The 288,358-nt window shown below is 37.8% G+C and overlaps 4 protein-coding genes and 1 long non-coding RNA gene across 28 annotated transcripts; 3 read left to right on the top strand and 2 right to left on the bottom strand.

The window, feature by feature from the left end:
- Window positions 1–9,238: 9,238 nt before the first annotated feature.
- On the bottom strand, window positions 9,239–50,972 carry zcchc24 (zinc finger, CCHC domain containing 24). Its single transcript, XM_044137390.1, has 4 exons — window positions 50,472–50,972; window positions 44,156–44,356; window positions 12,743–12,907; window positions 9,239–10,261 (listed from the first exon to the last, which is right to left on the bottom strand). Exons 1-4 carry the CDS (start codon window positions 50,709–50,711, stop codon window positions 10,148–10,150), a joined length of 720 nt encoding a protein of 239 aa, XP_043993325.1. The 5' UTR covers window positions 50,712–50,972; the 3' UTR covers window positions 9,239–10,147.
- A 3,344-nt stretch (window positions 50,973–54,316) lies between these two features.
- On the top strand, window positions 54,317–64,035 carry LOC122843002 (annexin A4-like). 2 transcript variants are annotated; one of them, XM_044137389.1, is made up of 15 exons: window positions 54,317–54,464; window positions 56,572–56,862; window positions 57,631–57,713; window positions 58,496–58,729; window positions 58,832–58,919; window positions 59,240–59,334; window positions 59,593–59,706; window positions 59,821–59,911; window positions 60,135–60,214; window positions 60,314–60,370; window positions 60,541–60,634; window positions 62,075–62,170; window positions 62,934–62,992; window positions 63,158–63,280; window positions 63,399–64,035. In XM_044137389.1, exons 2-15 carry the CDS (start codon window positions 56,574–56,576, stop codon window positions 63,456–63,458), a joined length of 1,563 nt encoding a protein of 520 aa, XP_043993324.1. In that variant the 5' UTR covers window positions 54,317–54,464; window positions 56,572–56,573; the 3' UTR covers window positions 63,459–64,035. The 2 variants fall into 2 exon arrangements, with proteins under 2 accessions (XP_043993324.1, XP_043993323.1); XM_044137388.1 differs by having other exon boundaries at window positions 58,328–58,729.
- Window positions 64,036–74,590: 10,555 nt separating this feature from the next.
- On the top strand, window positions 74,591–118,520 carry dlg5a (discs, large homolog 5a (Drosophila)). Of its 2 annotated transcripts, none has more exons than XM_044137387.1 (33): window positions 74,591–75,359; window positions 90,069–90,137; window positions 91,043–91,217; window positions 91,661–91,804; window positions 92,396–92,579; window positions 93,332–93,591; window positions 93,705–94,017; window positions 96,366–96,596; window positions 97,280–97,464; window positions 97,630–97,755; window positions 100,253–100,385; window positions 100,476–100,603; window positions 100,682–100,857; window positions 101,164–101,267; window positions 102,448–102,540; window positions 102,686–103,717; window positions 104,937–105,054; window positions 105,145–105,289; window positions 106,041–106,141; window positions 106,294–106,383; window positions 106,687–106,855; window positions 108,987–109,149; window positions 109,680–109,813; window positions 110,900–111,067; window positions 111,176–111,359; window positions 112,000–112,148; window positions 113,293–113,463; window positions 114,413–114,603; window positions 114,688–114,831; window positions 114,991–115,118; window positions 115,305–115,414; window positions 116,258–116,367; window positions 116,490–118,520. In XM_044137387.1, the coding sequence occupies exons 1-33, from the start codon at window positions 75,056–75,058 to the stop codon at window positions 116,591–116,593; spliced, it is 6,036 nt and encodes a 2,011-aa protein (XP_043993322.1). In that variant the 5' UTR covers window positions 74,591–75,055; the 3' UTR covers window positions 116,594–118,520. The 2 variants fall into 2 exon arrangements, with proteins under 2 accessions (XP_043993322.1, XP_043993321.1); XM_044137386.1 differs by having other exon boundaries at window positions 106,041–106,174.
- A 5,779-nt stretch (window positions 118,521–124,299) lies between these two features.
- Window positions 124,300–276,425, top strand: kcnma1a (potassium large conductance calcium-activated channel, subfamily M, alpha member 1a). Of its 22 annotated transcripts, XM_044137382.1 has the most exons (35): window positions 124,300–125,684; window positions 157,874–158,044; window positions 189,270–189,331; window positions 198,826–198,919; window positions 200,444–200,555; window positions 208,161–208,236; window positions 208,573–208,648; window positions 209,477–209,647; window positions 212,346–212,437; window positions 221,021–221,131; window positions 221,243–221,348; window positions 221,611–221,693; window positions 221,776–221,845; window positions 222,874–223,029; window positions 223,527–223,636; window positions 223,766–223,834; window positions 226,763–226,774; window positions 230,820–230,906; window positions 230,997–231,073; window positions 233,323–233,331; window positions 236,762–236,935; window positions 241,196–241,237; window positions 241,610–241,690; window positions 246,222–246,315; window positions 252,017–252,143; window positions 253,361–253,585; window positions 254,104–254,296; window positions 258,588–258,701; window positions 259,922–260,005; window positions 262,693–262,823; window positions 265,252–265,446; window positions 265,865–265,983; window positions 266,080–266,304; window positions 268,574–268,602; window positions 271,938–276,425. In XM_044137382.1, the coding sequence occupies exons 1-35, from the start codon at window positions 125,394–125,396 to the stop codon at window positions 272,087–272,089; spliced, it is 4,020 nt and encodes a 1,339-aa protein (XP_043993317.1). In that variant the 5' UTR covers window positions 124,300–125,393; the 3' UTR covers window positions 272,090–276,425. The 22 variants fall into 22 exon arrangements, with proteins under 22 accessions (XP_043993317.1, XP_043993302.1, XP_043993320.1 ...); XM_044137363.1 differs by lacking the exon at window positions 259,922–260,005 and having other exon boundaries at window positions 124,302–125,684; window positions 241,613–241,690; XM_044137362.1 differs by lacking the exon at window positions 259,922–260,005 and having other exon boundaries at window positions 124,302–125,684.
- Window positions 276,426–276,835: 410 nt separating this feature from the next.
- On the bottom strand, window positions 276,836–280,390 carry LOC122842998. Its single transcript, XR_006372655.1, has 5 exons — window positions 280,358–280,390; window positions 279,394–279,498; window positions 279,243–279,318; window positions 277,882–277,956; window positions 276,836–277,183 (listed from the first exon to the last, which is right to left on the bottom strand). It is a non-coding gene; the product is annotated as an uncharacterized LOC122842998 (long non-coding RNA).
- Window positions 280,391–288,358: the final 7,968 nt, after the last annotated feature.

The raw sequence follows: 288,358 nt of genomic DNA, 5'->3' as shown, positions 1-288,358 counted from the left end.
CTGCTTTTCGACGCAGTATCTCACCTGAAGACCATACAGACAAATACAGCTTTTATTAACCTGTAATAAAAGGTTAACATTTTTACAGAAGGCATTTGAAAAGATATTTGATCCTTCTTATCAAATAAGAAGGACGTGTGATAAGAAGGATCAAATATCTTTTGTTATTGCTACATACAAGGTACTCGAGCTTGACTTCTACAGTACCTTCAAAAGCTAATTAAGAGCAGTGAATGTTTTACAGTTTCTCATTACACATTTTTGTTAGAATTTGCTGCGACAGTCCAACACTAAGTGCTGCATAATTGTGAAATGAAAGAAAAATCAGATACGGATCATTATGTTTTTTTTTTTTTCACAAATAAAAATGTGAAAAGTGTGACATGCATCTGTATGAGACAGTATTTGTGGAACCAACTTTCTCCAGCAAAACCAGTTACCCATTTTTTAGGATATGTGCCTCTGCAACTGTCCACATCCAGAGACGGAAAATTCTGCTCAGATTTTTTTGCAGATGATCTCAAGCTCAGCCAGGTCAGATGGAGATCGACTGTGAATGTCAACTTTAATTTCTTGCCACAGATTCTCACTGTGATTTAGGTCTGGACTGTGACTGGGTCATTCTATTACTCTTGTCTGCATGTTTAGTAATGTTTTTTTTTTTTGGTTTTTTTTTACAATTATATTGAGACTCTCAATACTAAATTGGATTTTAGTTAAGGATGTCAGTAAAAGGAACTGAAAACAAATGCATACCACAAATGTCTGGTTTTCATTAGTAAAAATATTTTTTTTAAAAAGGTGAAACATTGTTTTCTGCCACTTCACAGCTATGCACTATTCCTTTATCATATAACATACAATAGAATCCATAAAGTTAGTGGTTGTGATGTGAAAAGGTCTTCTGAAGGGCCTCGCCTTTTGTTGCAGAACCTTGTCAATAACTGAATTGCTGCAGACACACCATGCACTTCTTCATACTCACTCAACTCTATTTCTGTGTTATTTAAATTACGTTTTACAACATCTCCTTATTTTTAGAGATGGGATTTTAAAAGCACAACAGCAGGACGTACTCTGTACTTTCATGCACAACTAAGAAGCTGTTTTACAGATTGTTACAAGCTGCGGCCTGATTACAGGACATGTGCTCCCTTGTGCCACCGACCCTGCTGGTTTTAAAGCTTCCCGAGGAGGGGGGGAAAAAAAAGAAAAAAAAAAGTTCCACTTGCTTTTTTTAGACTCGCACTTCAGCACAACCGACTTCCTGTCCTTTGGAGCAGGATGTGACATCCCCCCGATTTGAATACAGTTACCAGATGATGAACATGTGAACTACGGTATATGTACTCCGGGTTCAGTCAGTGCAAATGATTTGGTTTTCTGGAACCACAGAGGAACCTGAGGATGTGTTTAGATTTGCACGTAGGATCTTTATTTGAAAGGCAGAAGGAAGAGGGGAGGAGGCCCGGGCCGACCCGAAAGCCTGAGAGTGGGTGGTGCTGCTCATCAACCTAATACTTCATGAAAGTAAATAATGAAGCGACGTGAAAAGGCAAGCTCTCGCCCCTAAATGAAAGCACATGTGTCCTGACCTTCCATCGTTTGTTTGAATTCTCAGATTACATTGTTGCCATAGTGACTTTTGGTTGTTTTTTTTTTCCCCCCTCCTCATGCTCTCTTTGGGCTAAAAGATGTTGTACCAAACTTGGTATAATTTGGGTCTCCACCCTCTCTTAGTTTGTAGCCATTTGGAATGCGTGTTCAATATTGTGAATAAGAAAGCTCGGCCTGGAGGAGAGTGGCGCTGTTCTCCATACCTGTGCAAAACAATGACGTCTTGACAGCCGCTTTCTCGGCGAAACGACTCACATTTATCACCCAGCACCCGTGTCAGCGAGTGTCCTTTTTTTATGTGTCTTTGGGGGGGTTTTCTATCCACAGCCAGACTCCGGGTGTTGAAATGCGAGTCCTGGCAGCTTTATGTGTCTGCTATCTTTCAGCACTTTTCCGGAATGTTTTCTTTTTTTTTTTTTTTTTTTAAAAAAAAGGGTTTTAAACATGTCTCACTCGACTGCATAACACAACTACCACGGATAATCCATTAGGAACCTCTTCACTGTGATCTATGTCCTGAGTAGGAGCTAGAGCCTTCAAAGATAGAAATGATTGTAAAACAGAACTTTGCACAACTATTTATAGCCTTTAGTTATAACGCAACTACAAACTTCACTGCATTTTATTGAGATTTTATGTGATAGACCAACATGAAGTAGTGCTGTACTGTAAAGCAATAGAAAGAGGGTGTAGACACCATTTACTCTGATGTCCCTTGATAAAATCCAGTGAAGCCAATTGCTTACAACCTTGTTAGTTTCTAATGTCCACCAGTGGCTAATTGAATCCGAGTATAAATACAGCTGTTCTGTAAAGGGGTCAGAAGGTCATTGGGGAGCAAATGGCATCAGTAAGACCAGGCAACACACAACAAAAGCTAAAAGAAGCCCCATTTAAGGTTGGTAAGAAACCATGTATGGCACGAGAGACATGCAGAAGGTGCTAAAAATGACATGCATTAATGCTGTGTGAAGGAAAACTAACACCGCACATTACCCCGAACACACTATTCTAGCAATAAAAAGTGGCAGTGACATCATCGTGCTCTGGGGAAGTTTTCGTCTCCCAGCAGAAGTGAAGCTGGTCCGAGTTGATGGGAAAATGGACGGAGCAAAAATACTGAGTAATCCTGGAAGAAAAGCTGCAAGAGCCAGGAAAAGAATTGAGACGGAGTGGAAGGTTAACCTTCTCGCAGGACAGTGACCGCAAACATTAGAGCCAGGTTTTAAGTCAAAACCTGTTAAATGATTAAAATGGTCAAGCCAAAGTGCAGCTGGAGCTGTTTCACCTGGAAGAATAGTGGGAGACAGTCATTGAATGGGCAAACTGGTAGAGACGTCCTCCCAAGACTCCTTTAAGCTATTAAATACAAATGTACACCTCACTTTTCGTCTTTTATTTGTAAAAAAAAAAAACACACAAAAAAACAAAAACAAACTGAAAACTCAGGTATCCTTTCCAATAACTACAGTACCATAAATGGCACTGCTCTGCTGTGGTAGCTTATGAATTCCCTATGAACTATTTTCACCTGTTGTTGCAACATGCTAAAATGTGAGAAAGTTCTCCTACACGTACTGGAGACATCAGGAATCAATGAGGAGGTATTGGCTGAAACCAGACACAAGATAAATAAAAACAAAACACACTTTGAGCAGATATAAATTTGCCTTTTATTCATCAAGCTCTCAACAGCTCCAAAGCACTAAAATGTTTTCCCATCTATCAAATAAGGCACATTTTGGAATGCCGTTTCATGGACGTGAAAAACAGACCTGTGGCCGACGCTCCAAACCTCTCCGGTCCATGTTTCCCAAAACATAAAAGAAATAAAAAAAATCATTCACCTCTCGCCTGCGTTCCGTCCAATTCAAACATAACATTATTGCAATATTGCATTGCAAACATCTCAAGAGATACACACACACACGCACACACACACACGCACGCACTCGTGCACACAGCACAGAGAGAAACAGAACGTTCCAGCTCGACCACATTTAAGTGTTAACACATTACATTCAGTAAATATGTGTTAAACATAGAGGCTACACTTCTGTTAAATGAAATACTTCAGGACTAAAGTTGCTGATAATGTTAAAACTACTGTAAAGGATTTAAATAAGTGTAAATTGCACAAAGTAATATTTCATCCAAATCCAAACACATGCACATGCAAACTCGGGACAGTTCTTTGTCAAACACACCTTCCTGACAAAAGCATAGCACGTCCTAATCTACAAAGACATTTTTTTCCTAACAGTTTCCTGTCGTCGCTGCTTTAAGCAAACTACATCTCACAGTTTAATGTGCTTATACAGTGGTGAATATCCATCACTAGATAAGAAACAACAAAAACATCATCTCTGCATGTTAACACAACGAATTTGCATATTAGTGTTTACAAAAAGAATACATACGGCTTTAAGGCGGGTTAGTCGCAGAGCAATGTGGGTTATTTAACACTGCTACCACGTGGAAAATACAATGGCTTATAAATGAGAAAGGGTATTCATTATGTACCAGCTTTTTCTCTAGTAATATTCTATGTAGACATCAATATTTCCTTCTTCGTGAAACTTTGTTGCATATTCTATACAAAAAGTGTTGTAAAAAGTCCATAAATATTTCTGCAGGATATTCCTCCAGACGAGTGTAAAATAAAACAAAAACAATTTCCCAGCTTTGATTATTTCTCAGCAATAGGCCCTTCTTCATAGACACAAACAAAACAAAACAAAACAAAACAAAAAAAAGCTATATATTGATAAACATCAGAACTCATGGCCATCAAATATATACATAAAACATCTTAGTCAGGGAAATAAGTTGCAGATTGCTTTAGAAATTTCAACATCTAGCAATGTTTCCAAAATACACATCTTATTCATAGAAAACAAAAAGCAAATTCTGATCTGATGATGTACTAGAAAATTCAAAATAGTCTACAAGTTCATTCTCTGTTTTTAATGTCTTGCATCATTTGATTCTAGAGATGTCATGTATAATGGCACCATTATGTCCCGTTTCTGTGTGGAACCAAACTTTCTGGCGGGATTCTCTTCTCCCATAATAATACTGTTACTCATGAGGTTAATTTATAAGGCATCATTGGTATGTAGTCTGGCAACACAGTTAGTGTCACTGAACAAAGCAAAAGGAGGACATTAACAGTAAGACAAATGGATTGTTCCCATTAATGGATGACGGTAAGGAGTCTGACAAAAGATTTTTTTAAAAATCCCAAATCTTCTGTTTAAAGGGGCACTCCGTCAGTTTAATAAATAAAGTTAGCCCAAAGTAACACCTTTTCAAGACTGAGAAAATTACGTCAACATCATCCTAATGACACGTAATCTCACTTAATCTGGAAATACCAATTAAAAGGCTTCTGAGTTTGAAGCAGAAATGCATCAAGAAGACAACTGATGACTAGGACTGGCTTTATCCCTAAAAAGCTATGAACCTGATCCTATTTAGCTATGAGTGTGTCATAGCTAAGTCAACCGTTTACACTGACAACACTCTTCAGTGTGGAAGTTGTAATGGAGGAAAGAAGTCTCAGCTGTTCCAGAATTGTTAAGGTCATATACAGTAAAGCACAGAGGGTGTGAGAAGATTCCTTTCTGTAGAGACATGCTTCCTCCTCCTTCAGACTGCTGCTTTTAAACGAGACATTTGCAGATAACAGGGAGCCAAACATATTTAATTAAGTTCCTTTGTTTTTTCCTCTTTAACAAATCCAGTTTTGCCTGTTATGAAATTTACTGGAGTTGAAAGAGTTGGTTTTGTTTTGGAAATCAGCTAAAAGTCCATTCATCTTTACATCAAATGCACACAAAGAGACTGCCGTTTACAGTTAGAAATCCTAAGTCTCAGTGTTCTAACTTTGGTTTTGGAGAAAATCATGGTTTAGTTTTATGTTTTACTGCATTCTATTTCGATTGTGGAAAGTACAAAAAAAAGACTGTTTTATTTTGTGCAGCTCTTAAAGAACTCAGAATTGGCGAAAATGATCAGCAACAGGTTGGAGATCTCTAATGTTTGCATCTTGACCATTGACACCACACGGCATTCACAGGAAATCAAATCACAAGGGATCTTTACACCTGTCCTGTGAATGCAATGTGATCCTACTGTTAATGGCACGAAAAGAGGTGGTCTTTATGTAGACATATGGCCAGATGCCTTTAGTACTCAATAAGCAACACGTTTTGTGCTACAATTAGGTGCCATTGCATTTCATTGCAAGCAGACGAGGAATGAAAATGCACTGAAGCCCATAACTGGTACAAAAAAACCCCAAAAAACTACATCTGGTCTTTGCAAACAAATATTCTGTAAGCTAGTTGTATTTAGCAGGGAAATCAGATTACATCACATTTATGCCAGGCATGATTCGATGTACTTTCAGCTCTCCATATGTGATTTAATCATCCCAAAAAACAAGTTAATGCCAGGTGTGATGTCATCTTTTAACAGGCAGTGTAGTTTATAAAAGATTGTGTTATGGGGCCATATGGAAAACAAGTTAGTGGGATTTTGAGTTTATTCCTGGTGACTGAAAGTGAATAAGACATTTGCTTTTGTTAGTGTTAAGCCTTTCAGCCTTGTGAACTAAATCCCTGGAGTGCCCTTTTAACTGAAAAGTTGGCATTTAGCTTCATTTCCACACACACAGCAACGTACCAGTATGACTCCAAGTACTGCAAGTAAATGTGTATGTTAGTTTTTTGTTGTTTTTTTTTTTTTTTTTTTTTTGACAAAAGGAATATTTTCTTGGATAAATGCAACCACAACAAATTATAAGGAGAAACAAAACAAAGCGTGAGGTCCAAAGTTTTATAAGCATTTTGTTCTGCTGTGAGGATCTAAAAAGAAATAACATCTATGTTGATATTCCATGACAACAAACCACAGTGGGATTGTTATTGCCAGCTGGAAACGCTGGTCCAGCAAACTGCTCTGAAGCGAACACCCGCCATGCCAGTTCAACCGCTAATAGAGGGGCTTTAATCTTTTTCTCATCCTTTGTCACATCTTGAACCTCCATCAGACTTTCTGAACATCACAGTTAGCACATACACAGTTCCCCCTCTGAGCCCACGGCACTTACCCTCCACTCTTGAAATCTTTTGAAGGCACGTACATGTTACAGTATAAAAATATACTCAACCAGCGTTTAAAAGGCTTCAGATTCAGTACATGTAATGGGGATCACAACTTGCATGGAAGAGAATCCTTGGAAGGTAGATTCCAATCATTTGAAACTAATATGAAACTCCCTCTGTAATTCTTCAGATCTACAGTTTGGTAATACCTCCTGACATCACAAAGCTCATGATAGAAGGCACTGAAAAATGGACTGTGTTACATCACTTTCAGTATACATAACAATTATCAGCTTTGCCTTTCACTTAGCCAGAGTTCACATTCAATTCCTCCACTTTAGAAATGATCCTCTGCACTTATTCTGAGCTTAAAACAGATACTTCAGGATTTTCAAAGTGAGGTTCCATTAAAAAGTTAGAATTAACCCACATCTTACCAGCACTAGATAACTTTCTAAAAGAAAAGCAAAGACCAAAGCGAACAGTTACCATCCTCAACAACAACACATGCCAGTATTAGATTATCACAATATGATAAGTTTGAGTAACAATACTGGAGTGTCGCAGTATTTACACAAAAATGAACAAAAAATATATAGAAAAAAACATATCATGCCTAATTAATTTAGAACAGGAGAGCGACAATTATTCTAACTGCTGCTAAATAATTAACATATTGCTAATTATTGCTATAATAATGTCATATTTTACAATTGCTTACAATTATTTTAATAGACTTAAAAACTCTAAAAAGCACCCCCAAGATTTGGTAGTAGTTTTTCTGTTCTTATACTTCCTTTTTTATTTGATGATTTTACTTCGTAGAGTAAAATTGGGAAAGTTAGTCTCCTTCTTTTAGCCACACATCTGGCAGTCCACAGTAACATGTGGGGCAGGGGAGTATAAAGATACTTATTGCTCCATACAGTCCAAGAAGACGCTGGTGACTTCTGCAGTCTCTTCTGATTCGCAACATAAACGTTTTAAACTGTATGAACGGTATAATGGAAACATTTACTGGTACTGAAATTGTATCTTAGAAACCTCAGGAAGATTAAATATCAGAAACCAGCTCATGCACACCCCCAAATCCAAAACTTTTAGTTTAAGCCAGCACTGCTTAGTGAACCTGTAAACCCTTAAATTGTTTGCATTGGGGTGCTTTTACACAAAAGTCAGTTATTATTCTTCATATTAGGAAAATAATGAAAGTAGGAGACAGAGCACCAATAACCTTCCTGTATAAAATCATGCTGCACTTTCTTCTTCTTCTTCTAATTAAATGTTTTATTATTTGCTCATATTTCAACTGTTAGCTTTTTGTTTTCTTTGTTGTTTTTTTTCTCCGTAGAAGCTACATCTAGTCTGTTTCTGTCTGGTTTTGCTTTGGCTGTAGTACCTTCCTGCAGGAAGGCGTCAGCTGAGATCACGCTTCCATCAACTAATCGATCTCCCTCTCCTGCTATTAACCTTTTACATCCATGAGCATGAAAAATAATCCTACCACGGTTCATCTGTTTCTTTTTGTACATTCTGCTCTGTCTTCTCAAATCCCCAGTCGGTCGTGGCAGATGGCCTCTAATACTGAGCCAGTTTTTGCAGGAGGTTTCTTCCTATTAAAGGGCCATTTTTCCTCTCCACTGTTGCCACATGAATATGAGGGATTGCTGTAAAGTCAACAACAACGCAAGTGATTGTCTACTGTTGCTACGTCCTCATCCAGGAGTCAGTGACTAGATGCTGGGTTTCCTCTTTTGACATCACATTGAATAATAAACTGAGCTTAATGTATTGTTTGATAACTAGGATCAATTGGAATGTATGTGTGATTGAACTGAAAACAAATTTTGGGACTCGCCTGGAGACTTTTCTTGTGAATTGGCACAATATTAATAAAACAAATTTTTGCCAAGAGTAATTTACCTGATAGAAAGGTAAGGCAGTGCAAAAATACATAAAATTGGATTCATGTAAATGGCTGTAATATTTTTCTTTATACACGGATTTTTTAACCTGGCAAGAAAACCCCTATGTGGTATTTTCAGTACTTGAATCACACAGGAAGATCATCGGTGGTGCATTGCCTCTTACCTCCATTTCCTGTGCAGATAACTCCCACTGTAAAAGTGATAGCACTTTAAAGGTTCCTACCAGACATTTTTCCTACAAACTGCTGGCCCCTCTCAGACTAGCAGTTAGCTTCAGCCTATGGATTCAGCTAATTTGGATTTATACAAAAATAAACACGCAAGCAGGCATCATAACTTTTAAACAAAACCTCTCTTCAAATACCCTGAACCACACATTTAGCCTTCTTGCATAGCCTCCCTATTCAGTTAGCTACTGGACACAATGGTGAAGGCTTTGGAAATATCTACCAGATATAACTACAATGTATTTCAATCCATTTACTGGCTTGTCAAATGCTAGTGTAACAGTTTAACTTCTAAGTTTTTTTATATTTACTGTATATATATATATATATATATATATATATATATATATATAAATTCTAATTCAATTCAAAGCATGGCAAGAACATCACTGCTATAAAGAATACTGTTTAACAAGATCATATTCAGACTGAAACTTGTCCTATAGATTGACTCTTCGTTTGATTTGAAGCTACAGTAATCTGTCCAACATCTGCTGCTGCTCAATACAGCTATCTCCAAATTTGCAAAGCTAAGACAAATCCCTAGAGGGGTTCGGTGAAAACGCTTCTTTCAACATTTTCAAAAATCCATCTGAGGAGCGACGCTGTACGACTGAACCTACAGTAGTTCCTAAATACACATGGACGCAGTAACACAATGTGATACACAAACATAAAAAAAAAAAAAATATTCCATATGTCCCAGTTAAAATTCAAATTGCACACTAGAAGAAAAGGAAATAAATATGTGAAATGTAAGCTCGGGATGTATGGCACTTTATCCCTCAGTTAATTCACAGTTAGTAAGATGTGCTGCTGACCCCTAAAACGAACGGTCCAAGGCCTTCTTTATCATTTTACCATCGCTAGAAGCCCCCTGACTAAAATGTTCACCACATCGCATACTTCACTTGGCAGGAAAAAGGAAAGCAGATCTCTGTAAACACAAAGCCAATGAACCCCAAGGTGAGGTATTGACACTAAACATATCGTCAGTGACACCAATACGATACATGCTTGGTGCTAATTCATCGATACATTAATCTGCTGGCGTTAAATATACATTTGAAGTAATGCAGTTTTGTAGTACAAGGTTTTACAAGATGAATGATCCTGATCTTACAGAAGGAAGGTATCAGAAATATAAAGAGAGGACTAGAGCTACCGTCTGGAAGCAGAGTGGACAAGAAGGGAAGACCTGCTTGTCAATAGGCAGATAACATGAGTTATGATGGCAAAGTTCTTTCCCTCTGGGTAGAGATGATTATTGCACGCGGCGGCAGTAGTAGCCCAGGACTTTACATTTCTCACACAGGTGTTGTGGGTGCTCTTTACTCTGGTCAGACACATCCAGGCCGTCCGGCTTCTCCAAAGGTCGCTGGAGAAACAAACAAAGCAAATAATGAGTCAGACTAATTAAGTAAAGAAGGACACTTTGGTTTTGACTTGTTACCTGCAAGGAAGTGCTTTCCACCGGGTCGTTTGCCAGATCCTACAAATATAGCCATAACCTCTTATTGCCAACAGATGGTGCAAATCTGAATGTTTTTATGTCGCAAAGTGTTATTCTCAGTTCTGGCAGAATCCTTATAGGTACTTCGATACCAGAGCCCAGAATCTGATTGGCTGAATAGTCCCACATGTTAACTCCTTCCCTAAATCGGCAGGCGCAGTCTCTCTGGTGATTAATGTTTACATCAAATCCTGTTCACAAAGTTTCTTCTTCTCATAATCTCTCCAATTTAACTGAGGCGTAAACATTTTGCTGTCAATCAGAAATAAATCCCCTGTTTGTGATAGAAATCCTTCACTTACAAGGGGAGTGGGGGGGGATCGAAATTTCAAGATGATTTATGGAGACTCATAAAACTGAATTGATTATGCACATTTAACTCAAGTAAAGCTGTTAGTTACTACACTATAAACTACAGAGCAAGGAGTTTTTATCAGCAGTATGTTTGGCCTGATGGACACCACATGGAAGTTCTTCATAAAACAGGTTTGTACTGAACACAATTAGCTCAGAGACATGTAAAGCCCCAGCTTGCTTTAGCTGTACCAGAAAAGAGGGAAATTTTCATTTGATTATGATGGACTCTTTGGAAATATTAGCATCAGGTTTCTTGGAATGATTATCAGCTACAAAGGAAACGTTTCAGAGCGAGCACGTTTGGAGGCGATTTTAACAGCCCATCTGGAAATTTTTTTCCTCTCATTTATTCCTTTCTTCTCTGGAGTTTTATTTTTCCCCTCAAAAACACTTATTTATTCTAACTGCCTTAACTAAAGGAAACCTGGTTAGTATGGGTCATTACAAAGAGATACTTCAGACTTCCACTAATGACTCTTCCAGCAAGATGTGGGGCTTTACTACTGCTGTGTCAAAGACATTAAGTCCCACAGCAAAACTGGAAACTCTAATGGAGATTTTATGGTGCTCCCATAGTGGTTTCAGGGAACCGTGGTGGACGTTCTTTCTCCTGCTGATCTGCAGTCGAGCAAGAGACTCATTAAGACTGAGAAAGTTAATTGGCTACTATTGTCCTATTGAAAACTAACTGTGTGTGATTTAACAGTGGGATGCTGGGAAATCAAGATTCGATGAAGTGTGAAAATATTAGAGTTGGGACTGTTCTGATCCAATCTGGTGTTGTTCTTAGATCAGATATCAGGGCGAGGCCACAGATACATAATCCCAATTCAGGAATGATTCTGTTTGATGTCGAAATATTTCTGGACACGTTTATAATATAGTATTGCCAGGAATCTCGTTAAATAAACCAAAAACGCATCGTAAAAGCAAACAATGTGCAGTGACACTTTACAGAGGAGACATAAAAGGCCACAGCAGCTGACTGAATATAAGAAAGTTGTTTTAGTTTCGATTTTTGAGCTCTCATACTCTATCAGGGAAAAAATGTGATGTAGAAATGTCAACACTCTGTTAGAAGACACAAGTTATGCGTTTCCTAGGATCTGGACCGAATGTTTCAGTCAGGCCATCTATCACTAAAATGCTAAAAAGAACAAGAAAAAGTTTAAAATGGCAACTTTTTGGGTATTTGGTTGTTGAGCTTTTTGTTCAAATCAAAATAACAATTTAAAGCTTATTGATTAAAAAAGAAGAATGTAGTTAGTTTGGTCCATATTCTTAGGGATCGGATCACAAAGCTGAATATTTATGAAGACCAAATAGAAAATTGAAGCTTTACTTTCAATTATTTCACCTGTGACACATGGGAGAAATCTTTTACTTCCAGCTTTGGTTTTTGCAAAAGTTAACAGAGAGCTGGGCCTCTAGCAGTCAGTCTAATTTTATTTTTGGAAGTGGAATTGCAGGAATGTGGAGAAGCATAAATATTAAAAGATGAAGTGTTTGGGATAAATATATCTCCAGCTGGAAAACAGTGGATTCTTTCTTCGCCTCTACACCAAAATAAGCTCTGAGAAACATTTTTTGGACAGAAAGCAAAACACTGGTTGTGCAGCATGTGTGGTTTGGGGGGAAAGTGTTATGGTTAATATGATTTTATGTTTTCTTCCTGAACATGACAAGACTTTCTGCCACTTCCTGAGTGGCAGAAATTTCTAAGTGAGGCATTCGTAAATGCGTTTCTCTTTGAGTCTTGAGCAGATTAACTACCTAATTATAAACATTTACGCATCAGGAAATGTAATTTGTTTATTTAATGTTTTGTACATCAGTGTAGATAAAGTGGTTTTTATTTCCCTTAAGTGAGGCCATCTGGAAAATCCTTGAACCAGAGTCTGAATTCAGTTAGCTTTAGCTGAAATGCACCAGACTCCATGTGCAACATTTTCCCACTCAGATCAAGTCACGATATGTTGGCTGATGTACCTGTTTGTGTGGATAGACGTTGATGTGGCATTTGATGCATTCCTGTCCCATGTTGGCCCAGGAGTTGCCACTCATCCACTTCCTCTTACACTTGGGGCACTTGTACTCGCCAAAGCATCTTTTCTTCCCTTGGTAGGGTGTCAGCCCTTCCCCCTTGGGTCTGGCCTGTCACAGGAGAAAAATGAGAATTTAATTTGGCTCTTGATCTTTGATATGATAAAACAAACAAACAAACAAAAAAATAAAGCAACAGCCCAAAGTTGTTGATTTCCTTTAAAACACACTTCTGTAGCACACGGGTAACAACTGGGTGTTTCCATCTTCGCTGCGCTCGTATATCAAACTTCATCACACGCAGAACACTCCTACACACAGTTTTGGCTCGATATGAGGTCATATAAATGACGTTTGCTTCCATTACAGCTGTGTTAAATTATTCCTCTGATTCTCAACAGGGAGATGATTGCGAACAGTCATGAAAAAAAAAAAAAAAAAAAAAAAACGCATTCGCCCGAGGACGATATTGTCAACAGGCGCCGCCCCATGACTTAATGTTGGCAGCTATATTTGAGCCACTATATTAACATTTGGTAGAGAGACTATTTTTTTCCCCCCGTATAGAAGATTGTCGCAAACATACACCACAGATGACATCAACAGAATGCTCTCACAGGCTGCCAACATAAACCCGAATGTAAATGTATCTGTTAGTTTGATAGAGCGTGTCATCATCAATCTGAAATCTCTGCTCGGCTCCAGCTCTCTGTCAGTTAAGTGGAATCAAGGAAAATTTTCAACATGCCTTTTTTGCACAGAGTGATATCAGATGTGGCAGAGAAAAAAAGAAATCTTGATGCACAGCATTCATGCAGCTGATAGCAGCTCTCCAAAAAGCCAGGAAGCTCTTTGGCCTTTAAGCGATAAACTATCTAAACTATCTTGACACTCCTGACTCCACGCAAGATAATTTTTGGAATCATTTCTGGATGTCTTGGATGTGGATGATGAGGGGCGGATGGGAACATTAGAACCACAACCTTCGTTTTATAATTTTATAACACGCAATTGATAAGTGAAGGACAATGATATATCATTCTCAACAAATTAAAAAAAAAATCTGCAACATGCACTTTTACTCATCCACCTGATTTAATTCCTTTTAACACCACAGCTTAATGTTACAGTCATTAGTTACGTGTCTTAACCCAATTTGTGTATCTACGAACTACTTTTTTTTTATTTGTTGGTGTCCAAACAGTCCAATCAGTCCTGTGGAAATGTGCATCAAAATAATGGGAATAAGTCTTGAAGAGCTTCGTCATTTCTACTGAATTAGAGTTTCAAGAAAGGTCAAAGTTCCCATTGCTGACTGAAACCAATCTCTTTACCATTTCAATTACAGGTTAATGCCATCAACTTGCCAATATATGGTAATAAAGTGCAATGCAAAAAGTATAAATGTTCATTTATTCCTGTTAGTGTCAGCCTCATAAATTACTTGACCTGATAGGCCCAAACAAATACGCCTATGTTCGTTTCTTGGTTGTATCATGAATGTTGTGGTTATTTGTATTTCTACCAATGGTATTTGTATATTTCTAAGCAAATTACCCTAGGGAATAATAAACTTTACATTGATCTCCTTTTCTATCTAGTCAGCTTAGGTGGACAAATAAACATTGGCAATTTTGCAGCTATTTATTTTCAGATTATTTGGTTTGCTTGATAAATTTATCAAAAACACTGAAGCCAAGCACAGTTTTCCTTCCACTTCACAATCGCTCACCAGTAAAAGATGTGAAAACATTCAAGGTCTAAGAACACTTGTGCAAGGCACTGTGTTACTGGCCGTTCCTCGCTGTGAGTCCCAGCCTGAGTGTGAGTAATAGAAACTTAAATCAGCAGCATCTGGTGCTTTCCAAACAGACGTCAGCACTCTGCATCAGCACAAGCAGGTCTGGAGTAAGTGTGCAGGGCTGGGCTTCCATCTGGCTTTATGGGACCATGACCTCAAGCCCCAACTGTCAGTGTTGCATCTTCAACTGAGAACGCACGAAGCCTGGAAAATCTGACTGCTGCTGGCCTTATCCACATCAGTCTGTATTCACTCTGCCTGGTGTTGCTCTCTTGATGCAATCAGTGCTATGAGAACGTTTTGCTGGAAACGTTGCTGCAAATGATGCATCTACTATATGGTCCAAATATAAAGCAGCTGACATTCTCGTTTGTAGAAACCTAAATACGATGACGTAAACACTATGGAAATGTATGGGAGCACAGAGCTTAATACCCAGAGGGTGTAATCTTAACCCTTGATATTCCTTTGGAAACCCAAATGTAGAGGATAATTCCAGCTAGAGCTGTTTGTACTGATGTGAAAGCAAAAATCTCTGATTTTGCAGCCAAGACTGAGCAGAACAGAAACAGAACTCATTCACCTCATGACCGTTCCTTATGTTGCTGCAAGCTAGTTTCCAGAATCTGGCCCTTGGCCTCTGGCTGCACATGACGATCTGCCTTTGCTTTAAGACTTTCAGATTACCTCAGACCTCTCTGGACAACCAAGCTGTGTTGTGCAAAAAAGATGGATGTTAAATTTTTGAACCTCTGATCATGTTGTCCACATCATGACTTTTAATGGGTAAGATATTTGACACAGAACACAACATGGTTCATTATGTACAGTACTTTCTTTGGGAACTTTTTGTACACAGAATAATTTATTCTCATGAGTGGACAGCTAATGATTTCAGTATTCTTTCCACAATCTACTCATAATCTACTCCAGTAAAATTCGGTCACTCTGTGTGTTTTTGGTCTAATCGGGGCTCAAACTGTATAATATCACAGAGGTTAAAAATGGCCCGAACCATTAATAGAACATTCTCATTCTTCAAAGATGAAATGAAATTACACTTGAAACCAGATATCTACATACACTAAATAAAAGGACACAAACATATTTTTATGACTATCTGAAGCTTTTCCCATTTTAGCTTAGTTCGAGTTAACAAAGTTGTTTCTATTTGCTAAATGCCAGAAAACGCAGCAAGAAAATATTTAGAATTTCTTTTGTAGCTTTTCTCAAATTCAAACACCTACACATCAGGGGTAACTGTGTTTTTTTAAAATGTATGAATTGGGTTAAACTTTTTGGGCTTTCTTCCACAAACCTCTGATATGTTAATTGACACACTTGAGTTCATTGGAGTCGCACCTGTGGATGTAATTTAAGGCCCCACCTGAAACACATTGCTGTCTTATTTGACACAATGGGAAGGTCCAAAGAATCAGCCAAGATATAAGGAAGAGGATTGTGCAGCTGCATGAGTCTGGTTCTTCCTTGTAAAGAACCAGCATCTTCACAAGTTTCTTGGATTTGTTCTGGTGTCCATCTGCAAAATATTGAACCAAAATACATTAATTTCTATGACATCTTCCATCTTCTTTCGGAGCAGTTGGACATTCCCATCATGTATCTACTTCTATGAAGCTGTTTGAACAGAACCTTAAAGCACAAGGAAGAACCAGCTTTACAATTCTCTTCCTGATATCTTGGCTGATTCTTTTGACCTTCCCATCATATTGAGCGAGACAGAAATGTGGCTTTAAATAACATTTACAGGAGTTTCTCCAATTAACTCCAATGTGTCGGTTAACCAATCAGAGGTTTGTGGAAAGAAACCCAAACTTCTTATGTTTATATAACCAGTCATACATTTTGAAATACAGTTATTCCTGATACTGAACAAGGGAATGTAAACTACTGAGATTTATCTTCTTAACTTACCGAAACACTAAACTACCGAGTTCAAATCAAAATCATCCACTAAGCAATTAAATTAGGAATTTCTATTAATATCCTCCATGAAGTTTCAGAAATGTTGTTCAGTTAAATCCTCTTGTAGAAAAGTGTGTTAATAATTTTCTATTATATTTCATTTTTAAAATGATCCACTTTTATGTACATTCCCTGTGCAAATTTGGCTTTGCATAGCTGCAAATCACCACGGAGCTCGTTTGGACACTTGGAGTTGTAAATCTCGGCATTGCACTTAAACTGTGGTCAGCTGTTATGGGGCCATTGCGACACTCTGGCTGTCATGGAGGTCTCAGGCAAAAGCAGCGAGTTTAGGAACTGAAGTCACCAACTTTGCAGGCCCGGTTGGTGCTGAACAATCCACCAGAGCCCCACAAAACACGTGGGAAACGATGCCACAACAACATCTGGACAGCCGTGTCATAACAGCCGGCACAAATGAAGAGAGCAGAGGAAAACAAATAGGTTTGTTTATACGTATATATATAGAGAGAGACTTTTGTCATGCTGTTTTTACTTATGCGGTGAAAAGCAGATTAAAATTCTCCGCTGTAAATGTTTTAGTTAAGAGTTGATTTCCAGAAAAGCTGAATTTATTAACCGTACACAATTCACTCAGCTCAGTGAGTAATAGGATCAAACTGCGTCATCACACCACACAGCGCTATGGGAGATGAGCCTGCATGGGAAGTCTTTTTTTTTTTTTGCATGTTTTCCTTTTCAAATACTCAAAAAGAAGCTTAGAGTAAAACCTAAACGGGCATATTTCAGCAATTTGGAGCGTTTTAGTTGTCTGTCAACCAGGAAAACATTGTGAAACAGCTGCTGACTTCTGTGCCAAAAGGCAGCAAGTGGAGTTTGTCACTGCTTTTTTTTTTTTTTTTTTTTTTAAACTGTGCTTGGTGTTTGTTTAAGTCCCGAGCCTGAAGGCTTGTGAACTGAAGTAAGATAAGGGTCAGAGAGTGTGTAGAGAACAGAGTGCTCAGAAAAGAAACACGTCCTCGTATCGCACACAAATGCATTCACACTTTGGGTCGGTGAGCTGCTGTACGCATATGTGATGCACACACTCACAGAGGCAGCGTCAAGACGAGCGTGGCCACACACAGACATGAAGCAAATACTGCTTCCCAGTCCTTTGGAGTGGACACACGCAACCTGAACAGATTCAACATCCACGGGTTTTCCTACACTCTCGAGGCCCGACTGGAAAGTCTCAGTGCACAGTTTCCGGCAGTTCTCCAACTCTGTTTCACCCCCACTCCCCCCAGGAGTACACAAGTCGTTCCTTGGCTCGTATCGCAGGATTAATGAGCTCACAGACTGCATTAAATAGAATAAACAGAGCTGAACTTGAAACAAAAAAATGGGAGAGAAGGAGGAAGGACATTCTAGCGAGAAATTTCTCTAGGATTTGATGAACGTACTTAAAAACCTGCAGAGTGATTGAGAAGGAAAGCGGACAAACTCAATGAGCAACTATGGAGAGACCTTCCAATCAGCCTTTAATATTTGAGGGGGAGAGGAAGGTGAAACAGAGTGAGGAGGAGGAGGAAATCCAAATCCAAAGCAGATGGCCTCCATAGGGGCAGAACACTGAGAGCTGTCGTAAAATTGCTGCTCTGCTTTCAATTAGACTTTACATTTCAGAGACACAGAAACAGAGAGGTGGGGGGATGAAACAGTGTTAACATACCACTGAAGTTCTGGCCACAACGACACTGGACTGAACCCATTATGTGAAGGAATGCAGCGAGAAAAAAAAAAAAGCAATCTTCAGGAGGGACTGTACATGTGTCAGACATGCACAAATAGAGTGATATTAGGAATTCGAAGCACGAGCACCATTTCTATGTACATTGCTAAATTAGAAAAAATGTGTCTGAGTGAGTTATTCCAGGCAAGACGACACCCAGGTATTAGGGTGAAATTGATTAAAAAAGACATTTAATTATAAAATTCCAGTTTCGACATCGTTTTGCCACAAAACCATGGAAAAGCTTTCTTTCAGTGAATGTTTTAAGCATATTTCTATCACCAACCATGGACAAAAATGCAACCCTGACCATTGTCTTCAAGGTGGTGTTGAAGTCGAAGCTGATCTCGTATATCAATACGAGTAATGACCAGCGGACAGACCCCAGACTGTAGACACATAATCCTCTGTTAAACAGGCCAGCCCTGGTTTAATGTTAAAACCCTCATCCAAGTCAAACCTAACGGGAACCATCACCGAGGCTGCTGCTTTCAAGGTTGCGGACAAGATTTCATACTTTCTCAAAATATATTGGACAACACATGCACCTTTGACAGTGAGGACTTCATATTAAACCCGAGGTCAGACCACAAAAAAAGTATGAGAAGGAAAAAGTCTACAGAACGTTTTGTGAAATCCCTAATCTCATTCAGCATTATGCGAGCATTTATTCATATAGTTTTGTAAAACTATATATCGACTTCTCTTTAAGTAAGTTGGCATCTGACCTACGGGACAGTTTAAGTAAGGCTTAGGCTAATCTGCTCACTAGGCTATTCTGAGTAAACCAGAGAATAATACATTACCTTGTTCTGAAGCAGTCTCATGGTTTTCACGCCAAATCTCCTCACCTATGTGACGTTTTTCAATGCAAACATTTGCACTTGTAATCAATGACAGAACAGATGGCTCAGTCCCCTAGAAGAACTGCCACCGAGTTGATATATTAAGCCTATTACCTGTTTGTTTAGTTTTTTTTCAGCCAAGAGTTGAAACAGCACAGACCAGTTTTGCACCTGGTCTGTGCTCCGTCATCTATTTGGTGACCTTGTCTGCTGTGTTTCTAAGTACCAACAGGTGAATGAATATGGAGCTCTAGAGATTTAGTCTGTCTTTGTCTTTAGCCACACTTTTTCAGACAATCAAACAATTTTTGATTAAATACAAACAACTGTTCTCAAATTACTTACTTTATTAAATGCAACAAGCAATCCAAACCAACTTGCTAGTGAAAAATGTCTCCCATATATTCAATTATAAATTAACTGTAGTGAACCACACTCTTTGGATACCTGTGTCTGGCTTCATTTAATAGAAATACCTAAACTAGAATCTGTCTGACAACATGAAGTAGGTTAAAAGATCTAAAAAGGCAACTTTAAGCTTCACACTGCTGTACATTCCACTAAGACTCTGCAATTAATTAGCTAACTAATTGTCAAATGTCACAATCTCAGTTTTTTTTTTTTCCATTTGTTGATGCTTAAGTCAAGTGAACAATGCAGCACAAAACTCCACTTTGTGATGTGATTTTGTTCGACGTGTTAAATTATTCACACAGTATAAAGTTTTGTGAAAACTGAGACTGTGTCAACTATTCAAAGAGAATGTCTGAGGTTGTTTTACAGACCACAAAGTTAAAAGCAAGAACATTTTGTTGGGTCATTTAGGGCAAACCAGTCTTGTAGAACTTTCCTTCCCAGAGGGAATAGTTTGGCTGACCACATGAAGGCAACTCACATGTGGAAGAGATATGTATACCTGTCACTGTGAAAACAGGAAAACTTAGTTTGTGGAACCATCACGTTTAATGTGTTGTCTGACATAACAGAGATGACAGAAAAAAAGAGATCTGAGGGTGCCTGTCGGCCAGAACTCTGGACCAAGTGGAGGCATGCAGATGGTCGCAACTTCAAGCACCTCAAAAGAATGCCACTGTCACCACCTCAGCTGTGTCCCACTGCGCACAGGACAAGCATTTTTCATTGCCCGTTTCCGCCACTGGGGTAAACAGCTGCAGCTTCATGCCAGAACCTCTGCCAGGTGCATTATGGGAACTGTTTATCAATCCCACCATGCACTGCAAGCTCTAAATACAGCCACTGTTTTCTGGTCATTCGTCTCTCTCTCTCTCCCCCCTCCCTCTCTCCTTTTCCCTGAAGTCTTTCTCACCTCCTTCCCTCCCTCTGGTCAGCTCCTTTGCTGGTGCAGCTGTCTCTTTATAATGCCTGTAAGGAAAAGTGGCCGAGGCTGAGAGTGATGGGAGGAACAGGTGCGCCGATTGAGTGATACGTTCAGCCTGAATCAAGCACAATGCACCTCTGTTCGTGAAAATAATCCCATCTGAAGGAGGGTGCACAGAGTAGACAGACAATATACTTAAAGTAACAGGAAGAACAAGTTGGGGTAAATTATAGGGTTCAGAATTTTCCTTTGAAATCAGTTTTAAAACAAAGGCTTGGCTAGTATCTCTTTAAAAGAAACATGCAATCAGAATGGAAAACAAGTATGTTAATTGCAGTCAGATGAAATTAATCCAGGTCTACATTTTGCAACTAATAATTACCTTTAATTGCCCATGACGTCACTGGAAGTTGCAAGTGATGCTGGTGTTAATGAGGACAAACCAAACGATATACAGAATCCCCCCACAAAACTCTCTCACCCTTTGGAAACAATTGCAGAGTCATTAAATGAGCCTTGGTTTGTTTTTCAAGTGTTCACGATGGAGCTGCCTCGGTCCAAGTTGCCTCTGAACTGCTGGGCCGCTCCCCAGTGTTCCGCTGAGCTCCAGTCACCGGCTCGCATCTGGAAACCATCAGTGTAAACAAAAGAGCAGCGAAGGAGCTCAGGCCACGCTCTGACTCTCCACATCCCCCAGGACATCACTCAGAGAGCAGCCCAGGAATGCCAAAACGGCACTCAGCTTGTGTGTATTGCATTTCCATGTGCCCGTGAGTGGGAAAAGTGCGCCTGTGTCTGGTCTTGTGTCCTCATCTCAGAGTTTGTATTGAGCTTGGCTGAAGTTCAGAAACGGATAGGTTGACAGATAGCGAGGACAGGGTTCACTTGACAATGTTAGCTTTCAGCCTTTTGTGCTGGGTTTTTGTTTGGTTTGGTCATTAAGCGTGGTATTTCTGATAAGGCTTCTAATTGCTTTAATGTGGTTTCAGTTAGCATGCTAGCCCTGGCTCTGTGATGAATGCTGCAGGGGCAGAAACTTGGACAAGAGGTTGAACCTGAGAACTTGTTCTCCTCTGCGAAACATCAAAAGGATCAAAGGATCAATCAGGCCTGATTCTTTTCTAAGATATCACAGGAAATATTTCCAGAGATTTAGTAACTCCATATCTATTAATCATGTGGTTTGGTTGCTTTTGCTTCAGCCTAAATTTCCAACATGTTGCTCATAGAGACTGGACCTCTTTGATGCTTGTGTGCATAGACTTCACCACACAGCCGAGATAAGCAGTCTTATCTTCCTTAACTGTCTCTAAATATAAACTGTAGAATCACACATAATTTGCTGCACACCACCTCAAACGCTTACTAATAGCTGCACCACCAAGAACACATAACGAAGCCTGCAAGTTATTTTGCAGACACAGAACATGGAATGGGGCTCCAAGTCTGCATAAAGCATAGAAATCATAATACGTCACAGGTTTCTATCAAACTCATAAAATTAAATAATAGAAAATGACGATAATTCAACAATGTAGCCTTACCTATAATTGTCTTTTAAATGTGTCCAATAAACCTCACCAGACACAATGGAACCAGTCGTTATGTTAGGGGACCTTTTGCACTAGAAGGCAAGTCAACCCACTCAACTTATTTTTAGGGCACGCTCATTTGAAGCTCACCCAGCAGCCATGTCAGAAAATGCAGCTTTGAGACTAGATGCTAACATTTATGAGTTTCAAGGCAATAGTTTATAAAATAGGAGAACAACTCTTAGTTTTCACCATGTTCAACTAACTGAGAACTCTAACAAAACAAGTTATGTGCCAAATTATTGACAAGTCAGAGAGGACACGTGCCAACATTAGCCTAGCGCCTCAGGAAGTTCAAAGATCCCGGTGAGTAAAATGCACTTTTACTAAAAACTTTTCAAAACTGACTGCACAGAGTGAAATCAATTGTCCTTTTGAAATCAATTGTAAACCTAAGAGTGTTTTAGCTCAGGTGATGGAATATTTTGGCAGATTTAATTTTATGTTTCAGCATAAAAGGCAGTCAAGACACTCAAGGTAGACAAATAACAGTCTCTAGTTAGCTTTAATCTTACCCCAATTGTTTGAGGTAAATCTCACTTAAGGCCTATGAATAACTGTCTGGAATGGTTTAAGATATTAAATAACAGGTGAAAGATGTAAGTTCATCACTAATGTATTTGAACAGAAAGGTCTACACACATACTACATAAGAACAAACAGCTTCTCTCCAAACTATGTTTATCTATAACAAAATAATTCAACCTTCCAGATAAAATACTTTAAGCAACAAACTCACTAAGCTAGTAACACTCAATAAAACTTCAAAGTAAAAACAAAAACATAGCACAATCTAATAAACTGCCAAAACGTAAAACAAATCAGAACATGGCCAAGAATCAATAAATTAACTGGCTGATGTAGCATTGGAATGTTTTATGTATATATTTTGTGCTATAATTACTGTTTGCTGGATATGTACATGTCAACAAAAATAAGAAAAAGAAGGTTGTTTTTCTTAAAGCATCTTTTCATTATGCTGCCCTGAACCTTTATCAAGGTAGCTGTTATGTAAATGTAAGTAAAACTCTTCAGCAATAAAACTACAACCAATGATTCGTTCATATTTCATATATTTTAGTTGCATTAAAAGGGTCATGAAGCCTGAGAAGAGAAAGACTAGTTCTCTCAAACGTCGGATTTGAGCAATCATAGCCAACAATTAAAACTTCCCAGTGTCTCTTTAATATAAAGCATTTTTAAAGAGGTATCACCTGAAACGGGATGTTTGACACAAAGTGAAAGGACTTGCAGCAGCAGACTACACTGGTACACTGGAGAATCTGCACATCTATGAAAAGTGTTTGATTTTCTTCTAGACTAAAATACATGTGTAAATTTGCACCAAGCATCATATTCTTTCGATTAATACTGACATGGTAAACCTTCAGCTTATATGTTTACGCTGAAGATGTTATACATACTAACAGGAATATCATTTTTTATCCTTTTATAGAAATGAATATAATCAACCTGAAAATGTCCATTATAGTTTAGTCCCACTAAACAAACTAGTTATAATGTTCAGCAAGGTGAGCATACATGGTTTGAAAAGATGACAGAAACATTCACATATGCTGCCTGTAAATGTTCAGGCTCTAATAATAAAGAAGCCATAATATGATATAAATACGCAAGCGGGCAGACACTCATTATATTTTCTAATATTAGTCATCAGATGGAATGACCTCTCACTAAATACAACTTCCCCTCTAAGTTTTTCATCATGGTTGTCATCTACTCAGAGAGCTCTCCTCTGCACCTGCTCTGAACTCATGTGGGTCACTGTGGGCTATTCTTAAAAAACTGGTTTCATATTCTAAAAGCTCTTTATTCTAGCTATTCTTATATATGTTGCCATTTATTACTCTAAAAGAGGCAGTAGAACCCACCTGTTCTCAGATCTTAAAATGCAAAATGAGGTGATTTTTATTTGTAATTTTCCGTCAGGTACCACTTTGAACCAAAATGGTGCATTGGGATGAAAAAAAAAAGTGACAAATGTGATATGTGGAAAAAAGTTAGAACAATCTTGGTATGTAATCAAATCCGCAGCTATTTCAAAACTGCAGTGTTACCGAGGAACATTTCCTAAAAGCCTCAAAAACCCAAATGGATGTGTCTAAACAGAGCGGTGGAAATCCAGCAGCTAAGTCTGCATATGATTGATTACTTTTATGTGAGCAGTGGCATTCAGGATCTCCTTAAAGTGCTTCTGGGTTTAACCTCTGTGATCACATGTTTTCATAGATGTGTGCTTTATCTCACTGTGACGTGAAGGGGGACGACAATTATATTAGCCATTGCCGAAAGTCCATTTTCAGAGCGATGGAAATGGCAAAACGGTTTCTTCTACTAAATGGTCTTGACTGGCAGAAGCTTGCAGTGAGAATCTGCACATCAAAGTCCTGCCTTGTGTGTTTACACTGCAGGAGACTGATCCTAGGCCACAGTACACACACAATCTTAAACCTGAATAAGGATGTCCTTTTAGGATTTTTTTTTTTTTCAGACTGCAGTGAGATTATGTAACAGTAATGAGAGAATCATTACTGTTTAGTCTGTCCTTTGACATGCAGATATATCACCCTGAGAAACAGCTAAATCAAGACAAGCTGTGGCAAAGACGAAAACATGTCTCTGCTTCCAGTTATCCGGATACATTGGGAAATATTGCTTAAAAATACATAAAAACTTCATGTTGCTTTATTTTTCTAATGGCATCAATCCCAATAGAGACGTTTCATTTGTTGTATGAAAATACCCCAAAAAAGGGGGTAAGTTCTTGCAAGTTCTTGGAACTATATTAGAAGCCTTTACACATTTTATCACATCACATTAAATTTAAATGTATTTTGTAGGAGTTTTAGGTGACAGACCAACACTTGTGATGATAAAATGGAAGGAAGCAACACCTTTTTTTTATGTGTTTCACAAATAAACATCTAAAAACAGTGGTGTGCATACAGGACATTACTTTGTAGAACCACCGTAACCTGGCTTGTATGGGTTTCTTTGAATGCTACACAAGGCTTTGCTGTTGTCACTCGTCTACAAAGGCCAGTTTTGTGGAAAGTATTAGTATTTTTTTCTGTCAACAGATTGTCTCATTTGAGCTTTGGAACTATGCATTTCCTGCAGTTAGCATGGACCTTTTGGCTGCTTCTCTGATTAATGCTTTCCCTGTAAGCTTAGGAGCATGACCATGTTTTGGGAGATTTTGTTGTTGTGCCATACTCTATGACTGTTCATATGACGGGCTGAACAGTATGCCAAGGTGCTTCAGTGTTTGTCAAATGCTTTTTTATAACCTTAAACCTGCTTCAAGGTTATAAAACCTTAAATACACCAGACGGGTGTTGCTTAGTCTTTACGTTTTTGTTTGTTCTCTTATGTTTTCTAACAAACCTCTGAGGCCTTCACAACAACAGTTGGATTTATACTGAAATTAAATTGCGCAGAGGCGGTGTCTATTTAGTTATTAGGACACTTCTTGAGGCACTAGGTTGCTCTTTATTTGATTTAGTTGTGTTAGATAAAAGACAACTGAGAACAAATGCACACTGCTGTTTTAAGATTTTTAATTGTAAAACATTTTAAGAAAAAAAAACACAATTTTGTTCTACTTTGTGTTGGTTTGTTATAAAAAAAAAAAAAAAAAAAAAACACCAGTAAAACACACCAGGGTTTCTGGATGTAACATGACTAAACAGTAAAATACAAGGAAAAGAGCAATACATCTTTTGAGTTGTAAGGACCAATGCAGCTTTTAAGCAAAGCTCTGGAAGCTAACATCCAATATGATGATCTGTTGATGTAGATTAAACCAAATCTTCATTAAGTCCCTTTTATTAACTTTATTCCTCACAAATGAAATGTCATGACCTGTAATTTTAGCTTGTTTTCATAAACTTGAGGTGGAGGCTGTTTGGTTTTTTTAATAATGAATTTGCTGCAAGCAGGTGAGTTTAGTGCTGCTACAGGAAATACACTTATTTGATTTTAATTTACGGTAATACTGCAGCTTACAAGATTCCCCAGCCCCCAAAGAACAGCTGTTAATTTAAACTCCAGACCTGCTATACAATGCAAAAACACCATGCACACAATATAAATCTGTGTTTTTCTCTTCAGTAACACCCCACTGTTGCTGCTGTCCATGACAGCTGCAAAGGCATATCATCAGGTCAGAATAGTTTCGCCAAAAGCAAATTCCCAGATTCCTAGATTTCCACAACCCAGCTTCCCTAATCAGCCACGGATCTCAGTATCATGTTCTTGGATGATGGATGGATACCCCTGAGAGTCAAGCGTGTGGGTGTTTAGATTCATAACAAAGACACCCTCTTCTTTCAAAACCTGATGTTTTTCACTGGATCATCTTTTGTACTTCCCGCCGTATTCATCAAGACCACAAACACAGAGCAGCACAGAGGTGCGCTTGAATCAACACGCACCAGCTTGACACAGAAGTCGTCGTAGGATACGCTTCTCCTTCTCCCACACATAACACATTTACTTGGTGTTGAGGGCCAATGCAAAGCGAAGATGTGGGTACGAGTTTCCCCTTTGCCCTCTCTCGGCCTTGGACTGAGCCACAGTCCCGCTAGTCCCAGCAAGCTGTGCTCCTGCGCTGCAGGGTTATGTTTCCAGTCCAGTGAATGACAAGGCCAGGTTGGGTGCACACGCTGGGACATACAGAGGTGCACAAAACATTGTCACAGGAAGTGAGTGTTTTTGCTGTCTGGTTTTAATGTTACTTGCAGGAGATCTGCAGTAATTCTTATGTGGGTGAGTGTGTCTGAGTGTCACCTTTCTGACAGTTACTTTACCGGATACGCTGTGCATGTGTGTTGCTAATCTGAGTGTCACTCATACTGAATTCTATATTGGACCTATGGCCCTATATGGTTTCTCAATGGCAAGCCCAGCACAAGCGCCTTCTCTGTTTAACTCCTCAAAAATAAAACATCTTGACAGTCGGAGTTATTTGCTGTGATGATGGTCCTCTGCCTTATGTGACGCAATGAAACAGAAAACACAGCTGATAATACAGATCCCCTGCATCCGCGATAAGCCTTATCTGTTTTTCAGGAGGGCCTCAGCTTGTTCTCGGGCTCCGGTCTTTGGTAACCTGACAGAGTGAGTGCTTGGGAAGAGACAGACGCCTTCGCTGCAACTGGAAGGAAGATCAGGGGTCAAACTTGGAAAACATTCCCATGGAGCAACTCCCCCCACCAACTCTTTTCCCTGCCAGGAACGTCTCAACAGGGAAGTGCAGACAGAGGAAGAGGAGACAGAGAAAGTTTCTCATTAAAACACTTGTTATTTAGACACAAACTGCCTTTTCTTATTTTCTTTATAATAGCAACGAGTAAGCAATCCCACAAAAATCCCTGCCATCAGTTGGGTGAAAGAACATGGTTACAGAACAAACAGAAAAAAAAAACTAATAACTAAAGTGTAACTAAGAAACTGTGTTGATACCTTTTATGTATTTATAGCGAAAATGTTGACTGTAGATTGTTTTGTTTCAGCAACTTCATTTTAAAATCAGTGATGAGCTTGAGCATATCCATTTATTCTACCTTATACATGTTGGGAATTTAAAAAATCTATTGATTTTCTGATCAGGAAACACACTATATGTAAAGTGCTACTGGGTTGCATAGACAGCAACACTAAAGAACAAGCGTAGCTATTTTCAATGGCATTTAAGAGAGACAGCAAAGTTACCCCATGTTCTCCTTTTAAAATGTTTGGAAATCTTTAAATCAAGATAATGATGGACATTATTTAAAGAATAAACAGGGAGACTGCTGTTTCATTTGTGCTAGCTGCACAAATTGCCAACATAAACTGCGAGAGACAGTTTAAAAGAACTTTGTAATCCAATTGTCCTTATTTTAAAATGGTAGTAAAACCATGTTTTACAGGGAGTTCTTTCTCTCACACACATGCACACACTGTATCCTCACCTTTCAACTAATAAAAATAATTAGCAACAGCCTATAGCAGTGAGCTAGACAAATAACATTTTGAATGCTGCTTTTCTATCCTTTGGCTCTTAAAAAGAAAACTGGTCCAAGCTTATTCATTGGTGACCCTAATTTTGCATTCTGTCCCAAAGAGACAGGATCTTGCATACTTTTACCAGACAGATATTACTTTGAGTCCAGGTGCTACACTGGACTGAAAGTAAATTTAAGTAAAGCACAAATGGAAAAGAGCCGTCAAAATTCGAGGTGTTACAATATATTAAGGAAACCAAGAGAAGTAAAAGTAACCAATAAAATTATTTAGATATATTTAAACAAGAGAAGTAAAAGTAACAAGTTTCAATTTGTAACCTTAAAAAGGTGTTTGTCAACACAGAGTGGGAAAAGCAACAAAATCAAAACTACAGAAGAACACTCAGTCTCCTACATATAAAGCATAAGACAATACAGGACCAACACAGAGACGTTTGTAGTTGAAACTCTTGTTTCTTTCCCTGCTAGGATGTAAAACCTCTGCCCAAACATACTTTAGTCTGGCACACCACTGCAATGCTGAGAGGGCCCTGCTGGGGGAACAATACAGCCCTGCCTTCCTGACCTCTCGGTCTAGCTTATCCTACACACACACACAATGACTGCCTTAATTACCAGACTCCATTCCCACCACTAGGTCTTTCCCCAGTGGTGGCCATTCATAACCACAGCCTCTCCCTGAGGTGCCCATTCAAGTGCAACACAAAGCCAGCAGTGTCAGTCCCTGATCTCTTGACACCAGCTCCTGTCCAGGGAGCCAACGCTCGCAGCTTCAGGCTCGTCTCGTCTTCTTCTCCGTATTTCAGTCCAGGCTCGCATCGCAAAGGAAGCTGTTGTCTCCATTTGGCAAAAATCAAAGGTGCTGCAGTAGCTCATTAGTTTAAACAAGTTCCAATAAACCAGTTGGGATAATAAGGGAAATCTCTTGTTCAGTGTTTGGGTCATTCAGAAATCCCACCTATCTCACACTTATCCAGAATTTGAAGTGGAGAAGCACATTTTCTAACTTTTTTTCAACTTTAGCTCACCATTATTCACAAACAAATAGATGAAGCAATAAAAGTTAACTTAAAATATTAAGGTACTTCACTGTCTAAATAAGAAAACAGACAAATAGAATAATCTCATAAAGTTTAATTCTCCTGTAACTGACAAATACATCAAACTCTAGTGAGAAATAGTGAAACTGTGACCTTTGATCTCCCAGCCTACCCAACACCTTCAGTAAAAAGTAGCTTGTCGTATGTGAGTTCAAGTTCAAGTCAACCCCATGCCATAATGACCTCTGTTACACTGTAGCAGTGTGAAAACCCCAGGCTGAAATGTTATTGCTTTACAATAAATGCTGTTGTCGCCATATATTCTCCACCGCAGGTCGTAGGTAAAGAAAAGTTGTTTCCAGCAGGAACATGAAAGTAGACTTTTAAGGTGCTTTTGTGTTGTGGTTAACTAAAGAAAATGTTGGAATACTAAAAAACTTGCATTCTAAAGTGAGAGCTGACCTGAGTTGCTTCATGCTGAAATCAACAAATTACATAAGGTAATGTGAACGCCCCAAACACGCTGCTATTTATTTGCTTTGTATTTATACCAGCTTCAGTTTTACAGAGTTGGCTTAACAGTGTGAATGAAAAAAAAAAAATTCTTTAATACAGTTTTACATAACACACTCTACACAAGCAAGGCTAATGAAGCAGTCTCACAGAATGTTATTATTCTAAGGTTTAGAAATTGATTTATCAGAAGTACTGACCAGAAGCATCTGAGCATCCCAAAGCGATGCCAAACAGGCAAACCCACAAAGCAATTTGCTTCATGCTGAATACCATTTAATTCGCAAAGTCAAAATATACATAAATCTGCCTTTTGAAACTGTGGTACCAAACAAACACCCTATGTGCTGACCCAGTTCCTCCATATTTACATGCAGATTCATGCATACATTTGGATGGAAAGAAATCCACCAACATCCATGCATATTTATGTAAATAAGAGCTGAAATCGTGGCATTTTCAAAGACTAGTGTTGTTTAGGACAAGCAGATTGTGAGGAATGCCTACAGTCAACTGAAAGCAGGCGGTTAATTTTACCCAGAAGAAGAAAATAAAACCAAAGTGACCGCTGCCCAACTCACATTAAAAAAAGTGGCCTGGAATATAACAGAAAGTGTAATTTATCCTTCATTTCCTACTGTGTGCTTCTGCTTAAAGTCTTTCTTATGGAGAGCCCACAGAAAATGAGAATTGCTAAAGCTTTTGCCTACCTGTATGACATATAGAGTACTTTAGCAATGCCCTTCCACCACCTGTTGCTATGTCCTGGTGCTGATGAACAGTTGTCTGAAGGACAAATCAATAGTCATGTAGAAACTCAAGGCATTCCACATTCTTTTTCACTCTTATTCAGGTGTCTTTTGTGTTCACAGTAATAACCATAAGATCACTTTATACATTTTTGTACTGAATCTTTGTATGTACCAGGATTCCAAAGTATTTTTACCAATAGTAATCATATCATGAAAATTTTATACTGGTTGTCCACAGTCATGTATATGCGCTGTGTTTTGTTTTTTGATCCTGATATAAATGTCATAAATTATTAGGATCAGTAATAATTTATTTAATAATTTAATGTTTAAAATACATGTAATAATTGTTCAAGGTGACAAATTTAAACTTCACTTCTTGAAAAAAAAAAAAATATCCTTCCAGTGTCTTTTTGCGATCTGTAGCAGTGCACTAAAAAAATTCCACATGGCCTATCGGTTTAAAGATACCATCCTGATCTGTTTGTAGATTAAGAATAGAATATGTTTCTGTCACTTCTGAATATGTTTTTGTCACTGCTGTACCAGCTATGTTTTTTGTTTGTTTGTTTTTTTTTTCCAGAAAGTCATTTTTTAGATTGAGAAGCGAGCAACACTGCAACCTGGCATAAAAAAGGAGGCATCACAGTTCCTCGAATCTGCTGGACCTGGCAGGAGTACATCAGTATGTAATTAAAGCCATCTGCTCTGCAAGGGGAGAGACTGCGCATTAAAGGTATATCATACTCCTATCTCTGTAAATTATAGCCTACATTTTCTTTTTTGATGGTCAATTAGACCTTATTTAGTAGATGCCCCATTTTTTTGTCCTTTAACAACAGCTGTGGTTTTAAATCAGCTGTCAACGTTTTCCACATCCAACTGTAACTTTACTTGACTTCAGTTGCTGTAACAGCACGGCGCCTCCCAGAAACGGGGTTTCCAGTGTCACGGTTAAGAAAACAGGAAGTGGTGCGATTGTTGTCTCAGCAAAAATTGAGAGGACGAATGGGATTTCTGACCAGAACACAAACCAGCTGGCAGGAAACAACACGCTTATCATTCTTTTAACTTTGATTTCCTTTCAGGGGAAGTGCCCTCACTCCCCTGTCACTGTCTCCTGCTGCCTCCCAGATTCAGTGCCATTCTCAAGACTGTGCTGTGAAAACCTGCCACATGCAAACACAACAACCCTGAGTGGCGTGACGGGGACCCATCTAAAGTGCCTGCCAGTCATAGCAAATAATCACAACCACATCAGAACGTTCTCTATAAAGTGATGAGGATCACAGAGGTGACATGTGAAGCCTTCTCTCCTGACAAATGCTGAAGTGTGACTGTGCTGGTGAAAATGGATTAGAAAGCCGCAAGAGGCAAACAGCAGTAAGAATATAAATGAAATAGAAATGCAAAATTGTGCTATTTCTGGTGAGAGCTGGTTAAACAGACACACTACAGAAAGCTAACGGAAAAATGTAGATCTATGCTCTTTCCACTCACACAGGAAATATCTAAAGCTACGTCTAGGCCACATTATCCCTGGAACTATAGCAAAATCAGCAGAAGGCTGAGTATCAAAGAGAGAGCTACCAAGACCGTTAATAAATTCAGTTGCATGTGTCCAGACCAAGAACTAACACATCTTGAGCCGCAGATTTAAGGTAGAGCTGTTCTCAAAGTGAGACAGAAGCTACACGTCACTATAGGAGCTCCCAGCTTCAGTATCTGGTTAAACTGCAATTAAATGTTGACTATTGTAATGCTGCTTTAATCATTGTACCCATTTGGTTAAATATCTCTGAGGGGCTCATTTTAGGATCCAAATAAAAGCTTAACAAGCATATTTAGACAGCAATTCACCCCACAGACAATGCAATTGTCAAACTCAATCTAAAGGTACCTCCTCTGTGTTGACCACATTTATTATGGATGGCATTAAAGACAAATCAATGCTCTACCTTTATGTTTGTTTATGTTATTTACAGCAAGAGCAAAAACGATATGATTCTTAAACACCTGCACTGCTTTCAATATACAGATTCATTTAAATATTTCCAATATTTTCAGCTACTTCAAGGCTATTATAACCCCTGGTACAGTAGAAGCACTGGGCTGTGTATAAAATAACAAACCAGCAATCCAGTTAAGGCATTTAATTGCAGGTTTTTAGTGCAAGGATTGATAAACCTCAAGCAGAGATGTTCTGAATATTAGCTACAAATTACACATCACTATAAAAGTTGTCACCCATCCATTTCCTCATAAACTGTAGGAAATGTTGCTTCAGTGATTGTGTGCATTTTCTTTTCATATCTCCAACGGAAGATAATTATGATACAATTTATCATTACAAGCATAACAATTCTGGTTTATCGTGACAATGACTGGTCATTTATGATCGACCCTCAAACCTCAAAACAGGCAGGTTGGTTGGGATTGATGTGTTTGCTGTTTGGACAATCCATTTTTTTCAATTTTGGTTTCATAAGAGAACATAAAATCACTAAATTTGAAAACACAATTCAATCCAAGGATTATGCCTGGCACAATAAAAGGCAAAAATCTTACTATTTTTTTTTTTACCCACATTTCCCCATCCATAGTTTGGACCCACACATATGCCTTGAATTCTTACTATCTTATTCTAATAATGCCCTCTACATTACATCTTTTAGATGCTGCAAATTATCCCAGCATAACAACCAGCCAATTTAAAAAAAAAGGCATCAAAGCTTTGTCAGAGGTAAGCACTGGCAAACAAACATGTTTTGTGAGAACAACAGCCACTGAGGTTTGTCATGGTGGGCTGTAATGGTAAGTCATTATGTTTATTACCAAGACTGAGGGAATAGCACACATGTTGGCAACTCACACTTTACTCCAAGTGTGATTTGCATCTAGTGTGAAGAGGCCCTCAGGGGTCTCATTGTCCTTACACTGCTAGGGGAGACCACGGTGACCATTTGTCTAAAGAGGACAGACTATTGCTGAAGTTTACACCACATGAGTTGTGAGGAAGCATCACAGGAGCTTGGAAAACATATGGCCACAGATACAATTCAGATAAATGCTAAGAGAGCTTCAGCCATAGCCATATAGGTTTACCTGAGTAACACCAGGGGACAGGGGAGATAATAAAATAACCTCCATCCTCAGTTATTCAACAAACAATTTTAATTTATATCCTGAACTATCAGTCAATTTTTGCTCTAATTTGCTGCAAAGATTGTCCTTTAAATACATAAAGTCCAATAATACTACTGAATTGTCTTGTGATTTTAATCAGATGATTTTTCAACTTTATCAGCTTTGACCAGTCACAGCTTAGTTGAAAACTCAAAAATGCATTTTCCAATCAACAACACTCCTCAGTGTAGACTCTTTTACTGAGTTAAGAAGCCTCAAAGTTATCTATTTTCAGTACCATTACTATTATTTTTCTTTTACTTTTTAACGGCCTTGATGACACTTGTGTCCCCATGGACCCAATGACTTACATGTAAGGGAGACAGTTAAGTGGTTAAAACAACAGCTCAGAGGAAATGCAAAAGCAGCTATTTAAAAGTAATTAATATGCCAAGTGATACAGAGAGAGAGCAACACTTTAAGCAAATAACAAAAAGGTTGAGCAGCATGCAGCAAAAATGTATTTACTTGTGAATAAATTCCAGAAAAAAGGGAAAATCTAAAACCCCATGTAAAAATTGGGATTGAATGAAAAGTGTTTGTCAATTTCCTGGAGAGCTTTGTAAAGAGTTGAGAAAATATGCCTCAGCTTACTTAAAAAGGATTATTATTATGTTAACTAATGCCGTATCACTTGCAAATGTAATAACATGTATGGCTGATGTCCCAGAATGGATTCACAAATATGACCGTAATCTTTGGAGAAAATTAATCAGGTTATTTTTAATTATGCTCAAGTCTGACATATTTAGCTGCTTTGAGCCAAAAGGACTGAGAGATTTTCAAATAATTAAAAACACTGAAATCTAGCTCCATCAAAAGAAGGGAGGAATTTCTGAGCCATACACAATATAATTTCAGAATGACAACCTGCAAGAATTACGAGACTGCTGGGAGAAGAGTAGGGTAGGATGAAGAACATCAACAAAGAACAGAATGGGACCTAGAATTAATCCTTATGTCTCATTTCAAACCACTCAACATTTTCTTTTTTATGAGATGTAGAGCAATAGAAAACATTTTGTTGGAACGCTAGATAGTTTTGTGTCATTTTTTACACATAAAGGTTTAAAATATACTTATCAAATTTATATTCACTTAAATGTTTGTTGGCAGTCACTATGTGCTATGTTGATAAAAACGTAATAATATAATAAGAAGCTGTTTTATTTATAATGCCTTTTATCACAAACTGAAATCTCAAAGGGAGTGGGAGTGGCATATTGTTCAGGATTTAGAACTATTTATTAGTAATTCATGAATATTTTTGGCCTCAGCAATATAAATCAGCTGCCCTGATCACGTTGTCCTCCACATTTAAACATGCTTTCTTGTAGTTTGGAAGGAAGCATGACATTGAAGTAATGTAGAATCAAGCCATGTAAAGAAGAATATAAAATAATGCAGTTTTTGTTCATGTAAAAAAAAAAAATAAATGCTAGTTTATGTACTCTAGATGTTACATGTACTAATTCAAACATATCTCTACATTTAAAAACGGAAAATACTTGAAGAAAATGATGGGTCAAATTGTCAGTTCTAGTGACCGAGAATCAATGCCACAGGAATTTCCTTTGTTCTTTTCTAAGGAATGCTTAAATAATACATGTTTTTTACTCAAAAGGAAACAAATGAGAGCCTGAATATTTGAGGAAGAGCAGGAATAATACTCAAGAGCCCACTCACGACACAAAAAAACATGAACGGCAACAAAACCCACCCCCACACACCCTCACTATGGTGAATGCATTCTCCGAATGAATCTTTCTACAGGGAGCAAGTAGATGCCATTGCTCTGATCACTTAAATCAGAGCTGTATCCAGCTGCTGGGGGAATCAGGCCTCTGAGGAAAAACCAAAGCGTAAGAGCAAGTGGAAGACATCTTGAACTCCTGCCAAAGCACAGCCATGAGAGGCATTCTGCTCATAACTATGGGACCGACCTCATTTTCCGAATAAAAGCCAGTTTACATAACACCTCTGTCCCCATGACAGGGAGCACTGGGCAGCTGCTGCCAGGCCTGTGGCTTTCACTGAGCTACAAGAGAGCCTTCAACAAATTTTTCTTCCAATTCTCACATGCCTGCTCTCTGTGCTTTCAGTATGGATGTTTGAGAAGAAAAAGAAGCAAGACGAAATAAATAAGAATAAAGCTTATATACTGAAAATCTGTAAAATATAATTTCTGCTAAGCTGTAAAGTCCTAGCTTGTGAGTAGTAGAGATGGAATGCTACACAGTGCTGTATTAAAGTATATGCCCCCTTTTTTGTGACACGTAAATGTTTCAGATAATCTAACAAATCTTAATTTTAGACAAAGATAAAGTGAATAAATAGAAAATTCTGTTTTTGGAAAATGATGACCTCCATTAAGGACAAAAAGGTGGAAAAAGTAGCTGCTCCCAAACCCTAAAAACTGTTTGCGATAACTATCAAAAAATCGAGAACATTGCTGTTAGGAATTTTGACTCATTCTGCTTTGCAGAGCTGCTATACTTCAGCAGTCTGATGGTCTGTTCAGGATCATACCACAGCATCTCAACTGGGTTTGGACTGAAGTCCAGACTTTGAATAGACAACTCCAAAATCTTACTTTTGTGCATTTGGAGACATTTAGAAATTGACTTGTTGTGCTAAACATCATTTCCCTCCGGGCATAACCCAAGTGCTTGAATTTAATACCTCAATCTGATAGGCAAATTTTCTACCTCAAGATTTTCAAAAAAAGGAGAACTCTCATGGTTCCATTAATGACTTCAAGTCATCTAGGTCTTGAAACAACAAATTAGTCCCAGACCATCACACTCTTTGGTCAGATGGGATGAACACCTTTCAAAACGTTCCACTTTGACTCATCAGTCCACAAAATACATTACTAAAAACTCTTGGGGGATCATATAAATGTTTTCTTTCAGAAATTTAAGACAGCTCTTTGTGCTGTTTTGTTTTATTGATGAATCATGAGCACTAAACTTAACTGAGGCAATTAAGGCTTCCAGTGCTTTATATGTTCTGGGTCTATTGTGATCTTGATGAGTTGTTGATGCACTCTTGGAGTCATTCTGATAGGTTGGCCACTCTTAGGAATCCACACCACTGTTCCGTGTTTTCTCCATTTGTGTAAATTGGCTCTCACTGTGTTTGGAGTACCAAAGGCTTACAAATGGCTTTGTAACCATTTCCAGACTGTTCCAGACTGCTTTTTGATAGATTTTTTTTTTTTTTTGCCTTATTTGTGTTGTCAGACAGCTGAGTAATTTCTCGAGTCTAAAAGTCAACCAGAAATCAGGCCTTGATGTGGCTAGTAACAATGGTAAACACAGTTAATCCATGCTTTAACAAGGGGGGCTAAGTTGTTTTGTAAACCTCTTCCTTCCTTGAAAAATGAAATTGTGAGTTGCAAACTGCTTTTTGTGTTTACTCTAGTTATCTTTGTCTGATTTTAAAATTTGTGACAATCTGAGTCATTCGTGCCATGACAAATAAGACAAAACAGAGCCAATCTGTAAGAAGGAAAATACTTCTTCACCACATTTTCTACATCATCAGATTGTGCTTAGTCATGCTGTCCAAGTTGGTAAACTTAGCCACACTATGTTCACCAGACGCTTTGTGTTTAACTGGCAAAGCAACTCCTGACAAGGTAAACAATCAGGGACATCGTCAAGATTGCATATTGTGAAACTGAGAAATATGGAATGAGAAAATATTAAGTAAAATATATAGTAAAAATGGAACATTTCTTTCACAGAAATGCTCTGGGATGTTTGTGGTGAAACAGACTAACTTACCCTCCGAATGTGTTAACTTGCCAGGCAGCTTTTCATTTCTTCAGCAGACCGTTCCTTTTATATTGAGAATTGCAAAGCAATATGGAATTCTGGGTATGAAGCTGAACATGTTTGCATTTTAACAGGGAAGAGCTTCAAAATCATGGTCCTCTTCGATCAGCGATTAAAGACTTAACATTTCATTTCATAAGTACATGAAGTGCCAGCTTTAGGCATAAAATTATTGAAGAAAAACACCAGCCTTAAAACATTGTCCAGAACTATGTCATGGAAAATGGCCAAATGTAAGGCATAACTGTCCCTGGCAAAGCATTCAATGAGAGTTTAAAAGACATTGCACATGTGGTAGGTAAATTGATGGAGAAAAAAAAAAACAGGAGAAACCTAAATAACTGCAATGGGACTGAACTGTAGAGCCTGTTTGGAGACTTTGGTAGTTTTTGAGTTACTGTTGGCAGTTTAATGACCAGCTGAAATACAAACCAGAGGACGTCTGAGAGTGATTTCGACAAGCTCAGATGAATTCCTAAATCAGCTGCAAAGCTCCAGCTGTCCAACTGTTTTTGATGTAGTATGGGAGCATTTTTATAAACTTTTATCAGTTTAATATTTTAAAAGTACTGTTGGCATATTTTATTACACAACTGTGGTGCAAATGAACACATGAGACTTAATATTTCACATAATGTGTGGATAAAATGTGGAGTAACATAAGTTTGAATGCTTGTGTATATAATGTCAAACCTTTTCTAGCATAAATTGGCTCATTTTTCTGAGTTAGAAGATCAGAATGCTTTTAAATAATACAGGTATAAATATTCACCAATTTCTTAAACTGTGAAAAGTGAGCCTTTTTTCAAAATAATATTAAGTTTGAAACGTTAAATATGAAACTTGCTCCAGGGTGAAAGGTATTTTTACTATCACAATAGTTTTTATTATAGAGCTCTCTATATATTATTGTTTCCTTGGCTTTACAGTGTGACATAGTTCTGATGTTAAAACTAGTCCACTTGTGATTGGTTGAGACAGCCCATCTTGACAACTCTTCTTCAGGAAGCACATGCTGTTAAGAGCTGAGGTGGGTTTCTGACTATGACAGAGAGAAAAAAAAAGGACCAGTGAAGTCACCGTGATGCCTGATTGTGACCCAAGCTAACTGAGTCAGAGTAAAGCCTCGTTACCCTGCAGAAACTGCTTGCAATAAATGTTCTTGTCTGCACTATACCCTTTATTCCATGCATCTAAACTATGTGACATTTGCGTTGTTTTTTCTCCAGACCTCAAAAGTAATCACTCATCGCTTTGCAACCTAATTGAAGAAAAATCGTTGTTTTAGTCAACCGTGGTCTGAATCCAAATCGTGGAACCACCAAAACATCCAACAAACTGGAACTGAACAATCAGCCTTCCAGTCTGAGTGACCTTCCAGCTGGAACAACAGCTTCTCATGCCAATATTTCTCCATAAGTCAAGCTGAGAGATGGGACTTTGGGAACCACACACCTGCAGTGATTCAATTAGATCAGTGAGGGTTCTGTTGGTTCAATTAAAAGCAGTTTTGATACTTTTAAGTCATCCAGCCATTTATGTCCCTCTTGGATTAAGTAGAAAAAATGTCAAAATCTATTTAAAATAATATTTCCGCTGTTATTGCACATCTGTTTTTCTGAACTGACATACTATACTGTAAATAGTATGTCTTTTCTGATGCTCAGTACACATGCACATTATGTACATTTTTGGAAAAGTGATCCCTTGGATCGTGAGTCTCATATTTTTATTTGCAATAACTGCACCGTATTTTCTGTTATGGTCATTACACTGAAAAAAAGAGAGTGGAGCTTTTTTTCAGTGGTCATTACACTGTAAAAAGAGAGTGGAGCTGCTGTTCATATGTCCAACTTAAAAATAATTGAATTAATTTGAGATCAAATTAGGTTTGTCAAACTTGATTTATTTACATTTGTTTAGTGTGACAACTTTATAAACTTAATATAGTTATTTGAATAAATTTAAATTGATTAATGACATAACAAATTACTTCATTTTTTTAAGTTGTACCACTTGCTTTTTTTTCAGTGTGCTATTGTTGTTGTTATTCTTCCATCCATCCATTTTCTGTTCACCCTTGTCCCTAATGGGGTCGGGAGGGTTGCTGGTGTCTATCTCCAGCTATGTTCCGGGCGAGAGGCGGGGTTCACCCTGGACAGGTCGCCAGTCTGTCGCAGGGCAACACAGAGACAGACAAGACAAACAAACATTCACACACACACTCACACCTAGGGAGAATTTAGAGAAACCAATTAACCTGACAGTCATGTTTTTGGACTGTGGGAGGAAGCCGGAAAAACCCGGAGAGAACCCATGCATGCACAGGGAGAACATGCAAACTCCATGCAGAAAGACCCCGGGCCGGGAATCGAACCCAGGACCTTCTTGCTGCAAGGCAACAGCTCTACCAACTGTGCCACTGTGCAGCCCTGTTGTTATTCTTGTTTTCCATAAATATTTCTTAAGACTTCAAGAACTTTTCTTTGTGTGGACCTTTATACCTGCTTCTGTTCCACCTGAATTCCCTTCTCTGGGACAATAAAGACTGTTTCTATTTCTATTTCTGTTCTATTTCGAAAATCACATCCTGAACACCTTTCTTTCATCTAATGAAAACTAGTAAACTCTATAATCTTTAATAATATTTTGAACATTTCAATTCCTTCTCAATACTTTCTCTTTTCACCTGACATAATTGTGAAATTTGCATTACTGTATTATCATTTTTTACAGTTAGTGGTTTGTATATTTATTGTGGCTTAATTAAATCCTTGTAAGATCATAGCTTGATTAATAATACATTTTGCTTTTAATTATTTACAGTAAGTTGGCTTTTCTTAGAATCTCTGACTGAAATGTCATCATGATTTCAGTGCTAATCATCTCCAGTTTCATTTTGAATTGTCTGGTAAAGATAAAGCAAGAATTCATCCATCTGACATCTGATGGACAATACGACTAACTTATTTATGTACATTAATACAGAGAAATACTAAAGAAGACTTAGAATACACCTTCTCCCTTTATTAAGTGATCTAATTTCATTACTAGTCAAAGGTGAAGATTTACTCTAAGGGAAAAAAAGTAAAAGTTACATGTTGCATGATATAAAACCTGAAATTCCCATTAGAGTTTTTATTAGATGATCTAATTCCCACACACTAAGCTCTGAGCTGTCCAGGAAATTTTTTTATCAGCACACAGGTCTTATACAGACCTCCAGGGACCAGTCATCATATGTCACAAAACAAGTCAAAACAATTTAATATAACATGTGCTCCTCATTACAATTTCATAGAAAAGTAATTTAGGAGGCCTGGGCTGAACTGTAACTCAACTAGAGAGAGAAGACAAAGGAGAGGAGGCAAAAAGGGAGGAATTGAACCAACAAAGATTAGCAAGCGCTTGAGTCCAATAACAAAAAAATACATCTCCATGTAAATATTGTTGACATCCATGAGAAAGTGCCATGCTGTTCCTTTTATGAAATTAGGTCATATTCAGGTTTCAGTCCCAACTATAAAGTTTGCTTCCATAAGGGACTTATATATCCATCCATCCATCCATCCATTTTCTGTTCACGCTTGTCCCTAATGGGGTCGGGAGGGTTGCTGGTACCTATCTCCAGCTACGTTCCGGGCGAGAGGCGGGGTTCACCCTGGACAGGTCGCCAGTCTGTCGCAGGGCAACACAGAAACAGACAAGACAAACAACCATTGACACACACACTCACACCTAGTGAGAATTTAGAGAGACCAATTAACCTGACAGTCATGTTTTTGGACTGTGTGAGGAAGCCGGAGAGAACCCACCATGTACAGGGAGAACATACAAACGGGACTTATATATATATACATGTATGCGCGTGCAGACGTGTGTGTGCGTGTAGAACAGCATTACAGACTGTTATATACTGCACTTATAGCTTTGTAAGAAGATGCTAGCTTTGAATTTTTGTCTGTCTTGTTTTCTTGTCAGTGTAGTTACATACTAAGTGGAGAGCTCCAGATCATTATTTGTGACTTTGTTTCTCATAATTGCTTAGTGAGTAGGGCAGCATAGTGTTATAAAAGCATGCAATGTTTTTATAATACTGTGCATACATGTTTTGTAATACATGTATGTTTTTATAATACACACATTGCATGTATTACAAAAATGTGTTTTTATACGTCTCTATGATTTATTGCAACTTATAAAACATGCAATGTTTTTGGAATACCATATAAGTCATTTGTCAAAATGACATTTTGACTTACGAGTATTAATGTTGGTCTGTTTTAGCGCCATGACATATAATTAGATAACATTTATTACAATCCAAGTGGTTCTTTGCAATATAAAAATTGCAATGGTGATAAATTAGCAATATATTATGTACCCCAAGTAATGAGTGGCTGAAGCAGTCATCATTGAGGAGAGAGCTAAGTATTGTCCTAAATAGATTGATGGACTGGAAATCTATGGAGGGGGAAAAAAGGAAAAATCCTTCAGGAAATTATTCTTTTTTTCTAAAATATAAATGCATTATAGAACCGGAAGCTCAGATTAGAGAATTTACCCAATCACTCAACTAGCAATTATTCAAACATTATTTCTGTAACTCATTTATCAAACTAAATCTGAGGCAAAGTGCAAAAAAAACAACTGACACTAGAAATGAAAAGTAAGCACCAATCCATGATTTCTACACTTGTACATGACTAAATTTCATTCCATCTTCAAGCACAAAGCATTAAAGACTATAAGATTTTTTAATTTCACCCTGTTGCAGTGATTTTCCCTTTCTGAACTTTGTGTGTCCTCATATCCTCATGGGTTTGGATGCTTCCTTCATCCTGCCAACAGCAGCCGGCAACAACTTGACCTGGAGGTCTTTTTCCTGCGACGTGTGAATATTGTTAGCTGATGCAGCAGATCATTATGTAACCGGGTCATTGTTTTGTTTCTTTCCAGTGGATTTTAGAACTTTTAAATATGTGCATCTTGCATCACCCGGGACCATTTAACAGAAACAAAGACCTTGTCTTATTAGCTTCAGCAAATAGTAAATCATAAGCTTTGAACCTCAAAATTCTTTAGGTAAAGGTTAACACAAGTTCATATTGCGAGATAGCAAAAAAGCAGAAGGAACTCATTAGTTACCCTAAAAGGCAAAGTTTGCACGAAACTGGAAGAGTGGATAATGCAACTCTATATCAGTTATCTTTAAATTCATTAAAGATAAGATGAATCCCTGAGTGACTGATCATGGTCCTTGATTCTTAAATATACAAACAATTTATGGTGCAACACAGAACAACTTCTTAGCTGGAAAAAAATGAAAACATTTCAACAAATTATTGGTTGCTTAACATCGTTTTAGTCAGAGTGAGTGTTTTGCTGTGAAGATGCACGCGCGTGTACGTACAGACGCGCACACACATGACTGGAGGGGACAGAGGCCAGCCTGTTCAACAAGTAGGTCAGCCCAGGTCCAACAAGAGCAAGAGAAACAGAGAGGGAGAGAAAGGCAGGAGCTGACTGAAGCAAGGTCATTGGCTGCCAGCGCTTTACAAATGTATTCACACCCGTTGGACTTTTTCCCATTTTTGCCATGTTACAACCACAAACCTCGATGTATTGCTTATCAATTGTGAAAAGGTTAACATGTTTTATCGATAAAAAACTGTGAAGGCATCAGAGGTTGGTTAGAGAAGATTAGAGAACAGCTATAATAATGAAGACAAAGGCACACAGCAGGCAGGTCTGAGGTGGTGTTATAGAGAAGTCTAAAGCATGGTTATGTAATAAAATAATACATCAAGCAAGAACTTCTCATGGAGCACAGTTGAACCAATCACCCTATAAAGAAAATACTACAAAACTGCAAACCTACAAAGATATGGAGGTCCAACTAATGTGACAGGCTTGGTGAGTAGAGGAGATAATTAATCAGATATGCTGTGGAGCCAGAATGTTAACTCTGGAGGAGCTACAGTGATCCATAGTACAGGTGGGAGAGTCTGTTAAGGACAAACACAAATTGTGTACGTCAAATATCTGGCTTTAAAGGAGAAGGGACAAAAAGAAAGTCACTACTGAAAAAAAACTACAAGAATCCCTGTTTACAGTTTAGCACTAGCATGGTAGAGCTTATAGGACACATATTAAGCAAGGAGAGAATAGGAAAATGGACGTAGCTAAATGCAGACATAAAAGCCAGTTGGTGACTGCAACAGCATTGAAACTGGAGTGAAGGTTCACCTTATGTGTGTAAAAAAAAAAAAAAAAGGTCAAAAAGTCCAGTTTAGATGTACAAAGCTGGTAGATGTATAACCCTAAAACCTGCTGGCTCAGGGGAGTGGGGCAGATGCTCAGCACAATTTCTGATTTTATTTCCAAATTGACTTAGAAAACCATGCATCCTTTTCCTTTAGTTCAGAAATTATGTATCTCTTTGTGTTAGTCTATTACATAAAATCTCACTAAAATATAAATAGAAATGTGTGTTTCTAACATGAGAGAATGCGATGAAGTTCAAGGAGTGTCAATACTATACATTGAAAGGCAAAATATGAATCCTTAACTTTTTAATGCAAGATATAATATTACTAAGTAAGTACTGGAAAACTATATCATCCAATTGATAAATCTATTGTTATAAATATAATATCAGTGTCATTAGAAGCCCAGAGTACTTGTGTGTCTCACCTGAGGGCAGTCTTTGATGTAATGGCCCTTGTTGAAGCACAGGTGACACAGGTAGTTGGGTGGGGGTCTTTTGTTGGGTTTCCTCGGCTCTGAAGAAAGGGAAAGGTCTGAGAAATGGTCCGTAAGGGAGTTGAGTCCGTCCACGATGTTGTTCAGCGAGCCATAAGGAGATACATTCTTATACACGTTGTTGTTTAAGGCCTGAAAAACAGGAACAGACAAGACTCCGATTCAACACAGTGCTTTTACACAACGTGCCGTCTTTGTTTTCCTTCAACAGATTTTCACATCATATTTAATGGTTCTATTTTCTGCTGCGAGAAAAACATGCAAGGACTCCAAGACCATTTCTCTTATTTAATTCAGAACATCTGGCGATGAGCCCAGCTGTGCTTATGAACTGGAAAAGTACTGAGCATGTCCATGGAGAGAGACAGGGCTTTACAAAGGATGACTCACTGTAAACAAGATGAGAGACATGCTCTATAAGGCCAGCCATAGAGCCATCAGCCATCAGCAATGTCACCACACGCTGTTGGCGGTAAACTAGCCTCTGTCGGTTTGCTGTCGGCGACAGAACACAGCCTTGCATGCAACCAGGCCCAGTGAATTCATAGAGGATGCCCTCTGAATATTAAAAACAGGGAAAGCAACGCTTGCAGCCCCTTTCCTCTTCATCCCTGTCTTCCCCAGTTAAATTGCAATACACAACACAAGACAGCAAATCGCTTCTTGGGAAAAGTAGGCCAGTTTTAAAGCAAGCTTTCATATTTCATAAAGCCGTCTCATTAGCCTATTGCATTAACATAGCAATAGATAATCTTGCTTGACATCTGCCTTAAATCAGAGCAGTTTAACTAAATAGCAAATATCTGATACACAAATTGTGAGTAAAAACAGAGTGAAATCCACACTTTCACTATTTCTTATGACTCCCAGCCATTCTGTAAGTTTTGAGACTCAGGTTTATGTCTGGCTTGAAATCTTACTGTTGGTGTTTAATGTTGCAAAGCAAAGAAACCTTAGCCTTGGCAGCTTTGCCCCGACTGAAAGCCAAATCTTTATCTGGAGGCTGTAAGATTGTCTTGCTAAACAGCTCCAGCCTTAAGACCTCATGTTCATTTATTACATGCAGCCTTTGTAAATCAAGTGTTACAGCTCTTTAGTTTCTTGGAGTTTTCCACATGCCATGTGCTTCTTCTCTGCTGGCAGGAGCCGCTTCGATTCTCTGCTGTCTGTAACTTGAAGAATTTGGAGAGGATTGTGAAATTATTTTAACAATTACACAAAACAGGAAACTTTGCTCTGTTTATGATGTGTCACATTTTCCCTCTCTGTTTGGCTTCAAACCATTATCTGCCAACACAAGAGAAAAAGATTTCACACACCTCCGCTAATGGAGGGGGAGAGTTTGTTTATTTTGCGTATTTGTGTGTCTGAGTGAGTGGCTACAAGAGATAACTCTAAAGAGGAAGCACTCTGCCATTCAGAGGGAGAGCTCAGAATCGTTTCAGTGAGGTTTTGTAAAACAGCTAAAAGGACTTAAAACTCTTGTGCGGGTTTTCCAGCAGAGCAGTTTCAGAACCTTTACTGGTTCTGGAAGAACTGGTTTGGTTTTCACTGCCAAGAGCAAGTGCCGCACCCCGACATTACAATTCTGTGAGCATCACAACTGAAGTCAATGAATGTAATTGATTTTTTTTTTTCTATGAAGTACCTTGAGAGAATATTTATTTTGAATTGGTGCTATATTAATAAACTAAAATAAATGTAATTAAATGTTTGAGCTACTTTAAATTTACTCAGATTACCACTTTACATGGTACAAATCACATTATTTGTTTCAGAAATCATGCAAACAAATGCTTGCCTGATTAATCACCTGATTAATTTAATACAGCATTCAGTGGGACTCAATGTGAATGTTGTACTTTCCTGACCATCTGATCTTCTTTTGGCACCAGTAGCTCTGCAGACCGTTTGACACACTCCTTAGACCAGGATTTATTAACACTTGTTAAATAATATTTTCCAAGTCAAGTCCCAAGTCTCTAATGAGTGAAATTAAAACTCTCCTATTGGAGGCATTCCATCTAGTCTCACTAAAACACAGAGCTGATGTAGCTTCCTGAGTTTAAATTCTTCTCATTCTACACATAAGTCTAGTTTGCGACATTCAATTTAACATCGAAATAAATGCTGTTAACTGTTGTGAATAATTTTGAAAGTACGGTAAGACATAATATTTACCCCACTACAAATATTCATAGGCATTTACAATAAAAGAAAACTAGCAAAATAAACACCAGTTAATGTTTTTTTTCTTTTTTTTTCTTTTTTTTGGGGGGGGGGGGGGGGGGGTTGGAAAAAGCACAAACAACAGTAAAAAAAGATGACAGAGGAGTCTTTGTAGTGGCACTAGGTTAGCACACAGATAACAAGATGTCAGAGATAATGTAAAATTGTTTTGTTTTTAAATGACCCAAAGTTATTTAATACAGAGTTCAGTTTCAGAGGACTTGTCCATGGTTAATAAATCAAACGGATTCTTCTATGGTAGGAAATGAGCCTTTCTGCCAGAGCTGAAACTCTAGTCTCTTGAACAATCTGGACTAAGATTATCTTGTTTTGAGTTTTTAGAGTGCAAATCTATAGGAGCACTTTCTCTCTAATTGGATGGGTTTGCTTTAAACAGACCAGAGTTTGACTCCTTGGATCGTGTGCTTCTGTTGGGTCAGTGTGAAAGCTCTTACTTGTGGTTCAAGTAAGAGTTGGTTCATCTGAAAGCATGGGTCGCAGTTTAATTGGAAGTGAACCTCAGTCTGCTTTTCTTGCAGTGAAAGTGCAACAGGAAAGTGAAGTTGCTAATACATGTGACGTACATTTATATAATCTGTTCAGTTCAAGTCCGTTTACCGTAATTATCTAGTGCCAATTTATAAGAAAATTCATGTTAAAGAACTTTACAAAATAAAGGCATCTCATTTATGAACATAAATATATACTTTATTCATTCCATTTCACTCATACTAAATGAACAGATTAAAATCCAATTACATTATTCCAACTTAATCCTACTAATGAGAAAATGCACTCAGGCTCAGTTTATTGCACAAGTTAGTAAAGAGGTTTACTATCTAATGAACGACTACATACCTAGATGGACAGTAAATTGAATCAATTTTTTTACTTTGCAGCAATCCCCTGTCCCAAGCAAGCATGTGGAAACACTGGAAAGGAGAAATCTCCCTTTTAGCAAGAGACCACTAGCAGAACCCAGCTCAGTTTTAGCACCCATCTGTTGCAATTGCAGCTTTGAGAAGATAGAGCAGACACACAAAGAACATGTTTGTGTGATCTGAAAATTTTATGTCCTCACTCTGTATCTGTGTAACCCCAGCAGCCCATATGCTCTTTTTCCATTTTATTTTCTACACTGCTGCAGAATTGGATCTGATTTCTATCTATAATCAATATTTCTCTCATATCAAACTTCATTCTCCCAAGGTCAAATAACTTCACACTTTCCATGGGTATTGGGCTCACAGTTGCACCTACATATCCGTCCTGCCTAGAATTAGTAATGAGAAAACTCAGTCTGAACATGTACCAAGAGATACTCTAATTTCAGATGTCTATTGTTCAGATAGGAATCAGAAATAGGTTTTGGTTAAATGTACTAATGGCTTGCCATACTGGACAGCTTCTTGTGATATTGCCACAAACAAGCAGATGTTGTAACTGCATAACATTTCCAAGGTGGTCTCGTCAGTTGTGTATTGAGAAAGAGAACCAAACCAAATGAAGTTGTGAAATCGCAGACTCCTCATCTCAAAAGTTTAACATGTTCATTACTTGTTTCATGCAAGAAGACCTTTGGTGCCTCATCTCCCTCTAACTTTATTTTCTGTGTAAATAATCCTTGGTCTCTGTGTAAACAACAACCCACTGAACACTTGACAATGCCTTCATGATTCACATCACGGCATTCAGATAAACCTGCCATGGCATTCTGGAGACTGGAATTGATTTAAGACTGAAGAAGTCAAATCTGTCTCCACAAGCTGCTATCTGCAACCTCTGGGATCTGATCATTTTGGTTTAAACTAAATGAAAACATCCTGAGAGTTATCTACTCAAGGATAGACATAAACTGCTTATAACCTTTAAATAGAACCTCGGTAAAATCCTCTGAACCGTCTCTCTTCAAGCAAGTGCTGAAGAGATCTGAACAAGTCCAGCACATCTGTGGCTGTTTAAACAGATCCAAAGGATAAGTTGTCCCAATGTGATGTGGGAAAGTTAATAAAACACTGATATGTTTCAAGCAGGATGGAGCCGTCTAGTGGATTTAATTGATGTGTAGAATGATTTAGATTTGCACAAAATGTTGACAAAGGTTAAAAAGTTTCATTTAAATACTATCCCAAAAACTAGCTTATATTAAATCTAAACTGACAGCAGATTTTTTTTCTGTGGAATGCCTCTTGGAACAATATATTCCAATCTCGCTCCAATTAGACTGCAAAAACAATAGCATTCAGCATTACTCATCTCATCCATTACCAGTCTGCAGTGGGTTATTTCGCTTGGCTTGATCTGTGCATTAAATTGAAAATGACCCCACCTTTTAAACCGTTTCCAGACTCTGTGTGTTCTCACAGTTTGAAAACACTTCAAGACCATATGGGTTGAAAAGAATTAAGCAATTGCATGTGATTTGCAATGTGAAAAGGCAGTTTCCTGCAGACTTCTCATGTTAAATGAGTTGAAAAGCTCTACCTGGGTACCGTATTAAAGTATGCTAGGTCCAGTTGGTGCATTCATCCTCCATCCAGTACTGGTGTGTCCAAAACTTGACCTCAGGTAAATTAAACTGATGTGTAATTAACACTTCTAGCTGTATATTTTTGCACTAGCATGTTCAGTATGTAATTGTTTTCTAATGGCGTGCTGCATGTACACATGTGTGGTTACAGGGCTGAGGTTTAGGGGTGCGGTTGCCTGCCTGGGTGCTGTTTTTTTGCACACTGTGGTCTGGAGTATCAGATTAGCACCCGGTACACATTATAAGCATATTTGTCCCTAAAATTACACAGAGCTACAAAAATAGACAATATGTAAACAAGTACAGATTTTTGTTTGCACAACCTGGTCTATTTGAAGGAGGGAGAGACAGCAGACCCCAGCAGTGGCTGGTTCTCTCCAGACAGAGAGGAGCTCTATTTTCATCCGCAGCACAGAAATATATCCAAGCAATGTATATTTTAACTTAATATTTTCTAATTCACCCTTAATTGAAACATATTGACATGTAGAAAATGGACCCCTTTAAGGGATTATTCACTGACAATGGGGAAAAAAAGGTAAATTAGGTCTGTGTGCTTGAATGAAAAAAAAATCTTAATGTTATGATGTGAGCATCTCAAAGTTTTCATAATTTTACCAGATCTATTTCTGTGGATTTAGAGGGATCCAGTTTTGGAGTAATATAATTTTTTTTCTTGCATTAAGTTTCATGAAGTAACTTTCTTATAAAATGTGAATAATCAACTTAAGGCATAGAAAAACTAGAATTGGCCCCAAGAATGGGCAACAGACAGCATATGGTAACACAACTGGCACATGGTGGTTTCTATTGTTGTACAATAACAACAATAGATGCATAATGCAAAAATAAGTGACTATGAATATAAAGATGACAATAATCGAGCTGTGATATTTGGAAGGGCCCCAAATCAAAGCAGCTGCTCCAAAACCAATCTGGGGGGGTCCTAGAAAGTACTAGCACAGGTCAAGTTTACAATGGATTTTTGGGTGTTTAATATATGCATCTATATGAAAAATAGTGTAGTCAGACTGTAGAAAATTTTTACTAAGTAAAATATTTTATGTTGAATAGGTTAACAACTACGAAGTAGCCTTGTGGTTTATATGCCCCACCTGTTTACTTGGTATAATCCTATAAACTACAGAACAATAACCAAACTACTATAATAATGGCCAAGTTTGATGTGTAATGCATCAATGTTAAAACATGGGTGGGATTAGTGGAGCTCCAGTGACTGTTTAGTACGGCCCAAAAAAACAATAGGGCCGGCCCTGTAAATAAATATAAACATTATGTTTTAATAGCTAATACTGTTTATAGGCATATTCTACAGCTGTCCACCAAACAGTAATTTTAAAAAGTGTATGAATGGTGTTCTGCATAGCCGTCCTTCTAGAAACCCCCCGGAACATTTTGCTGCCCACACAGCTCAGCTGACATGACCTCAAACAGGCTCAGATCTGTGTGTTGCGGAGCATGTTTCACCTCATTGCGCTGCAGCTGGAAAAAGTTGTTGAGATAGTTGGAGTTCAGGGAAGAGCTCAGGTCCGCCGCTGCGGGAGTCTTGCTGAAGCTGAGATCCGTGTGGGAAGAGTTGGGTTCGGGTCTGAACGCGTCAAAGGCGCTGGTCTGGTGGGGGTCTTGCAGGGAGAGATAGACCCAGTTGAGAAGCTGCGCGGGCTGGTACACGGAGGCGCTCGTATCTATGGCAGACAGCAAGCTCATCTTTCAAATCAATAGGCGCAAGCTGGATTTTCCACCGCTGACTGTTGCACTCGTCTCAACTCTCCCAAGTTTTCTCTCTGTCCCGTTCACCCTGCCCCGGCAGTCGGTGTCGCTTCTTCCTGTAAATCACCCTGCCCTCCTCACGCCGGGGAGCCTCGTCCCATATGATTGTTACTAAAAAGTCATTGCGCTAACATCTCAGAATTAAAACTTTTCCTTTTCTCCCCATGGTCCGCTATCCGACTTTAATGCTGCGGCAGGGCAGAAACGCTCTTTTTGAATATTCAATGAGTGCGCTTGCGTCATCTAAGACGCACAGCCAATCAGCGTAAAGTGTATCAATATTTTTTTGAAGTACAGTTTTCATACGCGTTTAGGTAGATGAAGCAATAAATGAAAATCTTAACTAAATCAGATTTGATTTTAGTTTTCTTTACATCTCTGAAATATATATTGTCAAATATTTAAAGACATGACAACTCTATAGTTTCAGGGGTTTGACTTAATTGTTTCCACTGACATATTGATGATTTATATTTGCTATTTACAATAAGCTGTTAGCTGGAAAGCCTCCTTGCCAATCTTGAGCTACCTCGATAGCTCCTCTATTGGATTCAAGTCTGAAGTCTGGCTCGGCCTCTCTGTAACGGCAATATTTTTCATAGAAGTTCAATTTTACTAACGTGTAGATATAAGCTAAGCTAAAGTATAAGCTTAAAAAATGAATAGTATCATACTGAACGGTGGCACTCCCTCTCTGGGTGAAGGGCTGCAGCCTAATACACCTGTCTAAATGTTTGGACAGGTTGAACTGAAATATGTGAATTTCTCTCTACAGGATTAATAAAGTATAATAATTCATTCATTCATTCATTGAATTTTATCAGACCCATCTCACAATTGACAAAGGAAACTGGTGATCCTTGAGTCACTAGGGAACATGTTCTGAAAGATGAGATGGTTGAACTTTCTGGAAGGGTGTGAATCACATATCAAAATGTACAAAATCTGGATGATTTTCTGCAATTGATATAACTGAGTTTTTTTTTCTCTACAAGGATTTAAATGCAGTGAAAAATTTATCTCTAAATGCCCTATTTTTTTTTCTTTTAAATTGGGGTTTTGGAGACTGAGGTATTTTGGAGTCCATGAATGCTGCTGAATATTGTTCATTTCTGCTCTGGCATCAGTGATCTATTCCGTGGTCTGCTGGAGCAGCTTCTTATCAACAGCTGAGCGGAAACAACTGGATAAGCTGATCAGGAAGGACATATCTGTGCAGGGATGTCCCCTCTTTGCAGTTGGTGTGTCACTGGAGAACTGTAGCCAAACTAACATCACTCCTGGTCACTGTCCTCCACCCCATGCATGAAACACTGCACTGCAAAACTATTTAAGTGGCAAGGTTTTGCATTAAGTGAAATGATCCTAAATGGGAAAAAAAAAGAGTTGTTTCAAAGGTTGCTCCTCCTGTTAGCTTTTAGACTGTACAATGGCTCCTATTAGCAAAAAACTTATCTCCAGAGATCAATGTTTAAGAGGCATAGTGGACCGTGGACAGATTGGAAGTCAATCACAGTAAAACACTGAGAGACACCAGACAAACAACCATGCATGCATGCATGCAAATACTCACACCTATGGGCAAGTTAAAGAGGCCAGTTAGCCCACTATGCATGTTTTTGGAGTTGAAGTTGGTGTACCAAGAGAAAACCCAGGGATGCATGAGGAGAACAGGCAAACAATTCAAACCCAGGGCCATCTTCCAGCATTTTTAAGCTCTCTTACATATCAAATCGTTTAAGTTTTTTTAAAAACTATTTATAAAACATCAAGTGTATGCTCATTTTTTCAAAGTCAGAGCAACAATTTGATGTTTATAAATCTGTACTCTGTATACATTTTTTTTCAGTTTCTAGTATGATTATTAATTTTCATCTTTTTGAAGATATCGTCATGTAAGATTAGCAATGACCACTGAATCCAACAATCCGGCAGGCAGTATCAATTGAGGAGTTACAGATCTCTGTCACATATATTTTTTTTATTGGTTTTCCCTGCATGCATTCAGAAAACAGAATGGTTACAGACCATATGAAATGTTGCCTAGTGTATGCAAGAGAAACCTTTTGAAAGAGCTCCCTCTTGTGGCGAATCTGCCTGAAACAGAATCAGACCTGTGTCGGGATTTCTGTAAAAAAAAAAAAAAAAAGTTGCAGGACACCGGCACTTGAGGACTGGCGTTTGACACCCCTGCGACTAGACCAATAGAGGTAGATCCAAACTTAAAGAACAATTCCCTGCTTTTTCTTGTCATTGAGTGCCTTGAGACAATGTTTTCTGTGTTTTTACTGGTATGACAGATTTTAATTCAGTTGTACGCAATTAGCTATTTGTAAATACTTTGGACATTCTCAGTTTCTGCAGGACCGAGACACCTTTGAGACCCCAGTGGTGTCTCAATGTTTAATAGAGAAGGCATGACAATAAAATAAAATTTGTGGCGGATTTATTTGATCAAACAGTACGTCATGTGTTTACCAACAACATCACACATTGACAACTTCTAGCTGCCTTTTGTACCCAGATTACCTTGAGTGAACCTCAGGAAGGAAGTAGGAAAGGGAGCGATCATAAAACAAGGAATCAATATTTACATTAATTTGAATCAAAAACAATAAATGGCACCAATAATATTTATGCAAATACAAGTCTTTACTTAGTACATCTAAGGCCAATCAAAAGACTACATCAAATTTATCATAAGGCTTGTAAGCACTACTCCTTATCCTAACACTTTTCCTCAATGAGCCACAGCCATGAGGGAAGACGTTAACGAATATCTCAATAAATTAGAACTCAGTTAATTATTTATCATAGATGAGCTATTAGATCAATGTAATAATAATAATAATAATAATAATAATAATAATAATAATAATAATAATAATAATAATAATAATAATAATAATAATAATAATAATAAACATTTATTTTCCCAGCCAAGAATGGGACACAGTGAGGCTTAAAATAGCAAAAACCCCAAGACTTCTTTTTCAAATTGTCTACGTGTATCTGTCATCACTCATACTTACAGTTGAGCAAGAACACGTTTGGCTTGTTGTGCAAATTTTCCAAAGATGGTCACTAAAAATAGTATGGTGACATCTCTTATTACATTTAGACGAATCACCTGATCTGCATAACAATGATTTTTTTTTATCTGAAGAGCGGAAAATCCACGTGGCCAACATACTCCATTATAGGCTACTCCTATGTTTGTTGAAAACCAAAAGTGGCATAGCAACGCAGATAGTTGCTATGCTATATATATATATATATATATATATATATATATATATATATATATATATATATATATATATATATATATATATATATATATATATATATATATTTTCGTATATACCTATACGAAAACGAACATAGACACACAGAGCATACAAACAACTTTGCTCCGAAGCTTTACCTAGGTCTATACCTTGGGTATGCATCCTGTAAAAAAAGTGGACATAGCGCAACAACAGAGTATGTCATTATGTTCCCTCGATGTCATTGCTGCTTGGTGTCACGTAATAAACTGTTGTTAGTTGCTGTGTCAAAGCTACGTCATTACAGGGATGGGCGGCTCCCCTTTAATGGAAAATTTGAGTCCCACCCATTAAGGTTTGACACACTACATCACCCCAACAGACATTCGCTCTCCAGGAAGAGACGACAAGCGGACATAAAGTAAGTACTTGCTAAGTTAATTCATATATAATATCAGAACTAATGGTAGCTACTCAGTATTACGCTTCATAGAAAGTAAATCTGTTTGTGTGTCGACTATCTGCGGAGTGCACTACTCCTGCGTTCTTGACGTAGTTAGTTAGCCTGTATTACTTCCTTTAGCAAAGCCACGTAGTTGCCATAGATTCAGCTTTTTGCAGCACTTCTTTCATGCTAAGACTACAGTGGTTCTTTGTTTTAGAGTTGGCAAATTTACATAGATACTTAGAACAAGGCTATGTAGCTGAAGAGGCTAGGTAGATTAGAGTGAATCTGCTAGCTTGTCTCCTCCACAGTAGAAAGGTTGGAAAGGCCCGAGGCTTGTTCTATTGACGACTTGCTGAATAAGTTAGATTTGTTTGAACTTGAAGAGTTTGTGTCTGGAAACTGTGTACTTGTACTCTTTTTTTTTTTTTTTTTTTTTTTTTTTTAACAGTAAATACTAGCTGTTTAACTTGAAAACCACCAACTGGAGTTTGGAGAGTAATTTAATATTTGTCGAAGTTATAAATAAACTTCAAAAGTTACTATCCTTGAAAGCCCATAGGAACAGTAGAGACTGTTATCGGCATTATGTCATCTGGTTTAAGTGTGTCTATTTAACTGAATATCTTATTTGCTTTGTGGGGTTATTCAAATTTTTTTTTACTGGGAATGCAAAGCTGAAGACTGTCTACTGAGGTCAGTTTTACCATGGAACAATTTAGTCCAGTGGAGCACAGACTTCTCTTACCAAATGCAACTAAAAGGAAACTTTCTCTTTCCTCTTTACTCAAATATTTTCACTCCAGCTGCTAGCATATAAAGAGTCAAACTCTTCACCAGTGCATGCATAGTACATATGTATATATACTCTATAAATAAAACCAATTGGGGAAAAATATATTTCCAGTTACTTGTTACTACCTGATTGTATTTAAAATGACTTGAATGCTACATAACAATAAGTGTTCTTCAGTCACTGATACTTCCTGGTAAACCAATTTATGATCTGCAAAAAAAAGACAGTGATCGGCGATCACCAATCGTATACTTTTTCACGGAAATTGGCCGATTATGATCAGTGACCGATCAATCGGTACACCTCCAGGCTAAAGACATGGTAGTTTCAAGACATAAACTGGGCATAAGATTGCCTTCAGAACAGAGTGAGTAAATCAAGTCCAACCTCCATGTCATTTAATCTCAGTATAAACACAGTTGTTCTTTGAAGGTTTGTCAGATAAAATCAATGAACGAACATCATCATGAAGACCAAGTCACACAGCAAACTGGTCAGTTATGGAAAGGTTTAAGATAATATTGGGGATTAGGTTAGAAAACAATTTCTTGAACATCTAGCAGAACACAGCTCAGTCCATCCTCTAGCAAGAAGACAATAATCTGGGAACCAACCAAGAGGCCCACGGTAAACATGGAGGAGCAGTAGGAATCCACAGTTCAGATTTAGGAGTCTGTCAACAGGACCACTTCTCCACAAATTTACTCTTTGTGGAAGATTTTTAAACAGAATTAAGAATTTCCAAAGTTGGCCATGTATGTGGAAGATGTTCTTGTTAAATGAGACCAAAATAAAACTTTATTGCCTATATTCAAAATGCTGTACGGCAAAAAACTAGAACTGCACTTCTCCCTTGACAACACCAACTCCGATGTGAAACACCATGGTGGCAGCATCATGCTGGGAGGGGGCTTTTCTTCATCAGAGTAGAGGAAGCTGGTCAGAGGCTGCAAAAAACTTAAGACTGGGATGGAAGTTTCTTTTTTACCTAAATGTGCTAAGCCTCATTTAGGTAAAAAATGTGGCTTTTTTACCTAAATGCCAGTAGAAACATTTTCCAAGACTTTCAGATGTGATCGGAGAGAAAGATGGTTAATGGATTAAATACAAATCAAATCATCTTTAAACTTAATTGCAAAATAAATGAAGACTTTGCATGTCATGCCTGTAATTTGACACATAAAACCCCCCACATTAAAATACAAAGTTTTAATGTCACAAATATGAAATGTTTTCACACTTTGCAAGGCACCATATTTCATTAGCTTTTCATTTCTGTATTTAAAGCAATGAGCTACCCAGGATACCCCCCTCCAGCTGGCACATACCCACCGCAGCCTGGGTTTTACCCTCCACAACCAGCTGGTTACCCGCCTCAGCCAGGGGCTTACCCTCCCCAAGCAGGAGGTTACCCTCCCCAAGCAGGAGGATACCCTCCCCAAGCAGGGGGTTATCCTCCCCAAGCAGGGGGTTATCCTCCCCAAGCAGGAGGTTTCCCTCCGCAGCCCGGTGCCTATCCTCCGCAGCCTGGCTCCTATCCTCCTCAGGCTGGAGGCTACCCATCACCATTACCCACAGGTAAGCAAACATTTTAAGAAAAAAAATTAAATTTTTTGTTTTAGTTGGTTGACTTCAGAATTACAAGATTGCATAATTGGGTTAAAAAAATGTAAATTTATCTTACAATTATAAGAACAGCTCAAAAATACTTTATTTTTGTTGTAAAGTATTGGGTATTTATAATAGAAGTTAAATTCTGTTACAGCCTGTTGGGAGTGTTTCATTTTTCCTAGCTGTCTATTCATAGGGCATCCTTTTTTTAAGTTATGGATAAAATAACCAAGCTACAATATCGTTCTTAATAGAACTGCCAATTAAGTCTATTAACTTAAAAGATTAAAGTCATTTAAAACTCTGGCAGTATACATGTGAGGGAATTAGATTGTATCATCCATGTCTTTAGAAATCCAAATTCAAATATACTTTGATCGCAAAGGGATATTAAATAAAGGAAGTAAGTGTATTTTTCTAAAATACTCCGCGCTCAAGTTTTGGGACATTTCAGGCAGAATTTGTAAGCCAAGTGGTGTTTACAGGCAACAATAGTCATGAGACATGACCCTTTGTTAGTCTGGCTTTTCCCTCAAAAGCAAACATCTCTGCTGTTGCTAAGAGAGCTAAATCCTGCTGTCCACAGTTTGCATACTGCTCCCATTTTCTGTCCAGCACTCTTATATCAAGATATTAAACAAACAGGACAATTATAAATCCACTGAGGAGGATGTCCGTCAACTTTATTGGGCACTTTGCTCCACAATACATTTGCATGTTTACTTTTTGTTGCAGGCACGTGGGGAGGCGGCCCCTCTGGTGGATATCCCTCCACTGCTCCTGGCAGCTATCCCAGCCCTGGTTACAATGCAGGCATGGTGAGTTTAGCCCTCAAGGGTTATTTAAACATAAATTTTTTTTTTAAATAAACTTGTGATGCACCATATTCAGGTTATTGCATTAAGTATTGCAGTTAGGCTGAGTTGCACAGCCTGTAGTGGAAACTGATGCTCTTACATTTAACGGTAAGATTTATTTTCCTCCAGAAGCATATTCCCTAAAGTTCTCATCATTGCAGTTTTCTTTGCCAACTTTCCTCTCGTTCTACTGCATGAAAATCAGACATGTGCTGAAGTCTCATTTATGCTTATTTTCCCATTAATCTGATGCTTCTTTTCTCTTTCCTGCGTTGTTTTCATCATCGCTATGTCTGCTTTGGTTCTCATTTTTCTGCAAAAAGTCCATTTAATTAGCGTGATCACACTTTGATGCCCAGAACTCATATAAATTATTACCCCAACAACAACAATAACAACAACGACAAAATAGGAGAAACAATAACCTAAGTTTCTCTTCTGTGGGATTAATCCATCATTTAAAACACAGATATGTGTTACTGATGCAGACAAGGTGTGAACTGCTACACATTCTCTACAATAAATAAACCAAGACTAATTATAACATTATTAATTTGAATGCCAATCTTTCACAGGCCAACCAGATCTCTGCTGGCATGGGGGCGTTTACTCCAAGCCCATCCATGCTCCCCCAAGTACCTGGAGGGTACCCACTTGCACCGGGAGGGTACCCACCTGCCCCCCGTGTGGGTGACAGCGGTGCCCTCTATCCTAACCTACAGTCATGTGGCCTATACCCACAGCCAGGAGGCACAATGCCCCAACAACAGTATCCAGGGATGGATCAGCCTGGACAGATGATGCCCGGATACCCCCAAGCACCATCACCCAACCCACCCCAACAACCCATGCCTGGCTTTGGAGGAGCCCCGTCACCAAATCCATCAATGCCAGCCTATGGAGGAGGAGCCCCGTCACCAAATCCATCAATGCCAGCCTATGGAGGAGGAGCCATGCCGGTCGCTCCGTTCAGCAATGTAAAGGATACAAAAAAATAAATAAATAAAAAGAAATTGATTTGTCTGTTGCATGCAAGCATTTTTACATCACAAATCTTGACTTCTGTACTTTTACATTAGAAAGTATTCAGGGGAACAATCATAGACTTCCCAGGAGCTGATCCGCTGAAAGATGTGGAGGTCCTTAGGAAAGCCATGAAGGGCTTTGGTGAGTTTTCTGGGCTGATGCCCTAATCACACTGTACAGAAATATTAAATAACACCTGAGATTATGTTGATATAACCAATGTTACTAACTATCTGCAAATGATAATTAGTAACATTGGTAGTGGAACTTGGAAGTTATATTTTCTCCTGCTGAAAAATCCTCCGTCTATAAATATCTAAAAAAGTTTGAAATACAGATTAATATGTAAAAAATATGAATTAATGTTATATTGTGTGTAAAACTAGAACATTAAATGTTATCAGGCCCAGTTTTTCTGTCTGATTTGAGCCTAGCAATACATCTCCGACTTGTCTGCGCAGGAACTGACGAGCAGGCCATAATCGACCTACTGGGCAGTCGCTCCATTAAGCAACGGGTACCTTTACTCAGAGCCTACAAAACGTCCTACGGGAAGGTAGTGTTTCCGTTTGTGGTTATTATCATAAGGCTGCTTTCTAGAATAGCCTCCTTCAAAAATAGTTGACACCATTTACAAACATAGTAACAGACATGGCTCCAAGTCCATTCCACTGAAATGAGCGGCAGGCAGACATCTGCTGCTGGTGCCAGCGGTAAAATGGAGGGAAGATCCAATATACTTAAGGTCGACTTGACCACAGAGCTTCCAGCTCGCGATGGTTGTGAGTCATTCAAAATTCTTTTCCACTTCCAGGACCTGATTAAAGATCTGCATTCAGAGCTTTCTGGAGACTTCAGGAACCTGGTTATGGCCATGCTGAAAAGCCCGGCTGAGTTAGACGCCTCTGAACTCCACAGTGCTATGAAGGCAAGTCCTCAGAAAGAGATATGATGATTCCACTGAGTTAATTTGCCCTTATATGCTGGAAACTGTTCTGGAAGAAAATAAAATGTATATTTGCTGCTCTGCTCTTCCTCACAGGGAGCTGGAACTGACGAAGCCTGCATGATAGAGATCTTGTCCTCGCGCTCCAATGCTGAAATCAAAGAAATAAACCGGATTTACAAAGAAAGTAAGAGATGTCAGGACTGTGAATATGCGGCTTTCTAATAATACAATTCTAATAGTACAATTACAGTAATTGACATCTGTGAAGCAGGAAAAAGTGAAGGATTAAATGTCGAAAGATGATTGAAACATCAAAATATGTGGAAAAATATGAATTGGTCAGGAACCACATCAGCTTGCTGTAGCTACAGGTTGATTGTATTCATTGTCTGATTTCTTCTTTTCAGCCTACAAGAAATCCCTGGAAGATGCCATTAGAAGCGATACCTCAGGCCACTTCTGTCGTCTCCTGATCTCTCTGGCTCAGGTACAGCTGTGTTGTAAATGACTTATGTAATTTTGCAGCTGCTCTGTTGCCCTAACCGTGTCAAATCTAAAGAGTGTATTGCTGTTTTGTATCTTGCAGGGTAATCGAGATGAAAGAGAGAATATTGATGTCAGTCTGGCTCAACAAGACGCTCAGGTGAAGTCTGATCTCATGTTGGGGATTACTGTTTGTACGGTGCATGAAACTGCCAAAGGATTACTATTTACTTCCTACTTGTTTCTTGGCTGGGATCAAGCCTTTCCAATTGGTCAGCACTGCCATTTGCATATGATTCTATATACATGTGCCATTTTTTTATGCTGCAGGCACTGTATGCTGCTGGAGAAAACAAACTTGGAACAGATGAGTCCAAATTCAATGCCATTTTGTGTGCAAGAAGCAAACCACATCTCCGAACAGGTACACAAACAATACCTAGTAGAATGTATCTTTTTGTTAAACTATTCTGTCACATATACTTAGATGTCAATGTATTTTATTGGGATTTACATCTGTGATATATCAATATAAAGGAAAAGCACACATGATCTCTTTTCTTTTTTTGACAGAAACGTATGCATTTAGTTCCTTTTCATCTCGTATCACTAAATATATTTTTATGCATAATTATGATTGGTTATTTAAGGAAGACTGGCTACAAGAAAACCAGAAGTTTAGAGTTCATGACAAGTCATGTAGGAGATGGAGCAAACAAGTGGTAGACCATGCAAAAATGCGATTACCCTAAACACACATCCCTTTGACTTGATTGAGGCAGCATAGTGTGGGTATGCTTTTCTTCAGGAGGGCTAGTAAAGCTGGTCAGAGAGGGGAAATATTAACTACATATGGGACAATTCTAAAAGAAAGCAGCAAAAAACTTCAGATTTAGATCGAAGCATACAAGTGTTTTACATTGGTCCAGATTGATGTTAACACACTTTTTCCAAATAATACTTTTTTGGTTAGTGTTGGTGTGTGCAAAGCTGGTAGACTGTTTTTTTTTTCTCTACATTTTTTAATATAACTGAATGCATAACTTTGTACTGATGTTTCACACAAACTGCCCATAAATGGCATTGAAATTTGTGGTGATGTGAAAACTTTTGCTAGACATTGGTACTTTTGCAAGAAAGTATTTGTTGTGACCCCTAAACACAATCCAGGTAAATGTTTAAAAAAAAAACATAAAAAGACATTCGAGAGCCGTAATTCCCATGTTTACAAGCTGCCCAGACTTCTTGTGAAAATGTGTTCTATGCTTTTGTTAAAATTCATAAAGAACCCTGGACAGTAGATCTCTTCTCAAGCCGGTGGGGCAGAGGTGCTGAAGTGCAGTCTTTGAGTGCTGCTACTCTGCAGCTTTTCAATGCATCCCTTCCGCAGCACAGCTGAGTCATGCTTTGAACGGATCAAGGCTGATTAAAACTCTCACCTCTGACACAAAGCAATGTAACAGTCAGCCAGGCCTGTTAATACATGAGTCATTTCATTATTGCAATTTATCCATCAAAATCTCAGCCCCTTTGATGTCAGACATTTATTGTCGGCCCATTTCTCTGCTTTTAGAGTAGAGGTTCTATTAAATGTGACTACATTGGAAGGTTAAATTTACAACTTCTGGCTTGGAAAACCAAAGTAAAATAATATATATTTTATAATTGGCTTATAAAAACATAATTAAATGCTTTATGGCATTACTTAAGAATTCCAGTTCCAAATGAGTTTATAATTTAATTAGAATTAGGTGCTGACATAAACACCCAAATATCATTAAAAATGTCATTTGTTTTACATCCCTTCAAATCTCCACTTTAACGTCTGTATTTCTGATTCAGTGTGCGTGTTTTGTGTGTGTAGTGTTTTATGAATACCAGAAGATGTGTGGCAGAGATATCGAGAAAAGCATCTGCAGAGAGATGTCTGGAGACCTCGAGAGTGGCATGTTGGCTGTGGGTAAGAAGAATGCATTCTCACCGGTTCGAGTGTTTCCTGACACCTTTTCACTGGTGTATGGAGGCGGTATCCCCCTTTTCCCTTTTATATTATCATGGAAGACTACACTGTGAAAAAATGAGAAAGATGTCTCTAACTTACGGTAAAATTCTGACAACTGCAGTATGAATACGATGAAATTCTGGCAACCACAGCTGTTGGTATTGTTCCATAAATTAGATTTTTATTTATTTTTTTTAAGAGTACCATATTACGTTTGATGGAACATTTATCTGCTAAAATGGCTTAACAAATACTATGTTCATTCCAGCTTCAATATTGTACAGCCCATGACCTACTTTTGATGTTAAAAATTTTGGAAATGCTAATAACTTGTTTTTTGTTTTTTTTTGCAAACATTTATAAGGTTTATGGTACAGTAACCTATTTAAATTTGAATATTGATATCACATTTTATTTAAATTTTATGCACTTGTGTGTTTACATTTTGGTGCTGTTGGTTTGTTTCATTTCATTTCACTTGACATGCCGTCTCTTGATAGATATTTCATTGTAGAAATTAACATAGCAGATGCATGTCTTTAAAAGTTTCCCCCACGGGCTGTTTTACTTATTTTCCTTTATCTGTTTTTCTTATTGTTATCCCGTAGTAATTTTTTTTGCTGTGTTTTGCGTGATGTGTTTGAGTCTGGTTTTCTCTTTGTGTACGCTGTGTTGAGCATTTGTGTTTTCTATTGCCAATAATTGATGTTTCTGTTTGCAGTGAAGTGCATTAAAAATACACCAGGCTACTTCGCAGAGAGACTTTACAAGTCCATGAAGGTACAGCAAACATTAATAATCAAATCATTAAAAATTAAATATGAATTTCACCTTTGAATTAGAATTACTGAAACAAATATACTTTTATACTATCCTAATTTATTGTGTTATGTCTGTATGTATATTTTGTCCATCTAAATATGTATAAATATGGAACTCTTGTAGGGAGCTGGAACTAAAGACAGAACCCTGATCCGGATTATGGTCTCCCGTTCGGAGATTGACATGCTGGATATCCGTCAGGAATATGTTAAGAACTTCGGAAAATCGCTGTACACACACATCCATGTAAGTACTTATCCTGATTCAGAAATTATGCGAAATATAATTTTTTATTTTATTTTTTTAATGCAATGCTTTTGCAAGATGCATGTCAGCATTAATTTGCTATACTTTTAATTAACAGGGAGACACATCAGGAGACTACAGGAAGCTGCTGATTAAGCTGTGCGGTGGCAATGACTGAAGAGGAGACATATCCTGCAGTAGACCATGAGCAGTCAAGTGCATTTGCAGCATTAAGATGTTTCTATGAATATCATGTTCCTGCCTCTTCTGTATGAATTATATCCAAAATGACATACCTACTTGCCATGCCAATGCTTCTAAATGCTACATTTACACAGCAGCACCTGTAACAATTTATTTTTCTATGTAGACTTTTTTTTTTATTTGCCATATATTTTCAGGATTTTCAAATAGTTTGTTTATTACTATGACATATATATTTTGAAATCTGAAATCAAAACTTTTGCTATATATTTTTAAGAATTTTTATTACAAGTGTGCCATCATAATTACATGTCAAAAGAAATTTTAAACATAAATCATCTTGTTTTTTGATTTCAAGAAATGCTGAAGTACCAAAGTACAGGATCATGTTGGAAAATGTATAATCTAATATATGATTTGTCTCCAGTCACACATTATTGTTTACTGTATTTGTTTGCAACTGATATTTCAGGGTTTTTGTTGCCAGTGTGTGTTAGTGTTTTTTGGAAAACTAGGCATGCCAAATAATAAATTGCAAATACAAAAAAAAACCTCGTTGCTGTTTGATTTGTTAATGCAAAATATGCAAAAGCATCTGTGAAGACACAGGGGTTGTCACCCATAGCATTTGCAAAACTGATCAAATTCCACGATGAAGCTTAAATTGCAAAATGGCAAAAAAGTTTTAAAATATAGAATCGCAACCCTTTTAGGATCAATGTGCAGAAAAATAGACACACCAATAAATACAACTTTGCAAGCAAAAACGGAACAACAGAAAACCTGGGTGCGTAACTAGAAGTACGAACTGACAGCCTGTCAACTAGTAAGAGCTTTAGAGATTTGATAAACTTATCCTGATAAATGAGAATCTATTTACTAAAGTCTTTGAATACTCTTTAAAAACTGAGTTATTGACTATTCGGATAGTACCAGTGGACTGTTGAGTTTCCCTGCCAGCAGAGGGCAGTGACGTAATTTTAAAATTTTACAGTCACCCAGCCCTGCGACAGACTGGCGACCTGTCCAGGGTGACCCCGCCTCTCGCCCGGAACGTAACTGGAGATAGGCACCAGCAACCCTCCCGACCCCACTAAAGGACAAGGGTGAACTGAAAATGGATGGATGGATGGATGGATGGACAGTCTCACCCAAGATGTAATTTTCCATTCTCCAGACCTTATATGGATTATTCCTTGTTGTGTTTTAGATCATTGATTGTGAACAAAGGTTAAAATGTGTACAGGCGACAAAATGCCTGTACAGCTAAATGATGAAAGCTTTCAGATCAATGCCAGGACTTAGTGGGCCTTTTGTTGTTAAATTATTCACATTTTGCTCAACATTATGGACAAATAAATATTTTGTCCATCTTTCTTATATGAAGCCAACTTGTGTGGCTGTTCAGTGAACTTTTGACTTTTACAAAAGTCCTTGTTGACTTCACTTAAAATGCTGTTCAACACACCTCGCTGCAAAGACTGGCCACTGCGCTTGGCTGGCTACAGAAGTGTGGAGGAAGACTCTGCACTACAGTCAATAATGGTGAGGTGGGGATGGGGGTTGGGGTCGGCGGGTGGGGGTTTGTGGAACTGATAGCAGCTGTAAAACAGCTTTGGGACATTGAACAAAGCCAGCATGGAAGAGTGATTTTAGACCACGTCAGTAAAATAAAGTGGAAAAAAAAAGTGCTTGGTGTTAGAAGTGGATTTCAAAATTAGAAGGCTACTTAGGGTGTTTCAAGAAAGATTACATCGCTGTTTTGCCAGAAGGGATCCTTTGGACTTAACAAGTAACAATTTGAAACTTGAAAAAAAAAAAAACTGCATTTCCTGTGAAAATGCAGAATGAATGCTGTAAACTTTATGTGGGAACTGGAGAAGAATGAATTTAAATGCAAAAAACTTGCAGAAATGTAAAGAATTGGCCAAATGTATATTGAAAAATTATTGAAGAAGAGTGAAAGCTTTTTGTTCATGCAAAAATCCCACCCAAAGACTATTAGAAATTTCTGCAAATTACTGCATTCAAGTCTATTCTGTAAGGTCACACCAGTTTATAAGGTGAGCTAAAAAGCTAAAGCTAGCTGAAATATGAATCATAGCACGTAGACTTTGATTAGTATCCTACATGTTACTAGTGATGCACCTACAATAAATTACCCCATGCAGTGTGCTAAAACCCATGTAAAAACTAAAATTAGTTGATAGCTAAAACAGGCTAAAATGCTAATGACAGCATCAAGGCTAGCACTATTGTGTTGACCTACAATAACAGTGTGTTATTGTTGAACTCTCATCTGTATAGAGGAATCTAGTTTATCAAGCGGGTGAGAAAGAGTCATAGTAATTAATTGAAGAAAGCCTGTATTGTTGTTGCTTATTCAAAGGCACAAGCTTTCGGATGAACACTGCAGCAGCCTATATGTTTTACTTGTAGTCTTGCATCAGTGGCACACACCAAGTAACTATTAAAAGGCATGTTTCAGACAGACTGGGCAACATGCCAACAGTTTGTTGCGAAATGGAGAATGTTGGTCAGTTACCCACAACTGTGACCTGATAATTGTTTATCAGAGACTAACACTTTCTCCACACGCTAATCTCAAAAGAAAAGTTCTGTTAAAACACTTAACTACCCAACATAATTACTTAATTTTAATAACAATGACAATTTTCCAGCACACTTAAAAGAGTTTTTCCCTAAGTCATGTTTATAACTGGGTTTTGTAGGCCAAATAGAGAGTTTCACTTGTGTGATCTGGCTGGCAATTTTTTAAATCAAGGCTCCTTCAAACCTAATATCAACTTTGTCATGTATGGGTTCTACAGTGTAATAGTTAACACCCTGGTTTTTGAATCCAGTGCTCTAGGTTTAAGTCTCAGTAGAACTTCCTGGCTTTGCATCTAAAAGTTTGAACAAAGCAACATTTTCCATACAGTTGCTGTTCTCAGGCTTTATTTATGGATTTATGGAATTTGAAGTCAGGCAGAAATAGAGGTTTGACAGTTTGTTCACCAAGTCATGGCGTCATGACAGTCTTATTCACAACCCGTCAAATAAAGTGTTACCCTTGAAAAGTATGGTGGGAAATAAAAATGTCCTCATAATTTGACAATTTTGGAGAAATGAATGGTAGAGTGAGCAAATATTGCCAAGTCAAGATGTGGCGGGCTAATACAGTCCCACCAAAGAAGCCTGGAAGCTGAAACTGAGTCAAGATGTAAAGTAACTTTTAAAGTTGTTCACAATTATACAACCAGGTAAAAGCAGCTTTAGCATTATTATTTTATTTTATATTCCCTGTTTGAGTATAGCAGTCCAGAATAAAAACCACATTGAAAGAGTTGTAAGAGTTGCACTTGTTTATGTGCTTTTTATCTGTTTCAGGTTGTCATCATCAATGTTTCATCTTCATAATATTTTTAATGCCAATTGTTTAAGATACGGATTTTGTTGGATTCTGTTAAGTGACATAATCTAATATCATTTGAAATGCATTCCTTGATTTTAAAAACAGAGGAGCCTTCATCTTTTTTAGTTTTTTTTTACTTTGGCTACTTGTACTGAAACACGTTTCTGTGTAATTTATCTGTATTCTCTGTTGCATCCTATGAAATTCTGCATATGATGTCCGTGAGTGCAGTGATCGCTGTAAAATATTCTTTTAGCTTGAATCAAGTGGCATAAATAAACTCATCCCCTTTGTTCACAGCTTGCTTTTTTTATTTGTTGTGAACACTCTACATATTGGAAGCTCCATCATGCTCTGGTTTCTGGCAGGATTTGAATAAAACAGATACATTCCTGTGATGCAGTGAGTAAAAGAGTGTGAAAAATGAGCGAACACTGCAGTAATTGTTTTGCCACCCTTAGCTCTGACAGCTTTAGCTGAATCTCTACTCGAGCTTGCAAGGAAAAAAAAATCTATAAAATGCAGGGATTTTGTTTTTTCCTTTGAGGCCATTGGGCCGGGATAAGTGATGACGATACTTGCTGACAGTCTCTTCAATAAAAGATAAGGCTATTATCTCAACTGTTCTAGACTTACTCACAAACAAATCTTTGAAACAATGTTTCAGTGAATAGTCAGACAGTTTGAAACACCACTTTAGTCATCTAAATAATAAAGACATTCATACCCTTGCGATAAAAACCATCAGGCCGCCCTCCATTCACATGAGCCTCAGAAAAGGGATACAGACACAATTGTCCAATGTGTGTCAGCAGAGGAGACTCGCTTCCCTTTGATATGAATGAAATGTAATTAATTTTTCATCCAAATGGAAGGCACATGGTTGCACAAGCGATGTAGCCATCAGGGCAAAGAGATGGAGAGGGGAGGAGGGGAGCGAGTTGCAGATGTCACAATGAGATTCACTGCATGCATGAATAAGGTCACGGTTTGAGAGGTATGCCTGCAGTCGCCTGCCCCTGTGCCAACAATCTCTGTTCAGCTGCAGTTTAGGAAGCAGGGCGCATCCATTGTCATTACACTGTGTTGCACAAATCCTCCTCAAATACATATTTCATTTGTCATCCCCATATATGGTTTGGTTGTTAATAAACAATGTGCAGCCTTCTTATATTTTATCCCTTCATGGAGACAGAGCACTCTATGAAATTGGCTGCAGCTCAGAAGGTGCATAAGCCTGTGGCTACAGCAGCGGCGTTATGCAAGGAATAAATAAATCCTCCTGTTTTTATCATTACAATGACATTTTTTACTACATAAAATATTTAACGTGGTCAGACAGCTGATTTGATGAAGTTCCGTTGATTACATTTTTTATCGTTTCACTAATTTGTACCACTAACTACGACTGAAACCCCCTGGACAGATGCACAAATATGTTAGCCTTCTTTTAACACAACAAACAAAATGCAGGCTTTATGTGATACATTTACAGAGCTAAAGTAGAGACTCTTGAGTTTAATTAAACTGCATTCAGATTCCAGGATGCAGCTCCTCAGGGAAACGGAGCCCTATTTTTCTAGGATTGAAATGTGACCGGGCAACTGACTGCAAATAGATTTCACACTCTCAAATGTGACCTTTTCTTCCGGTGTTTCTTCAAATAAAATGCCTGGGCTGGATTGAAAATGTGCAAGATCATTGATCATGCCAAAGCTACCATCAAAATTTGGCAAAAAGCAAATAAATAATTTATGATATCCCACTCAAACACAAAAAAGGGTTCATTATGTTCATGATAACTCATGATTAAATTGGGAGGAATACCTGGAAAGAACCCACACATGGACAGGGAGAACAAGCAAACTGCATGCAGAAACCTAGCGGGGATTTGAGCTCAGGGCCTTCATGCTGCAATGCAACAGTGCTACCAACAGTGTCACTGCAACCCATTTGTTCATTGTTATTTTAGGAAAAAATATTGCAATGAAAATGAGTCATCTTTTGCTTAATGGTAGTAAACTCCAACTGACTCAAACCACTTAGCATTGTTGGGATTGTTACTTTCAGCATGAGCAAGTGCTTGCTGTATTTCCGATTGAAAATATAAACAAATGGAATTATTATGTACTGTTTAGTAGGACAGCTGCAATACTGAACAAAGCTTGTGTTTTGATAAGTTTTACTTTCAGATAATTATTTGCTTTTGTGAGGCTTAGGCTGAATGCAGGGACAACCTTATGGACAAAGAAATGTCCATCATTGTTTAACATACACAAAGAATGTCACGCTAAAATTTTAACTCCATGTACAGGTAGATCATCCCTAGTGTGTAGACTTGTGTCTTGTTAAAAACACTGATAGTTGCTGTGTGCAAGATAAAGGAGAGACCACCTGCCACTCTCAGTAAGGAATATTTGTTTCAGGAATAGAATTGGCAACAAATATAAGAAGCCCCCGGCAGGTAGCCAAACTAACATACTAGCAGACAAGAAGTTTTAATTTATAAAGAATAGAAGAAAATCAAGATTTAATAGTCTGCACATCAAGCACTTGAAAATTGTTACAAATTCTTTGCAAGTGTTTAATTCTGTCTCTATCCAAATAAAAGTCATACATGAATAATATAAATAATATATATATAGAATTTTGTCTTTTAGCAGCAACAGATTGGGATTTTCTCTGTTATTTTTACTTAAGCTTACCATACACTAGAAATTTCCCATGGATCCTTGTATGGAAGTAAATATGTGCCATCAGAATTTGAATGAAAAATACCTCTGAAATTTGAATGTTGTATATTAGTGCTTACTTTTTCAGTATTAAAATAAATTCAGAATATATTTTTAACCTAAAAAAAAATTCAATGTCATTATTTTTGCAGTAAAAAAAAATTCGGTGTAATTTTTTTTACATGCTTGCAATTTTCAGTTATTAAAAAAATTCACATTCCTATTTCAAAGTGATCAAATTTTCAATATACATATTTTTCACAGTTTAAATTTTCAGTGTTAAAAAAATTCAGCATATAAAAAATTCAACTTTTCAAAATTCAAATGCAATATTTTCGTTGTCCTCCAATTCAACTTGCTCAAATTCGCCGTCTCAAATTCAGCGTCTAAAAATTCGCTGTCTCAAATTCAGCGTCTAAAAATTCGCTGTAAAAATGGCCAAGGTTACTTCAGGTCACAGACATTAGCAATGGATGTCCGAGTCCAACATCCACCTAATCACGTGACACAACCGTCATATTGAAGAAATACCAGCATCACCCAGGCTGGCGACCATGGAGGCGAACGCAAACCCAACGGTGAGTTTAATGCTTTCATATTTCTATAGTATATTTTATTTTGTGCATGAAGTTTGATACATTATCTTAAAGCCTGATTTAAAACACGGGTTGGGCCGTTGTTAATCTTACACCGTGTAGTGCCGGCATATTACATCTCGCTACCTCCTAGCACCCCCAGCCCCTCCCCGCTGTCCCACGTCCAATTTCCCCAGTTTTATTTCAAAAAGAAATACCACTTGGGTCAAGTCTAGAATCTTTAAAGAGAACTGATGGGTGGCGACATTCTGGGTTGTTTGTATGTTGTCTTAGGTGAGACTGAGACAGGCAGTCTTAGTAAAGTCGTAATTTTTCAGGAGATGCTACCGCTAATATGGCTGCCTTGTGTGCTTCAAAGAGGGGCTGTGAACACTTTCCGACATTAATTATAACCACAACCCCATTCTGATCAGCTACCGTATTGTTCAGGTGACTTCATTACAACATCATCCAAAATACTGCTTCTCTTATCTGACAATTGTTGATATACAATATTAATTTACATTCTTTTACTTTGCCTAAAACCTCGTTCTGTTACCTAGCAACACTATAAACAACCGCCTTTGTTTTTCAGTTGATTTTAACTAATTTTCAAGAAAATATATGCTTGTAAGTACATCTGTTAACTTATTTTAGATTAAATATCATAATTTAATTTAGATTACTGTGACTTCTCAATGCTGACCTACTGATGTCAAAATACTTTTTTATTTTACTGACAATTTTTTAAATGTTTTTTTTCTTTTTTCTCTTTTCAAGGAACTTTTGCTGAATCATATTTTTGATAGACTCCGTGATCGTTTGGAGCAGGAAGAAGCAGTTTTATATCTGGGAAGAGTGTGCACAATCAAAGGTTTGTACAAATGACAAGTTTCAATATGTGATGCTTTTGAATGTCTATAGTAACATTAGCTTTGTGTGGTCTTCAATATGATGAGATTTGAAGGGCAGTTTTTAATTGTTTATTACTCCATAATTGAAGGACTGAGCGACTGTGGAGAGATCTGTGGACGGCTGTAACGTGCATCTATTATGACGTGCTACACTACCTTAAAGAAGAGGGATACCTGGACATTTCAAATGAAGCACTCCTCTTCTGTTGCCATTATGTCTTCCTGCCATGTCTGCAGGATGATCTGGATACTTTCTGCAGTGGCTGGGACAATCACCCACTTCGAACTGAAGCAACATGACTCCTAACCTGCTCTGGGTTCTTGGTCGTACACATCATCCAATTCCTGAACCCCACGGTGCCTTGACAGAGGTTATAAAGATTATAACGGAGGCTCAGATGTATTTGCTGAACATTTTATGTTCAGATTTTTATTGAATAACAATAGCTGAATAACGGCAAACGGCTGTTTGTAACCAAGCAACCAAAATCACCAGAAGGCAATCATGTTTTAACAAGATAACTATCACATTTTAATAAGATACATATGATGTTATAACGTGATAGCGCTCAATTTTTTTTCGTGACAGCAATACGCTTCCGTGCCAGTTTAAAAATTCACCATTTATGAAATGTAAAGCAAAATGCTGATCATGTTACCACAGAGGTGAATTTTAGTGCTTTTATGGTAGACATGTCAGAGAACAAAAATGTTCTAAATTTGTAATTTGTTTGTTTTTTTTCTTTACTCAAAAGGAACCCATTAGGTACATTTGTACATTGTTGTATTGCTTTACATTACTTGAATTATAAGAATCAGAAAAGGTTTTGTCTTATGTTGTTTATTTTCTTATACTTAAAGCATATATGAACTCATCTAAGTACATTCAATAAAATTTTGCATAAAAAAACAATTTCAGTTTCATATTTAAAACTGCCTGTACAAACAGTACTGACTCAGAGAAATGAAATATCTACTCTGAACATTGTGTTATTCTAGTTCCTCTAGTTTTGAATTTGACAAAACTAGAGAAATTAGAGTAACAGCAATGTTGTCGCTCTAATTAGTAATACATATGATCACATTTAAACATATGTATTGAACTTGTGATCTGACAAAATCAGAAAATTGAATTGATTCTACATTTCAACAAAACTGTTTTGTTTTAACAAACTGATTCACAAACAAAGAACTGCTACACCTTAAATGTAGATTGTCTTTTATTTATTTTTTTTAACAGGTCGATCACTCAAAGCAAGCCAAAGCCAGACTGCGTAGAGGAAATGCATGCTACAAAATCCTCACCGAAAGAGTTGTAATTCCAGTAGTGACAAGGAATTCTTAGTGTTTTGTAGCATGTGGTGTAGTTTCCACCAACAATCTCCACAGACAGACTTGCTGGCAGATTTTCCCATCCAGTCCAGAATTTCATCATGTCTCCTCTTCCTCCACTCCGTGGTCTTTCAGTTAGTAAGTTAAGTAAGTGGCTTGCAGATTCAACAATAGCATCCTGACTACCCTGTAGTCACAAAATATATAAAAGACAAAGTAGCAGTTGAAAAAGGATTAGTTAAAAAGAAATTTACACTTCATGAGAATGATCACTTTTACTCAGGAAAGCTCTGTGCTGTAGGGTTCCCACCTTTCAGAAATTAAAATAAGGATCTAGCAGATGGAAAGTGTCATTCTATTTCACTAGAGAAACTAAAACTGCAGTACCATAAGTTTTAAAGAATAAAGAGACAGTATAATTTCTTCAGTTTCCCTCTTAATTTTTTTTTTTAATTGCTAGCATTCATCCCCACTGACACTGTTCAGCCTGGCATGTGTGTCTTCCCTCTCCTGTATCTTTGCTAGGACATGGTAGAGTATCGGTTGAGGACGTTTTAAAAAGACGCAGGTTGAGAGCGGCTCACCACGACTGCTAACCCTCTTTTGCACCCTAGTGTTTCTAGGCAACCGTGACATCATCAATGGTCCAAAGCGTTCTGGGGTCCTTACTAGCTACCGCCACATTAGCTGAGATTAACATGTCTTGTGTTTTATTATTGTAATTATTTTTACAATAAATGTTTATATGCATGTGATAGGCGTTACTGTCGGACATACAGAAATACCGAACAAATCGCGTCTCGTATACGGGGCGATTCCGTATTTTACGAAAGGGATGGCAATCCTACTGTGCTCTTCTCTCATTAAAATTATAGAAACTATATAAAACACAAATAAATCTACAATTTGTAAGATTAACAACGGCCCAACCCGTGTTTTAAATCAGGCTTTAAGATAATGTATCAAACTTCATGCACAAAATAAAATATACTATAGAAATATGAAAGCATTAAACTCACCGTTGGGTTTGCGTTCGCCTCCATGGTCGCCAGCCTGGGTGATGCTGGTATTTCTTCAATATGACGGTTGTGTCACGTGATTAGGTGGATGTTGGACTCGGACATCCATTGCTAATGTCTGTGACCTGAAGTAACCTTGGCCATTTTTACAGCGAATTTTTAGACGCTGAATTTGAGACGGCGAATTTGAGCAAGTTGAATTGGAGGACAACGAAAATATTGCATTTGAATTTTGAAAAGTTGAATTTTTTATATACTGAATTTTTTAACACAGAAAATTTAAACTGTGAAAAATATGTATATTGAAAATTTGATCACTTTGAAATAGGGATGTGAATTTTTTTAATAACTGAAAATTGCAACCATGTAAAAAAATTACACCGAATTTTTTTTTACTGCAAAAATAATGACATTGAATTTTTTTTAGGTTAAAAATATATTCTGAATTTATTTTAATACTGAAAAAGTAAGCACTAATATACAACATTCAAATTTCAGAGGTATTTTTTATTCAAATTCTGATGGCACATATTTACTTCCATACCTTGCCTAATCAAGATTTTTAACTCGATTCTGTTTGTGCTCTTTTCTAATAGTGGCTGGATTACAGACTGATACATTTTATGTAAAATATTTTATTTTTGCATACCTGTAGATGTTTTCTAATTTAAACGGACCTAATATGTCCGTTTAGATGTACAAATGCTTGTGTTTTATATTAAATTTTGAGTAGTTTAAGAAGTTGCCCTTCTATCAATTACATGTGCCAAAAAGAACATTTCAAACGGAAAAAGTTTAATTTCTGCTCTCCCACAATATTAAAATATATGGTGAAATGGTGGCGCTTGGTGAAGTTCTAAGAAATGAAAATCATTGTTGCACCGTGCCAGTTGAAAGTTTTTTGTTAAATTATGGTAGATTAATTTACTTTAAAGATTACTCGTTTTGGATGTAACGAACACATGTTTCATTTTCCGGGATAAAATTCTCTCCGTTCTCGGTTCATCCATCTGGGATTTTAGACCTATACTACAGAGTAACGTGTACGCCCATTGAAGAAATGGGCGTCTTTTCTGTGGCACACCGCCCTCTTTACCTTTTATGGTAAACGTACGGAGCGTTGATTGACAGTGGGCAGCAGCTGCTGAGTTGCTCAGACATGGCGGAGGGTACAGTGTAACTGAGGATCAGCGGCGGAGTTAAGTGAGTTTTCTCAGCAGTTGAGTTGGTGAAAGGAGCCTGAAATGATCCAGAAGGAGAGGAAAATGTGTTCAGTTGACGAGTACGTGAGGGGGACGCAAAAAACGACCGGAACTGCTCCACGTTAGGAAGATGGAAACATGTATCGCTGTTTAGTGCAGTCAACAGCCTTGGGCAACAAATATGGCTTCTTGTGCCTTTTTCAATATGCTATAAAAATCGATTTCCCGTGCAACCTAATGCCGTGGTGGTTCCGACGAACTTCTGCGAGCAGCGGTAAGTTCAGTTCGGTAATCGTTCGGTACTTTTGATCGGTGAGGATCCTAACATCCACTTGGCCGTCTGGGATTAGCTGGGAAAGCTACGGAACTACAGCAGATAGCAATGGAGCCAAAGCACAAAGAGTTGCTAGACCAGTGCCACCAGAACTTACTGGAGTCCATAACAGATGCGGACCGAGTGATCGAGCTGCTGATAGTCTCGGGTACTTTGAGTCAACTGGACAGGTTCGAACTGGACCAGAACTGCTCGTCCAGCGCCGAGAAAGTCGATCACCTTTTGAAGATGCTGATGAGCAAGGAGAGCGACCATTTCCTCGACCTGTGTGTGGCCCTGGAGAAGGCATATCCTGACCTGTACATTGCCCTGTTCAGCAACAACGGCGGTGGACCTGTGGACCACTCTACTGGTAAGAGCTCAGACCTTAACGTCTCATAAAAAAGCCTGCTGATTGAATCCAGAAATGAGCGATCCCAGTCGTGGTATAGACCTCGCAATGAGTGCAATCTGGGTGGTCTGCTGCAAGAAAACGTGCAAGACTTGAAGCTTGTTTTTACTATTTTCAAAACTACTCAAAATCTTTTTATTTTGGAAGCATGGAAATGTTACTGCACATATTCGTGTAGAAGTGTTGCAATCACATTGAGTGACTTTTAAAATCAGTAGAGTGCAGCAGAAAGTCAGGACTTCAGCAAATTGCTAAAACAGAAACATCCCGAAGTCGAGATCATCACTCCCATGGTAGCTTTGTTTAGATGCAAACGATTTTGCTATAATCCACCACAAACGTTGTTTGTCATGAGCTGGCATTATAGTTTGTACATTATGTAGTCTGGGTTGTTTCCATGGCAACAGATGTGCTGCTGACATGTTAAGTCTATATCAATCTGTACATGACTGTGTGCATGCAGCCTACCCATGCATTTGTTGCAGACCAACTGCTGAACAACTGCAATGATGGTGCATTCATATGTTTAATTGTCTTATTGGAAAGAGGGGTTTATCTGTATGGGACCATAAATATACAAGGTCCACAAGTATGTTTAAGGAAAATAAAAAACAAGAAATGGATTTGATATAACAGAAAAAGTAGCATTGAGAAATAAGCAGCAAAGTTCAAATTTAAGCACAAATATTGCTTAGACATGATAAAAATTAACTGATAGATCCATATGTGCCCTTTAATGGGAAAGTTAGTATAATTTGGAATGTTTTTAGCCCCAGTCTGAATGAGCCTGCAGTTTCTCCACATATCAGGTTTTCTGATAGTTCTAAAGCTGATAAGCTAAAATCAACCTCCCCTTGTAGAGCTGTGAGTGAAGGATTCTCTGGTGATCTAAAAGATTTAGATGGTTCAGACCTGACAGGCAACTCTAAAAGTTTTGCAGTCCAAACACCATTTAGATCAATAACCCTAACCCTTTTAAATGTAGAATTTGCAAACTTTAAGCCTTTGCTCCAATTAGGGGTGAAAGGATTAATTTTCATGGTGTTGACTTTGGTTATAGCATTTTGGATGTCTGATATACACCTTTTCTTCTTGTACTGAGAGCTTTCAGGAGACCACTACAATAATCTAAAGATCTAAACTACTGAAACTAGAAAGCATGCGGTAATTTTGCTGTGATCTCATATTTGGGTCTGATTCCAATAACATAACAAACTTCTTATGTGGTGTGTAAATTCCTAATTTTAGGAATTTAGGAAAGTATAGTTTTTAAAGTCAGGGTTCAGTCAAGAAAAACAAAAACTCCAGCTCTCCATCTCTCGCTCGCCTCGTGTTTTCTGGGTGGGGAGGATAGTTCTTCATCGCAAGCTCCGGTTTTCTACCAGAGGCTTGGGATTTTCAGTGTTTCTTGAACTGTATTGTTCTAGACTGAGATGTCAGATGTTTCTCCAGGTATCTGTTGCAGCCATTTTCCCAGTGTGGGTGTAACTACACCGAGGGCTCCAATGACCTGCACTACAGCTGCTGTCACCAGCCAGGCTCTTTCTAGCTCTTTCCCCAGAAAGAGCCTCTTTGAGTCCCCTAGAAAGGGGCCTAGGGGCTTCTTTCTTCAGAAACTGTATTTCTACGTGTTACTTTTTCCAGATGTTTTCATCATTTGGAATGACTACATTGATAAATAATGTCAATACTCACAAAGTCTGGTTTGTTGGCCATTACCTTTTTTCCTTTTGCCCCTTGTGGTCCCACTGGACTTCTTTTGGTCATTTTCCACCACCTTGTGGGATAATTGCTGCTGTGACCTGGGGATCTCTAGTTTGTAGATGTTTCTATATACTATACCAGCCAGTGATGAGATATCATAAATTCCTTTTCTAATATCTTATACCCAGCTGTGAGATGCTTGATTGTTTCTGGAGGCTTTTTGCACAGCCTGCAACTGGGATCTGGCCTATTATGGTAGATTTAGGCTTCTATTGCTATGGTGCCGAAGGCCTTCTGCAGTGCTGCCTTCTGCAGTGCTGCCTTCTGGCATTTCAAAAAGTTGCCAGTACTAATCTGGCTGGGGATTTTTTTATTTATTTAGTCAATTCTGCATGTGTGTCTGGATTAAAACATCACAGTATTTTTTTTGGTTCATGTGCATACTGAACTAAAAGGCCTCTACTTTATACACTGATTACCTGTACCATTACACCCCTGATGCTTAGGAGAGAGTTATGGTGCTCTGTAATCTGAATGGCCTGAAAATTGAGCCTTGATGGACCCCAGATGTGATCTTTGTATTGAGCAGATTTTTAAGTGCTGAATTACACAAAGTAGTCCTGGTCAGCCATTGTTGGATCTGAACCAGATCAGCATTGACCCATCCCACTTGTCCAGTCTATCAATGAGCGTATTATATAAAGGACTAAGAGCCAGTGTGGCCATTTGATTTGTTTCCTCTCCTCGCAGCTACTGCCTTCACTCCACCGGTTTTGGTTGCTGTTTCACAGAGACAAAGGGAAATCAAGTGTAAAAGTCATGTCTAGTTTTGCTTTTGTCCCAGTGACTAAAGCCAGTCGGTGGCTCTCTCACAACTGGCATCATGGCCCGGAGGCTTGAATTCAGGATGAGCCTTAAGATCCAGAAGTTTGGAGGAGATGAAGACGCATACAGTGTTTCACACAAAAAAAGCAACCTTGCAGGCAGTGCTTTGAATCAAAACATAGCAGCCTTATCCCAGGAGGACTACATCTATTGTTCAGTGGTGCAAAGTTGGCCTTAGTATATTGGTTGAAAGTAGACCTTTGTAACTTGTGCTGAGTTGGTTTCTTGCCACTTTGCTGACAGGATCACTAATGCTTCCTTAAGCTTTATTACTTCCTTGTATTGAGTGTTGCTGCTGGAGAATAACACTCAGCAGTGTGGATTTGGGCCTCTCTTTAATACACACCTTTTTATTCTAAAGCACCAGGCCTTGGAGGTGACATGTGTTGTATTTGGAGAAAGCAAGCACAACTAGAGGGTCTGACTTGTCAGTCTGTGGTTATTCAACAGAGGATTATAGCCAGCTCTCCTCACTCTGGGATTAAACTTTCTCCGCGAGACACGCTTTTTAATTCATTTGCAGTCATCTGTTTTAGTTGCTGCGTTTCTGGATTACTCTTTTCACAGTTATGGTTTTCATTATTTAGATTTGGTTTGTTGTTGTCATTTTGAGAGAATGGTGAGGGTGATCTAATTAATGTTTTTACTTTGTCTTATAAGAGCCTGAAAACAAGTTGTGTATCTTCAGGCGGAGAAGCTGGTAGAAAGGGATCATTGGGGATGAAATCCTCAGAGCGGTGGCGTGTCTGTGAACAAGGCAGTGTGTGAGAGAAGAGGAGAGGTATTCTGAATGTGATGTGTCTTGCTGATAGCAACCTGCTCTCAGCTTGTCCTCGTCTCATTCTGCCTGCCTGCTCTTGTTCTCTACTTTGCTGCCTATGCCAGCTAAGCCTCCAAAGACACGCATGTATAAAATCATCCAAAGACACGCCGTTCTGCCAAAGGAAAATGGTGCAGGTGCACACATTAATACACACTGATTAGCGCCCACAAGCTGTAAATTATTAGTGGCAAACTGCTTCATGTTTTCTGTAGAGGATTATTTAGGCCCAGTTTTTTAGATTTGTGTACCTAAACACTCCAGCTTTCCTGTTGCAAAAGATTTCTGCTAAATATTGAGCATGAATGATGTGTATTGACCCTGTTTTTCAACAAGAGAAAGCAGTCTCTGGGTTCTCAGATTTATCTAAATACATTTTTACAAATGTAAACACCAGCAATTAGGCTCAGTTCATTCCCTTGCTAGTGTGCTGTTTTCCGCACACTACATATTTATATTCATAGAGCGGTAACACATTTTCACAGTTTGTAACTTTACAACTATGGAAGTCAGTGTATTTTGGTCAAAGTTGCCCACCTACATTGACAGGTTAAGCAAGAAGAGCATTAACACAGGATGTCCCAATAGGTCTTTGCTAACTCAGAATGAGCTGCAGAGATATAATGCTCAGATGGGAGGAATCTGTTGACAAGACACCTTTTGGTTGTGGACTTTATTATTGTAGCCTTGTGGAAGACTGTTAGCATGAATAAAATTGTGAAAGAGAGTCAGAGGATGTTTGGTTTGCAAGTAATATGACATCAGATTGCGTAGCGATTTTGAGGACACTCAAAGATGCTTTACATGAAATCTTATTTCCATTCATGCACACACTCGATTGCTGATGATGGCAAGCTACTGGATTGTAGCTACAGCTGCCCTGTGGCAGATTGATAGAAACGAAGCAGCTATATTGCGCCATTGGCCCTTCTGACCACTGCCAGCAAGCAAGGTGAGGGAAGAGTCTTGTCCAAGAACACAACAACAGAGACATAGTAAACCTTTGGTCAGATATGACCAAAATAGATTTTTTATTTTATTTTTTTGCTTCCATGCTAAACATGATATCAGAGTGACACTGCATATGTCACTCTGAACACACCCTCCTCACTGTAACAACATGATGGTTGCAGCATCATATATTCATAGGAAGACGGTTGGAAAAGGTGATTCCAGGGATCTGGTTACAAATGCACTTGTACATAAACTTTGAAACCAACATCTCATTTATTTAGTTAATTATGCCCTAGTTTATATTGGTCTTCTAGTCTGCTTATTTTGCTTTCGTGACTTGTTTTCTCATTTTTAGGACTTCTGATCTTCCTTTTTCCCTCCCAAGTGCTTTTTAGGACTCATAGGCTTTGTTCCTCCAAGCTATTAACACAACTCACCAAGACTCTTTATCCCAGCGAGTAGCTATATTTCTTTGCACGCTAAAAGGTTTTGCCAGTGAGACAGAGGCGGGTGATAGGCAGAGGGAGCAAGAGAGACTGAGACAACAGAGCTTTTGTTGAGAAGTTCAGCAGCCCCCAAAGTGCACAGTCAGCAGCTTGCTCTGTGTACAGGAACCCAGGACATGGGGCAGTGTTTCTGTGTTATAGGAGGATGGTAGCTGTTCTCTATGTCAACGAGATTCTGTCCTATAAACCCCTCTTTCCAGACGAAATGAATTATGACTGTGGCGCTCTTTGTCACCAGCAAGGCTTTTAAATACCTCCCAAGAGCTCAACCTGGCTTTACAGTCTGAGTTTGCGTCAGTGTCTGTCATTCTGTGACGCCCGCTGCCACTTACCTTCTCACTCTACTTTCTTACTCTTCATTGCTCTTTTTACCTTCCTCTGACTTCACCACCTCAGAGGAGTGTTGTGAACACACAGAGGAACCCATCAGTTTCTTAGTTGTTGGTATATATTTAGATGGATACTTACTCGAGGATGGCCTTATTACTTTTACTAACTTTCCCACTCAAATTATTATCTAATTTTAAGCATATCTGCATTTTTACATTTTTAGACTTTACAGTTGTACTCCAGTTCTTGAGCTCAAGAATCTGATTGGAGACGAATGCTATCAGCAGAGAAACAAGTCTCGAACCTATCTGGACTGAAAGACTGCTCGCACATGAAGAAAGCTTTACTCAAAAGCAGAATTAAGAACCGATTACAGTTTACAATGAAATTACAGCAAACTATTGTAAAAAGTTTGTGGCAGGATACACAAAACAGTTGTGCTAAGTCATACAAGATTCTGAGAGCTGGCATTTACAATTTTTACTTTGATGAAAGTAAAATGAATTAAAGATTTTTTTTTCTCATGTATTATACTTCCATTTAGCAAATAAATTCTGGTAATATGAGCTTGCCTAAAGCAGTAAAACATTAATCTGATTTGATGTCAGACAGTGAGGGGGAAATGAATCCGTGACATTTTACAGGATGTATTTAAAGATCTTACTTCAGCTGTAATAGCTTACCATATATTGTGTCTTTGGTGTTGCAGTAAATGACACCAATTGTCAGTTTGACACTGTAACCTTTCATCAACATTGAGTTGCAAACTCCATGTAACAAGTCATTTAAAATGTTTAAAGTCAAAGCTGGCTTCACAGTCAATGCATTTATAGAATAAAAAAAAAGCCATATTTATTCATATTTTTATGTTGAACAAAGTAATTTTTTTTAACTTATTTTAAAACATTCTCCATTTCAGTGACACTTTCTATTATTCCAACTGATGTTGGCTTGCTTCTTGTCAATTTGCCTTGTGTTTACCACGCTCTTCACATCTTCAGTCCAAAAAATGCTGAAATAAAATTCAAATGCTTCGAGCCCTTTTCAGTGCCCATTTAAAGAAAACCTCATCTGTAACCTCAATTCCTGCACAAACCACAACACTTTCCTCCTCTGAATAATGAAAACAGATGGCTGTGGATGGTAAAATAAAACATGAATACCCTTTCATGTGTGCGCACACAATATGGCCATATTTTTAATGCTCTGACTGATTTTTGAAGTACTTGTGTCAAAACAGCCAGCCAGCCTCAGAGTCTGCTGGCTCAAATCAGCTTTAAGACAACCTAAGAGTTATCAGTTGTGAAGACAGGTTGGGTTTAGTAGAAGAAACCTGGCTTTCACCTCTCCATTGGAGTCCTTACTTTAATCTAATGCAGATGAAGGAAATCACATGCAGTTCTTTTCCACTCAACAAAGGAGAGACCGACCCAGTTTTACTGCAGTAATGGTTCGCTTTGCTAAAGCTCTTAAACAAAATGTTCCCAGTGATGACATCCAATTTAGCATTATGTGTTTGTCCTCTTTATCAAGTCAGGGTTATTGGCAAAAGACACATTTTTAATAAGTAATATTTTTTATAAAATCTTTGTTTTCTAATTCTGGTTTCCCAATATATTTAGATTTAGCACTATGATTGCAAATGAATTTGCGATAAGTAAAACCTATTCTATCATCTGCTTTGTCCCCTGATATGTGCCTTTCTTTCTCTGCAAATCAGAATCAACCACTGTCTGTGTCTTCAGACTCCATCTGATTGGTATAAAGAAAGTATGTGCACGGAATTATAAATTGTCAAGATTTTTGAAAACCCATTTTCTAAAGCAATCCAGATCTTTTTTTTTTTTCCCCACCACATAATCTGATGCTAGATTCTGAACATTTATTTTTTCACATCTGGAGCATTGTTTCTGAGTAATAATTATCCCCTTTTCATCATGATCTTTTTTTAGTTATTGCCATTTCATGTTATGCTCTTTTAATTGAAACCGACGAAGCCTTTTCTAAATCTATAATTAAACATGACTGGAATATCGTAAAGATTTATAACATTTCAGCAGTTATTTTGTTTTTGCTCCGGCTCTGTTTTGCCTTGTGTATGCCCTAGCTGCAACATGTTACGCAGCCTTTGGAGGACATGTTGCAGACATCTTTCACCCTTTTATTTCTGACCCCAGGAGGAGGCAAGCTGTTCAGTAGGAAATTATGCCTCGTTTATGCTGAGCTAGGCCTCTTTGCATAGGGATAATAGGTTGGTCTGGATGGCACCGATGTGCTTTTTTTTAGGATTTTTCTCTCTGTGTCCCAAATGACTTGCAAAGATCCAAAAATGTTCTAAGGCTCAAGCTGTTCATGGCAGCCTTGATTTTCAGTGAATAGTAGAACGGATATTATTTTGAGATGCATCAGAGGCCAGAGTTGGACCTCTATATAAAAAAAAAGATGTGTGGGATTTACCATGCAATGATGAGCACTGAGGTATGAGGCAGGGAGTGTGTAGCCAGCCTGGAAATATTCCTGTCTCATAGAGTCATCATATAGTGGTCATTGTTTTTTGGCCAAGCACAAACTCTCGAAGGCAGATGATCAATCTTTCACTCTGTCCGTTACGTTTCACTGGCTCCATGCCCAGAATTCTGGTCTGTGGTGTTGCTACCATCCCAGAAATCAGACCCACTCACAGTTTACAGTAAGTACAAGTACACAGTAAAGAATGTAGGAAATTACTTAGCAATTTTTAAGTTGCATAGTGACGATTTGAACCTTTTTAATGTCTGAATGAGTGTTGCTGTCTGTGTCAATGAATTTTGACCAGCTTTTTCAAATATGTTTTTTATGATAGCATTGTGTGAGTTGCCTCACTGCAAGAAGGTCCTGGCCCTGGGGTCTTTTTCATGAAGATTGCATGTTGTGCATGCATGGGTTCTCTTCAGGTACTACTGGCAGGTTAATTAGTGTGTTTGTGTGCTTGGTTATTTGTTCTGTTTGTTTCTATTTCACCCTGTTTGGAACTGGCAATCTGTTTCTTGCGCATCCCGCCCTCATACTATGATCATCAGACCTAAACCACCCCCCACCTGTATCCTCACCAAACACACACGCACTGCTACCCTCTCACAGGATAATCGGGTATAGACAATGGATTGATCTGATTACATATGGAAGCCATTACCATGTTTATGCCATTTGCTCAGAATGAAAGTTATTTTAATTTAAAACATGCTAATATAAAACTTTTTACTATATTGCTAAGAAAACATTTGCTGACCTAAACCACCTCATTTGAACGCAGTGGAAATTAAAACTAATTATCTTTCACACAAAACAATAGTATAACATTCTATTGTTTTTTTTTTTTTTTTTAAATCATAGAGCAAAACAAAGTAATGCCTAATTGTGAAGGGAAGGGTGCATGGTTAACATTTTTAACAAATAAAATTCTAAAAAAAAAAAAAAAAAAAAGGTTCTGCACATTAGCTGCCTTTACTATGACCTTTAATATAATCTCTACACAAATTCCAGTGCAACTACTAAACAGAATCCACCTGTGTGCAATTTAATCTCTTTCTGAACACAGCTGTTCTTTGAAGGCTTCGGAGATTTTATTAGAGAACATTAGTAATCAAACCACGGAACACAGCAGACAGGTCATGGAGAAAATTGTGCCAACATTTAAGCCGGGGTCAGTTTATAAATTAATGTCTTAAACATTAATATTGCATGAGGTCTGTTCAATCCATTATCTAAAAAAGCACCTATCCATCCATCCATTTTCTTACACACTTGTCCCTAGTGGGGTTGGGAGGTGCTGGTGCCTATCTCCAGCTAACGTTCCAGGCGAGAGGCGGGGTTCACCCTGTCGCAGGGCAACACAGAGACAGACAGGACAAACAGCCATGCACACACACACACCCACACACACACCTAGGGAGAATTTAGAAAGACCAATAAACCTGATAGTCATGTTTTTGGACTGCGCCACTATCCTTACAAAAGCACCTATTAGATGTTTGTTTTTTTTTTTTGGGGGGGGGGAAAGACTTAACATATATCATCTCTATATATTTTTTATGTAAAGTGGCTGAACTGCTGTTAATTTACAAAGAAGAAGCAGCAAACAATTTTACTCCATAGGTGGGCAAAACCGTTGGAGACTTTCAGCTGTAATTACTTCAAAAGTAAAATATCAATTTTCAAATAAAAACAAACTGTTTCCACTTAGTAAATTAAAGTGGTCAATTAAAAACCAGAATAGTTTTGCTTTAAAACAGAAAACCAAATTGGTGAAAATGCACAGAGCTCAGTCTTCTTTATAACAAGCCCTCCTTTACAAAACCCATGTTTTCATCCGTGACTAGCTCTGATCTGACTCAGAGTTATATCAGTAACACAGCAAGTTAAACCCCCACTCTCTGAGCCGCCATCCTTCCTAGACCCTGGGAACATGTGCAAAGCAGACACATCATTCAAGCCTTGAAGGGAATTGTGTGAAAAATAGCTTGTTTCAGTCTATAAATCTACTGTGTTATAAGATATGGAGTGTACATAGCTTTCTATTGCCTAGCCTTAACTGTTGGAGAAAGTGATATACACTGAATATAGATTGAAAATGAGAAATAAAGGAGCTCTGCTGCTGGCTTGGTGCTCAATCTTTGTAAATGCGACAAGTTGAGGAATAAGAATCAGTATTGCAAAACATTTGTGGGACTGAAATGTTTCTTATTTAAACCACATCATCCGTACAGTGCATAGAGCCCCTGTTAGGATTTAGCTGTCAGAATTATGAAGACGATCTTTCTGCTTTCTGGCTTAATGCTGCCACATCCTTTAGCTACACATAAATAGGCAGTAAAATCAGTCGGTAGATTTCAGCAGCATTAGTTTGTTATATTTGCTCCTCTATAGTTTAAAGAGTTTGAAGCTGGGGAAACTAGAGTTAAGGGATATTGTTAAGTTATTGGATACTCATTGTGGCTCACTGACGGAAAGATAAGGCTATGTTGCCTTATAAACACTTGTATAAACTGTATTGCAGATGTATATATTAAATCTCCTGAAGAGGCAGGAGATTTAATTTCTCTTTTACAAATATCTTTTAATATCTCTTTTGACAGACGCTCACAGCAATCCAACATTACTAACCAGGTTGGCCACTGTTCTTAATAAATACATTTCTCGATGACAAATAAAGTACTAATTTGTGCCAGGGATTATACTACAAAATATTTTTTTATTGAATCACAGGAAAGTGAAAAGCATATTATTTTTCACACTGACTTTGTGTTGCGCAATGCAGACACTGCTAACTTTTGAACAGCCTGATATTTATTGCTCTTTAATTTTCTGTGGATTGAAATGAAATATAAGATTTCATTTCTTCATGTTTTGCTTTGAAATAAAATCTGGAGTTTTCCTGATGAATTTGTGTTCATACTACGCGTTTTTCTAAAAATAAATCAAACTTTTTCTTTTTCAAAACGCACTAATTTTGAACACAGCTGATATTTTTATTGTAATTTTTTAGTTATCTTTTTAGTAGGGGCAGACTTAAAAATGAATTAGTGTAACCCAGCTGCGAAAGGTTGGAGCCATGCTTTGCGTGTTGTGTGTGTCCTTCTTTTCAGCACATAGCAAAGTCAGTTTTCCTCTCATCCACTTTCTCCATGGCAACGTGTGTCGACTTGGTTTATGAGCTGAAGAACATAATCTGGTTGTCTGAAGCAACTGTTGGTAGCGTAGTACACGGTGTGACTGCGAGGGGAAGCAGACGGAGGAGTGGGGGAAGTGGAACCTCATCGGTGGAGCAAGCACTCCCCTGACCTATTTAGATGACAGCGAAGGGGTCTTTGTTGCCATTGCCTCAGGACTTCCACTGGAATAATTCCCACCTTAGATGCTAGTGTGTTGTAACATGTAACTGCTCCTGTTAAAATATACGATGACTTTTGGCAGTTGCATTTTACTTTGCTAATTAATAGGATTCCTCCAGTCCTTTTTCTTTCGTCTTACTGTTACACTGGTACCTTCTCCCACTCTGGAGATCAGATCTATGGTTCCCTAACAGAGCTCCATTTTATTGATACAGTGAATGTGTTTACAAATGATCAACCTCACAGTTTGTGGCTGGTGCTAATTGGTATCGATAATAAAAAGGCCTCTCGCCACATAGTCATCTTTGCCACTCTGAGTCCCTCCGTACTGCATGCTGGGTTGAATTATCAGCCTGTGATTTTAATCTCATTATAGAAATTGTGGTGCGCACATCCGTCCTTGCAGAGAAAGCGTGTTGTGTATTTCCAAAGATTGTCCCAGAGCTGCTGCATGCGTAGGAGTTATAGCTGTATGCTATTTGGTGAGTGGCTTTAGTAGATTACAAGGGTTTATCCAAGTAGCTTCCCTTTTCAAATCACACAGCGAAACATAAAGGAAGGTGATGTTTAGAGGTCCACCAGTAGATCAGCCAGAGATCTGACTCAGACTTTTTTCCTTCATCTGTGCTCCAAAAGGTCAAATTGGGAAAAATCAATCAGTTCAGTTTTAATTACATCATTAATTATATCAAAACTAAGAACTACCTGTGTTTTTGTTTTTTTATAAATGTATTAAACAACAATATGTACTGTGAGGTACTTTTCTGGAATTTCATGAAAATCTGGTAAAAGTTGGAGAAATATGCTCAGATGAATAAATGGAAATAGTCTTGTATCCTTACTTCCTGGTGAATTTAGTTTGGTGCTATCTGTTGAAAATATTTTCTATTTGATAAAATAATTTATTTTCTTCTTTTTTTTCTTAACTTTTACCACAAAAAATATAAATAAAATATACTCAATAACATATAAAGATGTTATTAAACTGAATTCTAGAAGTGATACCTCCAGCATGACGGTAAAAAAAAAATCTAATTAAAGCCTTAGCTACACATTTGCAAATAATAATAATAATAAAACATGTTTGTTTAGAATTTCAAAAAATATTTCTGAACTGGAAATGAATAAAAAAATTTACTTGTTTAGTGAAGAGTACAACTCTCAAGGGAAGCAAAGTATCTCAATAGAAATGCTAACCAATGACTTGTATTTAGTAACAACAAAAATATATATATTTTTTCTTTTGGAAAGCCGTTTTTTGGTTCCGGCAACTTGGTTGTAGCTTTTTACTGATTTTACCATAGCAACTTAATTCTTCCAAACCATCTTTTGCTATATTTATGTGTACAGTGAATTTGCAGCAGTAATAACTTTGCAATATATGTCTTTCCTAAATGCTGTTTGATATTTTCAATAGCATTAAAATGAATCGATTTAAAACTGAACTTCAGGAAATACAAATTACATATTAGCTTTGGCTCATCTCACCTCCTGGTGTTTTCTCATCATTCATCACTCTTATAATCTTGTGATGATGCAAACATTAGATCACATTGGTCTTTGAAGAACCTTTAGAAATGGGTTAATTTTACAGGGAAGCATAACCTGCCCAGCTCTAGCAATCGAGTGACTAGAGCAGAACACGACCAACAGGCGCAAGACACAGACACACTCTTAGACCTGAGGTCTGCAGGTTGTACTGCACACACAGCACCTTGGAGGAAAATAGTTTTAGTATTTAGTTTAAAACGTTAAAGAAAATAATGCTTTTAAAGAAAAATCAGTCAACGTACTACTCTAGTCATCATGATCAATTTTGTAGGTTAGTTGCAGTAGTATTTTGTCTGTGTTCAATAACCTGTAGTATACTTGGTCTGTTTTGGTCCTTAGAATAAACAGCATTCTGTTTATTAAACAGCTTTCTGTTTATTCTAAGGATCCTGTCTGATCCTTTTAGACAGGATCAGTCTGTCTAAAAATTTTGAACTGAAAAACAAATGTGGCGATCGTGAAAAAAAGAGAAATTATATGCATGCAATTACTGAGTGAATTTTATCATCTGAGGGTGTTTCTGTCCATGCAATATCTGTCCTCATAACTTTGCCATTAGGTTGCCCTCAAATACTCCTGTTTTTTTTTCTTTGTATCAGAGCTTCACTGGGTTTGCCTCTAGATATCATGAAAAGATTTATCCTACAACTAAGCTGACATAACACCTCCCAGTGGCTCCCGTCTGTTTTTGTGAGACACCATCAGTCACATACTGGGTTCAAGAAGTCAAATATGGCATTGGAAAGCCACCGAAGACATTGAAAAGCAACAGGCAAAAAGGAACCGCTTTTTGCATTGATGTGCTGATTGTAGAGAGTTACTGCTGTGCAACGCCACAGCACTTCTCATCATGTCTGGTGGAACAATATGCAATCAAAGCTGTGTGCTGGAAGCACTTTGCAGAGCAGGAGGGTTGAGCGTCAGACAGGGAATGTCAGAACATATTAAGCCTTTGCGCTTTGCTCCTCTCCTTCCCCATCTCCTAACTCTCTCCAATATACACTTCCTTATCTTTTCTGTGACTTACTTAGGCTATCTCTTTTCATCCATCCTCTACTTGCCCATGCCCACTCTGTGTTTCTCCTCTCCTTTCCTCCGTCTGCCGGCCCTAAGATGGAGTGGTTCAGTCGTACAGAGCTCATAGTTAATTAGGCTTGGCCTCGTCACACAGGAGAACTGCAGCTAAAGCCAGTGGGAAGCAAGGGCAGAAGTAGAAGTCAAGAACTGCTGCTGTTAAACTGCGACTTGACTGCCACTGTTGAGGCTGGCCACCATTTCAGCTCTCTTTTAACTCCACATTTGTATATTTTTATACACAAGCAAGTTCCTGGATTCTAAGCTAACCACAAGATTGTTTTTAGAATAAAAATGTCCAGATTATGTGAATTGGTGTGTGTCTTTGTTTCCACCTGGATTTACATGAAACGTAGTTTGTAATGCCTGCATTCAGTTGAGCTTCTCTGGGTTTTTGACTGCAGTGCTGGCAGTGGGACATTTCAGAGCCAAGCTGGCCACGCAATGCCCTGTTTTCACAGGATGACACAGTTTCCTGACGGTTCCATAAAATCTATGTGGTATGCTTTTGCTCAAGATGCACCATTAAAATATAGTACATCTTGCACACATCTGTTCTTCGTGTTATTATTCTGTAACACTCTGAGGGGGCCCACAGAAACCGGCCTGCCAGTTCAAAAAGCACACCTCAAACTCAGCTTGGATCTGATCTCTGAAAACAAACGGAAAAATTCTATCAAGTTCTTCATTGAACTGGCAAAGGTTTATTAAATGCAACGCATAGGACACAATAACAAATATAAAAGTCAGATTTCTAACTTGACGGATGAAAGAAAAATGGATTAATTCAACTTAGTTGAATTAATATAGAGCCAGTGAGAAGAAGTGTTGAAGTACAAACACTGCTCCATATTTATCACACGACTGTGAATTAAATAAAGAGCTGAGTATATAGTATTACTTTCTCATCTCACTGTACTATGAGTTTATCCTTCTGTTCATGCTGTGCATCTGAATGGCTCTCCTGTTCTGGCAGGTTCCACCTACAGCGTCCTGTCCACCATGCCATCAGACTCGGAAAGCAGCAGTTCTCTCAGTAGCGTTGGTATGTATAATAATGAAAGACTAACTGCTGCCAATTTTTGTATAAGAGTAGGTGGGTGAGGTTGGGATCCCAAATGGGCCAAAACAATGTCGAAGTAAATCCAGGAAAATTAAGGAATGTGTTTCTAAATGCCTGATTTAAAGGACAGGAAGTTGGATTTATTTGTCCTTTTAGAGCCCACAATGTGTGCAAAAACACTCTACCAATTCTTCCCTATTTTGTAAGGAGGTTTGCCATGTCTGCCTCTCCCTGTTTCTGACAGAGGTCCAAGTGACTCAGCTGTGTTACATAAACCCAAGAAAGATCCAAAAGTTGACTCAAAGATGCACATAATCCCCAGACTTTCTGCTGGGGGTGTTCTTTTGAAGAAAGCAATCCTGAATGTGACTCTGAAATTATCTTCCTGATCTGACTACTCGACAAAGATTTACAATAATTAAGCATGAACGCTTTACTGAAGTGGAAAAGTACTACAATCTATGTGCTGGCCTGAAGAATTTTATTAGAGTTAAAACTGAAAAATGGCTCCAATAAATAAAATCTGGATTTCAGTTCTTTCTGTCAGTTGTGTGTTGATAGAAGTGTTCAAATAAACCATTTAATAATAATCTTAATACTGTGTTACTAGATGGAGTGGATCATCCTAAACTTGTCTCGTCTTTCTTACTTCATACGTTTTTTTAGTATTTAAAAATTTTGAGTCAAACAAAATGCAACTTTCATGATCAGAACAGCAATTCTGAGCATGAAAGTTGGGAAAAGACAGGCTGTGTAAAAAGCTACATATTTGAAATTATCACCATATTCTATATTTCTCATAGCCATTTGTTATTCAGTTATTGAGTTAATACACTAAATAGTTTTACTGTGTGTAATAAATGACTCAAATGTGCTCATTGTTACAGGTTCCCCTGTAAACGGTGAAGCGTCCTCCCCTCCCCCAGCCGTTAACGACAACCGTCACGCCGGCGACAACCTGGACACCATCCTCCTGCAGCTCCGCCAGGTGACCAGGGAGCGGGATGAGCTTCGGAAGCGTCTGGCGTTGGCATCGCCTGGGACCACCTTCGATGACTGCAGGTACAAACCTGGACTGAACCGTTGTTCTTGGACATTTAAGGTTTTTTTTTTTTTTTTTTTTTCACTTGGGATATGTTCCTGGGAGCAGCATAGCTTGATCAGTAACGTTTGTTTATCCAAGAAGGCAAAGTCACTGGGATTACAGTGTCATCAGTTCTTTCTGCTGTCTTTTCATCTGCTAATTCTCTGCACTTTGGAATAATGTTGACTCTACAAACACTGATTATTTGTCCTTGAGCTGAATGAGCTTTAGTCTTTAGGCTTTTCAATATGCTATAGAAGAGATCATTGCTTACACATCTTCCTTGCTTTATTTGTTTGCTAGAGACATTTCCTCTTATTAAATTCTTCAGTACAATAAAAATCTCAGCCTTTTCACATCTCTTAGAGCTATTAAGCAATACGTGGTAGAATTCTGACTGCTTGCTGCTTTTCTTTTATAGGCCTAATCCCAAAGCCAGCCATGACTATGAGCGCCTGAAAAGCCAGTGCATGAGGGCCATGGGAGACCTACAGTCTCTTCAGAACCAGCATACCAAAACACTGAAGAGGTGTGAGGAGGCCGTGAAGGAAGCCGACTTCTACCAGTAAGCATCCCTCCAGTAACACCTGTTTTCATCTCCACATTAATAATGAAGGCAGTATACGGCAATATGCTTAGATTAGCTAACAGTGGTGTCTGTGCTCGTTTCTGAAAAATGTAGGTTGAACATTCTGTCACAAGCCACCTGCTAGGAATAATAAAATTTTACTGCACTGTTTTACAACATTTGTACCAAATGCTGGCATGGTGCTTCCATTAACCTAATTGAAAGAGCTTCCCTTGTAGCTACGGTCAGCTTTCACACTAACGGCTCTGGCTGTACAGAAGTCCTTTTTAAAAGCTTGAAAATGAAGGCATTTATGAGATTGAATCGTTCAGCGTAACAGCTTGGGAGCCGAGGCCACAAATCTGATCATGTGCTACCTGCTTGAGAGTTGGAATATTTTGAAATATGGAAAATTCTGGCTTTTAGCTTATGCATAAACAGAAACTTATAACCTTTTGGAAAAGCATGAGGAAGTATTTGGGTTTTTACTCAGATATTCAGAAAATCCCATTCAAATCTGTCCCTGTAACTACTCTAGTGTTGTGACTGCAACAGTTCAGATATATTGCTGCTCATCTTTTCCCCCAGCATGCTGCACAGCCGCGTCCTGGGCGACCAGGCTCAGCTGAAGGAAGAGATGGAAACGGTCAGGAGGGAGAACGCCCAACTTGTCCGAGAACACAACCACCTGAAACAGAACTGCGAGGAGCTCAAACGACTTCACAGTCAAGACCAGAAGGAGTTGGCAGACCTTCGGCTGCAGCAACAGCAGGTACAGCTGCGACACAAACACATCACCGAGTGGATGATGAAGCTGCTCAGATGCCATTTTGTGACACACAATTCAATTAACATTTCTTTCTGTGCTGAAAGAAACGGTTTAAAATATTCAGATTTTTTTCTTTTCTTTTTTTTCTACCTAAAAGAAATGATAGAAATCTACCCTTTTATGTTCTATGCAGTGAACAATTTGTTCCAAGGGAATTGCGACCCTTATTGTATTACTGTGAATTTCTCTTACACAGCACCCATGGGTATGCTGCTGTAGTTCTAAACAGGGCAGGAAAGAGGAGGGAGATGCATGCAGAGCATTTCTGAAAAGGGCAAACACAGAAGAAAAGGGCTTGGCCTCAGCGAAGGGCATTCTGATCTAAACCGTGTTGCTACAAGTTCACAGTATATCTAGAATATGTTGCTTAGCCGAGGTCAATCCAGCCCTAAGGTGACAGGAGATCTCTCAGGAATCAGGAAGGCTGGATCAGCAAGACTGTCAGGAGAAAGAGAGAGAGTCTTAATGAGAATGACTTGAGTCTGAAGGACAAAGGGTGTACATAATCAGTTTAAGTCGTCAAGTTTTAGTCAAGAACACAAGTGCAGGTCAATGAGTCTGCTTAATTTTATAAATCATATTTTATTTGAGTATAAATAGAAACCTCTCTGCACATTGATGCCATCTGCTGCTAACGTGGTGTACAGCAATAGCAAGACAATAGTTCACTGTTTTACATGTGCTGTCCTGTCCAGGTGATGAGGGAGAAAGGCTCGTCAGAGGTGTTGAATCAGTTGTACGACACTGCGATGGACAAACTGGAGGGCATGAAGAAGGACTATGACGCCCTCAGCAAGCGCTACGGCGAGAAGGTGGCCAACCACAACACTGACCTGAGTCGTCTGGAGCAGGCGGAGGAGGAGAACCGCCGGCTGCAGAAGCAGATGGATGCTTTGCTAAAACAGCGAGACTCGGCCATGCACTACCAGCAGCAGTTCTCCACGTCGATGAGGAGGTGAAAGCACAAACTGAGGCGAAGTTGAAATCCCATCACGATTTAATCAAAAAGTCTCAGGAGTTGGTGATGAAACTCTGAGCTGATTATTACCATGTTCTTTTGGTTCGCAGGTTTGATTCAGTGCAGCAGGAGCTGAACAAGTCGTCGGCTCAGAACAAGGAGCTGCAGAGGGAGATGGAGCGGCTGCAGTCGGAGGTGACGCGCTACAAAAACCTGCAGCTGAAGGCATCCAAGGACTGCGAGAAGTACAAGGAGGAGAGGGATTCCGTCTTCAATGAGTACCGCCTCATCATGAGCGAGAGGGACCAGGTGATCAAAGAGCTGGATAAGCTGCAGACGGAATTGGAGGCGGCTGAAGCACGACTGAAGAACACTTCTTCAGAGCGGGTAGTGGCTAGTGAGGAGTTGGAAGCACTCAGACAGGTGAGAGACTCATTTATTTTGCATAAAGCCACGCAGGAAACACGTGAAAGTGGTCAGACTGAACTTTTTAATCTACACTGTGATGGGATACTAACGATAAATATCTGCAGAACAATCACCACAAAACAAACAATTAAATATTTTAGTTCAAAGCATAATCCTTCTCCTAGAATTACCTAGTCAAAGTCTAGACCCAAGTCCAATTAAGAAACTTAAGCTATTTTGCAAAGAAGGACAGACCGATGATTTAACCTCTAGATGTGCAAAGCTGTTTGAGACATACCCCAAATGACTTCCAGCTGTATTTGGTAGATTTGTTTATTGAGTCTAAGGGGAAAGGGGGCTGAACACATACGCAGAGCATGTTTTTCAGATTATTTGTTAAAAAAATTTATGTATATATCATATACTCTTTTCCTTCCTTATTACAGACATGTGCCACTTTGTTGCGGTGTGTCCAATTAAAAGACATTAAATGTTTCACACTGTAACATGAAAGAAAATCATAAAAAAGTTCAAAATGTATAAAAATAGTTGTAAGTACATTTTCATATTACTTATTTGTAATATAGAAATGTTGTGTATAACATTCAGCTACTGTATCTTCAAGTAGATATATATTGTTTAGCAAAAAAGGGTTGTGAGCCAGATTGAAACAGATTGAATAGTAGTGTGAAATATTTCCTTGTTTGGTGGGGTTGTAATTGGAGTGCAGATGCTACATTAGACATGAATTGCTGTGTTTTTGTGCATCTGACAGACATTTATCACCCAGACCCAGTGATGGACACAAAGTGACCAAAGTCACTTTAGCAAAGTGATGATACACTTTGTTATTTTTGTCCCTTTTACCCACAAGTTTTACTGTAGTGGTAAAATGCTGTTATGTAAACCCTCTCACTGGCTGAGTGAGCACCGTTTTTAGACTGCATGTCTGACGAGAAGCAGATTAGCATCACATTATTAGTAAATATAAGGGATGCATTAATCAGTCAAGTACTGGACAAAATAATTTTGGTTGGGTGGGGCAGGTCAGATACTAATGATGTCTTTTGTCATGTGCATTAAAAGGATTGAAGCTTCCACTTTTTTTTTTTATCTATAAATGCATCATCAATATTATGTACTATGATGCAGCTTTTTTGAGTAGAGTAGAAATCGGACAAAGGTTAGGCGCATGGGGATAATCTTGCAATCCCCTCATTTGCTGTTGGATTCAAACTCATTAAAAACCTGCTGCATCTCTTTCATGGTCAACAGCATCTAATTATTAGATTAAAATAATAAATACAAAAAAAAAATGGTGTTATAATTCTGATAGTAATCAAAATCCCAATCTGACAATTAGATGCATGAGAGCACTAGATATGTGTTGACCAGTAAAAGCCTGATTGCTGCATCTGCAATTAAAATTAAGCAGGGCTCTGATTATGAGGCATTTAAGCTGTGGTGGTGTTTAATTGTCATCAAAGCAAAAAATCTACAAGGAGACAGTGCTAAATTTAGATTACCACATACTGTGAAGTTTTTACACTAAAGGGTTCACAAGAAAGCCACAGAAAATGAGATGCTGATCTGTACAATTCTGATGTTGTCGTTGGAGACACAATGGGATGGAACCCATACATAAAAATAAATGGATGAATTAGACTATGAAGCCAAATGAGCAAACCTGGACATTAATCCTGCTCAAAACGACTGCGTATTTTCACAGTGGTTGTGATTCCCTCTGCTTCTGGCTGTGTGGACCTGAACATATAAAGGGCTGTTTGGTGCGTCGTGTCTTCTGCTGCCACAATATTTTAATCCTTATGAAATCTACAATTTGGAGCATGACAAAAATGATGCTACTCTTGGATTGAATCCATAATTTTGATGGTGCACAGTGTGTAATATTTTTATTGAGGAGCTTGATGACAGGTCAAGTTCCTAAACATTGTTCGTCACATTCTCTCAGCAGAGAATCCTGCAAGTAGAAAAGATCAATTTGGTAAATTAGAAATATAGCAGTCTGTTAATTATTTTATGAACTAAAGCAATATTTGTTTAATATTATAGTCCAAATGCAATGTAATGGTGTTGATTTATTTAAGAACAGTCAAATGTGTTGACATTGAATATTAATAGTCAACAACATTCAATACCTACATTAGACTGTAAATGTAGTTTCAGTGTAATTTTGTTCTACTTGTGTTCCAGAGTAGTTAACATGCCCATTAACAAAACATAAAAAAAAACAAAAAACATCATAAGCTGCATTGCGTAAAATGTCTTCTGCTAGTTGCATTTGGTTTGTACAAACATTAGTTGCAGTGCAAGTAATTTTGACCACCTTTGTTTTGGTAAAGGAGCTGAACTCGTCACTGGTGGACCGGGACAGGGCCATCTGCGAGCGGAACGAGCTGCTGGAGAAGTACTGCGACGAAGTGAAGGACAAAGCAGAAGCCCAGAAAGAGCTGAGCCAGGCCTGCAAGGACATTGAGATGGTCCGGGAGGAGAGAGACGTGGCTCGCAAGGAGAGGACTGAGGCCATCATTCAACGGGATCAGCTGCTTCGAGAATATTACCAGGCCAGACAAGTAATCACTCGTTCTGCTGCTCTTAAAGTCTCTTGAAGGCATCTGTTTATTTGATTCTGTTTTTGTATGTAGGAGGTGATGCACCACCAATGAAATAGGAACATATAAAGTGTTATGGCGTAACATAGTATTTATATATTTGCTCTTCACAACACTTATAACCTTTTAACTGAACCTCACTTATAAAGTCCTGAACTAATAAGCCTTTTACTGGAATCTGTATGGAAAAAGTTTGACAACTTAAAACACTTTCATTTTTCTGTACAGGAAAGTTTACAATTGCAGTCAGTCCTGGAAATGATTGTAAAACTTCTAGATTTCATGAGAATCTGTGTGTGGGGTCCACATATGTTAACATGTTTGACAATTTCTAGGAATTAAGTAGCAATTTCTCAAATCATTAACATGAAGCCCAGGATAATTTCAGTAGAGCATCATACTCATAAACAGGGCCATTGGCCAGATTTTACTTAGTTATTTGTTGTATAATTAAAAGAATAAAGAAGAAAATTCAAGGTTTATATTCAGTAAGACTTGCCAACATGTCTCGTTGTCTTAAAACTCTGCCTCTTTTGTTTTTTGGCTAATAATTTTTCACTACACATTTAGATTAAGTATTTCATATGCATACAAACTTTGACATTATTGAAATCATTATTTATTTTTTTAATCTCTGTTCTCAGAAACAAGACTCTGCTACCCTGGACATGGAACGAGCCAATAAGGAGATAGAGATGCTGAGGAAGCAGTATGAAGCCATGTCCCAGGAACTGAAGGAGGCCACACAGGAAGCAGAGGTGGCCAAGTGTCGAAGGGACTGGGCCTTCCAAGAGAGGGACAAAATAGTGGCAGAGAGGGAGAGCATAAGGTCAGTGTGTGTGCGTGTGTGTGTGTGTGTACTTTTGAACCTTTTTTTATTTATTTAATTTTAAACATAAGACACTATCAGTGGGGCTTTCATACTCATTACATTATACTTATTTGCACATATTCCTTTACATCCTGCCACCATCTGCTCTCTCTCTTTCCTCAGAACTCTGTGTGATAACTTGCGGCGAGAAAGGGACCGTGCCGTCAGCGACCTGGCCGACGCCTTGCGTAATTTGGACGATATGAGGAAACAGAAGAACGATGCGCTGCGAGAACTCAAAGAATTAAAGTGAGTTCCCTCGAGGTTTTTTTTACTTATTATTTTTTATTGATCAGAGTAATTGTGCACATTTCCACTCCTTATCTGCATTTCCTCTCCCCTATACCTCTTGTACTGAACCAATGTGGAGCTTGGTGGTGATTTTTATTTTTTATTTTTTTGGCTTCATTTCCATTTACACAGATTAAAATTTTATCCCAGAAAGCATTAGTGTTTTAAGCACATGTAAACATTTTAGATCACGCAGTCTCTAATTCTGTTTGCGTGATTCTATGCTGCATGCAAAGGCTCCATCTGCTGGTGAAAGTGGACATAACAGGCATTTCTGAGTCAAAGCTTTGAATGAAGAGCTGTTGATCTTTAAGGATTGAATTTAAGTTTTGCATAAAGTCGAATCTGCTACCTGACTACAATTTGGGTGTCATCAAGACCCTGTGTAGCCAGTTTTCTCTTTCAAGCCTTAAAATCAGTTGCTTCTCCTGTATTTTCAGATCTTGCAGTAACTTGGTAAAAACATTCCCTCTTTATCCTCCTTAAAGGACATGTACCTCTGGGCTTTGAATGTCATTGCTACCTTGTAGGCAGGCCTTAATAGGACCTCATAAATCTTGCTGACAAGTCCAGTCTGCTTCTAGTTTTTTTTCTGCTTTAAATATAGTTTATATTCCCCAATCCACAAAGCAGTAAAGTTTGTATAAAGGCATCCAAAGTCTTAAAATAAACTCTGAGCTCTATTTTAAGAACTTTGAATTGTGATAATATTTACTGCGGTACCTCACAAATATTTGTATCTTTCAATTTAAAAAAAACAAAACATTTCATATTACAACCACTAACTTGAATTTCATTTCTTCAGAATTTAAATGGTTAGGCTGTAATGAAGTAGCTCATAACAGTGAAAGAAAAGGAAAGTGATCCGCTGTTATCGAAATGTTCTGCAAATAGAAATCCTATAATTTAAAAAATTGTACTTAGTCCCTGCTAATAGTGACCCTAAAGGTACAGGTAAAGGCACTTTTTTTTATATAGAACATTTCAGCAACAAGGCAACACAAAGTGCTTCACACGAATTAAAAGGAAATACAAACAAAAGGAAAGCGCAAAAGAAGAAAAATAATCTAATGCTGATCTAAAGAATGTAAACTAGGTGCTAAATGAAATCCAGTTGCCATAAGATGTTTCTTGTTTAGTAAACAGTGTTCAACTCTGTCATTTTGTTTCACCGCCGCTGTTCTGTGAAGGCTTCAGAGTTTGTGAGAAATTTATCCCCAGAACGAAACATGGAGAAGCGGCATTCAGCTTCTATGCACCACAAATCTGGAACAAACTTCCCAAAAACTGTAAAACAGTCAAAACCCTGAGTTTCTCTAAATAAGGGTTAAAAACCCATCTTCTTACAGTTGCTTTAGAACCATAAGAAATGGAACATTGACCAATATATTCAATTTGTATTGATTTTGATGATGGTACTTGTCAAAATGTAATGTTTCACTGGGTTGTCAATTGTTGACTGTATGTTTTTGTATGTTATTGACTTTTTATTTTTGTGTTTTTATGTGAAGCACTTTGAACTGCCTTGTTGCTGAAATGTGCAATACAAATAAATGTGACCGACCGATTGATTGGCTTATCAGCATCACAAAGACCAATGAACACAGCAGACAGTTAATGGAGAATGTTGTGGAAACGTTTGAAACAAGGTTACATTATGAGGCAATATCCAAAGCTTCTGTTCAATATACATCAAAACTGGCTGCTCAGACTAGGAGAACATTAATCAAAGGACCAGCTGAGACTCTGGAGGAGCAGACAGGAGAATCTGTCCACAAGACAAAGACATCTCTTCCACTCTACAAATAATGATTTTATGGCAGAGTGGCAATAAAGATGCCAATGTTGATAGAGGCAGAATATAGCAACCTTAATCATGAAGCCAAAAATTACATTGAAATAGTTTATACCAAGGCTAATAACTTGGTAAATGACTTATACCATTGACTTGATATAAGTCATTTGCTGACTATACCAGGTAATTTGCCTTGGTATAAACAATTCCAAGGCAAATGGACATTCTACTCACTAGAATGTCCAGAGCAATCAAAGTCCTGACCCAAATCCAGTCAATAATTTGTTGCTGGATTTGAACAATCTTGTTAACGGAGAATCTTTCTGACAATCTTCAATCTTTTGATTCACAAAACCGGTGGTGAAAAATACCAAAAGACTTGCAGATGTGGTTTTACAGGAATGTGGTTCTCCAAAGTGATGTATTGCGAGTCAAATCTATGCCCAGATTTGAAATTTGCATCTGTTACAAACAAAATCAAAAACCAGTAAACCATATAAAGTGCCTATAGCAATACATTGAAGTTTGTGATTTTACCTTGACAGAATGTGTAGAATTGGAAAGGCAGATAAAGGAAAAAGTATTGATTTAAAAAATGTGCTTCAGTTGGATTAGATATGTGTTGGTGACTGACCTTTGACCATGTTGCTCTGTGTTAAGGGAAAAGATGGAAAGCCAGCTGGAGAAGGAGGCCCGGTTCTGTCAGCTAATGGCACACAGCTCTCACGACTCTGCCATTGACACGGACTCCCTGGAATGGGAGACGGAGGTGGTGGAGTTTGAGAAAGACAGGGTAAGACTGAGTCTGAGGTTGAAATCGGGAAGAGCAAATCGAATGTAATGAGAAATAAGTTGACTGACCTGCATATCATTGGCCTAATAGGAGGACATGGACTTGAAGGCTCTTGGGTTTGATATTGCCGAGGGGGTAAATGATCCCTATCTTCCTGGAGATTGTGGAATATTTGTTACACGGGTGGATAAAGGAAGTGTTGCTGATGGAAGGCTAAGGTATGAACCTACTTAATAAACATTGTTGTTGATAGACGTCTGTTAAATTCATCATCATTTCTTCTCTTTGGACTCCAGAGTGAACGATTGGTTGTTGAAGATTAATGACATCGACTTGACCAATAAGGACAGAAAACAGGTGGTGAAGGCTGTGGTTAACGGAGGCGGATTGATCAACATAGTGGTACGAAGAAGGAAGTCTCTGGGAGGAAGGCTGGTCACCCCTGTTCACATCAACCTAATGGGACATAAAGGTACATTACACTTTAATTACACACACAGAAACGATAGAAGTTGTCTTCTTACAGGGTTGACATAGTGAGAGGGATATTTCACTGTTATGGTTTGTAAAATCTACCTAGCTCATGTAGTCCTGGGGTCCTTTCTTTTATCTCTTCAGGTACATGTTGTTTCAATCATTTATGTACTATTGTTCTGCCACAGGACCTGGTGAAAGTTTAGAATTTTTTAAATTTAAAATCTGCTATTTTGTCTGTATAGTTCTCATCGTGGATTTTATTTCCCCCTGTAGCCATTTGATTTTCTCCTTTGTGTTTCAGACAGTGGTATTAGTTTGGAAAGTGGAGTGTTTGTCACTGCCATCACCCTGGGAAGTCCTGCAGCCAGAGAGGGCTCGCTCACAGTTGGAGACAGACTTATTACTGTGAGTAATTTTAAACACCTTGAAATCACTTCATTTTTTTATTTTTTATTTTACTCAACATTTATTCCTTTGGAGTAAGCACAGATTCATTTAACTCAGTAATCCAAACCTCAATCCAATCCAGAATTGACATGATAGATGGGATTTAGTTGTATCCAGAACTTTCATCCCTTCTTTTAAATCCTTGGAAGAAGGTATTGATTGAAAGTCTCTCTTTCTCTGCAGATACAGTTGCGAACTCCCACTGAACAAATTGGTAACAAATAGTAAGGGTGTCTGTAATGTTAATCTGTCAGAAAGGGAAGATTTAGTTTCTCTGCTCATTAAACTTAAACATTTGAGCTTTACTGTCCATACTTAACCAACCTTTTGTTAAGTGAGCTGATTATAAAAAAACATAAAACATTCCATTATACTGCTCCTCCAATTTAAAGTCATTTTTAATGAGATTCCAGAGAACATGCTGGACTCGCCTGATTTTTCTCCAGCTAAGGAAATCAGGGGCTGATATATTGGCTAGGTAATATATTGGTGCACCTCAAGTTTATTTGCACGTAATAGACACTGCTAGTAAAAATGATTACACTTTTTTTTTTCAGTTCAGCATTTGTAAGTGTTTTGAACACAGTTATACAGGTGGCATCATAAACCCTTAAAGTAATGTGAATGACATGCATAAAGTTAGAACAAAGCATGCTGCACAGCATATTAATGTCCATTTTTCCATTAGAGCTTTAAATAATGTATTATTGGCTGCATTAGCTCCAGACACTTAGTCTGGATAATTGTGTTCAAAACACTTAAGAATGATGAAGTGAAACAAAAACATGTGCGGTAATCATTTCCACCAGCAGGGTCTGTTATGTGCATATAAATGTCAGACTTTCTCAGTTTCATAATATAGCGCTCAATTTGAATCTTTTATGGTGGAAATCTGTTTGAATTTAATGCAAACTAAAATGTGCTGACCTAGATTTCTTGTAGTTTTCCCATTGTAACAGTGCAAGACGCATTTCAAGCTACTGATTCTCTCTCCTGAATGTGTTGTAGTTTTGCACCTCTTTTAAGAATATTGATACCAAAGACACAGTCGTAAACACCTATGGGATTTTAGAAGTCACTTTCATTGCTTTTTAGTGCTATGAGAGCTGTCCTTATTTTTCACTGTCTCTTTGTGCAGATTAATGGAATTGCTCTTGATAACAAATCTGTGACGGAGTGTGAGGCTCTGTTGCGGAGCTGCAGGGACTCGCTGAGCCTCTCCCTTATGAAGGTGAGCTAGTTCTAACATCTCTTCCTAAGCTCTCCAGCTCTGTGTGCCCTAAATAGTTGAGAAACTTTAGTAAATCTATCAGGTTTTTTTTTTTTGTTTTTTTTTATAAATCTATTTTTTGCTTCATTCCTTTGTTTTCCCATAGTTTTTCCCTCACAGCACATCAGGCCAGAACATCTTCGAGAACTTGCGTGATTCATCCGAGAAGTCCAACGGACGCATTCTGTTGTCTGAGCTCCACTCCAGAAACAGCCGCAACCTGAAACACAACAGCTCGACGCAGACCGACATCTTCTGCCCTGATGGTGGAAGCGCCAGCTCTGGTAGTATCTCTGGGGAGAGGAGGAAGGTCAGAGGGGAGTCTGATGAGATTTATGGCGATGTGAGCAAACCGTTCTCCAGCGTTTCCCTCCACGCCACTAGTCTGCGACCTCTGGCCGACCTGGGAACCGGTCGCTACGGACCCAGCGCGTTTCAGGAGTGCTGTTCGTATACGAAGGCGCCTTCCTCCTTGCCGTTTGAGCCCATTTCCCACTCCGAATGCACTGGTATGGAGACTTCCCTGGAGAAGAAGCACAGTGGCGGCACATGGCCCAAGATGATGGTCGGAGGTATGTCTGTCGTTCCAGACAACGCTAATCCGATCTCAGCAGCCACCCAACTCTCCATCTATAAATCACCCAAGCAGAGGAAGTCAATCTTTGACCCAGACACTTTCAAGCGCCCCGAGACTCCCTCCTCCAAGCTGGAGTACTTGGCAGCCAATCAGATTGCAGCTGTAGCTTCACACTCCCCACAGTCTTCAAAGACAGAATCTCTCTCATCCTCTTCTACCCCTACTCCAACTCCTCCTACCCCTCCCACCCGCAGCGATTCTTTTAAATTCAAACATAAACATCAAAGCAGCTCCGCCTCAGACTGCACAATCACCTCCGACGGCAAAGGGGAGGCTTCCATCTCCATGGTAGCAGGAGAGAGCAGAGAAAGGAGTGAGCGAGAAAGAGACAGGAATGGGAACCACTACTTCCTGGAAGGAAAGGTCCTGACTTCAAGAAAGTCATGCGATGAGGACATTGGGCGCACCAGAATGGAGGAGCCAGAGGTAAAGAGGCCTCGACCTAAATCTGCCCCTGCACTGAGACGTCGGACCCCAAAGATCACTCACCCCCCCTTCCAGGTAAGTAGATTACACATGAATATGTAGTTCATAAAAGTGTCAATACCCCTTTAAGCTTTTTTTACATTTCAGCCACAAACTTCAGTGCATTTTATTGGGATTTATTGTGATAGACCAACACAGAGCAGGGTTGTGTTGGAAAATGTAGCAAAATGGTGAAAACACAGAGGTGGCAGCGTCATCCTGTGGGGATGCTTGCTTTCAGAAGGAACAGGGAGCTAAATGTGGAAAAGCACTGGAATAAAAATTGTTAGAGGCTCAAAACACTTGGAGGTTGACCTGCTAGCAGGACAGAAACCCCAACATACAACCTAAACTACAAGGGATTGGTTTAGATCAGGGGTGCCCAAAGTCAGTCCTTGAAGGCCGGCATCCTGCATGTTTTGGTTCTCTCCTTGGTTTAGCATACCTGCATCAAATGATGGCTCATTAGAAGGCCTAAGAAGAACATAGATGTGCTGAGGAAGTTGTTACTACCACTAGGAAGAGAACTAAAACATGCAGGATGCTGGCCCTCGAGGACCAACTTTGGGCACCCCTGGTTTAGATCAAAGCATAATAATGATTTAGAATGACCTAGTCAAAGTACATGCTTAAATTTAACTGATAATCTGTGGCAAAGCTTGAAAATACTTGTTGGCCAGTTTTTGCAGAGAAACGCTGGCCAAGATTTCAGACTGGACGTGTAAATGTGGTGGGAAATATTCCAAGAGACTTTCAGTTGTAATTGAGGCAAATTATTTTCTAAAGAGGATAAAAGCCAACTAAATACTTTTACCTTCAATTTCATATTGATGCACCAACGATCTTTTGCACAGAATCACAAAAGAATCAGACACACAGAAAAGCTCAAGGTGTATTAATACATCTGCAAGGTTCTGTATAACTGTTGAATTTTACTCTGAAACTTTGTCCTGTGTGATTGGTTCAGATTCCCTTAAATTTAAATATTCCTAAATGTAATGTAAACACATTTGTAGTGAAACACTCAATTTAATTTTGTGATGTAATGTATCATATCACCTGTCACAGCCGAGGAGCTGAGTCAGAGCTTGGATTTTAAGCAGCCCTCCTAAGTTACATCTCCAAGCCCCTGAACACAACACATTGATTTTATTTTGTAGGATATACTTGTACATGTACATTTTTCCTCATTGGACGCTTCCAATAAAGTGTCAGAAATGCTTTCTTAGACATATTTGTCTCTGATTCTCCGCAGGGCTACTCCAACGATGAACATTCACCAGAGTCCAGGAACATGCTGCACTCTCCCAGCCCCTCAAATCGCCACAGTGTCGGCTTGATACCTGCAGTCTACAACGGCTCCCTACCTCCTAGTGAGCTGCTTGCATGCTTAATTGTTGCCAGAATGTTCGATGACATTTTCTTTAACATCCTGCCGTGTGTGTGTGTGTGTGTCTCACCAGATTCAGCCCATCGTGGACTGTCTCCTTGCCCTGCTGTGACGGCTGTGATGAGGAATCCTGTATATACTGTGCGCAGTCACCGCGTTCATACTAGCAACTGTCCATCTGTAGCATCTCAGATATGTCACCAGCACACCCACACCAGGTTAGCTTCAATTTACCACCATCATCTTTAATTTCTGAGTCAAATCTAGACTTTTAAGCATTATTATACTTCAGCAGGCAGAAATTCAAAGACTAAAACCTTGATTACTGTTGGTTTTATTTGGAAATCTTCAACTATTCGTACAGAAAAAAAAAACTAAAACATTTATGTCAGTTTATTCAATAATTGTTTCATTCTTTTCTCTTACGTTTTGCATTTTGCAGAAGTTCTTTCACTGTCGATGTGTGTGCTTTTTACAAGCAGTTTAATACAGAGTAACTATATTAATTGTCCACAAGACAAATGCTAGTTCGACCAACCAGTTTCTTTTTTATGTTTCCTCATTAGATTAGTCATCTAGTTGTGGGCAGAATCATAATGGTCAATAGTTAGGATGCCTTCAGTCATCTTTTGTGAGACCGTTTGAAATTTGCACTGCGGTCTTATTACACGACTTTTAGTGTTCTGCTCCTTATGGACCCTTAAAGAACATAAGTAGGTTGTAATTCTACTGGTGTAGAGTTACCAGTAACTCTACACCAATAGAATTACTTATCCCAATTATTGCGTTCCCAATGGCTAAATTGGCTAATTAAAATTTCCTCTATGTCTTAATGGGTTGTTTTTTTCTGTGTGTGTGTGTGTGTGCGTAACTCAGCCGATTGATTAATCTAAAAAAACAAAAAAGGCACACACTTGTTTTTTAGCAGGCATATTTTATGCACAATTCTAACTTTATGTGTCTGTGCAGCCCCCAACACCAGGGTCGCTTGAGTTTAGACCTGAGCCAGCAGAAGCGCACAAGCGATTACAGTGAAACGTCCTCATCACGCAGCAGCAGAGCGTCACACGGTACAAACTCACTGCCCTCCAGCGCACGGCTCGGTCAGTCTGACACCCACGCATGCACACAAACGCATATGAAGGGTTTCTACCTCCTTTTCCCCTTTGTCCTTCTGGACATTGTGACAAAGGTTTTCACTTGGGTGTGTAATTATCTCCAGGTTCTTCCAGTAACGTCCAGTACCGCACAGAGAGGATCAAAATCCCCTCAACTCCCCGTTACCCCCGCTCCATGCTGGGCTCAGACAGAGGTAAGGTACTTTCAGATGCAAACAGTGTAATCCTCACTTAATTCTTTCAGATTGTGATTAAAATGAAAATAAGTTTAGGTTATATTAGTATTATAGGATTAATGAACTGGAATTGGTACTTTCAATGTGTATAAATAAGCTCTAAAATGAAAATCCTCACCACAAATTAAAGGTTGCTTGAGTGGAATAAATCCTAATCATTTTTATCTTACAATTAAATCAATGATTTTTATAAACCTCCAAATTAATTATAATTGTAGACCTTCATTGTCTCCCTTTCTGCTGCTCTTTTCATGCATCTAGGCTCTTTGTCGCACTCCGAGTGCAGCAGTCCCAGCCTCATCACCCCTCCGCAGTCGCCACTCAACCTGGAGACTTCCTCATTTGCCAGCAGCCAATCACAAGGCTCCATTTCCACATTACCGCGTATCTCAGTCAGTCCTGTGCCAATAGGGGAGCGCAGAAAAGACAGGTATCTATTTTAATGGATTCTATGGTTCGCTTAAAGGTGGAAGACATGTTTGTGTTTATTCACTTCATAATTAAATGTTGGAAGTGTCTGTCAAGTGTATCTGAGTCGCCTCTTGAAAAAGGGAGAAGATGCCAAAAAAAACACCTTGAAATCCAAACTGTAAATTTTGAATATTTTAGTTATAATATCTGAACTGGGATGTATCAGCTCTCAGGTGTAGTTTGACAGCGTTGCCTGGCTACAGTGCTACCATAACCCACCATTTGATCTGTTGTTGACTAACTTCACAAGAGTTGCGGCACGTCTCTGGCGTTGACACTGTCTGCCTCTCTATGATATCTGTCTCTCCCCCGTTCTCCTCTTTATCTTCCTCCCGCCTCTTTGCAACCCTCTCCCTCCAGATCTCTTTATCGTAATCGCTCTTTTCTAAGGATTCCTCTAGCTGCAAGGCCGAGGTTCTCCTCTCTCAGGAGCCTCAGGTTTGTCCTCGATCACCCACGCTGCAAAGCAGGGAATGCCATCACTCTTACCCTTCCCTGCCCCACAAGTCTCTTCAGTGTTTCACATGTTTTAGAGCAGATAAGATGCTGGATGGAAAGTGAATATCCCGAAGGAGCAGAACACTCTTTTGCAGTTTACGTGCACTTTGTGGAATGCAAAAAGAGGTTTTGTGATGTTTTTCACCCAGGCCCCCCCGGGAGAACGGTTTAATTTGGAGATTTCTGTTTCTTTGCATGCAGCAGTATGATTTGTGCCTTAGGAAAACACAAAAGCTCAGATTAGCTACACTTGGTGAACTTCAAAGGTTCAGTGTTATTTTTGTGCTTGCACATTGCCCCGTTCATGTCCAAAGACCCACTTGAATCTCAGTGCATGTCCCAATAATGCTGGATGCATGTGTGCGTCTTTGCCTTAGGCCAGATCACCCTTCAGTCTGCAGTATGTATGTTATGCAATATATTATTCAACATCCAGCTTCTGGGTCATATCTCTGTCCATACACCAGCACTCTTGTTTACCCCAGTCTCTGGCTGCAATCCATTTTCTCCTGTGTGCTTATGAATTTGGAAGGCATGTTACAAGCCCAACCTTGTTATGAAGACACAGAGTTCATACAAGTCTCCTCTAAATGAGGGCGTTTTCCCGTGTTTTTACTGCTCACTTTGCATTTATGTGCTGTGATCTAAACCCTTCCACTCTCGTCTGTAAGCCCGGTATAAAGTAGCTCCAGAACTGTGTTTTTCAGTAGCGTTCCACAAGACCCACTGCCCTGCATCGCCCTGATTTTTTTCTGTTTTGCTTTAGATATTTTTTAATAAAGAATGTTTCATACAAAATTCCACAAATAGTACTAGAGAGCCTCTTTTCTCCTTTGTTCAAGTATTAGCAAAAGAAAACGTACAAGTACAAATGCCAACATGTCTAAAACCACAATTCTAGGTAGATCTGCTGGCAAGTCAATAAAAGATCCTGTACATAAATTACAGTACTTTTTTACAGTTGCCTAATCTCTTACTGAAAAAAAATTTGAAATGCAAATAAATTGAACTAAATGTATCAAGTTTGTGTAAAAATTCCACATTCAGAAATTAAATCTTTGGAGGCCTAATGATTAAGATCCCCACTGTTTACACTTTGTGCAACCGTTCTTGGTCTACTGGGCCTTCCATTTGTCAGACATGGTGGACATGACAGTGATCTGAGATTTTTTGCAGCCACATGATTTGCTTTCTTTCTTTCATTAATGCCTTAATCAGCTTTGAAACTATAGCAGTAATTTAACAACACAAAGAAAACGGAGACCTTTTCAGAACATTGTGTTTTATTATCAAAGAAAAAACATTTGAGTGCTCAATTTTAAGAGTCCAAACAGATAATTCATGCGGGACACTGGGTCCTGAGGATCAGGATGGAAAATCAGTGCACAGATTTAAGGGGCATTTAGTTAATCTCCGGCTCAATCATTTCAAAATCTCAACACAAGCTTTATGTTGATATTCTTTGATTTCCAAAATTTTAGCACCAAACCCTGTAAAGTAACTTTATGGTGCCCCGTCATCTTTATCCTTCTCTTTTGTGTTGAGTCGTCGAGTTAAGCTCCCTTCTAATTGTGATCCCTCTCTCGCATCAGGCCGTACTTGGAGGAACCGCGCAACGTCATCGTTCACAAAGGTGTCGAGCCTCTGGGTATCTCTATTGTGAGCGGGGAAAATGGAGGAATCTTTGTTTCAAAAGTTACTGGAGGGAGCATCGCCCACCAGGCAGGATTGGAGTATGGAGACCAATTACTGGAGGTGAGAACAACTTGCTGAATGTCACGGGTCGTATCTCAAGGCTACAAAAATAACAGGTTTCCTCAGATACTTGAAAGTCACATTATTTATTTGGTTTTTCCATAAACTAAGTTATTGTGCTACTAACTTTGTATTAGTTCTGCAGGTTATCCTGAATTAATGCAGGACAACCTGCATTAATTTTTAAGCTGGTTTATATTTGTGCTTTTTTTGAACTCCTCATTCAATCCATTCCATAAATCTACTCCACACACTAATGAACAAAAACTCCCTTTGGTTCTAATAATTTGTTCCTCATGGGTATTAAAAAGAAAAATGCAGAATATTCATCAATAACTTTTGACATGACCATACATTTGTAGAGCAGGAATTTCGAATAATCCAAACCCCTGACAGTTATCACAAACTTCACCCCCAAGCAGCTCTAATCATTTAAAGCTCTTAATAATCTGGGCACACACTCTGCTTCAGTCTCACACCCTTTGACCTCATCCTTTTCTCTATTACTATACCTTTTCCTCTTTTATCAGTTCAACGGTATCAACTTGCGGAATGCTACAGAGCAGCAAGCTCGTCTCATCATTGGACAGCAGTGTGACACCATCACCATCATGGCCCAGTACAACCCACATATGTACCAGCTGGGCAACCACTCTCGCTCCAGGTAAAATTGTTCTCTGTTGTTTTTTTCTTCTTTTGTTTTTGCTTTAAATCTACCTTTTGAGACGTTTTTCAGAACTCCATCTGCTATACTTTCCTTCGTAAATAAAAGTTGAAATAATATTTCACTATGTTTTGTAGAGCAGTGTTTTAGAGATGTAAAGCTTGGTAAGATTCACTAAATGCAGCAGAGATCTTTGTCTTAGATGCTTGATTTCATTAAGGTCATTAAGAAACAATCTTTGGAAACAATCTTTTTTTTACCGTCAATCAGACTTGAAGCTCTTCCCTTTGAACTGCAGTCCTGTCCGAACCCCCCCCCCCCCCTCCCCTCCCCCGCCAATACACCTTGAACTGCTGGCCTAGTTGAAGCCTTTGGGGAATTGGTTGGCACAGAAAGGGATCCGGATGGATTTTGCCACAACGCTCCCTTTTATTTGCTTGATTTTCAAACTATTAACTCAAATTCAATTCTTCATCTTTTGTGCAAATTCAAATATTTGAGAAACCGTCCCACATTGCAAAAGCAATCACTGAGGCGAAAAGCCATAAATGATTAAATATGCGTTAAACCAGGCAGCTGATGAGCTCTTGTGGTTCTCACTGAAAGTCTACATTAGGAATTTCTGACCCTTGTTACCAGTAGATAAGTTTGTTTTATTGCACTACACACCTTAAGGATTGCAAAAGAAGTTTGTTACAGTCTTCATGGTTTTCATTCATTTTTGGTTTATTGCCAAACGTACATATTTGTAGTGTTTTATTTTATTTATTTATTGCTATTTGTGATTCACTTCATACTAAAGGGCAGTTTGTCCCAACTTGGGGGCAAATTAAGAGCTCAGCTATTCTATTCTATTCTATTCTATTCTATTCTATTCTATTCTATTCTATTCTATTCTATTCTATTCTATTCTATTCTATTCTATTCTATTCTATTCTATTCTATTCTATTCTATTCTATTCTATTCTATTCTATTCTATTCTATTCTATTCTATTCTATTCTATTCTATTCTATTCTATTCTATTCTATTCTATTCTATTCTATTCTATTCTATCCAGCTGAATTCTCTTTTTCTTTCCCTGCAGTTCCCGTCTCGAGCCCTCAGTCAGCACTCAGTCAACCCCACAGGGGAGCGGGACTGCAACTCCAGATAGTCACTCTGCTATTGATACGCTCAGCGAGCAGGATGAGGGCACACTCACCCCCTCCTCCAAGCAGACCACCCCTACTACCAGCCCCAACAGTTTTGTCAGGTAAACATGTCAAAAAAAAAAAGTTGTGCTAAAATATTCTCTGCATGAAGAAAAATGCCAGGACAAAAACCTTATTAGCACCTGAAAGCATCTCCTTTCCTCCTCCAGAGTGCCGGCTGAGGGCAACAAGAAGGCTGGTGAGCTCAGACTTGTGACAGTCCACAGGCCTGGGGTGGAGGTGGGCGTTACTCTCTGTGGGGGGAACCTGCGGGGCGTCTACATAGAGAGTCTGGATGAGGACAGTCCTGCAAGAGGTCCAGATGGGCTTATTGCTGGGGATCTCATCCTGGAGGTACTAACATGTATTCACGGTATTTTATGCTGTTGTCAATGACTTGCTGCTTTAGAAATACTGAGTGTTTTCAGGTGAGAATTGGGGATTTTGATCAGTTTTTTCTTCAGCAGTACGCAGATCTTGTTCCATACTTGCTGCCGAAGCTGCAGCTTTCCAGTCCCCTCAGCCCTAATAAGCTTTGTGTTCCTCTGCTGCCACGAGGTGCTGCTGCTTTCCATCATGTCATTGTATCTCATTGATCTGCTCAGTCTCATTCCACATTGGTAATCTTTCTGGAACACCACAAATTCTTGCTAGACATTTCCTGGCATGCTCCTACTTAAGCTCTCAGCCACAGAGAGTCTGCTGTGGAAATTGCAATGCAGTTCTGTCATCAGACCGCACAGCTTCACGCTGTCCTTCAATCTCCTTGTTTGTTTTCCTCCCTCATACGTGGCACAAATCAATACTGCGACACTTTAATGGCGCTGGAAGCTTGGAGGAAATGTGGCTATTTACTAGCGGAGCCTTCACAGTCGGGGGAAATTGTTTTTGCAGTCATCAGTTTTCTGAGTTTTATATGTTTGTGACGCAACATTCTCCCTGGTCTGTGTTTTCGTTGTAACTTTGTTTCGTTTTGTTATTTCCTCTGTCTCAGTATAACTTGGTGAACATGAAGAATAAGACGGCTGAAGAGGTGTACGTTGAGATGCTGAAACCTGCAGAGACAGTGACATTAAAGGTGCAGCATCGGCCTGATGATTTCAACACAGTCAAAGACGCACCCGGAGATGGCTTTTATATTCGGTGTGTATTTACGTGAACGATGGAGCGTCTCGATATCGTTGATTATCTTTGAAAAATCATATTTTTCCAGTAGTTCATTTCAAAAATCTATGCAACACATATATGCAACTCACAGAGTGATATATTTTAAGCGTGGCTTTTTTTAAATGTATTTAAAGATATTGTAAGCTATCTCAGTAATTTTTTTACTGAAATGTAATGTTAATACATATAAAATCATGGTGATGATGCTATATTTGACCTCTATTCAGCAGACAGTTATTGATGGCAAAGTTAGTGAAGGCAGGTGGAAGAAAAAAATGAAAGGAAAAATAATTACTCCTCTGTGGTGTCATATATAATTGTGGACTATTTTTATGGGTCTTAAGTGATATTACATTTATATGAGAAATTAGATCACAGTTAATTTTTTGTTGACTGTAATCATTAGACTTATCAGAAATAAACCCCTGAAATGCATCACTCTGTATTCAATCTATTTTACATTAATTTATATTTATTTTACCTTTTACATTGTTGTTTGGACTTTCTTTAATAGGGTACAGGAAAGGACCTCAACCAAGCAATAGCAGCTTTATTGCTCTCTGTTATGCTATACATAGCCTCCAGGGCCCTTCGGACAGTGTGTCCCGTTCTCACCGAGCCAATTGTGTCCCAGATCCGTTGTGTTACCGCAGTGATTCTAATTTGCCGCCGCTTAAGGTCGTCTAATCCTTTTCGTCCTCATTGTTTTCTTTAGTCCTTAAAAATCACACTAAATTCAAAAGGAGACTAGAACTTTGAATTGGTTCGCTTTTATTCTCGGTTTGTTTCCACAGCTGCCACAGTCACTCGTCAAATAGACAGGCAGGTTTGTGATGTCATCTGCAGTAAATACACCCAGCTTGCCTGGCTGACACAGATAGGCTGCTTGGGAATAACTTACGAGCCTTGAGTAAGACAAAGAAAAGGCCTTTGGTGTCGCTAGATAAACTTGCTCTGCACCTCCTTTGTCATCCTACTTCTGCATTGAAGATCCTTAATCTGGCTCTCCTCATACCTCATCTCCGCTCCCATTTTTATCAGCTTCACACTCTTCGTCTTGCCCTCTTACCGCCCTTCTCTTAATAACTTCCTATCTATCTTTGTCTCTGCCTCCCAACAGAGCACTTTACGACAGGGTGGGGGAGGCTGAAGGAGACCTCAGTTTTAAGAAGGATGACATCCTTTATGTGGATGAGTCGTTACCAAAGGGCAGCTTTGGGACCTGGATGGCCTGGCAGCTAGATGAGAACGCACAGCAGATCCAGAGAGGACAGATCCCCAGCAAATACATGTGGGTGGAAAAAAACCTTCCCAAAAAACTAGGGTGCGACTTACTGGAGATGCACCAAACAGAAGGTTTTTGGCTTCTTTTTAAACACTCATTTTGTATTGTGTAGTACTGCCACTTTTAATTTAGCAAATTATGAATAAAAAAAAATCAACAAATTACTTTCTTAATTTACGTTTTGGATAAGGTGTTTCACAATTCTGTGGTTAAGCAAGATTTCACCATTTCCAAACAAAAATGAGTAAGGAGTTGACATTTCAAGCCTTTGTGTCCGTCTGTAGCCGTAGCAACATTTATTGGTTTTGAATATGTCTGTAAAAATTGAGACATCACCTCCAAAGGATCGGAGATCTACCTTTTCTGAAGAAACAGAGCAGATTACCTGGGAAACAAACATTGGTCCGTTTAAATCCAACCAAAGAGTTCTGGTGTAAATCGCTGTAGTTTGTGTATCCTCTCCCTAATAGCCGAATCGTCAAAAGTAAGACGTTCAGCTTCAAGTGGCTTTCAGCTCCAACATGCCTCTGTGGGATGTTATTCTGGAAGCTCCTTGCACCTGATTCCTTATAGATTTTTTTGTTGTTGTTTGCTTTAAACACTCCATTGAGACTGAAAACAGCTAACTTTGAGGCCTCTTCCTTCAGTAACGACTTCAACTCTGAAGAGAGTTATTGCATGTGTAACCCAGAAGCACATGGTGTGGTGCATTTATTGTTGGGCAAAACCATTCAATTTTTAGCCTCTGACCATTCAAGTGCATCTCTAGTAACGACACACATACTGCTGCAACCCAGCAACTATACAAGGTTTTTAGTTTGAAGACCTTTAGAGAGAATGTTTTGGGTTTTTTTTTGCGTGTGTGTGTGTGTGTGTGTGTGTGTGTGTGTGTGTGTGTGTGTGTGTGTGTGTGTGTGTGTGTGTGTGTGCGTGTGCGTGTGTGTGTGTGATGTAGGATGGACCAAGAGTTTTATCGCAGACACAGTGTGACAGAAATGAAGGAAGATTCCAGCAAGACCCTCTCTGCAGCCGCCCGCCGATCGTTTTTCAGGAGGAAACAGAAACACAAGCGCAGCAGCTCCAAAGACAGTAAAGAGATGGTGGCTCTGGACACCATCAGCACTGATTCCATCCCCTTCCTGGATGGTGAGGGGAAAATTGATGGAATTATGGGTAGAAATAGCAGGAGGCTTTATATCTAACCTATTTTTTCTTTTTTTTCTTTGTCAGACTGTGTGAGCCTGGCATACCAGCGAGTGCAGAAGGTGGAGTGCACCTCTCCCCGACCGGTACTGGTACTCGGGCCTCTCAGTGACCCAGTCAAGGAAATGCTGGTTAAAGAATCTCCTGGAAAGTTTTGCAGATGCCTGCTGGGTGAGATACCCTCATCCAGATGTTTCACTTTTAATAAGAAGAAAAACAATACATGATTCTTAAGGTTTCTAACCAGAAGGATGAGACTTTACTGGCATTTATTTTTACATCATATCAATAGTTTTTTTTTTTGTTTTGTTTTTTTTCCCATGTCTGTAGAGGTGATGAAGGCCTCGCAGCAGGCTATCGAGCGTGGTGTCAAAGATTGCCTCTTTATCGATTACAAGCGCAGGAGTGGACACTTTGATGTCACCACCGTTGCTTCTATAAAGGAAATAACAGATAAGGTAACGTCTTTTCCTTTCTTATCTATTGGGAGTCCAGTGGCTTTTATCGGTACTTAATCTCTGCTTTTGCTCATAAATCAAGATTACTGCTCATCAATCTTGGATTCTGTTCAATTCCTATTTGTGGTGGTGACAGAAACTTTACAGGTTTTTTAAATTTTTTATTTTTTTATTGTAAAATTACAGGGCTGTCACTGTTTGCTTGACATCGCCCCGCACGCCATTGAGAGGCTCCACAGTGTTCACATCTATCCTATTGTGGTCTTCATCCGCTACAAGAACGCCAAGCAGATTAAGTAAGTTTCAACCTGCTTCACGACACAGATGGTGGTAATGCCCCTGTCTGCTCTGTGTGTGGTTGATATAATAGAGTAGAATAAACATGCACTTGTTTTATTCAATTAAAGATGGTTCATTATTTTTTGTTTTTATACAGTGAGTATATTGACAAAATGTTTGCGTTCCAAACTGCTGTGTTTCATTTGCATTTTATGTGACAGGCCAACACAAAGTAGTGGATGGAAAATAATGCATAATTTTCAAAAGTATTTTCAAAAATCTATTGATCTAATAACATTAGTGAGTAATTTTAATTGTGGACTGCATACATTATATTTTGTAATAGCTGTGAGTTTGTAAATACTTGTTTTAATTGGAGTCACTGGGACATTTTGCACGAATGACTTCAGAAGGTGGTTCATTTTAAATCTGCTGCTACACAGAAATAATGCATATAAATAAATTATATGTTTTTTCCATGACACAACCAAGGCTTGTTTTAAAACAACTCCTCAACATGTGTCGATGTGAAAAATAACTATTTTTTGCAGGGAGACGAGTACTGAAAACAAATTAATTAAAGTAATCAAACAACAAAAATAATACCACAAAGTTTTTTACTCATCTTTGACATGTTAAACACAATTTCATATTTTAAACTTTGCTGAGTTTTTTTTTCTTTTTTTTAAATAAAGAAATCTGAGAACAAAGCACTTTACCTCATATCAAAACACAAATTTTAACTTCTGTATTGAAATGTTTTAAGTGTTTAGATTCTTATTTTAAAATAACAAAATTTTATTGTAAATTGACGCCCAATATTGACCATCTTCCGTTTGTTTTGTTGTTATGTACTCAAGGGAACAGAAGGATCCAATTTTTCTCCGAGATAAAGTATCTCAAAAACATTCCAAGGAGCAATTTGAAAGCGCGCAGAAGATAGAACAAGAATACAGCAAATTTTTCACAGGTGTGTATGCAGTCGGTAAACAAAAACACACTGAAAAATAAGACGGAACTCAAATATCTTCATGTTTTTGTGATGTGAGCAATGATCCATCATCTTTACACAATTTATTTTATTCTTTTCAGGTATTGTCCAAGGTGGCAACCTCCCGTACATTTGCACTCAGATCACCACTATAGTTGATCAAGAACAAAGTAAAGTCCTGTGGACTCCACTTGGCTCCCCCTAGAGGAGCCTGGCCGTCACTACAGTGAGCCATGGCTGTGCTTTTCATTCCCCAAACACTAATTAACTCTTTCACACTTTACCAATAGGTACACTACCATGAGCTAGTTGTGTAAATTATTGATATATATTTTTTTTATTTCGTCTTTGTTATGTTTTATAATCAGTCTCCTTTATCTCTGATGTACTCTGAAGCAGGTTGGTAGCATTGCATATTAACGTTAAGGTTTAATCAGTCTTCCCTGAGGATTCTGTTGGTGTGTTCGTTATGCTGCATTGTCTGTTTACAGTTCTGAGATAAGTCTGAATATTGGTGTTCAATATTTGATACGAGTGTCCCTTGACCATAAACCTCAACACTAATGAAGTTCTGCCGCTCCTGACATTTGTGGTTTCCCTACAAATATGCACCCATTTGATGATGACTGACAACTAATTATAATTTATTTTAACTTTATTTCTTTATTGTGCACATGGTGGTTTGAAAAGTGAGAACACAGCTTTACGATTCAACCGCAATGATGGTTTTCTGCAGAGGTGAATTGTGGTTTGTAGCAGTGATATGGAAGTGGAATACCAGCGTCAAGATCAGTCATGACATTTCTTCAGCAATGCAAATGAATGCATAAAATTTTTTTTAAACAAATGTAGCAGTGGGTTTAATGAAGCCGCCTGCCAACAATCTCAAGTTTCGCTCTATGCATGGTTCCCATAGCAGCCGGGTGTGTGGACAGATAGTAGGCCTTTCAGAAGTGCCTTTACACTAGAATATTAATCTGAATCCAACCGTGGGTCATTTAACACTAATTAAATACCTGTTTTAGATTCCTTTGAAAAGTTCACCTTAACCTGTTGTCAAATGATGAAGGGGCTGATCTGAGACCAGCACAGTTTTAGCGAGTAACGATGGTGAGACTTTGAAGTTAGGCCGACACGGCGGCCAAAAGGTTAACTCCTCAGATTGCACTCCAGGTTCAGACTAACCACTGTGTAGCTCATTCTGTTGCTTTAACACTTATTTAACAATATAGAGTATGCCACATATATGTAGTATGCAGCTAAATCTGGGAAGAAAACGTATATAACTATATATTCCATGTATTGTCACTTGGTAATACTCCTACAAGCGTTTGGCAGTCATGTCACGCCTCAACAGGTTAAGAGCATGTTTTATGTTTTTTTTTCCCCTTGTGGTTGGTTGTCAGTCACTTCTCACCACACCACACAATTTAAAAACATGCTACAAAGCTTAGTTTGCAGGGTAATACCTTTAGGGATTTTCCTCAAACCTCTTTAAATGTTAGTGACTTTTAACTGTTATTTGTTCTTTTTTTTATTATTATTCAGGATGCAAAAAATAAACCCCAAGTAATGACCCTTATTAAAGCTATATCCTATATCTTATTGTGCCAAAATCCACTGAAACACCTTTATCCTCATATAATACCCTATATTTCCTTTTTGCACATGTTTATCTGTGAACCCTAAACATGTTACTGTTCTTGTTTCCAGCATTATACAGATAGGTACTATAATTTCTACTTTAACTAATTCATGTTTTTATGTTTCACATCAGTTCCTTACATTTCATTGTTGGCCTTTGTTTTTATTTCTTGATAAAAAAAAAAAAAAAAGAGGATCACTTCTTATTTGAGTTATTAAAAAGGGATTTGTCCTTGCACATTTTTAATGCAAATTTGTCGTTGAGCTTGACTATTGGGCTAAAGGAAAAAGAAGCAAATTGTAATGTTACTATTTTTCTGAGTAGTTAGGGTAAACCAACTTTAGAGTGAGATGCAACATAAGATGGCTGTCTGTTTAGAGAAAACAAAGTATTTAGATGCCAGGTACTGATTGAACTCTTTCATTAAAAGAATGTGATTTGTATGTTGAAGCATTAACATGAGAATAAAATCATTTTCTGTATCACATCACAGGCTCAGTCTGGATCTTTAGTCTTGTTTTCTATTCCACAGAAAACTTTTGTGTGAAATGTCCTGTATTTTCAACATGCTGTTGTGTAAGTAATATGAAAGCGGGTTGAATCAGGATGAAAAGAAAATGTTTGAGTCCTCTGAATTCTTGCTAAAGGACAAAAAGCCCAGTCCATGTCAATAGAAAAAGGTGCTGATAAAATGCTATCGGTGGCAAAGATTAGATAAGGAAGGTGTGACATAATCTCTGTGGATCTCAGAGAGCTAAATGTGACCTTTTCTCAAAGAGAAAATGGAGGAGTGGGGGGTAGACAGCAGAGCAGACACTGGTTCTGTCCCCCATGGACATAAATTGCTGCCATTTTTTTTATCTCCTCCCACTTAAAATCTTTTAAGCTTTAAGCAAAAAAAATAATAATCTTACATCCCAAGTACAGTATTTAGGTTAACTGTATATTAGTCATATAAGTAGCTGTGACTACTTATGTGATCCAAATGTTCTGCTCCTCATCTATAAAAACTCTTAAGGCCAGAGAATAAAAAATCCATTTTTCAAATGTGCTGTATCTCCTACATGGATTGTGTTAAACTGCAAATTGAGCTGCTTATTAGTTTTTCAATAAAGCCCAAATTTGCAAGATGACGACCAAAGAAAAAAGTAATTATTTACTGCTGCCCCACGACCTGGCTCCAGAGAAGCAGAGGACAATGGATGGATGGAAAAGTAATTATTCTTCACAATTTCTGTTTATTTCTTTGTTTACTGGATACAAAATGAAGCTCATGATGGAAAAAAAAAACAAAAACCTTTAGTCTTATATTAACCGGTCCAGTCAGCTGGGAGAACCTGTCTGTGGATCTCAGCCTTGGGCAATTTAAAATGGGCCTCATTTCCTGTGAAACCAGGACCGGCGGGGCTTCTTTCATTATGGGCTTCAGCTTGCCGCCAGCAAAATAATACACCAAATTTTCAGAGCAATTAGTTTTCCTGTTGTCAAACATTTCAAGTAAAATCAAATTTGCAATCTCATGAAACAACATAAGACCAAAGAGGACCCACAAACAATGTCAGATTTGTGTATTATTATCAAAGATGTGGGGCATTACTTTCTCCACATATCCTACTCTAGCTCAGGTGAACTACTAACCTGCAACTTTTAGAGGGCGTTCCTTCCTCCAACACACCTGAGTCACATGAACGCCTCTGTAACAAGTCACGCAGAGCTGCGTGACTTGTTAACGAGGGAATGCATTCATTAGATTCAGCTGTGGATGGAGGAGGCATCCATCCAAACGTTGCAGGACAGCAAAGGTAGGATTACAGAGGTGTTAAAGTGATTAGTTGTTTAGGATTTCAACATAAAGCATCTGAAGGACTGACTCCTTGAAGCATGGCTCCAATCCATTTACAAGACTGCTATTTAGTGTGAAAGTAATTAAAGGAGACAATTATTTTATTTAAAGAAAGCAAGAGGGTATTATGGCCAGGGGAAACAACATGGACATCAGGACAGTATCAATAATAAGACAAAAATATAATCTGTTAAACAGTAAAACGTATTGAGACCAAAATGTAAGTTTGAGACCAATAACAAAAAAAACCCTAGAGAGATGGTGTCAAAATTGTCAACATTGGGAGTTGAGTAACTGATTGTCTATTAATAATTTGGTAAACAACTCTTCCAGACACAAAATGCCTCCTGCAGCTTGTTTTCCAACAGCTCCTCTGCATAATTTCTACAACACACAGGTGTGGAGTTGCAGCTGCACTCTGGCTCTGAGGGGAAGTTGTGCTAAACACAAGTAAATGGTCTTCATTCAGGTAAAGGGGACGGTAGCTCTCAGTGTTGCTGAAAATAGAAAACGGTCAGTGGACACTATAGTAATGTGATGAATCATGTCTGGTAACAAACAGGCAAATCAGAATTGGAGGGCTGTGTGGCATAATGGAGAAATGGTTTACCACCCTGAATTTAATATTCTATATATATGTAATCTAAGACAAGTTAAGGTGCAGTAATCAAATAACATAACTGTAAAATTTCTCCTTTTAAACCATTTATATGGGTGTCGGTGTTAGTATTATCATAATGGAATAGGGTTTTTCAGCTGTTACAGCTAAGCTAGTCAAAGTTGATGAGAAGATGGATGGAGCTAAATACAGAGTAATGTTGAAAGAAAACCTGTTAAAGGCTGGAAAAGATGTCGGAGTGGAGGGTGACATGATTTACAGAAACCTGACAATAATTTCAAGGTTTTGTTTAAGAAGAAAAACGTATCCTTATCCTTTCACTTTATATTTTTATTCCTATTTGTATTGGCCTCTCAGTGGTGGATGAAATGAAACATGAATGAATGAATGAATGAATGAATGCGATAGATGGACAAAATCACAACGGAGAAGGTGAATGATTATGTTTGTAAAGTGAAAAACTAAACCATTCTTGCAAGGCACTGTTTAATTTCTGATTTTTTAAAAAAATCTGTCAGCATAATTGGTATTAGCTGCTCAGTGTAATTAAGTGTGTCCAGGAAATCAGCTCTTATGTTTACAACAATTTGTGGAGCTTCATTGCATGTTTGTGTTTTATTTTTTCTCTCTAAAGATGGACTTTCCCACTCTGTTTATTTTTACAAATGTGTAACAGCATTCCTTTTTTTTTTTTTTTTTACCCGTCTTGTAAAGACTGTGAATTTTCAGGCCTATAAGAGAATAACTCACTCAGTTTTAAAATCATAAAAAATATTATATTTCCGAATGTTTTTCATCCACTCAGACAGCCTGGAGCTGTGCCATATCTTGCTGGTTAATTGAGTGCCTCTAGCCTGGGGTTAATTCCTCTGAGCGCTGCATGAGTCACATGGTCTCCTGGCCAATAATGTCACAATGAATGACGACCCTCCAGCTGCCTGTCAAGTTCTGTATGGCAAGAAACTACCCAGCATCTCCCAATATGAGCCACGAGTGTCTACTTAGGTTTTCCGCATGTCTACAAGAACATTTTGTCTGGTGTTACTTAATACTCTCAGGAGAAGGTTGCACAAGGTTTTGGTCACTAATAACATTCTAAATCTGTTGTACTGTTACGTGCAGCTGTGTGGTGCCATGTCCCAATTCCTTATGTCCTCTAAGTCCCCTCCTGCCTGTTTTTAGAAAGAAGTCGGGCCTCAAACCCTTTAGCTGGGGTGTCTGTTTCAAGACAGCTGCTGACAGCTCAACTGAACTTGAGAAGTCCTAAGTCTGACAGAAGGAAGATCGTTGTAGTCGGTGCCGGGACGCCGTGGCCTTTCTGCGCTCGTGTCGGCTCTTATCGTTGGAGTGCTCACCTCCTCGCCCTAATTTCAGTCCAGCAGCAGGAATTCAGATGTGGGTTGTTCCTGTGATTCTGGGCGTGTTAGAAATGCCGTACTGTCACAGACCTGCTGTCACAGACCTGCTGTCACAGACCTGCCATCTCGCCTGTAATCTTGGCCTTTGGTTCTCCATTATTTGAAATTCTCCCCTGTGATGCTTATGATTAATTTTAATGACAAAATTTTTGCATTGTGAGGACAATTTAAGATATTTTATTGAAGGGAATGTGTGTATGTGTGTATATGCATATATATATATTAAAGCTTGCTATTTGTGGTAAATTAACACCAAGCATACAGTGCCTTGCAAAACTGTTTACATTCTTAGATATTTATATTGTCGCTTTACGACCACAAACTTCAATTGATAGGCCGGTAATACAAAGCAGCATATAATACAGTAGTAAAGCTAACACTACAAATCATCCTAAATAAAGCATATCCATGGAGCCACATGGAGATGCTGGTGTGATGCTGTGGGTGCTGCTCATCTTCAGCTGAAGGGTTTTTCATTTGTTGGAATGACCTATTCAAAGTAAATACAAATGCATGTTTGATACATTTTGAAAAGCCTGTTTCATTTTCCAATTCTGCACTACTTTTGTTAGTCTGTTGTCTAAACTTCCAGTTAAATACATTGAACTTTGTGGTAGTGATTTGAAAAAGTGAAAAATATTCAGAGGTTACAAGGCAGAGCAAATCAAACTTAAAAACTCAACCAACTTGTTGACTTTAGGTTTTGTTCTCGCTCCAAGATTTTGATATTCAACATGCATCCAAACAGTGGATAGCTACGTCGGGACAGATCAGCAGCCTGTTTAATGTGGAGCTAAACCGCTTGCACATAGTCATAACTCTGTAGAGCTATAATTCAAATATCGGATTGTCTTACATGTTTTACAACTGAGAACTGCAATGACAGCCAGCCGTTACTACGCGCAATTTTTGTGGAAGCACTAATCTTTCCTTGGTAATAAATTAATTTGATAGCATGCATATCATACTTGGACGTGTTTTCTTTTCATAACATTTACGCCTGAGAATGAGGTTAAACTCCACACTTCTTCAGACAGAGCTGGTTCAAAAATTGTATGACAAACTGAGGAGAATTTACATTGAGTGTTAATATTATACTGATAATTTCCTGTGTATTTATCCCTATATCATATATACATCTAAATAAGAATATTATCAAATTCAACTTGAGTTATACATGTCAGTTTAATGCCTTTATAGATTCTTTATACACTCAAACACATATTTTAGGCATTACCAAAAACTTAAGTTTCAGTTTCCCAGAAAATAAAAAAATAAAAATAAAATAAATACGGTACTGTTTTCCATAGTACAGAAGTCAGTACTTAGAGTGCAAGCCTTGTGAAGATCTCCTTAACTTTTAGATGGGCATGGCGTCACAGTCATGTCAAGACTCCAGTTGTTCCTGTTTGTGAAAAGCCCTTTGTGAAGGCTGTCAGTGATCCAGCTAACGTTTATATTTGGGTCCTGTAGGAACCAGGCCCCAGACCTGATCTGTTGTAACTTACTTAATGGACTCATGCTAACTGTCGATAGATGTTCGATACAGAACAACTCTCAGGAACCCCGTGTGGGTCCTTAATGTTAGACGCAGTTTGAACAAATTTTCCTCAGTAGCCATTTAAGACCCAGCATAAACTTTCCTAATTGTACCCAATTATTATTATTGTTTTAAGAATCAACCCAGCCCTACTTGGTTCCCGTTCAGGCCATGCCACATTATTATGCAATAGCCTATTATAATTTTCCTGAGAAACATTTGGCTTTTTTTTGAGCTGGAAGCAACTGACATCGGAAATAAATACGACATAACCCTTTGTGTAATGTACAATGCTGCATGTAGAAGGAACTCTGTCTTTGATCGGAAGAACCGAAATTCAATGATACTCCGATTTACTAAAGTGTCCCTGTGTAAATGAAGCACTGAACAATTTTACTTTTTTGTTGCCAAATAGCCTGGAGAACTCTTGGACCCTTCTGCCACAGGTCCATGGGCACCTGTCTTGTTCTGATGCAGTCAGTTGTTCATCAGGGTCAGCTGTTATATATCACCCCGTATATTTTGCACTGACTGGATACTTGAACTACTGTCAGGCATGCCTCACCGTGATCTACACCGGTTTTGACCTCATATAAAGGCTAAAACTGTGAGGATTTTACACTAATTGATCATGAAGGACGTTCATTCTCTCGCTCTGCTAATTTAAAAAAATGAAAAACAGGACCTCCTCCATGGATGAAAAGCCACTATCTCAGTAATTGGAAAAATAGGAGCACTATCCTTGATGAGAAATCAACGCAATATTAACCCCTCCCCTTCCCGCGCCAGCCGAATTCTCAGGGCACTGTTGCGTTTGTATGCGTGGGAGACGATCATCACTTGATGTCCATAAAGCAAGATATAACCCTTTAATTTATGACTGATCAATACAGGCTCTTCTTTGCGACGTGCGTCACAAGCGTGAAATAAAGACCCAAAGGCGCAGTTTAGCAGCCAAAGCAGTGTAAGGGACCGCTTCAGCTCCTGGAACATTTTCTATTTCTTTATTCATTTTTTTTTAAAGAAGAAGAAGAAGAAGGGGGGAAAAACCGTCGTCGCGATCTCGCAGCTCCTCTGTCCATCTTTATTATTAGCGCTTGGCTCCGCCCTCCTACCTGTAAATCTCCCCCCGCTCTCCTCTCCTCTGGAGCGGATCTGACGGACTCGCTCAGCTGGCCGCTCCGTGCCAGGGCTGCAGGGGGACCGAATGGAGGCAACGACATCCACCCGAGCGGCGCGCCAGTCCTCTCCTTAACGCAGAATCGACAACCCAAACCGCCTGTTTGAATATGTAGTCTTCTGACCTGCGTTTATTTTGTTCCCCCCACCCCTCAACCTTTAGGACTGAATTACACGCAAAGCGTTTCCAGCCAACTGAAGGAGAGTTCAAATCGATTCTTCATCCGCTGATCGACAGGATTCCTGAATGGAAGACGGCTAGAGAAGGAGCACAGCCGGGAACATTTTTTTTATATTGTTTTTTTCTTTTTCTTTCTTTTTTTTTTAAATCCTCTACTGTTTGTGTGTCTGCATTATCAGAAAAAAAAGCAACAGCAGCCTCGGCGGCTGCAAACGACGCCGTCCCTGTCACGGCATATGGCGTGAAAGGGGCAGAAAAGCCCTTCAGAATGAGAAGCGCCTAAGATTCGTCGTTATTATTGCGGATTTAAATGCCTCACTCCAAGGGGCCACCGAGGCGCTATTTTGGTCTCCTTTGCGTGCGCGGCGCCTGACACTGACATTAATAATAAACAATTTTCTTGCTTTAGAAACTGTATATTTATGAAGATAATCTGGTGGGGCTGTCAAAATCTAGTGCAAAAATAAAAGGGGTTGAGGGGGTGTATATATATTTTTTGTTTGTTTCTATCTGTTTTTTAAAGCAATATGGCTGGTGAGTGGGGCTGGGGACGCTGGCACAGGCTCTCCAAGGCTCCTCAATGCTAGCCGAGGCACATGGCACGGATCCCCATGGAAGCGACAGCTCTATGAGGACAAACAGCATCGATAATAACAACAATCCGGACTCTTCGATCTTAATATCCAAGATGGAAGGCGTTGTCATCCCCTACACGTCTGAGGTGCCATGCGACGATTATGGACAGCGCATGTGGTGGGCATTCCTCGCCTCCTCCATGGTGACGTTTTTCGGGGGTCTCTTCATCATCCTGCTATGGAGGACCCTGAAGTATCTGTGGACTGTCTGCTGCCACTGCAACATAAAAAATAAGGTAATGGCTGGAAACTGTGTGAGCAGTCATATTCACGCAGAAGCACTGATGCAACATGCTGTGGGAGTCAGAATGGGATTGTTTTTTTGTTTTTTTTATTTGTGTTTTTTTTATGTATCAAATGGTTTTTGGTGTTATTTCGGATAATATAAAGACACATAAGGCGCCTTTTGCAGTTGTGAACACACCGTGGTTGTTGTTTTCCTTGGGCTCTTTACTCCCACTCTGACATGAAGGGGGTGATATTGCGTGAGGGCTATGGGTGGAATAAGAGCAGAGGGATTCCTTCATTTTATTTTGCACTAGCAGAGGCGGCTCAAGGTTATAGGAGCCCCTAGGGAGAACTACCTTTTTTATTTATTTATTTTTTTCAGGTTCATTTTTATACAGAGGTTTTCTCAGGTCAGAGGACAACATGTTGCTCACTGATCTGTGCATGCTTTGAAGCTGGAAATTAAAAAGTAAGAATAAAATAAACCATATTACATAGAACTTGTTGTTTTTATCATAGCAGAATACAAATTTGGCTCTTCCAGATTTAAAAATAGAAAACATACTCATTTTCGCATCTTTTTTAACGCCTAAAATTATGCTAGTGAACTATATGTTATGCAAAAAGTATTTGCCCATATCAGGTTCCTTCTGTTTTTGTAATTCCATCAAAAATTTTCAGGTCTCCTTTGAGATTATTTTAGCTGAGAGCAGAATTTATTGTTCAATCAGTTATAACAAATATTTTATTATTACGCTACATATCTGTGAGTAATCAGGTCCAAGTGTCCTTTGTGAAATTCAAAAAGAAAAATGTGGTTATTCACAGTTACATCAGTTAAATCCTGCGCCATTAAAATAAAAACAGAGTGCGCGGAAAGTCTCAAATCATTTGTAAGCTAATTTGTTACTAGATGCTAATTAATTCATGATTATTTCTAAAGTACATTTGTGATGAAACTGACCAAACTATTTTAAGACTTATTTTGGCAGATTTTTATTTATTTATTTTTCTTAATTTGTAAAATTAAAAGGCTAAATTCAAAAATGATATTTTCATAGATATCAGCTGGTTAATATAGCTGGTGTCACTGATTGTGTTTTCTAGTTGCGGACACAATTATTCATTTATTATTTATACCATATTTTGTTCTATACAACACACTCATTTTGAATACAACCCCATTTATGACAGGAGTATAGAATACATTTGATATTCTTTTCAGGCTACCTTTGCTTGGCTGCTTTACATTCTGTTGTATTTGTAAAGATGTGTCATCACTTGTTTGAGATCTGTGATTGTCGGTTGAAAAGCCTTTCAATTCAGATCTTTTTTTTTAGTCCCCACTGTGGTTGTTGTATGGGTGCAGACCGACTGATGTTAATATTATTCGGGAATTGGTTCCCGGTTTCCTGAAAGTGCCCTGATTGTGCCACAAATGATTGTGCCACTGGAGCAAAGTGCCACATTGCTCCAGTCACAGAAGCTGTGGTGGTTGCCGTACAAGAGGTCTTTCCCCAAAACCTTCAATTTCTGTGCACCAACTCCCTCTTTAATGCTTTTCACATGGCTGGAATGCGTTCTACCTTAAATGTCGGCATAGTGCTGAAGGTAAATTGTGAGCTGGAGTAATGTAGAAATAGGATAATAAGGCAGAATGCCTGTTATGCTGCCTGCTTGGGGTGGATGAATCATAGCTGATTCACATTTAGTTCATGAGTGACTCATACTCTTGCGTGTAGTGAGAGTGGTCCCCCTGGATGGATCGAGGAGCTGTTGAATGGTGATGGTGTGAAATGTGTATTTAAAAAAAAATATTATTTAGAACAAAAAAAAGTAATGATAACTGATTAAATGAAGCCTGGTGGGGAAAAAAAATATTTAAAACTTGTGTCCTTGTTGCATCCTGTCTGCGTCCTTCATGCTATGTGTTCTTGACCTTTTCCTGTCGCTTTCGTTGAAATAATGAGCTGGGAGTAGAGCATCTTTGTCAAACAATAATTTTTAAAAAAATCACCTTTTCTCTTAAACCTGGCTTAGTAGTAACTGATGCACATTTTTGTCTTGGTTTGGTTTACTGGTTGTTTTGAGTTCTATTTAATGCCCATATGTACTTTTACTACTGCTGCTTCAAAATAAGGTCCAGGTTTGATATTGGGCATTATTATTATCCATCAGTTTGATTAAAAGAAGTACTCTTCTGCATAATGTACGAAGTGTTTCAGTATGCAAACCTGAACTATAATTCTGTTGCTGGTAACGCTGGTCAAAGGTTTAGTCTAATGAAGGGAGCAGAACATAATTTTTATAAGTTTTAAAACAATGTGCTGTATTATTGCTGACACGTCATTGACCCGAGGAACTTTTCAATAACCTTTACTCAAATTCAAAGAAATAGGAAAATAAGTAGAACCGCAAATCCTATATGACCCTCATAAAAAGGTCATCTTTAAAGTTTGATCAATATCCAGCATACAAAAGCTGGATATATTTTCAAAAACCTAAAGCATCAAGATTCTTTATATTTTTTGACAAAAGGAGATAATTTGTAACTGTCTTTCTGCAGCAGAGATACAATGCAAGTATTTATTAAAACAAACTGCATCTTCTTCAAATATTTAAAACACCTTTTATTTCTAATGAAAGGCTACAAAAGATGCACTCAGCCCTGGAGCTGCAGGTTGCAACTTTCTCCTAAACTCATTGGAAGCTTTCATAGAGGAGTTGAATCTGTTATAACTGCAAAGAATGGACTCACTTCATGTCAAACCTCATGAATATATAAATATGAACAGGATGTCATTGAAGCTCACCTGTCTCGGAGTAGACAAGAGAATATTTTTAGCAGTGTACCTACTGTATTACGATATACATATTTCAGAAACAAATTTGCAACTGTCTTTTAATATTGCCAAAGTGACATAAGTTAATGCCACAAGATAAAAAAATAACAGCAAGAATTCCCGGGTCCCAATTCCTGCCTGGGATCTTGCGTGTTTGAATTCTCTCCGGGTACTCTGAGTTGGCTACTCAGTGACCCTGAGGTATGAGTGTGTGTATGCATAGTTGTTTGCCCTGTGATTCTTGGTGTTGCCCAGTAATGAACTGGTGACCCAGTCAGAGTGCATCTACTGCTGTCCCAATGACTCCTGGAGATTTGCACCAGTCTCCCCATGACTCTGCAAGGATGACCGGATGAGTAGGTGGATGGACAAATGCATTACTCAAAACACAGTGGCATCTATTAACTGAGGCTTTCATGATGAGTCCACCAAGGGATCTGCAGTGCTGAACAAAACATTCACAAATATTTATATCTCATTCAAACCTTTCCTTTACTCCATAAAACTAGCTCTGCACTGTGTACTATTTATATCACTGCTTGACTGTCCTCTCACTGTCATGTTGCTACATTTTTAGACTTTGTCGTCAAAAACTGCATTAAACTATATGTCACCCTTCAGACTTTTCACTATCTTGCTCGTAACGTGATGAAAACGAGTCATGCAGATATAATTAGGGATCCATCTTGTGGCTGCTGGTGGGTATCTGGTTGTCTCTTGTAAATGAGGAGGAAACTGATAAAAACAACTGCTTGTTCTTGTTGGTTTCCCCCTATGTGTTTGTATGGAAGGCAGGGTCATCCTGTTAGGTGACTTTGGACGGCTTGACACTTGGCTACAGTGGGAAAAGGCTTGTTAGGAGCATTAAGACGGGTGAAACTGGATCCCTGTTCAGCTGACTGGTACAGCCGGTGAAGTTGGCAAGTGTCTCATACAGGATGCATAGTTGGCCTGGGGCCGTGGCCGCCTCTCTGCGCCGTTACTGGGAACCTGGACTCAGAAGCGAGGAAACGGAGGTGGGAGCTCCGAGGGAGAGAGGGGAGTTGTGGATGTGGAATTGGCGGGTGAGAGGACGATGAAAGGTTTTCAGAGCAGTGTCCCCTGCCTGGATTCAGTCAATGACACACAGCTGCTTCCTAGTTCTTTATAATGGCCTTCATCTCTATTAGGATTATAAGCACATGGCGGAGCGATCATGCAGAAAGTAGGAAAGGTTGTTGCAAAGTGAAATGTGCTTTTAGTTCTTGGAATCGGGACAGTTTAACCTCAGAGAATAAAACTTAAAAGGTGCTACCATCTTATTACTGCAACACTAAGTGCCGTAGGAGAAATTTCTGGCTCTATGTAAAACTGAATTGTTTTATTTCAGAAAGAGAGAAAGGAAGGGAAAAGACTGATTTTACAGCAATAGGTGCACCTAGAATGATTGTAAAATAAAAATCGCCACAAGAAAAATCGAGTAAGTGAGTGAGTTGCTTCACTACGCCTAGATGCTGTTTTAAACCACACATCGGCCACATGTGTAATCTGATTCACCGTTATTCCCCAGCCAGCGCTCATCCTCAGGTTTCCTGGGTAAGCTACAATATTGCAGTGTCCACACTGCAGCCAGAGACGACTCATTCTGAATGAACACTGGAGGAAGTCATTCTGTAAACATTGTGTTAATAAATTGTAAATGAATATGATGGAGTTTATTTTCAGTCTTTATTCCAATTCCTAGTGCTCCCCTGCTTGAGATTTAGAGATCCTCTCTGAATCCTGCCCCCTCCGTGAGGGTTTTTATGTGATGCCTCTCTGTTATTTGAGTGGGAAGGAGCATAGAGACCCAGTTACAGTTTCCTCAAAGTCCCATTATGAGTGGCACCGTCATGTTCTACCCATAAAGTGAATGAAAAAACTGAAACATTGCATATTATGCAACACATTATTCAAAATGCTAAAATGAATAAAGTGAATTGGCACATGTTGCCTTTTGCAATGTAATATCTGGAATGTAACATAACTACTGAGCAACTGGTTTTAAGATAACCAGATGAATAAATTAATCACTTACTGTAGGGAAATTTGTGTTGTGATTTGGGGAGCAAAGTTTATTCTCAAAGATGACAATCCCCAAACCCATCAGAGGTTTCCTCCAGAACTTTGGAGTGGAGAGGATTGAATGGCCGCCCTGTTGCCCTTACCTCAACCCTACTAAACACACGAGGGATCAGATGAGATGTGCAACTTCTACCAGAGCGACTAATGCAACCACACTTGTCGATCTGCAACAAATGCTGGTTGAAGGGCATAATGTCATCTTGTAGCCGTGCATGACGGAGCTCATCAGCAGAAGGAGCATTTCCAGGTTGTTATGGTTGTACTTCGTTCTCACACGCTACTGAAACCCCTGTTTAATTGAACAAACTGTTTAATTACCAAAATGCCTTGTTTCTTCAATTTGTATTTTTTTTTCCATTACGAGAGATGACGCCAAACAAGAGTCAATAGTCAGTTTAGCATTGCAATTTTTTCATTGCCCACTCAATATACAAATGCATTTTTGTTAGAAATGTGGCTCTATTTAAAAGAGACTTAAACAAACTTCCTTACAATAAGAAGTGTTGCTAAGATGGATTGTTAAAGAAACAAAAATGGTAGACAAAACACAGAATTTCTTGCTTTTTGTACTCTGTAGAAGATAATTGCATTGTTCCATGTTGTATTGTAAGTTTTTGGTTCTAGTGGCTTTTAATCACATTAACCAGACAGGAAATGAGTTACAGTAGAACGTGGGAAGACTCTCAGCGAATTGTGCAGGATACATCTATGTCAGAATAATGGTCATCTATGATCTGCCTCTTTTGCCGCTGAGCCATGCAGCTTCCGCTTGTCCCTTTATGATTTTGGCTTGAGTTTAAACTAATATTCTATCCCCATAAACATCTTGATTTGGCAGTTTTAAAATACTCTACATCTGTGACTTTGTAATAAGAAGAGGCAACAATGAACTGTTCACACTGTCTGAACCACAACAGTGTCACCAAGACATGGACAGACCACACATCTGCTGTATAAGTCAGAAAGGACATTTTCAATCCAAACATGGCTCTGCTTTCTCTACAACCCCTTTGAGGGTGCATCACATAGTGTCTTTGTGCACTTAAGAGCCACCAGCTGCCAGAATTGTAAAGCAGTTCCTGTCCAAACAGAAGAGGAACCGTGATGGAGATGTGCTTTTGGCTGTGCCTGAACAGATTTACTTACTATTCAGGTTGACATGGTAATACTTGGGTATGTTCTCCGCATATCACATTAAAGCAAACCATTTTTTTCCCCCCCAGGTCAGTAGTTTTTGCTGTTTTGAGGACTACAGGGATGCTCACTTGTTTCGAAAATCGCAATTATTTAAATGTGGTGTTGACACAGTGTGAAAGAGAATGAGCAGATTTTCAAGACAATGAGACAATTTTCTTGTTTCCACCACTGTAGCTTCCTCTTTGCATACACATTTGAGTCTCTTTAGTTTCAGCATTTGTAGTTCTTTGACTGAGATTTAACTTCAGGACCTGCATTTTATGAATTTTTTTTTTTTAACTTTTAAAGAGTGAAAACAGCCCTAGTAATTTTGTAAATTTAAACTTATGTAGTAAGTACCTATTGTATGCAGTTTGGGTCTTAGAATTTATGTGTGCTCACTGATTACGTACATTGGGCATCTGGGCCCCGTTTTTCTCTCTTTCTGTGTGAGCTAGTGGTTTAGAAGTCTGCCTCATGGTTGTTTCTAATGAAATACAGCAGCCTTGGTGATCTTTAAATCATCTCTGGGCATTTTTCATAAAGGAAGATTGTTATTGATTTCTATGCTCTAAGGCCTGGCTTACATTGCAGTGAAATTAATCAAACCCAGTCCAGCGTCTGCTACATTTGTGGTTCTCGGTGTAGCCTGAGCGTAGCTGAATGTATGGCCTGGGTCTTCCCTTCAAGTAAAATGGACCATGGAAGGAGAGAGGAGATATTGTGAGTCTGTGTGTTCCCTTATGCTTGGCAACAAACCAGCTGAATGTTGGCAGAGCAGCACACTCCCCTCCACCGTCAGCTGTCCCTCTCACTAACCACACCCTGACTTGGCCCAGCTCACCCACTTCATCTCACACAAGTTTTTTGAATTCCAGATGTAATTGAAGAAATTAAATGCTAATCCCATTAGGACACTGACATAACTAAACTTGCGATTGCATTTACATTTATAGGTCTGAATAGGTGGATTACTACAGTGCCTCCCAAAAGCATGCATGCCTTTTTAAATTTCAATGCCCATAAAATATGGCAAGACTTGAAAATGAATGTCCACCCTCATGTCATCCAGCTTAGCTGAAACAATGAACCTTTATGGAGGTCGGATGGAAAACAATCATTTTGCATGAGTTTAAAATTGCTCCCCAAGCTGCGACACAAACACTGAAACATTGTTATTGTGGTGCAATCTTCTCGCTGTGACCCCGATGCTCAGTTGGATAATAGATGTGTTTCAAAGCTAGAGCACAGAGGTTCAAGCTACTTGTAAGGTTAAATTCAGACTAAATCCACATCTGTTCACTGTCTTAAACTTGGCTGAAATATCTTCTAAGCTTTCATTTGTAAGCAAAATTCAACGTTAGCTGTTTAGCCGTAATGTCTACAATTGTAAGCTTATTGTTTTAAAAAATAAAGTGCACCCTTGCCAGAATGGACAGGTTGACATTTGACTAGTTTTTAAGCTACAGAAGGAAAACATTTTTTTGTGGAATGAGGATCAGCACAAACGGATACTGTGAAGTAAAATTTAAAGTAAAATACAAGGTGCAAAATTAAATGTATAAAATGCCAATAATAAAAACAGAGCATTTTTTATGAACGTCTAAAAATACCGTACCATGCAACTTTTGCAAAAGCCTGCTGAGTAACAAGAGACTTATTTGAGTCCATCAATGTTGTCAAATCTCTCCTTTCTTTCCATCTATTTTCTCCTAATCTCTGCCTTTAAATTCCAACCAGATTAAATAATAGACCCTAATCTTTAGAATCACAGTGGAAAAAACCGGAGCTCCTCCAAACCTTTTAAATTCAGCACCTCTGATTGACTTTCTTTTCTCATACTCCTAATGTGGAACGTGTGACTCATGAGTTTTATCCAGCACTGATCCTCTTTTTTTTTTTTTTTCCTGCACCCTAATCCTTAATTTTCTGGGTGTGATCTGAATGCCATCTAGGGGCGACTGGAGTAGGCCACGTTGATGCACGTTAATCCACAGACGAGCAGAACCTACTTTGTTTATCACATGAGTCACATCCCCGCCCTAACACTTCCCAAACGGTGCTCTTCCGTTGTTTGTCATGTTACGTCTTCCTCAGACACTGACTGGACTTTTTAAAGGACAGCTATTCCATGGATGTGTGTTCAGTTGCATATTTCTAACCAATATCCAGCTTAACTAGTATTAACAGCATCATAATCAGATACATTTGTGTTTATGGTTATGGCTCAATGTCAGATTAGTAGAAGTTGATGGATGGATGAATGAATGTTTTGTAAGGTTATGCTTAATTTAATTTAAAGTGTTTGGAAAGTTGACCGAAACATCTTATGGAGAGCGACGCAATGAAAAATGATCAGCTGGTTTCCAGAAAACTGCATTAAAGTGTTTTGAGTTCTCAGTTAAGGGTTTTTAAATACTCTTTTAAAGTTTTCTCTTCAACTCTGTTCATATTAAGACAAGTAGTCACGTTATAATTCTGTCTTTTACAGAAGACATCCTGGCTTTTCATGCTGTGGCACGGTCTCTCAGCTCATGCACTGCCCTCCAACTAATAGTTAGTGGAGCTGATTATCAGGCAGAGCCAGACATCTCTTAGTCTCCTCCCCCCTCCAGCTTTCTTCCAGTTCCTTTAACCCACCGCCCACCCTGAGAGATCTGCGCTGCTACACAGACATCAAAACGCAGTTAACGGTTTAATTGAAGCTTTGAGCTGTGTGCAGTGATGCACACAGAGAGTGTGTAGAGGACATGGCAGTGACCTTCAGTGATCCCCAGCAGAGGCAATATTTCTGGTTTTTATTTGGGACTCAGATTCTCTCTTGGCAACTTTAGTGAAAATAAAATCTTGTGGGCGAGCAAATAAACCCACTGCTCCCCACAAAAAACAACCTGTGTTATCAGGGAGGGTTCTGAATGTGTTAAAATTACATGTCAGCACCACAACCGCCTCCCTTAGCAACTGGTCCCAATTAACCTCAGAGGGGGCCAGACTAATATGCTAATTGTCCTTCTCCTAGTGGGCTAAAAGCAGGCTCAGGTTTCGCTGGCCTTCATAGCATGTATGCTACAATGCTAGTACCGCAGCTCATGTGGCAGCACTCCAGTCGGTGCATAAAATGGTATGTTACAGAGCGCAACACAAAAGTCTAAATGACAACAAAAGATGAGCATTATCGAGGCTTATTTAGGTTACCTTATGGCTTCTTCTGGGTTTTTCGGGGTGGCTGCACAGAATGAATAGCCCTGCTGTCAATTACTACCTTGTTTTTGATGCTCGCAAAAGTGAAATCCCAGAAGGCTTCACCCGACTCAGGTTTCTCGCACTGCCCGGCACAGTTCTGAATGCTGTGAAATGGATCTTAACGCGAACAAAGCGAGACGGAGCGTTTTCTGAGCAGCACGAGCGTTGTAAAACGATGCTTCTGCAGCTGAGCTTCCAATGACAACATGTGTAGACATGATTTTTACAGAATGATGCACAGAGAGTATGGGTTCATTGCTGGATGCCTCATTAAAGATGGATAACAGTGCCAAGGTGCCATGTGGCTCTGTAGCAGACTATTCAACTAAGTTAAAATATCCTTTTGTAACTGATTCATAGAGGAGGGTTAGGCGAGATTTCCACTTCGGAAAATATTTATTTGCAATGTTACTTTTATGTCAATGTATAATATTACCAGTGTTTGTAGTGGACTACTTGGAGTCCTGGCAAAATTGTGTATTCTTTATTATTTTTTTTCTGTTGTGTGTTTTTTTTTTTTGTTGCGTATAGATTTTGTAGACTCTACTGCAAATTAATTGTCCCTCAGGGACAATAAAGAATTTCAATACAATTATAAGATGAAAAGCTAAACAGAGAATAGTTTTTATGACTGCACACATCTTGGTCAATGTGCTTTTGTAATATATTTTGAACTCCTGCACATAAATAATCTGCACAATGATACAACAAGCTGTTAGAGTTTAACCAATAAAAGAAGTGCAATTGTTGGTGTTTTTTATGCATGTGTGTATCGGTGAATAATTTTGTACATTATGTCCAAAATTCCAACAATTGAGAAATTAATTTTTACTCATAGCTTAAAGTCCAAATTAAATTTATTAATTTAATTGTTGACAAATGTTTACATGTAATTAAACACACTATCCTGCTGTTAATTTATGTTTTAAGAGCTGCACAACCAATAACTCGTAACTAAAAGGATTATAGCATGTATTTAAGTTTCTTTAATCAAAAGTTGTATCCCACAATAAGTAAAAGATACATTTTCAGAGTTGTAGTCATTGGGGCAGTAAAATCAAGTTCATTAGACACAATCAAGTTCATTAGACACAAACTGATGTCGGGTGAATTCTTTAACAAAATCTGCTTAGATATAAACATAATGTTTGTTTCCATTTTTGTAGTTTTATGTATTGTATCCAGCATTTTAGATGATAATATGGAGGTGGTTTGACTCTGTGGTGTCATTATTTGTCAAAGAAATGCATCTAATTATAGTTACTACTGCATGCTCAGTAATTACGAGGCTGACGCTTCTGATTCTCCTCCTCGGATGCTGAAGTGTCCCTCAGGGAAACACTTGAGCTGAAATGGCTCCCAGTAAGTAAACCAGCTTCTTGTGTGGAAGCTCTGTAAATGATTAAATAAAGTGCAATTTCTTTGTCTATTAAAGGAGAGAACGCAACTAATCCTGACAAAGCAGCCGTTTTATCCATGGTTTTCTGAACCATATCTGTCAAGATTCCTACTTTGTATGTTTCTGGATTGTTTGCAGTCCTTGGTGTAATGTGTGTGTCCAACTCTAAGGTTCCCCAGGGGAGCAGCAGGGATTAGCTGATATATTCAGATGGTGTAACTCTATCAGAAGTTCTCATCTAGTGTTGTGGAATTTGTTGGCTGCAGTGTCATGCAGCCGTTGTACTCCATCGCAGTATTTTGGGAGCATCTAACGTTTACATGGCCACCAGTCCCAGGTATTCACTGTAAGTGGAAGAATTTTCAGCACCATGGAGAGCTCTGGAGAGAGAAACTGGGAAAAACTTCTCCTCCAAATCCATGATTGCTGATGTCTGTTCTGTAATGTATATTAAGAAGCATCTTTCTTTTTTTAATGTTTTTTCCTCTTTATTTGAGAGTGGTCAGACAGGAAAACCGGTTATGAGAACTGGGGAAGACATTTGGCCAAGGTTATCAAAACCTGAACCCATGACGGCTGTGTTGAGGACTAAGGCCTCTGTAAACACCAAATCTGCTACGCCTTTGATAGAGGTAGTAGGAAGATGGTAGTAGATTGCTCCTCTTTGGCATTAAATGTATATACTTGAATAAGCCAATGTGTTTACAGACCGGAAAAGTGACTTTTAGTTTTAAATGCATTCAATAATAAGCATTTTTTGTCCTGATTTGGCCTGCCCATCATTACTCTGAGTGATTCAAAGAAAACATGCTGATAATGGGGTAACTGATTAATATGACAGTAACTTGAATTTATTGAATCTTACAGAAAACATAATTTGGAATAAAAGGGTTATAGAACAAATTATTAAATTAAAACTGAAGCTGCTCTGGTGGATATGTTTAACCTCTGGTTTTTGAGATCTGTTTACAGGCTTTCCTTAAATCAAAAGGTATTTTGTGTTGTTTTTTTTTGTACAAAACTTCATACATTAGATTTACCTTTCAAAACTTGCTTGCCATGATGAACCGTAGTTACATTCTTGGATGCTTGACAAGTGAAAGGATTTACAGTTTGTGAATGCAGGGTAAAAAGAGAAGTTATCCCCTTAAGAACATTTACTCAGCAAATTTAACAGATATGCTTATTAGATCATGCATATTACATCAGATTAAGTGCAGAGCTGACATTTTGCCTAAGGGGCGAAACCATGAGTGTTTGGAATTGACAGATTTTATACATTTTGGGGGCATATTTCCATAAAAATATTATGGATAACTCATGGAAGAACAAAACTCCCTCTACATAACTCATCTCTGGTAAATGGATTGAACTTATATAGCGCTTTCCAGTCATTTTGACCAGTCAAAGCGCTTTACACTAGAGTCACATTCACCCAGTTGCACTCACAAACACACATTTATACACCGATATGCAGATCAGTAGGCAATTTGGGGTTAAGTGCCTTGCCCAGAGGCACATCGACATGTGGCAGGAGGAAGCTGGAATCGAACCTACAACCTTCCGATCACAAGACGACTTGAGTAGAGCCACAGTCGCTCTATGGCAGAGACATTTAAAACATTGGACATATTTTTAAATGTCTGACGGTTGATCCAAATGGCTGTTTTTATAAAGATTTTGTAGGATCTGGTGAAATTAAAGTGTTATGTTGGTGTGTTGAATCAGGAACACGCCTAACATAGAGGGCACAGGTCATCAGGTACTGTACTCTGTTTTAGGATTGCATTATAAGTTTCTTCTCCGATCACAACTTCGTATATTTAAATTCTTAAAAAGAATGCTTATTAAAATTTTCAGGAGTGAATAATAAATGCTCAAACAAGTAGCAGCTCTATAAAATATGCATCCAATGGGCACGACATGTTAGACCAAAACTCCATTTCAAGCCAGATATCAAAAATACTGAAAAATATCCTAATCTCAGGAGGAAGCAGCTCCAGTGGGTTGACGGATTTGCAACAAAATGACAGCAACATTCTGAGATCGTTGGTGGGCGTGAGATTGATGAGAACCGTTCAGATTTCGGGGGTTTTCTTTCTTCTCTGAAGTCAGATGTTTGTTGAAAATGCTGCATTATTACAAAATGGTGCCTAGAATTCGGCTTGGTAAAGAGTAGCTACAGGGTTTATTCATCTTGATCTCTATATTTGAATTTAATTTTATAGGATGTAAAAACAGTTGTAGGGTTAAAAAAAACCCCCAAAACACTAGAACTGCTGGATGTGACATTTCCAATATGACATACTACTGCATTAATGGAAGGAATTGAAGAAGTTGGTTCATGTCGTAGTTTTCAAATTAATTTGCAGTCTCTAACTTGATTGATGCGGTGGAATACACTTTAGACTTTATTGCTTCTATGCATTAATAATGTTCTGGTTAAGTAAATGATTGCAGTGATCAGTCCTTAAGGATTCATGCTAATACTCTCTCTGGGTGTGTCTGGATGGTGTTGCTGCCCCCTGCTCTAATCTCTATGCAGGAGGCAATTAAGATTCACAGTCTATCTGTCTCAAGTGAACGTGAGTAACGAGAACTCTGGTGAATTATCAGAGCCGCGGTGTAAGCAGTCTGCTTCATTTGTTCCATTTATTGTCTGTGTAGCTGTTATTTTTTTTCCCCTCTGTTTTTGCACACGCTTACTTTTTATTTTTTTCAACTTTTATTCTGTCAATTTTCATCCACCATTGACCTTCATGTCTCCCATCTTGTTTACCCAAAAGAGCTACGCTGAGTGATTTATTTATTTTTTTATTTTTTGTGAGTGCTGGACGAAACTGGTTTGTGTCGCAAAGCTTTCATTCTGCAATTCGTCTTCTCTCAAAGAAGAAGTAAACTCAAAGGGATACTGTGAAAAACCAGTAATCGACTGGTTGTCTGAAGCCTAACAAGAAAAGGGTGAAGGAGAGGTGGATGGGTAGCAAGAAAAGATTAAGCACCAAGTGTTTATGAGCACATTGAGTTTGTCTTCATGGTGATATTGCTTCAGGTTACAGACCTCTGCTCAGAGGTGTGACCAGAAGGAACCCATCCCGTGTCTCAGAAAGGGTCGGGGTCAAAGTTGACAAGGATTGCTGGGGAGAATTAGCCGTTGCACAGTCTCATGTAACAGTGCAGTGACCAGAAGAGACAGACGAAGGCTTTTGAAGTAAAACCTGGTTTTGTAAGCTCCACTGCTGCTCCGTCCTGTTTCTGCAGGACCAGACTCGGTCTGCTTGTGCGGCTACTCTGTAATTACTTTACAACACACGCTCTGGCCATCACGGCCACGCTCCCTGTCAATCAGAGCATCTCGTTTTTCGCGAGGTGTTAGAAATACAAGGTCTATCTGATTTTAAAAATGCATGCTAGGCAATAAGAACAAAGACACTTGAGTCTGGAAATACAGCTCTTAGTTATAAATAGATAAAGAGGATCTGTCTTAGCCTCGCTCCGGCTCCCAGAGTCATTTCTACATTCTGTTCAAACACCTAAAGGAGTTTTTTTTTCTTTTTTTGTTAAACCGTTTCTTCAAATTACAGTGGGGGGAAAAAAAAACCTTTTGATCAAACGAATAATTAAATCAACCCTGACGTTTTGAAAATATATTTTTATTTATTTATTTTTTTTTTTGGGGGGGACACATTTTAAGTAGAATGAAATACAGAAGCAAGAGGAAGCCAGCGGGTAAAATGGCAGCGGCTGTGATATGTAGAGATTGCAATGCATAATGTGATTTACTGCTTTCTCAAGGTCTGCTTCAGTCCTACTGTTTCTCTTCACAAATACAACATACACACACACACTTGCAGAGTATTAGCAGCATTAGGAGTCTGACATTTAAGTCAGTGTATGCCACACAGGCGGTGGTTTGCTTCACTGTGCAACAGCTTTGTCACAGCGCTTAGATGTAGTAACTGCTAGGAAAGACACATAAATAAGTTTCTTACATTTGTACATTTGCTCATCTCATCTTTATATTGGGCATTGAATATAAAGAAACAGCATCCACCTTGAAGAATAGAAATGGGTATTGAAAGTCACCGCTTGAAAAGGGTTTTCCTCTCAGCCAGCTCAGTTAACTGTGCAGAAACCAGTGCAAATGCTGGGAAGAGTTGTCTTAGGGCTAGTTTAGAAAGACCAGGAATGAATGATCTAAATGTTATCTAATGTTACTTATCTCACTAGCTTAATCTTTCATGACGCTTCACAAGTAAGAGTGCATATTCACGCATACACTGTGTCACTTATACTGTATATAGTGTTACGTATTGTCAGTTTGAATTACGTTAGTAGTGAAGTATGGTACTTCCTGTAGCCTGTAGGCTGCTTTTTGCTGTAAAGCCTGAACTGCTTTTGAACTCCTGGAGGCCCGTGACCTCCTCACGACGAGTTCATGTCAGAGCAGGGGTCACTAATTGTAACGCTTCGAGAAATAGTACCATGCAGTGTGAGCGATCTCATTCTGCAGGAGCCAATAGTTAAACTCCTTTCAACTGGGGCTGTTTTGAGCACTGTCTTTAAAAGTGCTCCTATGACAGTGATTATTGTATATAATCATTGCGTGTGGAATATAATCAATGGCGTGTTGTTTTGCTTGGACACAGATTTTGCAGCTTCATTGTTGATGGAGGGGAACCATAGTTGGGTTCTCTACCTTAATGCTGTATTTCTCAATCAATAACAAGACCTTAAGATCTAATCCACATCTACAAAGGAAGCATGCACTGCACTCGTATTCGTCAATAATATTTACTTTTGCCTTTGTTCACAGTAGAATGTAATTAAAATATACTTGTTGTAATTTAAGGAAAAAGAATAATGTCTTCCTGCACTGCCTTTTTTTTTCTATGTCTATTGGATTTTTTCCCTCCCCTCCAGGCTGACACTGCCAAAAAAATATATATATATCTCTGGGAACCCTGTGAACACACCATGTGGTTTTCCCCTGGAACTGCACAGCAAAACTTGGCCCTGATCCAGCTGTAACAGTAATCGACAGCTGTAGGGCATCAATGTGCTCTGATTAGTAAGAAAACTAAATACCCTCTGTGCGCCTGTAAACCTCACACAGTTTGCTCTTCAAAGTTTATATTGGATGAAATTTAAAAGCAAAAAAAAAAGGTGGCTTAAAATGAGCTATAGATGCTTCTTTGCCATTTTTTCATTATTTGCTGTTTATGATAAAATGAAAGATGCTTTCGGCTAAGATTTTCCAGCAATCTGGCATCAAAGTATATGCAGTTAAATTTCATGTTAAACTCAAAGACATAAGGTAAATAAAACTTTTGGTAGCATTTAAAGATTATGTATTCATTGTGAATATGTGTGCTGGCGCTGAGGTTCAGCGATGGTGCTTGGTTTTGTTTTTGCCGTGTTTTTTCAGACATATTGAAGTCTTGTTGGTTTGTCATTGTTCAGCATGGTTTAAAATAGACGGGGGCATTTGGAGGCAGCTCAACTGCAAGTGCAACATACTGTACATAACTGAATTAGAGTGCTGTCATCTGGTCCATTATTTGGATATTTTCCATCAGCATGTTGGTTTACAACCAGTCTCGGATTACATTACTTGTTTTTTTTTGTTTTTTAAAACCATGTAGTTCTTATAAATCTGCTCTTAAAATGTCATGAAGAATGCTAAAGACAAACTCTAAATATTTCAAGTGATACATTTAAAATTGTCAAAGTGAAGAGAGAGATCTGGCGTAAGAGGATCAGTGATGGGTGTGAGATATCTAACTTTAACCAGATTTACGTAGCTCAAAATAAACACTTTACATCTGCGGGTAATCTCTTTTGTGAAACTCATATATAGGACTTATTCTGTCTTTTACTAATCCTGATATCTGGCTAATTTCACACCTCTTTGTACAGTACGTAACAGCTGTTACCTTCTGGTGACATGAGAAATGCATTAGATTGACATGGATCAAATTTAACCCTTTGTTTCAAAGCTATTGACAGGCTGGTAGTCATCTGTGTCACCTTTTTGTTTTAACTGGTGCGTTTCTAAGCCTTTATTGGCTCCTTTTCACCCCTCAAGATAAAAGTTGCAGTACTTTAAATAGGTCAGCTTTTAAATTACCATGTGAAGCTAACATAGTGGAATCTCAGAATAGTTTATTCTGAGGATTTATATCGCTGTCACATCTTATTAAAATCATATTACTGCAGCATTATAAGAAAGGAAACACCGGCAGCATTTTTTAAAATCTTTTTGTGGTTTTCGATTGGGATGGTTGTTTGAAATGTTTAATGTAAACTAGTGCAAATTATTGTCTAGTGTCTGTGAAGGATCAGGCCTCAGGTCCTCCTTCTCACATAACGATGCCTTAAAATCTTTTCACTGAACGTCTTTAGAAATGCTGAAAGAGTTGTTTGGATGTAGTAGCTGATGGCGAAGGAGTATTTTTTTTTTGTGCTGTTATCAATTTCTGAAAATAGATTCAGTAGTACTCCAATTTATTTAAAATCAGTAAGAGGAACACCTTTTTTTATTTGCAAATATTTTACCTGTTCTACTGGATATATACATATGTATATATATATATAGCATATATTTATATACATATAAATATATATGTATATATATAGCATATATTTATATACATATAAATATATATGTATATATATAGCATATATTTATATACATATAAATATATATGTATATATATAGCATATATTTATATACATATAAATATATATGTATATATATTTATTCTAACAACAGAGCATGTTAAACCTGTGACACATCTGTAGGAGCTCTGAAGGATGTAGTGTAAGACAATATAACGTAAAAGGTCAGTATGAGCTACTGGATTCTGCTGCAGCTTCAGCACAGCCTATTTGCTGTCATTGACATTTCCTTGAGACTTGGCTGCTGTTGGTGACATTGGATGAATGCAGAAGAGTATGTCTTGTAAATCCTGGGCCATGCGGATTGAATGTGCACCAGGGTTGCACTTGGACTATTTTTCACCACCTGACAAGCTAAATGTGACATGACGATATTTTGGTATTTTGTCACTTGCATTATTAGAACACTTTTCCCTTGCAAAGGTTGCATCTTTAATTTTGATGTATTGATCAGACATGTGCAACCTTGACAATTTCATTTGGGATTTTTTTCTTTACTATTTGTAACAAATCATTAAATAACATGGTGTACTTTTAGAGACCTATTATAAGGGATGTATAAGCATTTACATTTGCAAGCTGATTATTACTCTTTTTATGTTCCTATTTCTTCCCTGATTGAGTCACTCTTCAATTGAATGACCTTAAACAGGCTGTTCATGCACAGGAACCCCCAATTATAGCTGAAATAAAGCAAATTAAATCACAAGGTTATTCTTCTACATTACCTTTAGTAAAGGCATTAAAACTATTCAGAGATGAACTAAACAAAATTAATTTAACAAATTAGGTTTAACGTTTAACTTATCAAGTTGTGCAAATTTTACAACTGTCAAAAAATAGCAGGTGTTTGCTTTGCAGCAGCTTGTGTAGGAGGAGGAAAAATTTAAATGTCAAACTGTTTCACATTGTCAAGTGGCCTTTTCCAAAGCTAATGTGGCAATTTTTCATTCCTAATCCCTCATAATATTCAGGATGAGTGAATTGGTTGTGGTACAAGGGCGTGCAAAGGTCGTGTTTACGACACTTAGGTATGCTCCATTTGAATCAAATGAAAGACATTTTCAGACTACAGGAGCTGTGATTTCAGCACAATTACCCAATAATTTAATTTTTTTTTTTTTTAAAAAGCTGGCAACACAATTTGATAAAGATTCTGTTACTGCTGCAACAACAGTTTTGTGTAACTGATGAGTCAAATCTGGAAAATATCACCAGTCAGCTTTGATCCAACGGGGAAAAATGTCAAATATCTATCAGAGTAGCAGATAAAGAAGAGTAATTTTTCAGACAAAAAAATAAAAAAATAAAATAAAATTAAAATGGATTTTGTGTTACAACAAACACAAGGAATCAAAAACTTTAAATCTTTCTGTTTTTATATGGAAAGATTTGCACGTTATAGTATAAAACTTAAATTATATAAACGGTGAATTTGATCAATTTACAGATTAAATAGAAATATTTTTTTAAGTATTACGTTGAAGTGGCTTTATGCAAACACACGCCTTGTTTCACTAGATTTAAAACCAACACCCAAATAAACTTGCTTAGTTAATGAATTCTTGATGGGGCTTTTTTTCACTATTATCTGGCTTGACACAATTACCAATTAACAGGTGACACTGACCGAATCCCTGCCGTCTCCCTGGCTTTTTTTCTCACTTAACTCTGTCTTTTGCTCCTCTCTTCCTCTGCTCCTGTCGCTCTCCAAACCTCCCCTCTTCCTCCACCACCTCCTCCTTCGAGCCTCCCCACCCACACGCTGTGTCTCAAACACCTACCGTCTGCCCGCCAGGTCTTTGTTGCTAGGCGACAAGCGGTGAGCACTGGACTGTTCTTGAAAGAGAGAAAGAGACGTTTGTCCATCATGATCTCATCGTTTTGCTGTGCCATTTTCACATAGACCTTTCTCTTTAGCGCTGCGATTCTCCTCAGCGGGGGGGGGGGGAAAGAAAAACAATTGCATTAGTTTTAACTGCGATATCAGGGGTTTATTTTTAATTTACGAAACTGAATTGAATTATCTGCCTCTCGTTTTGTTTTTGTGACTTAGCTTCTCATTAAAATCAACCTAATGTTTTCTAAACACAGAAATAAGATACTGCCTCTTGTAAAATGTAAATACACCAAGTCAAATCATGTAGGAAATCATATTGACATCCACATTTTGACTTTAATCTGAATTAGCCTGAAAACATCCTTTTACAAATGTGTTTTTATGTTCTCAGGTCTCAAAATTCCCTGATGCTTCATTCCACTTGATTAGTCCCTTGGGACTTTTACGACTTTTATTTTGACAAACGAGCCTAGTGCCGAGAGCAAAAAAAGCATTTAGAACAGTATTGATTAACAGTGGCCATTAGCTAGTGAAGTGGAAAGAGGATTTTCCTTTTTTTTTTTTTTCTTTTACTTTGAACCTTCACAGGCCATCCAGAGCTGGTTAAATAAAAGAACAAAGCCTGAGATTTAAAGATGTGAATTTTCTTACTGCTGCATGCAAGAAATCAATGTGTTGATGAAAAAAGATATGCAGAACTTACACCACTTGAACACATTTCATCTTGTTACAGCCACACTCTTTCATGTGTTTTATTGGGATTCTGGATGATAGACAAACAAAAAATGTTGGTCATAGCTATGGGAGGAAAATGACAGATTAAAAATATTTAAAAATGTAAATAAAAATTAAAAAACAACCTGGAATTTATTTGCATTCAGCTTCCATTTCCTCCGTAACCCCTAAATACAATTCAAAGCAGCCAGCTGCCTGTAAGCAGTTTTAAATATAAATTTAGCTGTTATCTGAGTTAAAAAAAAATGGAGGAGCTGCAGAGATCCATAGTTACATCTGCATAGATGTGGCCTCTGCGGAAGAGAAAAAAAAAAGAGACCATTAGTCGAAAGGGGTCCACAAGCGAACGTGGACAAGAGTATGCTTTGGTCAGATAAGACCACGGTTAAACTTTTACACCTCCATGCAAATCAATCTGTTGCAGAAAATTTTCACTGCACATCAACCTGAACCCCTCCTGTTCAGAGCTGATGAGGAGAAAGATGGAGCTAGGTACAGGGCAATCTTTGAGGAAAACGTGTTGGAGGCAAAAGCCCTGAAAATTGGTTGAAGGCCTTAATCCAATTCAGATTCTGTGGTACAACTTAAAACTTGCCCATTCAGTCTGACTGAGCTCCAGCTCTTTTGCTAAAATATATTGAGGGAAATTTTTAGCCACCAAATCTTTAAAGCTGGTAGACACACCTCAAGAGACTTCCAGCTGTATGTGTAATGTGACTGTGCTCAGTATTAGTCCAGTTTACAAATATTTACTTTTAAAAACAATTAAAATTTTGTAAAAGGGGGAAAAAAAGAGAAGAATCCCTAGATGTTCAATGTTAGTAGAGACATTTGTTAATAGATTTGCATCTGTAATTATATATATAAAAATAGATTAAATATGACAACCTTAAATATAAGTTTGATCTAATTCATAAAATCCTAGTAGAACGCTCCAAGTCTAAGCTGAGCATAATGTGCAAAAATTCAAGGTGTAAATATTTTTGCGAGACTTTTATTTTGTGTGACATTCTCTCTGTCATCCAAATTCACCCATGACATGTTTCATGTGTCCCACCCACTGACTTGTCCTTGGGTTCGAACGTTGCTGCAGTGATCAAATGCCCACTGTTTGGACAGCAGAGGAGAGCTGATTCAGTCTTCACATCATCCCATGTGAAAGCTGTTGCCAGTTCTCTACCTAACTCACCCTGACAGCGCTTATTTAATGTTTGTGCTGAATTTTCAGTGTTGTTAGAGCTCGGCGACCCAGCCCACATGAAGCCTGCAAGGGTCAAACTGCTGACTCTGGGGAGGTGGTGCTTTTCACCTCTACCTGCACACACTGGCCCTTCATCCCTCCACCCCCAACCTCACTGTGCCATCACAGGGAAATGCCTCCCTCGACCTCTGGGCGAAAGGCAATTCCTGCGATGCTGTTTGTGAGCTCCTCAAATCTCAAACCTGTTCTGGCTGCAGCGGCACTAACAGGAACAGGCGGAAACCAGAGCCAATGTGCATCTCATACTGAACACAAACAAACAGAACTCAGCTTGGAGACAGCACGGCTCTTCTGAGATGTGTGTGCGCGGCCTGTTGGTCTTTTTTTTTCTTTTTTAGATGTTTGATTTTGTAGTGGAAGGAGCTTTGATTCAGTAAAGTTGAGCATCAATGCTGTCTGGGTTGAAGACAATGCCTCAGTCCTCACCAGCAGCCCAGTTTACACTCGACTTCACATGGAGACTTAATGCTGCTCAAATACAGTCCATCGTTCCGCCACAGGCAGTGACCTTTCTTTTAAATGCACAGATTGGTTTGTTGTGCTGCCATCTTGGGTAATTGCACTGATCTACGGACACTTTAAAACATGGAGGCAAACTTGCTGCGACGTCTCAATACTTCAGCTTCCATTAATAGATCTTGTTAGTGGAGGTCAAAGTTTTCTCTATCTGAGGTTATGATGAAGAAATACAACCTTCCCTGTGGACCAAGCTGCAGGGCCATATTGTGAAGTGATAGAACACAGGCCATGATAATCCAGGGGGTGTTTCCTCTTCCTAACTGCAGGGTTAAAGCATGCACATTTTCTATGTGGGAAACTGATTTATTTTCCCCAGTGGGAGGCGTGAGATCTAAATTTAAAATGATTAAATAAGCCTAGAGTTAGAAAACCATTTGCACTTCCATTTGTTAGCCTCTGAGCTGTTTTCGAATCAAGGGCAAGTCTCAGAATCATTAGACACAGATGACTGCCCTTTTTGCTGCCTTTAACTAACACATTTCTTCTGTCCACGCCTTCAGTGTGGAACAAACTTTCTGCACCTAATTGACACATTTTAAGAAACCAGACAAGGTTGTATTTGGTTTCCAGTGAGCCAAATTAGTGGGTTTTTCAATTAACATAATTTACCCTGAATGCTGATTTTTGTTTAGACTCATGTATTTTGCTGCTGTTCTACATCAATTCAGAGGCTTAGAGTTGGTGTAAACAAATTAATTTAGCCCCCAGTGATGACTGGCATGGCTGAAAGATTTGACAGCATTATTGCTTCTGGAGAACATGAAGGTAATGAGAGCTGTCTCTCAAGCAAAGAGACCCTAATCTCCTTGGTCTCTCCTGGCTTCTTTTAATCCGGTGGAGTGGAGTGAAGTGGAAATGAGAAAATGGGTGCAAGCAAGAGAAAATGTAGCAGAACCAGAGAGACAAGCGGATAGGTATAATACAGGAGGAGAGCTGGCATAATTATCAGGTGGAATAATTAGGGATTTGTTCTCATACAACGGTGTCAAGATATCTGAAGAAACTTTTTTTAGTGCAATTAAAATGTAGTTTTTAAAATAGCTACTTTTTTAGTATAGGGGGACATTTTTTTGAACAACAGGGAGAAAGAAGTTACTAGTGTTTTCTTTGCTTATTCACAGTTTCTGTGCATTTATTCCCACATAAAATAACAGTAGTTAATTATAAGCATTGTCACCATCTCCAACAAGCAGTGATGGTACTAACTGGGTTATGTGTATGGGTTATCCAATATATGGATACTCTGAGCACACATTTGACAGTTACATTGTTTATTTTTCTTAATATCACATGGACGAAGTGCAGATAAGTGTAGATATAGAGGAAATAACTTTTTTTAATGAATAGAGAGAGAAGACGGGAAAGACGTGCAGTAAAGGACCCAGAGTCATGATTCGAACCCTGGCCCCCTGTGTCCGGGTCTAATGGCCTCCGTATTTAGTCAAACAGTTTAAAAGAAGGTCAAGTACTCCCAGTTCCTATTTTAGGTGGAGGCAGGTGGATGCTATACCTGGGAGTGGTTTTGCCCTGGCTGTCTTCCCCTACACCAAGAGGTGGGCACTCCTAGTGCTTGAGGGCCAGTGACCTGCAACTCTTAGATGGCTCCCTGGTCCAACGCACCTGAATCCAATAGTTGAATCACTATTGAATCATCTCCCAAGTGCAGTCAGGTTCTCCAGGGTCTTGCTATTGACCTCATTATTTGACTCAGGTGCGTTGAAGTAGAGATGCATCTAAAAGTTGCAGGACACTGGCCCTCGAAGACTGGAGTTTGAGACCCCTGCCCTACAGTGTTACCGACAACCAACCCCAAGCTTTAAACGGGTCAATGAACCAAGGAGAAGATTTAAAACCAGTTGCTTACCTTCACTTTGCAGCCAGGGAAGGGTATTCATGCAGGTAATGCCAAAGAAGAATATGTCTCTGTTGGGGTAATCTTTCCTGTGAGTAATGAAAGTGACTAAAGCACTTGCACGTGTTCCAGTGCTGGTATTTGAAACTGCTTTTAACAAAAGAAAAAAATAGACATGCATTTTCGACACTTGTTTACCAAAATCCTTCTGCATGGGCCATGGTGTTGCATACATGTCCATCTGTTGACTTGTAGTGCTGAAGGACCAGTTAGTCATTAATATATTATGCAAAGACTGTAGGATCATTCAGCCTCGCCCACTTCTGCGCTTTGATTATTCCATGTTGTGTGGAGCAGCTGATTCATTAAATACCAGGTGGCTCTCCTTTTGAATCCAAACAGAAGAATTAGTAAATGTTTAATATTTTGAGGAATGTGAGGACGTGTTCATGTTGTAAGTACATTATGAACCCAAACCTATTCTGCTATGTACTCAATTATTTGGCTTAAATCTTTTAGAGATATTGTGATTCATGTTTGATTTGAAATCTCTTCTCCACTCAACTGATCCTCCAACTGCCATGCTCCGTGATAAGTTCATCTCCCATTTATATTTGGATGTTGCTCTTTATAGAGCACCGTCATTGATCAGCGCAGGTTAGACAGCAGGGAGCCAATTAGGGCGATGGCTTCAATCCTTGTAGTTTTCCACTTGTGGAAAACACCTCAACGGCCTGTTGTGCACGGGATAATGGGGCCCCGACTTCAGTTGCTTTGCTTGTTATTCGCGGAGTCTCTTATTGACAGAGAAACAAGCCGTCTGTCTGCCTGTATTCAGGAGCAAGGATCATTAAGGAGTTCTGAGGGCAATTGGGGGATCTAGGTTAAGACAGGTGACTGCTTGATAGGGTTGTTTTGTTGCCGTCAGAGGTGCTACTCTCAAAATTCACTGACTTCAGGTGTTTAACAGGCTCTAGAAAATAGCATTACAAAATCGCTCATTAAATGAAGAGAAACAAGAATACCTTTTTTTAAATATTTAATTATTAAGCCATCAGATTTATGCTTGGAAATAAAAAATCTGTTGTTGGCTACATGAAGCAGTCCAAAGATCAACCAGTCTACAGTCTGACATTGAGATAGTAAGGCTTTTTGGCTATTTGTTAAAATAGTAGACATATTGTTTTATTTTAAGATGTTTTGCTGAACAGTACTTTTTGAGACAACAAGTATCAAAACCAGGAATCAATTTCATAGACTTAAAACTTTAAAAATCTGTACATGTTCATGCTTCAGATTTTTTTCCACTTCTTTGCTCGTCTATCATATTGCGGTACAATAACCACTCGTGCTTAAAATCTTGCATTATTAAAAACCGACCACTATTCACACTGAAGTGCATCTTACAGTCCCACTGTTGAAGCTTGTAATAACAGAGTTATGAATTCTGATACAGCCTCTATGGCTCAGACGAGCTTGAACGCACTCTGTATTAATGTCATGAGTGGGGATGTCTTGATTTAGATTTTTTTTGCCCATGATAAGATTAGAGTCTGTTAGTAACAGGAACCTGCCGATAACAAATCCAAGTCTCTTACTCAACTAAAGTAATTGCCATGTATGTGCTGCAAAGTAACACACTGCAACTGCATCTGCTTTTCAGTAGGTATTTTACGTCAGTGAGTCTGAGGCTGCAGTTTTTATTTCAGTCATTGGATATGTGAGAACACCACTGCTTGCCTGCTTCTGTACTGCATGACAAATAATTTGCACCACCAGATTGTTAATTTAAAGACATCTTTGAGATCTGATTGCAAAATGATTTTGGACTTTGATTTGACACGTTTAACTGAGTTTGTCACAATTGTCCTGCTTTTATATTTATTTTTTTGCACATTAGAGTACAGTAAAGTGGAAATTAGCTTCAGGTGGCTGAAGCATAATTAAAGCTTAATGTTTTTAATTTTGGTATTTTTTTGTCTTTCTTCCCTCTGACAGACTTAAAAATGTGTACAGTATGCACCTCTGGAATAGTGATGTTGGAGGTGAGACTAATAATAATCATAACAGGGATTCTAAAAACAATGTGTTACTTTACTTTGTGTTCTCGGTACAATAACTGCCCCTTCTAAAGTCTCCTCATGTCGGCAATCACCTTGAAGCAGATTTGTTTGGTGTATTAAATGGGCCAACTTGAAGCGTACTCCATTTGCACCTAATTTGCATAGAAAACACAGACACGAGCTTGGTGTATCACCATAGTAACAGGCCATCTCCAGGTTGACGTGAGGGAAATGAATTAAATGGGTCGGCAGTTAAAAACAACCAATTATTAGATATGCACGTGTGATGGAAATGTGGTGCTATCCACTGTAATAACATCACATTTGCTGTGATTTCCTCTTTAGATAACTAAATAAAATGTCAACATTTGTGCAGAAACATAAAAAATAGAACCCTAAATAACATGTTTAGACAGTTTCACTTTAAGGAAAACTAACTGCACATTATCCTGGACACACCATCCTCATACTGAAAGACAGTAGTGTGAGTAGAGTTATAGTTCAGACTTAAATCTCACCAAGAATGTGCTTATGATCTAGTCTATAACATAAAATACCTTTAAACTACAAAGAGTTTTGTGAAAGTAACTGAATTCTCATGTAAGGCACTGGAAATGAAGTGGAAGAAAATCTATGATGTTTGTTTTTTGTTGCATTCAGGAAATGAGGCATGATCTTGTTTATGAGATAAAATATTAAACTGATTTTTGAGCACTTTTTACTTCTCTGAAAAAAGCATTTTTAGATTTATATGAAATGATCTGACTATCATTTTGATCTGACCCTTCAGTCACCCGCAATTCACAGCATAATCTGTTTTTACCCATGCCCTCTGAAGTTTGTAATGATATATGAATAGACAAAGTTTAGTCCAGCGTTATGAATCAGCAGGCCTGTACATTCAAGATATTTCTTTTTTAGTTTCCCTGCGAATGTAAGAAAGTAGCTCTAATGCAGATGCATTGTTCTTCCCGTTTTTTCTTTTCTTTTTTTGGTTGAACTAAGAGACATGAAAGAATGTGGGTCTTAGACAGCAAGCGCTGCAAGGCTTACATTAGGGTTTTGCGTATCACTGTCTTATTGTTTCTCTCTGCCAGCTGAAAGGATGTCACAGTTGGGACAAAAAGTGGAATTGGAGTTCAGCAATTTGGTGGAGAGCTCTTCTCCTGTTATGCAGATGGGTGAGCTTTCCGGAGGGGGATGCAAAGAGACGTAAACTAGTTGACTTTTTTCCCTTTTTTTCTGTATTGTAAATCCCACTTTATAGTTTGGTGTCCACAAAGCTTCACGTCGAGGGTAGTATGAAGGAAATGACGGCATTCTGTAGATTGATGAACGTTTTGTATCTTCTGAAGATTGTTAGTCGTTGACTTACCATAAAAAAAAGTTATATTATATGCCTTAGCTGTTTTTGTGATTTAAAAAAATAATAATTTATTACTATTATTATTTTTTTTCTCTACTAAGTCAAAAGTCATGAAGTAGGAAATATAGCCATCAGAAGACAAATATCTATAAGTAAATAATTATTCAGCATGCATCTGACACAATAGTTTGGAGACACAGTTTGATCCCCAGTCAGTTCTGACTGGCAGAGATTTTTCTTTTTTCACATGATGAATAAACATCACAACCTTGAAAATCCGCATATATCGCACACTTGCAGCACTGTTATAAATTTTACATAAGTGCTACTCAGATTCTGTTGCAATGACAGAATAATAATATAACCCGTCTTATAATACGCCATGCTGACACTCCACACTTCCATATGAAGCACCCACACCGCCTTACACATCCTGGCACACAGTAACCTGCGTGCGTTCTCGGGACAAAGCAGACGCCATCATTTTGCATGTAAATGCTTAGCAAAATTCAGGGATGTAACATATACACAAAGTGACAAAGAAAACTAAAAATATTTAAGAGGAAACTAAAAATCTAAACATGTTTTTGTTTCTATGGTGATGTTTTCTCTAGCCAATTGTTTTTTTTTTTGGCATAGATTTGTTTCTGTTGACTTTACTTTTTTTGATATTTTACAATATATTTTACTTTTGGATTCTCCACCTCGGTGATCATAGTTTCCACTTTATTACATATGGAGATTTACTGGCTTTCCTCTCATTCCCTGTGCATGACTTTTGTTTGGATATGGATTTATGTTGTCGCTGTTCTGATCAGATGGATTACAGTCCGTGTAATCCTTAAATCAGACACATTGTAGTCTGGGCAAACACTGGGCTTGAGGATCTACAGTACAGTAAAGTTCACCTGAACATTCCTATGCTCTGAAGTGAAAAAAAAAAATAATAATAATAATAATGAAAAAAACTATTTTGCTTTGTCTGCAGTAATGCCCTAGAAAATGTGATTATCTCATACCATTTTGCCTTTTCATTCTATACGGATCAATAAGCCTGACCTTTTTATGGATTAAGCAGATGTTTATGAAATATTGTAAATACATATTTAAATACACTCCTGCTCTCCTGTTTGTTGTGACCCTATGAAGGCCTGTAACCCAGAGACACAGGGTAACTGCGGCAAGTTATGAGACTCAATACTTTCGTGTCTCATTGGCTGAGGCTATAAATAACCCACCACACTGGAGTAGAGTTTTCCCGAGTGATGCGGTCGGAAGCCAGAGGAACAGCTGCCTAGAAGCCAGCTTCTGTTAGATCAGCGGGGTCAGATGGGCATGACCTCCTGTCTCTTTCCCCTCTTCTTTCAGTCTTACACATTACCCTTATTTCTTGTCTCCCTTCTGATCTGTTCAGTTGCCCATTTTTTACTTTCAGTGGCTGTCCTATCTCTCTCTTGGTGTCATTTTTGCTACAATTGTCTGCCTCATGATGTCTTTTAATTTCATGCTTATCATGATTAATCTGCCATCTTCACATTATTGCTATAAGATGACTTTTCCACCTTGTCTTCTTGTCTTTGTCCCGTAGATTTTGCTCTGTCAGTTAATTTGTGTCTTCCTTCTTGTGTCAAGGATTTATTTTTTCTCTCACTGTCTTGCAGATTATTAGCCGACCTCCCTTGACTATTCTCATAATTGGGACAGTCCTAATATTAACAATGCTCATCTGTATTGTTATATAAATAGATCCCCTGATGTAGGCAGATGAACTAGATAAAGAAGATTTAAAACTGGAAAATCAAAACGTTCAGGGTGAAAACAAAAAAAAAACAAAACAAAACAAATGAGGTCATTTGGATGTTTATGTGATATTTGTTCATATTTTGTGAATAAATAAGCAGACAGTAATAACCTGAGTAATAATCTACGAAAAATAAGGAATTTTAATATTTTTGTGCATCAAATGTGCAAGTGAGGGGCAATACTGTAATCAGTCATGTAGGAATCACTTTGCATCATCTAGGTCTGAAAGGTAGTACTTCAATGACACTTTAGTGCCACTTAGTCTCGTATGATTTGGTTACAACAGTGCTTATTACTTGTGCTAAAAACTCATTGAGTGGTTACGTGCTGCAGTAAACACTCTGAGGAGCTCTTAAAAAAAAAAAGAAGTAAGTCTGTCACCAAAAGTTTGCACCACCCGATCTCCTGCCGAGCATGTCGGCAGTAGTTTTTCACGCAGCAGCGGGGTGCGGTGAAGTTGTTTGCTTTGGTGGGAAGTCGGACGTGCACAGCCTGCTACCTGCAGCTCCTGTCATGGCTCACTGCGCAGTCTTGTTCCCTGTTCTGTTACCAATGTAAAAATTGGTAACAGTTTGTTACAACTTTATTGATGTATTTGATTTATATATTTTTTTGCCTCTCAGCTTGGACTTATGCCCGCAAAATATATACTTTTACGGAGAAACAGAGTGCTTTAAAAGAGATGACATTAAGAGTGACTGAATAAAATGTTTTAGTGTCAGAAATGTAAATTGATCTTGTTAATGCAGAATGAGGAGTCAAAACTGTTATCATTGAAAAACAATGTTAAAGGGAACAAAAGGGCAAAGCTTGCCATTTTCTTGCAAAATATCCTCTGATTGCGGCTGCTCTCTGTCTTCCCCAACAGTTTGACATCACAGGGGTTTATTTATAGCCAGCAGATGGATTCTCCCATAACAGTATGCTTCAGTGCTTCTTCCCCCCTAGCCTAGCCTACTGTGGATGACTCAAATGAACTGGAAGAAATGCGTTGTTTACATTATCTCCTCTGATCTGCAAAGCCATCAATTTGTGACTGCATCCATTATTCATATGATCCCATCCAACATGCACACATGTGCCAAAAAGAGCTAGACCTGGAATTCACAAACTACATGTGAATTTTGCTCCTTAGTGGTGTGGGCTGTGTGCACATGCTGTAAATGACGTGGTGTACGACACACCCGCATAGCTATTCTATGAAACTTCACACATCCCTGCACAAAATGACCTGCATGCATGCAGAGTAAATGCAGCAAAAGACAGCAGAGATGCACACAGGAGCATAGCTACAGCTATCCAAATCAGCCTGGCTCTATTTATAAAGGTATTATACCCCCTGTTAAAAGCTAAGTAAATGTAAAAGCTACATTTCCAGAGCTGTAGAATCAAGAATTTGCTTAAACAGAAGCTGTTTGACCACTTCAAGTAAGTCTTTGGAATTTGGAAAAGTTTTATGTGTCTGCATTTGTTAATTAGTAATCATAATATTTAATTAGACTAATATAAGTCTTTAAAATACTTTGTGCATAAATGTATATTTTAGTCCATTTCATTACATGATTTTCAAAATTGCTTAATTTTTAAAAGACTAAATCAAATGTTATTTGTTACAAAGTACTTAAATAGTCTTGTTACCATTTTTTTTTTTACTTCACTGGCTTATTTGGAGGCTACTTTTTACTTTCGAGTATAAATGTACTGAAGCAGTTTTACTTTTACATAAGTACAAATTTAGGGGTATTCTATCCACCTCTGCTCATGTAATCTTTTTCTGATATAAAAAATTATTTGATAAACAGACTTGTATGTGTGTATATATATATATTGATAGATAGATAGATAGATATCTCTCTCTCTCTCTATATATATATATATAGATATATATCTATATATTAAAAACAAAACAACAACATAAATGTGCAACAATAAAAATTTATCCATGGCAAAGCGTAGTGCATAATTGAGAGTTTGTATTTCGGTTCCCAAGCTAACTACATGCTGAAAGTTGAGATTTAGACTAAAATATTTCTTGAGCTTTGAGATTTTCTTTAGGCTTTATTTAAAACGCTGCAGAAACCCCGATAAAGCTCAAGTAAATTAATTATCTACTGGAGCACAGACAGGCCCTATGGCATGAACAGATAATGATCTGATGACTAAGTCAGGCTTTTTTAGGCCCAGTTTATTAGCATTGTAATGGGGTCGGAATGAAATTAGGAAAATGGCAGCTGTGTCCATGCCATGTCGTTATGAAATGTAATTCAATTTGACCCAGCAAGCTTCTTGATATGGACAGAACACTCTTGGGTTCATGGGTAACAGCTCTGTTCTTATACCCTGCAGATATAGTAAGTTTTCACTGTGCTTTTCCCGAATATCGAATGTTCCCAGAGATTAGATCAACTTGGTTCTCTGGCCTCTGCCGCTTTTGGAAAAGTCAGTCTAAGCTCAATTTATTTCAGTTTATATCATCATTTTTTTTTTTAGATGCAGCACTAAGGAAGGTCATACTAAAAAACTGTCATCATTTGACATCCAACATTTGAAGACATTTTGCTGCGTTGACAGAGCAAACATTCTGCTTTGATGGCTACTTGTCCACTGTTACTGTGAAGAGTGGCATTTTAAGACTCATTTTAAGTACATGTGAAGCCTGAGTGAGTAATGCATAAATGTATGCTTACTGTGTCTCCTTTGAGTGGGTCAACTTTTAATTGTGCCATCACACATTCAAAAGTTCTTCAGTTCCATTGGTTCTTTTCGGAGGCAATCACTGAGGCCCAGCTGCAGCTTTAATGAGAGAGTTCCATAGTATGCATGAAAAACCTCCTGGTATATTTGAATCTATGTGCAATGGGAAAACTTCAATGCTGCAGTGGTTTCGGAACAGAAGGAAATATACTCATTAGATTTTTTTGCCAGGAGGAGAGGGAAACTAAATGCCAGCTAGTGTCAAGTCAGGAGTGAGTGAATGGCTGGAGAAGAACAGCTGCACGCCGTGTTTCTGCCAAGCATAGCATGTCAACGAACTGCAATGCAACTCTGCTCAGTCATTCGGATGCAAGACACAGTGCTGAAATGCCTGCGTAACATTAGGGACAGTTAATATAAAGAACCATCTGTGCAGCTCGGCTAGAGCACAACACATTCTGTCATTATGTGGAATCATACATGGACATACATATTTGGTATATAGCAGATGGGAGTCAGCATGGCATGATCCATATCATTGCAACAATCATAAATGAACTTTCTTCCAGTTTATTTACTCATATGATTTCTTTTTTGTTTTTTTTGTTTTTTTCCCCAGGAGGCTCAGAAGGTGAATAACCCTGCCAACAATCCGACAGCAGACAAGACAACAAAAGGTCCTGATGAGAAGGAGGAGGTAGCAGCAGCCAGCGAGGTGGGATGGATGACTTCAGTCAAAGACTGGGCTGGTGTCATGATCTCCGCTCAGACACTCACAGGCAGGGTCCTGGTAGGTTTCTCTTCTTCAGACATGAATGAAAACAACGGACCTAAATCAACAATTCAGATCAAGTAAAACGTTTTAGCCTCAAATTATTTGGCTATTTTCTATGCAAACTTCTATGCAAACTTTTTTCTTTGGTTGGAATAGGTTTGTCTTGTTCATTTTCCACATTGGACAAGGCATTGATTAATCTCTGCTGTTTTGAAGGTGTAGTTCTGCAAGCTGTAGCCCAACTTTTCTCTCCCTCTCTTGGGTCAGTCTGGTGGTTTGTATTTACGTGTGTGCCAGTGTGCCAGTACAAATACTCATGGACATTATTTGGCCAAAACTAGGCCATCAAGATCTAGTGATGATGTAGTTTAGAGTGCAACACAAAGACTTTTCTATAGCTTCCCTAATCATCCATCCATCCAATTTCTAACACCCTTACCCCTAGTGAGGTGCAGAGGGGTGCTGGTGCCTATCTCCAGCTAACCTTCCGGGCGAGAGGCGGGGTACATCCTGGACAGGTTGCCAGTCTGTCGCAGGGCAACATAGAGACAGACAGGACAAACAACCATGGACACACACACTCGCACCTAGGGAGAATTTTAGAGAGACTGGAGTACCCGGAGAGAACCAACACATGCAGAGGCAGAACATGCAAACTCCGTGCAGAAAGACCCTGGGTTGGTAGCACTCTTGCTACAAGGCAACAGTGCTACCAACTGTGCCACTGTGCAGCCCCTCCCTACTCATCTGATCAATATATTTGTTTTTTGCCTTTATTCTGCAACTTCATCTACATCTTTGTGTCTGCAGTATTGTCGTGTGAAATTGTGTTCCACTTTGGGGAAATGAGAATATTTCGGTTTATATAAATTTGGACCAAACTAAAACAATACAAATTGTATCAATTATATCAACTGCTACTACTGTACTCTCAGTTGATGGGTTTTGGTATTCTCTGCTAGTGTAGCCGACTTTATGTTTAAGGACATTTGTTTTTTTTCTTTTTTTCTTTTTCTGCTGTTTTCTAACTCTCTTTCAGTCACACTTGGTCTGTTTTGTACAGACATCCACTGTGCATTTGTGGACTGAATGAAACAGCCGTGGGAGTTGGAAAGAGAGAGAGAGAGAGAGAGAGATGAATCCAAGATAAAATACGAATGCTGTCATTGTTAACGTTTGCTGGAATGTGACAGCTTCCTCATGCCTGATGAGGATAGTTCAGAGTTGAGGAAGGCTCTGTCCTTTTATAGTAGAGAGGATGAAAAATCCTGAAGGGAGCTGTCAATTTACTAAATGAGCTTCTCTTTCATCACTTTCCCACTCACGCAGCTCTCCTGGCATGGAACGCAGCTCTCTTCTTCCTTTCATCTTCTGCTCTGACAGAGTGCTCCCAATCTGCCCTGTATGTATATTTCTGTTAGCTGGAAGTGTGAGGGAGAGAATTGAAGCAAGGAAAACAGGGGCAGAGAGAAACGCCAACAAAAACACAGAAGCAAATTAAAAGTAAACCAGTATGTTTGTTCCAGCCAAGGAGAAATAAGGCACTGGCTGAGTTGAATGGGGTTTCTAGGCTTAGAGATATCAGTGTATCACCTACTGTGTTTTGCGCTACTTCTGGTGGAGCTGATAATTCAGCCCAGCAGGCTGTGTTTACTTACGTGCTCTCTGTAACGATATGCAGCACAACACTGCAAAATTGCTCCATGCAGGTGAGTGACTGGTTCATCATGTGGGTGGAACGTGTGCAACTGCGAGTTCTTGTTTGAAAGTATTTTTCCATACATGCTGTAGGAGCATGAAAACTTCGGTATAGGTGTGCATGTGTGGATGTGTTCACATGTGGGTGGTGAGGTGATTTTTTTTTTTTATGGTTTTTTTTTGTGAAGAATTTGCTCTTCTATCAGTGTTTCACTGCAGATCAGAATTTGCAAGGAGTATCCGTGTATGCAGAACCTGGCTGGTAACCATAGGAACTGCTGTGTGGTGGTGCTCAGTCATCTGACATTAAGGACTTTGTCTGCCTGGGGAAAGCAAACTAGGACAAGAAAACCAACCAAACAAACAAAAAATAAGTTTCTTCCTTGCTCCCAAACGGACATGTACAGTTGGCTCCATTCCACTCTGGTGGAAAAAGAAACAAAACCAGATAAAGATTGATTGTTTCTGTTAGTCAGAGCCCTCCATTTCTGATCATTTGTTTCCTTTGATGACTTTGCTGTTAGTGAAAGATCAAGTATACCCTCGAGCTTATTGAATTCTCTGACAAATATAAATCCTTCACTTGGTGTGGAGTTATGTAGTTCTCTGCAACCCTTTTCTTCTAGATTTGCCCATGCAGAACATTTTTCCTGTAGCATCAGTAAGTAATTCAGTCGGCAAACATATTTTACAGTGTAAAAATGTTGAAATTGTTAACAGGTTTCACTGTTGTATGAGGTTGACTCTTTCTCTCTAGCCAAACAGCAGACAATTTGATACCGGACACATTCAAACCACAGGAATATCTATGGTACTTGCTAACTTCTTTAAGTGAATAATGTATTATTGTGCACATGCAAGCTGCACAGTCTGGGAAATTCACCACTGCACGTATCAGAAAACACAAAGCTTATTTATTTTGGATAGTTCTCTGGCATTAACCAGACAAACTCATGATTCCACTCCCTGTGCATCCTTTCATTTGATACTTAAAGCTTTATTTGGTGACAGTTGGGTTTTTCAACAGGAAAATTGTTTCAAACACACCAAAAAAGTGGCTATGGAATGAACGAAGTAGACTGATTAAACCTTTAGTATGGTCTATCCAAACAAGCTGTCTTTTAGGTTTCAATATATCTTGTGATGAACTGTCTTCTTTACTCTTTGATGTGTTATTTTAATGTCTCAAAACAATCACATCTGCAGTGCATATAAAATATACAGTCGTATTTTTCACTTGTCAAAGCTGGTAAAGTACTGGAATTTATATTTCATTGCCATGCGGCTCCTTGTTAGTTTGTGGGTGGAATGCTGTTTTCGATGACGGAAGCCTGAGTAGAATATTCAAAACATGTTTATTGATTTTCAATAGAAAAACTATATATTTGCTTAACCCTAACTACAGAAGGGAGTCTAATTTTCTAGGCGTGGGAGTAACAGTTGCTAGCTCATTCTTAATTCTCATTCTTGAGTGATAATACTCGTTTTACGCCTACCATGCAGTACAACACAGCTTCTAGATGGATAAAAAGATGGACAGATACATAGACTTTAAATTTGTCCTGCGATATTAGTGTACATCTACACGCTATATTCTTAACAACTTGAGTAAACAACTTTCTGAAAGACAATACATTTACCCACCTTAAAACTTCATTTCACCTTTTCTTCTTCTGCTGCTGCTACTATAATTACTCCTTGTAGGATTTCAGCTTTTGCTATTCAGTTTGCCATCACCTCTGAAGTGGTAATTGCACCACTGCAGAGGTCCATCTGATATCTAGGGATTTCAAACAGATGTCCCTAGACCATTTGATATTCAGCTTCCAACATGCACACATTGTACTAAGTGTGCTCCTGCCTTAGCAACCTAAGGCAGGAGGAGGCTGGAATTGAACCCACAACTTATGGCTTGCAAGCCTGTTCTACCTGCAACAATTGCCTTTCACATCACTCAAATTTGTATGTGCTTCCATTCAAATTGAAAAAGGCTTAACGACGTTACTCGTTGCAGTTTTGGCTGAACGGAGCTGGAACCTAGCATGTGTCATGTACCCAGAATGCATTGCAACATAAACGACATGGCAACATCCATGTGACATTTTCTTTCAATTTCTAAAAACCAATACAGTGTTTCTACTGTATTGGTTTTTACATCAAAAAGAAATATATCTCAAATCAAGTTTATTGCTACAACTAATTGTGAATCGTCGCTGGTAGAGGTAAACTACCTGCGACTGAGTAAGTATCTTTCTGCATCTTGTGGGACAGCTGTCTGCACAGTGGCATTGCATTCGCTAGAAGAGTGAAAGGAAATCCCATCCTCTCTGTAGTTGGGAGGGCCTCAAAATGGATAACTCATCGGTTCTTTGACAGCCACGTCATCCCAGTTGCTCTATCAAAAGACCGCATGAAGCACTGAAGGGTCCAGTGTGTGAGGAAGGAAGCGACTACTTGGACAGGATTTGTGTGCCGCATTATCCCAGCATCTCACAAAGTCGATTTCTATGTTTTGCATCTGGTATAGTAACAATGTATGTAATCCTATAATGTCCAAGAAAAATAGCAAGGATTATAAAACCTGAATGTAGATATTCTCCCTATCTCTATGGACAGCGGATTTACATGGCATGGTGGGTCCAGAAATAGGTCAGTCCTGCCATCTTTCTTAATGGGATCTTGGGTGGCAACCAGGGACCATCTGTTCACACGGCTCGCTCTCTAATCCCTGTGGTCATCCCTCTGCCTATTCCCATCCATCCTCACACTTCTTGGCCTTCTGCATTTTGACCCGTATCATCTGGAAACACTATGAATGCAACACATCTGTCTGCCTTTACAGAAAAAAGTGAAAGCATTCTAATCACTGTTATATAAAACGACAAAAATCCAGCTCAAACAGTCTTGTTGAGCAGTAAAACCTCTGACAGGGCACATCATTTTTCTTTGCCACTTTCCCCTCTCTGTGTGCTTTTGCCAGCATTTTTTCCTCCTCTGTTATCAGCTTGTGTATGCAAACTTGCTCTGTGTATGCATATCTGTGTGCCTTGGCAGTAAGGAGAGATTATGTATCATTTTGAAATGGTGTTTTTTTTTTCTTTTTTACTTTGTTTCCGTGTTTCCTCAAACATCCCGTTGTGGTGAAAATAAACGTTTTCTCACATCCCCATGATTGCCTTCCTCCCTGCCCGGAGAACAGCTGTCATTCACACATTTCAGCCTGACGTTGTTTATGTCATTGTAATGTGTGTGTGTACCTCTGTGAGGAAAGTGTCACACCATATTTTCTTTAGAATTGAAACCAGATACTTACATACACTGTGAAAAAGTAACAAACGTTTTTGTACTTTGACGTTAAATCAGCCCTAGTATTTTGTACTTTGGTTCTCTTAGATTTACCAAACAATGTTCTGTGTCATATTTGTGACTAGACTGAGCTTTTGGAGATGTTTTTATTATTTAAATTTGAAAAACTTAAATTACTATTCCTTTTAATAAGTTTGGAAAATACAGATAATTATGTCATGATTTGTGATAAGTTTATTCATAAAAAACCAGGACAAATCGCCTAAAAAAAACAGTTTCTACCCGTTGGCAATAATGGCACTAAATTTAAAGGCATAAGAACTTCTGCTCTTGACACCACTTTGTTAAAAATGTAAATTCTGTATACTCTGCGACACCTCCAGCGCTGCAACCATCTCCTAATGTCTATTTATTTCTCGTTTTGTGTTGTTTGTTTCATGTATATTTATATTGTGTGTTGTGTATGTGTGTATAACCTGCACTTTAACTCGAGTCAAGCATGGTCTCAATCTCGTTGTAATCTGCTGATGACAATGACAAATAAATCTTATCTTATCTCTTATCTTATCTTGAGTTTAAATATTAAACTCAAATGTGTTAATTTTAAAACACATCTCAAACATGCTGCTTCCTTATGTGACATCTAAAAATCTAAATACATCAGGGAGAAAATGGTGGACGTCAATGTGTCTAGATCATCCTTGGATACAATTTCCCTTCCCTCTTTCTACAAAAGGGATTGGTCCATTTCATAAAATAAGTGGTATCACAAGAACATGAAAATGGGCTTAATAATAATATAAAATGGTTGTAATTCAGCAAATCCATAACTCTTTGTATTTTATGTCATGTCTTTTGTGTTTAAACCCGGGCTTTAAATAGACCATCTTCTCCATTCCCTTCTGGTTTCTTCATTAGAAACCGTTGCCTCTCAGGCCCTCCACATCTTGTGCTTCTCTCACCTTTTTCTTTGTTGTTGTTTTTGCTGCACAGTTTCTTCACTGGTTATTTGCCAGAATGTATCAGTTCCGTCAATAAAAATCCACTCAGCATTGATGTGATCCGTCTTTACGAGGATGAATTGCTGTTTATGCTTGGCAAACCTCAGCAGACGTGCCCTGCAGCAGGCAGAGGGAGATGGAAGGAGTAGAAGGAAAGAAATGGGTGTGGTGCAGGCTTGGCAAGCTTTCTTAGGATAAAAATCGGACTCAAAGGAGCTAACACACCCTTTGTTGCTTTCAAAGAAGAAACAAAAGCATATCGACAACAGAAATCAATATTAGGATTTTTAATTTTGCTTTTGGCCTGATTACAGTTTAAATTCATTGGCTGTCACATGCTAAATGTACCAAGTTAGTATATCAAAAAACTTTACTTGATCACCATTGCAATAAGGCTGGACCATGCCCTTTTTCTCTTAAACCTTAAAAATATTGGTGTATATGATACCACCTGATATTTAACTGGGTAGGGTTTTTATTCTTATTATCAAGACATAATAAAAAAGTTGTTAATTTATAATGTTTATTGGTGAAAAGCAGTTAACTGACAATCAATGTAGTGAGCTGAGAGTGCTGAACATAAGGACAAAATGGCGTAGGGGAAAAAAAACAACTAATGGTGCTAAAAATAATTGCAATATTAAAGTAAAGCAAAACAAGATAAGTGTATTCATATACTGCAATTCATAATTCATTCAACAACTTTGCAGACAGAAAAGGCAAAAGAAACACCTGATGCATCAAAAATATTAATACAACCATTTGAAGAGCAAAATAAAACTTATAAAACAGGTAAATTTATAATTTGGTTATAGAACAATTGTAATACTCTTGCAGTATAAAAACGCTACATAGCTGATTATCACAGCAAACCATTCAAAGTGGTAAATTTTAAGCTGATGAAGTAGTATGTTAGTAGTGATAAATATGGCTGACAGAGTTGGCTAATCCTGATGAAGATACAACTCTTTTGTTTTTAACATTCAGTTAACGGGTAAGGAGCAACACTGCCATTTTTCCCTGGCAATTCACATTTTTCCCACTGCAATCACATCAGGAAAGGCAGCAGAGCAAGCAAACAAAACAAAACAGGAAGTACATACACATAAACAAACATAACATTTAAACTTTTGTGTACCAGCTTTTACTGAAAATATTGAAGGTAGCACCACAGTTGTTGTAAGATCAGGGTCATTTTAATATCAAATTACTTTTTGCACTGTAATGTTTATTTATTTTTTTTTTTTGCATTACTTTGCAAAAAACCTAAAACTTGGCCAAATGTTTGGTTCATTTCCATATGGTTCTTCTGTGGTAAATACATAGTTACTTGATGGATACTGCTCTTTGAGTTGGTGAACACACCACACCATATAATAAAAATAACATCTGGCCTACTAGGATGTTCTGGTGTGACTTTGAGGTATCTTTATTAATCTTTCAGTGAAATCTGGGGACTTTTTATCTCCCCGTCAAAGCAGTTCTATTTTTGTTTTTCCTGTGGAATAATTTTAGAATGTTTGTAATACAAGATTAGATTGAAAATGGTCAACACCTGATTGCTTCTGACTTTTACATGTTACTGGCCCCAGTTAGTATCAATATATTAACTTCACCATATGTAAAGTTAAAATTATTATGCTTTTAAAGATATTTAGGACATATGACATGTTTTACTAGTGTATAAAAAACAGTATTTGTGAAAGAATTTCTTTTCACACAAGTTGGACCTTTGAGGTTCGTCCATAGTATTTCTGGGCAGCCAGAATCTTACAGTAAGTAAGATAAGCTGATTGGTGAAAGATTTTAATAGGAACTGGAGGTGGCAATAAGAGGAAAAGCAGGGTGTCAGAGTAGGAACAAACAGGGAGTCCTGGTATCGTGTTGTCTACTTTCATCTGCTAGAAATTCACACACAGCTTTCTCACCACAGGCTTGCATAGTGCTGCACATCCGAGCATGCATATACGGTGTACTGACACAGCACACCTCATTATCAGAAAACCTTCTGTCAAGCTTACATTTCTTAACTGCAGAATAAATTACAGAAGACAAGCTTAATACTGCGTAGTGCACATCTCCCTGCGTTACATTTTATCTTTCAGCTTTTTAGTGCTTTTAAATTGCAGAGCACTGGGGAGAGTTTTACATCTCCGAAATGGCTGGTCTCAATTTGTCCTCATGAATGACTTTCTCTGCATCCCTCCTTTACGCCTGTCATGTCTCTGAGGCGTTCCATGGGATGACTCATTGTTGCTTTTTTTTTCCTGCATTCCCCTATCTATTAACCCATGCACTTGCCACCTGTGCCTCTGTTGCTAAAAACGCAGTGGCCTACGACCATCTTCCTTAACTGCAGGGACCCCTGCCCTTTGCCTATTCCACCTACTTCCAAACTGTTTCACAGAGTAAAAGGTTGAGAGAGTTGACATAAAAGTGATGTTTTGCTCTGCTGGCTCCTTAGCCTTTTCCTTATTAGATCAAATTGCCCTGTGACTTGTTAAGCAAAGTGTCTCAGACTCTGTGGCGACAGTCTGCATTCATTTGTTTCTTTTAGCCTGGGCACGTTCATTCTAAAAATATTCACAAATCAGATTAAATAAAATCAAATTATTTGTGTTATTTTTTTGGAAACGTCTCCGCTGGTGGCAGCCCTGAAATTTATTTAAAATCTTATTAGCTTATTATTTGGCAAGTCCACAATCACTCTTGGAAAAAAAAAAAAAAAAGTCCACGCTCTTACAAAATTAAAGTATTATAAACCAACTGACAGCAGTTGATGGATTTCAAGCTAAGACTATTTTTACAGGCAGAGTGACTCACAGAGACAAAAGCAGTGAAGGTAGATGACGGGCAGTAAATATTTCAGATTTGCTTGCTGGCAGTTAAGGGGAATGTAGACTTGCAGAGGAAAAGCTTTCTGTTTGAAGCTTTGTCACCTCTCCTTGACTGATCTATCATGGCTACCTTGTAAGGTCTTTGGAAGGAGTATTGAATGACTCAGTACCACTGATATGACTCACAACTAATGGATCAGGACCTTGTATGTATACTCCCACACTGAACTCCATTCTTATTGCCAGACACACTTCTTAAATCTCATTGAAAAACACTAGTTAAAGCAATTTATGTGGTTATTATGCTAAAGTTAAAAGTGCCTTTTTTATATGCAAGTTGAGCGTACAAATCGTAGAATATTTTTTTATTTCTTTAAAAGAAACAAGTGCCCTTAGGGTACATTTACATGAGACTGCCAACGCACCTTGAACCTGCTGATGTCATGCCAGGCCTCTATGTGGCACTGTAATTTAAGCATGTCATCGAAATGCTCTATAAGTTAATAATAGCGGTTGTGCAGCTGACTGGTTTGCTGGACAGACAGGGTTTTCTCCATGTTGTTTTTTCTGCAAATTTAAGTAATTAATGGACAGCAATTAGGGGTTTGCAAATTCTTACTATTCTTTATAGAAGTGAATAAGAAGATGAATAAAATTACACATTAATTGGACTCTTGGGATTTATTAAACCAACCTGCAAAAACCAAGACAGGCACAAGAAAAAAAAATGCAAACACAAATCAGCTAGCACATCCTGTATTTTCCTGAATTTTGGGTGTAATATAATTGCATAAATAAATCAAAATAAATATATTTTTTATTTTGTATATATATATATATATATATATATATATATATATATATATATATATATATATATATATATATATATATATATATATATATATTGTTTGATATAGTTGTTTGAGAAAATGGAATGGAATTTATTGGAAAAACATAGAACACTGCAGTATAATATATAGAATCATATTAGTTAGTGTATAGCTATTGTTGATCATCACAGCAAATTCAAATGGGCAAAAAAGTATTATACTTATTATCATATGTAGAGAATAACTTCTTATAAGAAAAAAGAAAACTTGGACATGATCTGTATATGTATGTACATGTATAATAATGTGGTGCTTGATTGTGTGCTGATTTGTAAATATGGCTTCGTGACTGACTTGTAGTATCTGGTATAACTAGAAATTGCAACAGAAATTTGGTCTAATTACCACATGTACAAAGTGAAACATGTACCGGTATGTTCCTTTTTAGTATGTCTTAAATCCATGTCATTTTTTTCTACACAGATAGTTTTGTTGTGAAATGGGTTCACGCACTGTAATTGTCTGGTTTCTTATACATGTCCTTTTTCCAAAAACATCACACAAATGGCAAAATGTTTTGGGGAACAAGACATGTGAAACAACTAATAAAAGCGGATGGTATATGAGCTAACCCTCCCCCCCTGCCACCCCCCCCCCAAAACAAAAAAAAACAAAACCTGCTGTCAACTCAAATTATCATCACATGGAATTGCCTGCTATTTCAGCACAAAATGGACAGTCACAAAAAATGCACCAATGCAATGTTTTGAAGTGATGTTATTCATTTTTATTGTAGAATGTATAATGTAAGTCAAATGTGGAATAGCTGTTCATGTCTCCAAATTTATAGCTTTGCACTTACACGGTTTCTCCCTCTCATCCAAGGTTTAGCTGTTGTGTCATTTTCTGGCAAGTTGATAAGTTTTTTTTTCCAGTACCACACTACTGCGCATGTGATGTAGGACAAAGTGATTATATAGAAATATAATTACCTTTCTTGCCATGTTTTTTAATATTCCAAAACATGGCATGATAGGTAGCAGTTTGTCCATAGGTTAAATAAAAGTATAGAATCCCTTTCCTATGCATTGTATACTACAGTATAAATAATTTCATTAGATATTTTGCGCATGTAACAAATTTAGTGATATATGTTTTGCATTGTAGATTCATTATTTGATATTTTCCATTAGGCTACTGCAATACGGCTATTAGAAGCAGTTAGCTAGAAATTATGTTAATCTCAGACAATAATCAGAGATTGCTCTGTCTGTGCCAGTGAAGATAAACTACAGGCTAACTTTCTCTGTAATTAATTCATCTAATAATAATTTGACCACAGGGTGGCACTCAGCACCTATTGAACTATAAAATGTGCCACAAAACAGTGTCATAAGATGTGTTTTAAAAAGTATGACCCTATCATTTTCTTTTAAAGAATAAACACCTTTGGCATCTGTTCAGTAGCTTACAGCTATACTTTTTGAACATATTCTGTTTAGATCCATCAAGACTTCTTAAAAAAATTTCCGATGGTTAATGTCCAGCAATCTTTTCCATCTGTGTGTACTTCTACATGAGACATTAAGCATCCCAGTGTATGATCCCTTTTGTCTGTAGATAGTCATTGAACCTTGATTTCAGGGGGAAACAAATGGGATGGTTGACATCACAGCAAAGGTGTCATGATTTGTATACTTTGTAGGTGAGGTAAATGCGGTGGACCAAGGTTTGTAGAGTGAATTATGATGTTTTTAATAATGAAATACAAAAATACACAAACCAGGGAGCACAGGTGAGAAGAGGCAAGGAGCTCAGATGCTGCAAGCAACTGGTATAAAATCCAGGCAGCACAAGCGAGTAACAGCAAAGACTTTCACACTGGTTGCTCTGGCATCAGAGAAGACAACTGACAAATGACACAACTTGAGACAGAATAGGCAAATGACAAACAGAATAGGCACGACTGAATAGACAAACGACAAGGACCCGACAGGGAAACACAGACACAGGTGGGGTTAAATACACCAGGGAATAATCAAGGGGAAACGAGAAACAGCTGGAGACAATCAAGGGGTAGGCAGGACACACAGAAAAAACAAATCCTCACAAAAGGTATCTGACATAATACAGTGGTACAACACCATGATTTCTACACCCTTGATCCCAACATGCACATATTTTCCAAAATGGGGCGGCATCAAAAGTACGAGAATTCACAAATGTGATGGGACTTGATGTTTCTCAATGCATGTTGTACTCTAGTTTATATCGGTACCAGTATTTATTGTATTGTAGCATTAATAGGAACAAACTGGTATCTAAATATTAATAGCCAAGTTAGCTTTCCATATATCAAAATACATATTGTATAAGATCCTAAATTTAAAATCTGAAAACACACATTTAAATACTTAATAGTCAGAATGACACTGAAATGACCTTGATGTCTATCCTCGGGTGTTGCATTTCCTTGGAACACGGACCACTAAAAATGTTTCCTAAGGGGATAAATGAGGCATTGCGTTATTAACAGTCCACATTTTCTCGATGCAGGCTTGCAATGGTGCATGTCGATTGCTGTGTGGTGCAGCAACAGCCTCCTCTTCTCAGCCTGTCTCATCATCTATACATCAGCAGGTCTGAGTCACACACAAAGAGTGAGTGTGGGAGTGCAGGGATCAGTGGAGATGGGGGTGACTTCATCCCAACCTCTGTTTTATAAGGTGGACGGGTTATTATTGCAGCAAGATCCATGGTGGAAGATGGATGCTGTGGTTCCTCTCTCCTTAAAAGCCGAACGTAAGAGAAGCAAAAGCAGCTGTCATGTGACATTTTATTTCAGCAGTAAACACCCTCTCACTGTGCTGCTGAGAACCTTACCAGGCTAATAATTAAGTGCTAACTTGATATAGGAACACTGCTGTGTTGCATAGTTTACTGCCTGTTTTTCTGCTTCCTGTATTGTTGAGGATGGACCCAGGGTGTACTCACTTTTTTTTTTTCCTTTTTACCTGAATATGTGTATTCCCGCTTGTGTTTTGTTTGCTCTTCTAATTGCTTATCAGAGGAGTCAGCTCAGTGGGGACCATCTGCTAAGCCAGGTTTCCATTTACCCCCACTGGGATTCTGTTTCCTGGGATGGGATGGCTGCAGTGTGTCCCTAAAACACATAACCTCCACCAGGCTGTCACTTACTGCACACAGTTTCCATGAGATCATGAAGGTATTATCCCAGGTGATGTAAGAGACAAAGGAAGGGAAGAAGGTTTACACATGACTGGCAGGGGGTCTGGGGTTTGTATTTCAGCAAGCCTTGTTTTTTTTCCCCCTTTTTAGTTTTTTGTCTACTCTTAACAATAAACATATTTGATTTCCTCTACCACCTTTATTTTTTATGGGTTCAACTTGTTAAAGTTTGGTTAAATATTTCATGCAAGATCCAGTCTTACATGTTAGGCACAGAGAAAAAGAAGGTCATTTTTTTGGCTTCTTTACTCCCCCTCTCTCCTATTAAGAGCAATAGCAAGGTGCTAATTAAATGGTTTGTAGGGCTGTCTTTGCCTCCGGCCCTAAATTACATCAGTATTGACTTCAAAGCCTCAGTGCATCAAAGAAGGACCAGAAGCAGTAAAGCTTGGCTCAATTTATTCTCTCCTCTCCTGTCCTTTTCTGGCATCCTACAAGCAGAATGTATTTAACACCATATAATATGTGATGCATACTACTAATGTGACAGTTTATTGTCTGTACCTGAAAAGGACAACGTATGCTTCACATAATTTAGATGAGATGAATAAATGTCATATCGGATGATTTAAAGGGAAATGTTATTAAATTATTCAATCATTAAATGTCGTTCTGAGGAGAAACGTTACAGGTGCAGCACAGTAAATGTAAATTGAATTACAAAGTAAATTTGTTTCATTTTAAAAAGCCAGAGAGAGATACAAAAATGAATTTCTGTTAACTTGATAACAGCAAATGATAACCACTATCAGGGATTTTTAAGACTGCTGACTTGACAGCTGTTCAGCAGGCAGGAGAAGCTGATTGTTCAGAGAACTGTGTCCAAACATCCTAGTGGAAAACTGAGCAGAGGGAAAACATGTTGTAGCGCAAGCAACAAGCCACAGGCTTAAGAAGAAAGCAATGCCTGCTAAAGAACGTAGGGGAGTGTCACAAAATGCAGGCTTTTGTTGGAGTCAGTGCTTCAAAAAGCACACGCTAGATGAATCCAAAATATAGAAATGTAGACTACAACTATGAAATATAGTGATTTACCTTTTCATAGAAAACATGATTGGACTAGTGTGCTGACGTCAAGTGACCAATTTACATTAAGCTTTTCTTGTAAGAAGACTGTGGAGAGAGAGAGTTGGAATGGCGTAGAATCAACATCTTCTTCACTAGGGTGACATTTCTGTGTTAAAAATCTATTTTTATAGTTCTGTATTATTCAAGGCCCTGTGCTCACATTATCTGTAAGCCATGGTTATGAAAATTGACAGATATGAAAGCTGTAAATAATGTATGAGTTTCTGAAATGAATTCAGCTCACAATGATATTAAAATGTTTTGAGATGCACCTGTATATAACTTGTTAGTAATACATTATACAATGGTGGGTCAGCTGTAAGTAGAAAACATATTTTTCTCATATCACTTTTCACCATTTATTTTCTTTTAGTGTAGTATAGTTTGGCTTAACTGTCTCTATAAACTAAATGCAAAGCGTAGCAGGGGGATACCTCAGACTTTTTAGCTGAGGTAATACTGACATAAACCTCCACCTGACAACGGCAGTAAAAGGCCAGACCAGCAATCCTCTGAAGACCGAATAATGTCTCCATTTTGTTATCCTGTTTTATTACTTTGCTGTAGATGTTTGGCTCTCTTGGCCTGTTGCATTCACAGTTATTCCCACAAGTGGCATATCACCGAGGCAACATCTCACATCTCTTATTCAATGGAATGAGCTTTGTGCCCTCAGTTCACTGTTTTGTTTCTCTCCTGGTAGTTATTCTCTTTATAGACACTTTTTCAAAGGGATACTTTTGGAAAGTTATAATTTATTTGAGATGTCTGGAATCGTCCTGATCGTGCCATTTGAGATGAAAACTCCTGTGTAAGTCTAAAATCTAAACTGAAATAAATACTGCATTTCTTTTTATAGATTTCATAAGATGTTATGGTAATATTAGCCCAGACATAGACTTCATTTAGACATAGGTCAATGTTAAAATCTATATGTAGCCCAGATTTAAACCTACACTTATACTTCATCCACACAAATTACATTTAAAAGGAGTAATTTGACCCTTATATGTAAATTTGTTTATCCCATATATATTGCAAATTCATCCAATCAGAACTAGAACTAAATAGAACCCTACAAAGGACCAAAAGGGAAAATAACTGGACAAGACGAACAAGGGGAGAGAAAAACTTCACTAAAATTAACCTAAAATAGCACAAATCCAGAGACCAAAGTGATGAAACAAAACCATTTCCCTTCAAATCATGACAAAAATAAATTTGGATAGGATAATCAAATTATAAAGTTAGTCAAATAACAATTTTAATCACGTAAATTGCCTTTGAGACAGCAGACAGATGAACTTTTCACCAAGGAACGTGTTGGATATTCAGTATTGATATGGCTGTTTGTGTGGTGGTCAGGAGTCAATCAAGCCAGCATGACATGGTCAGTGGAAAAATAACATGAGCTGGACTTTGTGTGAAGTCAGTACCATACAAGCATTTAGCTTTAACAGATGCTTTTTCTTTGAAAATGAAAGACACTTTTCAAAAGCCTGTTTTTTTTCTTACTTTGAAATGGTTTGGACATTGATACTTAACATTTTGAAGGAGGCTTGTCCTGTTTAAAGCACCGACAATTCATTTGGGTCATACTTTTGGGTTAAAATGAATAATTGTTACTTATGAGTTTACTAAGAGGAATTTTTTGAGGGGATGGGTGCCATAGTGGTGCAGGTGGTAGAACGAGCGACCCATGTATGAAGGCCTCAGTCTTTGTACATGACCATCACAAGTTTAAGTCGTATTCCTTTGACCTTTGTCGCATGTTTTCTCCCTCTCTCACAACCCACTTTCCTCTTAATCTATTGTAAAAACGAGGTTCACTAGAGCCAAAAAATCCTTTTAAAAGAATTGCATCTTTAATGAGGTGTTCTCACTTTTTCCACTTGACTATAACTGATGATGGTTTTGTCCACAAAAACCATAAAATGCCGGTTTAGAGTTTTCTAAACCCCATGCTGTATCTTTATTATAATCTGGAGTCTAATCTTATTGAATTGCAATATCAGAGTTATTAAAAGCTTGAATGATGAGTTTTAGATTGTACCTTAAATGAACCTAAAATACTTTTTTTAATGGAGTTGAATTACCTTTAGCTGTGGGACCCAGACTAATCTACCAAATGATTCATCTATTAATACACACCAGAGTGGAAAAATTGGCTACAAACCACTTGCAAATTACCTTTTTGTTCCTCTGCTACTGAAGTGTCCTAAAACCGTAATAATACACAGAAGGCTTTTTAAATAACACTGAAACTTAGTATGACGATTCCTTTAATTAGATTTGCCCCTTGCAGTTAACTGTGGGTTTTGTTTGGTAAAAGCAGCTGCTGAGGGGCTTACTGTGACACTTTTCCCTCTGTTATTAAAGGGTGAAGGCATCAGTCGTGTTGTTATTCAGGCTGTGGGTGTGACTCCTGATTGGATGCAGCAGAACACAAACAGAGGCAGAACGCATTGAGATGTTGTTGTTCTTTTCGAGAGATAGTTGACAATCAAGGACACAAATGCAGCCTTTCTGTCTCCGTGATCTCTTTGCTGCGCTTTGGCTTTCATCCAGAACTGAAATCACTACATTGTTCATAGGAGAAAGTGGGCTTTGACACAGATGATAAACTCATTAACCTTCAGGAAATTAAACGAAACCCTGATTTAATTAGATAAAGATCATGTCACCGTTGCATGTCATCAGAGACGAAGCAAGCTGTCTGTAGGGGGATGTTTTGGTGTCATTCTGAGATCGTTTTAAAAGAAAATTAGGCAGAATATAGGGCAGGCACACAATTTGATTACTTAAATGGAAGCAAATTTTTCAATCTTATAGAGGAGAAATATTTCTAATGCCGTATTTGCAAAGGCCTTGCTGTTCCCATGGCAGCCAAAGGCACTAAGACTTTTAGGGGAAGAAATGAAAGGTTGTGCTGAATTGTGAAATATGCATCACGCAAAGTAATTGCACTGACAGAACGGCAAAAGTGTGATAAAGTTTTGATATTATTAACTTTGGCAGGAGTGATTTATGCTGTAATTTAACATATATAATGGGATTGTGTGGCAGTAACTGCTGCCCGGCCAACTGTGCAGTGACCTAAATATATTATGTTTTGTAGACCACATACAGCTACTTAAACACAGCCTTTTAGTATAGAAAGTAAACTGTCTTTACTTCTCCTGTCGGATCCACATTTTATGATTGCATTATTAAGGTATTGGTTTGTTTTCAGAGTCAAGGTTAATGTCCTTTTTATTGCTGCACAAAGAAAATCTTCTCTTGCAATGCTTATTTAATCTGTTTTCCCTGGTTGGAATTAAACACTTGTACAGACATAAATTGATAACATTGATATTCTGCTCCAGATTAAATCAGCGAGATTATCTGAGATTTTTTGTGTCACTTATGTGTTTCACAATTGCCATAAGACAGATGCCATACCCAGTGTAAAACCTTGAAGGATTCCCTGATTGAGAAAAGGCTGCTAAGGAGAGGTGTTGAGGTCTTTACTTACCAGCAGCTTTACTTTGATGAGGGAACACAGGTTCTTGTGTCACCAGGGCTTCATCTATTCCTAGAACTGGGAGGGTTTTTGTTATTGCTATACTACACTTTGATTATAAATTTTTGTACACCTCATATTTCTTTCTTTTTTTTTTTTTTTAAGTCAACTACAGGTGCAATTGAATGACTGTTCAGTTATCCTTTTTCTATATGTGGGATGTATCTATAAAATCTGAAGGGACGTTCTTTAAATAGCTGTAATCTAATGGCTGTCCTTTTTTTGCCATCATTGTATATCATATGCTCTATTAAACTTGTTTCAAATGTATTGTGGGTATTTGCCATAATTTCTGTCTTTTTTTAAAAAAAAAACATTGTCTTACAGATAGTTTATCTCCTCTCTGCTGCGATGAAATAGTGAGATGACATTTGTTCAATTTAATTTCTTGAAGGAAAATTAGGTTTTTGTATCAGAGGTGCATAGATTCTGTAGCAATCGTGCATGTGTGCAGTTTATATGGCATGTCAGAACTGTGGTGCTCATATTGCAGAATTATTCAGCATGCCAAGAAATTCTATGGCTTCCCAGCTGATCTAGTAATGAAATTATGTCAGCTATGGTGTAAAATGCAAAGTAAGGCAATGTTAGATTTTCATTTTTCTAATGGCCTTGTATCTTTCTTCTTAAAAACAAAATGTGCATATGCCCCAATGTGACTTAGGATTTAAAAGAACCATCTGACAGTTGTGACAGAATTTAATGTGAATATTAATTTAGCAAAATCCTTTTCTAGAGAATTTTATATAAAATCTTTAAAAACCCTCTTCTGTATCCAGTGTCTCCTCAGCCTCAGCAGCTTTTCAATTTGCATTATGTTGTGTATGTATCTTAATTTCCTATCTGCTCTAGGAATAAAGTTTGATTGATCAATTCAAAATAGGTAAGAAGCAGTGTTTTTATCATATTTCACATTTGGTTAGGTTAACGTCATGAATGATCTGCCAAAGAATTGTTGTAACTCTGTGTTCATCTGTGTGACTCAGTTGATGTGTCTAAAGTATTTTCAGCTTCTTAAATCAAGTGTTAAAATAATAGCTTTAATATTCGTGACTTATAAACTTTAGGCACAAGTTTGTGGGTTAAGTTTTTGTGTTCCATGTGTCACTTTACTTTGTCTAAATTAATCTTTTCAAAGTCAAATGCTTTTCTATGTGCCGTACACTTATTTTCTGGTTCTTTTTAAAACTTTACAGCCTTGAATATTTATGAATATGGAAAAATCCTTCACCACATGTAAATCATTCACATATGGTCTATATGAAGTAGAACTGCAGAGCTCTGGTTTGTTTCACTACTGTAGCTAATTTGATGCGTGTTTTAGAGCACCTCGTTTTGCTGCTGTCTTTTTAGATGTGAATGAAACATTTCACGCCCTGCCCCCTCCAGATTGCAGAGCGTTCCACTTCACCCCGTTTGGCCATTTTGTAGTTTGATAGCATCGATACAATACCAGCAGAGAAACATTTTATTCCAAGGTTTATGAAAGACATCAATAATGGAAGACTTGACCATCCAACTTTATATGTTGGAGCCAGAGTCTGACCTGGGTATTACTCAGGTGCATTAAACACATTGTGGTATCTCTGTGCTTTAGCAGCAGGTTTCATTTAACATTCTGCAGTTTCCCTTGGAAACCATCTACGACTTCATCCTCTAGATGGACACTGAATGTGATGGTGGGGAATTTTCCCTCTGTCAGAAGTTCTTTGCAGGCTGGTGACATGCGCTCTCTCACCTTTTCTGTGCTGGATAAATCCCATCAAGGCTCCTCCCTTCCATCTCCTGAACAAAGGCAAAGTCAGAGGTTGAACATATGGTGGCAGTGAAGACTTGAACACATGGTCTGCATGCACTCACAAGCGCATAGTGAGGTGAAGATGCATTGTGCAGACGTGAACATGCTGTGCCTTTTAATTTCTTGCTGTGCCTTCGAGGACATGCTGTAATATTCTCCATCTTTTCAAGTTCTTCCTCTCCAGTCTCTTTTTTTGCCCTGCCACGTTCCCACCACCTCTTAATGCTCCCCATGTCTCATTGGAGGTGAGGTGCTCTATCCAATATTACCTCATCCTTCCATTGTCTGCCAACCTCATTTTCATTTTTTAATTTCCACTCTTCCCTGCCTCCCCTCCCTGAAGGTCATGTTTCAAAAGACCGCCCTTCAAAGGTGATGCTGATGGCCTACCTTCCACTGGTATCTATGCATTTCACATGCATTATGCGTGAGCGTTGCAATTTCATTTTGCACAAGTGGCAAAAAATATTTCCTTTTCAGAATCAAAGATGCCGTAGAGAAGCTTTTAGAGATGATTTTTCAGACAGGTTGTCCTATGTGTATAGAACAGATCCCCACAGATCTTCTGTTCATCTCCCATAGACAGGTGCTCATTTTAGGAGCTGTCATCCTGTCAGATCCAGAAGGCTTTCCTTCATAACGACCCCTTTTCACCTTCTCCTCTGTCAATTGCCATCTGTGCAACAGTATGTGGGCATTTGTCTGATATGGGCCTCAAAGGTTAAAGGGAGCCATTTTCTAGAGTGCAGCAACATGGAATTTTGATTTGTGTGAGGAGATTTGTGATCAGGGGTGAAAGAAAGGATGTTGCAGTATGATACTATGTTGTTTTTTCTTTAGGTTTTAATTCCTAAAGTTGGTACTCATTAATTGCATGGAATTCTCATGCTCTCACATGCAAAAGTATTCATAAAATGTACTACACTCACTACAGCCACGAACATCTATGTGTTGTACTGGGATTTTATATGATAGACTGACACAAGGTTTTGCATAATTGTTTACAAATACAAATATTCATAGTGTGGTGAGTAAATATGTGACTTTCCACAGTAAAACCAGGAACAAGTCTTCAGACCAAAGACAGAAAAAAAAAAATAAAACATACTGTGAGTGAGTTTCTGTGAGTGAGTTTATCACATTGATGTCTTTGATATCAAATGCTTGTGTTATTGGTCTCAGCCAATAAGGTGCAAGTTTGAAAGGTTATTTAAAATCAACAATTTTTTGCACTTTGGAACACTGCCATGAGCCTTCTGAAGAGTAAAATCTGAGGATGGATTCTTTAGCAGCTGAAAGAAAGCAAGGGAACATAAAAATGCATCTTGAAGCCAACAGGTGTACAGTGGTTTCTTTGGACATGACAACCTCCACCAGTAAGATACTGATGAAAAGAAAACAACGGCAGGACTTGCATTCATTTCTGCAGGAATACTTTTCAGTTTTTCATGGGGTGGGTTTCAGAACTGTTGTTTTTAGAACACGATTACGATATGTTGCACTAAATAATTTTTTTGTGAAATGTACTCGAGCAGCATAATATAAAGCTTTGATAGATCTTGTCCATTGTATGCTTTTTCATTTGCTCCGCTGCACCCTGCGCATGACCTGTCATGCAAACCTGCACCGCGCCACTGGAATGCAGATCTGGGCCTTCCCTGCCCGGTCCTGCACTCCTCCGGCTGGGCTGAGCAAACCGTGTTGATGGCCAGAGGGATGGGGTGGTCTTGGACAGTATTCATATCTGGGCCAAATGCATTTACAAGTTACCAGCTCTGCACAAGAGTCAGAGGAGGTTTACATACATGAGCCATCTCCGCACCAGACTGGGATCTTGAGCCTTCCTGACATCTGCAAAAATTGTTTTGGCTCTGATTCAGTTGGAGTCTGGGCAAAATAAGGCAGAAAATCAAATAAAAACTCTGCCACGTCTAGGCCAAATGCAGTATTTTTATTGCACCTGTGGACCACATCCAGCCCAGATCTGTTGCAGATCTATAATCCAGATCCAGACCAGGTAGGGTTGTTGCAACTGCTTTTAACACCCCGAGGTAGCTGATCAAGTATAGAGACAGTTCCTCTGAAACTTTGAAGCTTTTTTCCCCACTAATCTTATTTGGTGTGTGCGTGTGCGTGTGTGTGTGTGTGTGTGTATATATATATATATATCTGTTTTGTGAATTGCATGGAGGTTTGTTGCGTAACATCAGAGAAGGAACAGCAAGCAGGTAGATTGGGGACAAAAATGTAGATAGGTTTTAGCAAGGTTAGGTTATAAAAGCAACATCCAATTTTTATTTTTACTTTTCACAGATCACCTTTTATGAAATTGCATGTCACAGCTACAAACCTACTAAGAGCTCAGCTTAAATCAGAGAAGCAACCAAGAGCCCAATGTTAACTTCAAAAGAGTTGCAGATGTCTGCTGCTCATGGGAGAGAATGTGTTAGCATAAAACTATAAATCATACTCTAATCAAATCTCCCCTTGCTGGAAGAGTGACCAGAAGAAAACTGTAAGAATCTGTTTGGAGGCCCTCATAATTTTTCAGATGTTTCCATTTATTAAACAAATCTTGTTGACACAAACATTATTGTGCTTTTTGATTTGGACTAAAAAGTAAATGCTTTCCCCCCAATGTGATGTAAAAACCGAATTATTTATTTTGGAAACAAGCATAGTTCAGGGATGAATAGTGTTTAATTTCGTGTTGACTAACAATCTTTAATAATACAGAGAAATCCTTTTTTATGAGTAAAATACAATATGACAGATCTGGGTAAGGCAACAAGAAAAGAAGACAATTCCCAAGCATTAATTTGATTAGATATTAAAAAAGCTTATTTTTCCTGCATAGTAAGGTTTTTGGACTAATACCTACTCCTGTTAAATGCTGCCTGGGGGCTTTCCCAGTTGTCGAACAGACATTGGTTCTTTCGGAACAGATTGCTAGGGCCAACACAAGTGAGACAAACGGCCGTGCACACACACTTTCACGCCTACCTTACATTTGGAATTACCAGTTACTCCAACATGAGGGTTTTGAACTGTGGGAGAAAACCAGTGCACCTGGGGGAAAGACAACCCAAAAAGACGGTGCAAACTCTACGCAGAAACAAATGCAAATTTTCAGTTTTGACTGGAAATCTTCCATCTGTGAGGTCACAGATAAAAAAAAAAAAAAACACATGAAATTCATTACATGAACAGGTTTTGTTTTCAAAAAGATTTAAAACGTTTACTAATTTTTAGATATATAATACATTCTGAGAGAGATTTTAGGATCTTAAAAATGTCAAAATAAACAACAGGAGCGGGAGCTCATGGGGTCAGAGGTAAACCCTATATTTACATGAGACAATATTTATTGAGGTGCGAAGGCTCACGGAGTGCTGCTCACTGGCTGTTGGCATGTAATATCTGGTGAAGTGCAGGCTATTATTATGTTTCATGGATAAGGAAGTATGTGCTTGTAGTTGGACATCAATCTGAGTTAATCCTAGTGTGAAGAAAGAAAGGAAGTAGTTCTTCAGTTGTCCTTCTTGAGTTGGTGATAAAGGAGCTTTCATTGGACTGGTTGACAACATTGTTGCAAAAGCACTGGAGAACATTGTGCAATGTTGAAAATGTTTATGTGAAAGAAGAAAAATTTAAAAAGTGACAGACAAATAAAAAACGATGTATCATTCCAGAGAATATGACAACTGTGGACAACGTTAAACCTAAAATCTGCTTTGACGTGAAACTAAATGGCTATTTTACAGATTATAATTATACATATAATAATATAACCTTTTATTTAAAAAAAATGGATGGAAAAAAAGACAACACCCCCAAAATGATTCTGTTAGTTTCCACATAATAATTTGTGGAACCAGGAATATAACAAGTGCATTAACTTTCTTTCAGCCAGCTGATCAGAAGTTCACATAAACAGCTGAAGGAAGGGCAGTGGTCTGTTACTTTATTGTCCTATAGCTATTTGCAAATAGCTGGTGACAAAACTGGTCATCTTGGCACTTTTTCCAGCACTTAATTTAAAAACCACTTAAAACCTGAAGATAACTTAAAATTTTAGCATGCAGGACCGCTTAACTTCATAAAGTCTTGATGCGGAATGCTGACCCATGCCAAGTTCACACTGTTTCTAATCATATCTAGTTCAAAATCTAAACCAATTTAGCAAATCAAACCTGAACTAGTTTGATTCTACACAGATTAGTTTCTTTAAGACAAGTTGAGATTTAAAACATTCTGTTTATGAAGATACAAAGAGAGCATTTTCTTTGCGTTTTTTGCGTTTTGACTATTGTTAAAGATGTTGAGCAAAATACCCCATATATACATGAGTCAATTTATTTATAATAATCTAATCTCATTCCATCTTGTCTTTGTGTGTAGTCTTCTATCACGAGCCGAATGCTTTCTTTGATTGCTATTTAGTTTTATATTTCACCTTTGCTACAACATTTTCAGATGGCTTGAAAATCTTTTTTTCTTTTCTTTTCTTTTTTTTTTTTTTTACAAAGTATGCTTTTTATAGATGAATGACGAAAGCTGCCTCATGAAGGACAGGTTCATGTCCTTCCAGCAGACCTTTTTTTCGCAGGGTTTCATCTCCAGAGATGATGTCTGTACGACCTTGGATGGTAACACAAAAGGAGTTCGGGGACTAAGTCGGGCAGAAGATGTGATAAGAGGCGTGATGCGGCTTCTCTCTATGTTACATAAGGCCTTCAGTTTCTTCCTTCTCCTCCACGCTCACCTGAGAAATCAGATATAAAAACTCAGTTTTCATAGAAAAAAACTTGCACATATAGCAGCTACTGAAATGAAAAGCAGCTGATGGATGAAATGTATCAGGAGATCTAGAACTTCAAGTTCACGCCGTGACCAGAATAAAAGTTGAGGAAGACATTTCAGTGCAAGAGAGTGTGTATATATATATTTTATTTTATTTTTTTTTTGTATTGAGCTTCTATATTTAATTTTATTTTCATCTTTCATTTTTGCCTTCACCATTTGCTGGCAACCTTGACAAGAAAAAAAAAAAATTGCATTAGTATGCAACATCTTATCCCACCTTGGTGTAGAGCCTACTCAAATGAAGTCCATATTTGGATGTTATTAGAAATGAAACAAGAATATTATGAGTTTCTCAAAATAAGGTAATATTTTTCAATGTATTAATAAATGTTTGACAAAGGTGTCTTTTCTGTGATTAGAGGGTTTGTTCAGAGGTTGGTTATTAGCAGTGTGAAGTTGACTTTTCAGAATTGTGATCACTTGGTAGAGAACTTTCTACTTCTCTGCACTGCCTTGAAATGTAGTAACACATCAAATGCAGTTGTTTTGTGAATTTTGTGTTGCAGTATCTAAAATCTGATTTTGAGATGCAACAAGGTGATTTCCCATCTCTGATTTTCTTTTTGTTTTGCTTGGACTTTGCAACAGCAGTTTGAATCACATTGTCATTCATTATCTATATTTGGAGTAGAGGAAATAATCCTCTATGTGTTTAGAGATTAGTCACTATTTAGCTGATTTATGCCAAAGACAAAAAACATTTTTTTTTTTTAATTTAGCTGATGTATTTTTAAAATGCCATTTGCATCACAAACAGCTAAGTAAATTTAAATAGCTGATTCGGTGTGTATTTTTGGGAGAATTTAGAACCACACATTATTACTAAGATTTCCAAAACATGTTTTCAAATCCAGCAAACTAAAAAACATAAGGCTGTAGGCAAAAAATTATTAATCAGAAACGTTTCTGTAAATTTGATCTTATTTGGATTTCCTGAATCTCCTGCAGATATTTTGCTTGTTCGCATTTTCAAACTATTGGCTTTTCTATGGCAGGCTAGAAAAGGCACCTATTGACTTAAACCACAAAAGCATGAAATAGAAGATGCAGAGTGAACCAATGAAAAGGTGACATATTTCTGTAGATATTTATTTTTCTGTCTTTTCTGTTTTAAATTCTATAATTCTAAAAAAATAATCACCTTAGCCTTTTCCTGCCATGAACTCTTCCACCCTGATGAGTTTTTTGGTTAGTGCAGTAGTGCATATGTGCTATACTGATTGTAAAGAGAACAAGTTAGTTGATCGAACTGATTTCTTAATATGAACACCCAAATATGCTTGGTTCTCACCAAAATGATAAACTTCACATTTCATTTTTGGTGAATGTCTATGGTGCTTGGGTGTGATTAGAATTGAGCCTTTGCATCTTTATATTCGATGTGGGAAAGACTGATGCGATTCTGTAGCCTAGTGGTGTTTTTAATGAAGGCAAAAGGGGAAAAAATTAAGTTAATAATATGTGTTGTTTCTTTTCTTTTTACTTTTGTGTTGTTTTAACCCGTCAAACCACTGAATCAATTCTGCTTTGGAAAAAAAGCTGTTTATAAAATTATATCCGCATGCCATAAATACTGAGATTTTTTTCAGATTTGAATTGATTCAACACAGCAAAGTCCTCTATTAGTAAGGCATTTACAGATCTTTAAAATTCTCCTTTAATGCTCAGATAATTACCAAGTAATTTTATCATCCCACTTATCTTTTATGACTTTCACAATGTTCGCATAACCGTCACATTCTTTCACTCGCTTTTATGAAACCAGCAGGCTCAAATGAACATAAATATAACATTCAACCACAAATGTTTTATTTTTAACCCATTAATTTTATTATTATCTAATTCATCCCTTTGCTGTCAACAAGTCCTCATGCCACCATTTTTAAAAGGTAATAAAATCATGTCATAATCATTATTATGTGTAGAACGCATTCTTAAATTAGTGCAGTGCATAAATCATTCACCGGGAGGCTTCTTGTTTGCCATCAGCTCATGCTTTATTAGGATGAGAGATTCCCTGAAACACTCAATACAATGTATTCCATGCATTAGGTACATTTTTTACACAGCTGACTTTCAGTATAATTACATTTATTTGAGCCATAAATGTGCTTTTTACTATGACCTTTTGCTGTATTAATAGACTGAGAAAAACTGAAATGATTTTTGTGGTGTAGTGGGAATTATTTATGTGATAATAAAGAATTGCTTATCGTACTAAACCGTTTACTGCTATGTCTCTAAAGACTATATTCATCTAAATAATGTTCCTAGACAGATACTCCTTTCTTATTTACACCAACTTCACCAGCTGTAAACACGCAGCATAAAAACGATCTTATTGGCAGGCTGCTTTGTTAGTGAGAGCAAAGGATTTGTTTTATTTGTCACATCGGCACACACAGGGATGCATTCTGTTTTCAAACTCGTATTGAGCCTCAGGTCAGAAATACAGGAGAGATTTGACTGAAAGTATAAATACCCAGAATGTATTAATATTTAAAAAGACCACTGGCTGTTTGATGAAACTGTAATGATTTTTAACCAGTCACTAGCAAAAAAATTTATATAAATAAATAAATAAAGTTACTTTGGACTTAAGACGAACAATATATTTTGTCTTAGTCATTCAAGTTGTTTTTTTTTTTAAATACTATAAAACATTTTTACCTAATAAAATATCGGTCTTTAATTTATAACTACATATGCATTTGCACAAAACAGTTCACATCTTATATAAAATACATAGAAAGATTTTGAGAAAATTGTCAGATCTTCGGTTACTTTTTTCCATCCAATTTCTTTCACATAATTTCTGAGATTACATGAACAAGACTCGTTGGAAGCAGGTTAGGAAATTACAGAAAAAACAAATAAAATTCTGCTACCAGCACAATCTTGCTCATTAATTCAGCCTTGCCTGGTGCCACCTTCCCAAAGAAAAATATTGCTTGCTTTTAAAAGCATGTCTGATGCTCTAGCCAGAATAGACTTCAGAGGTCTGTAGCCAGGCAAAAATCTATCTGAGCTGTTTTACTATTTCTGCTTATTTATGGTTTTTATCTGCAAACTTTCAGCCTGTCATGCATCAAACTTCAAAGCAGGTTTTAAACAAATGAGAAGGGCTGCAGTGCATAAATATTCATTCATAGTTTTTATAGATTTTACTCCCAATTTACATGACAGTGGAAGAGAAGAGATGCAATTATCTGAGCTCACACCACACATTTTTTACTGCAGTGCACAAATCTGCATGCACTCCAAGGGTTTGCCTTTATAATTTGCACTCCAGCATTATCTGTCTTTGGTTCACTGCATAAATAAGGAACTGAACATACAAGAAAACCCAATAACATGTCAGTGCATTAGTTGAGAGTCTAGGCCTCTCAGGGACATGTCAACTAATGAAGCCTGCATAACACTTTAATGGCACACATGCATCCATACTGCAGCTCACATTGTTATCTCCCCCTTTTTCTTTGGCACAAATGTCAGGGGCATGATAAGCAGCTACATGGAAGTATATTTGATCTGGCAGTCTGTCAAAAATACACACTCTGTATTCTAGTCTGACACTATATAACTCAACCAGAGCTGCAGTTTCCAGTCTTCAAATATATGAAGACTGGAAACTTCATATTTGAGTTAACTAATTAACATTTTTAAATCCTACATTTTTGTGATCCTTTCTCAAAGCTTTGGTGCCAAACTCCCTTTTGCATACTTACTGTATTTTTATAACCAATAACCACTAAAAGATTAAACATATTTAGCACATGCGAACTATCTCTTCTGGTATTAAAATATTTTATGTATGTTAAACACTTGCGTTATGAAAACAATATTTGATCATTAAAGTAAAAAAAAATACTGCAGAGCTTTGACATATAAATTATTTCTGCTGCTACACGTTAATAGATAATTTACTAATTTAGAGATTAATAAAAGCTGTACTCTATTACAAATTGATCTATATAACAGTGTCTTCAGGATTTTGAGGTGCATGCCTCATAGGTAAGAAAGTACAACATGGTTCAAAGTCCAACAAGTGATCAGAATTTCCAAGAAGTGCAAAATGACTTCATGTTCACATTTCTACCATGAGGGAAATTAAATTCATTTGCAGTTGAAAGGTGTGAGGCGGTTCAGGGAAGTCTTCCATGTTTAATTTAAAACATCTGAAACAGGATTTCAAGTTTTTGAAACCTTTTTCTGTAATTTTTACCCACTAATCCTAAAAAGATGCTTTTCTATGAATGTCATTTAACTGTACAAACACACACTCCATATCCCCAATCTGCCTCAAACAGAAATTTGAAGAGGACAAGTAATTTTTCCTCGGTGGTGTGTTGACCTTGGTGGTTGACCCCTATGTGAAGTGATTATCCTGTAAGTTGTCGGCCTGCATCACCTGTCTCTGAGACTCTGTGGCTCTCTTGTCACAGGGCCGGCGCTCTTTGCTATCAGACATGATCCCTGTCGCAGAAGGAAGTCGAGTGTAAGACTTTGGCTCACTTTTAAGGCACTTCCACATGCGAGCCACTGTGTGCTTATAAAGTTCTTTTGACTGTCAAATAAACACAGAGTGTCGTGTGTTTAGGTGGGTAAATTATTATGTGTTTACAATTCTGACGGTGTCATGTGAGAGGCGCCGTCTTTAGCAGGCTTGCAGTACCTGGAACCTGAGACCCACGCACATTAAAGTGAAGACACACACACACACATTTGTACACACGTTTGTCGCAGCCCGGTTTATATTTGCACTCTTCCACTACTGCCTGCTAAAGTGCACCTTGGAAAACATCTGACAGATATAGCTTAGCGCTTTAAATATAGAAAGGGATACGCCGATGAAAACCTACACAGCTATTTAAGAGGAAACACAGACATCACATCTGTCACATGCTGTACTGCTGACATGATTTCAGTTGGTAACAAGTATTACTCATTCTCAACCTCTACGCTTATAATTCATAAACCTTAAAGTAATAGCAGTGATTACAGTGGTAGCAAGTACACTTCAACACATGCTGGGTTTTGATTTTCTGAAACATTTTATTCTAACCCTTTCAGAGAGAGAAGGAAAAGGAGGTGGAAGGTGGTGGATGGGCTATTAACAGCTGAATAACTGGGTCAGTTTAAGATCACGGTGTTTCTTATCTCTTCAGCTCATCTCTGGGTGTTCACTGTTATCTGCTCAGCTTTTCAACAACCGTCCCATTCTTGGCCCATTTCCAGCCCATTTCCAGCCGTCTATTCTTACCCTTATTTTGCTTCCGCTGCTGGAGTAGAAGTTTATCTTCAAGGAAATGTTAATTTTCTCTTAAGTGCTCCAGAATGTGTTGTCAATTTGTGTGTTATTCTTAAAAGTATGGTTTTAGATATTAAAGACAAAATAAATCTATTGTTGGACGTCTAGAGAATTGATGGTTTGATTTTACTGTTTAAACAGGTTCTGTTAAATTTGAAAGCTGTTTCACATTTTATTCCTCAATTACTGCCACACTAAGAGCACAATTTCCTTTCATAAAATTTATGTTTTATGTAAGGGTGTAAAAATACATCCAACTCAATAGAAGGTATTTTTTTCATTTTTTACAGAAAGAGTTTACTGTGATTTAAGCTGCAATTGAATTTCTGTTCAATGGGAATTATCTAGTCATAGTTTGGTTAGTCTATTTTAAATAAAGAACTAGATGATGAAGTGCATCCAATTGTTGAGTACTTAAACTGTCACCGTGGCCCTGGCACCATCGGTAGTTAGCAGAGTGTCAGAAACTAACAATACAAGACAATAGAGAATCCACTGTAGGATTTGTAATTTTTTGCAACATGTTCATTTTCTCTGGCTCTCCTGAACATACAGAACTCATTAATCATGTTCAGTTTGTGTTAATTCAACTTGACTTTGGCATTTCTTTTTTTATAGTATTTGAATTATACCATGCCCTCTAGTCTATGTACACCTTTCTGACTTTCTCTTTTGAAATATGGCTGCTATTATTATAACAGTGTCCTGTTTGAGCCTTTACAATGCCTTTTTGTGTAGACCATCATTGATGTCTTTGGTTCAAAAGGTTTTATTGCTACTATCCTCAGCCCCAGTGGCAAACCATAAAACATTTAGTAAGATTGTTGGTGTTTTATATATCGGCTGCAATGCATTGAATGGATACAAAGGAGTGCCACATGAAAGTAATCAAGCTCTCATCATCAATAATGGACGGCCCAATCAAAGGGGACAGTGGACTTCTTTTGTGAGATGGCTGAATGGGAGGAAGGACCGCTGGGGAGGAACCATTATGTATCGCTCCACTGCTCAGCTGTTGCGAAGATGATGATTGTTATGGTTGCAATGATGATGGGGATGTGAAATCTCATTTTGGCAAGATGGCTCTGCTGGAGGGGATTGCTGCACAGTCCTTGCGTATGATGGCATTAGAGGCTGCTTTTGTATAGATTGGGTTTTAAGTTTGGAACATAATAATATGTGAATACTTTCTCGTACCCCTGCTTCTTACTCAAACTCATTAGTAATAGAGGTACATCCGCACATGCGCAACTTTCCTGCCTAGTTAAAATGTTCACAATCCAAGTATTTACTCAATGTAGGATGTTATGGATGCTGTTCCATACTTGTCAACCATCCTCAAACACTATGAATTAAGCACTGACCTTCTGTCACTTGTTCTGACAGCTGTGTTCCTTTTCTTTTCTTTTTTGTTCTTTCTTAATGTGCTGGATTGACTGAGTTGAATAGACTGTATTTGATGACATATAGGGGGGCATTAATTATTCAGTGTATGCTCTATGAAATGTCTAGGGTCCTACAGCTGACAGGAGGTAAAGCAGGAGGAAATGCACTATTTAATTACAGAGGCTGTAACTACTGTTGTGGATTATGTTCAATGCTGCTGAACACAACTCCTGTTTTACTGACCCCCTCATTAATCAGCATATTTAGAAGATTAATGCCACTGAGTACATCAAGTAATCTTTCCTTTTTGTCCTTCTTTCCTCAGGTGGTGTTAGTCTTTGCTCTCAGCATTGGAGCCCTCGGAATATACTTTATAGACTCCTCAGAGTAAGTATCTTTAAGAGTCAAGTCACTACTCATTCTATATTCTTACCTAGTGAACTGACATACTATGATTTATAAATAGATTTATGTGTACTGAAGATTTAATGGAGATATTTTCACCACTGAAAGGATGCATGCTATCATAAACCCATATGCGTTTGAGGTTTTGTCAATGGGAGGCCTATCAGTTTCCATGGCAGCAGGGATACTCGGTGTGTATGTTGCAAAGGCAGCTCCGTGTGTGTGCACAGGACTCTGGATGTTGTCAGTTTATGTGAATCCCTTGCTGGCGCTCGCCCAGACACAGATTGCAGTCCTGGCGTCTCTCCCATACCCTTTGCCGCTAGTTTTTCAACATATTGACTTATGTTCTAGCTTTTAGAGGGATAGCTTGAATTTTAGGATTTTCGCTGTCGTTGTCTGTCTGTCACCTCTGCAGTGTGTACCACATTGTAAAAAGTCAGAATACAGCAGCTATGAAGAGACACTTAAATCATTTTGTTCATTCTAACTCCTTTTAATAGGTGGTGAGAGAATGTGTGCAGTGTGACTGTAATTGCTGCCATTGAAGCCACTTGAGTAGACTGACTGAAAGACCGAGGAAACACAGACTCTGCTGTCATGCCGTGCTAGTGCTATGAATATGCATAAGCTTTGCAAAAATATTCATACTTTTTTGCACTTGTGACATTGCAACCTCAAATATCAATATGTTCTTTTAAGATTTTATTGGATAGATAAAAATGTAGAGTAAATATTGTCACTGTTAGAAGGTAATGACACATGGAGCTTGAGATACAATGCAGAAAAGAATAGGCACAATTACCATGAAAACATATAAGTAAATATAGATGCCTCCCACACCTTTCTGACACTTAAATCTGTAAAAAGTTGTTTGAATGTGATGTCTCATTTTCACAATTAAGCACTACTACTGTTATGGTCAGTCAAATAAAATTCTACTGCTAAGTCACATAATTAAATTTTTTTAAAAAGTGTTTTTAAATTATGTATAATAATTTTGAGCTGCAACAAAATAAAATAAAACTGTAACTCTGAGATTTACAACAAAACATCACGATAAGCCATTGAGATCTGGCTCACTTTTTCCTCAGATAGAGAGCAACAGGTTTGCTTTTAATGAAGGTATCTAAAGAATATAGCTGTTTGTACTTTGGAATTGGCTGTATTGCATTTACTAAGGGAAACTTTAGGTGTTTAATGCATCATCTGTAGTTTTTAAAGTTTTTTCTTATTAATTATCATGACATTATCAAATTATAAAGTAGGTCCATAAAATTGCTTGTTTTTTTGTCATCAAATTTATTTCCATCTTAGATGACGTGCAGGATTTTGCAATAAAAGTCATATGCACATTTTTGTGGCGTGTTTTCACTAAAAGACTTGGGAGTCTTTTAGCTGTGAAATTATGTCCTGGAGGAAAGTTAGTCAAAGGCACGTGAAGATACTGTTTAAAATATGCTGAAATAAATCTAAAGTACAATCCAGCTTGTTCAGTCTTATCTCTTTGCACCAGTGGCAAATTATTTTTACCCTGAATGTATTCATCCTTTGTACCTTGGGATAAAAACCTCTGAATCCTGGCTTTATATACTCTGCTGTGGCTCTACGTTGTCATTTGTCTGTGATATTTCTTTCCAGTGTTCCAGCTTGGGAAAGTCTTTCAATTTACTTTCCAATAACCAAACAATGATTTAAAAATGGTTTGAGCTGAATCTTTTCCATCTAAATCATAAACATTAATCTTAAATGATTGGTGACATGGTTACACTGATCCACTAATTAAACCACAGACAGAGCAGTGGTGGACTGTTCAGCCAGGTCGGCAATTCTACCTAAGAAACACAAAAATACAACAAAGTTGGATGATTGAAAAAATAATATACCACATATAGCAAACATACAGAAAGTGATGATTGTTAACATTAAGCTTTGATTTCTGTCTGTAATGTTTCTCTTTGGTTCTAGATTGTATTTATTTATGATTGGGCTACCCAGAGGCACTTCCCTAATCTCTTGTGCTCCCATTGAGACAAGGCCCCTCATCATAGTGATTAGGTCAAGCTTGTCACTGGGATGTGCACATGCTTCTGTGTTGGAAACTAGAGTCTCATCCCACCCTGGAGGTTTTAAACATCACTAACACGCCAAAGCTTGTGTTATGCGCTTGTTTCCGTCACATATAATTGACTACATGTGTACAGAAAACATTTTTATTTCCACCTGTTAAACAGTCCAATGTGTGTCATGTTGACCATTTTAATGAAAGGTTGGTTGGTTACAAATAAGAAAATTATGTTTCACACAATTTCTTTCAGTATTACTCATACTCACAAGGTGAACTGCTTCACAGATGACTTTCTCCCCACTCAGCCTCCTTTGCTATGAAATGTTAATGACTGAGCAATCAATAGGCACAGATTTATAGGTCGCTCTTTTAATGGAAGCAATTACTCTCCCAAATACCAAAGGCGGACACTCTCCTGGACTGTGCAGCCTCCAATGGTTTGTCTACCAACAACCAATCTGCTATTTTAGCCATTGGATTAAGTGCAAATCATTCTGAAATTGTCTGGAAAAAAGGCAACACTAATGAGAGGGAGTGGTTGAGTGCTGAAGAAAGATAAATTTGGGGAAAATAAGTGGCATTGGCTCATATCTTTGCAGCCTGGAGCCATGGGAGGGGCTTCTATATATTTAAACATAAATATGTATTTTGTATTTCTACTTGAGTATAGCACAACCACTCTCCCTGCTGTTACCACCTTTCTGCAGGGTGCTATCCTGGTTGCAGAAAAATACATGAAACCCTTCTGCCAGATCACATCAACAAACTTTAAATGAAGGGATTGTTAACTTTCAAGATGCCATATTAATATAAATGAGTTTTATACTGTTTGTTTTCACAATGTGGTTGCTTATCACAGTACACTGCCTGTTCTATTCCTCTGCAGTACACTCGGCTTGCCAAACCGATTCTATTTTCACAGCGTTTTCAATGGGAGAATCGTGCGTCCTTACCCACCCACATCTGAATCTGCTTTAATACCTTGGCTCATCTTTTATCCTCCATCCCTTCTTTTTTCCTCCTCTGTGCTCCCATGAAACAAAGAGGAATGTAGGACAAAGTCTCTGCAGGCTGCTCCTAAAGGGATGCCCTTGTTCCTGCTCCAATTCAGTTTCTATTTCTCTCCCCTCTCGATCTCACTGTGGACACACACTCACGTGTGTGTGTGTGTGTGTTAACACTCCTGCACAGTCACGTTAAATGGCAGGAGAAGTTGTGTAATAAAAAAAAAAAAAATGCATTCAAGATACGTTAAAGGCAGCATCTTGTAGCTGTAACTCTACCAGTAGTATCAGATCAATGACAGCTCTGAAAAAAGAAACAGCACTTAATGACTAATTAATGGAGTAAGGTGAGAAATATTGCAGAGGAGCAAGACATGGTCTGTAGACTTTCTGACGTCAAATGGTAGCCCTGAGTAGGACCTTTCCATCTTGGGTGCTCATAGGATTTAGATGTAGGAAGGGTGATATTTTAGTCTTTAAAAAAATGACAGGAGTTTATAAAACATACAAGGGGGAAGGTTTTGCTAAAATTGATGACTAATTAAATAAGGTATAGTTTCTGAATGCCAGCAGTTTATTAACTGAAGGGTATTTTCTCACTTTAGCTTCATGTCTTATCTACTAATTGGATGTCAGCAACATATTAACAGATAATAAAACATTTATTGTGAAAAATCACAGCATTCACTTATTATTTTGGAACCTCTCTCAAAGAAAAAGAGGTTTTACCAAATGTTTTCATAGAAGACTTCATTGAACTACAGGTGATGTCATTTGTTCTGTTACTGTCAATCCCTTGCAAGAAAACTCAAACAAATTGCTTATTCAGATTCCTTTGTCTTATAATTTTTGGGGGGATTAATGATGATCCATAAAGCACAGAAATATTGATTGATTGAGATTTTGGTGACAGTAGATGCTTTACAGTTGATTCAATTCAGTGGAAGAAGCAAAGACAATCATTTAGCTGTATCTGATCAGCAATGGTGAGTTTCTTTTTACTCTGAGTTTAAAATAGCATGACTCATTTTGGATGTCCACAGTCTAGATATGCTTTACCCAATAACGGTGTCTTGCTGCATCTACTCTGCAGTTCCTGCATAACAGTGCACCATGTACAGTGAATAATACATATTGAAATCTATGTAAAATTATATAATCAGGTCTTAATCAACGCGTCATTGGCTTTTCTTCTTTTTTTTGTTGTTTGATAAATTTCACCAAAACCCGCGTCACCTCTACACTGGCCACCTTTAATATGCTATAGAAAATAATTTTAAGTTTAAGTTATATAATTTTAAGTTATCTTAATTAATGCATAATAAGCCACATGGTTTAATTGATAGACTATTGTACTTATTTAACTTATAAAAGTGTTAAACTGACTACTCAGTACCATGGACAGCAGCACCCCACCAGACTAGAAGACTGGTGATAATCATTGTGTGCAAAAGAACAAAACAAGAGACAAATTAATTACATAGCTATAATTGTTTGCCTATTGGTGCAAAGTTTTTTTAATCTTATAAAATCTTTCTATCATCTGGTGTTACAAAAATTTTGGTTAGATTATTTTCAAATTGCAGCATTTCTAAAGTGGTTGGTACTGAACCTACCAAAAAAAAAAGACAAACTTTTGTCATTTGCCCAAACCAGCGTGCTAAATATTAATAAAAAAATCTAAATGTTCACAAATGTTTTTGACCTGCTCAGTAAGACTTTGGTATTTAAACATTTGTTTCAGCATAGACCTTCTAGTGTATGACTAGGATTGATCATGGACTTAAAACACGCTGTAAGAACTTGCGTATCATGTCTTGAAAGGAAGCATCAGATGGAAACAAGTGCAAATACAACTTTTGTGCATAGGACGCTTCAAACAGTAGTGGGCTGTCAGGGCCAGCAGGGCCTTCTCTGCTAGCCCTAGAAAATTTAAAAGAAAAAGTATAAAATGTTTTAATTGTATTTAATTTGATCTATAATTAAATTTTACAGTTTCACTTTAATTTCCTACTTTAAAAAGTGCCTTCAGTATGGTGTGTTTGCTAATCAAGAGAAGATTTTTGAATTTTATCACAACAATCAAGCTGTAAATGATTTGATTTGGATAATTTCTTTACAGTTTGACACAAATTATTTACCTATTCTGAGTGAGAAACTGCAAGTCATAACTACACAATTAACTGAAATAATTACTTAAATAAAATATCCTCCTTTGTGTGTGGTGGATTTATACGAGTTTCACTTTTTAATAGAATCAAATTCAATGATATATTAATTTACAGAGAAACATCTGTGCTACTAACAGATTCAACTGCTTTGGTTGAAGTAATTTTTTGCTTTGATAAAATTACCTGACGTCAGACTAAAAAGAGAACAGGACAATGTATGCACGGGGTGTCCATGTTTAGCAATCTGCATTGTAATTTTTGCTGCTCAAAGGTTTAGTTGCTGTGTTTGCTAATCATTTTTTGTTTTGTTTTTAGCCACACTGCATAATGCTTGTGTTTGTTTTGGTGATGTGCCATTTTCATTCACAGAGTGCTTTAAATGACTCTGTAGGGAAAATGTCTGTAGTGGGATGCGAGCCATTTCAGTTCACATAAAAACGGAGTCACCTATTTTTAGCGTCCCTGGAAGACTTTTCTTAGTTTAGTAATGGTGCTTTGACCTAAATCAATCATTTAGGTGCAAATCTGGTCTCCTTTCAGCTTCACCTCCCCCTCTTTTCAGCGTGTCTTACATGCACAAGACTCATTCTTCTCAGAACACCACAGGAAAGACAAACATACGATCCTACATATAATCATATTTGTATAAGGTACTTTTTCTGCATGTTCCCAGTTTGAAAGAATTAAATTCAACAATTGATTCAGTGCCTAAAAATGTGCGGAAGATTAGTAGAGCAGGAAGACATTTGTGCAGCACAGCAATGATTCTTATTTGGTGTGTGTTGTACCATGGTTGTGAGCATTAGTTAAGTGGGCAGCAGTGCGTTGTTACTGTTTGCTCGAGGGACAGCCTTTCTGTCGCTCCTGCAGCTATCCAAGGTCATGTCCGGGCTGACGAAGGACTGGCTCCCACTGACTGACTGAGGTGATTTGGGCTATTTTTGGAATGTCATCGTCAACACCTTCTGTTGCCCTTGAGGATAATGGGTTTTACCTTTCTGGCTGTGTTTTCTGGTGTTCTTGATTGTAGGACACAATGACGGCGAAGAATTGTGCATCCTAAAATAGATGTCCATGCTCCAGACAAAACAACATGGGTGTCTGAAAAGTTTGTCAAAGTTTGTCGTCTTCTTCCATTGACGTTAGTCAGTACGGATGTGCTTAGCCTTTTTAAATCAGTTTTAGATCTGTCCTCAAGTGCTCTTCCTTTCCCATGCTCTTTCTCTTCTCTGGTGTCCTCCTCCTGTCAGACAGAATGGTGTAACCCCAGGCTGTGCCAGCACTTAAAGAGTAATAAGAACTGTGGCGGATCTATTTTCTGTAGAACACTGGCAATGTGTTGCCAGAGATCTCTTGTGATTGTAGAGTGTAAAGTGACATTGAAATCACACGTTGGCAACATGTCTTGTCTTACCTGTCCCCTCTTTGAAAAAGGATTCACGTGAAGGAATTCAGTAACACAAACACCTGGTTAGTATGACGTAATTCAAGCCCAGTAAATAAAGCTACATTTTGCATGCAGCTGATTTGTGTGCAACGTGCATCATGTTTCTAGTGAAGAGTGGAAGTCAAAAACATCACTTCTGAACATTTACTTTAACCTTGTTGATTGATTTATTGCATAAATACAACCCACTTCTTGTTTTCAGTGGTAGTATTCTTTTTGTTTGTTTTTATAGAATTTTAAGTGTATTTTTATGTATTACTCAAACCGTTTTCTCAGCCCCATTTAAACAAGCAGGTTATTAAATTTACTGACATCTAGTGGCAGACTCGCAGATTGCAGCATTTCCTCAAGGTACGTAAAATAAGTTGCTGGCAGCTAAGGATTTGAAAAATAATAATAAAAAAACAACACCTCCCAAACAGTTTCATTAAATGTATTAAAATATTGTACAATACTCCCACCCCCTTCCAATAGGACAGCACTTACATTTCCCATGAAACCTTTCATAATGCTCAAGCATACAAAGAGAAGTAAAGGCAATTGATTATTCCCCCTTGTGCTTTATCTGTAATTCCTCCACCATTCTCAGACCTCAGTCGAATACATTCACCATATGTTTTGTGCTGAAAGATTAAATAATGGCTCATTTTTTTGTTTCCTGGCTGTGCCCTTAAGATCTTTATTCCAGATATTCTGGTAGTTTAGCCTTCATGATGGTATGCATTTACCTAAGCCTGTTCATTCATTTTGACCCAGTATGAATAAAAGAAAATAAGCAAAAAAGCCAAAGTTGTGAACCCATTTTCTTTTTTCCAAAATCAGTGAAGTTGTATGTGTGGAAAAAAAAGGTTCAAATGAATCCTTAAAAGCCCCAAATTATTGTGACACTCATGCCTATGAGTTAATATAACTCCTGACTGGAGCTGTATATACTCATCTGAGTGTGGAGTTGTATTAAAAACTGGGTCGATTCTTATTTTTTCTTTTATTCTTGGCTCACGTTATGAATTTCAGTGGTTTGAAACACACTCAGCTGCTCTGAAATAACAAGGAGTGAAAAACACCCACATGGTGAAATGATGAGGTTGTCATTTCCCATTGAGATCTTAATATAACAGGGAAACCACAGTGTACTTTTCCAAGTACTTTCGTCAGTGATAATGCTCAATGCAACATGTACATAACTGAAATTGAATGTGCGTACTCGGAGTTATAAAGCAAAGCAAATTCCCTCAATCCTAGGGACCCTTCTGCTTTCTGCCATTATTTTTATGTTACCAAGAGTGCTTTGAGTCACATGACTTAAGATTAGCAGTTATTCAGAATCAGGCCAGACCTTAGCCTGAGGGGGAGCACAGCAGTGACCACTCCAAATGGTGTCTTCAGTATTCGCCATCTGTGTGTTTGTGTAGATATGGGTGTTTATGCGTGAAAGTATGTATGAGTGTGTATATATATTTATACATATGTGCCGTGTGTATGTGGTGTAAAAAAACGTAATGTTGCGTCTCCATGTTTGGTTCTGGTTCTGTCGATGCCTCCCTCCTGAATCTGTTGCCCCTGTGACCTGAGCATGGATGGTTAGAAGGAAAAATTCATCTCAACTTAAAATTAACTCTGGTGCTATTGTAATTTTGTATTTTTTCTTTTTGTGCAATGTTTTGTCAGTACTGTATTGAGTGATTTGATTAGGATGTCTGCATAGTGAGATGTGAATTGTATGTTTTTTTTTCCCTCCCTTTGGCTTTTATAAAAAAAATACTAGTTAGTACACTTGTGTCAGGCCACTCAATCATAAATTATTTGGTTGTTTGTCCTCTTTACGAGATATTCTTCTCCATAAAGACCTCAGCTGCTTTAATAAAGCCTGTGATTGAATGTGATTTTAATATGAAGAAATTTCTTTCTTCTACCTCTATAAATTACATTATGGTATGAACCTGTTTCTGTCTCTTGGTCTTGTTAGCACAAAAAACAAAACAAAAAAAAACAAAACAAAACAGCACAGATTGATTTGAACATACTGACTGGATTTTCATAGGAGTCTATGGATTAAGCAGATTGCTGTTTTTGCAAGAGCAGAATTCCCCCATTACTCTGTAGCAAAATCCAATGAGCCCAAACCCAAAGGAACAATAGAGTGAGTTGATTACTTGTTTTGTGTTTACACTCACTTCTTAATGGGTAATCATCACTCTGTTTCTACAAAGGCACATTTTTGGAGAGAACAAACAGATTGCAAATAATTAATCTCCTGCTTCCCCCCTTTTTTTGTTGTTTTTTAAAAAGCTCACTCCTAGATTCTCTTTAGCTGAGGAAATATCCTTTATAATATTTGGGTTTGACAGGCACTAAATAATTCATCCATGCTGTTGCATCAAAGCAGCTTGGAGTTTCAGTTCTTTTTCAGCTGTTTCATCTGTGTGTGATTGGCACTGCAATGAGGCTTTCATGTAACTCAGTCCTCGTCTGACTCACTGGATCGAATACAAGCAACAATTACAAGTATTGGCTATGCAGAAATCTGGAATTGAATTATGAAATTTTAAAATCAGCATTTTGATAAAATTACTTGGACCTACCAGAGGTTGCTTAGTAACTTATAAGACTGTAACACTTTTTCCCTAATCCACATTTGATGAGCATCATAATTTGACATTGTCAGCATCATTTTATTTAAGCTCCTCTCAACTTGGGCGTACAGTAGAAGAGATATGTTATCAGTTCATAAGCATTTGACCTGAGCATAATGTTTTTTTCTCTCTCTTTCTGCCTCTGTGTTTCAGTCCTATAGAATCCTGCCAGAACTTCTACAAAGATTTTACACTACAAATCGATATGGCCTTCAACGTCTTCTTCCTCCTGTACTTTGGCTTGCGGGTAAGCTGACACACATGCATGCATATGTAGACCTGCATACAGTATACACACACACACACACATTCTTCACTCACAAGACAATTATTAGTGCATCTCAGATTTTCTTTTCGTAAATGAAAATCTGAAAAGTGTTTGGTACATTTGTATCCAGCCCCCCTCAGATAAAAAACAGAATTTGCCACAATTACACCTGCGAGTCTGGGAAATAAATTTTGAACATCTAGAGAAAGAAACCCTTGCCCTTTAGTTTCAAAAATAGCTTAAACTCATTCAGAATGCATGGACTGTGTTCATAGGTTTGAACTTTTATTGTATTTCATTGTAAAAGCAACACATATGACTTGTAAGTCCTTTGACCAGTTCAAATTCTTCCCTGCCTTTTCTGTGTCCCTTACAGGGCTGTGGTAAAACTTTAAAACTGTACATCTTATGCCGTCCTTTCAACAATAGGTGATTTGTTCTCTAAGGCCACATTTGTGGTGTGTACTACTAATGGTTATAATAGTAATATTCCCCACCTTAGCTGTGGATCTCTGCAGTTCATCAGAGTTTTAATTGATGACTCTGCACAGATTGATTTGAATCTGTGCAGGAGAACACAGGAGAACACAAATCCTTGGTAGGTTGCAGCTGCTCTATATTATTTACATTTCAGAGTGATGGGAATGAAAGGGAGCTGTGAGATGTTCAGAGCTTGGGATATTTTTGTATTACACAACTCAACATTATCACTGACCATGTGCTGTTTTCTTCAGTCTCTATGATGCTGGTTGTTACCTAACGAACCTCTGAGGCCTTCACAGAACAGCTGGGTTTATTAGTTAGGTGATTGCTCTGGATGTGATTTATGGCCATCAGAGTAAATGGGGGAAGCTGGAGAGAATGGAGGGGGTTTTAATTGAATATTTTGAAAACCATGCTATTTTTGTGGGGGTCTATCACATAAATGACATACAGTGATGTTCAAGAAGTAAGATAACTGAATTCAAGGCACTCTACACTTTATACTAATGTCTAATTCAGAGGGAATACTAATGCTGCACAAAATCTTCAACACAAAAGCTTTAGCATCGTTCAAAAAGATTGTTTTGTTACTGTCCTCATTAATACATAATTCTGAGTTCTAAATATTTTTGTCTGTACACATTTAAATTCAATAAATCATGTGCAATTGGTGTTAAAAACACTGTTTTATAGGAAATCCACATTGGATTATACATAAAGTATCTCTACATTTTAAACTGGCATTATTGTAATGACCATAGCAGCCATCTAATTTTCCAAAAACAAGCTTGACGTCCTGAATGACTAGATAAATAAATGCATAAGCTGCTTACACTGCCATTGGTTTGCATGATTCAGCAAATGTGATGAAGCTTTTGTCGTCTAAATAGCTCTTCATCATTGCTGAAGAGACAAACAAGTTTGAAAAACAACTGGGATTTTTTTTGTGTTTGCTGTTTAAATCAAAGTAGGTTAGTCGCTATGCTGAGTAGCATTGTTGTCACTTTTCTTTTCTGGCAGTTTATAGCAGCCAATGACAAGCTGTGGTTCTGGCTGGAGGTCAATTCGGTGGTCGACTTCTTCACCGTTCCTCCTGTGTTTGTCTCTGTATACCTAAACAGAAGCTGGCTTGGTAAGTTTAAATATACATGGTAAGATTTAGCAAATCATGCTTTCCCCATTCCATTTTTCTTTCTATCCTTGCATGCCCTCCTCTTTTTCCATACCTCTACGTTTCTCCCTGAACCTCCCGGTCCTCCCGTCTGTCTCCCCTTTGGTGGGGGCATGTCTCTGAGGCCTTGTTGCCTGAGGCTGCAGTCAACTTTCCCTCATCATTAGAAGTGACAGGGCTAGTTTCCTCTGATGTTTCAGCTAACACAGACACAGCAGAGTGAATGGATTGATGGGAGTGAAAGAATGGGGCTGTGGTTTTCTTGTTTCTCTGTGTGTGTGGTTTTAGATTATCTACTAGTTTTGTTAAGGAGTTGCACCTGTAATGCCTCACAGCAGTCAATAACTGCCCTCTAATGGCTTCATTCACACCCACACAAAAAATGCAAAAGCATGTGTGATTCCAGTATACACTGCTGCACTCACCCATGCATGAGCAGACAGGAAAACACCCTAACCTGCATTACATAACGACCTACTTTTCCCACTGTGTTCAGAGAACCGTGACCTAAATTATACTGCAGAGAAAAGAGTTTCTTTCCAAGTCTGCTATTTTTTTGAGTTCACTTTGTGTCTACTTCTGATAAGATGCTGAAAAAAACTGTAAGGCTGATAATCAAAGATGCTCTAATCCAGGGATTGTTTTTGGTTCTTTTATGATCGCAGCATCTACATTTAAATGTTTGCTAATACTGACATTGTCTGATCTGCAGGGTGCATTTTACCTGAACATTTGATGTTGTTTTTGGTCATGGTGTTATATGAATGGACCATGCTGGCACTGCATATCAGTTCACAAGTTTAATATACAATAATCTTAAAAATGATTATTCCATGTCTGCTTTCATGTTTGCAGCTACATAAAGTCTAAATATGTTCACAAATAATATGGGAGTAGACTGTAAGTGAGAAATATCTGAAAATCTCCAACACCCTGCAACAAAATCACTTCATAATAGTTAAGTTTTTATTTATATCCTTTTACTTATTTACAACTAAAAGCTCACAAATCAGCACAATAAATGTAGGAGTTTGTTCATTCAGTGGAATAAAGTAAATAAAATAGAAGGCGATATTTGTTTTAATACATTGTTTTTAGCAAATTATGAAATTGGGAGTGGATCAAAATTCTCTTTTGATAAAATGAGAGTATTTAATCTTCTATTGACCGTAGAAATCATATTAAAATAGTTAAAAGCCTTCCTTCAGAACCTGAAGTTTTCTGAGCAATGGTCGAACATTTTCACAGAGAGGAAAAACAGCATAATGAATGAAGAGGGCGAGTGTTTCTTCTCTCTGCTACTCATGATGTAAGGTGTCCTCATCTCAGCGAAAGGAAGCTGTGGGTGTTAGGGTCTCGATGAGGATGATGCAAAAATTTGAAACAGTGATGAGGCCGCTAGCTAATATTATTTTAGTGAGGAATCACCTGTGAATATAAAAAGTCCCTTTGGGTTAAAAGCAGTTCTGCTCTTCATTTTACAAAGCAGAAAGATTAGCAAAGGAAAGCTATTTAAGACAATAGAAACATGAATGAATAAATAAATAAATACATAAATAAATAAATAAATAAATAAATAAATAAATAAATAAATAAATAAATAAATAAATAAGGGAAAATTAACAACAGAATGGAGGGGGAAAATAATCATCTTAACCTCAGTAAGGACATTTTTGTCTATGATTGTAATTTGTTGAAGATTAAGAAAAAAAAATAGGTGAATAATTTGAACTGGTGGCAATTTAAGCAGGTTGTGCACATATAAAGGGTAGCCATTACTAAATTTATTTTATTAAGCCTACAGCAACCCCCTCAATCATTTTCATTCAGTGTACAGAATAAAAGAAATTCATTCTCTATTTCAATAATGTAATATAGCAAAAAACGTTGCAAAAATCCAGAAAATATTCTTATTTTTTTGTTAGAAAATCACTGGTGTTTTATTTATTAAATCCCTGAAAAATTCCTGATATATAAATGTACCTAATGAATTTATTTTTAATCTGTAATTCACTTGAACTTTATTTTTAAAACTGCTCCATCCAGTATTTACAGTTAAGGAAATAATTTAATTGATTCTTGTCAAATGGGTTATAAACAATGTCAGTGAATTTATATATATATATATATATATATATATATATATATATATATATATATATATATAGAGAGAGAGAAGGATCCTAAGGGAAAACAAATCTCCAACTGTTGAACAATTGCAATAAAAAGTGAAAGGTTAACCAGTTTCTTACAAAACACTCCAGAAATACATCTCTCCTATGAAAACTGTAAATACACAAGTTTTTCTAATTAATTAATTTTATTTTTTTTTAAATATTACTGTAAATAATTGGACTCATCAAACCAAACAGTGGAAACTAATTGAGCTTTTCAGCTACAGCCACTCTAGGAAAGTCTGGCATAAAATTTGTGGAAAAGCATCTTGTTTTCAGTACATTAAAAGATGTGTAATGGTGTATTATACTGCTAAAAAACTTAATTAATTTTATAGATTTCTACACATTATGCCCAGTAATAATGCTACGTACTCTTGTTGTTGTTCATGAGTACGTGTCATAAACTGCTCAAAACGATTATTTTTAAATGGATTGTGCGTAGCAGTAGGATTTGGTTTACCCTAACAGGCTGCTGATGGCTTGCAGAAAATATCTGTTAGCATTCTGAATCAGTCAAGGATGGCATTTATAATATGCCTCAGGAACTCTGAAATGAGAAGGGAATGAGGTCATGTTGTAAATGGAAAATAAAGACAATTAATTGGTCTAAGACTCAGTTTGCGTGTTATTCAGAATGTGCTTGAGTTGAAAACATTGAGGATTTATTGTTTAGGAAATTGGATCAATTACTTTATCTTTCTGTGCTCTCTTTCAGACACCTGACAGGTCTTTAGTGTATTAATCTATAACTGGTACTACTTTCTATTCAGCTTTTATTTAGGAGAAGTCAGGACGGGTCTTGTGCATTTTATTCCCCCACATCACTTTCCATACACCGTTAGAGAACACACAGAGTCTTTATAGTACATCACAATTACATCACCCCTCTGTATACTTTACAATTGCAACAACATAAATACAATCTAGAACCAAAGAGAAACATTGCAACACTATACTAAACTGAATGTGAAGTCTGCTGTAAGTGTGCTTATCAAAAGGCCCCTGCCAGAGATTTCGCCCTGCAACCCTGACATGGAGTATCCACTTATTATGCACCCTACACAAGAACGTAGAATGTTTCACAATTCAGTGCTTGTTCTTTTCTGCTTTGGATGTTGATTAAGAGAATAATGATGTGGGGCTGATGTTAGAAGAGCATGTAGAATTCTGCTTCTACAGGAAGAGAAATTAATCTTCTTTAACAACTTTAACCCACGTTTTCTCGAGGGAGCGACTGGGTGGGATAAGAATGTGGATATTTGAAGGATGCCCATTGATCTCGTGGCTACTGAGCCTTTACTTTCACACTCTCCCCCATCTGGAACATGGAATTACTTTTACAATAAAATACTTAAAGCGTAAATAAAATATTTGACTGTGCAACTATGTCTGCTGATATTCAGCTGTTTACTGTAGGGTGAAAAAGCAGTATGGAAGTTTTAGTGTTGTAGCTTTGAGGCAGCGATTTTAATTTCTACTTTCTATTGCCTCCTAGTGGAGAGTTAGTAGACCGTTCTCTTATCCCTTATGGTGATGAAAGAGGCTTATGTGCCTGACAGGGTCGTGAGTGCAACTACTTTATACTGCATGTCCTATAAGCTACTGGCAGTAAGCATATAAAGGGCAAACATTGGTGTTATAACTGCTATCTCAGCCCAAAGATGTTGATACTTGTTGATCTTGTGTTCTTCATGAATGAAAGAAGAACCAGTGGCCAATGTGTTTGCTTGGTAAGAGCAGTTCAGCATCGTGTATTCTAAGTTTGTCTTAGTTGACTGTTAGTATTAGTCCAGATGAAACATCTCTGGCTGCTGATTGATAAAACAATTCTGCCAAAACACGTGACTTAGAGGCTGAACTGTGCCTTGTAAACATCAATGAAGTAAGCATTGGCACAGCCCTGAAAGCCTTCTTGAATGAGCATCATGTGAGCCGGTGTGTGTGTGCGTGTGTGTGTATGTATTCACGATAGTTGCCAGTGCAATAGGATTTGGCATGTGTTAAAGAGATTTTCACATTCAAAATTATGTACTCAATGGAAGGGAATTTCATTGAGATGTTTTTTAGACATGTGGATGCTAATGCATGTAAAATATTATATTAGTGAGAACTTTTAAGCACATCTGTTATATTTATGTGATTGATTTTTCTTAATTTTTTATTTGCTTCTGCTTTAGCAGTACGTTTTGAGCATGGAGTGTATAAGACATCAAAAAACTACTGCTGACATACACGGATACACAGCGGAACACAAACACAAATGCTTCATACTAACTGAGTAAAAACAGCCATATACCAAAGTGTTGCTGTGTGGTGGAACTAATTTAGAGAAATCTATGTCCAAGTTTGGAAGCAAACTCAGTATTACTTGTCCAAAAAGGCAGACTTTTGCATGTGAGAATATTCTTAGATAAATATGAACATGGCTGTAATCATAACAGCCCATTCATAAGCTTAAATAAACATAAGTTTCTCAAATAAAATAAAATCTTTGTACTAATAAGGGATTTTGTGGACTTTTCCCAATCTCTCCTAAGTTTAGCCTATTCTGGTTTTTTGTGAACAACAAATATCACCAAACTACTGCTTCCTACTTTCTTTATAAACTAAACTAGTTTAAAATTTAAACTAGAGCAGCTTCCTGTTTTTACTCGCTGCTCATTCATTGTTTAAAAGTAGCAATCTTGAACACTTGACACGACATCAATTTCCTTTTTAAAAGCATCCTTCACCCTTTGTGCTTCTTCTGACCAAATTTTAAATTTAATTTTAAACACTTCAAGCACATTAATGGAAATAGCTGACTGAGACAATAATTTTCACACCGATGAGATTTGCTTTCAGCGTCACCCTGTAGTTCGTCGATGTGGGGAAATAGTAATAACCAACCACTGATCAAGGACCATCAGTGGTTCTTGTGCAAAAATGTTTAATTCCCAATTATTGACTCACTTTTAGGTGTGACTTTATTGATCATAAATGATTTCGTACAGAGGACTAAATGCTCTAGAATGAAAATCAAACAGTGCAAATACTGATATTTCAACTTTAAATTATGAAAAATGCAAAAATGAAAGACAAATATAAATAGACTCAATAGCTCGAATATATATCAAAGTGGGCAGTTAGTCCACACTAAAAAATTGCCTCAGTAAAACCATTCTGTTATGCTGTGATCACTTTCACCACAGAGTCAAATTACTTGGACATGTAATTGTACAGCTAATCACAGAGGAGCAAAGTCACAAAGCTACATTGGTGCCTGAAAAGTGGTAAATTTATTCTAACCAAAATTTGAGTGCCTGTCAAAATCTTAAACTGCACAGACAAATCTGCTCCTAAAATAGTACAAACAAGCAAATAGCTTTGCGGCTCTCTGCACTGGAACAGTTGCCCCACATTAGAATGAGTTAATTTGCATATATTTAAGAACAAATCTCCCATATTTATTTATCTTTATGTAAATTACATCAGAAGCAAATAAAGATTTACATTCTGAAAGCCTGTCTCTCTTCAATATAAGTTTTCCCAGCAGTCTCTGTTTTGGGGAAAAAAACAACAACATATCTGTTAAAGTTGTAGTTGGGCAAGAAAAGACCGACTGATTAGTTTATTCCTAAATACATAATTAATCTTATATACGAGAACTCTGTTTTTACATTTTTTAATTTCCCAACTAGGAAGTCGATAGTATTATTAAAATATTATAAATATAATCTGACAAAATGATATTTATTACAGTGTTATTTCGGTTTTGCAACATCATAAATATACAATGTAACATGTTCACTCTCACAGAAAATTTATTCAAATCATTTTACAAATTTATTCTAAAAATGCATAGGAAGGAGATTTTTAATCCACAGATATCCTCTAGAGCTGCAACAAAGCCCAAGCAACTCCTTAAAAAAGTAATTTAATGTTGAGTCATGCATCCATAAAGCAGCAAGAACAAGATTATTTGTAACTGAGAATTAAAGGAGATGGGGAATACAAACACTCCATGCAAACAATGCATAAAAATATAAGTCAGCTGAGACTTTTTGTTGTAATTCCAACATCTCTAATTGTGAAAATGTGTACTTGTTTGGCTGCTGTTCATAGATGTTAGTTTTAATTCACAATAAAAATTTTATAAGAAATGTAAATCGTTAGTAACTTTTATCATCATTATCATATCATTCATCCATCGTCTATACCGGCTTATGCCTGCAGGGTTGTGGGAATAATGATAATATGATGCCACTGATGATTTCTCCACCATTAGAGTTGATTTGACATGCCACAATAAAAGCCGAACACACCGCCTTTTGAATAAGGATTATTGTTTTTTCCCCTCTGAATTATTTTTCATATCTGCTAATCCTTGGCAGGATGCAGACCTTTTTGAAAATTAGGTGCAACACAGCTGTGTACTGATGGAGGGAGAGAGAGCTCTGCAGGAGTTAACGGTAATGCTCTGACAGGGGCCTAGAGAAAGGTAAATCGGTTTGTGTAGTGGGGATTAAGGGCACTGTAGCACAACTGAGAGGGGGAAAAAAACACTTATTAGAGCTGACATTTTGATCACATAGACATTCTGAGACTGGACTGTCATGATAACCGTTTACTTTTAGAGCTCTTCAGTCTGAAGCCCTTGATTTTTGTTGGAAATTTTTCTTATAATTGTACCAAAAACCTAGAGAAAATTTTTCTCAAGTCATTTTCTGACTACAATTGGAAGGTTTTGAAACAATGATTCCTCCTAAACTGCTCGTCTACCGCCGTACGCACTGCAATGTTAACTTGGAGAACCTCCAGGAGACTTGGAGGCGAAAGAAGTCTTGCGGAGATCTCTTTCAGAATGGCTATAGGGTGAGGCAGAGCCATCATGGCCAGGATGACAAGAGAGAGCAGACTGGATTTTACCATACACTTTGGTCCTGTATGCAGATTCTCTCCAACTGGGGTAAGAGCCTTAGCACTGACGAATGTTCAGTCAGGAGTTGTGGTTTTATTTAGTAGTCTGATAAATATTTAATAAAATGGTCAGACATTTTTGATTGTGCAGAATATATTAGTGGAAATTCTTATCACAGCAATTTACTTTGGTCCTAAAGATGGACATATATTTCTCATGCGATTAGGACAGTTACAGCAAACAACAAAGGTGATTTGGTCATTTGGTCATTGTTGCTCCATGGTCCTTCATGGAGTCTTTTTCCACATAACATCCCTACTAACATTGGTCATTGTATGAATATTTTCCCAGCCATGACTAAATCCTTTTCTACCATTTGTGTCTATCCAAATACTTCATTTGAAGTTTTGTTTTATTCCTTAAAATTCTTTCCTTCTGTTGTACATTGTATTCTCACCCCCTTTCTGTATGTGTTTCTATTTCCAACAGGTTTAAGATTTCTGAGAGCATTAAGACTGATTCAATTCTCAGAAATATTACAGTTCCTAAATATTTTGAAAACAAGGTAAGAAAAAAAATACCTTTTTATGTATTAAAACTTGAAACAATATTTTAAATTTTTACCACCTTATGTTTATATCCAATAATCTTAATCTTGAGTAATGTTTTATACATATTTAAGGACAAACTGTAATCATTTCTCTGGATGCAAATATAACATTAAAGTTAAAAGCTACATATGTTTTTAAAAGGTATTTTGCTTTTACATTAATAATTTATATTTTTTCTCATTGATTACTATTTATGCTAATTTTGGTTGACCAGTTGGAAGTATGGAACCAGTTGTTGTTGTTGTCAGGTGTTTCTCTATAATTTGTCTGATTGTTTGTCTCCAAACCAGCAATTCCATCAAGCTGGTGAACTTGTGTTCCATCTTTATAAGCACGTGGCTCACGGCGGCTGGATTTATACATCTGGTAGGTAAACTTGAACATAGTATTCTAAAAAGAGTATTTATGCAGAGTGTACTGAGTGACCCGAGTTGCGAATGGTTTGCTACATTTACATTTCTTTGAAGTATTCTTACTGCAGGTTGGTCAGTTCTGGTCAGAAGGTTGTATATAATCACGAATGCATAAATTTCACCCAAAGTTTTTAGATATTTATTTCAACCCCTGTTTTGAGAAATCATCATTCTACTCTAAAATAGTTTCATGATGAAGATGAAATATGTTGTGTATGATCAAATGAATAATAGATAACCCCAATAACAACAGTAGCATTGTGATCCTAATGTCAGAGATGACAAACATCTGATCAGAACTGTATATGGAGACACATCTTGTAGCGACACTGAAGCAATAGTTTGACATGGCAAAGTAATCGTCTTATTCACTTCATAGAAAAATTATCTTTGACTTGTAAGCAACAGAAATTTTCACCAGGTATTATTTTGAAGGCATGTTTGGTAATTAATTTTCATTATAGCTGTGCAGAAGTAAATAATGACAACGGCCCAAAGCTGTTCTTCCCTGTTTATCTTGTTTCTTTCATTAAATGCTGTCGAACACTAACTATAAATTGACATAATTTATTTAATTTGCTATAAACTATACAACAGCCTTGTTAGGCAACACATCATGCATTATAAAATATCACCACTAGGTGGTAGTCAAAGCTTGATATGATGAAAAAACATATTCCATCTGGCTGAATGTATTCAGTTCTAAGAAATTTGTTTTGGAAGTTCTGATGAGTGTTATGTCTAATCATCTGAACTATTTCTGTTCCCATTTCCACTGTAGGTGGAAAACTCAGGGGATCCATGGGAAAACTTTGAAAATTCCCAGTCGCTGTCTTATTGGGAATGCGTCTACTTGCTGATGGTGACGATGTCTACAGTGGGTTACGGGGATGTCTATGCAAAAACCACCCTGGGCCGCCTGTTCATGGTCTTCTTCATCCTTGGTGGTTTGGTAAAATCAAACTTTTCTTTGCTCCCTACCCTCACTTTTATAGCCTGCCTCAATAGATTATTTAGAGCTAATTTAAATCATGACTGAAAATTGTATGAAATATGTGATATGCTAACAAAGTATGTTTTTAAATGATTTAATCTCTGTTGCCTTTACCTGTACTTGTTATTTATCTGTCAGTATCCTTGTGTTTAGCCTACTGTAACCTGTCTGCTCTAGTTATAGGTCCCAGTGTTTCTTTGTCTGCTCCCCTTATGTGTCCATCCTGTATCTGTTGGATTAAAGTATATGCTTCTGTCTCATAATATTGTTATATTATTCTCTTATAAAAGCAATTGCGGTTTCAGGACACCCCTCCTTCCGTGTGTATTCCCACATTTCCAACAAACACAGGGGCAGGGAGATGAGGCTCAGGCCAGCCTGACTGGTACCACAGCAACCACCTCCTCCCTCACCTCTTTACATTCTAGTATCCTGTTGGGCTGCCACAAGGACATTAACATAAACACAGGCATGCATGAATGCGCACACCTGTAAGCACTCATGAGCACCGGCACACAGCTGGAGGGCTGTGGATTAAGGATTTACCCTAATCACAGGTTTTCTTCTGAATTTTGGATCTGTGACAGTTTAAATATTACCAACACATGTGTCACGATATGTAGCTTCGTGCTCGAGATGATAGATGGTGTGTTTTTCAGAGAGCTGAAAGCTCTGGAAGTCTTTATGTAAGCAATTTAGCGTGCTTTCTGTCAGCACCAGTGGCTGAAAAATGATTCCAGTCTGGAGCAGTTTTAGAAACATAGTTCAAATTAAACCCCTAACATTACTCCTTACTTTAGATGATCCAGTTTGACATTTTGATCTGATATCCAGATTCCGTTGTTGTTAAGCTTTGACCTGATTTCTCATTAAAAACCATACCTATTGGTTTTACTTATAGCCTCCCTGCTCTCAACAGGCATTAAAAGTGATAGAATTGTGTTTATTCAGCCCAGTGATGACTTGCAATGTGTGTGAGAGAGTGAGCAGTTGCTGGAAAACACTTTTACTAATGTGAAATCAATGAAATTATTAGGAAGGGAAACTTTGTATTGTTAACATCCTTTATGAGTAATTAATACCATAAGCACAGTTAACATAACACTCACCACAGTGTGTATTCTCTAGAGCAGTGGTTCTTAAACTGTGGTAAAGCACCAAAGTGCGTACTTGGGTTGCTTTTAGTGGTTCCCAGAAGTAATTTTGATATTTGTTGTTTGCAAGGCAAAACTTTCTGTGATCTAAAACTCCAACAAACAAAGAATGTGAGTTTTCCATGCAAATTTTTCTCTTCTTTAAGCTCTTCTCTAAATAAAAATGCAGTGAAATAAATTATAAAGTCTGCTTCAGCATAATACTGCTTTAGTATTAAAGTGAAGCAGACATAAGTTTAGTAGGACCAAGTGCCGGTGCTTGTTTGTGCTGGGAACAAGTCCAAGCCCAGTCTATCCAGTTTCCAACTTAAAAATTTTCTTTTTTTTTTTAATTCTATGCTTAGTGACTACTATTAGCAATGCAAGCTAAAAAGTGTGCATTTTTCTAAATTTGTAATTTGAGAGAGAGTACGTGTTCGACAGCAGAAGACATGTAATATTTTATTGGAGAATAATTTGAAGAGATAAAAATAAAGGTGTTTATTAATTCAGAGCAGCCGTGTTATATTCCAATGTTGGCGCTGATGTGAAACAAATTCACTAAGACCTTAAGAATATGACATGGTGAAGGAGTGAAATGTTTAGTCCGTGCTGATAATGTCTAATAGAATAGATAGAATAGAAATATCCTTTAATTTCCCGTAATGTGTAAATTTCTGCTGTCATCCCTTCGTTAAAAACCCAGTTTTTCCTAATATTGCTGTTCTTCCTTTGACTTTGTGTCCTAAAAATCGCAAACTTTGAATCTTTAAGAAACAATAACAACTTCCACTCCAAAGAGTGTTGTGGGTAGTGCAAGCTGACATTAACATTGATTAGAGAAAGATGTTTTTTTGGTTTTTTTTTACATTTACATTTCTGAATGTCCAGTCAGTAATCAGAGCCTGTCAAACTTAAAGTTGGCTGAGCTGATCAGCCTAATTATCACGCATGTCCTCTCCTTATAGTTTTATGGTAGATATTTAAGCTTTTACTGATAAATGAACACCAATGACTGACCTAATGACAGCATTCCTGCTGAATACAACCCTCATCCCTTTTGAAGCCGTGTGACTTTGCAAAATGCATCCAGCTCATTCTCCAGCCCAACAAATGAGTCTTGATGTGTTTTGCAGCTGTGAACCATCAGGTGGGCCTTTTCAAATCAACCTGCCAGATCATCTGTGTTTGTTGGACAAAACATGGCACATAGGTTTCAGTTTTAAACTTCTGCCACCCAAAGAAAGGTTTTTGGTGCCATCACAGACTGACAATTATTCAGCTGTGACAAAATTTGTGTCTAAAGCATTGTAACACAGTGGGGCTTAAAACATGAAATGCAATAAAAACTTTTTCCATATGAAGACATTCTGCCCATATATGAATCTTAGCAGATCTCTAGCAAGCAAAACATTTCCCATCTAAGAAAAAAAAAAAATTGGATTCACATTCTCCACTACCCACTCTTTGGCATAATAGTCTCTTTTTTTAGTCTCTTCTTCTGTCTTCTATCTCCTCCTTAGGCCATGTTTGCCAGCTACGTCCCTGAAATCATAGAGTTAATAGGAAACCGCAAGAAATATGGTGGTTCCTATAGTGCGGTTAATGGGAGAAAGTAAGTATTCCAGATGGTTCTGCTGTTTTTAAGTGTGCGGTAGAACCCTCTCTGCATGCCTTTTTTCTTTTTTTTTCTGTTCTATGCATGTAGGCCATGTTTGCTCGCTACGTGCCAGAAATTGCTGCTCTCATCCTTAATCGGAAGAAATACGGAGGGAGTTATAACTCAACACGAGGCAGAAAGTAAGTTGAAATCCAGACAAGGTGTGGTTGTGTGACTAAAGTACACCCCCTGTTTTAAGTTTATAGGATATCAGGGGTTGGTTAACTTGACATTTCATGTTCGTAAAGTTTGAGTACAATAGTAAGATAAAGTTAGATGAAGTCACACTGCGTGACTGGAGACCTTGGCCATTAGGACACACATGTTCATGCCCCCTCACTCTTGCTTTCACTCTTTTTCTACCTACCATTTTTTCTGGATCTGCTTCTCTCTTTCCTTCATTCAACACTTTCCTTAAGTCATCAGTGTGCTGTTTATTTTCTTGTTTTTGTCCACCTCAACACATCTTGTGTTGCGCTGTAATTTAATTTGGACAATAGAGCTTTCATGACTGGTAAACGTTTTAGGCTTGCAACACGCTGACCTGTGGTGCTTCTCTGCAATCAAATGTCCAATGCATCCATAAAAGGGTTCAATTAAAAAATAAAATAAAATGAAGCAAAGTCATGAAATCCCTACTATCCACTTTTTAAGGATTTTCCCACGAGAGCATAGAAAGACTGAAACATCTGCAAGTACATTATTATTGGTGGTCTTTTGAAGCATCATCAATCTCAATGACTATTGCAGGACATAAGTTCTTCTACTTTACTTTTTTATTTTTATTTTATTTTTGCTTGAGTTAGTTCTGCATGCCTTAATCCTCTCCTCAGCTGCATCATACCTGGGATGTTCTTTACAACCTGCCGTCTCGTCGCTTTTTCATTACCTGCAAACCCGATGAAAAAGCCCTAATCGCCGTTGTCTGTCACTGCTGTAGCACATTGCATCATCCGTGCTTGACATTATTCTGGCCCTGATCTTCAGTCAGCTCCCACACCCTTGAATGCTGGATGCCTCGCTCCCATTGGAGGCTCTCAATTGCTTTTTGCTTGTGTTTTTTTTTTTTTTGCCTCCTTGGTTCTCGTGTGTGTCTATGTGGTGTCATGTGTGGATTTGACTGTAATGTTTGTGTGAGTCTTTGGTCAGTTTACTATTTGTGCAAGAGTGCCACAATGCTTATTGTACATTAGTCCTCTTTTCCCTTTGTGGCTCAAACCTTAAGCCCCATCACACTACTAGGTATCTGCCTTTCAGTTCAGTGGCATTGTAGAACACACAGTTTAATCACCAGGAGATGTACAATTTTTTTCCACAACAAACACTTTGCTGCTTTCATACATCATGCATATTTGCACCTCTGCAACAGAAATGTATATTTAATTCAATCATAGCTTCAATTATCCGCTCAGGCCACCCTATTCTGTCTGCACTAATGAAAATTCAGTCACCTTAGCATGTCGGTTGCTCTTTTTTAAGGGATTTTATGTCACTAGTGACCTTTATTCAACAGTAGCAAAACAGGAGTAATGGCAGAGAGACAAGGGAAAGGCATGCAGTAAATAATCGGGGACTGGAGTCGAACCGGGATCAACCATGTTGAAAACTGTAGTCTCTGTAAACGGTGCGCCTGCTCTATCAGTGAGCCATGTGGCGCCCCAGCATGTTAGACATGTGCCATGCTTTCTGTATAATTCCACTAGGCCTTATCTGACCACTTGGGGGCACTCTTAAAGCGTTACATGTTATGCCCAGGTGTTCAGTTGATTGTTTACTATGAAGAAGTAACTGAAAGGAGATGGTGATGTCTTGGCAAAATTAATTTAGACCGATACCACACTTTTTTAGCCCGTCAGCAAAAATGTATATTTTAAACAGCATGCTGTATGTGTCCAGAGCAGACAGATAGTCATCTTCTTTTTCTCTCTTTTCTGCTAATTTTTCATGGTACCATCTTGCCTTTTCTCTCTTTTTCTTTCACTCCTCTCCATTGTTGCTCCCCATCAATTTCAGTCACTCTTCTCAGTGGTGGACAATCTGTAGAGTCAGCTGAATAGTGAGGCTTGAAGGGAAGAAAAAAAGCCTTTGTTCTGTAACATCTGCCTGTCACTGAGATAAGATTGATGAAATGTTGTTTAGCCAGTGACTTCAGCCCTCACTCGCAGAAGGGTGCTGAGTGAAGCCCTTGTCAAAACTGAGGATCATTTCTCCCTCTCACTTTATTTTTCTCCTGCTGCACTACTTTCCGTCACTCCCTTTGGTCAGACACATGGTAACAATCACAAGATACCCACAAAACATGCAAACTCGGAGGAGCCCTGGAGTTTTGCAGAACAAATTTAGATAAGTTTAGGAAGAGACTATTATCAAAAATTGGTTTGTCATGTGGCTTTCTGGTAGTGCCTAGATTTTCATACATTACCATATAGCAGCTGTCAACACATGAAAAGCAAAATGGAAATGAGATTAGGAGATTATTGCAATTGACTGATTACTGAGCTTTCAATCGATGAGATCATGATACATTTTAAATTATTCCAAATGCAACTAAGGTTTCAACTCTGCTGTCATTTAAAACAAACCTTTCAGGCTATTTGAAAGCTGGAATTACTCCTGATGTTAGATTTATGTTTAATGTTAGCTTTGGTGAAATTTCCTGCTGCACTGTAGTATACACCCATGAGCACACTGACAGCTCGTATGTTGATGTAGTAATGACAAGGGTTATGTTCTGTTGGAGTCCACTGTACTTTGGGCTCTGTGGTTTCCATTATGAGACTGTAGTTTCCATTAGCCCAGACTTCAGCCAACAGTTTTGCACGGAAACTGATTCAATCCTGGCTGAACCTTGTCAGAGACCTTTAGGAGAAAAAAAGGGTTATCCGTTTGAATTGTGCAGACCGAGATAAAAAGAGAAAGGCGGTACATCGTAAAGTGCATAGCTTTTGCCCGTCAGAGAAGCTGTAGTATTACCTATTGCTATCACAGATTCCTGAAAGTGGGTTGAAAACTTAGCATTGAGTTAAAGTTGAAAATGACACATCTTTATGGCAGGCGCTTTACATACATTTTCATCACTGACTTAAGGATTAGAGCAGTAGCAATTAAGTGACTTCGGTTGCTGATGTTTGAGCTCTGTGTTCATTTCATGTTCCTTGTTTCCTCTAAGGACATCCCGGGATGTTGTCTATGTGCATGCTGTGTGTGCATGTGCAATTATATACACTGTTGCATTTAATATTTTTGTCCTGCTTGGTTTTTTTTGCTTTGTTTTAAGTTTCTGGATTTTTACGTTTTATCGTAAAGAACTGTGTCAATTATGTGTTTTTCTGTTTTATTTATTTTGGTTTATTTATATGCAGTGCCTTAAAAAAAGTATTCATACTTCTACAACTTTATTACATCACGATTGCTTTCTGTGGTGTATTATTTGGGGATCTTATTAGGCAGAACAACAAAAAGCATTTCAAATTAAAAACTGCAAAGTGTGATTTATATTTGGCAAAAGCTCTCGTTTTGCAGCAATTACGGCTTGAGCGTGGTATGCTGTGGACATCTAGAGACTAAACTCTTTGCCACTTTTTCATCTTAAATCACTTAAGCTTATGTGGAGATGGAAAGAGTCTACAAAAATCAATTTTCACATTTTACTACAAATCCTGAGACAGATTTGTTTCTGTACTTTGAAGGGATCAATGTACCATATTAACATACTATACTCTAAACCATTTCATGGTTGTGTTTTTAGTGTTATAGGGATGTGCTTTGCTGGTTTTGCAACACACCAAATGCTTTGGCTGTAGATGTAAAAAAAAGTTTTAATTGTGATCACATTTAATCAGTACAACTTCTTTCATATGTTTGTGGTAACAGGACTTAAAGATTTCTTTGAGCAATGTTTTTTTTCCTCAATATTCTTCCATATTACCTGGACTTTTGTAAAATGGCTTACCTAATACTGGAGATGGTTGATGTTTAAGCATTTCTAAGGATTTCTCCCTAACCTGTCCGATGTGTTTCTTAGTCTTATGATGATGTTTATTTACTGACCTTCTCTTATGTCTTCACAAAACAGACTGAAAATATGTTTGCATCAAAGAAAACATAGGTGGAGTCTTTTTTGTCATTAGGTGACATGTGGAGGAAATTTGTTGCACTGGATTTTGTTCATGGGCATCGGAAGAAAGGGGACTGAATACAAATAACTGCTTTTTAGATTTTTAACCATATCAATAAAATACATTGAGGCTTTGTATTTGTAATGTGACAACATGTAAAAAAGTTCACAAATACTTTTGCAAGGCACTTTAGATTCAGCAAAATTGCAAATTAAATGTCAACTAGATGGGAGTAAAGTTGTTTCTTGACCAAACAATATACATTGTTGATTTATAGCGAGTATGGATTGTACACATATAAACCCAAAAATGTTGTTATATTTGAACCCACCTTTTTGAGAAAGGAAGGTGAAAAATACAACACTATCCATGACTTCGGTCAAGTAAATACTTCTCTCTTAAGACTAAATATTGGTTTGATTGTGGGAAAAATATTTTTAAATGTGGAGAAATAATGTTTAATTTATCAATAAATCCTAGTTGTGGAAAAACAGCAGCAAATGCTTTTGTTTATATGTAAATACATTCTTTCTGGATGTGGCCTTTACAGTAATTTAATCTTGACTCTTCATTTCCGTTGTGCATGTGGCACTTCTAATCTTATGCTCAACCAAATAGTTTTTCTGTACAGTTTTTCCTATATAGTTTTTCTGAACTAATACAGGAGTTACTCAAATAAGGGAACACTACCTATTTTTATTTTGTACTTTTTAAGAAATGAGAAACATCTTGTGCCAGATAGAGCAAGCTTCTCGCAGACATCTCAGCTCATCAGGTAGTGAGACCACACAATTGCCTTTTAGCTCTTCTCTGGCCAAACATTTGATCACGACTACTCATTAGTTTCTGGTAAAGGTCAGAAGCAACATCTGTGAAAAGCATTTTGTCCCACAACATCCCAGAACTGTCATTCTCTTAATATGGCTGTGGCATTGCTTTGCCAAGTCTGCTGCAGTTCAGTCCTGTCATGGTCATATGTTTCAGTGCAGAAGACCTAGTGATCTTGACTATGGTTTTCATCTAACACCACTAAATATGTTTTCCTTTGAACAAGCCAGATTGAGCCAGACTTCAGTAATGTTCTGTACAGTTTTAAGTCTTGACTCTAAAGGTTAATATCTTCACCAGAGCATTATGGTAGGTTAAAAGGTGATACGATTTTACATAGTGCAAAAATATGACTGCAACATGCTTTTTGTAAATTTTATTTAGGAAAAAAGTGTGTTAATACAGATCATGATATCTTTCCAACACATTCTGAATAAACTGCACTTTAACTGAAGAGATTCAATTTTCTTCTTGCACATCAAGTATTGAAAACAACCATGGTCATGACACAAGCTGCTGTACAGGTCTTCATAGGATACTTAGTATCTGTTGCTAATCCCCATCGATGTGAAAACTGGACACAATTAAACAATACCAAACAGTTAAATTGTACAATATATTTGATGTTTTAATGAAATGCTAAGAAAGTAGCTCATACCAGTGGAAATGAAGTTCTCAAAGTGGCTTGCATTTTTATTTTTTGATTTGAGACAAATCATAACTTGAAACCAAAAAAAATGTTTTTGGGATAATGGTAGTAAAACAATCTTGGAGTGATTTTCTTTAGCATTCCTAATTTGATCAATTGCATGATCTAAAATGTTGTAACTCCTTGCACAGTTTATAAAATGTTTATTATATACTGTTGAACATACAATAACAGATTTTTCTTTACTCCTGTTTAAATCTATCAGCTAATGAGCAGCTATCCGTCTCTACAAGCTATATGTTTCAGAAAATAAATTAACCGTCACACTTTTTTTATATCTTACTCTATTTGGTGCATCTAAAATGTAGTTTTATGTGTAATTAAATCTGGTAAATTGAAGCACATTTTGTAAAAATATATCCATGCCTTATATCTTATCAAGTATGGATATTACTTTTGTTGTTACCCTAATTTGTATATTTAGTTACTTTTGATATGTTACAAATGCAATAAGGTAATTTATTTTTAATACTTAATGATTGCCCAAATTCCTGTGTATTTAATTTCTATAACTCACACACAGGCTATGAATTCTCCCAGGTAGCTAAGTATTCAGCAGTTGAATTAATCAGAAAACTGGTTTGTCTTCGGTGCTGATGGAGTTGCTTTAATATTTCACATGATCTTGACTGTTAGAGATTTTGCATAGCCTAGCATGAGAGTAGTGATTTTTTTTTTGTCATTGCTGAGTGTTGCATTTTGTTGCTCAGTGCCATTCACTCTATTATAATATGAGTTGTTTTTTCTAAATGTATTTTTAGTTATGTAGTACAGTTTATCAAAAAAAAAAAAAATGTTGGAATGACAAAAGCTCAATGACTTAGCAATCGGACAATTTGACTATTTTCTTTAGGACTTAATGGTATTCACCCACTCTACCTTGCAATCATTCTCCAAATGTCTCAGATTTAGAGGAAATGTGTTATCTGTAGCCCTCTTCAGGATACCCCATATATTCTCTGTCAAATTTAGTTCAGGCACATACCCAGCCTACTAAAAGCCTTTAATTGTCTTGTTGCCAAACAATTCTAATGTGGCTTGTGATGAATGCCTGGAGACAATAAAGCTTCTGGGTCAGAAGTAAATGTTACTTTATTGGTATTTTGAAGTATTAATAATTTAATCTCTCTTGGGAAAACCCCGATTTTGATTTAAAAAAAAAAAAAAAAACTAACCCAAGAAAATGATGACACCTTTCCCATATTTTACTGTGGAAGTCATGTTCATTTGTTGATACTCAGTGTTGTTGTTTTTGCTGAAGTTACATTTTGCAATCCTGGCCCAAAGGTTTTGGTTTGGTTTCATCAGATCATAACATGTTTTTCTGCAAGCTTTCCAGGCATTTTTGCAATGGTTGTTTTGCTTTGAAAGAAATGTAAACTCTGTTTATCCTAGATCTGTGGAGAATACAGTAAGTTGTTGCCTCATTGACATTTAGTGTTGCTGTCTGCCTCTTGGCAGTCTCCTAACCAATTACGTTTTGCCATTCTAATATTGTCCTGTATTTTCTATATGTATTCATGATTTTCCCTGTTGTGCCATGGTGGGATTTTTTTGTACCCTCGTACAGAGAGGTCTCTTTAATCCTTTGCAACTTCCTTGCAAACTATGGGTTTAAGCCAAGGTTGGTCTTGTATAATAAAATCAAAAATCCAAGGACAGCTGGCCTTTATTTCAAGTTAATCAGATTCAGCATCATTGATGATAGGTGTGAACTCAAGTAGACTGCTTAAAATAACCAGAAGTTGTTCTGACAAAATATTAGTTGAAGGGTGGTCCACTCCTACGCAGCAAAACTTCAGAAATAAAATTGAATTACAGTGTTATTTTGGAACAAAAAACAAAATGAAATCATATTATATGTCGTCTCTAAAATGCAACCCTCCCAGCAGATGATTTTCTGCTAAAATGATACCTCCCAACCTGGCATGGCTGGAGATAAGAGTGCTATAGTGTCAGATCTGTAAAGTCTTTTAACTCCAGTTGTAGTGATAAATTAACAGAAGTAGTAATCACCAAGACGTCCAGAAGTGTGTTCACAATACTTACAGCTTTACTCTTAAAAATAAACCATCTTGTTGAGTGAGAGAGGAATAGTTTTTACTAAGCAAAATAATTTAATCAACAGGTACTGCTACACATTGCAGGTTAGATTTTTGGCACAAAAAAGTAATTATCTGAAGCACCACATGGTCAATCATAACAATTAATATTTAAATTTCTTTTTAAAGCAGTTAAAAATTTTCACTTGAGGAAAAACAGGGACATAGCCTTAGCCCTAAGAACCATCTTAAGAAACTCCTGTCTCCCTGTTGGCTGTAATCAGCTCTGCGCGTTTTCTGTCAGATTCACCAGTCATAATGCTGAAAGTTGCCAAGGAGCTGTCAAATACTCTGTGGTCCTGTTTAGAGTCTGTGTCAGCCACAGGCCTCTGAATCATTTTGAGAGTTTTAGTAATGCTCTGTATAAAAGCACGAGGTTATTGATGTATATGTCTTTGTCAAAATCATTTCTGCTCACAAAGGGCTGGTTTGGCTGAAGGGACAGTTTTTATATTGAGAACAGATGACAGTCCAAGAATTGTGGGATGTGTGATTATATCTTAGATTTTTTTGTAGTGGTGCAGAGTTAAGTATTTGATTGCACTGAATTTAACTTCCATTAAATGGGGGGAGGGAAGTTTCACTCATATGGCAAAAAAGATATAATTCAGTTACTGGTTTGCTTTGAAAACGCATTACTTAACATTGAGGTTGAGGCCTTTTTTCACTTTCTATTTGAGCTAATGCTGTACTGCTTTGGTTTGTCTGATTTTCTTTGAGAGACATGCCAGTGTCTGCAGTGATTTAGGCTGGCCACTCAAGATGTGTTCCCCCCTTTCAGGCACATTGTGGTCTGTGGTCATATTACCCTCGAAAGTGTCTCCAACTTCCTCAAAGACTTCCTACACAAGGACAGGGATGATGTCAATGTAGAAATTGTTTTTCTCCATAAGTAAGTTCAACTTTTCCTTCTTAAAATATGTAAGGTAGTGCGGAATGTTATGCTTTATAGAAGGTGTCCTCACATTTTCTAATCCCTTTCATTGTGTTCTTTGTATGATAGTATTTCCCCTAATCTTGAGCTGGAAGCCTTGTTCAAACGCCATTTTACTCAAGTCGAGTTCTACCAGGGATCGGTTCTCAACCCTCATGATTTGGCCCGAGTAAAGGTATCATTCCTGACCAAATCCCTCAAAATCCAAACAACACTCAAACAGCCATGGTCAAAATTACTTTGAAATTGAGTTTTTGAAAATAAAGAGCACTCATTCTTGCAGACCATTCAAGTTTGAAAAAGACTATTATGCAAAAAAATAATAGCATGCTTTCAAAAACAGATATTGGTAAAAACAAAAGACTGGATACAATATGTACTCTGTTTGCCATTATTGTGTTTTAAAACCAGCTGCTTATTTGGTTCTTCCCACAAAGATCGAGTCAGCGGATGCCTGTCTAATTTTGGCCAACAAATATTGTGGAGATCCTGATGCTGAAGACGCTTCTAACATCATGAGGTATAATGTCCCGTGGAAAGTGAAATCAGTACAAAATAATTTGTTACATTTCGATGGTGAATCACTGCGGTTGTTTTTCAAGGGTCATATCCATCAAAAACTATCATCCCAAGATCAGAATAATAACACAGATGCTACAGTATCACAATAAGGTAAGTGTTAAAGCACTTATCAGTATGTAAGATTTCACTATGTTTCTCTTGTGCTCCACAGCGCATTAAAATCATGACAATGATACCTTTTCAGCAATAGTCATTTAAAAGCTAATTTTTAAGCAGTAAAATCAAAGTAGTGTTTTGAAAACCACATAAGCACTTACTGATATGATGAATGGCTAAGATCAAGAGTATTTTCACATGCAGTTTGTGCTACAGCAGAGTATAATGTGAGTTTAAAGGAGTGCACTGGTACAGTTAATTACGCTTGATTATCACGTTAAATAGCGATATTTATCAATTCAGCTCAAATAAATTTACATGAATATATATGTGATATAACACCGAGCATTTTTTTTTTTGTGGCTGGGAGAAAAACTCAGTGCTTTATGGCCTCTACTAGACTGGAGTATTGGTGTAATTGTGAGGCCAGAAACAAGTGAAATCAGAAACATGTAAACAAATAATTAAATAAATCACTGTTTTTGTTTTTTTATATTAAAATTAAGATGTTGTACTATCAGCCCAAGGATAATCTTATATCTTGTAATTTTCTTTAGCTATTTACATAAAATACAAAATACTGCACCTTTAGATTGATGTATTTGATTGATTTAATGTTAAGTGTATTTTCAATGAGGGCAAATTATAAACAAAATATATTTTCATACATTTTATAGCTTGAGGCCTCACTTGTAATTTTGTGCTGTCTTGAGTTGGCTAATCAGCTGCTGGTTGTCCCATGTGTGCTTTGTATTTTCACATTCGTAAGAAGTTTAGATATAGAGAGAGTCCTTTACATAATCTTGGGAGTTTGCTACAGTTTATTACAGCCAGCTAAACTGGCTATGTTTGTATAAAATGACAGTTTTCTAGCAGACAGTTGAGTCAAATATTAAATTGACTGTATAAATGTCCAGATTGTATCACCTGTTTGCCCAAATGAACTACTTCTTAAGCAGTGTCTGAACCAAACATTTCTATGGTCTTTGTTTTATGACCTTTCTGCCTCTCCTGCTCTGAAGGCCCATCTGCTGAACATTCCCAGCTGGAACTGGAAGGAAGGTGATGATGCTATATGCCTGGCTGAGCTGAAAGCTGGATTCATTGCCCAGAGCTGTCTGGCCCAGGGCCTGTCGACCATGCTGGCCAATCTCTTCTCCATGAGGTCCTTCATTGAGGTAACTCACAGGAACAGATTTACTCACTTTGTCTATCCATCTGAACACACCAAAGTGTCACAGATTTCATTCTCAGCATCCTGGAGATGGTTTTTGGACATGATTGAAGCTAAGGTTAACACAACCACTGTTTTATATCTTATCTGGTGACAGATGGGCCAGGTGTGTGGGAATTTCACCATCCTTGTGCAGAGAAAGGCTTTCATTGCAGCATTTACAGTCATTTTGTCATGTGTTTTTTTTTTTTTTGTGATAACTCATCTGGAATCTGTCAGTGTTTCTTTGGCCCAACACTAAGGTGGTTGCTTCTATTGAAGACCCGTTTTCATGTCATAAAGATGATGGATCATCTAATAATGACCCGGCTGATGCTTTGCAGGAGAACATCTGCAGTCCACATTGGCCAGATGTTGGAAAGGAAACAGTGCTGCTTTTTTCTTCTCATATTTAAAAAAAAAAAAATCCACATTTGAGGTTTCCATTCTTTTTCTTCTCAGATTGAGGAGGACACATGGCAGAAGTATTACCTAGAAGGAGTAGCTAATGAGATGTACACAGAGTATTTGTCCAGTGCCTTTGTAGGCCTCTCCTTCCCCACTGTGTGCGAGTGAGTATCACTCTTTGCTAAAAGTTGTGTTTTCTAAAAAAAAATCTAAATATCAATAGATACGTAACGCCCAAACACATCAAGTGCTTCTGTATATTTCTTCTCTAATACAGTGTTTTTGTTTTCCAGGTTGTGCTATGTGAAGTTGAAGCTGTTGCTTATTGCCATTGAATTCAAGTCTGAGCAGAGAGAGAGCAGGTTTGTGAAGTGAATGTTTCTGTCACATCTATGTGGTAACAGTAAACTGTAAAATGTAGGGAGCTTGGTTTAAGTAAATAATCACTTAATACTGATGAGAAAATACTAGTTCTTTCTTCTGGAGGATTATATTCACTTAAAGCAAGATAAGTGAATATAAAGGGATTGTTTCAAGCAGTAATCATTGGATTGTCTTGTAGTAGATGTGTTCTGAGACTTAATGAAACTGAATTTGAAATAGTTGTATTCTGGTTGGTAATGGGATCTCTAAATAGACTAAAACAAAAATGGAGTTGGAAATCTGAAATACATTTACTGCTTTTCGTTTACATATTATGAAAAACATAAAAAATTGCTTGGAGGGTATTATGTACTTTTATTATGTATTTTCCAGGTGTATTGAGTAAATACACCTGCACAATCGAGTAAATAGGCTTCCTTCAATTGTTATATAAATGCTGTATAGCATAACTTAAAACATATCAAACATATCTTAAAAGAAATTTAACTCCTTGAAAATTGGCCTCTGTCTTTTTAAGAAGCTCCTACTCTTTCCGATCTTTAGCTGTTATTATAATAATGCTCCTCTTTAGGTCATTAGCAACCATTCATAGAGTGTTGGACTGAGAATTAGATTGCGTGACAATTTCAGTAGACTTGCAGTTCTACCAGGTGTTTGCTAATTGTCACTGTTGCTAGTGACAATTAGCAACAGTGACTGTGCCTTCCCACTGGAACTGAGTGGGAAGGCACGCAGTGTGCGCTGTGGGTTGAAAGCTCAGCTGTAGTCTGGAGAACCAAGGAAGAGCTCTGTGGAAATAGGCGGCGCTTTGTGTCAGAAAGCATTTAGGCACCTGTAAATATCTGCCACGGGAGTTTCAAGGATTCCTCAAATATGAAAGAATCAAAGCAACTCACCAGGTATGTTTGTTATGAGTCAATAACATTATAACATGATAATAAGCTCAAAAATAGTTTGTTTTACACAATAATCTCCTTTAATATGCCTCTTAATAATCAGTAGAAAATCTTTATTAGCATTACAGCAATGGAAACTTTGCTAACCAGCTTTTTGCCTATTTCCACTGATATGTTGATATTTATATTTGGCGATGTGCTCTAAGTTTTTCTCCCTCCGCAGTCTATATTAGATTCAAGTCAGGACTCTGACTAGGCCACTAAAAAGATTAATTTAATACTGAAAATCTTTGAGCTTAATAGTATTGAGAAATAGTTTTAGACAACTAAGCAGTAGTTCCATTAAAACCTTCCTATTGCAATCAATACCACTTGCAGATTTACATTGCTATTATGCAGAGAAATCAAATTTCACATTGTGTTTCCGAAAGTTAACTGTATAGTGTTCCCTTTGAGTGTGTTTGATTACAGCCAACTCTGCCTTAGTGTTTACTACATGACAACACAAAGTGTTTTTTTTCTGTTACCTCAATTGCCAAATCCTTCCCACCCCTCCCCATTTCGCCTATGAAATGGTTTTTTTGTGTGTTTTGACAAAGCTGCATGATAATGTCCATTTACAGAAATGCTCATTTTGACATTGGTACTTCATTTAATATTAACATTTTATAACTTGATGCTGTTTGCTTGTATGTCTTTCGAATTGATTCACTTTAAACAGATCCCCATTACAGTGGTTTTCAAAGAACACACCCTTGTTACAATATCTAGTTTTTGTGATGTAATTTTTTTTTTTTTTTTTACCACAATTCATTATTCCACATCTTTGTTTTCTTCAGTTTGAGAAACAACCAATAAATCAACTAAAATACAAACAAACCTGCTAAATGTAAAAATACAAATATTAGTAAAAAAGAAGCTTACAATAATCTGTATTCATGTGCACTTGTTTGATAGGAGTCCATCAGCATCCCATACTGCAACCTTTGAAATACTTACTTCATAGACAGATGTCTTGTAAATCAATCATTTGTTGAGTTGGACATATGCTTGTACTTACGGTAATGCTAAAAAAAAATTTTATGTTCACCTGCAACTGTCTGACAAATTATTATTAAGGTATTAAGACCAGTTTATAATTTCCACGCTCTTGATTTGAACTTCACCTTCATCTGAGAACAAATAATCCCAGATCATGACTCTGGCACCACCATGTTCCTGAGTGGTGTTATTTTTGTGATGCACGGCGTTGTTTGGAATTGTGGCCCAGAAGTTAAAGCTTCTTTAACTTCTTTCAACCTGCCTGGCCAGTTTTACATCATATTTCTATCTGTTTTGGACCGACTTGTATGTTCTTTTGATTCCTATTTGCCTCTCTGCAAATTGCAGCACTAGAAAACATTTTTAGAAGTCAGTTAAGTTGGCTGTAACTGTTGGGAGCTGTGAACTTAAAAACAACAACAACAAAAAACAACTTTAAAGATGTATCACACATGTGCATCCAGTTTATTGAAGCTTTACTTTTTTACATTTCCCCTTTCACAGATTTGATTGTTTTCATTTGAATGCTCTTGTCCCTTTTTCATATAAAAAGTATATAAAAAAAAAAAAAACATTGAATCCATTTTTATGGTCTTTATTTTTATCCTAAACCTTGGGTGTTTAACATCATTATACTTTTTTGATAGCCACTGTATATTGAGTTTAATGACATCATGCTCTTCTTTTTTATGTATTCTCAGGCCTTTCCATGAACTGCCTACAAAATATGTGCCACTATGCAATTGTTAAAGGGAATCTATCTTTACAGAACCTTTTATTTTTTTTTTTTAAGTAATCATAAGGTCATTTTTAGGAGTAAAGACGTCAGCTTCGGACCTGCATCAAATGCTGCCATATAAGGGCTATTAAGTGAACATGCAGAGAATTATGTAGCAACAGTTAAATTATCCTCTTCTTTTAATGTCAATGATAACTGTTTGATTTGAGATTTTTTCTTGTTGTTTGCAGAAGCCGAAAGCGGTATGCCCTCTACCTTATCTTACTTCCAAAGTTCCACCCAATCTCCACCACTTTAAAGCTTCTGACTTTGGGAGTTTCCCCCAAGGATATTTTTCCAAACACTATCTCACAGGCCTCTTTTTTTCTGATTTTCTATGGTGTCCCTTGTGCTTAATGCACTAACTTCTTTGCAGGCAGAGAGAGAGGATAGATAAATTGGAAATGTTTGTAGAAGTGCTGTTTCTTTGTCTTTGCTGTTGTCGGTGTACCAAGGCCAAACTCTCACCCTCTTCATATCTACCTCGATTTTGGTCTTTTTTCAGTTTTGTCCTTAACCTTCTTAATTGATTTTCTTTTTTCTTCACATTCAGTGTTTTTTTCAGTGTTGCTCAGTTGAAACCCTTTTTATGTGTGTTTTCTCAGAGAAGATCAGCATTCCACTCATTGGTGTTTATATATCAGTGTCAGAGCAGTACTTTGTGGTTCTTTGTCTCAGAATCAGTTTATAGTTTATGTACAAACATGTTGGATCAGATGTGGTGTTGATAAGCACTGATCTGCTTATATTAACTTTTAGACAGACACATTGCTTTACATTGCTATAGACAGTGGCTGACACAGCAGCATGTTTGTTGCTTTCATGGATTTAATACGAATTTCACGTCAACCTTTTATGCTGACAATGCCGCACTCTAGAAAAAGCATGGAGCTGTTGAATTTGTAAAGCTGTAGATTGATCAAAACTAAACTTTAAATTCACAAGCACCACAATTCACTTTTGCATTCCATGACCCTTTCATATTCTGTGCTACATGTGTATCCATTTGTGCATGTTGGTGTGTCTGAGTATGTGTGGCTACCTTGAGAGGGTGATTTTTGTGGTTGAATGTGCATTTTGTTTTCTCCATGTGCGTCTCAGCCACCATGTACAGTCATGCTTGTGCGTCTCTTGAGTAGATGTTCCTAAGTGAGGTCACTTCCTGTCAGTTTGGTGTTTGAGAAACAATCCAACTGCACAGAAGTTACTGCAACCGTCTGCATCTACGTACCTGTCCTTATACCTGTACTGCGGTGGCTATGCCTTTCTGTTTGATTCCTGTCCTCTTCATGCTGTTTGGTAACTGCATGCTCCAATACAGTCACATAAGATGTTTGATGCTTGCCTTGTTGCTCACAATGTGAGGTTTTGTAACTTTGACTTTCACCAGTTTATACTTGATTTCAGAAAGATGTCATGGATTGATACACCTGTAAAATCTCAGATTTGGGCAGCAATGTTTGTGGAACTGTATTAGCTGAATTAGTTGATGTACTTTTTGCTACATAGCATGCCAGAGATACTGCCTGTCTACTCCTCTTGGGCCATCCCACATGAGGGGCTATATATCATGAACATGGAAATAACAATTCGATCTGCATGACTGGTGCAATATGATCACGAATATGAGTAGTGTATATATATATATATATATATATATATATATATATATATATATATATATATATATATATATATATATATATATATATATATATATATATATATATATATATATAATCAGCCATAGAGTTATGATTACCTGAGGATAATGTGGGTGAGTAGCACATATCTTCTGTGACTGAATGATTCTCTTGACACAGCACTATCTTATAGAGTGTTTTAAGGGCAGAAATTGCCCTGAAAAAGTAAGAAAAAGAAACAAAGTAAGTAGTTCACAAACTTCTCAGATACATTACTGGAAGATCTGAGGATATGCAGACATTTTTTTTGGCACCTTCCAGCAGGAATGTGTAAAAAGTTTACTATTCAATTCATCCTTTGTTTCACTAGCATAATCTCACATTTTGGAAAATTAAAGCCTTCAAACTTAATACACCCCATTGTAACTCCACGGTTAATGCTTGGTACAAGCACCTTTTGCCAATTAGCTGTCTGACTTCACCTGTGTCATTTCACAAGGTTGGAGCATACAAAGTGAGGGGACTTGGAGTAATCCTCTGTAGGTTTTCTAGACTAGTTGTTCTTTTTACCCTCTCGTCTTCTCTTTATCCCGTTTAAGAGGAATTTATTATGAGCATGGCGATGACAATGGAAGTTTAAGTAATTCTTTGATTTATTCACTTGTCATCCTTTGGAAAGACTCAGTAATGGATTGTTTTCAGTTGTCTGGTGGATTTAATGAGGCTTTAATTTAATATCTCCTGGTATTTGCTCTTTCAACAAGATTTCCAAGGCCTTTGAAAGACCAGGTGGCCCTCAGAATCACAGATTCTCCATCATATTTATGGTGAACATGTGTGTTTCTATATTTTCATTCTTTGCTTCACTATAAATCCAGATCAAGCTGTCAGATGCTGAAGAACTGAGCACTAGTAGTTTTCAGTTTCTGTGGAGTTTTCTCAACTTTACGTGTTTATTTTAATGATTGAGGGACAGCACTATCTTTTCCTGTGTTACCCAAAGTACTAATTAGATGGCACATAGATGGGATCTTATAGTTGTTATAGAAACAGTTGATTAGTTTTTTTGTACTTTCACCAGTGTAAAGTAATGCTACCAAAGTGAAAGACATTTATTTTAAGACTTTTTACACATCCTAATGAGTGACGCCAAAAAAATTGTCTATGTCTGCAAATCGGGAACAACCACAACATCTAAAAACATTACCTCATGTTCTACAGGACCCAGAATGTTTGTACTAGACACCTCCAGATGTTCCTTTTGTAAGATCTGAGTGTCCTGGACAAAGAAGCCTTTTTACTGGCTAACAGGGATCTCCTCAATATTAAGTGGGAGTTCATAATGTTATGGCTGATTGACGTTTGTTTTATTTTCTCAATGTTACTGTTTCTAGAGCTCAGAGGAAAGATTGTTTTGTGTTAATTTTTTTAAGACATCAACTGTCACTTCTAACATGTGTCTATAATTATTAATGTAAATCAAGACAATAAGGAAGCATCTCTTTTTCAATTATTCAAAAAAGTATGACACAAAAAAGCAAACAAAATAATTTGTCATCTGAGCTTATATTTTGACGGAGTGTAATTTTTAAAGGGTTGTTGGGTCGATGTTTTAAAATCTTAGTTGACACCCATATCATTGATGATTGTTGCCTTCAGGTAACCATTAATGACCAGTGTGCGTGTGTGGGTGTATGAGTGTGTGTATGTGATTACAGTATATTTGTGTGTATTCTGTGTTGTAGTCTAATTAATGGGGAATGATACAGCCAATCACTGTAAGAGTTTTGAATTGAATCCACTCACAAAAAAAAAAAAAAACTATATTTCTAATATTAGAATATATCCTGTGATGGAACATTATTGTAGTGAAAAATAGATATAAATATTAACTTTGTATTTTTTATTATATTAATTTAAATGGTACTACTACTTTAAAGGGGACTTATTTAAATTTTTCTTATCTTTTATTGTAACAATAACATATTTCATATAACACTCGAATATATTTGCACAAAAGTTGACAGAAAGAGCTGTTCATTCCCTTTCATCCTGCTGTCAATTACTAACTGAAACAATTACTATAACTGTACATTCTCTACACTGCAGTCGTGTCTCAGTGGTCATCATAACATAAATTTTGTTCTCCAAGATGACTGTATTTGAGTGCTGAGACTAAAATCACTCCATGGCCATGATTTTAATTCTTTCTGCCCTCGTCCCTTTTACTTGTACCTCTCTGTCCCTCTTCTCACCCACTGACCAATCCAGTATCATTTTGTGAGCGAGAAAAGAATTAAAATTCAGTGTCCAATCATACTGTTGCACATTTTGTCCATCTGTGTGAGTATCACATATACAAATTGCCCTAAAGCAAAGGATATATATCTGTTCTTACTAACCTGACACACATAAAACCACTAAATTAGAGTGGAGTAAACAGAAAGATAAAACTCGGTTCATATAGACACTGTCCCAGTCAGACTGAAAGCCTTAACAAGTGTGTGTACCATTCCTCTTGATTAGCATGTTGTGGGCATGATCTGAGTAATGTCTGGACATTAACAAGCCTTTTTTTTGTGTCTGTATGCCCTTGATTTCCCAGCATCCTCATCAATCCAGGCAATCATGTCAAGCTGCAGGAAGGAACACTGGGATTCTTTATTGCTAGCGATGCCAAAGAAGTAAAGCGGTAACTATGCATCCCTGACGGAAAAGAAACCCCCAAACAAATCTAGGGATTGAGGAATTGAAGTGCTTAACATTTTCCTGTCATTTTTAGAGCATTTTTCTACTGCAAAGCTTGTCACGATGACATCACAGACCCCAAAAGGATCAAAAAGTGTGGCTGCAAACGACGTGAGTATCTGTCCTGGTACTGGACACCACTGGCACCTTTCCTCCCCTCCCTCCCATCCCTAAATCAACTTGTGGATTTATTTGTCTCTTTTTAGCACATCAGGTTTCTACAACATAAATCTAAAAGCCTCTCATTGTGCCATTGTTATTCTGTTCAGTGCTAATGTGTTTTATGTCATCACACCATTATACTCATAGGAAAGTGTTTGATATGGGTCCCATTTGAACTGCCATATCATCCATTATGGTAGGCTCATTTGTCCAGAGTTTTTTTGTCTTTTGGTAAATATTTAAATGTTGTCATCACAGGGCATCTTTCATTGAGCAACAAATAATGACTTTACACTAAGAATAAGTTAAAAATGAAGGAAAAGTGTAATAAAAACAATATATCAAAATGCAGTAGCACTTAAAATGCCATTATTGACAAACTTAAGAAACAAGTTTTCTTTGTAATGTTTGAAACAATTAATAGCAGAATATCCAACAATTTGTCCTCTTATAGCTCTACATCATATTAAATATCTTCAAAAATAATGTAATATTACCAAGTCATTTTACATAATAATGAAAGCAGTTATTATTGAGCTCAGCTGCTCTTCTAAATAACTTCATGTACATCACCCTCCACACTTAGATGTGTAAAAAGTCTTAAAATCATGTTCATCATACTGTATTTTGTGGCACCTCTCATATAAAGTAAATGTAACTAAAACCTCTTTACATAATTGTAACTTTTTTAATGTCTAGGAGCTTCAGTAATTTATGAGTTCCTGTTTCTCTGAGATGTAAATATGACATTACATCAAGATTGTTTTTACTTAGACACTCTTCAATATTGGAAAGACAAAAATAATATGCTTTTTGAGTTAGCCAGATGAATAGTGATTTTCATAACTGCAGGAATGTCTATTAGAAAATCCTCAACAACTATTTGATTAATAAAATGACAAATTCCTTCAACCAATTGATGAATGTTGACTTATCTCTCCATCAAAAATCAAAAGCAACTTTATTTTAATTCATTAGTTTCAACAACCAAATTCGGCATATATATATATATATGTATATATATATATATATATATACGGTATATTCACATAATGTTGCTAACTGACTTCATGTCCTACTTCAGTTATAAAACCAACGTATTGGGACTTTTTCTATCAGCTTATTTTCATCCCTGTGGAGTCATTTATTGTATTCAGACACTAATGCTAGCACTCTTGTGCTACTGTTACACCAAGGAAATCAAACTTCCCTTATATTATCATCTTGGTACTCCTGTTCTTTAAACCATTTTAAACATTTGAAAACTGAAATAATTTTATAAACTTGACTTGTATTCACTGAAGCAGCTGTTATTTCTGCTGTGATTATTTTTAAACTACAAACATGGAGGACGTTTGCCAGTTATTGGTGCAGAACCACAAAAACACACACCCCAGACCCTTACTGATCATACCCTGAGGTTTCTGATCACACACAGTTCAGTGTGGATAAACAGGTTTTTTTAATGGTTTAAGAAAGTTAAATGTTAAAACTCACACTATTGATGCTGATGAATTTCAAAGAACTGGAGTTGTAATAAACAAGATTGATGGAGGATTTTTCAGTGTGACATTGTGTTATTACAATAAAATATGAACAATTTTAGAGATTGTTATACACTTTACAAGGGATCTTGAAAAACTTGGAGGGTGCTGTACCTGATAGTCATTGACAGTATAAGGTGGAGAACCTTTGTCTGTAAAATTTCATTTAGATGTAGCATAAAAAACACAGCATAATATTTGTACATATGTCAGTTGTCCTTTAATATTAGCCAATTTGTAGAAAAAAAACAAAACAAGGTAAACGTTAGATAATTTCAAAAGTTGTCACAGACAGACATCGTAATTTGTCTAGATTAAAAATATACTCTTAAATCTTTCAAATGTTTTGCTTCTTCTTTTAATCTGCCACTTATGTTTCAAGTAGTAAAAACATCAGGATTCATAATATGTTGTGGACACAACAATGTCTTGAATGATATTATGTAAGTTGCCCCAAAAGGTTGCATTTGTAGAGGCATCAGTTCCTTCACTACTGTGGAACACTGCCCTGCAGTATGTTCTGGTATATCATGTTCTGTTGTCCTTTATTGTTTTTGTTTCCATGTTTCTTTATGACGAGTGACAAACTTTTGATGTATTTCCTTCCCTGCTGCCATTGGAAAACGCCTCTTTATTTTAACTACTCATTGGTAGTGATTTATTGTGAGTAAAACAAAAAATGGGTGTCTTATTACCCAGAGTGCAGTGTGTTTTATATTTTTCCTCTTTAGCCAATAGTACATTGTATCTATGTTGCATGTACCAGTGTAGCTTCTGCATCCCTTTCCTCGCCTCTCATTTCTTACACTGTGCTCAGACCAGACCAAACCGAATGAGCATAAATTAAGCTTTAAACCAACATCGGGGCTTCTCCTATTTTCTTTTACCAACCCAAAGACACTAACTAGAAGAAAAGAAATTAAGTGCAACCTAATTGGATGTGACTATCGACCTTTGCGGTTTTTGGTCACAAATTGAAAATCTCATCTTCTTTATGTAGAAACCAATCTGCTCTGAGATTTTTGTCATTATCCCACAATAAAATAATTTAAAAAACAAGATGTCAAAGTGTAACCATATGCAGGCAAGAGCTGGTGACATTTAAATTGACCTGTTTTCTTTCAAAAGAACATTTGTGCAGCTATTCTTTTTTCTTTTTCTTTCTTTTTTTTCCTCCCACAGAGCAGAAATTGTCCTTGTGGGAAGTTCTGTTAAATCCTAACAAGCGAAGTTGCCAAAACACAATCAAAACAATCTGGTCTCTTTCTTGTCCCACGTTTTTCTGTGATCTCAGCCTCTGTATTTCCTCAACTCTGGCTGAGTTTTCAGTTATCATCTTCTCCCTTCAGACTTGAAATGCCGCTGCAACAGTGTTGCACATTTCAAATCTGGGAAGTTGTTGGGCTCTTTATATTTTAGACTCGCTGCCCTGGGTGATAAGTCCTTTACAAATGCAGAAACAATAAAGGTCATAGCATTCTGCTGCCACTAGATGGCGATAATTTTCCAGTCATGTACAATACTAAATGTAAATGTTGATGTCTGTGGAGGAAACTAAAATCTCCTGAAAGCTGTTCAGCAAAAATACAAGGATAGGTGTGTGGATTTGTCAAATACATGTACTCAAAAATTTAACATGTCTTACAGATTTAAACACACCTAATTTGTTGCGTCATTTTGTACTCTTTGATGTTTTATGTTTACATGATACATTCATTGCTCAAATGATTTGAGGCATCTGTATCACTTTCCTTGCACTCTTGCTGAATAATAATAATAAAAAGCTTTTGGAGGGGATTTATATCAGAATGCTGCTCTCTTGGGGACATCCTTTATATTCAACATATCACCTCCGAATGTTTATGTTTGAGTGTGATGTCCTCCGGTGAATTGTTAGAGGGAGGGACTTATCAAACACCCAATCAGACAGTTTAACTCGGTTTATGTTATGTTGAATCATCAGTTCCGATGCCCTATAATGAACAGCTCATGGTCCTTGACCAGAATCTGGTTATCTGTGAAGTCAGAAGTGAAAGACAATGTCAGAGTGTGTGTGAGTGAGTAGATGTATGAGTGTCTTTTGTTTCCCATCTCTCCCTTTCCATTTTGTTAGAAATCTTCATTGTTACATATATATACTGTGTACCAAGTAGTCATGCAAAAACTCTGAGTTTCAGCAAATTCAGCATGATGTTACAGTCTCACTGCACCTGTTTGCCCACGCCTCCCCCAGAACTGGTTCATTAATGTGAACAGTTATCCCCTTTCCCTGTTGCTCACAACAAAACTGCACTTTTTGCATGCTGTTCATATGCTCATGAAGCATACGTGCATGCTACTCGATAAAACAGTCCCTGATGCCTTCTGCCAAGTTTAAACCTATTACTTCATTCAAAATCTGCTTTTCCAATCTGAGTCATCGGTCATGGATGTTGAAAGTGTCTTTGCACGGGTGCCAGACTGTATTACTGTGCTGTCTGTTTGCACCCCTCCGTTGAGAGAATGGGTATCATGGACTGTTTCTGCCCAGAGTCACAGCAATCTACAGATGCAGCTCTGGGGATTTTCACTGCTCCCCCTTGGATTCAAGGTTTCATACAATGTAGACCAACACATAGCCATACATATGTGGTTGACTGGTCATTAATAAGTTTAAGGTAATGCAATGTTAGTTATGTAATACATAATGCAATTTACCAATACAAATTAAATTCTAGGCTGTTCTCAATTTGCCTAGAAAGTCAAACTTTGCTTAATTCCTACTTTAAGGGTCTTTTTAATAGGATTTCCTGATTACAAGCTCAGAACTTTTCTATTTTTGAGTACGAATTGAATGGACTACTTCCCTTTGGTATGAATAGTTATAAGAACATTATTCAAAGTATTTATTTCTAGCCTTCTTGTGAGCAGACATTGTTTATGTCTACTGGAAGCAAAGTCACACTGTATGCGAGGCTATTGTTGCTATAGAACGTCTTTATACGAAAGACAGATCTTTATGTAGTACAGTTTTCTTTAAAATAACTTTCTCTGAGTTTGCAACATAAAAGTAGCTTACAGTGAGTTTCTCTGCAATGTAGCAGTGCTCAAATGAGGAATTCATTGATCAGAAAAAAGATTAGATTTTTGAGTTTCTGAATTCTGGTCACGCTCTAAAATCAGACAGTTTCAGCAGATTGCTTGGTGCAGCTCTAATCAAAAGTGATATTTCAAATAATACAAACAATTCTTTGACTAAGTTTGTACTTCAATAAAGCCACTTGGTTAACTTATACTGCAAGTCACAAAAAGCAACAAAGCCCTAAGCTGTTGTTAAGTAGGTTGACTTTATCATTGATTTTTCCTTCTACCAGGGAGAAAAAAAGCCATTTCTCTCTTCAGAGTTGACCAGGTCTCCTTAACACAGCATAATAACACCAAAGCAATCCATTAAATGTTTATACAATAGATTAGCAACCAATCAAGATGCACAGCAGACTGAACACCCTTTGGGGAGTGGAGCAGTGAAACGGCAGGCTTTGGAAAAAGCATGAAGTGACCAGTCTAGTAAAGTAGAGTAGTGTGATGCCGTGGACACAGCCTCCGGCTGCATGATGGGATACAGGTACGTGATCCGCTCTGAAGGCAAACAGATAGAAGATGTACAGATGTATGATTGAATGTACATATAAGGTTTGCTGCTGAAAATATTGCTCATGCCTCTTTTTCCTTGAATGCCTCCCCCCTCACTCTCCCCTTGTTATCTGCCTCTCTTTCCCATAGTTACAGTTTTGTCTTTTGAACCTATTTCAGTCTTAGCACACAGCTTGACCTCCTTAAGAATCAGAAATTTTCCAGACCTCATCTGATTGTTACATTTTGAAAACTTTTCAACTTTGTCAAACAGCAAAACTGAGTGAAATTTGATGAATTAATTCGTAAATTGTAAATGACTGCATGTTGATGTAAATTGGGGCTCAAGTCTGTGGAGCAGGTGGCTAAGGCTTGCACTTTCTGATACAGTTACCTTTCAACTTCCCCTTAAATGAAAATTTCTCCTTTTGCCATTAACCTGCTGCTTTTCCTCTCCTCTCATCCCAAAACATGATTGTAGCCAAGATGTCCGTCTACAAACGAATGAAACTGGCATGTTGTTTTGATTGCGGCCGTTCAGAGCGAGACTGCTCTTGCATGTCAGGCAGTGTACATAGTAACATGGACACCCTTCAGAGGGCCTACCCACTTTCCTCTGTCTCTGTTCATGATTGCGCAACCACTTTACGTGCCTGTAAGTTACACCGCCCAACACATGTTGTTACATGTCTGTGATGAGTGTTTTATTTTTTTTCTCTCATGCGGAGGTATTCAGTGTGTCTGTATGTCGTCTACGTGGTGTGACCTGTTTCTTGTGACACCATAGTTTGTGAAGCTGTGGCCGATGTGAATTTTGTTTTAGGGTTATATCTTAGCTATTTTTGTTGCTCTACATTGCGGTATAATGTTTCAAAATGGCAGTTTTGAGTGGTGTGGCTCTGTGGTGGCACTGTACAGTACTGTAGGTGTTAGATACGTGGCTACCGCATGCTGCGTCAGTCATGCAGTTGTGTGAAAATGTCACCTCTCAAGCGTGATGTTAAATGTTTTTTAACTGTTCAAGGTAAGAACTCTACACATACATCGATGGCGGTTCACTTGCAATAATTGTATTGCTGTAATTTGCTGATTGTTGCTTAATTGTCTGATGTTTTTTTAGAGACTTTTAAGTTTATAAAATACTTTGGTTAGATTTTTTAAAATTATTTTTTTAATTTTTCTGCATCTTTTGTTCAGCTGTGCAAATATTGAATTGAATTTCTTTATAAGAAGCAGGGCAAAAAAATAAAAAATAAAAAATAGTTATTTGAGACTCTGGTCCAGCAATGTAAAATAAAAGTGCAGTGTGTATACTGTTCTTTTTTTAAGAGTTCTTTTTGTGTTTTACACTATATAGATTTTTTTTCACATATTTAATACTTCTAGAAAGTGAAAAAGTGCAAAGCGCACTTTGAAGAAAGTTATTTCCTCCCACACACTATGCTGCTTCTGAACTCCTTGAAGGCCTCGTTAACGGTTCAGGCTTTTCTTCTGTTCCTATATTCACCAAAATATATTCCTTGCCTTGTGGCTAGTTTGGCACATCTCGGAGAATAAAAAAAAAAAAAATCTCACATTTGACTGCTTTTTGACCAGTAAGTTAACTAATTAAAGCAGACCTGAGTACTTTAGAAAACTGCTAAAATTGAGCATTTCAGATAGAAGCCAAAAACAAAACAAAAACGTTTTCAGGAGATTTTTGTAGGATTTATTGTGCCTATATGTGTGTTAGATACAATGCTTGCATCTAACACACATATGGGTAATTTTCTCCATTTTTATGATGATTTATGAGATTTTATTGATAATGTCTCATTCAGCCTGAATTTTGAGTGTTCCTTTTGTTGATGACTTGTGTATGGTTTTTAATGGATCACAATTGACACTTTCCACATTAGGACTAAATGATTTGGGTGAATGATATAAAAAAAATCTGTGGGGTAAGATATGGGGGTTTTGTATTGAAAGAAAAAAAGAGCAGAAAAAGCGGTGAAATAAGTTAAAAGTGATGTTGGTTTTATTGAGGAAAGGTGAGAGGACTCCAGCTCCCGGTGAGACCTTCCTTTCCGTTTTCTTAACAAGAGGACGTGGAAATACTAAATTGTCTGTCAATTAGACATGGCAGCAGTAAGCCTTGCTATCAAAGCCTTGGGTTCAGACTTACAGATCTGATTTCCTTTTCAACATTCTCCCACCGTCTGCCGACTCAGTCTAGATTAGTGTCAAACACAGCATGATGAGTTTGGCTTGGCCCCTTGTAGTTGGGCCTGCGCTGATATCCCTCGGTACCAATTACTGGCCATTACATGGTTACTGATCTCACTTTTCCTTCAACCCTCAGTAGGATTTAGGGAAAGCCTCCTCTGTCTTAGATTTCTTTCCCTTTTTAAATCTGAATGAACAAAGGAAGACTTTAGTGATGGAGAGTACTGGGCTTTGTCAAACAGGGGTGGCTGGATTTCCTCCTTCTGCTAAATGGAGAAGAAAAGATAGATTTATTTGTAATAACCACAGCTTTGTTCATTGCAAGTTGATTTTAGACACTTTTATTGAAGTTGATGAATTGGATAGGAGTATTTTAGTTAGTACAGCTTGTGCTCCAATTCAAGGCAGGTATACCACACACACAGACCCTTTTATAATGGGGTTATATCAGAAATCTTTGTGTTGATCTGTAAACTCACAGATTCAGTTTATTACAATTCTGTTGAAGACAGACAGTGAGTAAACCAATATATCTAGTACTGCATAATAATTTTTCTGTTTATTTGGAACATATTGGTACCATCGATTTATAAGAATAACATAATCCCTTTATTTCAACTATAAATTTTGTGTGAAGAAAACTGTAAGCATTAACCTGTGATGCAGATATAATGCATCACATAGTATATTTTACCTCTACTTCTGAACACAGTTATTTTTATATTATGCTAAGAAAAGCAACATAATTTTTTACTACTCTCATAACATTTGCTCATTATTTGTAGGTTGATTCAGTTGTGTGGTTACTCGTTGTCTTTCCAATTTAAAAGGTGGCATAATACAGAACATGACATAAACCCTGAGAGGTAGTTATGTTGAATTAACAGATTTATTTTGGTAAGTTTTCTATTACCAGTTTCCTGTATGTTAAGTGTCATATACAAAACCTTTGTAGTTTCTGTAGAATTGTTCGTTAAAATATATATTTCAGTAGAGGAAAGTATACAGAGGCCTAAAGAGTTTAAACAAATTGCTGACTTAGAGATGAATGGGAATAAAAAGTTATCAAACAATATTACAACACAGTAAAATATGTGGCCAGTTTATGTTGTTTTATAATTCTGACTCTATATATAGTATTACTTATTTATTTGACTTAACGCTTGCTCACTTGTGTGGACATATGAAGCTATATTTGAAAAATAATTTCAGGATTTTATTATATGCAGCATAGATGACTTAGAGAAATTTTAAAAAATCTGAGAAAATTATGAATGAAAGAGATAAAAATCTAACCTAAACAATCATTTTGGGTTCTTTTGTTTAAATTCTTGCCTCTTAATTGTTCACATATTGTTTCTGCTTGTGAACAGATAGTCACCACAATAATAATAAAAAAATATCTCTGAAAATATGTGAAATGGTTCCAACAGGGATTGTTTTAAAAAAAGAGAAAGAAGCCCATATGTAGCAGATGCATAGACATGGACTGTGGACTTTGGGCTATGAAGATGCTTTCAGGCGTTTACAGCCCCCAGGCCCATGTGGGAGAGCGCATTATGAGTGCATTCACTTTTATCTTTGTGTCTAAGCATGTGTGTGAATCTACATCTCATTCCACAGGATTTTTATCTGTTTTGACACAGAAATTATGTTTGCATTTTCATTTTCCCAGCCTTGCTGGTTTGTCACCAAACTTGCTTTGACAGCTCCTGTCCACCAGGCAGGCTTGCCCCCCCACAACCCTTCATCCTATGATGGTGCAGTACGCCCTAGATGCTAGCCAGTTAGTCTGCAGCCTGTGTGGTGCAGGCAGATTGCTGGAGACAGATGCCAGGGCCACTGTGGGTCCCTGTTTTGAAGATCTGTGTCATAGGTCAGCCCTGGGCCCTCGCTGTGACCTTTATTGCTGCGGGATAATTTTGAAAAAAGAGCAACGATCTTCAGCAACTCTGAGCTCAGTTCAAGTACCCACTGCAGTAGCAGTTGAGGAAGTACCAGTTTTTACTATCTTGTCGGTCAAGGTCAAAAGCGGTAATTCCTGGAGAATTACCAGTACGGACATAAACGGAGAACACGGTCGGTCCTTCTCAAGATTGCAAGTGCAGCATTAAATTCACATTTGGAAAGATCCCAGTTTTTAAAATGTGTGTTTGTGCCAACCGTCTGGACTGCACGTGTGAAGAAGTCAGCACTCTGTCAGTTTGGGTGTAGCATATTCTCCATCCACTACAGAATGATTCTTCTTGTGTATTTTCTTTTTTGTCTTAAATACAAACTAAGTAATCCCTGCCATTTTTAAACATACATGTAACAACATTCTATTTAAAATATATATCTATTTATATATGTCTCCACATCTAAAAAGTTATATCTGCACTATATGCATAATGTTACGTTTATCTCTTCAGAAGTTTTTTTAAATTTACCATTAGACGTCATTTCATCTTTCTACAAGTTTAATACACTTTCCTAAAGGCATGGCTCACTATAAATGTACATGTTTTATTACTTTTTCCATTTTTGTTTTGCCATCAGCCTTTGACTTTTTAGCACTTCCATCTGAATTTTGTCATTCTGCCTCCTCTTTATTTTTAGTTTTTCCTCATCCTCTTAAATCATAACACATCTGATTTCGCTTTGGTTTAATCATTTCCACCACTCTTGTGTTGATGTGTCCCTCTGTGTGACCTGCTACTTGTCTTTGCAGTCTCCTCAGCTAAATATAAGTATAATGGATTTGTCAGATCACGTAAGTGTGTTCTCTGCCCTTCTCCACTCTGCTTTAGCTTTGTGTTTAGACTGTAGCCACCCTCATCACGTCACGTAGTGTTTGCTTTGTTGTCCCAAATTCCTTTAGAATGTAATTCTGTTGTCTCTGTATCAAGGAGCCAAACTGTAGATATAAACTGAATTTAAAAAGTGTCATGTTAAATATTTAACGAAACCAGTAAACATAACCATAACTATTTTATCTAATCACATATTAGCCATAAATTAATGCATTCTTGGTGTTTATACATAGTAGAAATAAGTATTTTTTTTTTGTGTTTTTTGAATGGCATGGAATGTAGTTCCATGAAAAATTCTTCTTCTATTCTATTTTGTATTGTGCTGCATGTAGCAGCAGATGGCGCTACAACACCACGGAACAGTGGAAGCCAAAAAGAGGCTGGCGTTCGATTCAAAGCTGATTGCAATCTAGGTAAATCTGTAGTATAAAACTGCTAAGTTAATTACTTGTCACTGTATCAGATAAGAATAAGTTTTATTTTTAAAGACTAATTGTCATGTTTAACATTTTATGTTTTTATTGTTTAGATTTTTTTTTTACTTATGAGGCACACTGATATTTAATATTTTTTTTTTCCTTTTTGAAACAAATAATGGCTGCCTTTTGAGCAGTACTAAAAGAAATTGCATAAATATCAGTTTTATTTCTAATTGTATTAACACAAAATTGCATGGCTTAAAGAGCAATCCCATTGCTGTGGCGATGCAGTTAAAGAACAAAGCTTGTTCATGCAGCTAACACTTAAAGCAAAGCCAGCTCTGCTCACGTGGAACAGTAAAAAAAAATTTAACTGATATGCCTCATCATCCAGTTTACGCTGGGACACAGCGATCTGATAAGGTTTGCATGCAGGACAGTACCATCACGCGATTAGCATTTCAAGAAGGGACAGTTGCCGTCTGGGTTGTTCAGGATGCACAGTGGACCTGCCAGGGCGGGTAAGCACCGTGTAACGCTGCACGTGTTTGACAAGGGCCAGATGAATCCAGGAGCTATCGGTGGCGCCCTGTAAATCAAGGCGGCAGCTGACGGCTGGGATAAACGTCTGTTTATTGCCCGGGGCCACCCAAGCCTGCTCCCTCGCCCAAACAACCAACCGACCAACCATCTTTATGTACCAAAGAGAAGAAAAGGGCTTTGCAATCAACTCTGCAAGCAGATCTTTTACTCACATTCCTCATTTGTCTTCTTGCAGTGTGCTGTATACTGTACATTAAGATTTACAGGTCAAGACTGCAGTCATAGTCAGATAATATGTATGTATGTGTGTGTGTCTCATCACATTGCGGGATGAACATTAGCTGTATGTATACAAATTACATGTGATCATGTTAAATATGTCACTTTGTCATTGGACCTGGTGATTGTCATTTGCAAAATCGAAAGTAAGCAAACTGTTTGAGAATAGAACAAAGATTTTTTTTTTTGGTTTGTTTGAAATTAATCTTTATACATAATCCAAAAGGAAAGCAATAAATCTTTAATAGCTAAAAGGTTTTGCATTAGTAATATTTATAAATTATTAGTTACAGTTTCGTATTTCTCGAAATGAAAGCACTGTTTTACACATTATGCTTGAAATGACAACGCCTGATTGGATTTGACTGGATTGAGCTGAGTTGTGTCTCTGCTTTGTGTTAGCAGAAAGAGAAGCACAAATGAGAAACAGAACTGAGAAGCTTCTAATTAATTCATGTTTGCCACTAAATGCAAAATAAATGTCACTAGGAACATTTCTGTTAGTTTCAACACCAGTTTCAGGGGAAAAAAATGTGATCACTGCTTTCTCATGACCTCGGTTCTTCTGCTTTTAGTTGAAACTAAAATAAGTTAAAAAAAAGAGCAAACTGATTATTGCAGCTACCTTACATATTTTTTGAAATTCTTACATTATGTACATATAAATTGGGACAATTTTTTAACAAGTAAAATCATACTTGTAAGAAGTGTGATATGTAGAGACCAACACAAGCTTTTGCACTCAGTTTTTCTTTCCATTTAACAACAATGAATGGAGTGAGACGATCCTTTTAAAGCCAAACATTACATTCACGAGCGCCATTTCTATCTCCAACATTATCAATGCATTCCCTCCTAATGCTCGACACCCCCAAATAAGACCTCCTGGTCAATTGTGGAATAGCTCCCCCTTGTTAATTACCGTAGAGGATGCTCACTCCCTATGTAGCTGGGACCTGGAGCTGACCCCGCGCCATCACGCCTCGAGATCTCAGGTCTGGTAGAAATGACAGCCAGTCCCTGATCCAGGTCTGCTGTCTGCCGGTGAATTACTGCTAATTCCATGCCGCTTAGTCACATTAGGCACTATAGGTTGTCTCCATTTACCAGGAAGCATCTTTCTGTATTTCCACCTCTCCCGTTTCTTGTTTGCTACACGACTGTTCACTCGACTGCCGATGCAGCTGTTGTTGCCTGTGCCGTTTTGCACGGATTTGCCTCCCAATCTAATAGTTATCTCACTAGGTGACTTTTGAACTACAAAAAAAAAAAAAATTACCTTAAATTTAACAAAAAAGACTTACTTTTTAAATTTATTTTCAGAAATGTTGCAGACATGGTGATCTTTGAGGAATAAGAAAACTCAGGGAAAACCTTTTAGGATGTGATTTAAAGCTTAGAAAAATGTATATGCTAAAGTGTTATTTATGTATAATCGAAAAAACATCACATCAAATCTTTATGGACAAAAAGTAAAGAGCAGAATGTTCTTACTTAAAATAAAATTAAATCAAAGAGGATAAACTATGTGGAAAATGCTGCATTATATTTAAGGAGAAATAATTATTTGCAAAGTAAAAACAGCCTAAGTTGTTAGATACTCTGAAAGTCCATCTCCACAAACAACATATCATAAAATGACATTCATATTTCTTATCTTTTCCGAGAAGAAGTAAGTGCTGCACAAGATCAGGTGTTCAAATAATAGTACAATTCTACATGCTTGGAACAGTTGCGTCCTGCAGCGTTCACATTGATTTGCACTAATATCATGCTGTGTTATTGATTTCTAACCAAAGGACTGATGGGGGTTTGAAGTGACGGTGCACTTGGCTTGGCGAGCGCAGATTGGAGAGGAGTATCTGGCTGCCTGTCTGAAAGCTCTTGAAAACTACAAGGCGACAGTAGTGAAGATCAGACTGCTGTCAGCGTGACTGAAATCTTCAGACGGCTGGTCCTGGCCGCACTCTGGCTCTGAGACCCAAAAGAGTTTAAAAAAAAAAGACTTTCATTTTTCAACAAGGCTAAACATAGCTGACAAGAAACTAGGAGAGAAGTGCCTGAAGAACAACGTCCTGCGAATACATCAAAGCTTTACACACATATCGAATTTTAACAGAAATCATTCATCTCATTAAAACGTACAACACCAGTCATGCCTTTCTTATACTCAATGATAATGTGCCTTTACAAGCTGCTTTCAGAATTTATAGCCCACTAATCCATAGCTTGTTAATGTTCCTTCACCTTATTATGTGAGCTGAGTGCTAAATCCTCTTTTATCTTGGAGATAAACATGTGGAGGAGCAGTGGTGCTCAAAAATAAAATTTAGGAAATGTATTTAAGATTCATTTCCAAACCACATTTATTTCATTGTTGATGCTTTTGTCTGTGCCCCACTGATAGTGATAGTATAAGTCTTTTAATGGCAAATATTATTGAGGGTTAAAGTGCCTTGGAGAAGTGAGAAGCTTTTTGCCTTCTTTCAAACTACAAAGTTGAATGCACTTTATTAGATTTTTTTGTATTACACTAACACAATGTAGTGCATATTTGCAAAATGAAAAAAAAAAAGTAATATACATTTTTCAAAAATAAAAATCTGAAAACCATGGAGTGCCAAAGTATTCAGTCGCTTTTGCTATGAGGGCAACAAATGAAATCCAGCGCGGCCCACTGCCTTCAAAAAATCACCTGATTAGTAAATAGAATCCATCTGGGTGTAATTAGATCTCAGTATAAATCCAGCTGTTCTGTGAACGCCTCAGGGGTTTATTAGTGCACATCATTGAACAAACTGCATCATAAAAACCAAAGAACACAGCAGACAGGGAGAAAATCGTAGAGAAGTTTAAAGCAAGATTAGGTTATACATGATATCTCAAGCTTTTAGCATCTCACAGAGCTCTGTTGATTCTTTCATTTGTAAATGGAAAAAATGTGGTAGAAATGCAAACTTGCCAGGATGTGTAGGAGTTCACTGAAGTTACAAGAAAATAATTTATCAGGGAAGTAGCCATGAGCCCAATTTTAACTGGAGGAGTTGCAGAGATCTATAGCTCAGGCATAAATATAAAATTATGTAACACTGTACATTAAGTTGAACACGTCATCCCCAAAGTAAAACGTGGAGCTGGCAGCATCATGATGTGGTGATATCTTCCCCTTAACTGGGATGAAAATGTGTGTAAAAACGTTTTTATATTTTATTCCACTTCACAGTTGTACATTTCTGCTGGTCTTTTATATTCAGCCCAATGAAATACACTGAATATTGTGATTGTAAAGCGACATGTTTGGCCAGAAACCATAAACAAAGTGCTTGAGGTTCACTTAGATGTTTGACTTTCTCTGTACAGGCTCTTAAGAAAATGTACCTCAAAGGAAACGTAAACATAGGCGTATTTAGGATGTTAGCCTTCAGTGTCAATTTTAAGCTACTATGCATATTTTCTCTCCTGGCTTTTATCAGATTTATCATTATGTTACTAATGCTTCTTCTATATATCTTCAATTTGACACAGAGTCATTAAGTTTTATTTTCTTCTGTTTAGATTTTATTTATGCAACATTTAATTTTATTTGAGTATTTAATTTTGTTTGCAGTTACTGATTGCTGGCTACTTTTTTTTTATGTGCGGCTCATCACTCACTTTCCCAGCCGTCTTTCCCTGATCTAACACTCTGCCCATGTATTTGCAGTTGAGGATGAGCATCCATCGACTCTCTCACCCAAAAAAAAGCAGCGCAATGGGGGGATGCGAAACTCGCCCAACTGCTCGCCCAAAATGATGAGGTAAGAGACAATGATCTTATTCTCCTTGCAGCCTTCAAACAGAAAAGGGGAGGGGGGGATGAAGGACGGATAGATGGATGGATAGAAGTGAAGAAGGGTGGGTAAAATTTGTGTCTGACAGAGATGCTGCTGATGGTGGGAGTTTCAATGGATGGGAGGGGGCAAATTAGGAGTGGCAGAAGAGCGAGGTAAGAAACTCAGCAAAAGGAAAAAAAAGAGAGGAGAAATGCCCTGTTAAGCTCTGACTGTTAAGGGTGGCATGCTGTCAGCTGTTAATGACAGAGCTGAAATAATATTTCTGTCATGAAAAGCAGCTGTGAGGAGCCGTTTGAAAACTCCTCTGGCTTTAAAGTCCCAGCTGTCACCTCCTCCAGTCTGGTCCGCATGTACTACTTAAACAATGCTGGCACTAATGACACCGGCAACCAATCAGAGAGACCTGCATGGTTACTTTGCCCTCAGGCTACTGCTCTATTGTGGGAACCCCTGTGAGTACTGTTTCTGGTACTTAAGGCCATATGCAAGATGTATCCTCGCAATCAAATATGAATTTGGATATTACCTTCCTTTTATCCTGTCCTGTGGAATTAAACTGCTGTTAATTGATTTTGAAAGATAAAAGGGGCGGTGTTTTTTTAAATTTTTTTTTTGTACACCTCTAACTGAGAGGCTGTGTCAGACACACAGCAGCAAGCACGAGCTTACACCAACACATTTGTTTTTAGACTTTAATCACAAAATAATGTGTACCAATTTACTTGCTAGTTATTTTGGCAGCTTTCAATCAATATTTTTGACTAACAAAGATTTAGGTTTCAAAAATCTAATCAAATTCCAACCAATTCTTAAATGGTTTACTATCAACAAAATTAAATTATAACACTTTTCACTTGCTTACTCAAAATATTTTGTTTAATTATATAATTTAATTTGAAAGAACAAGTCAAAAATTAAAAAAACCCAGATAAATGCTGTGCATTTATAATTTTTGATCCAGAATCACCTTACTTAAGATATTGAAAACCTACAAGTGCAAACTGATCAATACCAAATACCCTTTATTTACAAATATACAGTTTCTCAGCTGCAGTTATTTCAACATTTCTCAAACATAAGTTTGATGAATGTTGGGTCCTCTTTCGCAGTAGGTTCTATTCATGACTAACAAGCTCTGTAACATAAAAGTGAGAACTGTTTTAAGAATTAGGTGTGAAATGCCTAAATAGTTACTGAAATGGTATTCTTAAACTATTCCATCAAGGTGGCATGTAAACAGCTAAAACGTGCCGTGCAACGGCAACAGACGCCTTTGGCTTAAAAAGTGTAGCTTGCCACCATGTTTTGACTTTGGCATTAACGCTTCTTTAGTGTTAAAGCTGGATGAACCTTTTAAATCTGCTCTATCAACATAGCATGGAACATTTTTACCTGAAAACAGCTAAGACATTGTGTTCATTAGAAATTACTTTGTCAGACTTCAAAGAAGCTCAGCTTGCTAGCTGTCAAATCTGCTTCCACATTAGCAAGCTGGAGCTTAGCACTGTTGCTAAACATTGGCATAAAATGAAATCCTTGCTTCAAACTTTCTCAAGCATATACTTGATGACGGTTCTTAAACACTCTACAATTGTAATAGCTACAACACAAAATCAGTTTGCTACACTTTTTTTAATAGTAATTTAAATTTCATATTTATTTTTTTAAATATTACCTGACTGTTGTCCTTCTCAATTATGCTGCTACACTAGTTGTGTTTTTTTAATTGTAAGAGCAAAATAATAAATCAACTCATTAAACCTTTACATGAAACTGAAAAGACGTATATATTCTTTTGTTGTTATTGTATCTACAGATGCCTTATTGTTCTGCATTGTCTTCATATTCTGCCGTAGTTCTTTGTATCTTAGTTTTTTTCTAGGATCCCTTAGGCAGCGATCTTCCTTCTGCACTTGTGTGCCTGTGTGATTTTGTCCAGCATACTTGCCTGCCTGCCTGCCTGCTTGCCTCCCCCTCAGTTCTCCACAAAACAAGGACTTAATAAGCCTTTACACTTGCCAAACCATTAGCTCGACATAGAGTCATACCCCTCAGTCTAGTTTGCAACGGAGTACCATTTTAGGATGCCCTTGCTTAGAGGGTAAAAAAAAAGAAGAAAAAAAACCCTACAAAAACAAGACACTGGCACATTTCCAGCTAACTGCTTGTTTAAAAGGCTGTTTAGTTTGCCTAACTTAAAGCACAAAACCTTTTCTTCTCATCGCGCTCTGCTTAAGAGATGGTCCCTGTTTGCCATGTAATATATGCATCTCTGCTTTGATCTCACAGTGATAATAATCCTTGCGAGTTATTTACTCAGTTTCCAAAACACTTCAAAGTGGTGTCAAAGTTTTCTCTGCTTTAGGGGGGCTTCTGTATACTGCTGGCTCTTGGGTACTGGCATGACAGGTCCTCTGTTATATGTGTAGATTTTCTTTTCTCCAAGACTTTGCCCGTAGCAGAACATCACATTATCCATTATAATCCAGTGCCCCTGTTAACATATAATACCATATATATATAAATATATATAAATATATATATAACAGATTAACTTTATGAGATGGATTTTAATGCACAATGAAGAGTGATCGCTTGAAGTAGCCCCAGGGAAACTTTATTCACCAATCAAGGCAAGGGAAAACACAATAGCGAGCTAGTAGGAGAGCCAACATACGTATCAAGTATTATTATTTTTTTTTTTTTATAGGACTTGCTGCCTGAAGGTCTTTGTAAATAAATAATGATCAACAGATTGGCTGTGGGCTTTTGAAAAGTATGCCTTTGTCAGTTTGCATGATGGGGAAATTTTCAAAGCAAGAGGCTGCCTTCATAGTCTGGCAGGGAGGGATTGGGGGAGCACGCCCATCCCCAGCCTGTGACTGCAGACTGATGCACTGGAATAACTCAACTCTGTTTGAAATGTATACAGCGGGAAAGAGCTGGAAATAAAGGGAGAAAGGGGCACGAGGTACTGGAGGGAGAATGGATGTAAGAGAATTACTGCTTGTGCTCCTTACAAAGTGATCTTCAAAAATTTTAAAGGATCCTATGCTACTTGCAAAATTCTGGAAAGACGTAGAAGTTGATTTGAGTATTTTGAGTGTCCATCCATACATTCATGAGTTTTGTATTTATTATTGCTCAATAATATAGACTGTAAATTTATTTTAAAAGCATGTGTATTAACACTTTAAAATGTTTAAAGAGAATAAGGAATAGTTGAGGATGTTGAGTCTGGAAAAGTGTTGAATTTGGTCATGAAAATTTCAACCCTGAACGAGACAAGATAGGAAAATATTTGGTTTGTAGTCTGACATTCGGGGTTTGGCGGGGGAAAAAACTTAGAATCACAAATTTGCATTAAGCGTTGTGTTTATTTCTTAAAACAGCATTGTTCAGCAATCTCATTCTATAGAATGAGATTATAATGAACTACTCATGGCTTTAACACCTCTAAACATTTGAGATGGGACATGACTGACAACACGCCTCCACTATCAGAGGATGTCACAGGATCCTCGGCAGCTGATATCCCTTGGGCGTGGCCCTGTAGCACAGAAGTGGTGTCTGCTCTCCCGGAGCCTTGTGGTAGGTTCAGCCTGAGGCGCGGAGGAGGAAGGGGAAGGAGGAAGTGGAGGAGGTGCACAGAGCCTGTGACAGGCTGCCAGTCACACTGCTGACAGCTCTGTGAAAGATAGCTGTCTTGGCAGAGCGAGGTGGAGCGGCAGCCCGCCTGCATGCGCTAGTCAGCCTGCGTGAGGAGGCGAGCTGAGCCGAGCAGATTGAAGTGACGGAAGGAGAGAAGGGGTGGAGGGGCGCTTGGCGGAGTTGATTGGCGCAACACGCAGCTCTGGATGAAAGATTCAGGCTGAGTGTAAAAACACTAAATGCTGTCAGTGTTATTATCACCTGCTCTAACTGATGGAGGGTAGAAGGGGAACGAGAGCTGGAAAGAGAGGGTGGCTAATTGACAGCTTTTTTTATTTAACTCCTGCTTTCTCTCCAATCGGTTGGAGGGAAAGAGGAGATGACATCAAAGTCTTGTCATTGAATGGCAGTGTTGATAGAGGAAATAGAAAGTGATAGTGAGAGAGATGTATGTCATACTCTTGGGACGTTTTCTCCCATAATATTCACGTCTGTCTCTCAGCGGTTCTGTGTTTTAGGAGGTTGCACTCACTGCTTGCTTATTTGGGTTACACAGTAAATACAATAACTTCTGCATCTCGGTTGTGAAAAAGTGAGAACATGTCTTGTATAATAAGTGAAAGGACAGTAGACAGGTTGTAACTGTTGCCCCTTCATGGTCAGTGTTACACTGGATGAAGCTCAAAAGCCCACTGGTGTGGATTAAGCTTGTTTGTCTGTGACATGATGCTAAAACATTTATGGTCATCATTTCAGAAAGCAAAATCTGATTAGGCAAATTCTTAAAATATTTAAAATCAGAGCCTGTCTGAGCATTTACTCCTTGCATGCTACCTACATGGCAGTGGGAACTGAAAAGGAGGGTAAAAGCCAGTAATTGCCCCTGCAATGTCATGCCATTTAGACTGTAAAGCTCAAGCTTTTGTTTTACCTTTTCAGTGTAAGCAAAGAAGGCCTCTGATCTCTTGACAGCAAGAAGAAAAGATGGGTTGATGATACTTTGTCATTGAGGCCCTCATGATTTAGAACTAAAAATGCACAAATTTGAGATTTTGTAGCAGATACCAGTTCCGATTTATCTAAAAATAGCAACTAAATACTATTTTCTTTGTCCACATATTTAAAATATACCAGTCTTTAGCAATAACATTTTTATACTAAAATATTACAATCATTTCTCCTGATTGTAAAAACATACCAAACTTTCAGAGCTTTTCTTCTTTGCATGACTGCAAATACAAAAAGTGAAATGAAATGAATGAAAGACAATTACATCATATCTTATTTATTTGTTTGTAAGACACATTAATTGCAATTCATTTTATTTAGCTTTCTTTTATTTCACTTTTCATTCTGTGAATTTTGTGATGTTTTAAATGTCTGTACATTTTAACTATTTGTTGAGCACACAGTAGACTGCACTGGTGTAGCCCTTGCTCAGGGTTCCCCAGTTTTATTTCAGGAGATTTCCTAGTAAAATAATGGCAAAATAATAAAAAAGAAAAAAAATGCTGTGAAATTCCCAAAAGACAAAAACTGTAAATTTAGCATCAGGTAAAAACAAACAAACAAACAAAAAACATCTTTCTGTGAAAAAGTTAACTTACAGTCAGCTGCTGACATCAAAACTCTCTGTTGTTGTATCCTGAAAGATCAACTCCAGTGCCTCCATAGAAAATATAGTTTCCTTCCAAAGAGCTTCCTAAAACTCTTGTGCTTCCTTTAATTTCTTTTTGAACATCTTACTAATCAAAATAGTGGAGAGTTCTCACAGTAACAACTTCCACACTAAATGCAAATATTGTCAACGTGACCGGGTGGCACTTAATTAGGGCACATTAAACATAATTTCCATAGAAAACAAGGTTTTTTAGAGTCCATCTGGATTCAACAAATTGGCCAATTCATGTTACCAGCAGTTTTTTTTTCTTTTTACTGTGCAAGTGCATAGATATAGAGAATTATTGGAAATCAATCTTCTTTGCATTAAACAAAAGTATTATCTGTTTTTCAGTCGACATGATCCCCTCCTAATTCCTGGAAATGAACAAATTGAGAACATGGACATGAACATCAAGAGGTACGACTCGACGGGGATGTTTCACTGGAGCCCTTCCAAAGAAATCGAGAAAGTCATCCTGGTAAGCATGCTCACAGCTTTGCAGCTGCTGTCCTGTAGTGTGTAGATATGTAAACAATTTTTGCTTGGGAGCAAACATTTCCGATCAACACTGCAGTTACAGAAAAAAATATTCTAACTTGTACTGAAATTTCTTTCACTGCCTCTCTGTTGTTTCAAGGTGAGTTTGTTTAATTTAATTTCCTGTGTACAAGTTCACTCTCAATCTTTTCACACATATACACACTGATACTTCATTGATATTGAAGTAATGCTTAATTGAGTAATGCTAACCTTGTTTTGTTTTTCCGCGACTTACACTTGAGTGGACCTTCTGGTTTTTGAAGATTTACTTTGGTGTCAGATTAAAGTTTACATGAGCAGAAGTTGGTTCCTAAAAACTTTAATGAATGTAATGATATTTATTATATTTATTATATTTATATAATAAATATAATCTATTATATTTATTATATTTATATAATAAATATAATCTATTATATTTATTCCTTAGCAATGTAAAATTGCAGACACAGTGATAACAGCCACTTTGAGCCTCTTCTTCAGTGATGCGCCATGTATTCTGAAACTTTTCGTTTTAACTTCAGTAATTTGAGCTGCTGTAGCTGGAGCACACCAGCCTTCGTTTTGCTCATGCAAAAGCATCCCTTTTGCCATTTCACTGCTGTTTCTACCTTGGGATGACAGCACAGACTGGGAACAACCCATAAAAGAGATTATCTGATTAAGCCATTGACAAGATTGCTGAAAACTTTGCTCTTGCCAATATTTCATAATTCTAACTCGTCAAATTAAAATATTCAGGTGTGTGATATATCCCACTTGCCAACGTAGTGATGAGGTAGTCATTGTTTGCCTGTCTCTAGTCATAATATCGTCCCTAATTGGTGTTAAATATATTCTATGTTGTCTGCAAAGTTGTACTTTGTCAAATGTAAGTTAAAATATGATTTAAAAAAAACACATGGAGTCTATTTTACAGGTGACAGAGGCTGTTTTATTAAAGCAGGCTGTTTTATTATTTTATTTAAGAATAATGTATTACCTTTATAAGGTGTGAGCTTGGAATTGTATTTTTCAGCCTAATTTTGCAAGTGAGAGTAACATTCATGCACAACTGCATCTTTTCATTCTTCTTTTCTCTGGAACACTTTTTTCCCCTGTTCCTTTCTTTACTCCTCTCCCCTTATCTACCCATGCCCTTCTGTTTCCCTGCAGACTCGGAGTGAAGCCTCCATGACTGTGCTGAGCGGTCATGTAGTGGTCTGTATATTTGGGGATGCCTCGTCCGCTTTGGTGGGGCTGCGAAACCTGGTGATGCCTTTAAGAGCCAGCAATTTTCACTACCATGAACTAAAGCCTATAGTTTTTGTGGGCTCGCTGGAATACCTTCGGAGAGAGTGGGAGACTTTACACAACTTCCCCAAGGTCTCCATCTTACCTGTAAGTGCTCAGTTTGAATATTTCCAGTTAGACACATTTTGAAATCTTGAAGGGCCGCTGTCATTTTGATTCCATCACACACGTCGCTCAATTGAAAGATCACTCCATGAGAGCTCAGTAAACCTCCTTCATCTTGAGGAGAGACACATCCTGCATATCCAAAGTGGAGTTTATGAATGCTGTAGCTGCAGTGCCCATCACAGATGGCATGGCTTGGTGCCTTGGAGCTTGTTAGGCCTGGCTTGACTGATGATCAGAGCAGAATCCCAAACACAGCCCTCAGCACAGGCTAGCCTTTATATTAGTCCATGTCTATGAATCTCTAATGCCTGGTTAGATCAGTGGAATGTCATTGCCTCAAAACAAAAATACTTGTTAACTAATTTCCCAAAGCTCCACTCTGCTCACTTCTTAAATTTGTTTTTCTCTCCCCCATGTCTTTCTGTTCTGTTTTTTTTCCCCCTTGCTCTCTCTCTTGCTGTCTCGCTCTTTTTCTCTGTGTTCTCCTCACCCTGAAGGGTACACCATTAAGTCGGGCAGATTTAAGGGCTGTCAACATCAACCTCTGTGACATGTGCGTAATACTGTCAGCCAATCAGAACAATATCGAAGATACCTCTCTGCAGGATAAGGAATGCATCTTGGCATCACTCAACATCAAGTCTATGCAGTTTGATGACAGCATTGGGGTCTTACAGGCTAATTCCCAAGGTAAGGAGCGTCCTATTAGACTCCATGTACACTGCTGCCCAAAGGGGACAGGTTGTGGCAAGGAGGGAAGATGGTAGTCAAGAATGGAAAAAGGAGAAGAAAAGACAGGGAGGGGATGAAGCAGCCTCACTGGAAGGAATAGAGAGTGCTAAATGTTCTTAATCAAAATTCTCTGCAAGTCTACTGTATTATCCATAAGCTGACATGAGTGCCGCTCATGAGGATGTGCACACTGAAAATCTTGTGTTGATTGCTATGTCAATTCTTTAAAGTTTATGTTGTGCAATTTTCTGACAATTTCAGTGTTGTCTCTGGTAATTAAATGCTCCTAAACCTCTCTGATAATACTTTTTAATGATGTAATCAACATGACTGTGCCGTTTGATGTCGTTCCCCCTGATACGGAGTCTGGCAGATTGTCTGGAACAGATTGTTGATGTTTGCAGACAAACATATGAACCTGGCATCCCATCAGGCCTCATCATCATTAAGCAGCTAGTACAAATCATCAGGCAGGCCAAATCAGCTGCTCCTCATTAGTCACGACAAAACAGCGACACATGCGGGCACACGCTTTCCGCATTTGTGTGGGTGTGTTTGCACCAGTTTAGACACACACGGATTCATGCCAAGGCAATCTGTGCAGACACACTCACCCACATGTAAACCTCAGTTTATGTTTACCTTGAAAGCCGTACCTTGATCTCAGTGCAGCGAGCATCACCACAGCAGAGATGCTGACTCAAGTCTCAGAATATTTTTGCTACTCTTTCTTTGGTATGCACACTGTGGAAACATTTTCACGTTTTATCACATGACAACGGCAAACTTCACTATATTTTCTTAGGATTTGTTTTTTTGCAACAGACCAACAAGTAACACATAATTGTATTCAACCTCTTTTACGCTTTAGTCCCTAAACAAAATCTAAATAAAATCAGCTTTTAGAAATCCCATAATTAGTAACTATGCTTTGTTTCCTATGTGTTGTTTGATCTCAACATAAAACCAGCTGTTGTAGAACATCAGTGAAGACACAATAATCAAGACAAAGGAACATGGCAGACATATCATGGATGAAGTTGAAGAGAGGTTTGAAGCAGTTGTAATCCATAGTTAGTAAAAGAAAAAAAAAGTATATCATACCTGCAAACCAAACAGAACATGGACAACTACTTGAAACTCAGAGGAGGAGCCTTATTCATGGCACATTATTCAGGAGGATCTGCAGAGCTCTAATGGAAGAATCTGTTGACTGAACAACCATTAACTATACAATCCAAAAATCTAGTCTCTTTACAGGAGTCGCAAGAGTTGAAGTGGAGTCCAGTTAGAAGTTCACAACAAGCCATGAAGAAGATATCACAAACATGATAAAGAATGTGCTCTGTTTAGAGGAAACTAAAATTGAACCATTGAGAGTTCATACAAATCATCATATGTGGGAGAAAAGCAACACTGCAGAACATATGCTGACCATCATGAAACACACTGTTGATGGCGTCATCCTGTTGCAATGTTTTAATTCTTTTAGTGAGAGAAGCTGGTGGAACTAAATTAAGATCATCCCAACATAAGACCCTGTAAATGCTGCAGAATACCAAAAACTCTTGCAGGGAACTCTACAATAAAAACTTGACGGAAAATCTGGAATTTATTACTCGCAGCAACGCAATCTTATAAGCCTTAATAAAGAAAGACTATTTCAGTTATTAGAGACTTGAAAATAATTTGTCTGTTTACTTATTTATTTATTTCAAAAATAACCCTTAGAGATGTCCCATCATATTTTCTAGAAGGCCCTTACAAAACCTATAATCAACAATAATACAAATCTTAATTATAAAAAATATTTGTGTACATCTCTGCACTGCAGTGATTATTATGCAAACCAGAATAGTCTCTATTCTTTGCAAAGAGCATTTCCACATGTTTAACATTTATGCCAGTGGTGCTATTTTTCCAGCCATGAGTGAGTGATTAGCTTTCAGTGGCAGTGCCACCAAGGAACAATAAGCAGAAGGCGAACCTCAGAGCGCATTGCTCTGGGGAGCACTACTCACTGAGAGCCACCTCCGTGCAAAAGCTTATTGGTCTCGGTCCCTCTCCCCAGATCGATGCATGGAGCTGAGTGTTATCAATAATTGTGTCTTACACGAATTACCCATTTAAGAAAACACACATTCACCGTGACGTGCAGTCATGCATACACAAAGTACAGAAAATGCACCAACATACCCAAATGCTTCTATTGTTCAGGGATTCCTTCCTTCTGGCGTCGCTCCCGTTCAGACGCTATCTGTGGAATTTGGAAGGTGCAAATGAATAAGTAAACACGTGCTTTCCTAGGGGAGAGCTTCTCACGGCTGCTTGTAGAATGTAGTCAACCACAGAGCATAGCTGTGCCCGCGGGGCTACAAGGATACGGGGGTATGTAACCCAGATCTTGCTTGTCTATTGTACACTGTAGCTCAAAAGACACTATTTTACAGCCTCTCACTGTGAACAACAATGTAATGGAGAGGATTTTGTGTAATGAAACTGCTTTTAAAACTTTCTGGTGGTGTATTTTGGTGGATTAATTTAATAAAAGAACATAAAATATATAAAGTCCTAGAAAAACAAACATAATTCAATTGAAATCCAGAGACAGAGCCAGACCTTTGACTTGATTTATATACTGGGGATGCAATATTTTTTAGGTTAATATGCTAATGCTTCATGTTGAGATTAAATTCTCTCAGGTAATTTAGCAGAACTGTAGGTTGATCAGACAAGATAACACATTTAACTCTCAATAAAGACATCCAGCTCTCTGGAGCCTTTCAGCTCATACTGAGTTGCAGCTTTAGGCTGTAACCCTAACATGTTTTTGAAAGAAGCACAGCGGTAGGCCTCATGTTTCCCACCAGCATCGCTTTCTGGCGCATGAGCTGCACTAAACAGAGGCTGTTTTCCTACATCTTTGCACTGTCTTCATGTTTGCTGTGAAAAACTGTTAGAGCAGCATTTAAGAGGCAAAATGCAAATCCCCCCCCCCTCTGTATCACACTGCTCGGCTTTATGGACTTCGACAGTGTGATGTTGGAGCTGATGCTCTCTGGCTGACTCGCATTGTCAGACCTTGTTTAATAATTGGTTTAACAAAAGTTGGGATCAACCAGGCTTCGGTTCAGTGTGTGCTTTCTACTCCGTCCTAGACTGCTCGGTGTCTTTTTGTTGCAAAGGCCTGAAAGCTCTCTTTTGTAATATGAGCAGCATATTGAGACTTTTGACAAGAAAAGAACACACACACACACACACACACCACACTCATGCACTCTGAATTTGCAATGCTTTTAAAACTTTGTGACCTGAATATATTCCTTGCCTTATGTTTCCATGGCCTTGGCACTATAAGCTGACATTTTGCTGTAGTCAGCACTAAATGATGGATGTCAAAACACAGGTGATGCATTATGCATATAGCATTACAGATTTAGGGTGTTTACTTGTCACTTTGAGAAAATGCAAAAATGTGAAGTCATGTGAATTCGTACTGCTGTCACTTGCACTTGTATTTCATAGTTCTGTGCCGCACCATAAAAGGTTTTCAGGATACACTTCACCAATTTTATCGTAACAAAATGAACAACATATAAAATTTATGTCTGCCCATAGATGGAGGGATGTGAATGCTAAAGTTGTCTTTGCTGACCTCTAAAAGCGCAGTAACTATCAGTTTTTAAGCAGGCACCTCGTTCACTTTGCTCTTTTTTTTATTCTTCCTCCTAATCCACACTCTCAAATTGTGCAGAAAGGGGACATAAAAAGCTAAATGTTAGGTGAGCTGATGTGAGCAGAATGGATAAATATAGAGACCTTGGTGACATGTTCATTCTTATGACACTTTTGAAGTAAAATACATTTAAAGTTGGAGCAGATTTTTTTTTCATTTTTCCCCTTAATCGCAACAGTATTTTAATAAAAAGGCACTACCCTGCAAGGCAAAGCTGTACATAGAAACGTCTTGATATATTTTTCAACTTTTTAAAATTTATACTACACGTGTGAATAATAAGTAATTAATTTGAAAAGTTTAACGCAAACCACAATCTTTTATCCACTGCAATTTCTGTCACAAAACCTACACAGATAAACCCAAGTAGTTTGTAAAGCCTCCCTGATGTAGTAAAAAAAACCCTAATATGCACCCTTTACATTTGCCACTGTTTCTAGCCTGAAAAAAAAGTTTGCTAAAAGCTAAATGAATTTTTGGTTGTTCTTTGTAACAATGCATTTCTGTCTCCAGGTTTCACGCCTCCTGGAATGGACAGGTCATCTCCAGACAGCAGTCCAGTACATGGCTTTGTGCGTCAGGCTTCGGTAACCACCGGATCCAACATCCCCATCATCACAGAACTAGGTAAACCAGTTTCCACCCACCTCTAACGCAGATATTGCATCCCATACCTCGTAACCTCAAATCAGCTCATAATTCATTCCCAGACATTGACAAACCGAGCTGATAGTTCAAGAACTTCATTCTGCTATCAAAAGTTCCAACTCATTCAATGTCATATTGACTGAGGAATGCGTCGTTTGAAATTTTTGCTTCCCTTCAAGTCTACCTTAAGGTTTTTTTTGTTTTTTTTTCCCCCTACATTACTCAATGTGGATAGCTGCTTTCAAACGGCGAGTTGATTTGAAGATGTCAGGCTGGCACTTTTAGGACAAAAGCTCCATCTCCTACAATCTGTTCACTAATGGACAAGAGAAACTCAGCTAGATGGAGAGGGTGGAAGAGGGAGAAAAGGTAGAAGGACAAAAAGTGCCTCGGTTGCAAAATATGTCCATTTATTAATAACAATGCCACTGGTTGTATTCCCACTGGTGAGTGGACTCATGAAACTTTCAGATCTCTAAAGGGCATTCTCAAACACCAGAGACCAGCTACTTTGTCTCCCCTGACCCAATTAGGGAGTAATAGAGCGTAAGGCCAACTAAGAAAAGGCCAGACAGAGAAAGCTGCTACCTAATTCAAGCCAGCCATTACCTGAATGGAGGTTCTCCCATTACACTTTCTGACCACAAAGATTATTGTCCAAGTCAGGTTGGAGTCACTCACTTAAATGGTAGCAAGTACTGGCGTTGTGCCGCTGCATTCTTTCTTGCAAGAATCAAATCTGTTTGTGATAACATTGTCCCACAGTTAAGGAACAAGCAAGAGGGGAGAGTGCCTGGAAGTCACATTGGAACCAAGTGCTGTAATTACATTGTCATATCTTCAGGGTACAGTGCCAGGAGCAGATTAAAGCTGAAATATAAAAACACTCCCTATCAAAGGTCCATGATCAATTTTCCTTGCATGGCATGGGAAGAAGGTTTGTTGGTGGATAAGACCTTGTTTATCCCCTTCTGTGCTACCGTGGTAAAACTGATTGTGGTTTTAAATGGTTAGTGCTGTGACACCTATGGCTTTGTATGCACTTTAATCCAGAGACACTGGAGAACCATGAGCATAATTCTGGAGTTGACACAACAATACTTTGACAATTTTTTTTTTTTTTTTTTAGAAAAGCCTTTGAAAGTGTTTCAATAACAACGGCGTCTCTCCCCCTCTCTGCACCGTCTCATCACCATTAGCTAAACCTGGCAAACTACTGCCATTGGTTTCTCTCAGTCAGGAAAAAAAAAGTGGAACCAGCATACAAATGATAACAGAGCTGGGTAAGCTGAGCCTTTGTCCTCTGCTGCCGTCAGATCCCTTGCTCCACTGCTTGGCTCCTCATCAGCTTGTCTTGATTTATCTGGCTGCACTCAAGGCCCTCGTTGCTCCCGTGGCTTCACTTTAAAAAACATTTTTATTCTTTTTTCGAGTTGAAATTGACGGCCCTTTTTTTTAAATGATTTTGCCCTTCTTTTTTGTGTTTCCAATGCATCACTAGCCTTTTGATCACGTGCGGACTGTCCTTGTGGTTGTTTTCATAGCAACATGCTACCCTGCACCTCCACTCCACTTCCTGTTCCTCTTCCAAACACTTTTGTACGCTGGGCTGCCCCACCACTTACTCTATTCCACCGGTCACTCATTTGACCAATGCCCAATTGATTCATTGTCCCTTTTATTAACATTTTAGCTCTACATCTTACAGAAAATGACTAGGGAAACACAACAAGTGGGGGTTACCACCAGCATTGACCAATTGTATTCACTTTTTAAGACATTGGTAAAGTACAAACTAGCATAAGTAAATACCGATATCAATACCTGATATCCGTTTCCATCTTGCCGTCGTTTGCATATGTTCATTTTGAGGGAAGGGAAAGGGGTTGTCCATGAGGTGTTTTCATTGGCATGTAATGAAAATGTGTAATAATGATGTAATGGAGGACTGTGGGCTTTTTAACTGGAGATCAGAAGGAATGTGTTGCAAGGTTCGGAAATATATATGATATATGTGCACCACAGCAACAATACTAATATTGGATATTGATATTGGTCCAGGGCTGCACAGTGGCACAGTTGGTAGAGCTGTTGCCTTGCAGCAAGAAGGTCCTGCAGCAAGATTCCCGGCCCGGGGTCTTTCTGCACGGAGTTTGCATGTTCTCCCTGTGCATGCGTGGGTTCTCTTCGGGTTCTCCGGCTTCCTCCCACAGTCCAAAAACATAACTGTCAGGTTAATTGGTCTCTCTAAATTCTCCCTAGGTGTGAGTGTTTGTGTGTATGGTTTTTTGTCCTGTATGTCTCTGTGTTGCCCTGAGACAGACTGGCGATCTGTCCAGGATGAACCCTGGCTCTTGCCCGGAACGTTAGCTGGAGATAGGCACCAGCATCACTATCGACCCCACTAGGCACAAGGGTGTTAGAAAATGGATGGATGGATATTGGCCCAAATTTTAGGATAAGACACAGTGGACCAACATAATTTTGGCTTTCATTAAAAAAGGCCAAAATTATAAAGACATATAAATCTGTATGCAATGAATGTATATGCTTTGTTTTAAAGTACAAACTTACTTTACGTCACTGAAATAACTAATCCACTGTTAGTTGAAATACTAATTTTTTGTGATTCCCCTGCAATGTTAATACTTCAGCCTAAACTCCCAAACACTCTGTGATGTGATTCACACTGAACCATTTCACTTCTCAGACCACATTTACACCTGATGTCAGTATGACAAAACTGTGTTGTTACCTGACTTTAATTTGAATTTCAGGGAACAGGTAAACATGTAAGTTTCTCAAACAATGATGATGTGACAAACACATGCATCAAGGAAAACTCTGAAAGTCAAAGCATGATTTGATAAGTGCACGATGTCCATATGTGACGTAATAGCCATTGTTGAAGCTACAGTAAATTATGATGAGACGTTTTCTCAGCAAAGAGATTTTGCTGGCACAGAGAGCAACAATGCAATATATTGCACAAGTGATGTGAAGAACAACAAAATGTAATACATTAAAATTGGGTCCTTCTGCAATGGTTACTACTGTGTATGAAGAAAATTCTTCTGAAGCTGTGTGTGAGAATGTGCTGCATGTTATGTGAAGGAAACACTCCTTCATATTCAAGCACTAAGCTCAACTCATTTTACTGAAACCAATGATAGAGGTTTGTTAAATGGTTTCAAATAAATTCATGTTTTTGTTGTGGCAGCATGATCTCACAGTAAAGAAAGTAAGCTAAAGAAAGTTATTCATGTACATATAAATACCATTAACCAGCATTTGAACTTCAACCCTTTACACTTTATTTAATCTTTAATTAAAGCTCATCAGAATGTTATTTTATGATCTCTTGTTTTCCTGGGGCATAAATATGACATGTTTCACAGTCACATATTTCTACTACAAATCTAATACTACTAAAGTAAGGGTGATGCGTATTTTTCTTCATAAGACAGGAAATGAATTTGCAAGAAAATAGTTTAATTTTGCCTATTTGTACAGCTTAGCTAAAGGGAATTCGAGTTCCTAATGGACTTTGATTTAATTCTTTATTTTGATAAGTAGGAAATAGAAAAGTTACATCTAAGTGTCCACCCATTAATCCATCCAAAATTTGTAGCCTGAAAAAATCAATTAGCAGCATTTTTTTTTTATGTGAGATTATGTTACTGCAAAAAAAAAGACAAGATGCTTTGCACCTTGTCTTTGTTTATTTAGTTTTGATCATTTTTTCTGCGGTTTTTAATTTAGGGCACAGTGTTTAGGCCACTGAAAAACTTCACTTTTGCACAAATTAATGCAATTTTCAACACAGTGATACATTTGTCTTTTCCTTTAAGATTACTGCCCAACACCCAAAGCCAAGATAAACTAAAATTATACATTTCTCTCATATGTGCTGGTGTGTGTGGCCTTCACTCTGACCTTATCTAACTCAGTTTTTCTTCCCGTCTCTCAGTGAATGACTCGAACGTTCAGTTCCTGGACCAAGACGATGACGACGACCCAGACACGGAACTGTACCTCACTCAGCCCTTCGCCTGCGGCACCGCCTTTGCTGTCAGTGTACTCGACTCCCTGATGAGTGCGGTGAGCTTTTCAACATGCTGCAAAATTGCTGTGATTTATTATTTCGCTGCACATTTTATTTTGGAGCACACAGTTTTCTGAGAGCCTTTTCAAAGTGACAAACATTTTAAAAAGTCATTACAGGTAGTAATATTAGACACTTCCTGTGCATCTGGAAAGTATTACAGCACTTCGCTTTTTCCACATTTTGCTACATTACACTCGTATTCTCAGCTGTGTTAGGTTAATCTATTTCCATTGAGTTTTTTTTTTAATTTATTAAAAATAAACCCCCCCGAAACAATCACATTTACATAAGAATTCATAGCCTTACCTTAATAATATTTTGATTAAGCTCAATCGAGCCGTTTTCACAGCTGTGATCACATTCACCTGCCAGTTTTATTGATGTCTAAAACAATTTTTTTTACATGACTTTCATACATTAGATTTTCAAGAACCTCATTAGATCTTTAAACACTAAATGAATGTTGAAGATTATCGCAATAGGGATGACACAAGCTTGTCTATGACAACCAAATGAACCCTCTACTATCTTTTGACAACAGCAACGCTTCAGTGGAGATAAAATTACGAAGGAGATGGAGGAAAGTCTTCTGTAAATCCTCTTCCCCCCGTCTCATGACCAACCATAATTCTTTCCCTCACCATTTGCTGGTGCGATGACTTAATTCCTGCAGTCGTCCAGCTGAATGAGAGGTTAGGGGGCTGAGAGGTGCAGAGCTGCACAGGGAGTAAAACAGGCGTCAGCTGTAGTCTAGAAGTGGTCAGAGGTGAAGCCGGCTAATGGACACTGCTCATCCATCATGAAGCTCTGCAGGCCTGTCAGGGGCCCAGAGAGAGGCGCTGCCACTCTGGCCTCATTGTCGAGTGACATTGGCTGTCTTGGCGTAAGAAAAAAGCTGGGCCTGAACAGCTTGAAGGACAAGTGAACCAGACACCTACAGAGGCCAGTCTAACTGGTTTCCCAGAAGAAAAAGGAGATATTGCTCTGTGTGTAGAACAGCATTCACACTAGAGTAGTGACAGTTTAAGTACTTTTGCTTTTTTTGTGTGAAAAATGCCCATGGGTGCCATGAAATCAGATAAATATTTGTATTTAGGTTTTTAAAAAGTAAGTAAAAGTGTTTTGGTTTATCAAGGCTGCTGTATGTTATTAGAAGGCTTGAAAAACAAAAAAATCTCACAATGTGTACCAGAATTAATAATTAATTAACACGCATTGTCCATCAGTGGAAAGTTTTATGCCTTTTCTTTAAAGGTAAAACCTTTTTACCAACTACCTTTGATCTAAAAACAACTTATAGGAGCTATGCAGAATATCTAAGAGGTTTAAAACTGTAGAATGGGCAAGGACTTTCAGAAATATACTCAGGCTAATCCATGTTATGCTATACAAACTAAATATCAGCTCTATAATTCATAGTGGAAAATGCTTGTCCCCCTTTGAAGTATATAAAGTTCTAAAAGGTAAACTCAAACTTTTCTATCTGACTAACTTATGAATTTAATAGAGTCTCCGCTAGCCAGGTTGAACAATAGGGCCATTAGTAAGATCAGTTCTGGGAACCCACTTTCAGTTAAGACCATGATCCACTAATATATCTGTGAAATTGTTCTTTGATTATTTGCATGTTGCACAAGCTCTAAAGCTGGGCTTGTTTTCTTGTTTTACTCACTGGGTCTGCAAATTGTATCTGTTGCACAATGTTTCAATACTGACGCTGACAATAAGGGCAATCGCCAAAAATGATTTTGTAACATGTACAACATCATAGGAACAAGCAACACAAATGAATAATAATAAATCAGTTATTTTAAATTTAAAATATACTAACAGTTTACATTTCATATAATTCCTCAATTTTAGATATTAAATTTTATGGTCTTTTCAGTCCATTTTATATAGTCAGAAAATATTGTGCATGGTAAGAAAACCATTTACAAACAGAGGTTGGACAGCACCGTCTGTCTCAAAGTTGTCCAAAATTTCCAACTTCAATGGGGGTCCATGTTGTATTTTGGACTGAGAACTAGAAAAAATAGGCTTTTAAATGGAGCATATGAATCAGATATAATTTATATTTAAGACCCAAAATTGAATCAGGGACTACAAAGAGTGGCTTAAAAAATAACGGGAAGCTTTTTAATTTTTTTTTTTTCCCCACTACTTCTTAATTGTGAGACTTAACACAAGGGAATATTTTTTTAGGTTTTCAGTCAATAAAATATAGAGGTGAAAAATACTATCCCCCAGGGTCATCAGCTCATTTCTTTTTCATTTTTTTTTTTTTTTTTTGCAAGGAGACATGGCAAAGGTCAACATAACTTGCTGTCTGTTTATTCCCTTCTCATCTGACACCTCTCTAGTGGTGACTCGGGGAGTCTTTTTTCTTTTTAACACAAAACCCATCTGTGTTCTCTCCAGACATACTTCAACGATAACATCCTCACACTAATCCGGACACTAGTCACGGGAGGAGCCACGCCAGAGCTGGAGGGCCTGCTGGCTGAGGAGAACGCTCTCAGAGGAGGCTACAGCACGCCACAGACGCTGGCCAACAGAGACAGGTGTCGCGTCGCCCAGCTGGCCCTGTATGACGGCCCGTTTGCTGACTTAGGGGTAAGCAAATGCTTTGAGCGGAAATGACAACGTTTTGGCATTACCCAGCAGCACACATCTGGTCGCCTCTGCTTGTCGCAATCCTTAATCCTATGCGAGCAACAGTAATCACAAAAAGCAGGCCTCGGTGGGCGGAGAACACTTTGATAGAGGACAAAGAGTGCTGCAAAGGAAACACCAAGTTGAATTGCTTCCAACCTGTTTTTACAAGGTTTTATTGTTATTCAGAGCTTCTAGTTCTGCAGATTTCTTTCCTCTAGACTAAATTATGGCTTGGTGCACAAACATTGATTGCTGCAGTCTCTAGTGCTAAAAGTTGGCATTCACTTGGAATAAAAAGCAAGTAAAGAGCTGATTAATTTTACTGACAATGAAGGAAGTTCATTAGCTGACATACTTTTCTTTCGTTGTTCACCAGGACGGTGGCTGCTACGGCGACTTGTTCTGTAAAGCCCTGAAAACATACAACATGCTATGTTTTGGGATCTACAGATTAAGAGATGCTCATCTCGGCACACCAAGCCAGTGCACAAAACGGTACAGTGTCAGAGCTTTCTCTTCACCAACGCTCATCATTATTGGGAATAAAATGAGTCGAGCATCAACCTTTCCGATGTTTCTCGCTTTGACCAGATATGTGATCACAAACCCCCCGTACGAGTTTGAGCTGGTGCCCACAGACTTGATCTTCTGCCTCATGCAGTTTGACCACAACGCTGGCCAGTCACGGACAAGCTTATCCCACTCTTCCCACTCCTCCCATTCCTCCAGCAAAAAGAGTTCCTCAGTGCACTCTGTGCCTCCCTCCAACAGGCAGAACCGCAGCAGTAAGAGCAGAGAGGCAAGGGAAAAACAGAAGTAGGTGCCAGTTGTGTGTACCGTGTGCTGTTGATCTGCATGTTAAGTGTTTTACACGTGACCTGTGTATTTTAGCTGTGTGTATTTGTGTGCAGGCTGTGATGACAATGTAATGTGTGGTTTGTGCTGTTTTTATTTTTCTTCACAGCCATCTGCATGCAGTTTTCACTCACATCATAACAAGAAAAACAAAACAAAACGTAAAACCAATAAAACTACTAGAAAAACGGTTCACACTTGTTTCTTATTGATTCTTGGCATAGCATATAATTTGACTTCTTGCTTGGATGTCACTGATTGTTGTTGGAAACAAGCTTATAGTAAAAATATCATCATAACAAACATTTAGTATGTTGTTGGGTCCACCTGTTCTGTGTAGCTGTTTCATGTCTAACTTGGTGTATTTGTGCTGTTTGTAGTTGTTGTTTAGTGGTTATTTGTTCACATGATCAATGCCTGGATCATGGTTATAGTGTTCCGTGATGTATAGTGGGATATACTGAGAGTAAAGGAAATCTGCCTTTTAGATATAGTACTGTTCATAAGATCATTCACCATTAGCAGTGTTGATATTTTCTCAATCATGGTGCATCTGTTGTGCTTTTTTGCATGTCCATGTTTAACAAAGCTTTTATTTCCTATTCTTTTTATAAGTCAGTTCTAAATTTTTTTCAAGTTTAGTATAGGATTCTTACTTCTGTTGCAGCACCCTCCACATTTATTAGTATCGCTGGCAAAAAAGTGTAATAACTCTTTAAAAAATGTATATTTCATTGAAGTAGGATAATATTAACTAAAAAATGTTGAGCAAAGTTTTCACATCTTGAAAACAATATATGCTTGTTTTCAGTACTTTTGTAAAAATTTATGTACCCTGCAAATGAATCAGACTATAGAATTCTTGATGCTTAAAGCATCAAGATTTTTTATTAGTAGTGCATTACGTCCTTAGTTTCCCTGTAACATAAACATGAAGTGACCCAAAAGCCTATATCTCAAAAATGGAAAGACTAGAAAACATCTGAATAAAGTAAAGCATATATGTGTTGATCTTATTAAATGGTTAGTATCTAAACCTTTCCTTATCTGTTGCTGGTTTTTTAAGAATTAATAGTTCAAACTAGAACTTTACATACAATGCATTAAATCACACAGAGCCATGTCTTAAACAAAGCACTAATTTTGAATAAAATGTATATATATATATATATATATATATACTTGGTCAGTTGGTGTAACTAGAGTTCTTTTAATTTCCTAAATGCTTTTTTTGTTTTAACTTCACTTTTAAAAGTTTACATTCATTTTGTGTAGTTATTTTTTAAACTGTATGATTTGTGTCAAATAGTTTTTTCAATGTTTGTAGGATGTTCTGCTTGCACATGTCTTTTTAGCTCTGACTGCACAAAAATTGCCATGGGACTGAACTAAAGGCTGCTCAACAGCATTGCCGAGTGTTCTCACATTGTTCAGTCTGGGCTGCTGAACTTTGGCATCAGTGCATAATGCAACTGAAGTCAAAAATAGCAGTAGAGAAGTCTTCAGCTCCAGTCTGAGTTAATAAAGTGGAATTTTATGGATGAGATTTATCCCGTGGAGAGGACAAAGTCAGGAAAAATATCTGAGGACAGAAGCTTGGAGATTCAACAAACTGGCAACGTCTGGAAACATTTGAAAGTATTTCATAATGAGCCTAATGTGCCATGTAATCTACCTCAGTGGGGAACAGCAACTCAGAAACCTAAATTTAAAATGTAAAATATCTGACAACACTGAAATTAGACATTGCAACTTCTGATCCAAGTTGCAATGTCTTGGATCAGACAGAATCTCAGGTAGATTGAGATTCTGTCCCCTCACTGAAAATGTTCAGTGTTAATTGTTGGATTTTTCTTTTAAAAAATTGTGAGTTTATTTTTCTGCTAGAAATTATTAATTTATTATAAGCAATAAGTCAGGCGGTGCAGATAACTGTGAAGGGTGCCATATTCATTTTCCGCTCTTTCTCCCCAAAAACATTAGACTTGAGAAATGAAATTGAGTTTTTATACCGGGACACAAGATACTAAAAGCATGCAGATTTGTTTTGGTTACACTCAGGATTGACCAAAGTGAAGATGAGATGTTCTCAATACATCTTGAAATTGAGATGTATTAAACTGCCCAAATGCAGAAGTAACAACATGCAAGCTTTGAATAGAGTGGTTGGTCATTTTGTCCGTTGTATATTGACTTACTTACAGTAGATTACTTACCTCTTTTTCTGAAGTGCAACAAGGATGAATAGAATGGGCCAAGGTATGCAAGTTAACGATTCTGCATGACTTAGCAACTTTTACCTGGGGTTCTGCTTCATAACTATGTCCCTTGTGGATATTGTTATGACGAGGGGAGTTTGCTTTCTTTATTTTTCTTCTCCAGATTTTGAGCAAACCATGCCTCAGTTTAAGCTTTGCTTTCATGTAGAAAGCAAAATGTCTGCTGCTGCTCCTGCCTCCTATCTGCCATGACCAGGCCCATCTCCACATTGCATGAGGCTGAGACAATTCCCTCCCCACTTTTTTGTGCATTTTCCTTAGTTGATGATCTAAGTATTCTTTTCCTCTGAAATGCATTATTTTTAACATTATTTTTCATGCCCCCTTTTATGATTTGTTTGAACTTGGGATGATTTGCATTGTGTGAGAGGTCTGTGTGTCTGTGCATCTTCCCTCTTGTTTGAATGCTGTCAGACGACTTGTAGCAGGCTTTAAGATGTCACACATATGTTCCCATGCAGTGTTGTAAGATACTGTTGTTGTTTTTTCTTCTAGCAACTGTTTAATTATAGCACAGAGTGGCAACAAGTTTTTCAGCTGTGCAAACTCACATGTTAACTCGCATGTAGGTCAGACTCATTTATTTCTCCCCCTCCCTGATGTAGTGAATTTACTTACCGTTTCACAGAATTTAAAAGAAAGTGTGTCCAGCCCTGTGCCATCGGTCACACTGAGAAAGTGGGAGGTGTGACCAATTTAAAGTTTATATTAAAGAGGGGGATACGAGTATGTAACTTCCCTCCTTGTAACCCTGTTCACCTGATATGCTGGTTAGAGGCGACATCACTAAGTTACCGTATCAACAGCAGACCGTGGAGAGAGATGGCAGACATCTTGCTTCACCTCGGGCATGATTCTACACATCAAATGTCTGTGCTCTAACACACAGCCCTGTAGCCTTAAACTTGCTGATGCACATGCCGACACACGCAACCTCACAGATGAATCTTCACACATGCAAGCCAACACACACACACATGCACACACACACACACACACACACCCAGTCACATTTCTCCACCTGGCAAAGTTGAAATTTGTTGTTACAACTTAAACCTGAAAGGGAGCTGTGAGGAGTGGAAAAGGGTTTAAAAACTTCTGACAACTGGCAATGCACTCCTCACTCACCTCAGAAATGTACTGATGTTCCTTTAAACATGGAGCACGTGTTTCTAAAATAATAAATATTTTGCTAAATCTGTGAACTCCAAATTGATTTTAGATTTAAGAGTTGCAATTATGATAAGCTTATGTTGATCAGTGTTTCTGGGCCTACCGCTTCAAGGCAAGTTATCTTGCAAGTGTAGCAGGTTTCCCTGCTTCAAAGGGCTTTTGTAAGGCTTAGTAGAAGCTGTTGACATAATTTATCCACATTAATTGGTTGCGTTAGAGCAGGAAACCTACTAAAACAAATAAGGCAGTTTACCCTGAGAAGCAACACTATTCCAAACTATAGTTTGCCTCAACCGTTTCCCTTCCTACTAGCTTTTCTCAATTGATTTCTTTTGTGTTACCTAACCACAGTGTCGGTATACTATTACTTTTTGCTTCCAACTAGTTATATGCAAAAAAACACAAAAAATCAATACAATGTTAAATTCTTCCTGACCATGCCCAATTTAGAAACAGCATGAAAAGGAGGTCTTTCTAATGACTTTAAGTTTCTGATTTAGTGGCATGTGCTCAGAAAGTAGTGGCAAACACCTTTAGTATATTCTAGTTTCTAAATGTGAGCTTGGACTAACTTTGGCATTATACTTTTAAAAGTCCATTAAATATTGTATATTTTAACCAGAAACAAGATTCTGGGGAAAATTACAATTATTATAGGCAACCCTAAGTGCAATTGTAAAACATTTATACACAATAGGACATCGATGGTCATTAAACTATAAATGAACTGTTAAAACAAAAAATTTAACTGTTGCATCCAGCTGACTAATATGAAACAATACTAATATTTAGAATTACAGTCCTCATGATGTTATTAATGTGTGCATTAACTTCATTCATGTATGTCATATATGGTAGGCCTTGATATTCTTAACCCTCCTGTTATGTTCCGGGTCAATTTGACCCGAACAGTATTGAACAGTATTGAAGTTAAAGTGCAAAAAAAGATTACAAAATGTCCAATTCTAAATGTTTCCTTGCAGCTATGAACAATATTTCACCACACACAAACACAAACACAACACAACACACATACATGCATATGTAGATAAACACAAGCCCACTTTCTTACTATTCTCTTTACTTCACTAGGAAACTGCGAGAAAGCAGGTGTTCATACAACTTTTGACGGGGACCTTTTCTGTTCCTGTGGACAAACTCCACCCACTCTAAGTGACACTCAGAATAAGTGGAGGAAAACATAAATACTCTCTGCATGCCTCATTTATCTTGATTTTAATCAGTGGGTCAATTTGACCCCGAACAGTATGAACAGTGTGTCTCAAGTTTAATTATAAAGATCACCCATTGAAAAAAAAAAAAAAAAAAAAAGTGTAATATAAAAAAAAAAATTCCAAAGATCACTTTCAAGGAAATTATTGGGTTTTTATACATAAAAAAAAAAAAAAAATAAATGTTTTTACAGTGGACATAAAAATTGAAAATTCAATTTTTTATGTCCAAATGACTAAATGAGTAGGTTGTCATCATTGATCCTTAATTTCTGAGCAATAAAAAGAACATCATTGCACAAATATTGATATTCTTGATATTCTTATTGCTGCTTACGATATCTTAAGTTGATCTTGGTGACCAATATGTTAAAGCTCACAGACCTATCAGGACTATGTGACAATAGAAACAACATAAAAACTGAGGAAAATCTACAACAACTATATTTACCACAATATTCTACAACAATACATACATTTCTGTAATGGTACAACCTAAACTTCTTGAAGCAAGAGGTTTGCTATATAAATTAAAAATATTATTCTTAGTTCTATATTTTGGTGGAAGCGAAAATCTTTTAAAGGTAGATGTCTTAAAGCCTGTACACATAACCAAATGTTTCACTCTGTAGCACTAAAGTAACTATCTTATTACTGTCTTTTATTTAACTGAAATGGATATTTTCACATGTGCTTTCAAAGATGTATTGAAAATGTATGCCACTGTGTGAACTTCAAATTGGCTTCCAATTGTTTTATATACCTTACACTTTGAGATTAACTGCAAAACAGTGCCATGCCAATACTGATCTCACTTAAACTGAGGCATTTTGGTTGTAAGTAACCTGACGTTGCAAACGTTTCCAAGCTAACTTGTAGTTTTCTTCCTCTTCTGCCTTGTTTTCTTTAGAAAAGAAATGGTTTACAGATGAACCGGAAAATGCCTACCCAAGGAACATTCAGATCAAGCCCATGAGCACTCACATGGCCAACCAAGTCAACCAATACAAATCCACTAGTAGCCTGATTCCACCAATCAGAGAAGTTGAAGATGAATGCTGAACAGGGGCATGAGGGTTTCTTTGCTTACTCGCCAGACATCTGGGCGCTCTGTCTGAAGAGACGAACCGAGATCACCAGTGGGGATGTGATGATAATACCAACAGGGGTATTGAAGACTGACACATTTTTCTTCACTCTTTCTTCCAGTCAAGGGTTGGACAGAAACACGGACAAGAAGGGGCCTCCTGTGTGTATACCCTAAATGTTGATTCCATACTTTGGACTCTGTTTAATTTACAAATGTATCCATAAAGATGTACATAATGACAATCAAATAAGGACTGTACAGCCCCTTCCCTCTAGCACTTTTTTGGAATTATTTTAAGAATTGACAAGAAAAAAAAAAGTACTTCCTATTATTCTTTGCAATAGTTCACTTCTTCATAAGACCATGGATTAAGGTGGTGATGAGTTATTGGAGAATGAGGATTCAAGCGATAAATTGACGATATCATCTCCCAAAGATCCACCCAGATGCATTGCGTAAAAACCAGCTGGGTTCATCGTCATCATATCTTCTGTCTGCTTCTGTTTTCTATTTGCACTAAAACTAGAAAAAAAGACTTTTGACAGAACAACTGGAAGCATCACCCCCCCAGCAGTGAATTGTCTCAGAGGAGATTTGCATATGGATGGAATGAAGGAGGAGGAAAAGAAAGGGAAGGGGTGCTGGGCTCTGGATGCATACTAATCTTGTTCTTCGGTTGTTATCCATCATGTTGTTACTTATGGTTTGCAGATTTACCTTGAATCATCACTTTGAGCAAGAGCATTCCAGCCCTGCAGAATATAATCACCTTGCAAAGCAGAAATCTATTAACTCAGAGAATGGTGCAATGAAGGTTCATGCTTTCTTGAAAGACAACTCTGTACCCATATGTTTTCTGCAGATATGTCATATACCGAGGCTGAGATTCACATTCAACCTCACATGTGTGCCTAATCCCTGTTTATAGCACACAGTGGCGGTTCCTATACGGATGGTACCCTAGGCAAGCCCCTTCGTCTGGATCCTCGGAGGAATAGAAGGAAAATGGAACAGAATATTTCAGCAGTATTCAGTGAATTTCTGTCCATTGTAGAAATTTACTGTTCAGTTGTGATCGGCATAAGAATTTTGGATTTTCAACAAATCCAGTCGAGATCATACAAAAATGATGAAACTGGTTTTTAATTTAACATAATCAGACATTTCTAATGTGTGATTTAACTCTGTTTAGACTGCGCAAAAACACTTGGTGGCATTCGCTAAATGTTGACTGGATGTGCAAATAAACAGAAAAGCCAGAATGCCCCATAAAAACCGCCACTGTTAACACAAACACTATAGCGTTTGTGTTATCCATCATCCATTAAGATTTGTGTGTAAAAGTGTGCATCTCAGCCACTTGTATCTCCTGTGTTAGTGTAAAGCATCCACCCTCACTGGAATGTATGCACTGGTGCAGCCTGGAGGGAACTGCATGTATGATCTTAGTACTAAAGCAAAGTTACTAACAATGCTAAAAACTAGAGGATTTGGATCTACAACTAGTCAAGTTGCTTTAAAGTTAGAATGAAAGATCCCCAACTATGGTTGGTCTAGCATGAACGGCAGCTGATTAGCGTTCCTAAACATATCGGCGTGGCATCTGCGGCAGAGTAGGGATCAAAAAGAACAGTGCTGCGTTTTCTTTTTTTCTTTTTCTTGTGTCACCCTAAAGTTGGTCCCTGTAGCAGGAAATGCCACATAGCGCATAATAGTGGGCATCAATAGGCCCTTCTCTGATATGAGCCACTGCCTGGCACAAGGTTGGCGCAGAGGCAGTATAGAGCTTGGATGTTCTCTGCAGCCAATCCAGATGTCGCATCCCTCAAAAGTTTCAGGAGTTAACCAGCTGCGCTCTATCCTGTAAGACTCAACCATAGTTGGCAGAAATGCAACAAGTCCACAGACAGCATTGAAGTACACTGAAGATGTGCTTGTGTTCTTAATGACGGCCTGCTTATGCTTGTAGATCCAAATCCAGCTGTTATGGACTAAGCCTTCTAGAAATGTGGGGGTGAATTTCTATATTTAAACTTTATTTTATACCATAAACATAACTGATTTATATTTATTTTTCTAACAAATAATCTAGAAGGAATTGCTTTGGAAGATGAATATTCAAAATCTTTAACATATCAATTGAGTTTAAAAAAATAAAAAGCGCTATTTATTTTCACAGTCTATTTAATTGTCCGCTGCACCCTCTAACTAACAGACTGCATTGCTCCGTAGCAGACAAAACTCACAGCTCGGCTCTACTGAGTGCATGCAGAAATGAACTTGAGCTCACCTTACGCAGAGTTCAGGTGCATTGTGTCTATGAAATCATGTGTAAGGGTAGGTGGAGGTGAACTATGTTTTGGAAGGGGGGAAGGGAATTCAGCAACTGGAGTGAAGAGTCAAAAAGAAGAAGTTGCTCCCACTGTGTCCAGGCCAGAACTAACTGACCTTCAGGAGACATGTTTGACCTAAATTAGGTCTCTAGTGTGGGGAAAGAAGATGCGAAAATTACAGCACAGTGTGCTAGTGTTTTCATGAGACAAAATAATTTAATAAAATAAATAAATATGCCTGGGAGATGCTGTTTGTTTACTGCAGTGATTCTCTTCTCTATAGACTGTAAAGGAAAAGTAACTCCAAACATAGGAGACCCTTTTGGAATATGGAAAAAAATAAAAATATTGTGCTAAATATGTTTGTGTAAACTCAACCCATGATATAGAGCACATGTCTTTCTCAAACAAAATGATCCGAGCTTAAGTGTTTGTCTATTGGGTGTAACTTTAATGGCGCTTCATACACATTGTCCTGAAGTGAACGTTTGGAACTGTGATTACTTCATTGTCACACATTGTAGCAAATAGATTTCTTTTAAAAAAAATGTGAGTAAAATATTTGTAGAATTGGGATGTTTATAGCAGATTTGCTAGCCTGAACACTAAGAAATTATTAATGTGACAATGACTCAAACTGAATTGACAAATTTAAGAATAAAAAAAAAAAATCTTGGGTTTTATTTAAGAATGCAGAGACTATTTAAGGAAAAGTAAGATGTGGTTAAACATCTGAGATAGAAGGTAGCACCAATTCAGCAATGGTTATCAAAAGAGAGAACATTGTTAGCTTTCCTGGGTTTTACTTTGTTATAATCCAAGATTTACATTCCATTTTGTCAGCTTGTCATCATCTGTCACAAACTGTCACAACTGCTTCTGATTTGTTTACACGGTATCTTTAAGGCATTTAATGCTTCAAACTGACAACACATAGATTTATTTTCCATATACTTAATGACTGTGCTTTTTCTACCTGAGCCCCATCATACAACTCATTCAAACCAGCATTATGAACAACAGTGGATTAAGATGTTTTCTTCCTACACTGTTAACAATGTCTTTGTGTTGTATACCTCTAAACCTTTTTTTTAAGTGCCATGAATCTTTTGTTTGACCGAGTATCCTTCAGTCATCCAGTCAAGTCCAAGTGTTTTTTTTTTTTCTCCCCCCCAACTGTGAGAAACAGTCTTGTACTGACATGGAGAACATCCAAGCCACCAATGCCTCCATGCCAGTACAGTGCCAGGCAGTGCAGTAGGTCAGAAGAAGGGCCTAGAATTAAGTCCCACTAAAGCGAAAAGTGGCATTCAGAATGTTGGAGAAGAGAGTAGAAGGAGTTAGACCCCCCAGAGGTCAAATCATGCATATTGTCTCTGCTGCAGGTCTTGTCACAGCGTGCAGTGAGATATGGATGACTGAAGGATTCAAACAAAAGACCGTACATGTTACTTCACACAGGGTTTTCAACTTCAGTCTGAGAGCAAAGAATATGTTAATGTGGCATTAGTTTTATTTTCAGTATTATTGTTTAGATTTGTTTTAGCCGTAAAAGATGGATATCATTTATTTGCAGGACATTGTACTAGGTATGATATATAAGATGGGGAACAGAGGTAGGTCTCAAGTCTTAATAACATATTAAGTTGCGTTCAGCACTTTTGTTCAAATATATGTTGCTTTTTATCATTTCAGGAAGATTTCAGAATATTACTGTTGATTATCCCAGGTAGGAGTTGTTGACATATTGTCATTGCAGCATACAGGAGTCTGACATAGCATTCTAATTAGTTTGGATGTGTTTTAGATATGAAGGATAAACGGATTATTTGATGGTGCTGAGTTGATCTACCTGACTCTGTCAAATATAATCTGCTGATAAATATTCTGTCTTGTACAAAAAGTTTGTACATAGATTGTACATGGTTTCTTTTTGTATTTTCTCAAATTAAAATGGATGTATTTGTGTTCTAAGGTTTGGATCTCTGTCTTTTATTCTTACCAGCAACATTCTCATGTATTTCACTTTTTCTTACCATTTTATTCTACTAACATTTGCAAATGAATAGATATTTATGGAGGTATATATATATATATATATGGAAAAAGTGGTATGAATTCTTTTATTCAGTGTACGCAAACATCTAGTTCCAAACACAAAATCAGACTGCTTTTTGCTGGCACCAGATTTAATTTGTTATTATAAGGTCGAATTTATTATTCCCCCCAGGGAACAGTTTAAAAATTGATAGCTTGTTTTTATATGCAGGACTTGCAATAAAGTTCTATAGGTTCATCAGATTATTTTCCAAAGTTTTCCTGAACCTTTACATTAGTATTCTTGGTAAAACAGATTCAGCTTGTCTCAAGTGTTGTGGTCTGCAGTGCAGTGCTCATCTGACTGAAACACTATTAATACATTTTGCATCTTTCAAAGCAAAGTGGTCAGGAGAACAACCTTTTACTTAAATTGTGATCACTAAGGATTAACTGGAACCTTCACTGAAATATTTCACAAGCCAAGTTATCTATGTGTCACATTTTGCTTCACATCAAACAAAGTCAAAGCAGGATGTGAGTTTTTTTTAATAATACAGCTGTATGCATATGTAATATTAATAAAATGTAATGTGTGTTTTAACTGGACTCTAAAGCTACCAAGATTTCAGGTAAGTACATATTCTCCGGGTCTTTAATCCATACGGCAGTTCACCAGTTCAGGGTTCCTACAGTCTGGGGGAAAAAAAGACAGAAAATATTAAAACATTTTTATTTCTAGACTCCCTTTCATTTGTCATTATCTCCATCTATCCAACAGTAGACTTGAATTAATACTGTAGAGACAAGAATCTGGAAAAGTGTAATGATTTTACACGAACATTAAGCCAGAGCCCTGTCAGTTGTACACAGTACACAAAGCTAATGAAAGCATTGGTGTTGTTTGTGGCCCACATTACCTTTTTGCAAAAAAAAAAAACAAAAAAACAAACAAAATATTTGCAAGAAGTGTATCCCAAATAAAAATCTTTTTAGGGCCTAGTCCAAGCTTGGACTGGCTTTGCATGACATTGACATTACTGAAGTATCACACTAGAATTTGGTATGGGTAGATGTTTGTTTTTAAGTGACTTGAATCAGAATTTTGGTAATAAGACAAATAGTACTGCCTGTGTGTGTCTGCATGTCATATCAGGACATAGTGTGTGCTGCAAAAATAGCACAGGAAGAAATTTGGAGAAGGAGACCCTGACCTTGAGTATCAGATTCAGATTAATGCTCACTGTAGTTTATCAATCCTCCTCCTGCTTCCCCTGCCAAAAGTTGCTGACCCCACCATTCAAAATGCACCACCAATCCACTTTTCCATTGGCTCTGGTGTTATTTTTGATTTATATTTGCTGACATGCTATTAGCTGCTCCATCACATTCACCTGTCAGGCTGTCAATCAGGTTGGCATGCACAGTGATGGGTGGGAATAATATTCTGTCCACACTGGCTCATATATCTGCACGGAGACAACAACCACAGAGGAGCAAAGGACATCACCAGAGGTATCTCGCCATCAGTTCTGTGAATGTGCATTACATCAGAATGCTCAGCTTCTTAATGTTGATTCTGCCCACAGATATTATTCAAGAAGCAAATAATTCATTGAGGAAATAATCCTCTTTTCGCCATGCTAGAGCAATAACATGTCAAAGCAAAGCCTACAGAGAGATAAGAGTATCATTAGACAGCGCAAAAGTTAAAGGGCATTTAACATTGGCAAGAGCAGATTTGCACCTCTAATATCTTGCTTGTACTTTCAGTAACTCCCAGAAGGCTACTTAGTTCTGTTAAAAATGTAATTTACTGTGATGTAAAGAACTGAGACTGTGATAATTTCTTCATTTCAAAAGGTTTCACATATTTAAAACTTTCATAATGTCAGATATATCACTTGTTACCTGAAAAATAAATTTATTGGATGGCAAAATAAAAAACGCTAAATAATTCGCTGCTCTCCATTAAACTAAGTGTCTAAGCACCTTGCTTCAATTTCTGCATTAATTTTTCTTAGGTAGGAGTTTGTCAGCCACATTTTGACTTGGTGCCACTTAAATTTTTTTTGGCTAAAAAAAAGCTGTTTCTTTTTACCGCTGGTAAAAAGAAACAGCTTGCCATGCCCCAAAAGTTTTAGTAGAAATTTCTACAGCATTTTGAGTGTTATGATCCTCCTGTCCTGTATTCTCAACTCATCAGTGACTGTCTTCAGAGCTTTGCATATGAAATAGTACAGTTCTCCTGACTGATGCCTTTAAGGTAATTTCTATCCCATGTAACAATGCTGTTAAATATTCTTTAACCTTAACCCAAAGGGATACAAATGACAAAAATTCTACTATAACAGGTGAACTTTACTTCTGGATAATCAAATTCACTATAATTGAACTTATAATTGCATCCAACAATTATACCTTGTTTTAGCTCAATTTTCCTGAGCCATAATTGGCTCATAATGTGTTGCAACAAAATGATACCTTTAGTGTATTGCATTTAATCATCCATGTTATTCTCAAACCTGATTTGTTTTGCAGCTGAACACATGGCACATTGAAGGTAAAGTGTTGACATGATTAACCATGGTTCCCTTTCTTTACACCATATAAACAGAGGTGTGTACACTTTTGAAAATCTATTCTACAATTTCCAAAACTGCCATATCTCATTAGGAATTATTTAAACATGATGAAATGACCTGTTAGAAAAAAATAATCAAATAAAATAAAAATATCAGAGGACATTTCTTACAGCTCTGAACCATGGTCTTCTCCTCCTTTATACTCCTGAGCTGAAGTGTGCGATTTCACACTCCAACGTCAAACAGCTGCTCAAGAAGAGAACGTATGACCCACCCTGGCATTTGTCCTCGTTTCTCTCTCAAATGTGCAAACACTATTACCCTTGGGTTATCTTAAGTGGTGTGGTGAAGATTCTCAGCCTCTTCTGTCTGCTTCTTGCCAGACAACACCATCAAAATCCAGCAAGCGGAGAGGACAGAGCAAGTCTGAAAGACAGAGTGAGGAGGGGTGAGAATGCGATGAAAATGGAGCAGATGTTAGTGTGGCGGCTGATTTGTGGGCCTGATAAGGGGGTGCTACACAAGGCAGCTGGAATTGATGGCTTGTTAGTGAGGACAGGCCCCCTCTGTGAGATGTTTTCAAAATGATTGATTTACAATAAAGTGGCTCCGGGTGTGCGCATGCAAGCAGAACTGATGCAGATCGATCCCACTGAAATTGATTGATCAGCCATTTAGCTTGGCAGTGTGTTTACCGAACGAGGCCAAGCAAGGCCCTCCTCAAGGCATCCTCCCTCGCCATAAAGCAGAGGAGAAATGCCGCCTCGCGGGGCCCCCAGTCTCATTTCTCTGCCGGTGGCAGGGAAAACAAGCCCTATCAGAGCACGGCCCATAAAAATGTAATCATACAGTGAAAAATACCAGCATAAACATTTACGATTATGTACTTTATTCTGCCATCAAAGCATCCTGCTGCAACTTGGAGATAGTATGCCTTCAGAAATAATGACCAACCTGCTCTATGCAAAGAGCAGAACAGCGGCTGCCTTATCACAGTGTCACATTGAGACTTTCAGAAGGAGGCATTGAAATAACTTCTCACAGCAGATTTCAGTAAACAAGCAACCGCACTTAAAGCTGACATCTCCAACAACCTTTAGCCTTGCTTTTTTATTATCTTGGAGATTACTACTATATGTAATGCTGAATAGCCCTCAAGCATTAAAGTACCTTGTACTGTACATAAATTGTATCTTTAGCAATTTTAACAAACAGTGCCTAGAAGGATGTCTGCGTGTTTCATAAGAAGTTTTACAGATGAATAAAGCACAAGGACGGCATTTACCATGCGACCCCGCTGACCTTCCTTCACTTCCTTCCTGCCAAAACAAAGCTCTCCACCACTCAGCTGAGGATTTAAATCACCTGTGCTCACTCGCCTCATCCTGTTATTTAGATAATTGCCAACAAGAGTGAGCTTTTTCCATTCTCAGGACGGCACGCAGAGGGCCCATCATGTCCCTTATTAACAATTTTACACACTTCGCTGCGGCGAGAGGGTGTCAGGATGCCAATAATATTTACCGTCTACTGCGGAGCCATTCAAGGGAGGTTGATAGTTGCTGATTGCCCTGACAGAAGCTGACAGCATTCGAAACCTGAGATCCCTACAAATCAGCTCGTCTTCTTTTCTACTTTAAGGGAAGGAACATGAGTTTGTGGTCGTGAGCCACAGGGTGCGGTGCCAGGCTAAACACGAAAAGGATTGTGTCTCTCTTCGCCTTCAACATTCATTGGCCTAAATTGGAAACTTACACCAATCAGGGATCACTCAATAAACTTATGGTTTAAAATATTTCTGCTTACAGTGCCTTACAAATGTAATTTTATTACATCACTACCACAAGGCCGCAATTATAAAGCAGATGAAGAAAAGAGAATGTGGTCAACTATTTTTTCGCAAATAAATCCTGTAAAGGGTTTTTACTCTGTTACCCCTAAACAAAATCTCCAATTTAAATGACCAGAGAAGTCAACTAAATGGTGGATGGAGCCCACCTAAACGTCCCTCCATAATTTTACTATCTGCCAAGATTTGGTCATCATTTGCATAACTCTGAGTCGGCTTCAGAGATCTGCAACTCAGATCAAAGAAACTGTCTATGAAACGTGTTGTAAGTGAGCACTTCACAAACTACAAGCATTTCAAAAGCCTTTATGGGGGAGTTGCAAGATTTTAAAAGAAAGTAAAAGAAAGCCTCTCCATTTTGACACAAAACACATACAGGACACAGCAGACATTTTCTGGTCAGATGAGATCGAAAATAAGCTGCTTAGAATGCCTCCAAACATTTGACACATAATCCTGAACTCACTACTGATATTCTGATGCATGGTAGTGGAAGTGTCAGGCTGTGGAGGTGATTTTTTTTCAAGAAGACATGGCATCATGGATGGATTTAAATACAGAGAATCCTGTGAGAAACAAGTACAACAGACTTGAAGTTCATCTTTCAGCAGGATAAAGATCATACTTATACAACCAGAGCAACAATGGAATGGTCTGGAATAAAGAATCTTCATGTGTTAAAATTGCCGCACGTGAATGTATTTGAAACGATGGAGTGAAAGGTTTTCAGAAAAGTATTGACTCAGAAAGGTGGCCACAAATCCATGCCACATTTTTTTGATATTTAAATGTAAAACAGTTTTGAAAATGATTGATTTTTTTTCATTACCCTTCAAAATTCTGTTCTGCATATTATTTATTATCCAGTAAAAGATATTTAAGCTTGTGATTGCAATTCTAACAAAATATAAAGATGTTCTGATGGGTTTAAGTACTTTTGCACACCATGTTTGTTTAAAAATTAAATTTTTGACTCATATTGAAAGTTTCAGATGTACTCAAGGGTCATTTAGTAAATCAATGAGCTATAATGTTTAATAGCATTTGCCAAAAGAGCTCAGAGGCAAGTGAATGTAACGTCCGTCAAGGGAGTATTGAGCCTGCTCAGCCAATCCATTCAGTCTGTAATGATTTCCATAACATTGACATGAAAGATGTTGACACCAATTACACCATCTCCCTTTTGACCCCTGACAATTTGTGTCTCGAAGCGTTAAACATCTCAATCACAAACACTCATACAGGCCACCTCGAACTGTATCAACGTCTGCAGTGTAGTGTGAAAGTTACAATTTGTTTTCTTTATGTGACAGAGAAGTAGAGGAGAGATCTGAAGACGGAGCATCGTTCCGAATCCATGATAATAGTTTCCATGACAATGAGGCATGCTCCGTGCATCGGCTGCGGCCCAGATAAACAGTGATCCTTTACGAGAACAAGAAGGTCATTACAGCAGCTTGTCAAATCAATGCCCAGTGTGTCCAAGTTGATTAAGACATCTCTCCTCAGCTCTGACACACCGTCAATAGAACAGGCACACGTTGCGGGACGAAATGCTGGTGGGCGGGAGTGTCCGTGGCAGAAAATGTTTGTGTGTGTGCTGGAGGGGGAGGCCAGACACTCCCCTCTTTCTCATCCACACACACCCACACGAACACGCGCACAGTACTCAGATGATTGGAGTGAAATACCCATCAGTCAGGGAGCGGGGGTGGACTAATGATTCCCTGTGCTGCCTATTAGAACTACATGACAACTCAATCCTGCTTGCCAAGAAAGAGAAATGGGGGAGAGTGTTAGGTGAGATGGAGGAAAGGGGGAGGAGAAAGGAAGGGAAAGAGTAAAAAGAAAGAATAAGAGATGAAGAAAAGAAGTAGTGACCTTGTAGCAACATCATTTGAGGCTGAATTAAATTGGCAAGAGCAGCTAATCTTTACCTTGGGGCGATTAACAGAATTAAAGCAGAACAACAAAGGCACAAGGGTTGGCTTTTCCCTTTTTTCTGCCTGACACTGCCATTTGTAATTTGAGTTGAATGTCTTCTTCTGGTGAAGTTCTTTGTGTCTAATCCTGTTGCTGATGGGAGGATTTTTTTATCCAAAAAACATATATTAACACAGTCAAAAACAGTGAGTGTGTTAATATCTGTGCACACAGCTTGAACTTTTTTCCCCATTTGCCTCATTTGTCACATAGCAACCACACACTTTAGTGTTGATCTCCAAAGGAGTTAGATTTGGGCTTTGATTAGATTAGTCTAATTCACAAATAAGCTTTGATCTACACTATTCTATTGATGCTCTGGTTGTGTGATTACAGTTGATCTCCTGTTAGAAGCTGAATCTTCACCTCAGTCTCAGGTTTTTGTTGTCTCTTACAAAACAGAGCTTGAGAGACACGCAACTCAGCTTCTAACAGATTTTCTTTAGGACTGTGGATTTTTCGCCACACATTGTGCTTAGCATTTGGTCTCATCTGGCCAGAAAGCCTCTTTCATGGTAAAATGTGGCAAAGGTCAAAGGTTGCTAATTTGAAACCTCACAGCTTAGACTTACATGTGGCAGATCCTCATTTTAATAAAGCATACAAACTTATTAAATAAGCTGGATTAAACAGTATAGTTTTTGATTAGCCATCAGAAATTCTCAGTCATAAAATAAAGATACAGTCTGAAACTTCCCATATTTTGGAATATTTGCATATTATTAGAGCAAAGACAGTTAACTGCAGCTTAGCTTTTGCATTTGGTTTCTTAACCCATCTCTTCTCACAAGCTGATCAATATGTTTGGAAAGACAGACAAGGTAAGGCCAATCAGCCCGAATAAAAGAAAAGAACATAAATCAGCAATAAATAATTTCAGGACTGGGAAGGTTAACAACTGAACTGCACACATGCTTAGATGAGAAGCATAAAAACCAATAAAGCTTTAGCTCAGGGACATTCCAACTAACTCTTGTGAGGAGATCAGTATTTTCTGTTACTTCATTACATTTCCACAAGCATATTTGAAATGGAAAATGATTTGAAGTGTTTGTAGCATATAGAATTTGACCAGGATTATTCTCAACTTCCTTTGGTTATTGCTCTTCATCTGTCATGGTGACCTCACAGATGAAACTTGTCCAAAACAGGACAATAAACGCATGGTAAGTTTTTCTAATTCAGTACTAATTAATCTTTGAATCACCTGGTGCTTTTTAAGTTAAAGTGCATGGAAGTGTCTGATATGTGATCTAGAACGCTGCAAAACACACTGGTAAGTTGCCTTAGGTTGGATCCGAAAGTGCTAAACAATTAAACTTTATATGTCCTCAGTAACCATTTATTGACAGACCTGCGTTTAATGAAGTATTTCCCACATGTACACGTAATGTACACGTAACACACACGCAAACATACAAACAAAAAAAACAGGCCCAACAATGATGGCAGAGATGATGCTGTATGTCTACAACTGCATCAATAATTGAAAGAGATGTGTCCCACATAGAAGTAGTGCATAGATGCTTATTCTGTCAAAAAAAAAAAAAAAAAAAAAAATAGTGTGGCTTAAATAATTAATGTTGTGTACATTACTCATAATGTTTTGCTCTCTGGAAAACTGAGTAAAAATGTAGTCTGGAAAAGGCACAGAAGAACAACAATTGGGAAAATACATACGGGTCAGAAATAGGCTGGTCCTCTAAAATGATCTCAAATGTTCAGAAATGGAAACCAAACCAAGAAAGGCTGAATGTACTAACCCATTCAGTTAGTGATGAGCTCCAGGATGATCACAGCTGGCCAACAATTACCTATGAGCATTGCAAAACAATAAAAAAAAAATAGATACATATGTGGAGCCTAAAATATACAGTGATTCACAGGAAAACATTATTTATCTTAGTTTTAAGTTTTTTAAGTAATTTGTTTTCAAAAACAATATTTCATATACCTAAATATCACCCATTTCTCTCTTTTGGGTGTAGTTACATTTTCTTCATGTGTTAATTTATAATAGGATGCAAAATGTTCCCAATGTGTAGTCATAAAAAAAAACTATTCTAAGAATTTTGAGTTCTGATCACTTTTTTTAACCACTTGGTTTTTAACACATGACAGTAGATGCTAAGTGAACAAACCTGAATTTTTCCATCCTAATTCGGAAACTCCACACAAAGTGAAATCTGTAATTGTTCAAAAGATCAAACTGCATACAAAGAAAACCTTCTTAAAACATGAGCACCAAACCTCTGACTCTTATCTCAAGAAACCCAAAGATTGGCAGCAGTATATTCATTACTCCCTTTACCTCTAGAGTATTCATGATTCAAGAATTTCATTTGCTCTTAGCCATACCCCGGGGAAGGCAAGCTGGATTTCCACATCTTAAGACAGATCTCCCACACCTTTGCCCCACCATTACTCACAGCTGTTTGTCAACACCTGACTTCCTCCATATGTCACCGTCATCGGCCAGGCCAAGCTGGGTGGTTTTAGAAGGCTGCCCTCCAGAGGACCCCTAGGAGAGAGCCTCCGGTAATACCACAGGAAAAACTCTTGCTCACACAACACTGAGGGTCCATGATTTGTTTCATAGGATGTTTGTGTATATATTTATATACAATTTGTTGACCATGTTTAGCGCACTGAATGGAGAAAGTCAATGTAAGATAAAATGCTATTGATTCCCCACATGCCACTGGCAGGGTTTGGGCTAACATTAGCATTTTGGCTAATTTTAGCTCATACACTAATTTTAACATACTGAATGGAGTAAGTCCATGTTACTCAACATGCTTGTGACTCTCCACATGGTATTGAGTACATTGTAGCTGACGACAATGCTATTTTTTAGCATGAGATCTCTGGCTTCAAACTGACAGGCACACTTTGGCAGGCCCTGTTTAAATTTCTTTAGAGATTTTCTAGCTTAACTTATTAGGTTTATAAAGTAAAACATAGGGTGTTATTCTGGTTAATTTTGATGACTGTGGCTCAAAGTTAATGAAAACGAGATACAACATATTCAGCAATTACCTTTTGTCAAATCGTCTCTCTTTCAGGTGTTTGAGTAGTCCAAAATTTCTGGGAAAATGAGCTTTGGAGTTTTTATTACCTGTAGCCCATAAATATATAAACTTAGAATAAAATAGATTCCTGGCATGTGAGGAACCTTTAAGAGTTTCACTTTTGACTCATTTACTGAAATAAATTACTTTTTCAGTTATCAAGCGACATTGGTTTAGTAGTTGATTCGTGTCTTATGATGCAAAATACTTTTACTTCTTAATGAAATAAGGAGTCTTGCAAGATATTCATTGTGAGAAAAAATGTTTATGTTACACTTTGGTTTGTTCCCTCTGGATATTATCAAAAAGTGTTTCCATGCCAATATTTCCAAAATCTTCCCTTGAAATTTTTGTTCAAAATCAATCTTTGATGCATTGAATGAAGAGTAGCTGTAGGCCCTAACATTCAAATACATATTTCAAATGCCCTCTGCCACATGACTGCATATTTAATGAATGTTTCTCAGAACAATGATTGTTAAAATAAACAAATGAAAATGTATGCTGAAATATTTATCTTGCCATTTTCTACGTAAATCTGTTAAAAGGAGCATTGGAGGGAGGTAAAAATCAAGAATTGATGTAACAAACAGCATATCACTTCAAAACAAACAGAAAACAAAAGCTTGTTTCATTACAATATTTAGAGCTGAAATTGACAATAATTAATATTCATGAGTCTGCAACTTTGCCGCCCCCCCAGGATGCTTAAATTAATTATGCTAACAGGGTCATTTAACTGCCTGATTCAAAGACAGCAGCTCTCGTGCAATGAATGACACAATAATTATACACACAATCTAACAAGAGGACAGTGACAAGTGGAGGAGTGACACCCTCATCTCCATAAAGTACAAAGGACATGTTTACACATCTGAACATAACTAACAGCAGCAAAAAAAAATGTTAAAGCCATACAGGCAAGATGGAAGAATGGAGAATAAAAACAAACAAAGAAACAAAAAAACAATTTTATATCCACTGCTGCTTTTCTCTCATGCGCTAATAAATATGATTTGTTGCTATGTGTTATTATTTAGAATTATTCATTTACTCTGTCACTGCACATGAAGGGGTAATAGAAACGCCATTGAGGAAGCTGATTTACTCTGCAAAATTTTCATCTCAAGGCCGTGCACCGTGTGATTGGTGCCAGTGTGAGTTACGGGAAATCATGCATTATGTAGTTGAATATGACACGACCTTGAGACTCCTCGGTGTAGACCATCTATTACTATCCAGGCGACCTTCCCGACGCCGAAGATACATCTGATGTGTTTAAAGCTGCTTTACAATGCATTAGGAGGGTTTTACATGTGCTGAGCTCACTTTATTTGCTCATACATTTCACAGGGAGACTTTAGTGTCGTGCTGATGGGGGCCGTTCACAGTGAGTGAGTCACTTGTGGAGACAAATGAGCTCATGGTAGCAGGCCGGGGAGCTGGATAATAACGCATTTCTGGGCAAATTCCCTTTTTTTCCGCTTTTACTTCCTTCCAATGTGCCGCACATTTACTATGCAGTGAACCCCGTGTGGGTTTGGGCTCATCGTTTATTCTCACTTGCTGTAATTGATTGACCTGCATCTTGAAGACAGGGAATGGATATAATTTTTCCCACCAAACAAACTGATGTCAGGATCAATATTCTCACTGCTGGTTAAGCTTTTGCAACCTTTAGAATATCAGCTCATATCAATACCTCTCATTTCACTGTGCACACTTTCAAGTAAAGTTTTTCTTCCTCACTGTTGATCATGTCAGTGACATCTGGTCTTCTTGTTGAACCTACATGAAGGCCAAGGGCCCAAAATGTGCTTTGACTTTTTCAGAATGCATCATATTACAACTTTAAATATCTGAGAAATTTATCAGAGTGGGGGTTTACTTGGATTGGGATATGAGATAAACCAAATACAGTAATGCCAAATAAAAGAAAAATTATGCTAAGTAAAATACATAAATAAATTAAAAATTATCTTAAAAGTGTGGTGTGCATTTGTGTTCAGCCCCCGTGTTTCCAAACATGCTGTTGAACTGCTGTACCAGCTTTCGCCGCAGCTCAAGCTGTTTTGGGGGCATATCCATAGAATTTGCATATTTAGAGAGTAATTTATTTGCACAAGTTCCAAATTAGCATAAGTCAATTCACATTGTAACATATCTTATTTGGATTTAGGTCTGGGCTTCGATTGGTTTAAGAAATATTTCCAATAAAGCTCTGTTTGTATATTTATACACAGGATTCTCCTGCATGTAGCTCCATGCAGCTTCCCATCATCTGTAACCAACTTCTGTATCATTGGAGAAAGAAATACTCCACCAGAGCATGATGCTGCCTCCTCTATGTCTCCAGTTGAAGATGGTGTCTTCAGGGTGATAT

This window comes from Gambusia affinis, linkage group LG13, assembly GCF_019740435.1.
Source record: "Gambusia affinis linkage group LG13, SWU_Gaff_1.0, whole genome shotgun sequence".
Taxonomy (NCBI): Eukaryota; Metazoa; Chordata; class Actinopteri; order Cyprinodontiformes; family Poeciliidae; genus Gambusia; species Gambusia affinis.
The sequence above is the reverse complement of the archived record's forward strand: the minus strand, read 5'-3'. Positions and strand labels throughout refer to the sequence as shown.

What these genes read in the sequence shown, in the direction of transcription:
- zcchc24 (XM_044137390.1), bottom strand. Translation starts at nt 50,711, where the DNA reads ATGAGCTTGCTGTCTGCCATAGATACGAGCGCCTCCGTGTACCAGCCC. An exon ending in TCCAGCTGCAGCGCAATGAG is followed by an intron (nt 44,357 to 50,471) that starts GTGAAACATGCT and finishes CCTGTTTTTCAG; the next exon opens with GCCTTAAACAACAACGTGTA. An exon ending in ACATCAAAGACTGCCCTCAG is followed by an intron (nt 12,908 to 44,155) that starts GTGAGACACACA and finishes CTCCTGTGACAG; the next exon opens with GCCAGACCCAAGGGGGAAGG.
- dlg5a (XM_044137386.1), top strand. Translation starts at nt 75,056, where the DNA reads ATGGAGCCAAAGCACAAAGAGTTGCTAGACCAGTGCCACCAGAACTTA. An exon ending in ACCTGTGGACCACTCTACTG is followed by an intron (nt 75,360 to 90,068) that starts GTAAGAGCTCAG and finishes CTGTTCTGGCAG; the next exon opens with GTTCCACCTACAGCGTCCTG. An exon ending in GTTTTGCAGATGCCTGCTGG is followed by an intron (nt 114,832 to 114,990) that starts GTGAGATACCCT and finishes CCATGTCTGTAG; the next exon opens with AGGTGATGAAGGCCTCGCAG.
- kcnma1a (XM_044137382.1), top strand. Translation starts at nt 125,394, where the DNA reads ATGCTAGCCGAGGCACATGGCACGGATCCCCATGGAAGCGACAGCTCT. An exon ending in TCTTCATCCTTGGTGGTTTG is followed by an intron (nt 209,648 to 212,345) that starts GTAAAATCAAAC and finishes TCTCCTCCTTAG; the next exon opens with GCCATGTTTGCCAGCTACGT. An exon ending in GACGCTTCTAACATCATGAG is followed by an intron (nt 221,694 to 221,775) that starts GTATAATGTCCC and finishes TTGTTTTTCAAG; the next exon opens with GGTCATATCCATCAAAAACT.
- LOC122843002 (XM_044137388.1), top strand. Translation starts at nt 56,574, where the DNA reads ATGAGCTACCCAGGATACCCCCCTCCAGCTGGCACATACCCACCGCAG. An exon ending in CTGGTTACAATGCAGGCATG is followed by an intron (nt 57,714 to 58,327) that starts GTGAGTTTAGCC and finishes AATCTTTCACAG; the next exon opens with GCCAACCAGATCTCTGCTGG. An exon ending in GAGTGGCATGTTGGCTGTGG is followed by an intron (nt 62,171 to 62,933) that starts GTAAGAAGAATG and finishes TTCTGTTTGCAG; the next exon opens with TGAAGTGCATTAAAAATACA.